Below are 288358 nucleotides of genomic sequence, written 5' to 3'. Positions count from 1 at the left end.
CCTATTATTTGGACAGTTTGGGAATGCAAAGTTATGGCGCGTAGTTTACGGTTAAAGGATTAGGTTTCGGTCGTGGGGATTTCAGTGTCATCTCTTTACGTTCTTTGGATGGCATATAGGTATTTCATATCTATGTCATGCACTGGAAGAATTGTACAGAGATGCTGTCGAAATTTCTCCACGTTGAAATCTAATATGAAGTAGTAGTGAATTACATGGCATAACTTTGCATTCCTGAATGGGATAGGGCCTTTACCGGAGGCATAAGGTGATAAGATCATGTTGAAATTGTTGTACTGTTATTGTGGTTGCAGCAATTATGGACAGAACGTGGATGCAGAATCTGAACAAATATGCCAACGAATACTTGGACGAAATTGATGATTTTATTGACTTTGCACGTACACACAACCTTGGTGCAACTATAATCCAGTGTCCTTGTAGGAGGTCTAACAACATGTTAAGGGACACTATTAAAAATGTTTGATTTCATTTAGTAAGGAATGGAGTGGTAGAGACCTATAATATTTGGAACCATCATGGGGAACATTTAGAAATGCTTTGTCTTCAAACGTGACAAGTGTGGGCAATGTTGAACCTAGTATGGATCCTAATGAACAAGTCATGGAAATTTTAAATAATGCTTTTCCATTTACATCAACAAATACCAATTAGGAAGGGAAAGATGACGTGCCTACATCAATGGACAACACAGAATTCGAACAATTTGAAAAACTATTAAAAAAAACCAACCAAAAGTTATACCCGGGGTGCAAGGGCTTTTCGATTCTCACAGCTATTGTGGAACTAATTCACGCAAAACAAAATATCGTATGTCGAACCAGTATTTTGTTTACTTTTTGGGGGTTTTCAAGAGAATGTTACCAAAGGACAATTGTTTGCCAAAAGACCATAGAAACGCTCCAAAGGTGTTGAATGGTCTGCGATTGGGTTATGAAAAAATTCACGCTTGCAAAAATAATTGTATATTGTTCTATGAGGAGAATAAAACGTTAGTATGTAATGAGTTAAGATTTAAAATGACATCTTAGAATAGATCGACAAAGATCCCACAAAAAGTCATACGTTATTTGCCTTTGAAGCCTAGGTTGCAACGGTTGTATATGTCAACGCATACTGCCACCAACATGAGATGGCATAAGGAAAAATGAGTAGATGACGATGTGATAAGGTATCTTGAAAATGGGGAGGCATGGAAAGAGTTCGATCAAACGTTCCTTGATTTTGTTGCTGATCATCGGAACATTAGATTGGGACTTGCCACGGAAGGATTCAATCTGTTCGGCGTTCTAAACCAACACCATAGCACTTGGCCGATTTTCGTATAATTTGCCGCCATGGAAATGCATGAAAAAGGAATACATTATGACTTTATCGATAACTGAGGATCCTGGTAGGTCAATCGATGTTCATTTAAGGCCGTGGTGGATGAGCTAAATGATTTATGAACACACGGTGTGCACACATACAATAAGTGTACTGGCAAGATGTTCACTTTGCGGGTAACAGTAATGTGGACTGTGAATGATTTTCTTGCATATGCAATGGTTTCCAGGTGGAGCACTAAAGGTTATATGACATGCCCTATATACTAAGATGACGTAACATCTGGTTGGCACGTTGGAAAAGTTTGTTACCTTGGTCATCGGAGATGGTTGCTATGGGACCACGAGTGGCGAGAGAAGGATAAAGAGTTCGACGGGAAAATAGAGCCTCGTCTCAATCCTAGAGAATGGTCCGGTGATCAGATTTTGGAACAGCTTAACCGTTTGGATTTTGCTTTGTTCAGGAAAACTATTAGTATGACCACACCTTCTATACATATGAACTGGACGCACAAGTTTATGTTTTTTGAGCTCTTGTAATAGTCGAAACTAAAATTGAGACATAACCTCAATGTTATGCATGTTGAGAACAATGTATTTGACACATTGATCGGCACAATTCTAGATATTAAGGGCAAGACAAAGGACATGATTAAAGCTCGTCTTGATTTGGAATGAATAGGAACACGAAGCGGTTTATGGATGAATAGGGACAGTGATAAAGCCAGAAGGGATCTTGCGTTTTTTTTCCATGAAACCGAATGACAAAAAAAAATTTTTAAAGTTTTTATCGACTGTAAAGCTTCTCGATGGGTATGCTTCTAATATCGTGCGTTGCATGAATGTTGATAAGTGTAAATTAGTTAGACTAAAGAGTCATAACTGCCATGTGGTTATGCAACACCTACTTCCTATTGGTATTCGACATCTTTTGCCAGATGACGTAGTGAAACCAATCATGTTGTTATCTATATTTTTTTCGCAATTGAAATCAAGCTCATTGCGAAAGACGGACGTTAATCAGTTACGCCATGACATTGTCCAAATTCTATGCAAGTTTGAGATTATATTTCCTCTAGCTTTCTTCACAAGTATGATCCACGTGATGGTTCACTTATCGGATGAGGCATTGCTTGCTGGACCAGTCAACTTTCGATAGATGTATCCAATAGAAAGGTATATAATCATCGTCATTTTTTATAAGATCATTATCTGACAGTTAGTAAAATTTGTATCGTATCATTTTATTTTGGTAGGTTTCTCGGGGAGTTGAACAAACATGTACGAAACAAAGCAAAACCCAAAGCATCAATTATACAGGCTTGGATGGCATATAAATAGCTTACGTTTTGTGGAATGTATATAAAGGTTGCAATAATGATAGGGGTGTGAGAAAGGAGAAACTTTCAATTTTTGCCCAAATCGCTCGACCTTTTGGAGATCCGATACGAGGCAAGTAATTTTCCAAAAAGACATGGAGGTAGCACATTGGTTCGTACTCAACAATTGTGAAGAGACAATGTCATACCTAGACAAGCATGAAGATACGATGAAGCGGGCACATGTTTCACATTTGTATGCCAAGAAACACCGTGGATTGTTTCCGCGGTGGTTTCTCGAATATGTAAGTTTGAAGTGTTTTGTATTAGACATATATATTGTACCAATTAATTTTCTTGAACTAACAAATTTAAGTGTTTGGGTAATATTAGGTGAATCAATTGAAAGCATTAAATTTCCCAACGTACAGTGAATAGTTATATAACTTGGTGTTCGAATTGATCGCGCTGAATTGTTCTCGGGTTGCCATGTTAATGGCATCAAGTTCGTAGGGGCTGCATAAGATGACAAGTTGTGTACACAAAACAACGGTGTTCATGTCCTAGGTCGATGCGAAAGTACTAACATTGAATTTTATGGCAAACTAATAAGCGTCGTGCAATTGCTTTACAAACATCGATGCTAAGTGATCATGTTTAAGTGTTGATGGTTTAATACAAACCTAAATAGGTAGGAAAGTGTTAAAAGAGATCATGGATTACTATCAGTGACCACTACCAAAACTTGATACGATGACGACCCTTACATCTTAGCAAACATGGCAAAACAAATTTTGTATCTAGATGACCCTAAAGCCGAGAGGGGTTGGAAAGTTGTTCAAAAGATGGATCATAGGAACGTGTATGCTATAATAGAACAAGACCCTGCTAACGACGACATCAATAATATCACTAACCAATGTCTAGAATCTTTGATGGAAATTGGTGTGGAAACAGATCAAGTTACTAATCATATCCAAGAACCATTTCAGATAGAAGAAGTATCTTCAATCGAAATATGGATTCAATTTGACCTCGGTAATCTTCCGTGATACGATGCTCTAGTGCTCATAAACGACGATGGTGACTTACCTATTAATGATGAGGAATGTGACATTGAAAATGATGACAGCGACGAAAGTGAAAGTTATTATAGTTCGAATGAAGATTAATGCAATTTTTTTGTAAAATACATTAAATGGTTAATGCATTTTATATGTGAATTACTTTGTAAATAAATTTGTTTTATTAGTATTTTATCATAAATTTTAATCAAAATTCTACACACAAATAAATTAAAAAAAAAAAAACATTTTTAAACATAATTGCGCGACGAACAAGCCTTTTTCGTCGCGCAAGCATTTTAATTTTACATTGGTGATTTTAATTTTCAGGTGACGAATACCTTGATTTCGTTGCGCAAAGAACATTTGCGCGACCGAATCACAACATTCGTCGTTCAAGTGTTTGAAAATTAAGGTGCCCTTTTTTTGTGAATTTTTTTTTAAAAAAAGCCCAACGAATTTTTAAACCTTGTGCGACAGTGCCTCCATCGCGCAAGATTCTATGTACTTACTCCCATGTGTCGTTTTCCTCCCGTCACTTTCTTTTTCCTTTTTATCCCTGATACCCTCTCTCTTTCCTCTTTCTCCCGACACCATTGCAGCCCCTCTCACCCTTACTTTCTCTCCCCCGACACCCTCTCTGACCCTTTCACTACCTCTTTCCGTCGCTCACCTCATCTCTCCGCCCCTCTCTCCGTTGCTCACCTCATTTCTCCATCCCTCTCTCTGGCCGTCGCATCTTCATCTCCAAGAGGTAATTTCCTCTTAATTTTTTTTTTCAATTTGCTTTATTTGCCATGTTAATTAGGGTTTATAGATTAACGATTTGTTTTTTCAAAAAAAATTTTTATTGGGGTTTAGAATTAGGGCAGTGGAATTAGATTTGGGTTCGTAAATTGGGGGTTACATTTAGATTCTTAAATTGGGGTTAGATTTAGGTCTTAAATTAGGGGAACGATTTTGGGCAGTGAGGTTAGATTAGGGTTTTCTTAAATTGGGGGTTAGATTTATGATGCTTAACTGGGGGTTAGATTAGGTTCTTAAATTAGGGTTATTGATTTTAAATTAGGGGTTGGAATTAGGGCAGTGGGTTACAATTTGAGTTCTTAAATTAGGGGTCTTAAATTAGGGAATTTTTTTATTATTTTAAATTAAGGTTTATAATTAGGGCAGTGGGGTTAGATTTAGGGTGCTTAATTTATGAGGTTAGATTTAGGGTTCATAATTTAGGGATTAATTGATTTTAAATTAGGGGTTACAATTAGGGTTCTTAAATTAGGGCAATGGGTTACAATTAGGGTTTTTTTTTTTTTTAAATTTTTTAATTTTTTTTTAATTTTATTTTAAAGGTTAGAATTAGGGCAGAGGTGTTATATTTAGGGTGCTTAATTTATTGGGTAAGATTTAGGGTTCTTAAGTTAGGGGTTAGTTGATTTTAAATTAGGGGTTACAATTAGGGTTCTTAAATTTAGGGTTAGAATTAGAGCAGTGAGTTCGATTTAGGGTTGTAATGGTTTATTCGTTTTAAATTTGAGTAGAAATTATTATGCATGTGTATGATAATTTTCCGGGTAAAGTACAAAAAATTACCTCAACTATTGGTGTCACAACACTTTCATACCTCATCTTTTAAAATTGACAATGTCATACCTGATCCTACGAATTTGTGCCAATGTTATACCTTCCGTTAGCTTGGCGTGAATTTCTCAGTTAAATGCTAACGTGGCTTGATTCATGGCCCACTTTCTATTAAAAAAAATTAATATAATATTATTAAAAAATAAAAAAAATCATTTAATATTTTTTAAATATTAAAATAATAAAGAAAAGCGAAAAACAAAAAACAAAACAAAACCTTTCTTCCCTTTCCCCCTCCCTCCCTCCCCCATCTACCTACTGCAACTCAGAAAAAAGAAGGAAAAAAAAAAAAAAAAAAACTTCATCCCTTCCCCCCTCCCCCCTAGTGTCCTTCTCTCTTCTCACCCATCCCCTTTTCCCCCCACCCCCTCTTCTCCCCCACCCGAGCCCCTACCTACAACCCAAAAAAAAAAAAAAAAAATCCTAGTTTGTCTTCCTCTCGCATCCACCTTTCACACCCAACCTCGCATCCACCTTCTGCACCCAACCTCGCACCCACCCCTCGCGGAATCGACCTGGCGAACAGGATCTGGGTTTTTATTTTGGATTTTTTCTTCTTCTTCTTCTTCCTCCTCCTTCTTCTTCTTTCTGGGTTGCAGGGGGTTGGATTTTATTTTTTTTGGGGGGTGGGGGACGAACTGGATTGGGTTTTTTTTTTTTTTTTTTTTTTTCCTTCTTCTTCTTCTTCCCCCGGGGGGGGGGGTTTGTTGGGGGTTGATGGGTTTTCAATTTTTTTTTTTTTTTTTGGTTGAAGATTAAGCAGGGAAGAAGATGAAGATGGGGAGAGAGAGAAAGAAGGGGGAGGGGTGTGGAAGGGACGAAAGGTTTTGTTTTTTTTGTTTAACTTTTATTTATTATTTTAATATTTAAAAATATGAAATGATTTATTTTTTTAGTTTTTTTAATATTTTAATAATTTTTTAATAGAATGTGGGTCTGGATCAAGCCACATCAGCATTTAACTGACAAATTAACGGCAGGCTAACGGAAGATATAACATTGGTACAAATTCGTAAGATGAGGTATGACATTGTTAATTTTAAAAGATGAGGTATGAAAGTGTCGTAACATCAATAGTTGAGGTAATTTGTTGTACTTTACCTTAATTTTTATCTTTGTAATCTTACATATTTATTTCCAATTTTGTAGATGTCGCAGCTCATTAGAAGCCAGAAGGCGATGACAACTACACCTTGTCCGATGACTACACCTTTTACTGTTGTCATAATTGCTGCGGCAGAGATGGACCATAGGCCAGTGAATCCAATTGACCCAGTTGGTCCCTGAGTCCCACAGACACTGGAGTCTTCGACTTCTTCAGTGACGCTACCTTTTAGCGCCTAACGTGATCATTAGTGCCCCCGCACTCCGGAGCAAATGTCGCCATCAGGATCCACAACCAATGCCTCGAGTTCATAGCCAGGTATATTATCCTAATTAACTCCCTCATTCCCATGTTAACTTAGTGTTGTTATTTTACGTTAATTTTGTTAAGTTACGTTATTCAAAGATTAAAAAGTTATTTTATATATATATTGTTTATTGTTGTCATTGTTCCCAACCCATTATTAAACAGTTGTGATCATTGTGTTGGATACATATATTGTTTATGTAATTTTCAGGGTTTGGGAAATATTTTAATTATAGGGAGGTTCTGCTAAAATTTCGGTAGCATTTGTTATTAGTTTTGGTTTAACGTTAATTTTTAATTTGTTCGCAACCAAGAAAAACACCCGAGGACCTTGTCGGCAATTGAAGACGGCGAAGGTCACCCGGATGACCAACAACCATATCACAATCAGATACGGTGAGCGACATCGGGCTACACCAACTACGGAGCAGCATAGCACATTGGCCTAAGACATTAGGCATGTCATTCGGACCTTTTGTCCTATGTGGTGGAAGTCTTGGAAGGCAATACCAGACGAGGTGAAGAACATGGTGCGCAATCATTTATCGGTAAGTATCCTCACCTTTTTAATGGTTTTCATATAAAAGTTATATATTTATATTTATTAATGTATTTAATTACTAATACTTTTGTAATATTTGTTACATTGTAGACAAACTACAATTTTGATAACATTTACAAGGACATGTAGGCGTACCTCAATCGACTCTTCTCCGAACTGTACAAGCAGTGGAAGAGTGACCTACACTAGTATTTCGAGATGCTTGATGATCTGCAGGTTGCTCTCGAGGAGGGTTGCCCGAATGAGTTTGAGGAATGGGAAGATAGCTGGGTTTGGCTCTGTGGTCATTTTCAGGAGCTGGGCTATGTGGTCCCTTTTTAAATATGACTTATTTCATTTTACTTTTTGAAATTTTTACTAATGTTTATTAATTTTTGTATATTTTCTTTAAATATTACAACTAATATGTTTATTTTGTGTATAACAGAAGAAGGCGAAGGCAAACAAGATCAATCGGGAGAAAAAAGACTATTCTCCACCATTCGGGTTCAAGACCCTTCTCATATAGGGGGGTTCAAAATTCCCTAAGATAGACATCTTTGCTAACGTTTATGTTCAGCCCGGGGATGAGTTGGCCGAGTCCCTTCATGTAAGTATTATTCAATTTTAATTAATGTCTTATGCATTAAAGTATTATAATAATTAATTCAAATTGTTTATTATTAATATTCCATGTTTTATTTCACAGAAGACTATGGTGGAGAAGAGCCAGTCGGTTATTCACGAGTCCGCCTCCCAGCTCCCCCCAGCCACGTCGATCGAATCTGTGGATCCCTCCGAGGATGTGGGTTTCTCATCCTTACAAAGACCTTGGACCAGACCTTTGGTCGGAGGCTAGGATGTATTGCCGGGGGATAGGGAATGCCAGGCAACGGGAGAGTGGAGCCTCTTCATCCTTACAGTCGAAGGGTGAGGTTACAGCTTTGACACAAGAAGTCGTTGGCCTGAGGACTGAGCTTGCATCGTACAAAACTCAGATGTCATTCATCGTACATGCCCTAAGTTCCTCCGGGATCCGTCCCCCCGATTTTTCTGCACCATCAACATCAGAGCCCCTCCACCCTAAACATACCTAGCAATTAGATCTGTCGGCCCCCGACCCCGTCCCTAACCCCAACCCCTTCCACCAAGCACTTCCGAACGACTTGCTCATAGATTATGCTGCATTTTTTTCTTTTTTCTTTTTTTTCCCGCTTTCTATTTAAACTTTGTAGTTGTACATACATTTTTATTTATTTATATTATAAATAAATTATTTTTTTATTCATTAATTTTTTTTTTTCCAATTGTATTAAATATTTTTTTTATTAAATTCTATTTATTCTATCGTGCGATGAAAGCCTTCGTTTGTACACATTTCTTGCAACGAGCAATAAAACGTCGCGCAATCGTTTTGCCGCACTTTGTTGCGCAAAGTCTTTCTTCACAACCTTTGCGCGACAATTTCTGCATCGCCATAAGTTTTGTGCAACCTGGAAATGCTTTGCACAACAAATACTCCCTTGTCACACAAAGTGCTTATTGCAGTAGTGAACCTAGTTATACGTAAGATAAATTTAAGGAAGAACAATTTTTTAAGGTAACCTTATTAGCACGAAAGATAATAATAGAAGACAATACCAAACAGGTAAATCTAGCATTCAACTTATATTGTTATTAATTGATACATTTCGTAACCTTTTATCGCTGATCAGCTGATTGCAAGTCTTTAATGGTCATACCTGAATGTTTCTAGCTCGTTAGTCAACTATATATTGTTATTAATTGATACATTTCTTAACCTTTTCTCTCTGATCAGCTGATTGCAAGTCTTTAATGGCCATGCCTGCATGTTTCTAGCTCGTTAATTAAGTATATAACATCTAAAGTTACTTTTTATCAGTACACTTATATTACAGTTTAATGGTATTCTTCTTCACGTATAAATAATCTTAAATTTGAATCTTATGAATAACAAATTCAATACAAATTTCTCTCTAGCATAGATTTATCGTTATATATATATATATATATAAATTAATATTTATCAAGAATGAAAATCATATTTTTTAAACCACGGCCGCATCAGTTTTTTTATTAAGCGTGGTATTCTCTTTCTGTCGATCAAGTTAAAAGTCCTCACAAAGTTTTAATGAAGGCACTTAATTAGATGCATATATACTATCCTGTACATATTCTTCTTCATCTAGATAAAAATCTTTTAAAATTTAAAAAACAACTTAAAACCATCACAGCGGGGTTGGCGGTTGTGACATAAAACCTTGACCAGACAAAACTATTTTCTAGAAGGGAATCCCTAATAAACTCAGGGTACCTAAGCAGAAAGAAAACCCCCTTAGCATAATTATAACTGGTGGCAATTTTGTCTCTTAAAACTATAGTTTTGTTTTCCGCTTGATTAATTTGAATGTATGACTTATACATGCATATATACCAATTCTACCCCCCAATGATCCATCAAATAGTATATATAGCTATGGATGAAGCATGAGTGGTTGATCATTTGCCATAGCCAAACTGCCATTGACGAAAAAGTTATAGCAAAGAAGTACTGCCTAATAATGGTTAGACAAAACTAAATGTATTTAGAGATTAATATCTGTAACAGAAAATAAACAGCGAACATTTTATACAAGGATTGCTATGTACGTATTCACTGGTATGCAGCAGTGCGTCCACAAAATAATGATGCAGGGGTGGAAAAGTACTGTGGACCTGTGGTGATATAATTGCTAGTCCTCCCTACAGAAAATATTTCAATTGCTAAATTCACATAAAAAAATCTATATACATAATTTCAACCAATATTATACTCTGTAAAGAAAAGCAAGTCCATTGTTCCGGTTTATATATAGTTCCTCAGAGAAAACCATGAATATACTTTTTATGGGAAAATATAGTATTCTGCAGATTACTGCATGGTCAAGATATCCAAATTAAAAATTGTAAAAACCCAAAAGGAAAGTTTGACGTTAACGAAATTATATAACTGCGGTTTAGCAAGTTCATCACCTTCATTCTATTTCTACTCTGCAATATTATCTGTGTTTTAAATTGTAAATGAGCAAGTTGTAATATATATATATATGCACACACAGTTGTTCTTTTGTCAAACTTTTCATTCTTATATATACAGGAAGTCTTTAAGGGAAGGGATCCCCATTTTTCAGAAAAAATGGGAACATCCTCTTAACCGTTAGATTTGGCTTTAATGAAATCCTGTGATTGAGATTATATGGCCTGTGATTTAATCTCAGCCATATAATTTCATTAAAGTCAAATCTAATGGTCAAGAGGGTGTCCTCATTTTTTTTAAAAAAATGGGGATCCCTTCCCTTAAAGGGCCTGTATATATACATACGCGCATGAATATAAAAATTATCTTACAAATGTGGCCGGTTGACAAACTAAAATACATATATTATCAGACCATGAATTTATGTAATAACTAAATTGATGTTTGTCATGAATCTGCAATCTAATATATAATTTGGTAAATATATAAGTAACATAAGTATGATAAAGAACATTACCTTATATATACACATAAATGCATGTCATACCAAATGCTGGTCCCCAGAAATGGCTTTTGCCCCACCATGGGACTACATATTTTTACAACTTCGATGGATCAAAGTTCTGACCACGCATTATATTCAATAATTCTAACCATAAGTAGTACTAAAGATGCTAGATAGCATAGCAAGATTTCACAAATCTCTAATGGGTCACTAATGGTCCCCCTGCAGATGGTAGCTAGGCATTGCATAGTACAATATAGTGATGAGCGAGGCCGACATGGTGTTCCCACATCCAACAATTCCAACCTATAAAGTTTTCAAAAAGTACTTGGCATTGTTGTATGATATTCAAGTTTGAGAGAAATGCAGCTTGTGAGTAGTAGTGCTCATACAACCGTTGGCACTCGTACTGTTTTTTCTTAATTTGCGACCACAAGTCGAGCTTGTGAGTGATGACAGTTGACAGAGAGAAGTTGTACAAATGAACGTCCATATGGTTTCGTGTCGTTAAAGTAGCCTGTTATATTGGCAATGCTTTTTGTGATTTGGCTGGGTTTACAATGAAGCTAAAGTTTATGATTGTAGTGGCCAAGTGGTTGTTTGGCTTTGGGATATGGGGGGTGTCATGAAAGGTTTTGATATGCTAACTAGCTAGCTAGCTTCTAACTTGTAGTTAAGTACTTTTCCATGGAAACTTCTCTATGAACAGCTGCTTAATATAATCATGATGAGGTTATTCATATGTATGAGAGGGGATATATTAATTTATTCTAACATCAGAATCTGATTCTCCTAAACTCAGTTAGGGTTGAGGCCATATACGTCGACCGGCAGCCCCAACTGTCCTAGGTTGACCTTCCCGAGTTCCAATCTTATTCAACTAGTTAATTAGGGCCGACCCCTCCTCAAATCTGGAAAAGAAGTGGCTAGGAAGTTAAGGGCATAAACATTATAGTTAATTGCGTGGTGCATTCGTAGGATATACAATTAGTACTTTAGTTGGATGCTTCAAGAAGTTGGAATATGTAATAAAACACACACACAGAGGGTCGGTCCAAAGATTTTTGAGGCCAGGGGTGACGTCAAAAAATGTGCCCTCATGTCATATAAAAAAAATATTTGTTTTCATACGTGAGACATCGATAAAATTATATTTAGAAAAACACTTCAAACTCAATAATTTAGAAACACGGAATAATTAATTTATCTTGTATCAAGAGAAGGAAACTAAAAAACTTCGGGCTTCCAAGTACATAGATTATGAGTTTTGTTTTCCATATGAACTTTTAAAGTGTTTTAGTATAAATCGTGAGTTATTTTTTCTTATTTACTAACCTCATCAATATAAGACTAAAAAAAATATTAATGTTTTTGAGTCTTTAAGGATATCTATAAGTAATGAATGGACACTAAATTAAACCTTTTGATGACACGTAATAGTATTTGCAAATTTAGTCTACGCATTACTTTTTGCTGAATATTAGACCTGAAATGGAACAGATATTTAAAAATAGCAACCCACATAACTACTAGCTAGTAAATAAATTAACAACCAAACAAAAATTTGTAAAAATTGAAAAAAATAAACATGCACATGGCATTTCGAACTTAGGACCTCTCGTTAATTTTAAACAACAAAAACCATTGCTTCTAATTAAACTTCTTGATCATTTAGCCAAATTTTATAAATTTATACTGTTATGAAAAGAAATTTGTAAAAATTGGAATGTAAATAAGCACACGTGATGTTTTGAACCTAAGGCCTCCTCATCATTTTAAACAACAAAACCACCAGTTCTAGTTAAATTTCTTTATCACTAAACCAAATTTTATAAATTATACTCTTATAAAAATATATATAAACATATCACTTTAATAATTTTGATGCCCTAAACTATCGCCTTGTCCGCGTTGGGCCTGGGTCTGGGCCGGGCCTGCACACACACACAGAGGGCCCGCCATAAAGGGGCGTCAGTTGTGCCATCGCACAGGATCCTTGATTTTTTTAGACCACTCAAAAATATTTGGTCCCTATAAGTTTGCCTACTCTTACTCTACGGAATCTCCTGCACAGTTGCTTTTACCGTTTTGCATGTTTTCAAGTAGAAAAGACAATGAATAGAAGAAAATGTCTCTCGGTTTTTTTTCCTAGTGAATTATCAAACTTTGTACATCAATTGATGAAAAATTATTTGTTTATATTTTCATGGAGACTATTGGCCCCCAAAATCCTAAAGTTGACCTTGATAATAAGTTGAAGAATGCTAAAATAAATTGCACATGCACGTGCTTGTGGATGGATAACGACTGGTGATATTTTGTATTTGTAAGCTCTACATGCATCAATGAGGCATTGTTATTATAAACAATAATGTGTATATATGATAAGTTTGATCTTTCTTACACTAAGAATTTTCTAGTTGAAATGGCTAAAGCGGATACACTTTGCTATGCATCCGAGTTTGAAAATAATGTATGTCTGATATACGTACATCATACATGAATACATTAGCTATAATTAGTTTATCATAGTAATATTGTGTGCTTTTTTAACGTTTGCAGTGGAGATTTTTACTTGTACAATCCCAACATACCTTGAGCCGTTGAAAATACTGACCTAGCTAGACATCATGAAACTTACAGCATTTGCAAAGCAAAATTCAGAAGACCAGAAACAGTGGTCTTCCATTTAACAAGCAAAATAAAATCAGTGGCAGGTGGAGCTGGGGGACCCCTCTACATTTCTCCAAAATCCTGTGGGTTCTCCTTAATTTGTAATAATTTACCCACAAAAGAAAAACTTTCCTATGTCAGCCTCTGCATAACACGATGAAAATTTTAATAGGAAACAAATAAAACATGCACCTAATTATGGTTACTTTGCAAGAGCATGGGAAACTATGAGACTGAATAATTGAGATCATAACTTCATTGGTTTTAAAACTTTTAAGTATCTGCAAAAATACAAAGTCACATTAACTAGTATGATGAGAAAAATGAGAGAATGCATGTCTTTTGAGTTAGATGACAGGGAAAATTTCTCACAAAGTCACAACAAGTCACTTCAATGCCTTTTCTTGTTGAATTTGGGTTCACAGAAGTTGCCAAACTCCAAAGGCATGCATTTTTGTAGGCTTTGTGTGCATATTCTGGTTTCATGAGGTCGGACCAGAACTAGGCCCAAGTTTATAATTTTGTTTTGTATGAGGCCTGCATTGGCAGCCTTCCAAAACCTTTTTTTTTATTTTTTTTTATTTTTTTTTAATTTTATATAAAATTATTAAATTCTTTCCTTTGATAAACGGATTTCTGATCTGTTAGTTGCTTAGAATAATTAAAATTTAGTGCGTTTCTTGCCATTGCACATAATAAGATCAGCCTATCAATTTTCTGGATTTTTAACCTCATTCGTAAAATGAAATTTTTGGGTATGTGACTATATTTCCGAACATTGTTGTGAAAAGAGAGAAACTATAAGAAATTGACAAATGGACAGTGAATAAATCTTTGAGATGTTATTGTAGGCATGTAAATTTTGGTGAAATTGAATGTTCACGAGTGCATTAGATCTTGACATGTGAGAGCTTATGTGATGTGTGCTATGTGTCTCATAAATTGTACACATAACATGTGACTGATCAAAACCGGACGAGTTATCAAGAGAACACATGTCAACAATTGGCGGAAATGAATTATTTGATTTTAATTTAGATTAAACAAATTAATTAGTTTAAATTTAAATCAAATAAAAATGCCAAATTAGGAAGATTGATTTATTTGATTTCATCTGATTAAATTAAATATTAATTGATGGAGTCAAATCACAAATCACAAACTAAGCGTCCAAGACACAAATAAAGTCTTGGTTCTTTCGTAGGCAAAACTTGGAGAGTCTATAAATACAAGGCTCCAACAAAGAAAATTGTCAGAAAATCATTCTCACACCCAGACACTGAAGCTCTTAAGCCCCCTAAACTCCCAAATTCCCAAACACTCAAACATTCAAAAAGACTCAGAAAACTCTGTGTATTCTTCGTCAAACTTGTGAACAATCATCAAGCACCATTACACGTGTCGATTGTTCGATCGCCACAAGCCAAACCTTTACTACATCCATTAATTCGAGATTCAGTTATCGCGACCCTTAGATCAACAACCCCCTACACACACATTTTTCACCCCGGATATCAAACCAGAGGATTCAAATTGTAAACTGAGATTGTAACCCTAAACTTACATTAATACAATACATTTATTTTGTACATGTGTTCTTGTTTGATTTGTCACATAAAATTCATGTTTACAGTTATGTTATCCATCATTGATGGTCAATCCTTTCATGTATAAAATAAAGCCATACTTGTCTGTAACAAATTTTGAGAGTAAGGAACCATTTGGTTTTCAAAAAAGTTAAACCTCATCATACAACGGTTTAGGCCTCGTTTGTTTGGGCTCCTTAGCTAGGAGTAGCTAGGAACCATTTTGTTTTGAAACTACGGAACCAATGAGTATTGCTTTAGGCCCTGTTTGCTTGGGCTCCATAGCTAGGAATAACTAGGATTGGTTTAGTTATTATCCTAGTCCCTTGTTTGGCGCTATTCAAGGATTAGTTTAATGAGATTAAGGGGGACTCACTTTCACTAGAGGCGTCACTACTAAGGCCATCTCCAACTGAATGAGGGCCAGATGGCTCTCTTTAGTCCTATAGCTCTTCAAGAAATTATATTTCAATGAACAATGTCATGCCATATTTTATACCACCTCCAATCGAGGGGGCCGAAGGGTCATAGGCCAAACATAGCCCTGTGACAAAAAACCATCTCTAACCGAGGAGGCCAAAGGGCCATAGGCCAAACATAATTTATTATTTTAATTGAATTAATATGGTTACTTAAATTAAAAACTACAACAACTTCCAACTTCAATTTAAAGACTACAACAACTTAAATTTAAAAACTACAACTTAATATTAAAGACTACAACATCTTCATTTTAAAGACTATAATCATCATCTTCATCCGCCATTGTAGGAGTATAGTCGGATGTAAACAACTCCCATTGAGTCATAATTTTCCTTTTTTTCCTATCAAAATATGCCTTACTCATTGGAGTGTAATTTGAAGTGTTCCTTTGCATGTCCCTATCATCCATCTCTTCTTGTATTTGTTTTGCCCGATCTTCGTGCCTATAGTTCATTTCTTCCACAACAAAGGCATTTTGCTCTGCCATTAATCGCAATGAGGACGCCATTTCCTGTTGAAAGGCTAAATCATCCTTTGCCTTGCCATTTTCCTTCAATTTTCAGGCCTTGTTTCATCCCATAACCCTAGGTATGGAAGATTCACCCAGAGACAGATTTTCTACCCTTGTTTCTTGAATGGTAGGAGATCCTTGTTCATCCTCAAGTGCATTTGAGAAAACATTTCTGAACATCGGCGTAGGACCAAATCTTTCTTGAGGTGGATCTTGAAATAACACTCATCCTTTACAAATTTCCCAACAACTGTGATGACTAAAGGGTTTCGAGTTGTCCTTCATATACAATTCCTCCGCTTGGCGTACCTAGAAAATATAATTACAAAAATTAAAGGAAATTAATTTATGAAATTAAATGTAATATAATTAAATATTTAAAATAACTAGTGAAAACACTTACTTCATCGTAGTAATTGGCTCTACTTTCATGTCTGCTTCTGGCCTTTACCACTGCTTGATGCCATTTATTCAAACTTGGATGAATATGTTTTTTCCATCTTGAAGAACAACTTTCGTGGTTTCAAAAATTTGATGGAGTGATGCCTTCGTGGAACTCATAGTACTTTTTGGACGTACGAGTCCAAACACCTTCACTTGTTTGAGAACTCCCTTTCACACTATTTTTCGAGACCCATCTATAAGCCCTACAAAGAGCTTCACCTTCTTTTCAGGTCCAAGCCCTACCCTTTATTGCAGATGTGGCCATTTGAAAATTATTGAAAAAAATTTGAAAGAAAGATTATTGGAAGAGGTAAGAGAATAGAATGTGAAGAATTGAAATAAAATGAGGTAAGATAATATGGAATGGTGAAAATTATGTGAGAAATGGTGTAGGAATGACTTAGGTATTTATAGGGAAAAAAATTAGAAATTGTCCGAAAAAAAATAAATTCAAATGCAACGGTAACCTGGCGTCAACTAGCCGTTGCTAGCTGGCGTCATGCTAACGCCAGGTAGTCGTTGCATTCAAACAATTGGGCCAGCCCGGGGCTAATTGGCTGGCTATTTTTGGCCAGCCGGTTCGCCTGTTTTCCCATTTTTGGCCCAGTGGGGCCATAAGCCCTTTGACCTAGCCCTCAGTTGAAGATGATTTTCATGTCATTTCGAGTTATTTTTAGCCCTATAGCCTTTTGGTCGAGTCGGTTGAAGATGGCCTAATACCACCGAAAAGGTCAAGATTATTGATCCTTAGCAATCCCTTTCGTGCTTCCCTATCTATTCACCTAGCCCACCATCATTGCAACTCTCCCTCCCCTTATCTGCCATTTTCCTTCTTCGATGAGACCCAGATGCCTCCATATTTTCGACCGTCGTGGGCACAGATCAGAGCTCCAGTAATTGCGAATTTGGAGAATCCTTTGTTGGCCTTAGGCACCACCTGCCCTTCTTGAACTACTCTAGCCAGAGAAGCCATTAGCTCCATCGACGAAACCTTCATCGTCTTTGACCGCGACCCTTGCTCGTTTTTCTTCTCCAACACCTCAAAATCCGAGGTCTCTAACTCCATCGTGGTTGAATTTATTGGCTTTTTCCTTCGCACATGAGCAACTGCAGCTGCTCCCTTTCTCCATAATCGGCGCCGCTCAGCGCAAAGGAAATGTGCAAAATTATTAGCTGGTCATGTTGGAGCTTCAATTCCAACCTATCATTATTGACCTTACCGTGAATTTTTCAATTATCTTTAAACTGTTAATGTAATGGAATATACACCATTCAACTTACTAATATCACCACAAAAACCTCCTTCAGTTTTTTTTATTATTTTTTTAGGGTAAATTACATAAAACTACCATAATTATCAGGTCAGTCACAATTTCATACCCCATCTTTAAACAATTTCAATGTCGTTACTCATCTTACGAATTTTCACAATTTCATACCTTCCATCAGTTTGTCTGTCAATTCTTTTGTTAAATAGTGACGTGACTTGAGACGGGACCCACTCTCTATTAAAAAATTAATTAAATATTAAAAATTATTTAATAAACTTTTTTTGCATGGGGGCCCACCCCTTATCCAAAAAAATAAAAACAAAACCTCACCAACGGTCCTGATCTTCCCCGCTCCTTAACCAAACTCTCTCTCTCTCTCTCTCTCTCTCTCTCTTTTCCCTCTCCTCACACATTTTCTCACTCCAAATTCATATAAAGTCCCCAAAACCAAAAGCAAATCCCAAATTCCCCTAATTTTCAAATTCAAAAACCCACAAATCTGAATCTCGAATTTTGGTTCCTCCAATTGGTTTCGGTTTCCCTTTTTTTAATTTTTTTTATTATTATTTTTTTTTATCCAAATGGGTTTCAAATCCATCTTCTCCCAAAAGAAGAAATCCAGCCCCTCCTCCGCTGCCCCGCCTTCGCCCCCACGCACTCGTGATCCCCCTCCTTCCACTCGCGCTCTCAGATCACCGAGCTCGACCAGGTCACTTTTATTTTTTTAATATTTTAATATTTATTTTATTTTTTAATAGAGAGCGGGTCCCGTCTCAAGTGTGACATCCCACATCGCCCAGGGGGAGTGATCCTTAAATATATATTCCCATCCCTACTTAGCACGAGGCCTTTTGGGAGCTCACTGGCTTCGAGTTCCGTAGGAACTCCGAAGTTAAGCGAGAATGGGGCTAGAGCAATCCCATGATGGGTGACCCACTGGGAAGTTGCTCGTGAGTTCCCAAAAACAAAACCGTGAGGGAATGGTAAGCCCAAAGCGGACAATATCGTGCTACGGTGGTGGAGCGGGCCCGGGATGTGATCCGTCCCGGGCCGGGATGTGACATTTGGTATCAGAGCCTAACCCTGCCCGCATGTGTGCCGACAAGGACGTCGGGCCCCTAAGGAGGGTGGATTGTGACTGTTGGAAATGTGCCCTAAAACCAATCATATGATGATACTTTACGGACATTTCAAACTAATGTAGTTCATTTCAAACTAATGTAGTTTAAATGTAAAGGGCAAAGATTATTGTTTGAGCCGTCTAATATAAATGTTATATGCTTAAACGATAAGTCCAAGGAATATGTGATTGGAAGAATGCGATCTAAAGAAGTTAGATTCATGAGACCATTCTTTCGTTGACACATCCTAAACGTTCCTGATCATATGATTGTCAATTGGGCATTGACAGTCCGTTAAGATCAGTACGTGCTATGTCTTCTCTCAGGGAGAGTGACTAGTCTCGAGTCATTGGTGTGTGTGACATCAAGACAAGTACGTAGGTGCTCAATAGAGAATGAGTTCACTGAACACGATCAACGAAGAGTTCTCATATTCATGTCACATGAGAACTCATGGTTGGGATAATGCAAATTAGTCTTTTGACCTGAGGCATCACAGTTGTCTTGTGGTTAGGTCCTTAATCTTTGATTATGTCAAAGTCACTCTATCAGGGTGTCCACGGCATCGTTGGGGTTAAGCCACTTAGCCATGGAGGCAAGTGAATGCGCAACAAGGGATCTCTAACCTTCAAACTGTTTGAGGGAGAATACTCTATGATATGATTTAGAATCTCTGGCCAGAGTATGAATGAGATGTTGGAATGCGTTCCAGATCACATTCAAGGTAATCATATAAGTACAAGATTCACATTGGATAGTAGACATGAATAAACTATCAAACCAAACAATGTGGTCAAGAGTATTGTATTAGAGAAAGACCGTATTGCATTTGTAATCCTAAACTGAATAGGTTCTCCACCTCTTCTGATTAGCTTGGGTAACCATGATATGCTGCTAGGTGTCACTCATGGTTTGTGGAAGCCCTAAAAGTGTATTATCACTAACGGGAGAATTGAAAGTAAGTTTCAATTCACAATCGATTTGAAAGAGTTTGAATCGCCCACTGCCTCGCTAAAAGGAACCTAATGGATCGTACACCGTGTAAGGTAGAGTTTGAAGAAACAACGGAGATGAGTAAGAATAATTAAATGGTTTAATTATTTATCTAAGGCTAGGATTAATTAATATGTTAATTAATCAAACAAATAAGTTCGTTAAAGACCTCGGGTTAGTTTTGGGCCGCAAGGCCCAATGGGATTTGAATGTCAAGCCCATTAACTCAAGTTGTATGACAACTCGAATAAAACAAAGGGCTTGAAAGCCCAATAAACCTATAGGCTAGCCATGTGTAAAAGAATAGGGCTTTTGGTCCATTAGGTCACTTATTTGAAGGGACTATATAAAGGACTTTATAGCCTAAAATTTACTAAGGGTTATTTTTGGGGGAAAGGATGAGAACACAAGCTCTCATTTCTCTCTAAAATTTTGGCCAATCTAGAGGGGAATAGCTAGCAATCTTACTTCCTCTAGGTCACTCATTTCTTCTACAATATACCTTGGTGTGGAGACTTAGAGGTTCTCAATTTTGGGAACTTGGAGAAACCTTTTCATCCATCCAAATCCATGGATCTAAGATGCAAGGAATGAAGGCCCTCTCTTTGGGTGATTAGCCTTTGCTTATGCAAAGAGGAATCTACAAAGGTATTGATTTCTCAACTCACTTTGTTTTGAGTTGAGTCTTGATTCACCTATCTACTAGGCTTTGAATTTCATGGGTAAATGTTTTGTTTTAAGTGCATACAAGCATGATTCCGCCTTTAATTGTTAATTGCATGCTATTGATGTTGCTTAAATGAACATGTTTTTCACAAATTTTCCTTCAAGTGGTATCAAGAGCCTAAGTCTAGTAGTTGGTGAATCCTTTTGGGTTTTGTAGTTCATAGTTTATGATTTGAATGTTGTAATTGTTACAAGCTTTATTCTTGCTTCTTTGAATGTAAATTTTGTTAGAAAATTTGCCATCTCAAATGTTGTAGATGTAGTTCATATGAGCATGAAATTGGAGCTAAAATTTGGTGCCATGTTTTTTGGGAAATTCGGCCAAATCCAAAGGGTGGAATTTTGGGTTCTTGTTTGACTTGTTAAAAGTGTTTTAAAGTGACTTTTGGAACCCCTATGTACCCTAGTATGGTTGTATGTTATTTCCCTTAAGTTTGAGTGGTTTTGGTATGTTTTTGGGTGAAGAATGTTCATGGAGCTCTTATGGGTTTTCATGAATGTTCTTCATTGTTCTTGACATGTTCTTACCAAGAACAAAAGGTTTGGTGTTTTGATTCAAAGTTTTGATTTATTTCATAAAGTTTTTGTTTTGAAATATTTCTTATGTTTAAATATATTAGATATTTATTTTGAAAAATTAAAGAAATTTTAGTGGGTTGGTGTGTAATGATTTATTCCATTACACACACCCCACTTACAAAAACTTTGAAATTTTTATACATTTTGTTTCAAATGGCAAACCACCCTAATCAATTAGGGTCCTTGTGGGGCTTTCATGCAATTATATAAAGTTTTGATACTTTTGTGTATTAGCATTTTGACCCAAAAGTTTACGTTTTTACGTAAAGGTCCAAAATCACTAAAAGGACAAATTGTTTTGCTCCTTTAATGAAGTTTTATTTTTTTGTGGAAATTTTGGGTTCTAGTTGTAATTACATGAAGTAGTGGACTTTTGTGTTTTTACAAAGTGATCCCAAAAGTTTAAGTTTTTGCAAAATAGCCCAAAAGTTGAGGTTAATTGCACTATGGCCCAAACAAGTTGAGGTCATAGCATTTTGGCCCAAATTAGGTAGAGAACAAAATTGTTTTGTCTCTTTAAATGAGAATTGGATTTTCATTTCATTTAGCTCCATTTAAATCAATTCTATGGATACAAAAACCAAATGAAAATGTTGCATTCAAGTTTAATTAGTTAAAGCGTTAATTAATTAAAGAAAGGGTGATTATGAACCTTAGCCTACGATAATTGAGCTATGTGAAAGGCCGTTTCAAATTTGTTTGAACCATGGGAATGTGTAGATTAAATTTTGGTTGTAATTTGATATGATCAATTGTTGTAAAAGAGCATAAGCTCTTCTTTACTTTAAAGTAATTTGATTTGATCAATTGTTGTAAAAGAGCATAAGCTCTTATTTACTTTGAAGTACTCCTTTCTTGTTTTATTCGATATGTATGAAAATGGAGTAGTTGGGTCCAACGCCCAATAAGACAACACGCCTTAATGTGATTAAACGCGTAACTAAAATCAATCTCCATCCCTAGACCGAGATTCAACACTAGGCTCGTGTTTGAATCGAATCAAAGGTTCATAGTCATCCTAAGGCCCTAAGGCAACTATATAGTCCATCAATGAATGCAAACCTTATGTTAGTAGTATCATATACTCTTGCTTTAAAAACCGTTTTAAAAGCTTAGTGGGAGTATTATATACAACTAAATCAATCAAATGGACCAATAGTTGTAATAGGACCAAAATGTTTTAATTGGATTAAAATGTATGTTTATATGTGATGAGACCTAAAAACCCTCAACCAAATCAATATTAAGTTGATAAGCGAGAGATGCTTTGAATATCTCTTCGTGGCCTTCCACCGTGGTAGGCTCCAATCGTTTGTGACTTGTACACCGGCTTCACCCTATCATGGGGGAGTACAAAGTGCATGCTTACATTCAGGAGGAGTCTATACGCATATGATGAGGTGAGTGTAGGCAACGAGGATAGCCAACATCGTATCATCGTGAGGTTATTCTTGAACCCCTACACGAACTAAGCATGGTGGGAATAACTTAACTAAGTGCAATAATGCCAACATCGTATCATCGTGAGGCAACATTCTCTAGAGGCCAAACAAGATGGGTAATTACAAACGTTGTAAATGAGTAAAGCGTTATTCTCTCATCATTATTTTTGCTAACCAACATCGTATCATCGTGAGGTGGGCTTGGTAATGGTGAGTCTCCCATACCCCGCTAAGAGTTCAATAAAACTCTCGAATTCCGATGAGGGATATGGAATTTGCCAAAAATAGTGGGTGGTGCTATTTGATTTAAAGACCCGAATCAAATGGCTTAAAATCAATCAATTTATATTCGTTATGTATTTGTTTACCAATATATTTGCAAACGCTATCCAAAACTTGACAAAGAAAAGCCAAATACTTTAATTTCCGGACTTAGTTCTACAATCCCATAGATTGTCTTTAATGGCTTGTAGATGTAACTAAGTAGTCTCATCCTCACAATCTTTCTATTGATAATGTATCATTGGAAGAATATGTTAGATAAGTCTAACATGAGAAGGACAACACTTTTAATGTCATAATTCTTCAAATACAAATTGTTGTATGAAGAAATAAGAGTTGCTTTGAACAACCCTTAATCAACACAAACTTTAGTGCTTGTCTCTTTGTTACACGAACAAGGAACTTGAGAAGTAAGCACAAGGGCATGGACCCTTTATGTGCCATGATTCTTCACTTACAAATTGTTGTATGAAGAAATGAGAGTTGCCTTGAACAACTCTTGAGAGTTTGTTGTTATGTTTAGAACATAATGGTTGGTTGACAAAAATAGTCCATTTATATGGAATTATGATGATTTTTGAATCATTAAGTGTTGAAGTATCAAACCACTTAACGAGACGGAAACTAGGCAAGGACTTCACCTTTGTGTCCCTATCCTAATGGTTCACTAAGTTTATTGTAAACTATATAGTGAACAATAACCGCACGCTCTCCAAATCGTTTGATGTGTATAACACATTTGAAATGAGTTTCAAGAGAGATAGTGGGAGTTTAGGGACCATGACTATTATAGTCAAAAGGGAAGTCAAATGAAGAAGGCAAAATAACTCCAAGGGAACAAACTTTCTTTATGAAAGGATGGACATTGGAAGGGGTATTTGCAAGAAATGTCTTGCAAGTGTCAAGAACACACTTTTCGAAGGTGTTGTAATATGTTCTTGAAATAGTTCAAAATAGTTGGTTCTTCTACTTGAATGCATGATTCCGTATTAGTAACTATGTTTTACAATTGTTGTAAAAGTGTGCTAATAAAAAGTAGAAGATTAATGAGAGAAGAGAAAGTACTTCACATTCGGAAAGTGAATAAAATATAGATCTCTGCGAAAGCGGATTGTACTTACTTCCTCATATGAACTACCAAAGAAATTGGAAAATACTAAAGATTGTCTTTACATTCCAATTTTAAGGAACTTAAATCCATCACTATAGTAGAGATGGATAAATGTTTTGTTTGACAAAAACATTGTTCTTTATTAATCAATAATTAGATTATTGTAATTTAATTGGTTGTCTCTATAGTAGAGATGATGTGGTAGTTTAACTGTTTAGAATACGATGATGCTTAAAACCCAAAAGGTTGCAAGGTAGTGACTAAACCCAACTGAGTTGTGATACCTCTAAAACATAAGTTACGAGTTGGTCATAGATGGATGCTTTGGATCGTTAGATCCGGATCCAATACCTTCTTGTTAAAATTGTATAGAGGCGAAATGTTCGAATCTTTATTCTTTTGGAAAGAAGAAAGAATCACAAAGTTGTTGAGGTTTATTCACTTAGATGTTAGTGGCACTTGTCCACAACATAATACTACTCATATTGTATGACATTCACCGAAGATCACTCTCGGTTGGACTATAGTTTATTTTGAATAAACATAAGTCCGAATACTTTGCAAAAGGTTTCAAAGAATTCAAGAAATGTAAGTAGATGAGTAAGACGTCTAAAGTATTTACCTCCTTAGATTTGATCCAAGGAAAAAGTAACACTTTAGATTAATTTCCTTGAAAAATATCAAGGAAAGTAGCATCATAAGATAATGAATTTCTCCATTAGGAGAAGAATGAACATAAATAAGATTTAGTTCGTTGGACATTATCAATTACCCATATATATATGATATATACTTCTAAGACATGTTAGTTGTAGAGATCCATCCATCATGGATCTTAGCAAGCTAGTGGGAGCCATAAGCGTCTTATGAGAAAAGATCAATTGTTTGATTTCTCATAAAGATGTAAATGAATCTTTTGTTTACTAGGTTTACAAAAGATTAGTGGGAGTTGATCATATTCCTAAATTAGAATATATATACATGATATATATTTTGAAAATGAAAGGAATTCTTCATCGTTAAAGTTATGACTTTAAACATTCTATAATGATAGAATGTATATGGGAGACACAGTCTATATACATGGGATGGAAATCTATAATGATAGATTTCAAGATATAATTGGATTATATCAATCCCTAAAATAGACAAGAGATGCTAGGAAGTTTCTCATATGATGATAAACTTCAATTAGAATGACAATTCTAGTGAGACTAGGAAGTTGTTCTTCTCAAAGGGAATGTACCCTTTGACTCCCAAAGAAATAATGCGTAAATAGAATCCTTTATGCATACGCAGAAAGGTGATTTATGTATTTCATATTGTATGAAAACATTGATATAAGTCGTACCTAGAACGGTACAAGATGATATCAATGCAAGCCCAGGATCAGAACCATGGCAACTGTCAAGTGAATCCTTAGGTATTTAAGAAATACTAAGGATGGATTCCTCAAGAATGAGGAAGAATTAGAGTAACGTAATGGAAGCGTAAATGTATTAGATTATGAATCTAATCCATCATAGAATATCTCTTCATTATGAATGAAGTGATAAAGAGATATCTCTTTATTATGACTAAAGAGATATTTGGGTGGAAACGTTAAAAGTAAATGACTTTAATGTGTTCCATCATGTATGCAAAATATATTGCCATATAGAAGCTTACAACATTGTTGTTTGGATGGGAAAGTTCATTCATGAACTCTTCATTCGGTTCCAACCAGAAAGTGTATGACACTAATGGGGCGATAGCTCAAGCCAGGGAATCAAGGTCTCATCAAGGTCCGAACTCAAATGAGAGACTGAACCACATGATTGAGAATCATGTATAATGGTGACGTCGTTATTCTCAAGGTTGCTTCTATGGATAACATATAGATATCCATTGTTTAGGCCTACTACTCAGCCATTTATGAAATGAATTACAGAAGAGGTATCATCAATGATGACTAAGCTGATTGGCTCTAGTGCAAGTGGGAGATTGTTGGAAATGTGCCCTAAAACCAATCATATGATGATACTTTACGGACATTTCAAACTAATGTAGTTCATTTCAAACTAATGTAGTTTAAATGTAAAGGGCAAAGATTATTGTTTGAGCCGTCTAATATAAATGTTATATGCTTAAACGATAAGTCCAAGGAATATGTGATTGGAAGAATGCGATCTAAAGAAGTTAGATTCATGAGACCATTCTTTCGTTGACACATCCTAAACGTTCCTGATCATATGATTGTCAATTGGGCATTGACAGTCCGTTAAGATCAGTACGTGCTATGTCTTCTCTCAGGGAGAGTGACTAGTCTCGAGTCATTGGTGTGTGTGACATCAAGACAAGTACGTAGGTGCTCAATAGAGAATGAGTTCACTGAACACGATCAACGAAGAGTTCTCATATTCATGTCACATGAGAACTCATGGTTGGGATAATGCAAATTAGTCTTTTGACCTGAGGCATCACAGTTGTCTTGTGGTTAGGTCCTTAATCTTTGATTATGTCAAAGTCACTCTATCAGGGTGTCCACGGCATCGTTGGGGTTAAGCCACTTAGCCATGGAGGCAAGTGAATGCGCAACAAGGGATCTCTAACCTTCAAACTGTTTGAGGGAGAATACTCTATGATATGATTTAGAATCTCTGGCCAGAGTATGAATGAGATGTTGGAATGCGTTCCAGATCACATTCAAGGTAATCATATAAGTACAAGATTCACATTGGATAGTAGACATGAATAAACTATCAAACCAAACAATGTGGTCAAGAGTATTGTATTAGAGAAAGACCGTATTGCATTTGTAATCCTAAACTGAATAGGTTCTCCACCTCTTCTGATTAGCTTGGGTAACCATGATATGCTGCTAGGTGTCACTCATGGTTTGTGGAAGCCCTAAAAGTGTATTATCACTAACGGGAGAATTGAAAGTAAGTTTCAATTCACAATCGATTTGAAAGAGTTTGAATCGCCCACTGCCTCGCTAAAAGGAACCTAATGGATCGTACACCGTGTAAGGTAGAGTTTGAAGAAACAACGGAGATGAGTAAGAATAATTAAATGGTTTAATTATTTATCTAAGGCTATGATTAATTAATATGTTAATTAATCAAACAAATAAGTTCGTTAAAGACCTCGGGTTAGTTTTGGGCCGCAAGGCCCAATGGGATTTGAATGTCAAGCCCATTAACTCAAGTTGTATGACAACTTGAATAAAACAAAGGGCTTGAAAGCCCAATAAACCTATAGGCTAGCCATGTGTAAAAGAATAGGGCTTTAGGTCCATTAGGTCACTTATTTGAAGGGACTATATAAAGGACTTTATAGCCTAAAATTTACTAAGGGTTATTTTTGGGGGAAAGGATGAGAACACAAGCTCTCCTTTCTCTCTAAAATTTTGGCCAATCTAGAGGGGAATAGCTAGCAATCTTACTTCCTCTAGGTCACTCATTTCTTCTACAATATACCTTGGTGTGGAGACTTAGAGGTTCTCAATTTTGGGAACTTGGAGAAACCTTTTCATCCATCCAAATCCATGGATCTAAGATGCAAGGAATGAAGGCCCTCTCTTTGGGTGATTAGCCTTTGCTTATGCAAAGAGGAATCTACAAAGGTATTGATTTCTCAACTCACTTTGTTTTGAGTTGAGTCTTGATTCACCTATCTACTAGGCTTTGAATTTCATGGGTAAATGTTTTGTTTTAAGTGCATACAAGCATGATTCCGCCTTTAATTGTTAATTGCATGCTATTGATGTTGCTTAAATGAACATGTTTTTCACAAATTTTCCTTCAGTGACATCCCACATCGCCCAAGGGGAATGATCCTTAAATGTATATTCACATGCTTACCTAGCACGAGGCCTTTTGGGAGCTCATTGGCTTCGGGTTCCGTAGGAACTCCGAAGTTAAGCGATAAGGGGGCTAGAGCAATCCCATGATGGGTGACCCACTGGGAAGTTGCTCGTGAGTTCCCAAAAACAAAACCGTGAGGGAATGGTAAGCCTAAAGCGAACAATATCGTGCTACGGTGGTGGAGCGGGCCCGGGAAGTGATCCGTCTCGGGCCCGGATGTGACATCAAGTCATGTCACTATTTAATGGAAGAATTGACAGACAAACTGACGGAAGGTATGAAATTGTAAAAATTTGTAAGATGATGTATGACATTAAAATTTTCTAAAAATGGGGGTATGAAACTGTAACTGGCCCAATAATTGAGGTAGTTTTATGTAATTTACCTTTTTTTTCAAGTAAATTACAAAAGGAAAAACAAATGTAGTATATGACTTAGTCTTACATTACATCAAATGCTTCACTACGGGATAGTTTGGTAAAACAAACACATTGATAGTGTTTAGAAGATCCCAAGGAAAGAATGTGGACTTGCTATTGATCCAACTATTTGACTTAAGAATCACCATATTAAGGGCTGGTTTGGTATTGCTGTGCTTTGAAAAAAACTGCTTCTGCTGTGCTATGAGAATAAGCAGTTGTGAAATAAAGCAGCAGAGTGTTTGGTAAACTTTTATGTAAAACAGCTATTACTATGTGAAATGATCAAAAAGGGTATAATACTATATTATTATTATAATATTTTATTTAATATTATTATTTTTATGTGAGGATTTTGTGTGGTTGTGGGGCCCACACCTCATTTCCCTTATCCTTGTGTCTTACTTTCCCTCTACACACTCAAACTCTCTTGAAAACTCTCAGCTCTCTCTCTTTCTTTCTCTCTACACTCTCTCCTCCATCGAGACAACCCCACACACAAATCTTCGATCTCAGACCATCTGACCTTAGCTCTCTCTCTCTCTGCACTCTCTCTTCCTCCTTCTTGGAATCCTCGAAATCAACCGCATGAGCTTGAGTTGAGTGTATGTATCGGTGAAATGGAGAAATAGGTTTTGGGAAATTAGGGTTCCTGATGGGTTTGGAGCCACCATAGCTCGGTGGATGAAACGACGTCAGAGGCTAGGTTTGTTTTCCTCCGATTTCCGTTCAGGATGTTCTCTGCCGGCTCCTACTTGATCCAGTCCCGGTAAATGGCGTCGTTAAGGACCTGGTCAGCGAGCTTCACCCAGTCCTTGAAGTCGCGAGCGTGGAGATTTTTGGAGACCCACTTAAGGTAGGCTGAAGGGAGGGTGCCCAGCATCTTGCCCTTGTATTTTCCGAAGTCGATGACTCTGTCTTTGGCAGACGGCAGTGTTGAGGCGGATAGAGAAGGTGGTTTGGGGGGTTTTGGGTTTGAAGGAGCAGGAAACGCGGAGGGAGTGTAGAGAGGTGTGGGAGAGTGGTGGGTTTGACAGAGGAGTGTGGAGGCGGAAGAGAGAGCTTAAGGTAGGATTGCCAGAAACTTTCATTAAAGGGTCACTGTTCACCTGTGTTTTAGAGGTTTGTGCAAAAGCTGAAAAGCCAGCTTTTCAAAGCTGCATTTTGCTGCTTCTGTTTTTTGGCTTTTTTTACCCAAAATTGTGAAAAAAAAGCTGAAGCTGGAAGTTTACCAAACACAAAAATGACCCCCAGCTTTTTTTTATACCAATTTTTTTTTAAATCACTTTAACCTCAAACCATACCTAAGATCGTCCTTGATGGGTAAATCAGAAATCAAAAAGATATAAACGTTTGTATTATTATTATTTTGGGTTAATTTCAGTTTACTATCTTTATATTTCTTGGTTTTCAACATTTGGTACAACAATTTATTTTTCATCCCATAATGATACCTGAAGTAAAAATTTTAGGACAATTCATACATATGATAACGTGGCGCCTACGTGGACACTGACTAAATGCCACATGTCAATCTGGCCGCACTTTAACATTAACGAAATCTCAAAAAGATTAAGACAACTGCAACCACATGGACAAAATTAAAACTAAACTACAGGGCCAAAAGTGAATTAGTTTTAAATTCTTGGGTACATTTAGAAACATAAATGTAAAAAGAAAGGAAAATGCTCGGACCTTCCTCGGATTCAGAATTCCCGGGAAATAGACTTCCCAGAAAAACAAGGGAAAACTTTTCTATTGATTCCATCTCCCCCAAAACCCACGATGAAGTTCGAAAGATTCCTGTCAATCCCAATCTTTATGGTGATTTTGTTAATTGGTACTGTGTGTTACATCACGGTTTTCATCTTCATCGACGGTTGGGTTGGATTGAAGAGCTCCGCTGGTTCTTTGAACGCTCTGGTTTTCATTTCCTTGGCATCTCTCTGCCTCTTCTCCTTCTTTTGCTGTGTTCTCATCGACCCAGGTCACGTTCCTGCTTCCTACGTCCCTGATGTTGAACATAGTGTGGTCTCCGATCAAGAATCTAAGAAAAATGTAAGCATTTTGGGGCGCTTATTTGGTATTGTATGTTTGGTTGGTGAGAAAATTGAGGTAAAGATAATGAATTGAAGTTTTGGTTTGGATGTTGAGTAGAATGTAAGTTTTGAGTGGTATGTTAATGGGTTGTTGAGATTGTATATAATTAGTAATGTATTACGGATTTGATGAATGATTTTGATGCTCGTTTCGACTAGGGGTTAGTTAGATTAACTGTTGTTTGTGATATGTGGAAAGTTTAATTTAATCTGGTAAACTCATTCTACTGTGCTCATTTGAGTGGATTCATTGTTTGTAAAGCAAGTCAAATAATAAGTTTTAGAATCTTGGCAATATAGATAAGTTGTTATTCTCACCCCATTGGCTCTTACATCTTCTTTTCGTGTGAATTATTGAGTTTAGGCTGAAAGAAAATATGAGAGTTGGACTATTGAGTAGATTGCATTGCTTGTTGACGGAGATCGTTGAAACGTGAGTCAGTTCTTTTACCTGTTTCATCAGGGTGGATATTTGTTAGTATAGTAGAGATAGAGATGTCGATAATTAGGTTACCTGTGAAATGAAACTGAAAGTAAAACGTATTCAATTGCAACCTTAGGAGTATAGACACAGGACATAGCGATGGGTTGAGGTTTATTAAGTCATAAAACCTTGGACCATGCACTTGGTGTTATGGTAGCATTACATACTCTTCAAAGACCGTAATTGCATGAAAAAATTTCTGAACTTAGGAATTGAAATGTTGCATTAACAGCTGAATCGGTGACACTGGAATGATTTGTACTTCATCTCTCTCTCTCTCTCTCTCTCCACTTTCAACGAATTTCTGAAGAGTTCATATTATCAAGTTTATTATGCATACCTGTTGTGGGTCTAGCCGCACCTTAGTAAGGCTGATTCTTGTCTCTGTAGCTAATTTTGAAACTTTGGATCCTTGATCTCTGACAGGTTCGCTGTGACAAGTGTTCTACATACAAGCCTCCCAGAACTCATCATTGCCGGGTCTGCAGAAGGTGTGTTTTAAGAATGGTAGGTTGAATTACATTCTCATTTCCATGTTATATTATTCATGATTCTTTTGCACATGTATTAGATTTTTTCGTTTACATTTTTCATGCCAAAATTGTGTGCAGGATCATCACTGCATGTGGATCAATAACTGTGTTGGTTACTGGAACTACAAGGCATTTTTTATGCTTGCTTTATATGCAACGCTAGGATGCTTGTACTCTACAGTTAGTTTTTCTGGTTCTTCCTTTTCCATATTATGAATCTTTATCTTATAATAATAAGCAGCCTCAAATTCTGACAGAAGGTTTCAACATGTTTAGGTTATGATTATAAAGTGTGTATCTCAAAAGGACTTCGAATTCATTGCAAGTGATAGCCACAAGGTTTTTTATGTGAGTTAGTACACTCTCGCTTTTTTCCTTTGGTGCTGAGGATTTTTATCTGTTTGCGTTTTCTTGATTTGGAGTAATTTCCTAAGTACATAAGTTTGATCACGAATCTAGTTAAGCCTCTTCTTTATTCTGTTTTTATGCACACTTAATGAGTTGGACGGAGATATAGTGCTTTCTACTACAAAAGATGTTTTGTGGCTCAAATTTCAAAAGTGTGAAGCATTGGTACAGTGCACAGAAATTTGGAGAACTAGTTGCTTAGTGTAACAATCATGCACACGAGTTCATTTAAGTAATTGATACCACGTATTGAAAAACAACTTGCATTAGGCCAATGATATACTCGATCAGTTATGAAATGTTAAGCCAACGAACCATAACACTAAATCAACTGAAATTTTGAATTGAATATGGAACTTAGTATAGACTGCAACTATTGCTACTGAGAAGGTTAATCAGCCAGTTAATTATCGTGGGCGAGTGTCATTTACAACAGATTTTTCATCTTTATAACAACTTGAGCTTAGTCAATTACTTAGAAAGAGATTTATTATTCTAAATTAGTTGAATTTTTAATGAAGTTCTATTGCAATTCGAAGTCATTTGAACTTAAAAGCCTTTGTTGCCTCACCAATCATCTTTACTGGTTTTTTCAGGTTATGTCTGGTCTAGTGATGGCTTCCTTGACGGTAATGCTTGGAGCTCTTTTAGGTTGGCATATCTACCTCATAACCAATAATATGACAACTATAGAGGTAACTATGACTTTTCGTAATCGAAACTGGAGCAATTTTTTTCTTTCTGTGAATAATTGATACAGAGCTAACATGGATCTCTTAACAGTATTATGAAGGAATACGGGCAGCATGGTTAGCTGGGAAATCTGGGAAAAGTTACAGACATCCATACAATCTTAGTGTACACAAAAACATCTCTTCGGTCTCTATCTATCCCTTTCTTTCTGTGCCTCCTCTGTGTGTATTTTGTATCTTCAATATATATGTTATTAAAATCTGTGACTAAGGCTAACATTGCTAGTCGTTTTTCTTTTGATCAGGTTTTGGGTCCAAGTATGCTGAAATGGTTATGTCCGACATCAGTAGGCCATCTAAAAGATGGACTCATCTTCCCTACTCCGCGTGATAGTTCATGAGTTTTCTGATGTCGCTCAAATTCAGGTTCGGTGGTCCGAATTCATGCATGTTCATCAGAACACAAAGATACGAGGCATGTTCGCCATAGTCATCTCTTAATATGAAAAGATACTAGGAAAAGAGCAACGCAGTGGGAGAAGCGACTGGAGTCTTTTTGATAAACGTAGGGTTAGGTTATCAGCTTCATTAGATGCATAAACAAGTACTACGACTTGCACCATAGGATAGAGATCAACACTGTAGACTAAACATATGAAATGGAGACTGGATATTTGTTTCAAATACAAACTGGGGAATACTACCGGAATGGAAACAACGATTGTTTGTTTGGGTTTTTTTTTGTTTTTGTTGTTTTTTTGTTTTTTTTGGTTTTGGAAAATCTCGGTAGTATAAGGTGAGTTTTATTCAATCAAAAGAGAAAGTTTCACCGGTGTGTGAGTGTCCTCTTCTCTCCTTCTAAGAGCTTTTCTCACCGGTGTGTAAGTGACCTCCGCTTCGTTCTTACTGCAACTGCCGACCCTAGCTATGGTCAAGGTCGGTGGCAGTCCTTCCCTTCTCCTTTCTCTTTTTTCCTTTTCTTTCCTTCTCCTTCATCTTCCGTTTTCCCCTACCAGTGGCCTGTTTGCTACTCAACCCCCTGTGCATCTACTTTCTTTGTCTGCAATCCCCTTTCCAACTTTTCTCATTTCTTCCTGCCTTCCACTTTTCCCCTTTGTTTCCTTTCATCTTCTTTCCACCTTTTCCCCCTCTTCACCCACCCCCCCTCCCCCCAACATTCTCCAATCTGGATCGGCTTCATCCTTCTTTGACTCCAGAATCCAGATCGGCTCCCACTTTTTTTTCAACATTATTTATCGTGCTTCTTCCGAAAAGTGAGTAGAATTTTGCCTCGGGTGTTCACACCACCTCCTTCTTTTGGGTTGCTTTTGTTTGGCACTGTTGCTAGTGGGTTTTTTCTCGTTGGCTTCCTTTGATTTGTGGCGGCTATTGCTGTGGTGCTCTGTGGAGGAGTTTGGGGCTCTATTTTCAGGTCATTCTTCATCCAGCTTTGGGGCTTTAGTTATTTTGATTTCAGATGGATGGAGGTGATGTTGGTTCGGCAAGTGGGTTGGCAACGAAGGTAGGAAGCTGTTAGGGTTTGCTTTGGTGTTTTTTCTATTTATGGCTTAAAACTATCTTTTGGGCTGTTGGGTTACGATGGAGGTCTATCTTTTTGTTTGTGTGTTTATTGTATTTGGACCTTTTCTAATGTAATATGTTGTGTTATAAATAAAGTAAACCTTTGACCAAAAAAAATAAAAATAAAGAAAGTTTCACCTGGTCACAACGAGGGGGGGGGGGTGTGAGCAACTGGGTCATGGGTTCAGTTGCAATAAACTATGGCACCTAAAAATATAAGTATAGGCTTTCTTCCAATATAAAATCTCCGGGCAAGAGTAATATAAGGCAAGTAAGTTATAGGTTGGGGAATCACCCATATGAGGACCAGAAGACGCATTCTAACGCTCTAAAGAGCCCGAAAGACTAATTCCGAAGTTCGAGATCAGATCATATTCAAAGGGGGGGCAGAGAAGATGAAAAAAAATTACACCTAGTCAAGCAAAATTACACTACAAACATCATCAATACTAGAAGGAATGAAAGAAGAATTGTACAAAGATTTATAAAAATTTATCACGTGGTCAACAATATCAGCAGGCGAAGAAAGTCAAAGTACAATTTCCCCATCCAAAAGAGTAGCGATTCTTGATGCCTAAGATCTTCCACGGGCAACCACTTAGTACTATGGTCAAGTAATATTTCTCTTTATTTGTAAGTAAGAGGTCTTAGGTTTGATTCTCATCAAAGGCGAATTTGAACCACATTATTGTTAGCTCATTGTGAGGCTTAGCTTACTCCATCACCCTTTAGTACAGACAATATTGTTTGTTTTTATATAAAAATAAATAAAAAATGAAAAATAAAAAATAAAAAAAATCTTCCACGGGCATGAGCATGCAAAAAGCAATATTTTGATCACCTTCAGTAAGCCATTTAACTCGTGCACAATCATGCCAAAAAGTTTGTTGCTTACATTCTAAAGACCATTTTTGTATATATTCTTCATGGAAAGTGATTTTTACACACCATTTTAACTTCTCAAATGCGTCTCTTTATTTGTAGCCATCAGATTGAGTAAATCAAATGAAAACAATGCACATGATAAATAACGGTGCATGAGAGGTTAAAAAGAGTGTGCTTATCATTTCCCACTCTTTATTAATAGCTTTGGTGGTGCCATTTTCGTTTAATTGACCAACAATATTTAATTGGTAATGCCATGCTCGACATGCGCTTAAATTTTAGGTGCAATTGAATTATTAGTTCCTGTGGTCATAGAGTAGTTGAAAGATAGCCTATGTGGTTAAAAAAAAATTAGAATTTAAGCTCCTGTGTTGAAATCTGTTAGGATTTATGCCCAAAATTAAAAATTCTGACAACTATCTCTTAATTATTAGCATATGAGCCACACAATGAGGCTAAAACGGAACTCTGTTAATTGTTAGCATGTGAGGCTTACACGTGACGGTAACTTGATCTTTTTGGTTTCACATGTGAGTCTCATATACTAACAATTAATTGAGAGTTGACGAAATTTTCAATTTTGGGCCTGAATTCTAAAAAACTTCACCACAAGGCTTAAATCCTAATTTTTTTTAACCACAGGGGGTATTTTGTTATTACACTATCACCATGAAGACTATTAATCCAATTAAGCCCAATTTTTATCTATTATTTGAAAATGGGATGCCATAATGTCGATTAATTGTGTCACGAGGGACATGAGATGGTTCCATGGGTTTTAATTTATAAATAACACGAAACATAGCCAAGTTTTCTTCTGGAGAAGTGATTAAGTTAACGTGAGTTGTTGGAGATCGAGAAAGAGGAGAGAATTAAAATGCCAACGATGCCAAGGTTTGTTGTGCTCAAGGGGAACTGCAACAACTGCTTGCGATGCAATACTATGGATGCAGATGTGAATCTGAAGCAAATCATGCATGTTGCATGGTACATTAATTTCGTAGGAAAGGAGGCTGCAGGGAGCGACTGCACAAAATTTGAAGTGCAGAATAATTTTTTATTATACAAGAAATAGCAGGTGAGAGGGGATATCAACTTAGGACTGCAAAAAAACCAAAAAGTAATCCTAGAGAGATTGGTAGATAAAATTTACAAACTAAATGATGTGTCGCCAATAAGAAATGAGCATTTTTTTTCATCATTGCTTAATTAATAATCTAATCATCAACATTCATGTTATTTAATTTGCAAATTTAGTCTTTCTAGCATTACCTTAAAAAAACTTAGGACTTCAAATGCAGAGAAAGGGTTTAGGCGCTCTAACCACTTGCAAACCTCTTACTCCTCGTCATGACATCATGGCGTCTTATTTTCATATTGATAGATACAAATTATGCCTTTGCCGAACATGGCATTGCAAATTAGATATTGTTTGTCAAAGATAATTAAGAACTATGTTATGTTGCATACTAAACAACTAGGGGCAAGTGGTGGATACTGTCTTCCTTTTAACTCACCGCATCCCAGCTTTGAACCTCCCTTCCATAGTTTATAAGAATCCAGCGTAGATTATCATGTCGTTTGTTAGGAAAAAAAACAACTAGGGCAATATTTGATGCCCATGGTTGCGTTGTTTTCTTTATCCACCATTTCTCCCTAGTTGTTCAATATTCAACATAATATAGTATTTAGTTATCTCTTAACCAATGATATTTAATAAAGAAAACTAAGAAAAATGACTTGAAAATTTGGAATTTTAACCAAAATCCATGTAATAACTTTATTTAATAGTTAGAACAAAACCCAATATTAAACCAAAATCCATGTAATAACTTTATTTAATAGTTAGAATAAAACTCAATATTAAACCAGTCCATTTAAAATGACCCAATCATTAGTTTTTGGTTTTGCCCCTGATGGCAAGCTTTTTTCAGTTTAATTTCATTTACGAATCTTCCCGCTATTCTCTATCTCCCCTGTTTCTTCCTGACATTCAAAACCTTCCGTTTTTTCTTTCTAATTTCGGATCGCAACTCCATCTCTATCACTATGCAAAATCATAGATGCAATCCGAATCCAAACTTAATTTTGGTCCATCTCCATCTCTGTCAAAATCGCAGACGATCTCTTACATGCAAAACGATGTCACACACTCTCTCTCTCTCTCTCTCTCCCAATATTTCTGACTTTCTCTCCCTTCTGTAAAGATGAGAAGGGAGCTGGACATTTCACAGACATCGGCAAAAATGCCTAAGGTAAGCAATCGTTCTCATTCTTTCTCTCTCCGTCTCTGCGATCTTTCTACTGTTTTGTCGTTCTCTAAATTGCACGTAATTTGCACCTAAAATGATGTGTTTTGGTTTCTATTGCAGATCTTCTGATCATGGACCACAACTCTAATCAGAAATTCACCGTCGCCATCTACAACGATGCTGGCATGGTATGCTTTTGAAGCTCTAATTTAATTAAAATGTGTATAGCTAATTGAGCAATCAAGAAATATAGTTTCGGATTGTGAATTAGGAGTTCGGATCAGTGTTGTTTGCTAGTGTTGATTGTTTTAGCTAGATCATAGTGCCAATCTCATACTATTTTTTTGTGTTGGGTTCGAAATTGAGACTGAAGTATTTAGAATTGAGTCATTTTTGTAGTTTATAGCTTTTCTCTGTCCAATTAAATAGGTATATACGTTTTGTTTCGTACATTTGATTATACACTTTGCGTTTTCTTATGCGATGTAATCATAAAACAAGGAAATCATTTAGCTCATCAAGAAGTCGGTTTATATGTGATTATAAACCGATTTTAAATTATTCTGATGCTTTTGCATTTTTAAGCTTTGATTTCTGAGTTCTTCTACAATTTTTGTATATATTTTATTGTGACTTTTATATTCATCTTTCCTCTATGTGAGTATATTAGTTGAAGAAAATATGGATAAGGGAAGGTATCTTTCGTGCTCTTGACTAGTGAAATGGATAAATGATTGTGTGTGATTTCTGAGTTTGTTTTAAGTTTTTAATGTTGTTTCCACTTTTAATGTACTTACTCGGTTTCAAACTTAAGTGTAACTTTTCTATGAACATATTCCCTGTAATCCGCATTTCAGCAACACCCCAAAACCTTTCTAGACAAGTGATTAAGCCATTTTTTTTTATTGATCAATGCATGTCAAATTATGTTTTGTTATGGCTGTGCTTTTTCAGACGAATTGCAATTGAATTTACATGCCTCTTCATTCCGAAGAACTGTAATCTGTGTAGAAGTTTCCTAAGTTAGTGTTTTGTGATCGCAACATCTTTATCGATCATAAAATTTGGTTGAAGCTTATTCATTTCATTCCAACATGATCTCAGTTCTTGTTCAATGGAATATATGTTTCAGAGACGGTATGGGTGCCGTGCAATGATGCTGGAGACTATGGCAGTTGTCCCTAGCATGCTAGGAGGAATATTGTTGTACTTAACCATCTCCAACCCCTAGGCTTTACTTAAAATTTTTAGCTTAGAAACAGCTTTTCTGCTGCAACCCTTTTGGTCTAAATTTTTTAGCTTGAGATTATTAAAGAATAAATTTAGGCTAATTTTTTCTTTTAAAGTAATTTAAAAAAAATTATGTACACTATCATAATTTAATTTTATGAACATTTTAACCTAAAAATATTTAAATTCCGATAAATATTGAAAAATCACTAAATTTGGGTGAATTTTGAGTTAAATAATTTTTTTAATTATTTTAGCTGTCGGATTTACATTTGGGCCTTTAGATCTTTGTTTTACCATTAGATTTGATTATATTTGATCTTAGCTGTTGGATTCAATAAATCCTGAGAGACATGCATATGTGGGTGAGGTCCAGCTGGTGGTGCCCACACCATTTTCTGGGCTAAATCCTAGGGGAAATTTGGTTTTTGTTTGGCTTTTAACTTTTAGCCCACACATTTAGCATGTGTTAGGTTGGGTTTGGAGAAGGGAATAAAACATAAAAAATAGCATTTAGCCCAAGGTTAGGCTTGGTCTAAGGTCTCTGCTCAAGTTTTAGCAGAGCGGTGGTTGTAAAACCTGCGTGGTATGAGGGAATGCTGGTTTTGCTGTATACAACTTGAGAAACTACATGCTACCTGTAAATTGTTTGATTGCCATTACACAATTCATAGTCTAGTGCATGTGATGGAAGTATCTCATGTTCATTTGAAGAACTTTTCAAGACAATAACAATATCTTTTTCTTGGGTAAAAAGTGCAGGTGACAAATATGGAGACAATTTCTCCTCCTTGGGACTTTGTGGACACTCTTGTGATTATGCTTCTTACTGTGGAGGATGTAAAACACAAAATTTGATTTACGAGGCGCAAGTTCAACAGTTGATTATTAACTTTGGAAAGTTTTCTCACACAAAACTGGAATCTCTAAGCATCATGAAGCCCATCAGAAAACATGCTTTTGCCGTAATGCTTTCCTCTTGTTTTTATCACATTAGAAAACAGTTACTTAATTTAGCTAACACAACCTACTTGCTATTTGTCATTTGACACCTTCAAGAATCAAAGTATCAAAGTACTCTATTCTGGTGTAAGGTATACATTTATGCATATTCTTAACTTTACCTAGAAATTCACTATAAAATAAATTTCTAAGAATTTGTAAATCATGTGTACTTTGTAATTATTTTATTTTATTTTATCAATGTGTATTAATTTTTTATTTTGCAAAAAAAAAAGAAAAAGAAGAAGTAGTTTTTGACAATTTTTGGTTTCATAAATAGTGTCTCCTTATTAGCTCAGTTTTATAAATAGTGCCTATTTCTTGTTTCATTTTCATAAATAGTGCCCTAGTTCTTGGTCCAGTTTCATAAATAGTACCTAGTTCTTGGTCCACTTTCATAAATAGTGGCCTTGTTGTTGGTCCAGTTTCATAAACAGTGCCTAGTTCTTGGTCCAGTTTCATAAACATTGCATAGCAATAGGTACAATTTTATAAATAGTGTCTCTTTCTTGGTCTAGTTTCATAAATAGTGTTTCTTTCTTGGTTTAGTTTCATAAATAGTTTCCACCTATTGGTTTAGTTTTAGAAATAGTATCTCACTCTTGATTTGGTTCCATAAATAATGTCTACTTATTGGTCCAGTTTCATAAATAATGTCGCCTTATTTTAAGGAGGATTAGAATGACATACTCTAATAAAAAATTATATGATCAATAATGGTACAATTTGACAACATAAGCATCTAAACATCTTACTAGTATACATATATCCCGAATTTTACTAAATTCGTCCTTTTAAATATGACTAAAATAACAAAGACTTGTAACTCAGTTAGTTAAGAACATTCACATTTACTCGAGCTCGTCCCTCAATATATATAATAAAAGAAAGAAAAAATGATCCGGTAAAGTTATAATTCATACATGATTGTGTTTACTATTTATTATAATTATACAAGACATTTATGTATTTGTAATTGTAAGGGTGGTTTTTAGTTAAAATATTCATGGTCCAAACTCTTTTTATTAAGGCTCTTCTTCCTACGTTAATTCTCCTTCAAATAATCAAAAACATAAAATTTAGTATAAAATAATATTTTCTCTCTCTTCATCAACCCTTCTCACTCCATCTTCTTCTTCTTCTTCTTCTTGTTGATGGATGGAAAACAAAATAACAGAATTTCTTTTTTTTTTTTTGCTTTCAGCAATTAATTTTCTTCAACTGGGACCCAAATAAGACTTTGATTGAGAAGTGGAAATCCTCGTGTATGCAAGTCCAGCAGAGTATTGATAGCATGGACAAATATGATAACATTCAGCACTTATTATTTTTCACCCAGTTAAAAGCGTATTGGGATAATTAAGAATTGGGCTAACGGAGGAGCTTCCGTCAGGGGCATAGGCTGGGAAAAAAAAAATAGTTTTGCACGTGGCCTTGTTTCTTACATGTGAGGATTTAGTTTTTGTCCTTTTTCATTAAATTTCAGTCCCTTAACATTAAATAAAGTTAGTACATGATTTTTTATTAAAACGAACTTAGTCCAAATCATTTTCATTAAAACTCCCTATTTACTATGTGATGTCATGTTTGACTTGGGCTTAGTTTATGTTCATAATTTTTTTTAATAAGATGCATTATAGAACATCAATAGAAAACCAAACGTGAATATCAGAACTAAAGTCGCATCTTTATTAAAAAACACGCTTCCTAACTACCATTACGCGACATAACACAAAAAAGCCTCACAAACAAACATTAACACCACTAACTATGAAATATAAAGTCTTCCAAGAAAGAAGATATCAAGCCAGACCGTGTACACTAATGATGTGAACCTCAACAAAACATCTTCTGAAAAAAAAAAAAAAAAAACCTACTTGGGATAAACTTCGGACGAGAAAGAAAAAGAACATCGCACATGCCTGAAGTACAACATGAACCAACTGTAGTATTAGCGTGATTCACCTCATCACAGCAAAACCAATAACCCGAGAAATCTTCAATGTGGACTCCAAAATCATCATTTAAGGAACAACCAACATTATTCTCCTAAGACATCATCGATCCTTACTCCAATATTGTGTTTGAAAATGACATGCGGTGATGTCATGCCGATTAATTATGTCACGAGGGACATGAGATGGTTTCATTGGTTTTAGTTTATAAATAACATGAAATATAGACAAATTTTCACGAGATTTGTATTTATCAAATATAGCCAAATATTAATTCCTAATTTTAAAAATGTTAATTTTTATAAATTTTTTTAAATATATCCGAAATCTCACTTAAGTAGATATAAATACCCTTTAATATTCAACAATTTGTAGTTGACTGTAAAAGTTTTGTCATGCGTTTTCAGTATAATCAAACAAAACACATTCATCTCTATTCGATTATACTAAAAAAGCATGGAAAAGTTTTTACCATTCAAGTATATATTGAATAAGCATGGAAAAATTTTGCCATAGCTAAGTTGGGTAGATTGAAAATTGTAAAAAGGCCTTTAGGGAACAAAGTCGAATATATATATTTTTTTCCAATCTGGGGATTGTCCCTGTTGCTGAGAATCTGAATGGTGTAGTAGATCATTATTTTTTAGTAAAATATATGAAAACAAAGGAATTAAGTTTTGGTTGTAACTTGACTAGTAAATGGATTTTTTTAGTTTCTTCTTCCTCCGTTAAATAATTATTAAAGTCGATAATTTTTATGTTATATTATGTGTTCCTATTATTATACTATAAATTCTTTGATTATTGCATATGTAGATGCTACGTGGCCAATTGGTGATCAGACCAAGCAAATAGTAAATGATGATGTAAGTGAAAGAATTGTCCTACCACCAATTACATGAAGAAGATATGGTAGGTGCGAAGATGAAAGGATCCCATCATGTGGAGGAAAAAAATCAACTAGGGAATGTTCAAAATGTGGTTCAAATGACCATTGTAAACAAACTTGTAGGAATCCCGTTCCATGTAGTTCTTTTTAAATTGGGGTGTAATGAATAAATATTTCCTTTTGAGCATTTTATTGCTTTTGATTGTACGTAAAATCCTTTAAATTTCAAACAATTAAAAGTGTATTACTTTTATTTTTTTACTCTGATAGTTCACTCTTATAAGATGCTAAAGTGTTTTTTGGGAACCATGTGAGAAAGAAAGGTTTCCTTGATTATTTACTAAAATAAAAGGCTTAATTGGATTAATAGTTCCCGTTGTGGTAGGGTAGTTGGAAGATAGCCCATGTGCTAAAAAAACTAGGATTTAAGCCCATGTGGTAAAGTTTGTAAGGATTTATGCCGAAAATTGAAAATTTCGTCAACTTTTTGTTAATTATTAGCATGTGAGCTAGCCTCACACGTTAACAATTAATGGAGAGGTCCGTTTTAGCCTAATATGTGTATGGAGAGTTCTGTTTTAGCCTAATATGTGTGGTTCACGTGTTAATAATTAATAGAAAGTTGACGGAATTTTTAATTTAGTGCATAAATCCTAACAGACTTTACCACATGGGCTTAAATCCTAGTTTGTTTTACTACAGGGGCTATCTTCCAACTACCCTATCACCACAGGGACAATTAATCCAGTTAGGCCAAAATAAAATTGAGAAAAACGTTTGCTCTTTGTTTGGAAAAGAAAAGAGAAAAAAAAAAAAAAAAAAAAAAAGAGAAATTTTTAGTTTGAGATTATAGCACAAGAAGTCTTTAAGTCTAACAATTAGTTATTCATATAAATTGAGGGTACTTGTGTCTATTTAGGTGAGATTTTGAATATTTATGAAACTTTTTATAAAAATTGACATTTTTGAAATTAAGAGTTAATTTTTTACTATATTTGATAAATTCTCGTGCTTAAGTTAAAGATGAGGTGTGGGAGATTGAGATCGACTTGACCACCACAACCTCGTGAGGAGAGAATTAAAATGACAACATTGCCGAAGTTTGTGGTGCTCAAGTCGAACTACAACAACAAATACTTACGATTCAATACTATAGATGCAGATGAGAATCTGATGCGAGTCATGCCAACTGCAAGGTATATTAATTTTACAGGAGAGGAAGCAGGGAGCGAACACACAAAATTTGAAGTGGAGAAGGCAAAGAGTATTGGGAATGAGGGACTAGTACACATTAGATGCTGCTACAACAATAAATACTGGGTGATGCCTGCTTGTGGTTATACTCAGATTGTTGCTGGTGCTGATGAACCAGAGGAAGACAAATCCAAGTTCTCATGTACCTTGTTCGAGCCTGTCTACGCAGATGATGATGGCCTCCCAGTTGATGATTCCAGAAGTACGAATTCTATAGTACTCCGATTCCGCCATGCCCACAATGGAAAGTACGTGGCCTTGGTACAAAACGATCCGAATGAAAAATACTGGGGTTTCATGTACACGTATGGGGAATCTCCTAGCCAGAGGTTTATGGATGTGTTCATAGTCATTGACTGGGAATCGTTGGTGCTAGTCAAGATACTTCCCAAGCATGTGGCGTTTAAGGGTGGTAATGGTCACTACCTCGGTGCCCGCCTGATCGACCAACACCCACGTTTGCTGCAGTTCGAATCCACTGACATTGAAGATCCATTAGCAGGAAACGAGGTCTTCACCAATGCCGATGGCACCGTTCGCATAAAATCCGATTCCTCAGGAAAATTCTGGAGGCTCACCGAGGATGACTGGATATGCGCCGACTCAGATGACTCTACCAACGACGATTCCCACACATTGTTTTGGCCCATCAAAGTAGGCGACAGTGCCATTGCTCTCCACAACATGCAGAACAAGAAGTTTTGCAAGAGATTTACCACCAGCACAATTACAAGCGGTCTCAATGCAAACGTCTCCACTATCGACAAAGAGGCATACTTGGAGGTGGAAGAGGTTTTCCCCCTGAGGAGAGATATCAGTAATATTACTCTCCACCTCGACCGTGCAAGGATTTACAACCAAAACGTTGTCAATTTAGCCATGGGTGAACTCGTTAACCATTCTAATGAATCTTACCCTATGGAATTGAAGTTTTCCTATATAGAAACTAGGAACTGTACTTGGAATTACTCCGATCCAGTGTCTCGTCGATTTTGAAGTTGTGTGGCCTCAAGAGCAGCACCCACACTGAAGTTCCGGTAATTGCAGATGGTAAAAAGTTGACCATTGGATTTACTGGAGCAGTCCAATTTGGAGAAACTGAGACCGTCACAAGTAGTGTAAAGGATGCTTTGTATAAGTATGTTGTGCCAGCAATGACTATGGTAAAGGTGAGGTTTGTAGCAGCTGAGGCTTCATGCGATGTTCCCTTCTCTTACACCCAGCGCGACACTCGTACGAGTGGGGAAATAATTACCAGCAACATAGACGATGGAGTTTATAATGGTGTGAATACCTTCGATTTCAAGTTCGAGTCCACAGAAGAAAAGCTTTGATGATATTCCACTTACTGCAACAGAACTTTTTATTGTTCTTCGTCTTTTTTTTTTTTTTTTTTGTGATTTTTTTTTTGCATGTAGTTTGTTAATTTCCAATAAAATCAAGGAAATGACACAAATCAAGAAATAAGTCACGAAAAGAAGATTTATCCGAGCGATTTTGTATGTCACTTTAATTGCTTGGGTTTATTTTCAGTGCTGAAAATTTTGTGTCAATGTTGTCCTCATGAGTTTGGAATTAATATTGGTTCATAGCTTCCATTATCAGCGATGTGTGTGTGTGTGTGTGTGTGTGTGTGTGTTCGCACATTTTCACCATATATTGTAAGTAGAAGGATGACCAACTAGACTTTGTTTCGTTTGTAATTTCATGTCAGAGTACCAATTTTGTTTATATTCTTGATTTAATAGCTTCGTCCCTGCCAATTTTGCATAAATAACCAGAAGGAATGGACAAGGAGAGAACAGAGAATATAAATACAACAGATCTAAACCAGCCACCCCTCGCCCCTTAGAAAGTTCTATCCAAAATCCAAATGCGAAAATAAAAAGCCAAAGTATAAATTGTGCCAAAAGATTTGCTTCCTGAATACAATCGCGGGAAACAAATTGTAGACAGAACCATAATGATAAAGAAACTTGCTCGTCCCTTCAATACGCATTGTCCCTATGGGAAGTTTTTGTGTGAACAACATTTTGTGAGCAATTGTTAATGGACAAGGATTGTCTGCCCTCCCACTTCTGGTGCTCTCTCGTGCCCTTCTGTTTTGTGTGGTCACGGTTAAGCCACGTCAACATTTTATATTATTTTTTTATAGAGATAACAAGACAAAAATGAATAGTAATATAAAACGTTAACGTGGCTTAACCGTGACCACATAAACAAGAGGGTACAAGAGGGCACCGGAAGTGGAAGTACAGACAATCCTTGCCCTTTCCGTCCATTGTTAACATAGTGCATCCTTTAGTCCTTTTAATGAGTCATCAGTTTACCTATAAAAAAAGAATATAAATAATTTCGAACAACCCTAACCTAGATGGAATTGAGATAACATACTAACAAATTAATAATTTATCAACTTATCGATTAATTAATAACTTACTAATTTATTAAGGTATTTCTTTTTTTAAATATTGTAAATTGTATTTAGTTGCTTGGCTTGAGAGTTTGAGGTTTTGTTTATCTATTGTGCGTTCACGATGTTGAACCAAAATAGATAATTCCAGATTTGCAGAAAGATTAAATTACACAATGAAGCGGAATTCTAGATCTCTTCCACCAAGGTTATCGAATCAAGTGATTTGAACCTTTCAATTTCATCTAGCAGTAAAAAATTATCACAATTTTTAAGGAATCAAAACAAATGAGTCGTTGAATGAAATTTAGAAAACCCGGATCATTTGATCTAATGGTCTTGATGGAAGAAATTCGGAGGATCTCTTTCTAATGATTCAGACTTGGTAGCAAGGTCTAAAATATCGATGATATCGGAAATATCGGTAGTCCAAAAACATGGAAATTTCAATGGAAATATCAGGATATTATCGATATCGATAAAAATTAAATAAAAACCACGGAAATTGTAAGAAAAACTTGGAAATTTTTATTGAAACTTTGCAAGATGTTTATTTAGTCAATTATCTATTAGTTTATCACAAAAAATTGGAAGGAAATGCATTGCCTGATAGATTTAACTGATTTAAGTTGATTATATAGCGAACTGGCAAACATTGTGAGTGTAGAAAATATGTAGTAATTAATGAAAGAAGTTTAAACACACCATAATCATTTATATATAATGAATTAGTACAATATTTTATACTTCATACATTGCATGGTAAGATACATGAGTGACTTAGTACCACATAGAGTTCTTATGAGGTTCAAAATTTTCACTATCTTCATCATCTCTATGTGTAGAATAAGTGTAATGTGAAGAGTAGTCATCAAATGATAAATCCCCAAAACCAATACATAAATATTTTAGCATATTTTTGCAAAAACATAAGTGATATGGTGGTTAAGGTGTTGAAGGAGTAAAATGGGAGGGGTTCGAATCCTCTCTCTATGCGCAAGATGGAGATTTTTCAAGTATTTTTGGGTTTCATCTTGCGATAATATCGCGATATATTGCCCAAATATATGCATTAAAATGCTGAAAATATCGTCTCCGATATTATCAATATATTAATGATAATTAAATGAATGAGTGTGAAAATATCGTCATCTAAAAAAAATGATAATATCGATATTTTAGACCTGGGTAGCAACTAGCAAGTCTTTGGAGTTTGTACTTTAAAGAACAACACCTAGCTTTTGTACCAATTTTTTATTAAACTAAATGACTGAGTTACAGGTGGAGCACAAGATGTCTGCATACTTTGGTGATGGTATATTTGTTTATTAAAATCAAATCCTTCATAAGTGTGTCTTCCACCTTTCTCTCACTCAAAATGCTCTTTAATTATAAAGATTTTGAGTAAATTAATAGTAGAAAGTTGAAGGTCATCACAAAGTACTCCATTCTTAGAGCTGGATGGTGCATAAGGACGCCTGTGTTGTATAAACAATTTCTTATCAAGCCTTTAGTCCTCTAGCATTATCATGCATCGTGAAGAAAAGCCAATCGATGAAGTTTCTTGTGACTTTTTGGGTCCCAGCTGTTGGATGCAAATTGCAAAGGTATGTGGCGTATGATTTTGGGACATTAGGGGGCGTTTGTTTGCCCTCACTAGGTTGGACTGGATTGGACTGGACTAGTTATTAGTCCAATACTGTGTTTGTTCCATGCTGGGACTAACATTAATGAGACTAAAGGGGACTAGCATGGACAAAACCCTTCACTAAGAGGTCTTAGCGAGACCCCCCAATAACCATGGGACTAGCTAAGACTATCCTCTCTTTCTCATCCTTGTCATGCTCAACGACCACTCCCGACAAACTCCTCGTCATCTCCGGTCACCTAGATCAATCATTAACTTTTCGACTCTCTTTCAGATCCATTTCACAACCAACTTTCATATAAAATATACCAAATTGAAGCTGGGAGTGACAAGATTACGATTTTACCTGAATCGAGGGTAAAATGTGGTCAAATGTGGCCGGAAAATGGCATGGAAGTCTCGGCCTGTTTGGGCTTCTTCAAATCCATGACAGATTCGAGCATTCAAAGCTAAGATCTCGGTCTAGGGATGGTGATGAATTTTTTGGCGGTGCTAACTTCATCCAATTTAACAAGGGTTGGCCGGAAAACACATCGGGAAACCTGCAACTCGTCGGGAAAATTGGAGCCGTAAGGTTCCATTCGAACAACGCATAACTAGAGAGGAAGGGAGGACAGAGAAATAGAGACTGGAATCAATAAGGAGTTTGACCAGGAATGAGAAAGAGACATGAATTGAGAGGTCTAAGAGGAAAAAAGAGGGAGAGGGTGCGACGATGAGAGAAGAGGAAAAGAGTGGGACAGAAATGGTAGGAAAAGAAGAAGAAAAAGATAAGATCATAATAAAATATTAATAATTTATATATTAAATAATATAATATTAGAATTTGTTATTATTCAGCTTCTTAGTCCAATACTGCACCAAACGCTTCACTAAGTTAGTTCAGTTTAGTCTAGTCTAAGCCAGTCCAGCTTAGTCCTTGAAGCTAATCCAGTCCGAGATAGTCCGGCGCAACAAACGCCCCCTTAGGGTTTTGATTTGTTTCCTCGATCTATGGGATTATTTTATGAAAGACCAGTTTCGAATTGCTGTTTTTTTTTTTTTTTAAATGCTTCTATTGTGCTTTAAGAATAATCAGTTGTAAAATAAAGCTGATAAGTGTTTGGCTAACTGAATTTTAAAAGTGTTGTGAGTATAGAAAACATTGTAAAATCATTTAGTAAAATTTAATGTAAAAGCGATATAATTGTATACAATAACAAATAGACATAATAGTAGGAGTGGGGGTGATGACAGCAACAGTGGTAATGATGATGGTGGTTGCGGTGCAAGTGTGGTGGTGATGCTAATAGTGGGATGTGTTGGTTGAGATGGAGAGGTAACAATGGTGGTAGGACGGTGGTAGCACTGGTAGTGGCTGTTGTGGTGGCCTTGGTAGTAGTGATGATGACAACAATGATGGTGGTAGTGGTCGTGGTAGTGATGGTGGTGACAATGATAGTGGTAGTGGCAGTTGTGGTTGTGGTGGCAGTGATGGCGGTTACGGTAATGATGCATGGTGGTGGTGGTGGTGGTAACAATGGTAGCAGTGGTGGTAGTGGTGATGGCAGCAATGGTGGTGGTGGAGGTAATGATGGTGATGACAATGGTGGTAGTGGTGGAGGTTGTGGTTATGGCGGTGATGGTATATTGTTAGTATTTGTAGTGGTAGGTGGTGACGTTTACTTTTTTCTCTAAAAGATAAAATATGTGTGGAAAGCTAAATAATGTCACTTAAAAAAATTAATGAAGGTATACAACAATTGAAAATATTTATTAAAGACCCAACTCTGTTTTTTATTAAAGCAACTTTTAAAAGCCACCTACATGCTGTTTTTAAAAGTTGTTGTCTGGAGCCCGTTACTTTTAAGATAAGCAGAATATTTTACTTTTATCAAACACATTTTTACTGCTTAACTTTAAAGCGAAGTAGTTTTTAGTGAAAAAAAGTAATATCAAACGGAGCCTAAGTTAAGGAAATAACTATAGTGCCGTGAAGATCAGTGGGCTAAAGAAGTGTAATACCCCATATTTAAAAAAAATGATTATATATATGTGGTTAATTATGATTTTTTTTTTCGTAATGATTTTATTAGATTTATTTTATGCAAGAACCTACTTTTAATGTAAAATAGTTTCAATGTAAAATCCTTTTTGCTACAAGATTATTTCAAAAACTAACTAGCAGTATTTCATGTTCATATGTAATTAGAAATATTTTTAGCTTGAATTGGAGAAGGGAATTATGATGAGTTTGGCTTGATATTTTTACCAAATAAGAGTGAGTTGGCAAGTTCCTTGTAATTTTGTAACCACTCCAACAAGAAAGCAATTCTCCCTTTCATATTACCTTCTTATATTTCTTTAAAATGTTCTTAGGGCTTTAAGCCATCTTTCATTGTATTTTGGAGATCATTGCCATAAGAAGCACCCCCACCAAACCATAAAAAAAAATATCCATTTACCCAACAAAATTGCTCTATGGAACTCAGATGAGGTTATGCATTAATCACCTAGAGAAAGATGGAGTAAAATGGTAAAGTAATATTTCTCAATTAGATTGTTGTATTATATCCATACTATATATTATTGATAATATAATACGATTTTGGCTACTAACAATTTGATTAGTGTTGCATATATACTACAATTTTGGCTACTAACACTTTGATTATTATTGCAGATGTTATAGACCATGTGACTATTGATATCCTTGTTACATGGCATATACATATGCATTGCAAAGCAAGAAAAAAAGTTCTGTTGCGTCTAGTGCTCGCTTGTGTAAAGTGTTTAAGTTGTGAGGATATTCAAGGGCTGAAATTTGCCTTGAATATAAAATAATGAACGTTGTATATGTCACGCATAGGGTGTAGGGCTTGAGTATACAAATTGGTTGATTATAAAAATAATGAAATCTTGTATATGTTAGGCGTTAGGGGAAGAGCTTGAATATACAATTGGGCGTCGGGGTAAGTGCCTGTATAATAAAGTGGAAACTGAGAATTTAATTACAAAAATTGGGTGTAAGGGATAAACGGGAGTTAACTCATATTCTAAGGTATTCAGAACCTAGTGGTATAAGCATGGTATGGGACGCGCAGGCTTGGATGCCTTAGGTATGTGTTAGTGGGATTAGAAAGGAGTGAGTGCATTCATGCATCTCACATTTTATGTATTGGCAAGAGCTGCTCATTTCAATTATTATTTTAGTTGGTACTTTTGTTATGAATTAATTTTGTATACTAATATTTTATTTCCATTGCGTACTCAATAAATTATATGTAGTAAACTCAAGCTTTTATTCCGAAAGATTTGTTATACAGTGTAATCATTGTAATTTAATTTTATTTTCCACCATATCTTGGTTGTAGAATTTATTTCTATAGCTAAGATATGGCTCACACCCTAACTCGTGAATAGTCTTTATTTGCAGGTCGAGGCGTGACATGTTTGGAGCCCATTACTTTTAAAATAAGTAGGATATTTTAGTTTTACCAAACACATTTTTACTGCTTAACTTTAAAGTCAAGCCGTTTTTAGTGAAAAAAAAAAAGTAATGTCAAACGAGGCCTAAGTTAAGGAGATAACTATAGTGCCGTGAAGATCAGTGGACTAAAGAAGACGATGTACAATGGGGCTAGAAAGAAGGACTAAGTCTGCTGAATTTGTACTAATCATAAAGACAATATACACTAATGATATTTTTTTTGAACAAACGAAATTTTCTACATTAAGGGGGAGGGGAGGTGGGCTAGGCTTCATGATAGGCTAGCAATAATGTGGTTCAAATTCGCCTTTGGCGTAAATCGAACCTGAAACCTCTCACTTACAAATGAAGAGGAATACCACTAGGATTTAGAAAGAGAGAGGAAATTCAAATTTGGGACCTCATTCGCAAAACTAAATGCTCTTACAAATCTTCAAAGTACACCATCTTAAAAACATACCAAAGTTTACGAAATAAAATATTATAACTTTCCAAAATTACAAGGAACCCAATGGTAAAACCCTATGTTCGGTGTGTATGTTCCTCGCGCAATTTCCCCTGCATGAATGGTGAATTTTTGGGTTAATTTTGAAAAGTGCATCAGTGGAGCATTTGTTAGGCTTTTAGGCTCTAGTGGAGCCTTTGTTAGGCTTTTAGGCTCTCTTAAAAAGTTGATAGAGTGTAGGCGTGTCACTATTGGCTAAGACCAACAAATTATAGACTGATTTAAGAGTTTGTAAGTCATTTTCTTGCGCCTCAAGTTAACTAAGCTTTTTTGATGAAGGGATTGTTTATGGAGGGAGTCCATAACAAGTTTTTTCTATGCCTTGAAGACAAGGCCTTTTAATTTATAATATTGAATGCCAAATCATTATAAATTAGCCAGCAGTGGTGTGTACTATTTCACAGGTGTTAGTTGGAAGAAATAAGATAGAAAGGAAAAATAAGCAATTATTGAATAGATATTTAGGATAAAAAGCTTGCAGGAATCCATAAAACGTTAATGAAAATGATAGCAAAATGTATGAAAAGATGATAATCAAAACAGTAAATAGCAAATACAAGTATTCAAACAAGGTTTCAACTTATTTGGGCAAGATCAGGTGCATGTCAGGCAAATTTCTTGTGGTCACAAGGTGCAAGCTTAATGAAAGGAAAAGAGAAATAATAACAAGGAAATCGATACTACAAAAAGGAAAGTAGCAGAGCTAAAATTATAAATATGGTGGTTGAACTACAAAAGGAATGTAAGGACCATGACGGAGCTTTTAAGAGTCTTTTTGATAGTTGAGTTGAGTGTGTTTTTCTTCTTTTTCTTCTAGTGTTTTTATAGAGCTTTCTTCCCTGTGAATTAAGCTTTTCTGGCTTCGACACACTCCCTTTTTGCCAAGTGGCTAATGTGAATGAGTTCCCACTTGAACAACCGTTCTTTGATCCTTTTGAATTTACGAACTTCGGCATCGAAAAACATTTTTCTTGCAAAATCCTTCTGCAAAGTTCCTTCCTGGACTGATCAGGAGTAGGCTTGCCGCTCAAAATTGCCACGTCACAAGTTTTTTTTAATTTTATTTTTTTTAAATATTGGGCCAATTACTATTCAAATGCCTTAAAGTAAATACCCATTAAGCAACAAGTGGTTTCATGAGAGAATCGGGCCGCGACATGGGCGGATTGTTCATTTTTTATCCAAACACCCGAGCCTCTTCTTGTCCGTTGGCTAGGGCTTTGTATTACTTCCAATTTCCAAATCTAAACAAGACTTTTGTTCGACTAGCATCGGTTTCGTGATGAATTACCAGAAATACGAATAAGGTCTCTAACATGCCATATTTACTACCAACTGTGTACATGCAAGACATACGCACATGACAGAGCGACTCATTGCGATGTAAGGTTTACTAGGACAGCATATCCTTCATAGATACGACGAATTAACAATCGATCAGATTTTGTATTGTGTAAAACTTTTTATTCAAATAAACCTCGAAAACTGTCACTTAGTACTACGGTCTAGTAGTGTTCCTCTTCACTTGTAAGTGAGAGGTCTTGGGTTCGATTCTCGCCAAAGATGAATCTGAACCACATTATTGCTAACCCATTGTGAGGCTAAGCCCACCCCCTTCCCCTTAATGTAGATAATATGGTATATTCAAAAATAAAATAAAAAAATAAAGCTCGAAAACTTGGATGGGTTTGGGAACATTGCATGATAAAACAAGCTAGCAAATAAATCTCGATTTTACCTGGCACTGGATCAATAAAACCTGTCAGGCTTCACTGCTAACTCAAATGCAAAAAGTCCTAATTAAGAGAATTGGACAAAACCAAACCATATTCTATAACTCTATTGCGGAAAGACGATCCAGTAGTTCATCTATCTACGAAAGACGGGGAGGTTCGAAACAGGTGAGTTGAAGAAGACCATATCCACGAAACTATTTCCGCCACTTGCCTAAACTTAATTAAATAATGCAATGGCAAATGTTTGATAAGTTGCCATCGCGGTTTTCTGAAAAATAGCTAGTTGCATGTGCAATTTGGATTTGTATGAATGGGGGACTGTCAGTGTCATGCACCTGGCAGTTACATATTGACAGGAAGTAGGTTGATTGTAGTATTCTGTTCCTTTTTCTTAAAGGAAAAACAATCTTTTATTTCTATTGAGAGAACCAGTTAACTTTAGATCATAATTCTAGTTTTTTTAAGCAATGGGGAATCACGGATTTGATTTTATGATATGATCCAACGCTAGAATGATAAATATTATTATTAGATTAAAAGCTAGTTGATATTAGTTTATGAGTTTAATAAAGTGTATAAGGGAGAGAAAACAATGGTGATGCTAAAGAGATAATTGTTTGAACTTAATCATGTATACAATATGTCACTCAATATTACGGTTTAGTGGTATTCTTCTTCACTTAGATGTGAGAGGTCTTAGGTTCGAATCTCATGGATGACGAATTCAATGCCAAATTAAGCTGTCCATTGTGTGGCTTTGCCGAACTCTCCCTCCCTTAGTGTAAAAATATCAACGTACTTAAAAAAAAAAAAAAAAAAGGAAAAATTAGTATCCGGTCCTTAGTTACTAATGTTCCTTGATTGAAACCTTATTAGTTTTCATATTTTGATTAAGGTCCCTAGCATTAATGCAATAATAAATTTACATGTCAATTACATAATTTTTAAAATAAAAATTAATAATTGATTTAGGATTTTAATACTCACACCTTTATTAAACTCCTAAATAATTTTCAATTCAAAACATTTCCAAAAAAAAAAATAAGAATAAGTTTGTATCCCTTAATTTAAAAAAAAAAAAAAAAGGTTTCCAATTTTTTAATCTTATATGTACCCATTCATGTAATTTTTCAATTTTTTAATCTTAAAATGTACCCATTCTTAAATATATCAATTTGTTGTAGTAAAATGCACCCTTTTTTTATATATAAAATCTATTCTATTTTTTTCTATCCATTTTTTAACTATATGGGTACATTTTTCTTGATTGGAGAATGTATTCATGTCAAGTTTAATCAAAGAAATTTACTAATGTTATTAAGCCTAATATCTATTATTTTTTGTGTGGTTTTGAAGAATGTACCCATATTTTGGTACAATAATTATTTTGTTAATTTTGATGAATGTAACCATGTTTACACACACACACACACACAATATATTGGAGAGTATACTTTATATTTTAATAATTTTAGTCCACAAATTATGGGTTTTTTTTAATTTAAAATCACATTAATACAAACAACTATAAATTTCAATTTTTAATTTAAAAAATATAGTAACCTACATAGAAATACATTATCACATTAATTTCAGGGGAATTTGATAAAAATTTGAAAATCAACAAGGTTTTAGTCAAAGAATATTGATAGTTAGAGACCGCATCCAAAGTGTCCAAAAAAATTATGTAGACAATATGGTGTGGCAATTGATTGTTGGATTCCTTATTTAAATTATTAAAGAAGCTATCCAATCATCAACGAGCATATCATATGGTCTACAAAATATGGTCTGAAAACATGGTTTTCCTCGCATTTTCCATTTAATTATATGGTAGGAAGGAAGGTATAAATTTGAATGAAACAATGATATATTTACAATAAAGGTGAGAATTTCGACTAATTAAATTATGGGCATGCTGTATGAATTTGAATTTAAAAATAGATTCAAACTTAAAAGTTAAAACATATCACTTATTAATGAAGAGAATTATTGACACACCCCGACCTAACTCGAGTCATGCTGGCCATCATGTGAGGGTGACGTAGCCATAAGCGTAGTGCGGAAGTGATAATGATACGAAAGTGTGAGTAATTAAAAACCAAAACTAACTAATTTACACTAGGTAAGTATAGAAGTGTGAGTGAAGATGTTTAAAGCACAAATACACATCATCAGAGTATAGAGTGCAGTCCAGTAGGCTAAATACTAATTATACAGGATATAAAAGAAAACCGTACATTAATTTGAGTCTGTCATAACCACCGTAGAGTCCTTGTGAGCCACCAACACGCACTTCTATCTAGAACCTGGAGGGGCGCAACACAAAAAACGTGAGTGGGCAAAAATAAAGCTTTTAAAAATCATTTCTCTTTCCAAAATAATAACTCATCACCATAAAACCCGTATAATTTCCCAGAAAATAGTAATACATATGTATTTATAGAAATCAAGCTCGAGAGTAACGAAAACCAGGTATATGCCATGTCACTATTTCATCAGTAATTATGTAATCCAGGTGATATAACCAATGCAAAAGTGGTATGCCAACCGGAGTCACCTAATGTGACCTGTACAGTTGAACCTATTGCTCATCAATCCAGCCAGAGTCACCTAATGTGACCTGTACGGCACTAAACCTGCACATAAGTCGAAATCACCTAATGTGGTCTGTACGACAAGCTGGGTGTAAATAAGTACACTTAAGTGCTACGATCGCGTGAAGGCTGTGCAATGAATCGCAGGTCACCTATAGGTGGAAACCACCTAATGTGGTCTGTACGACAGGTTAGCACCTGACTTAGATCCAAGCTGAGCATGCGATGCGGGAGGTAAACAATCGCGTGAAGGCTAAGCCCTGGCCATGGGCAGAGCACTAACACCGGGGTGCAGGACAATGAGCTATATGTGCATCAACTCATAATCAACTACCATGCAACCATACCGTCAATATATGCTTCCCTGAACTTACCTGGACCTTCGCAACATCATGCAATATTATGCAAAGCTATACTAATCCATATGCTAAAATGTAAAGCAAATACGACATGGCATTTTAAATGAATTTCCATTTAAAATAGTTTCAGGGAAACGCCTATATATATATATAGAAAACCAAAAGCCCACTCATTGGTATGTAGTAGGGTCGTAACCCCCAAGTCTCGCCTGGCTGCGCTCGTCCTCCGGAAACATCTCACCTATATGTGAAACAATTATTTTAACATTAATTTTAAGCACATAACCAAAACCATGTAATAACTTCTCATACGTTGCTCAATTGGGGTGTTTGAATATACCATAGTGGCATACTCAACACCACGAGCATCCCCATATTTTTAGAATAATTTTCCGATGACCCACGCGCCCTCACGGGCCGGCCTAGGCAAGGCCACACGATCTGGCCACGCGCAGGCACGTGATTGGCACACGGACGGAATATTTAACGCCGTTAAGGAATATTCCATTACATAGTAGCATATACCGTTAACTTTACCTGACGCCGTTGGTGAATTCCGTCAAAGTTGACGGAATATTCTCCTTTCTTCTCCGATGGTTTGTCGGAATTTGGCGTCGGCCACCGCTACGTCACCAGAAACTGGAAAATCGTAAAACTTCAATATCTTCTTCGTTTTTCAACCAAATTTCATGAAATTTATATCAAATTGAAGCTCTGAACAAGTAGAACACGATCTTACCTTTCAAAGGTTCTAAAATCAACAGAATATGGTCGAAAAATCTTTCGACCGTTCGTCTAAACCTGCAACTCAGTAAACCCAAGTATCCCGACGTCAAAACTACGTTAAAATTGTTCCAACGTACTAGAGAAATTATAAAAATACCTTCTTAGGTCTTAAAATTAACTTAAACCTTCGCGAACACGTCTGAGAAATTCACTCCTCGCCAAAGCTCGGGTATCTCGAGTTCCTCAAATCATCTCCTCCAACCAAGGGTACGACTCAACTTGTGAAGTCGAGGGAAGCACGCACTCGATCTGTGAGTGTGTGACGATGTTTGAAGGTTAGGGGTTTGGTCGTATGGACGTGAAGAGAGTTCGAGAAAGGAAGAGAGAAACGGGACGAAGGCACGTGTGTGAGTGTGTGTGTGTGTGGCTCACGGAATTGGGCAATTTTAAATTGCCTCAAATCCTATTGGGCTGCAAGTTTAGGCTAACCATTTGGTCCAAAAACAACCCTACAATTTTAATTGGACCCAAGAAAGTAGGAGGTGAAGTAATTGGTCCATTTCCTTAGCCCACTTATACATTCACATCACATCGCTTGAAGGGCAAAATTGTCATTTCCATGCTTTCGAGGATAAGATATATATTAATTCGGGACGGGTCGTCACAATTATCATTAAACAGTACTACTAAGCAACTTTAAAGGAGTTTAAGTGAACTATTTCACATGAAATTCGTGTTAAGTTGCAGCTGACTCAATCTAATCAGAATCGGCTTAAATGTTCGGTAATCCAAAGGACAACTTGAAACCTCATTAGAATATTACATATCTATTATAATTAGCATATAAGTGGAACCTTACAAGAGCACTCTCAATCCACAATTAAAACTCAAGCAAAAGAGCAAAAGAAGCTCATTCCTAGTCTTCTTCAAACCAAAATTATTATTATTAATAAAAAACAAAGAGTGATAATAATTATCAATCAATGATATGTACCAAAAATTAAAATTAAATATATCAAACACTAAAACTAGACGTACCAATCAACGATATGTACAAAGCTGAACGCACCAAAAATTAAAAATAAACGTATCAGTCGATAATATGAATAAAATCAACATATGAAAACCAATAATAAATGTACCCGTAATGTACACAAAATGATCTTGTGTGGCCTAATGTACGTAAGTCCGTAATGTACACAAAATGATCTTGTGTGGCCTAATGTACCTAAGTGCCTCAATCAACTAAGCCTATTGTCACTTAGTACTAAGTACCTAAACCCTATTCCTCTCACTTGCAAGTGATAGGTCTTAGATTCGATTCTCACTAAAGGAGAATTTGAACAACATTATTGTTAGCCCATTGTGAGGCTAAATACACCATCTCTCTTTTTAATATAGATAATATCATTTGATTAAAAAAATTAAAAAGAAAAAACTACCTAAGCCTATTTTTAATTATAGTTACTATTATTGAGCACAAGTTAATTCATTAATATTTGTAAATATGTTGAAACCCTAACCTATAGAAAACCACTCCGAAAATCGCTCTCATTAGATAGCCATCGATGTTGGGAGATAGCGATCAATGTGTCCCAACAGGTAGGTCAACTTTCTTATAATATACATATCTGTATATTTTCGTAATAGAAGAAAAACATCCAATGCATGATTGCGATTTTAAGATTTGTTCATTGATATTATCATGGACAGACAGATAGATCTTATCCATGATAATGTTGTTGAGGGGTAAATTGTCATTTGACCCCTTGAATTATTACTCTAGTTGAAATTGATCCCTTGAACTATTTTTTTTAGTAAATTAATCCCCTAAACTATTTGAAATAAATTAATTGACCCCTTGTCGGTAAATTTCATTCACTATTTTGTCAAATTCAAAGGAAATTTAGTCTTTCCTTCATCAATTCTTACTTGTCAACTATAACCAACAACGTAATTATGACATGTGAAAACAAAATAATGTGTAATGACAATGTGAGATGGTCCGTTATGTAAACATTTGGTTTTTTTTATGTTTTCTTATTATGCTATATACTTTTGAATTATTTTGTGTCCATGTGTCAAAATTTTATTGGTGGTTATAGTTGACAAATAACAATTAATGATAAAATGACTAATTTGCCCTTAAATTTGACGGAATTGATTCTGCAATCTAATGAGAAGGGGTTAATTGATTGATTTTAAATAGTTCAAGGGGGTAATTTACCAAAAAAAAAAAGTTTAGGGGGTCAATTTCAACTGGGGTGATAGTTCAGGGGGTCAAACCGCAATTTACCCTATTGTTGAAATATCTCACATCCACCGTATCTCTGTAAAAAGAAGTTTAAATATCATAACCCTACTCCAATTAATACCGAGGCCTTTTGTGGTAAAACTCCACACCTGACGAATTATGCAAATGGTAATTAACAAGTTGAGGATAATATCGGTATTGTTGGAAGTAGGCCATTGACCCATCTCTCTGATAATTCTACATGGTATCAAAGTCAAGGAGCGGGCCCGTACTGCCACATGATGGGTGGGTCCCCTTGGCCGCGCCCGATGATGGTGGGCCTCTTGGCCCCGCTTGTAGGCTGAGTCCCCTTGGCTCCATGTGGTTGTTGATGTGTGAATCTCTCACGTGAGACCCACTAATTGGGTCCCACGTAAGGGGGCGTGTTGTAATATCCTACATTGACCGTATCTCTATGAAAAGAAGTTTAAATATCTTAACCCCACTCCAACTAATACCAAAGCCTTTTGTGGTAAAACTCCACACCTGATGAATTGTGTAAATTAATAAGTTAAGAACAATATCGGTGTTATCAAAAATATATCTCTGGCTTGTCTCTGTGATAATTCTACAAATATATCATGATATGATACGTACCAAGATACCTCATTACTAACACGTGCATGAACCGGAGTAGCAGCAACCCCATTTGTCTTCCTACGTATCCCATCTTTCACCATTTTCTTGTTGAGTGTGATTAATTCATAGAATTTTTATTATCTTATCTGCATATATGTATGAATAAAAACAAATATTAATTATGTTTTAATTAGGTGGAAGTAGTCTCGTGGCACATAATGTGGTAAATGTAACTGTCTATCATGACTAGAGGCTGCCTCTGCAGCTAGACAACCAAGTTGTGATAATATATATAATTCCGTAATTTTGCAACATCGATCTTTGTCATCATCTTCAAGGGTTCCTGTGTGGATCTATCCGATTTGTTGCAACAGGGAATTGCTCATGGCACAAAGCTACAAACCTCGCTGTCAATTCGGTGGCAAATCACTTCTGAAAGCAACGTAGAACAACTATAACATGGATGAGTTTTCCTTTAGCTAACCCCTCATCCAAATTCCAGCTTGTGATTAGGGTTTGGGTTAAGATATCGGATCCAAGGTTTGTAGGAGTTCTTCTCCTTATAACTCAATTAAATGAAGGATTTCATAAGACTATAAAAATGTAGGAGTTCTTCTCCCTAGAACTCGAGTACCAAAAACGTTTATGATAATGTTTGACGAAAAAATTTAAAAATGTTTCTGGATCATATCTGAATTTCTAATGAAAATTTTATTATGCTTCTAATTAACAAAAGCTATTATGAGCAAAAGTACTTCTTACAAAAACATTCTTAAACAAAACTCTTAGAAAATATAAGAGTAATGCTAGGGAGACTAGATTTGTAGACAAATTAAATTTTATAAACTAAATGACATAGAAGAATGTATTCATTTATATTGATGACATAATATTTAGTTTATAAATTTTGTCTACAAATTAAATTAGTGCTGATGCAATGTATCATACCACACAGTCATTAAGGATTAAGTGGGATGCGGTGCCACGCAAATGCATACATACTTGGGCCAGTTGGCGAAGATGTATTGCAACAGTGTTTCCATATGATTAGTTTCTTCTTAGTAGATAATGAATTAAAATTAGTAGGCTCCATGCATGCATGAGTCGCTTCAGTACTATCGGATGTAGATGCTAGAGGGATTTTTCGGTGTACCCGGCACACCAAAAAAATTTGGTGTACCCTCACTCATAATGGTGAGGGTGCACCAAAAAAATTTGGTGCACCCTCACTTTTTGTACACCAAAAAAATTCTAATGAGTGAGGGTACACCAAAAAAATTTGGTGTACCCGGTACACCTAAAAATTTTCGTAGATGCTGCTGGACAAAAACAAAAATGCTTTACTATTTATATTTTTATGATTTCTAATATAAAAATTTGTATGATGAACTTGGACTACCTCTTGAAACTGGTGCATGGTCCTCAATCTCATTATTTGAAGTAAAATTAAAACAATATAACATAATTTTTTTTTAGAAAAAAAAAAGTCACAAGCATGTGGTCCAATATTTTAGTGAATAGGGTGTTGCAAGATTACAATGATCAATAGAATTCTAATCTCGTGTTACACGTAGATAATATAAGAACAAAAACAAGCATTTTGGTACAGGGTATGTGATACCATCGTCTAAGAACACCATCTAATCATAGTCATGACCCCAAAACATCAAGTAAAGTAGATCCAGCAAATCAAAACAGTTTTAACCTTACATATATATTCGAAAGGGATCTAGCACACCAAGACGAAAACTAAAATGAAAGAACTATCATAAGGAGAAGATCCAAAATCATCAAACTTCCAGTGAATTTTGGGGAATTAGTAATCGAAATCAAACTAAAAGGACAAAGTAGTGTTGATGCTCCACATTGTCACAACATCTTAAAGAGAGACAGAGAGTCATATCAGTTAAACTCTTAATGTTGTACTGGTTAAATCTGAACCCGATGCAATCTGACAAACTTGTAGCTCTAAACACATTTTGAAGGTAAAGCCAAATCCTTGTGTTGGTTGTGCGCGTGAGCCAATAAACGATGACTACAATGTCTCACAGAAAATATATACACTAAAAAAAAAAGGGATGTGCTGTCCACACATCATATTTTACTTTTCACACACCTTTTGATAATTTATGTCCGTTGATCTTCTTCAATTCATCTGATCCAATGACTAAAAATTAAAAAGGTATGTGAGAAGTAAAATGGGATGTGTGGATATCACATCTAAAAAAAAACAAGATGATATCGAAAGAGGTAAAAGACCAAGAAGGATTGTTGCTGACCCAAGATCAAAGACTACGGTCGGCGGCTTTTCTCTCTAGATGCTAGGTTTTTTTTTTTTTTTTTTTTTTTTTCTTCTTCTGAAGAATCACTTTTCATAATAGTATATTTATAATTCTATGCTATTTATGTCTTGTTTGAGAATGGATCTGACTTCAAAATTAACTTACAAAGGAGAGAAGTTTCTCGTTAAAAGGCCCTTAAAAGACATGCACAAGCTTCTTCTGACTATCATTCCCATTATTCAAAAATCACTTACAAAGGAGAGATTTTCTCGTTCAAATTGTAAATGTGAGAGCAACATATTTTTTTAAGTTTTTTTTTTTTTTTTTTGAACAACACATCTTATGTGAATTCACATGCCCATTATTTAAAAAATAAATTAAAACTGTTCATTCATAAAAATAAATAAATTAAAGAGATTAAAACCATCTCCAACTTCAACAACTTTTAACAAGTAAGAAACAGTTTACTCTTTTTTTTTTTTTTTTCAGAACAATACATTTTCTCTAAATGGTGAGAGAAATAAAATAGTATCAGATTCGTCATTCATGAAATTTGAATTTAATACTTCTCACTTATGCGTTAAGAAAAATACTACTTACAGATTAAGAAAAATACTACAAGACGATATTAATAAAAAATATTTTTCTTAGAAAACACTAGAAGTGCAACTTTACACTTTCATTTGTTTATGTGAAACCTTATAAAAGCACATTTTCTGATTACAATCAACCGTTTTGAGCCCCTGTATCAGCTATCAATCAAATAATTAGCTGAAATCATTCAAATAATTAGCTCAAGTCAATGAAGTAAAACGAAAGAAGGAAACGACGACCCGATTGTGTTCGGAAGGACAAAGGGGCTACAAACCATACAAATTAATTAGAAAACTTCATTTTAATCCTTGCCAAATATGACTTTTAGATTAAAACCATGAGTAAGATCAAATTTAATTTTAATCCCTTGATACATTAATAACCTTATTTATTAATTATATTTTGATTTTTTAATTATTTCTCTTTTTCTTCCTAATTTTTAATATATTAATTTTATTTAATTTTCACTTTCATTTTCATTTCATTTATCGTAATATATTTTGTTGTAAACATTTAGGTAAACTAATTTTTGTTATACAATATATTTCGATGTACTTTGTCTTCTTCATTTAGGTACATTAAATTCATTATAATATATTTTGGTGCACACATTTATGTACACATATTTCGGTACATAAATTTTGATACAAACATTTAGATACACTAATTCAATATAATACATTTCGGTACTAACATTTTAGTGCATACATTACGGTACACACATTTAGGTACATTAATTTAATACAATACATGTTGGTGCATTTAGGTACATTAATTGAGTCTTTCAAGTTTGAAAAATGTTAAATAAAATTAATAAATTAAAAAACTCTTTTTTGGTAAAAAAAAAATTAAAATTTGTATATTAATAAATTTAAATATTTAATAGAAGGCATTTAATAAAATGCACATTAATTGTTTTGAATTAAGGACATATCAAAGGATTATAATAAATAGGTAATCTAATATTAAGTTTATTTTAAATTTCAATCTTCTTTAAGAATTAAAGTTAAAAAAATCCCAAATTAATTCACCACAGATTTTACCTGCGAGAAGGATAAAATTCCCAATCATCTCTGAACTGTTCACGTTCACGGAACATTACCATTATATATAAGTACATATTTCGAAGTGCATAGAGTGGCCTGCAGGCATCTTCTCTCACTCTGTTTCTCGTTCTTTCTGGGGGCATCTTCTGGAAATAAAGCCAGAGCCTTTTCGAAATTTTCTGCTTTGCCAGTCTCGACTTTTTACATATTCTTGAATCCCAGAAAAAACCCAGATCTCCTTTTCGATTCCCGGGAAACAAAAAGCAAGAAAATCCAAGAAAAAGAGGTTCACTTTTCCTTCATTTGTACTCTTTTAAGTTCTGGAGCTCCTGTAATATCATGCCACTTCTCGCCTTTAGAGAGCTCTCCTTCATTAATTTCTCCTGGTATTTATTACCAGAGAGAGAATTTATATGCATTCTGTCACACTCCCTGTTTGGTTGCCGAGAAAACCGAGGTGGAAAATTAGACTAAAGAAAAGAAAATTTTCGGGTCACATTTTCTGATGTCGCTTCTTCTTGTATTTTTCTCAAATTTGGTTTTTCTTACAGTATCCGAGCTTAACTGAATTGGGTTTTTTGTTTAGTTTAAGATAATTTAGGAATCATTGATTCCGGAGCTTACTCAGCCTTTTTTTTCGTTTCTTTTATTTTCTCGGAAACCAAACAGAGTTTAACATGGAACATGCAAGCTCCTTTTTGAAAACATCAAACCGTAGGCTAAACTTTCTGCTGAATCCGTGTATCATTATTTCTCTACCAAATTAATTTTTATTATTTTCTTTTTTAGGTCTTATTTATTTTGATGAAATTTTGGATAGTTGTTACTATCATATAAGCTAAATTAGCTGGAAAATAACTAATTTTCTGTTTTTTCAAACACTTTTCACGTTCTGTTAATTCCATACAAAGAAAACCACTAACTCTCTGCCCCAAGCATCAAGGGAGCAAAATGTGGCTTGAGCCTACTTTTGTTCTGATTGGATTCATGATTTTTCACTGGTTTTCTCAACTGCGTCAGTTGAATTTTGCCAACCCTTTTACCTGATTACAATTTTTCATAAATTTCTTGGTGTTTGGGACTTTTCTGCAGAAGGTGATTGGCGGAGGAGGAATTGAAGAAGAAGATGAATAATTCAGTTTCGGATCGGAGTTTTTACATTGAGAGTGAGGAAGAAGATGATGAGGAAAAGGAATTCAATAAGAGCATTGAAGACGGAGGCGAATCGGATTCTTCTGCCGAATCTTTTACTGAGAATCGGCAGCCGAATAATCCCAGTTCTCACAACAATCAATGGCCTCAAAGTTACAGGTTCTCTCTCTCCCCCATATAATTTACCATGATTTCTTTATTGTTCAATTAGAATTTTTACCGCTGTAATATGTAGTAAAAAAAAAATCTATTTCTATAGGTGAGTTTCTGCTGGGAATCAAAACAGGAATGGTAAAATTTGGTGGATTCGTGAGAAAGTTTACTTGCTGAGAATAATAATCAAAACATGTTACTATTGCAGTGGTGGTTTACAGATATGCAGAAACAAAAATTTAAACAATGAAAAACAAATCAATAGTTGGCTGCTTGTAAGATTTCAATTTGTTAAGCCAAAAGAACACATTGGTTTCGGATTGTTAGGGGGTAATGCAGGCTTGAAAAGTACTTGTTCATTGTTTCTCTTTGCATCCTTTCTTTTATACTTGCTGAAACAAAAGGGAGTGATTTGATTTTGGCTAATGGCTTTAATGAATTTTGCGTAAAGTTGAAAGCGAAACTAGTTAGTGACTTGCTCGTTGATTTTGAATTGTCTCTAGCGAAGTTTATTGACAAATTAGGCGGGTGATAATAATTTATTTGATTCTCTTATTCTTGTGATTCTTCAATCTTTAGTTCCGACTTCTGAATTAAAACTTCCTGTATTGCAATTGGTTTTTCAGGCAATCCATTGATCTCTATGGTAGTGTTCCATCCCCTAGTATTGGGTTTCTGGGCACTCCTTCATTGTCAAGACTAGGAAGTTCATTTCTTTCCTCATCCCTAACAAGAAGGCACACTCCCGAAACACTACCTTTCTTGTCAAAACCGTTACCAAGGGTCGCAGATGAGCAACAACAGCAGCAGCAGAGACGCAGTTCTCATTCTCTGCTTCCTCCTCTGCCAAGGAGGTCTTCAGTTAGAAAAGATGAGAAAGCATCCAGGGTTACTCATGACCATCATCCGATGTCTCGCCACAGCTCATTTGCACAAGCCGTGATCAATGGTAAGTATGAACATTTTATGTTTGCGCACAAATTGTTCATACATATTGGTTCACCTTCATCTGCAGGTTATACTTGCCATAATGCTGTTTTAAGTCTAGGAATTGTTTCTTGGTCATCAATTACATCAAATTTGAGTACTTTTAAAAGATATCCTACTATTTATTGTGTTCAAGGATGTCTAATATATAATTAGACCTTTTCGTGTGTCGTAAATACAAATCCTTTGAAATTTGTTAGGTTTCACAATTTAGAGTTACAACCTCTTGAGCTTCACTATATGTCATGTATTGTTGAAAATATACTGGCATATCCTTGCCGTTCAACTCAGTAGTCGGTCTGACTCTTATTCTCATCCCTGGGTGTATACCTCGGTGTTCCTATAGCATGCACACATCTTGGAAGAAAAACACGGGGATATACACCCGGATAGAGTAGAAGCTATCTGTCAAGTTCAAAGTTCTCTTTTTACACTGAATTTTTAGTTTGTTCAAATCTGAGGAATAAAATATAGATACCAAATTTCTTCAAATCTGAGGAATATAATATAACGTGTGTCTGCAGATTGCCTCATTGCTTTGTCCATATCCTATTAATATCTTCAAATTATGGGCATCCAAACAAGCAAACCCAGTATTTATTTCACATGAGCTAATGTGGTTGCTTACAATTTGGCCCTACTGCACATGAAAAGATCCACTAAATAAGTTACAAAATATGGGCACCGATTAACTTGTTTGGCTTGTGTGGATTTCAATTTAAAGCTATAGTTTGGATAACTTGTTAAACTTTGAAAGTGAACATGTGACGTAATTTGAAGATCGATCAGCATTGACTGACCATTTTATATTATTCAGGAATTAACGTTCTTTGCGGGGTTGGGATCCTTTCGACACCATACGCGGTCAAAGAAGGAGGATGGCTTGGGCTCTTCATTTTACTTATTTTTGCAGTGCTTTCGTTCTACACAGGATTGCTCCTGCGTTATTGCTTGGATAGCCAACCTGGGCTTGAGACTTATCCAGATATTGGCCAAGCTGCATTTGGTACTGGAGGCAGAATCGCCATCTCGGTAAGCTTGCTTACAGTCGTAGTATATGTATCATGTTTAAACACGAGCACTGGATTATGTATCACATCTTTAATAGAGGCGAGACCAACTTGTATGATTGAACCCTATCAAAAAGCAGGAATCATAGAAGAAAACAAGACGTTAAATTACAAAGTGTGTTTACAGATTTGAATTGAATAGCTACAATTGTTGTCGTCTAAGTGAATTGTCTTTGTTTTTGTTTTTGTGGGCGCAGATAATACTGTACGTGGAATTATATGTAAGTACAGCTGGCATGAGTGAGTGAGTATTTTCCTTATATTATATGTGTAATCATTTACCTATGCCTATGACTCTATGGTTTGAAATGGCACACATCCATGGAGTTATTAAAAAGCGACTAGAAGCTGGATCCCAGTGGGGACAACTCTTCAATTCCTGGTCCCACATCTAGATCTGATATAGTGAGCCTCTTATATAAATTGGGTCCACATTTGGATGTGTTTTTTGACTAGTCATTGAGTGAAATTACTAAAACAAAGCAACTTTTCTCGAGTATCTGTGTGCCAGTAGGTACTCAAGAAAAACTGAAAATAGACAAGAGGCAGGTGGTTCTTGTCATGGTGCTCACTTACCAAAAGGGAAATAATTCTCCTTCTACACACCCTTGATTAATCCAGACTATTGTTTCGTTTAATTTATTCAATTTGATATCGAAAAATAAAGAGGGGCGTATAAGAGGCTAAAAAGGGTGTGTGAAATTCGACTCTTGAGTACATCATTGAAAACTTACCTATCTCGGGGTATTTCTCCCATGTCTCTATCGCACTCCTGGCATAACTTATCACGACAATTGATATAGAGACGTGTGGGATATAGGGCCATAACACGTAGCTCCTCCTCATAACATCTTTTTAAACTGCACTCAAGGTTTCTTTGAGATCCATATTTGATTGAGGTTCTTAGCTTTTAGGGGCTTCAGACTTTGTGAATTAGAATTTGGAATGCAGGCAGTGACCAGACTAGCTATTGTTGGACAGAAAAAGAATTTTCTTTTGTTAGGAACTTAGAGCCAAGCTTAAATGACTGTGTAGCCAAATGATCGATTTGTCTAGTCGAACGGATTCTTTTGCTCATATATTCATCATCACATTGTCATGCTGCTCTGAGACACTGAATCAAAAATATGCTCATCTTAGGCGTTGCCTTGACGTATTGAGTGTTACTTCTATCTTTTTAAGCACATAGATCACCTACTTTAAATTGCTCTACCTGCAGGCTTGTTGCATAGAATATATAATTTTGGAGAGTGATAACTTGTCTTCACTATTTCCAAATGCGCAACTGAGTTTGGGCGGATTCGTGTTAGATGCTCACCTTTTGTTTGCGATTGTGACCACCCTTGCTGTTCTTCCTACTGTATGGCTTCGAGACCTCAGTGTTCTTAGCTATATCTCAGGTGAGTTTGGAAAGTTGAATATAATGTATCTTATGTATCTAATTGTCCGAAATGAATTTGCTTTGTCCATGTTATTGGTGAAGCTAGAAAATCTGTTCGATCAGAATAAGAATGCATTAACTAAATGCATGCTGTTCTTTGGAGAAACTCTTACATTTTACTTGTTTTGCTTCCAGCTGGTGGAGTCATTGCATCAATCTTGGTCGTCCTTTGCCTCTTTTGGGTTGGTCTAGTAGATGGAGTTGGCTTTGAGAACAAAGGAACACCACTGAACCTTGCAACCCTTCCTGTTGCTATGGGTCTCTACGGTTACTGCTACTCAGGACATGCTGTTTTCCCAAACATTTATACTTCATTGGAAAACCGAAGCCAATACCCTGCAATCCTCTTAACCTGGTAAGCTAAAGATGCTGAACCATTCTTTTCATCTAATTTACTAAAATAATTTCTTTAAAAAGTTTTCTGCCTTTTCTTTTTCAAATTTTCGTCAAGTCTTATTGTCTGTGAACAAATTGCAACTTCTTAACTCATTGTTTCACTTGGATTTGTTATCCATGTAGTTTTTGTATTTGCACTTTCATGTACGGTGGAGTTGCTGTCATGGGTTACACGATGTTTGGAGAAGTAACACAGTCGCAGTTCACTCTCAACATGCCTCACGATTTAGTTGCGACCAAGATTGCTCTGTGGACTACGGTATGCCCATCAAAGATTTCATTATGGATTTCGTAACCTCAAACAATAACCTTGTGTTCTATATGCATGTTGCGAGCCTTTCCTGCTATAATTAACTAGAGACTATAACTGATTGCTAATACTATTACCGGTTTATTTTACAGGTGGTCAACCCCTTCACAAAATATCCTTTACTGCAAATTATGCAGATAATGAATGTCATCTTATGCACAAACACAAACATATATCACACGAGCGCACACAATGCATGCAGTCTAGAATTTTATTTTGTCTTCGGAAAAACATCAGAAAGAACAGTAACTAGAACCACATATGCATATATTTTTGCTTTTGTTGCTCAACATCTACACGCATACAAACACAAAACAAAATAATAAATGACAAGAAAAGACTTACTTGTCTCTCCTTAATTAGACCCACATATGCATTAACTATATCTCCCGTTGCAATGAGTCTGGAGGAGCTGGTACCATCAAACAAGTCTCACATATACGCAATCTTAATTAGAACGGCACTGGTTGTCTCTACCCTGGTTGTCGGTCTCTGCATCCCCTTCTTTGGTAAGTCTGCCTTGAACTTCTTTTCTTTGCCTTTCCCACTTTATATTCATATTTCCTGGAAGCTGTGTCTCCTTGCTTGCTTATGTCTTTGGAAAACCATTTGATTGTCATATTGTGTTGGTTAAAAGTATTACGAACTTATCTTAAACTATTGCAGGTCTCGTGATGTCACTGATTGGATCTTTATTTACAATGCTTGTAGTAAGTTTACCTTTGCTCTCTATTTCTTCTTCTATTCCTGTGGTAGTAACTTTGCACTTAATTGCAGGAAATATGTTCCAAAATTTCTAATCCATTTATGAGTTAAGCGGCTATTTATACTACACTGACAAATATATTACTTGCAGACATTGATACTTCCATGTGCTTGTTATCTGAGCATCTTGAGGGGACGCATAACTCGATTTCAGGTACGTCAGTGTCATGCAAGCTTTTTAGCATTCAGTCTTCAAGAATTTGCAGACTTGAAACACAAACGCATTGTTAGATAGAAGAGATCAATTTCAATGCTTTAATTATTATAAGGTTATACACTTGGAGCTTCAATGGTTTCTTATCTGCATTTTTCTGCTATTTCCAGGGAACACTTTGTATTATAATTATAATGGTAGGCGTTGTATCATCGGCGTTCGGGACATTTTCGGCCATTTCGAAAATTGTTGAGAGCTTGAGAAACCCTACATAGCTGAAGTTTTTGGGACATGTTCTTGAGCAGTGAGAGACCGCATGATTATGTATTATGGATTATTTTTAGAAGAGTATCTATGATCTCTTGGTATTCATTCACAATTTTGAGTTATCTTTGCATTTGTATCCTGCTTTCCTATCTTGTTTTCCAATTTATATTGCTTGCAGTAACATTACATTTTGCTACACCATTCAATAAGTTAGTAGTATTATATATACACAATTTTAGTAGTGTGCTATTGGTCTTTATTGCTTCAAAAAAATTTGTAAATAGAATAAAGGCAAGCACGGCTTGTAGTTCGAGCAGTTAAGAAGATTTGCTTATGCATTTAAACCTACTTCACTCGTTATTGTTTATATGAAGAAAAAAAATAGCTTGGTCTTTAATAAAAGATAGTCTAGGGACAAGATTAGAGTGGGTTTGAATTTTATGTTTGTACAGTACTATTATTCGTGATAGTAATCAAAATTAAAGGTTGGATTCGGATTACTGATATTACTTGTGTTTTCACTAATCATATGTCAATGAAAACACAAACCGGCCACACAACATTAAGAATTCAACCCATGATTTTCGAGGAATTTGACTCATTAATTGTTGGTGGTGGTATTCTAATTCATTGAGAAACAATCCATCATAAAAAAAAAATTAAATCTCTCCTATGTACTTCTTTATAGTGAACTTCCAAATTGAAAAATTTTCAGTCTCATTTGAGTGTATTTATACACAGAGATAATCAAAATAATATTTCAAAGCAACGTGAGATTTGTTAGGGATTCAAGTTAATACTAAATATGTAGGCATTCACGTTAACACTAAATACATAAATATATGTACATGCATATTTGCGATTCCTATGGACTGGGGTAATCAATTATATGTTACCATTCTCGCTGGCTTACAACTCTGCGATGTAGAATAAATTCTAAACCCGAGTTTATTTTCTGCAGATTGTCGTTCTATTGTGTTGATGTCAGTTCAGTTCGTCCCAAACTCGTAAAACGTGCTGATGTTGGAAAAGTATGCCAATGTGACTTGTATTGGTATGGGAGTAGGTCATGTAAGTTTTGGCTGAATGCTTTTTCATCAATCATAGTGTATAACTGAGCGTAGTGGCGTTTTAAGAATCATACAATCTCACTTAATAGGATGAGGCTTTGTTGTTGTTGTCTAGTGTATAGCTTCACGGAAATGACTAACAGTCAAGAATCCAAAATCTACTGTGGCATGAACATCTTTGCAATTGATCAGTGAAGTGATCTCTTCAAAGTGTGTATGTTTTGAGTTGTTTTTGTGGATATCATTCGAATAAGTTAATGTTGTTTCACTTACGTTACGAGTATGACGGAGAGAGGGGGGCTGGAGGTCGGGAGGGAGCCGGAGCAGGAGGGGAGTAATGTGTAAAGCTATATACGTTTTGAACTTTTGTTAGCAACCTCAATGCCATCTATGTCATTTTTCAAGACTAACTCTATCCTACAAACCCGTACATGATGAGCTTCCGTTTTTTCCTTCTGTGACGATATAACCATGGGAGTATCTTAGGCATGTTAATCGTACCATCTTTCCTTGCTTTAAGCCTTCAACATATATCTGTGTGTGACTGACATTTTTGTTTTCTTTGTGCATGTTTACATGGCGTGTTTTCATATTATGCAGAAGATGCCAACCATACAGATAAGTTCCCATATCATTGAGACATCTTTGAGGAACTTGGGGTGTTCCTTCTTGCCTTTTTCTACTTCACCTTACGAATGAGGATGATTACGTAAGGTGAGGATGATTATGCCAACCATACATATAAGTAAAAGGTTATATTTTTAGCTACATCTTTATTAAGTAATAACCACTCTTCTGGGTGGGCATCGGGTGGGTTGTGTAGAATTATTAGAGAGATAGGCTATATAGCCCACTTCCAACAACATCGATATTATCCTCAACTTGGTAATTACCACCTACACAATCCGTCAGGTGTGGGGTTGCATCACAAAAGGTCTCGGTATTAGTTGGAGTGGGATCAGGGTATTTAAACTATTCTTTTGTCATTGATACGGTTGATGTGGGACACTTCAACACGCCCCCTTATGTGGTACCCAATTAGTGCGTCACACTTGGGAAATTCACACATCGACAACCACGTGGAGTCAAGGGGACTCACCCTACATGCAGGGCCAAGGGACCCACCATATCGTGTAGGGCCAAGGGGACCCACCCATCACATGACACTACAGTACGGACCCGCAACCTAGCTCTGATACCATGTAGAATTATCAGAGAGAAGGGTCATACGACCCACTTCCAACAACACCGATACTGTCCCCAACTTGGTAATTACCACATGCACAATCCGTCAGGTGTGGGGTTTTATCACAAAAAGCCTCGGTATTAGTTGGAGTAGGATTAGGGTATTTAAACTATTCTTTTGTCATTGATATGGTCAATGTGAGACATTTCAACAAGTTGGTTTGGTTAGACTTCAATTCATTGGCCAACTCGAACCCAATAGACTCGGGTTGAAGTTTTTCAAACCAATCGTCACCCAAGAAAATTGGCAACCCAACACACACGAACCTTCTTAAGGCAGTTTGGGTTGGGCTAGGCGAGTTCCATGAATTGGAATTTATTGGTTTCTTTCTTATTTCTAATGTGAGTATGATAATCAATACTAACACCAAACAAGGCTAAATGATGTGAATTTGATGTTGTTATATCACTACACGTTAAATATGAAAAATGATTAAGGTTGTGACATAGAAAATAGAGGGGGTAATGTTAGGAAGGAGGTCGGCGTGTTAGGAAGAGAATAATTTTTCTTTTAATTTTATTTTATCTTAAAATAATTTTAAATCAAATAATAATTTTATAAATAAGTTTGTAATAATTTATAACTCTTTTACAGAAATTAAATGGAAATATCCTTAATTGGCTAACGAAAATAAACACAATGACCAAATTGGCCAAATTGAAAACATAAGGATTAAATTGACTCAATAACTAAAACATGGGGACCATTTTAACATTTAAGCCATTAATAATACTTCAACCCAACCAACCTATATAGAATGAGTGGTCAGGTTTTTACTCAAAAAATAAAGTTTTAATGTTTAAAACCCAATCCAACCCATAGTAGGTGGGTTGGTCGGTAAACCCCTAAAATGCTCACCCCTAACCTCCCTAAAGTTATAAAATTAGTTTGGTCTCAATGTTATGACTATATAAAGTTTTACAGTACGAAGATAACTTGTTTCCAAGTGCTTTTAAAATGACTAAAAGCGGTTTTAGAGAAATATTTGCAGTTTTAAAATGACCAAAAGCACTTAAAGTGTTTCCTAAAGATTTATTTGTAAGAAGCACTTCAAGTACTTTTCCATCATTTACTTGCATTTTTACGTTTGGTAACCCGTTTATAAGTTGGCTTCCCTAATATGAAATGAAAACAAAATTGAAAGTGAAAGTCCAATAAAAAATATTTGTCACAACTCGTCCATGCACATACCCATTTCACTCCTCCACCGTCCATCACCGTCCATTCTTTACATTAGACGGTCCACCATCTCTCTTCCTCTATCTCTTTATAAAGTTTTCTCTCAAAACCTTGGAATTGTTCCAAAATTCTTCACCTAGATTTTTTATCACAAGGAAAAGCTTCATCTTCTCATACATTCGATCGGATATGGTATATACATACATATATACACACATATTAAATTTTTTTTTCTTTACATAAAGCAATTGGGTTGTTGGTGGAGCTCACTCGGGATCAATTCCGCGACGTAATTCCCTCGATATGACGCTGTCTAATCATGTCCCCCGATTTTAGTACCAATTTCGATACACTTAATGAAATTTACAATTAGTTAAAAAATTTCGATGTTTTTGAGGTTTTTTTTTATTTTTATTTTTATTTTTGTTCCCATCACGGATCATATATTGGATTTGTTGATTTTGATGCGTTTTCCTTGATCCATGTGAGTATTTCTCCTCACGCTTAAAAGGTAAGAAATTTTCGTTTCAATTATTGCTCTTTTTCGAGAATCTTATACTTTGAATTCTATAATTATATTGTTTGTTGCTTTGGCAGTATAGTTGTTTCAGTAAAATTTCTGAGAATGGTTAGATTGGCACAAGCAAGATGTAAAGTGATCATAACGGCCAATGTTTCCATATATATTTTTAGTTTCCTCCAACATCTTATTTAAGATTTTCGAAAGGGAATTGTTATTAGCATTCCAAAATTCTCATTGTACACTTCAAACTTTCTATATTTAGAAAGAAAAATACACTTGTGAGGAGTGTAAAATAAGATTTTTGGAGTACCCATAACATTTTCCTTTTCGAATTCATAATTAATATTTACATAAAATGCTAGAAACTTGTTGAGAATGAATGGTTTATTATCATGCGAAAGCAGACATCTTATCTTCCTACCAATTTGAAACCAAAAGAATGATCATATGAATGGTTTGTCATGCTTAATCTCATGAAATTATGTCATTTCTTTTAAGTGAATCGGAGCTTTCTTTATGGGTTCTGTGAACCAGGATAATCTCATGGGTCATACATGGAACATGAGACCTAGCCTAGAATTATTGTTTTTTTTCATTTTATTTTATTACTTTTTTTTTGTTATTTTTTAATTTTGTTATCGGAGGTTTTTTTTTTTTTTTCTTTGTCTGAAACTAACTATACTATGAAGGAAAAATTAATAAAAAAAGTTTCAAATCATTGAATTTTAATAAAGATAAAAAATATAAAAATAAAAACATAAAAAGCAAGACTTGCGCTGGGCGAGCGTGCTGCTGCCCCCATCGCCCTTTCCCCACACTTTTTTTCTCCCAGCTATCATTAAGAGTTTTATTTTTTATTTTTTTGCTTAGAATAAGAGAAAGATTTCAAATTGAATTACATTTCTTAGTTTTATTTTTGTGATGTTGTTTCTCAATAGTAGTCAAGATGACGAGAGATTTTTCAATGTGTCCGGAACACAGGGCGATACACCACATGTCACTATACAAGTGATGAGAATATTGCGTTAAAAAATTAATAACATAAAAAATAAAATTTCTCACCACTTACATAATAATACATGGTATACAATTTGTCTTACAGGCACAGCCACACAAGGCATAAGGAAAATTTTCTCTAAGATGACACCCAAGCTAAAGAAATTGGATGGAGAGCTACGTTTGATTATTGTAGGTATGTAAAAAATGTGAGGGAATTTTAATTTGGTAATTGAAAATAGCTTTTTAAATATAATTATAGGACGTAATCTTCTGAAGGTTTTGATCAAAATGATCATTGCTTGATTCATCGTTTTCGGCTCAATGGGTGCTTTTACAGGACCAAAAAGGGTTTAAGTTTCAAACCTTATGAAACTGAACAAAAAATTAGACACTATTTATAAACATGGGCCAATAAGTAGACACTATTTATAAAACTGAATCAATAAGTAGACATTATTTATGAGACAAAACAAAGAATTAGACACTATTTATAAAACGAAACAAAAAATTAGGCACTATTTCTAAAACTAGACCAATAGGTGAAAACTATGGGTTGTGATTTTCACACACCCTTAACTACTTTTCCCACACCCCTTCCTATTTTTTAATACTTAATTGGTATCCTACTATTTAATCTTTCATATATACCCTTCCTACTTTTTTATGGTAATTAATGAAAGATTAAATAGGGAGGGGTATATATGGAAGATTAAATAGTAGGATACAAATTAAGTATTAAAAAATATGGAGGGGTGTAAGAAAAGTAGTTAAGGGTGTGTGAAAATCACAACCCAAAACTATTCATGAAACTGGATTATACATTATTTATGAAACTGAACTAAGAACTAGACACTATTTATGAAACATGACCAAGAACTAGGCATTATTCATGAAAGTAGACCAATAAATAGACACTAATTATGAAATAAGACCAAGAAAGAGACACTACTTATGAAATTGTACTAATTACTATATACTATTTATGAAACTGAACCCAATAACTAGGCACTATTTATAAAACATGACCAAGAACTAGACATTATTTATAAAACTGGACCAATAAACAATATAGTACCGTTCAGTTTCATAAAGAGTGTTCAGTTTCATAAACAGTGTCTGTGATGAACCTGCGCATTAGGTTTTTTTTTTTTAATTTTTTTTATATTAAAATTATGTCATTTCATTAAAATTTAAGTTCTTTTGTCATTTTTATTAAATTTAAGAATTTTTCATTAATATTTAATTTTTTTCATTAAATAAAGTTACAACATAGTTTTTTGTTAAAATAAACTTAGTCCAAGCCATTTTCATGAAAGCTCCTTATTATCTAAACTAAGGGGGTGGGGGTGAGTTGAGCCTCACAATGGGCTAGTAATAATGTTTGGTTCAAATTTACCTTTGACGAGAATTGAACTTAAGATCTCTCACTTACAAGTGAGGAGAAATACCACTAGACTTTAGTGCTAAGTGACATTAAAGGTTTTTGTATTAGCGGGTTTTTTTTTTTTCATTTATGCAAATAATTAGCACTAAGAAGACGACATATGTGAATCATGCGATGCGTGATTAGAGTTAAGGGACTATTTGTTGATGATGAGGAGTTCTCTTAATATATACCAAGTGTGTGAAAGTTTTTACTTTTTTTTTTTTTAAATTAAAGGAGAGAGGAAAAAAGCGAGAGAAAACATGGTTTTATTTTTTATTTTTTAATTAAAGATGACAAGTGAAGTTTAAAAACAAATAGCAAAATTTTTTTTTTGAAATTACGTTACTGTCTTGAACTTTTTTATTGTGATAAAGACAAAAATGTTTTTTTCACCATCTTTTGATTGACAAAGACAATTTCGTTAATATGTAGTTTAGATAGTAAAACCTCTTTATAGTAATATTTTATATAAGAATAACCTATTTATAGTCATAAAAAATTTTGGACTCATCCTGAGACAGTTATATCTAGGAATAGATATAACATCCCACATCGTCCAGGGAAGTGATCCTTATATTTATATTCCCATCCCTACCTAGCACGAGCCCTTTTGGGAGCTCACTGGCTTCGAGTTCTATGGGAACTCCGAAGTTAAGCGAGTAGCGCACGAGAGCACTCCCAGGATGGGTGACCCATCGCAGGAAGTTGCTCGTGAGTTCCCAAAATCAAAACCGTGAGGGTGTGGTCGGGGCCCAAAGCGGACAATATCGTACTACGGTGGTGGAGCGGGCCTGGGAGGTGATCCGCCCCAGGCCGGGATGTGACAATTAGTATCAGAGTTTAACCCTAGCCGCGTGTGTGCCGACGAGGACGTCGGGCCCCTAAGGGGGGTGGATTGTAACATCCCACATCGCCCAGGGGAGTGATCCTTATATTTATATTCCCATCCCTACCTAGCACGAGCCCTTTTGGGAGCTCACTGGCTTCGAGTTCTATGGGAACTCCGAAGTTAAGCGAGTAGCGCACGAGAGAACTCCCAGGATGGGTGACCCATCAGGAAGTTGCTCGTGAGTTCCCAAAAACAAAACCGTGAGGGCGTGGTCGGGGCCCAAAGCGGACAATATCGTGCTACGGTGATAGAGCGGGCCCGGGAGATGATCCACCTCAGACCGGGATGTGACAATAGACTTCACATTGTAATAAGTTATAATTTTCTAGGTCCATATTAAGAAAAATTGTCTCTATAGAGTAATAAATGTCATAAGTATAAAATATGCATGTCAAAAATACAAGTTTAAGGTGGACTAAAATGTTTCTCTGTAATGTTTGGGACAATGTTTTATTTTTTTAGAGTTTATATCAAGCTTTTGAGCTTGTGGGTACATAATACTTGGTAAACATAGACATCTTCTCAATGAAGCCCTAATATTTCTTGCTTCCCAAGCATGTATATGGAAAAGCATTAAAATGAGCACATGCACTAGATTTTAAAGATTAGGATCTTTCTTTTTCCAATGTTACATCTTGGAAATTGAAGTGCTCATCTCGTAGTTCCTTGTATCCATACAATTTTCACTAAGGATAACTAAGTCAAAAAATTATATTTTTTAGCTACACCTCTACTGAGTAATAACCTCTCTTAGGGGTAGCATCGGATAGATTGGTCGGGTTAGACTTAAATCTGTTGGCCCATCCGAACCTAATAGGCTCAGGTTGCAATTTTTCAAACTCATCATCAATTGCAACCTAACAAACTCAAATCATTCTTAGGCGAGTAGAGTTGGGCAAGTTTCACAAATTTTGATTGATTGATTTCTTTCTTCTTTCTAATCAAAGTAATGTCAAACGAGACTAAATCATGTGAATCCATGAAGTCATATCATTACATGTTACTAATACATGAGTTTTACTATTCAAAGTTACTAAATTTCATGTGCAATTCTATTTAATATACAATGTATGTTTAAGAATAATTGTCATCCCAGTGGATCGGTTTCAATCGAGTTAATAAACTTCAAACCAACCTAACCTACCTATATTGAACGGGTGGTCAGGTGTTTACCCAAATTTAATGTTTTAAATTTTGGAACCCAACCTATATCGGGTGGGTTGATTGGTAGAACAACTTAAATGCTCACCCATAACCTCCTTAAAGTTATAAAACTGGTTTGATTCCAATATTATGATAATATAAAGGCTTTACTATAGTATAGAAGATAAGAACTCATTTAGACGTACGTTTAAAATAGCTGAAAGTATTTTTAGAGAAATATTCGCAGATTCCAAAAGCACTTAAAGTGCTTCCCAGTGATTTACTTACATAAAGCACTTCAAGTACTTTATCATGATTTACTTGCATTTTTACTAAGAATTAGCTCCAAAAATATTTTCATCAAAAGTGCTTTAAGTTATTTTAAAATCACTTCCAAATGAGGCAATAGCCATATATTGATATTTGAAAATGATTTATTGTTTTAATAACAAATATTTTGAATATAAAGACACCAAACAACCGCTTAATTTTTAATTGCATCTTGAAATATGGCCCTAAGAAAAATAAGTTGAAAATATTAGAACAGCTTAGCAATTTTCAATTGTAAATGAACTTGAAGAAAGTTGAGGTTTCATTATAAAATGAATTGGTAATATGGAAAATAGCCAAATCACTTAAAAAGCACATATAAGGTCTCTTCTCTCAACAATGTGAGAAACACTCTCAACACGCCTCATCACGTGTGTCAAATTTCTATACCTAGCATGTGGACAACACAACTTGGGTGACGTGGCACACATGTTGCTATTGGGCTTCATCCAAGGGACAACATGCCCTGATACCATGAAGAAAGTTCAGGTTACACTATAAAACCAATTGACAATATACAGAATAGCCCAACTATAAGCACATGTAAAGTCTATTCTCTTATAAGTGGAACTCATTCTCAAATAACTATTCTTACTTTCGTTTTTGGTTGAATCATACTAAATGTATGTCACAATAAATTGATCCTGAACTCTTCATTTATTAAATAGTGAAATTAAGTAACATATTTTTTTTTTTTATTAATGTGTCCTAAAAATAGGATATCAATCATGTCAACCACTGTATTATAACATGTAAAATCAACATTATGTGGTCTGTATATACACAAATATTTCTCTATCAGGTGTCCTAAAAATAGGTTAAACAATTTACCTCAATGACAGCTTCCATGGAAACTCTTTAAGTGAATCCGCCTGGGCCGCCACTCCTTATAATTTTCACAAATTAAACAAAATATCCTTTACAACAAGTGATCATTTACCATAACGGTGGAAAGATATTGTGCCTTTACGTGTGGGCTCAAATTTCGTCGATAACAAATTTAACATTTAACTTACTAACGCTATCGCCTCGACTCAAAAAAATAAAAATAAAAATAAAATATCCTTTAGTAATTAATATGCTAAACATACAACATTTATTATGAGCGTAAAATAGTAAATTTGAGAGACGTATTTCTCTTATTCACTTATGGGTAATTCAAATATTAACCTTCACAATCAAATCATCTTGGATATAAAGAGTTTATTTGCACGCACGTTAGCGCATGCAGAAATGATGCAGCTGGACAAACGCGATTCTCTGAAAACTTAAAACAACGTTTATTAAAATGAAAAACTAAAGAAAAATACTTGAAAACTTTGAGTTTTAACAATAAAGATAAAAATAAAGGGTAAAGTGAATAGTACCATGATTGACTTTTTAGTGCAAAAATGTGGTTTTTTGTTAAAGTTAACAGTATCGGGAGTTTTTCGTTAAAATTCCTTATTAAAAAGATAGTGTTTGATTCCGTCAAACGTATATGTTTTCATTTGTTTCAAAATCAAAATCACAGTTGTTGGATTAAAAAAATAGAAAACTTCATTTAATCCCTAAAAAAGATGAGTTTTAGACTTTAACCTTGTGTAAGATTAAAATCCAATTTTAGTCCTTAGTACATTTAATCATATCATTTATTAGTTATATTTTGATGTTTTATTTATCCTTTTATTTTTATTTTAATGTTTTATTTCATTCATCGTAATATATTTTAATGTCTACATTTAGGTAGCTAATTCTTTTATAATTTATATTCCGATAGCAATTTTGTATGTTCTTTATTTAGGTACATTAATATATTTGAATATTTCGGTATATCCATCGGTACAAACATATAATTACATTGATTCAATATAATGCATTTCATTACGTACATTTTGGTACACACATTTGAGTATTGACTTTTAGGTACATTAATTCAATATATTATATTTCGGTAAATACATTTAGGAACGTACATTTTGGTACATACATTTCGGTATTGATATTTAGGTACATACATTTCGGTATTGACATTTAGGTACGTACATTTTGGTACATACATTTTGGTACGTACATTTTGGTACATACATTTCTGTATTGACATCTAGGTACATTAATTCAATATAATACATTTCGGTACATACATTTAGGTTCATTATAATATATTTCGGTACAATCATGTAGGTTCAAATATTTTGGAACAAAAAAGTCAATTTTATATATTTCGGCACAATCATTTCTGTACACTTATGTATTTATATATTTTTGTATCACAAATGTCTTTTAATATTTTCTCATTTTCGTTCATTTATAATTAAAAAACTAAATATGTGCATATTAATAAAATTAAAATTTAATATGAAGAGATTAAATAAAAATACACATTAAATAACAAAAATTGAATGTAAATTTTGATAAAAGCACTCTTCAAGGGATTAAATTGAATATTTAATCTAGCACCATATTTTTTTTTTAATTTTAATCTTTTGCAAGGACTAATGTTCAAAAACCCCTTAAAAAAATGTAAAAATTCTTAGAAATCTCTACAAATACCTACTTCTTCAATCTAATTTCACACCATATTAGCACACTAAAATTTTAGGGTAAATCTTTGTTTACTACCCTCATGTTTCATGGTTTTCAACATTTAGTACATTAAGTTTTTTTCGTCCCAGAGTCATACTTAAAGTGTAAATTTTGGGACAGTCTCATAAATCTGTTAGTCAAATTGTTAAGTCTGCCGTTAACTGATGATGTGGCACCTATGTGGACAATGACTGGGCGCCATGTGTCATTAAGGAGTCCACGTGGAATATTAAAAATAAAAAAAAACAATTTTTAATTTAAAATTAAAAAAATTAAAAAACCAAACCTAAACCTAAAAAACCAATTTGGGTTCATCTCTCTGTTTCTTCTTCCCTACCCAATCCAGCGACCAACCCCTCTTTTCTGTTTTCCTTCTCTGCTCCGCCCTTGCTGCCTACCCGACGACCCCCTTCCTCCCTTCTCTCCTCGCTCAACTCCAAGTATCTCTCCCCCCACGCCTCAATCAGCACTGCCACCGTCCCCTCGCTCCAGCAAATCACTGAAACTCTTCCATAATCTACTCACCGACTCCACCATTCCCCAAATCTCCTTTATGACCCTCAACGGCCTCAAATCCCCGCTCTTGTCCAGTTTTCAACCTAAGACCAGACAACCCATGTCTCAAATTCTGACCTAAATCGTCACCATTATCGCTTCTCGAATCTTCAGCAGCTCCGACCAGCTATGGAAAGAGCTCATCGACTATGTTTATGTCTCCATTACCGGCTCCAACGTCACTCAAGAAGTCCAAGAAATGGGATTCAGGATTCAAGGCTCCAACGTCTATCTCACTCACTTTCTCTCTCTCTAAAAAGAAACCCTAACTTTCTCTCTCCAAACATTTTTTTTCCGATTTCTCTCTCTTGGATTCGTGTGGTTATGGGCCTTCAATGGTGTGAGATTAGGGCTAGACCTGCGAGATTGTCAATGATCTAGAGCAAAGAAACATGAGAGGGGAGGAACAATGGCTTCGGCAAAGAAAGAGAGGAGAAAAATAAGGGAGGGGGTCGGGGTTGAGGTAGGGGACGGAGAGGTATGGGTTTAGGAGGAATGTATAAACTTTTGGTTTTAGTAAAAAAAAAGTTGGGATTTTTCATGGTTTAGGGGGTATTTGGGGCTGAGATTTGATATGGGTTTTGAAAGTTTTAGCTCGATTTTTGTAGGGTTGTTGATTTTTCTGGATTTTAGAGATGAAAATTGAGATGGGTTTAGGAAGAGGGGTTTGGGATGATGTAGTTTTAGAAGAGAGAAGGGAGGGAATGGGTGCGGGTTGCGAGAGAGAAAGGAGGGAGAGGGTGCGGGAGGATGAGGGAAGGAGATGAGGCAAGGGGTTGGTGGGGGAGGTAGAAGACAGGTTTTTTTTTTTTTTTTTTTTGAAATTTTTTTTAACCCCTTCTCAGAAGAAAAAAAAAATCCACGTGGACCCTTTAATGACACGTGGCGCCCAGTCATTGTCTACATAGGAGCCACGTCATCAGTTAACGGAAAACTTAACAGTTTGACTAACAGATGTATGAGATTGTCCCAAAATTTACACATTAGTATGACTCTGGGATGAAAAAAACTTGATGTACTAAATGTTGAAAACCACGAAACATGAGGGTAGTAAACAGAGATTTACCCAAAATATTAAGAGAAATAAAACATAGTCCATGCACCATTGGAAATAGATCATTATAGCGCTACACTATTCATTTAAGAACTTTGGTGTGCATAACTAGGAATGAGGGGAGGATTTTTGCTTACTACCCTAAACTATGGTGTATGCTCACATACATCTAATCATATGTGATGTGTTATTTTATTTAACCTTGGTTTTTTTTTTTCAAAATTGAAAAAGTAACATTTAGTGTGAAAGTTAACCAGAGTTAGGTAAAATGACACGTTGCAGATGACTAGGTGTATGATGAACATACACCATAGTTATGGTGGTGAGCCAAAATGCTCGAATGAATGAGGACTAAATCTAGAAACAGCTGTTGGAGATGACATGTATTACGGTCTAGTGGTATTTCTTCACTCGTAAGTGAGAATCTTAGATTCAAATCTCCGGAATGACAAGTTCGCAACCAATTTATTTCTCACCCCCTTAATAGAAACGAAAAAAATAAATAAATTGGAAAGCTTAAAAATAAGAGAAGGAAAGGGAATCAAAATAGTTCTCGTAGTCGATCTGGTTCCTTATTTATTGGTATTTGATTATAAATTTTAAGGATATTGCACTTTTTTTTTCCTTCTAACGTGTGAATAAACACATAAAACGTTAAGAAGTGAAATAATTTACTTACCCATATATTAGACATGTTATTAATATAAAAAACCATAAAGTATAAAAAATGGGACAACACTTATGACAAACCAAACAACCGCTAGCATAGAGAAAGACTTACACGAAGGATTGATCATCACGCGACACTGAATCCATTTCATGTCAATTTGTCGGTTATGAATTGAAAACCCAACTAGAAGCGAAGGCCTAATAAATAAAATTTGTCACAACTCGTCCATGCAAGTTACCGTTCCCCCTCCATTCCTCACATCAGACGGTCCACCCTCTCCTCTCTTCCCGCCTCGTACCCACCAAAACTCTCTCTCCAGTCTCTTTCTCTCTCCAAAAATTAAAGCGGCCGTTTCGAAAGGATATCAGGCCCACACGATCTCATCTCTCTTCCCTCTCTCTCTTCCCCTCTCTGTAAAGTTTTCTCTCTAACCCTTGGGATTGTTCCAAAATTCTTCGCCTATATTTTCGATCAGAAAAGCTTCACCTTCTCGTACATTTGATCGTGTATACATATATACATATACATTTGTTATATTTTTTTTCTGTACATATAGCAATTGGATTATTGGTGTAGCTCCCTCGTAATCAGTTCTGTGACGTAAGTCCTTGCCGTTTGATCATTTCTCCGGTTTCAGTACCAATTTCGATACAATTTATGAAATTTACAATGACTTTGTATGTTTTGAGGTTGTTTTTTGGTGTGATCATATATAATTGGGTTTGCTGATTTTGATGTTTTCCTTGATTTGTCCCAGGATTTGTTGGGGATTTGATCGTATTGTTTTGATCGATGTGAAGGTAAAGGTACGAAATTTTCATTTCGAATATTGTTCTTTTTCTAGTATTTTATACTTTTTGAATTGTGTAATTATAAGGTTTTTTGATCATTTGGGTGCACCAAAAGTTAGCCAATTGTTACTTTTCTTAATGATTACGATTTTTCGTGCGAAAACTAGCTGAATTTTGAGAATTTCTGTTAATTTCTGTGTTTTTTTTTTGTTTGTTTGTGATAATTTAGAGTTGTGGAAATGACTACTGGCAGTAACATACATATGCTATCAACCCGAGACAGTAATCGGCAAGGACCCAATGGGAATTTAGAAGATGCTTTACAGAGTGAGCTTGAATTGATTCTGAGAGAGCAGCGCAATCAGCATGCCATTCATCGGGAGAGGGACATGAATATGTATAGGAGCGGCAGTGCCCCGCCAACTGTTGAGGGATCGCTAACTGCTGTCAGTAGTCTCTTTAGGAACTCAGACTTTAGGGATGTGACTAGTAGGATTAGTAATAACAATGGGGTTTTGTCCGAAGATGAGATTCGATCTCATCCTGCATATCTTTCATACTACTATTCACATGATAACATTAACCCAAGATTGCCTCCACCGTTGTTGTCAAGAGAGGATTGGCGTGTTGCACAAAGGTTTCAGGGTGGCGGGTCTTCTTTTGAGGGCATTGGAGACTGGAGGAGGAAGAAGTTGGCTGATGATCGTGATAGTTTGTCGCTGTTTGCCACGCAGTTGGGGCTACAAAAGGCAGAGAACGATATGATGGAACTGAGGAATGCTAATGGGAGCAATCTCCCTAAACAGACTTCATCTGAGTGGCTTGATAGAAGCTCAGATGGTTTGATTGGTTTGTCGACAACTGGGCTTGGTGGAAGGAGAAAGAGTTTTGCTGACATTTTTCAGGTAATCTATTGTGAAGACTTTCTTCTGTATTATTTATGTAGTTTCTAGGTTAGACTTTGATTGCATGGTTTTGTACTGCATTTTTTTTTTTGGATTCCCTTTAACTGCTAATCTTGACATTTGTTTCTTTCTCAAATTTTGTATGCCTTAGTATTTTGATGCTGGTGATACCTGCCCGTTTTGATTAGTATTTCAGTTAGATGTCAGTTTGAAGCTTGCATTACAGATAGCTTTTAGTTTACATTTGATATTTATTGCATAATACACGAGATCACACATTTTCCATAAGGGCTGGTTCACCTTCACACAGGGATGCAGAGCAAGGATGTAGCTAAGATCCTAAAAGCATGATCCTGCTCTTAGAATTACTCTTGCAACTATATGTGGTGGCATCTAATGGAACCTTTCCATCTTGCTAGCTGTTGTATTATATGCGCATGACATGTTGAATGCATCATGCTGTACTTTTATTTACCACTGTCTAGGTTCTCATTTCTTTTGTCATTTTTTTTCCTTTTCCTTTTCAAATATCCAGAAAAGGTGCAGATGAATATTAGTTGCAGAAAGTTTTCATTATTCATATTCTTTAATTGATATGCTTATACCTGCACTTTTCCAAGTAAATCCAAACAATTTGGTTTGGAAAGAAGTGCTTTGGTGCTATTTCTTGTTTCTTTTTTTTGTGTCGTGTAATTAATAACTGACATATGCTGCAGGAAGGACTTGATCAAACTGCCTCCTTGTCAGGTCCCCTGTCAAGGCCATCAAGTCGTAACGCATTTGGTGATATCATGGATTCCACAGGCATGGCTGATCCCCATCCAGTTGGGTTATCTAATGGAGTGGAGTCTGCAGAGGGTATGCATAATGGAAGAGCTTCACGTGGCCTGGTGGGAGTTCAGAGCCATGGGTCAACAACTTCTAATTCCTTTGCATCTGCTGTCGGGCCTTCTTTGTTAAGAAGCAGAACCCCTGAACAACAACTACTTGGGAGGTCTAACAGTTTTGGCCTCCCCCCTGTAGGGAGTAGAGTTTTCCCAACCGAGAGGAAGAATGTTGCTAGTCTAGATATTCGAAATGATCATTCTTCCAGCATGAATGATCTGGCGGATATTTCAGTCAATTTTTCTGGCTTAAGCCTGTCAAAAATTAGACCTGTAGATGATGATAGACGTATTCAGTCGCAGCTTCATGTGGATCTTGATAATCAGCATGATTTTCTGTTTAAGATGCCAAATGGGCATAACCAGAGGCTGCAGCAGGAACTGTTAGAGAAGGCAAATGCTGAAATTTTTTCTCTTCCTACTAATTATGCTCATCTAGCAAAGAAAAATGGAATCATAACAAACCGTACTACATCCACTGGGCAAGCTAATTTTTCAAGAAGAACTTCTTCTCCCAGTCTTTACTCAAACGGGAGTGCTTCAGACTTTGGAGCTTTGGAGGGATCTAATGTTCCTTACCAAGAAGCAAATACGCCAGGTTTGGACTTTGATGGCCATGTTGCTGGGACCTATCCTGTAAATCCGAAGTTGAATATGAAAATTAATGATCATCTTGATGCAGGTAATTGTGTAGTTTCTTAAATTTCATCTGCAACAATTTTTTTATTTTTAAAACCAGCAGAGTACCTTGGTTGAATAGTCAGGTAGCACTTAGCATTGACAATCTCTCTCTCTCTCTCCCTCCCTCCTTTTCTTTTTCAGGTGCAGTAGCTAGAGGTGATGAACAAGGTCTGAACAGACTGGGAAACAAAGTAGGGCCTGGTCTCCATTCTTCTGTTATGGACCCATCTTATATTCAGTTTTTGCAAAGAACTGATTATGCAACACGTAATGTAACTAGTCCAAGTGGTTATCCTCCGAGTAAAAACCACTTTGGTACTTTGCATGGAGACTTAGAGGGGCTTCAGAAGGCATATCTTGAGGCATTGCTTGTTCAAAGGAAGCAACAGTATGAGTTGTCACTTTTAGGTAAATCTGGTGGTTTTAATCATGGTTATTATGGGAACCCACCATATGGGCTTGGTATGTATCCTGGAAATCCAATAGAAAATTATCTGCATCCTTCTATTGGGCCTGGTAGTCCAATGTTTGAGAGTGAGAAGATTGCACGCTTTAATTCTATGTTGAGAAGTTCAATGGGAGGGTCAGTTAGCTCCTGGAACTCAGACATTGGAAAGGACCTAGAACGACGACATGCATCATCATTATTAGATGAATTCAAGAACAACAAGAACAAGTCTTTTGAACTTGCAGACATTGTTGATCATGTAGTGGAATTCAGGTATATATAGTGTTTTCTTTAGTGTATATTCTTCTTAGGTTGCTTTGGCAGCAATTCTGACTTCAATTTCTTCTGCTCTAAATTGTAGTACCGACCAGTATGGAAGTCGCTTTATTCAGCAGAAACTAGAAACTGCCACTGTGGAAGAAAAAATGAAGATATTTCCAGAGATTATTCCTCATGTTCGCACCTTGATGACTGATGTATTCGGAAATTATGTCGTACAGAAAGTATGATTGATCTCTTTATTTCAAATACTTGAAATTTCCTTCCTTCTATTTAAAATTATTAATTCTATTGTTCTTGAAAATTGCAGTTTTTTGAGCATGGTACAGAAAGCCAAAAAAAAGAATTAACCAGCCAACTTACTGGCCATATTTTGCCTCTCAGTCTTCAAATGTATGGTTGTAGAGTGATCCAGAAGGTGACTTCCAGATTCTCAAAATCTTGATCTACTTGTTTCTATCTTTTTAGCAATGCCTTTCCACGTGTTAGCTTCACACTTTTGATCTGCCTCAAAATTTGCATAGCATGTATATGAATTCCTTTTGTCCAGTTTTTACTTTGGCAGAACTCTTTCTATCATAGTGTATGTTGTTACTCGTGCCACTTACATGCTTCATTGCTACGAGCAAATAATGTATTATATTGTATTTGCCTAGCAGTAGCTTCATGTGATGTTCGTATTGGGTGAGGAAAAAAGACAGTTGTAAATGAAATTGGAGTGTTAGAAAAATCCAAGAAAGATGCCTTCCACATGTTACGTATAAACACAATGCTAGTGTCTTGTATAACCTTCATTGTGACAGATGACTGTATATGTTACTCTGCTTCCCTCCTCTGTTATGAAACGATGCTTTGGCACATGGAGAAAAACAATGACCCAATCATCATATTATTTAAGCATTGTTTAACTCTGGTATGAGATGAATTGCACTTGGAAAATAAGTATAAATGCTCTAAGTTTTACACCAGGCTTTGGAAGCAGTTGATGTGAATCAGCAGGCACAGATGGTGTCGGAGCTTGATGGTTCAATCATGAAATGTGTTCATGATCAGAATGGGAATCATGTCATTCAGAAGTGTATAGAATGCATCACTCAAGATAAAATCCAATTTATAATTTCATCCTTCTATGGGCAAGTTGTCGCACTATCCACTCATCCTTATGGTTGCCGGGTTATACAGGTTAGTTGTGTTTGCATCTTCTTCCCCTGTGTAGGGATTCTTTATATATTACTTGTGTGATCCCTTTTGGTGCCTACAGAGGGTTCTGGAACATTGCAATGATTCAAACATGCAACAAAAAATCATGGATGAAATCATGCAATCTGTATGCATTTTGGCACAAGATCAATATGGAAATTATGTCATTCAGGTATTCAATACTCAGTATATATATGGTTGAGCTGCTGGGTTATATTTATTTGTTTAGTTTTTCCATAGATAGCCATGGATTTGTTTTATTTTGTTTTTGTTAAACGAGTTATGTTCCAGAAAATGTGCATTGTTTTGGATGACATGTTTTCCAAACAAAGGGAAAAAGAACATTGGATTTTTGTGCATGAGAGGTCATATTGGCCTAGCAGTAACTTAATTGCTTAGCAAATATTATGAACCTAATAACCAGAATTCTTCTTGTTTAAGATTATTCTGGGCAAGTGTACAAAACTGGATTCCGAGGTACTTTATATTTTTGTTTTCATTGAATAGATCGTACGCCTTGTAGTTTATACTATTCATGATATGGCTCCTGTGATGTCTTTTTTGAGATTCTTCTGAGCATTAAGACAAAACTGGATTCCAAGGTATTTGATTGTCTTTTTCTTTGATTGAAAGCCGATGTGGTTTATGGTGTGTTCTCACTTTTGTTTTCACAACCGATAGTAGTCGTGTCATGTCTTTGCTTTAAGACCCTGTGCTATTTTTGATATGTAACATCATCAACTATATATACCTGATGGAAATACTCGTGTACATATCTTCAACTGTGCGTATCTAATATAAATACTCATGTTTGGTAGCACATCCTTGAACATGGTAAACCGCACGAACGGACTGCAATCATCCACAAGCTTGCAGGACAAATTGTGAAGATGAGTCAGCAGAAGTTTGCTTCTAATGTTGTGGAGAAGTGCTTAACTTTTGGGAATGCTGAGGAGCGTCAGTTTTTAGTGAATGAGATGCTGGGTTCGACTGATGAAAATGAGCCCTTACAGGTCTAAAATTAACGTTTTCCATACCAAAGATAGTATATGCTTTCAAGATAGTCTATACTAGCTATGGAAATTTTAACATGAAATTAGCGTGTTGATCAAATTTTTTGATGCATAACCAGAAATTTCAAATGCAATTGTGCAGGCCATAATGAAGGATCCGTTTGGAAACTATGTTGTGCAAAAGGTTCTTGAGACGTGTGATGATCATAGTCTTGAGTTGATTCTTTCTCGCATTAAGGTTCATTTGACTGCCCTGAAGAAGTACACCTATGGCAAACATATCGTTTCTCGTGTCGAGAAACTCATCACAACTGGAGGTGAGCCTTTTCCTACGTATTCCTTGTACAGATTTGCAAAGTACAAGACCTCTAACAGATTTTGATCTATCATATGCAGAAAGGCGCATAGGGTTGTCAGCTTCGTATTCTTCTTGAGGAGCCCAATCTGGAGCGAGCAAAAGGCATTTTTCCTGTTGCCACCATGAATAAGTATGCACCTGTTGTACAGCTAACATGGACATTGATCTTAGCAAGTTCGATCGATACAGAGAAGCTATAGTTGTAAATAAGCATGGAATCTGGAGGCCCCTGCGATATGATGTTTTTGTCTATCCGCCTCCTAGTATATATTTTGGCTCGCCGGATCTAATCTGGCCATGAAAAAACTCGGCATGGAAGACGGTCACCCTTGGGCTCGAGAATTTACCGGTACAAGGTTCAGTGTCTGTATTACGTTCTCAAGTGTAAATGGTTAACTGCATTTTGAAAGAGAGGGTAAATAGGGAGTGTTTATATATGTTGGGGCTTTCGACTTTGAGAATTACTTAGTGTAAATATACTGCAATTTTCTCGAGGATATACATGTTACTAGTCTTTTTGCACTTGTCTTTTCCCTAAGTTTTTTCTTAGATGTTTGTCTGTTATTTCATTCAAAGAGAGAGAACTCCAATCCATAATTCAATAACAAGAAATTAGATTTATCGAAGGTTAGTTGATTCCATAACAATTCGTTCTCCGATTCATGATAGTTCCTCCCTCTGCAACGAAGTTTGAATTCTATTTTTCGTAGTTTACAACGTCTCCAGAATAGAATAAAAAAATATTTCCAACTTCTTTTCTAATTTTGGTAATTTTGAACTCCTGTCAAACATTTAAGTGGAATTCATTTCCATGGGGATATGAAGGGAAAATCATTGACTAAGAACACTCTGCAATCTCCTTTCCATCTTCATTTTCCGAAACGCTAAATAAATCGGATTTTCACTCTCCGATTCTTCAAGATCACGGCCGACTCCCTCATCAAAGCAATGTGCTTCATCCTCACCCGCAAAAGGGATGCCTACCGAGTACCGATGGCAGACTCATCACAGTAAGCCTGTTTGAGGATTGCAGTGCAAGTCTTGTTCCTCAAAGACAAATAAAACATATGGAGATGCCTCTCAAACACCTTGTGCATTTTTTTGGTAGGAATTTGATTAGTTAGAAAAGCAAATATAAAATCTGAATTGGCTTTTTAGCTAAAATGGTCTCTGAAATTTAAATAACTCCTCATTTTGTTGAAAAAATATGTTAAATAAGATCAAAATGAACCCTCAATTCAGAACAATAGGCCAAAATAATTTGACAAAAATTGAGGATATTTTCGTTATTTTATTTTTGTTTAATGGAGATTTTTCATAGAATGACCAAAATGATTGATGATGGACTATGTCAAGGACTACTTCTATTGATTTCAAATCCCAAGAACCAAAGTGAGGAATTATGCAAATCTCATGAACTATTTTGGCTAAAAAGCCATTTGAATTTTAAAGTTCGTAATTTTTTTTTCAATGAACAAAAGGTTAAGCCTTTCAAAAATTAAAAATAAAAAAAAAAAAAGGTATATGTTGTAAATAGAAAATTGAGATGGATCTCTCTACTTAGTTTCTTGGGTAAATTACAAATGTCAATGTCATACCTCATCTTACAATTTCATACTTCCGTCAGTTATTTGTCAATTTCTCCATTAAACGCTGACGTGGCTTGAGGTGGGATCCACTTTCTATTAAAAAATTAACTAAATATTAAAACAAATCAATTAAATATTAACTAAATATTAAAAAATTAAAAAAAAAAAAAAAAAAAACCAAATGCACATCCCGTTCCCCACCCCTCCCCCCCCCCCCCCCAAACAAATCCCCTTCCCATCTTCCCCATCAGTCCCCCCCCCCCCCTCCCCCGGCCCCCAAAACCTTCATTCCAAACCCAGAACCCCACCCCCACCTCCTTCACAACACCCCCCCCCCCCGCCCCCCCCAGCCCTCTTCTCCTTCCCGAGCCTCCCAACCACCTCCCTATCCTCCACTCTCTTCACCTCCCTTCCCATTCAAAACCAAAAATAAAAAAATAAAACAACAAATTTGAACCCAGATCGTCGCACCCCACCCAACACTTCCTTCCTGTCAAAGTCGACCACCTCAACTAGTGGGAAGGGGATGGGGAGTTTCAGGGGAGGGGGAGGGGGATCTGGGTTTGGTTTTTTGGTTTTATTTTATTTTATTTTTTTTTTTTTTTATTTTTAGTTAATATTTAATAGAAAGTGGGTTCCACCTCAAGCCACGTTAACATTTTGACAGACAAATGAAATTGTAACAAATTCGTAGATGAGGTATGATATTGACATTTTTTAAAGATGGGGTATGAAACTGTAACTGACTCAATAGTTGAAATAGTTTTATGTAATTTACCTTATTTTCTTATAATTAGAAAAACAGTTTAAAAATGAGTTTAAAAAGGGCCCAACCAAGTTCGAACCGGTGACCTCTTGATCTGCAGTCAAATGCTCTACCACTGAGCTATGGACCCCTTGATTAATAATATTTTAATCAAAATTGGTTTACATCATAACATTTTTTTTTTTAGGAATGAGGACCCTCTCCGAATCTTTTTTGTGAGGATTCTAGAGATTCTCAAATCGTGTCCTTTCATCGTACATCGTGCGGTCAGAAATTATTTTAAATTAAATATGAATAGTATTTGACAAAAACTGACCGTACGATGTACGATGAACGGACACAATCTCCGAATCCTCCTAGATTTTTTAGCGCCACAAATTTTCATTTCTTCAAATTCCAGAAGAAAAATCAGTACTAACCATAAATGATCCTCTTTTTTTTTAATTTTCTATAAATTTCTAAATAACAAACCACCATAACCAAATGATCACATGTCCATTCCCATGGTGCTATGGGAGATTCTAGCATACAAGCGGAAATATATTCCCCTCGTTTTAAAAGGTTTTTAAGTATTCTGATTTTGTCCAAAACAACAACAACAACAAAACCTTATTTAACTAAGTTTTTAAGTATTCTGATTTTGTTCAGCTATATAAATATTAAAACACCACTACGCTTAGTTTTGCATCAAGTCTACTTCTAATTTTCTCCAATTTCTTATAACATTTCTAAACATTACGCAAAGGTACAAAATTGATTGGAAAGAAAGATTTACTATATTTGAGAATAAAAAGGATGAATTTATTTACATTAAGAAATGACAAATCCTCTATATCAAAGGTATGTTAAAAAAAAACAATCTAAATCAAAGAATATGTAACATGTACAAGAACTCGGTGAAGAATCATCTTTCGGTGCAAATGCAGAAGAGCAGAAACAAGCAAGGGAACGCCATTCTGCCCCGGCTCCAAGGAGCCAATATAGACAACGTCAACACGAAACTGAAGCTTCCTCAACCGAAAACTAAAACTCGTTGCAAATGTCGATTCCTGGTCTCAAAGTTTCCACCATTTCTTCTTTTTCTTTAAGCTCGGGGGAGGAAGTTCTGAACACGATAACAAAATACAACGGAAAGATAACAAATGTTAACACCAATATTATCATTTCATTTGTCCTTTTTAATCCCAGTAGATGTATGTCAAAACCGATTATTTTCATTTACCTCCTTCGGGATAAATTGAATTGTAATGCACCTCAGCCCAAAAGCTCAAGCAGATAACTGCACAAGTGAACTATAAGCAAACATGACCGAATAGTGACGATTAAAGGGGGGATGAAGGAAGGAAACATATAAACTTCTAAAACCGTTACCTCTGTTGGATTTTTCAACGTGTGGAAGGATCTCAATGTAACATGTATCCCGGAAGGAAGTTATTACAAATATCTTTACACCATACTGCAATAAAAGAGTGGATATGTCAGTTGACAAATGAATAAGTTTCTCTGCGACCTGACGAACACCCACGTAAAAGCAATAGATCAAGTCTTATACCGAATCTGAGGCCGCCTGCAATGTGACATGATCACCCCATTCACCATTCCTATTTCATCCATGTCAATAAGCATTAGTAAATAAGCAAGAAAAAGACGTAAGCTTTAGGATAGAAAATCATGGAAAAAGAGACTAGCACAATACTTGCTCATCTTCTTTAGATAATCAGCATAACCCATAGGAACATAACCCTCATACATTTCGGGGTGACTCTTCAGCTGAGACATTAAAAAGATGAGTAAAAAGAGTTAAAATACTAGATATCATCTGCAACACCGAATAACTTAAATTTAACTACTAAAGATCAACTTACTGAAATGCCAACCAACCTGTTGAATAATTTGGTCTCTTACAACACCATGGTATTCAGGAGAACGATATAGTTGATCAGATAAAGCACGAAACTAGGAAAATAAGACAATAGCAACACTATCAACTTAACTGAGAAGAGGACTCTGCAATATTGCAAGTCATAACAAAGATAGCATACAGTTATATATGTCAAACTACATGTAAAAACATATATACATTTGTGCAGTGCATTTACAATCTAGAAAGAAAGAAGTATCGAACGAGTGTAGAAATGGGAAAGTTGTCTCACTCTAGATTGCATCAGATTATTCATTGTGAACATTGATGTACTTCAACAAAAATTGGAAGCTCGGTAAATTCTTGTTTATCATTCAAAATTAAAGGAAAAATGATAGACCGATCGTTTATGTCTAACAGCAAAGAGGCAAAATGTGTAACTATGCAGTATACTTCAAGATTTTCAAGCATAAGAAATTAAAAGTAAAATAACACCAACCTGACAGTTACCATCTCCCTGGACCTTACACTCCACCAAATCATACAACTGCAGTCTGTTAAAAAAAAAAGAAAAAGATCAGACATCCCAAGTGAAACACTCAGTACCAATTTCATATTTAATAAAATTACACCAACAGGGTTAAAAAAAACAAGCGCACACACAAAGACTGAACATAAAAAAAATGACAGAATATAATCTGGAAAAATATAATTGGAAGCAATGACACTATAGCTCCCAGGACACACAAACATTATGTGTTTGGAGTGATATCAATATGTTTTTAACTTTTCAAGTTGACTCTGATTGCATGTCAATCACAATAATCTAACGGCCAGTACAGGAACCCTTCCACAGTTTTGACAAGCGCTTTTTATTGGTAATTTTAAGTGGTAAGGGTTGACCATCATGAGAATCAGCAGCAATATACAGGATCTAGTTCAATATCATGTTACAGCTATATACTTGAATTGTATCCCTTTTTATAACATAAGAAATTGACAAGTCAAGTCTATGAAAAAATCGGAGACCGAAATACACTTTGACAACACGTCCCTGGCAACAATTGATTACTCTTACAACTTAAGTATATAATACAGGGAAATAACATAAAATACCTTTCTAAAAGCCTCTGATGATCTGATATCTCTTCATCCTCTGAGGGTAATTTCTCGTTCGTTTTAGGAATATGCTGCCAAAAGAATGATCATAGTGTGAATCCCATTTTGCAAGAAAAACAAATATTAAAATTTTGTAATGGCAGGCTGCAATCAAGTTTGCTAACAAAAAAACAAAAATAGATGTGCATGCTGTGTTGCCTACACCACCAATTCTATGTCTGAATCCTGGTCAACATTCCAGGATAAAACATTTGGAAACTTATTTCCATTTTGTCTGAGAGCGAGTACAGAAGGGATATTTGGAAGTTCAATATGTTCCTAGTTCCTACACGAGCAGGTTACAGATGTCTTGACAAAATCACTTCATGGTTCTGATTTCCTTCGACATTTTCAAACTTAAACTTAAACTGAGTTACCCCAATTCGCAGTACCATGTCAGCAGTTGGTTTTGTAAAGTAGCTTCAGTTGTAAGCAATATAGAAAGTATAAATACCTATTCTTATTATTTTCCTATTAACGAATATTGTAACTGCAAAAACTTACAGAAAAATACAGAAATTCATTTTCTTCTTCCTCAATATTTCGTTTCATCAGTTCTTCAAGATTTCATTTCCTCAGTTCTTATAAGATTGTTATGAATGACAATGGACATCTGATCTATTTTCACACCATCCCCCAAATAAAAATATAAGAAACTAATTTCTACCAATTTAAAATTGCCCGTGCTCAGTTTATCATGACTGCAGAAGAAAGTTCCAAACACTGAGCAGTCTGCTCACAGGACGTGTGTCCTAAGTACAAGTACATATTATACACAAAGTTATTCTTTTTGGCAAGATGAAAACAGATTTTCGTTTAGTTTGTATAACCCTAGCTCACAACTTGGTGTGAATGCATGCAATTGTTTTATCCTTCTGTTCTGTTTTGTTTTTCTCAGAGAGAGATAAAGATAGCGATTTACCCAATTCAAAACAGAAACAATATGGCAGGACCTAATAACCAAAAGCACTGATTTATATATTCGGATAGATCACTAGCAGATGATATGAATAATCTTTCGATAATTAAATGGCAGCCCCAAGACGCCATAAAAGTTAAACTTACAGGTACCGAAGCCATCTGATTCAATCTTCTCCCTACTTCACCATCAAGAGAAGATTCATCTGTTATGTCCAGCAAGTGCAAAAAGTCTTCCCCATTAATTGAGTATTCTCCTTCGCAGTGATCATTTGCTTCGTTGTTTCCAATTCTCCTTGGATCATGCGCCTCATGTTGCTTATTTCTATAATCATCGGTATCCATATTTCTGCCAAAGTAATTTACTGCATCCTGAACATTTTCAAGCCCTACAGATTTCCAACATTTCATCACAATAAGGAGAACAAATACAGAAACACAAATCAGAGAACTAAACGAGAATGTCAACTTGCGGTATCCCATACCAGTACCATTGTGCCTATTTGAAGCACCAAGCCAATCCTGCGCAAGAATTGACGCTTCTAACTGCCCATCTCCATAACCAGAAGCTCCTGACTTTTCTACAGAAGTGAGCCTTGACAACTCTTCTTGATAAGCTTGAGCTATAATCTCATCATTCTCCACATTACAAGGCTCAACATAACCTTCTCTAACATACTCTACTTGACTAAAATCCTGGTCGTATTGCGTAACAGTACTATGAGAATTATCATTCGACATCGTGCAAACATCCAAGAGATGGAGACCCCATCGAACCACGTCGGGATCAAGATTATATGTTGTCATCTGCTTGTGTAACATCTATATAGCAACACTACCTCTGCTCCTCAAGTACCTAGCAACCCCATTAAATTTCAATAACCGAAAAAAAACTCGAAAAGGGTATAAACATAACACTGGAAACAACATCATTTGCAATCTATTAAACTAAGTTCGCAATCATATAATCGATTTCCTCAAAATCTATCCACAATTTCAATCAAAAATGGGAACTTTATACCAACCCAACAGTAAAATCCAAAAGTAGAAACAAATAAATTGCGCATCAAGTCCTGAAAACTGAAATTCCACAGAGTAGAACATGAATCACAAAACCCTAATCCCAAAGAATCCAAATTGTTCAAATCGAATCCAGAAAAGCTTCAAACTTTGAATTTACAACGTACCCAGCAAACTAAAAAAAAAAAACCACCTTTGAATCCAAATTACGGTATTGGGGTCGGAAGAATCCAGGGAGCCAAACGGGAAGGGGTCGTGAATGCACACGCCACCTGGGGGGAGGAAGATAAGAAGGTGTTTGTTGAAATTAGAAACCGCCGTCGGGTTTGCGTGTTTTGTAGAAAATGGAAAATTCCCGTTGGGGTTTATGTACGGCTCGCTTTTTGTAATGGGAACCTGAAGCACAGGGAAACGAACCGGGCCCCATGATGATCTGACACGCGGACATTAGTCAACGGGATCTCCAGGTCCCCGTACTATGCCACGTGTTGGTTGTCAAGGTTGGTATGCGGAGTTCGTCCTTGGGCCTAGTAGTAGGAGATGAGAATATAATTGAGACAAGGGAGGTACAAATGTAGCCAAAATCTTTGACCCTTGTAACAATCGTCCTGAAAATCGAATAATTTAGGGTATCAAATGACATTCCAACAAAAACAAAAACAGTCACGTGTTGTAGTGACACGGATTGATGGTAAGGAGAAAGATTTTCTTTCAGCTTGGTGTTAATTTTTGTATTAATATTATAAAATAAAAAATAAAAAAATTAATAAAAAAAATGTTTGAAAATTTTTAGTTTTAACGATAAAAACAAAATAAAGGGTAAAATGAATAGTACCAGGTTTGAATTTTTAGTGTAAAATATGATTTTTCGTTAAAACTTTTCGTTAAAATTTCTTATAAAATAATAATACATGTGTTGAAAATTCTATAATGATGACTGCAAAGCATGAGAATTTTGTAATGATGACTCCAAAGCATGTTGGAGAAATGATTACATCATTATTTTGATAATCTTTTTTGTGCTTGATGAGTTATGTATATTATAAGATGTGTGTAATTATTAACACTTAATATCAAATCGAGTGGCATGAGAGAGAGAGAGGAGGAGAGGGGAGGGTGTTCGAGGATTTTAAAGTCAAAGATAGAGTTATCTGTTCATGTGTACATTAGTTTTTTTCAAATTGTAATATCATTTTACCACGTTTCACTACATTAAATAGCAATTTCAAAGATTTTAAGGTCAAATATATAGTTATATGTTCATGTGTACCTTAGTTTTTTCAAATTGTAATATTATTTTACCACGTTTCACTACATTAAATGGCAAGTTAATAAAATTTCTCACCGTCTGGCTGATTACAAGATATCACTAGTGAAACGTTTTGGTTTGAGGAACTTCTAGGTTTTCGTTAAGATGCTTTATTTGAGGATTGTAACCATGTTAACACCTGATTGGATTATCTTGACTCGTGTTCATAGGGGACAAGCATGGGGGTTTCTTCCATGGCCCGACCCCTTCCAATTGCTCTAAGTGGGGAGAAGGATACTTTAGAGTCTCTGTTGGAGCAGTTATGTTTTTATTTAATAATATATATATTTATATATTTATGTTTTGTTTTATTACCCATATTATATACATAGCATTTTTTTTATTATTATTATTATTCTATGCATAATAGCCAATTGATTTTGGCTTTTCAATGAGATAAGGAGTTACAGCTTTTTTGAAACATGCCATTGACTTTTCAATCAGTTAAGGAGTGATCTCCTTTTAAGTTTGAAAAGATGGGATTCCTTCTCTAAATAGAGAAGAAGATCAAGTCTATTTACATAATTGATTTGGACGTTTTAATTTTGTCTGTTTTGTTTTCTTCTGCATTTGATACCCTACGGTTTTGTTTTGATTTCCTACAGTTTTGCACCCCAAATAACTCCTTTTTCTTTCTTATGGTTTTTCCATTCCAACATCTCTTTCTTTACATTATATATATATATATATTAGTCCCAAGTATTGCAGAGAAAGAAATAAGAAAAAAATACAAGTTTTACATATATTGAGTTAATAGCAACATATTGAAAGGGTGTGAGTTCGAAGGTTCTTCCGGTGTGCAAGGAAGAATCTTATCAGAAGAAGAAGGTTCTGGGCTGTTTATCCTGGGGACGACGTGGTGTTTGTGAAACTGCTTGCACACTTTGGGCAGAGCCGCAAAACGTCTTAAAGAGAGCGACTTAGTCCGTGACTCATCCCAAGAATCATTCACCACTCAAGGCTTCTACATTTTTCGGGTAACTTTGTTCCTTTCTATTTCAGTTTACAACAATTTTAAGACGGTAACAATCTGCCATGGAATCTGAAAACAACACCACACTAGACCTTAACAAGCCTTCCAAGTTTGAGGGTCTCCACTTTAAGCGTTAGAGGCAGAAGATGTTATTTTTTCTCACCACAAAAAAAATTGGCTTCATTTTGCACCACCGTCAAACCAACTCTCCCTGAAGAGCCCACTATTGCACAAACCAAAGCTTCACAAACTTGGATTGAAAATGATTTTCTTGCTAAGAATTATATTCTTAATGGATTGTCTGATGACCTTTATGATTACTACTCTGATTATGGCACTGCTAAAGATTTATGGGAGGCACTTCAGAAAAAATATGACACTGAGGAAGCTGGGGCTAAGAAATTTGCTATTAGTCGTTATTTGAAATATCAGATGGTTGATGATAAATCTGTTGAAGCACAATCTCATGAATTACAGAAAATTGCTCATGAAATTATTTCTGAAGGCATGGTTTTAGATGATCAATTTCAGGTTGCTGTCATCATTGACAAATTGCCACTAACCTGGAAAATTTTCAAGAACTCACTCCGCTACAAGACAAAAGAGTTCTCCCTGGAAAGCTTGATCACTCGACTTCGCATTGAGGAAGAGGCCAGGAAACAAGAATTGAATGAGGAAATTCTGGTCGTGTCAAGCAACCAGAAGGCTACCAACTTCAACCAGAACCAGACTCTAGCTGTGCTAAAGCCAAATGGGAAGAACATGAAGATTTAGAACAAGAATAACAACAAACGCCTCAACAACAACACAAACAAGGTTCAGAATCAAAATCCCTCTCATCCTCAGAATAGGTACCAACCCCCCTCATGTGCTGTTTTTGATTCAAGACAGTTTGAATGATATAACTGGCACAAGCTGGGCCATCTTGCCCGGAATTGCAGAAATAAGAAAAACCCTGCTCCACAAGAAAATCTTGTTGAAGAGCATTTGATTGTAATGATATCAAAAATCAACTTTGTTGATGGATCCGAGGGGTGGTGGGTGGACACTGGCGCTTCTCGCCATGTTTGCTATGATCGTTCCCTTTTCAAGACCTATTTTGTGGCTGAGGGAAGGAAGGTGTTGTTGGGTGATTCACACTCAATTGATGTTGTTGGTACTGGAGAGGTGGAGCTGAGATTCACCTCTGGAAAAACCATGATACTGAAAGATGTGATGTATGCTCCAACGATAAGGAAGAATTTGGGCTCTGGCTTTCTTCTCAACAAAGTTGGATTTACTCAAACCATTGGAGCAGATATGTATACTCTTACTAAAAATGGGATTTTTGTGGGAAAGGGATATGCTACTGATGGAATGTTTAAATTGAATGTTGATGCTATTAAAATGTAATAATTGAGTCACTTGATGCTGATTTTTATGAGAATAAAGTTCCTTTAATCTTCAAAATAGTGGGGGTTCTAATTCTTCTAAAATTTATGAACATATTGATAGATAGCCCTTTATGGGAAGAAACTGATTCCATCAGTTTTGATCCATCGTGATAGCACAACGTAATCTCTTATGGAGCTGTAAGAGTGGATCATATATGGTCTGAAGAAAACTTGGCTGATCCTTTGACGAAAAGACTAGCATGAGAAAAGGTTTGGAAAACCTCGAAAGGGATGGGACTAAAACCCATAGAAAATTGAGTCATTTGTGATAATAACCCAACCTATAGATTGGAGATCCCAAGAAATAGGTTCAAAGGGTAATAACAAGTCACAAGTGATATGAGTGAAGTCTTGCTAATTTTAATTTGGAATATTATTCCATGTTCATCCCTAAGAAGCATGACATCCTGAAGCGTTTTTAGGTTGACAATTTTTCTCTTAGTAAGGTCTATACTCTATGTTGAGTAGGATATCTAGCTACAAGAATATCCTTGATAGTCTTACCTATGTGAATGTGGAAATGAGGCCGCTTCCTATGAAATCTTGGGCAAGTTTCTAGAGCGTTCACTATACTGGGATATAAGCACAAGGTTGTAATGTGCTGGCTTTTTGAACTTCACCTTAATAAAGTTATGTATGTGGTGTTGTCAGAGATAGAGTTCAAAACTATAAGTGACTCTAAGATATTCTAGATCACTAACACTATGTACAAGTTCAAGTTGAGAAACACGTTTACTTATGCATAGCTTTATGATATGTTGCTTTATATATATTTTTTTTTAAATTAAAACAAGTGGGGGATTGTTGGAGCAGTTATGTTTTTATTTAATAATATATATGTTTATATATTTATGTTTTGTTTTATTACCCATATTATATACATAACGTTTGTTTTATTATCATTATTCTATGCATAACAGTCAATTGATTTTGGCTTTTCAATGAGATAAGGAGTTACAGCTTTTTTGAAACATGCCATTGACTTTTCAATCAGATATGGAGTGATCTCCTTTTAAGTTTGAAAAGATGGGATTTCTTCTCTAAATAGAGAAGAAGATCAAGTCTATTTACATAATTGATTTGAACGTTTTGATTTTGTCCGTTTTGTTTTCTTCTGCATTTGATACCTTACAGTTTTGTTTTGATTTCCTACAGTTTTGCACCCCAAATAACTCCTTTGTCTTTCTTACGGTTTTTCCATTCCGACATCTCTTTCTTTACATAATATATATATATATATATATATATATATATATATATATATTAGTCCCAAGTATCGCAGAGAAAGAAATAAGAAAAAATACAAGTTTTACATATATTGAGTTAATAGCAACATATTGAAAGGGTGTGAGTTCAAAGGTTCTTTCGGCGTGTAAGGAAGAATCTTATCAGAAGAAGAAGGTTCTGGGCTGTTTTATCTTGGAGACGACGTGGTGTTTGTAAAACTGCTTGCACACTTTGGGCAGAGCCGCAAAACGTCTTCAAGAGAGCGACTTAGTCCGCGACTCATTCTAAGAATCATTCACCGCTAAAGGCTTCTACATTTTTCGGGTAACTTCGTTTCTTTCTATTTCAATTTACAATAGTCTTCACCACCGGTGTTAAGGACCGTTTTAAGGACTCAGCAAGAATATTCGGGTCCCTAAAAGAATATTTTCTCCAATGGAGAAGTCCCTATTGTAGAATTCCTAAATAAATAAATAAAAGGAAAAGAAACAAATTGAGAGTTTGAAAAGTAGTTGGTTGATCTCCAGCGATAAATACAAAAAACCATAAGAAACAATCCAATATGTTGATTTTGACGGAGCAAAAAAAGAAGGGTCGATAGCGTGTACCTTGTGGGGCCCACATTGATGTTGTGCTTTGCTACTTCAGCATTCACGTGCGTTCAAGCCCACTTTTTCCAATTTTTCAAACTAGGTCTCACCGGTTAGAGTCTCTATATCCGGATAATACTTAGACAATCATTAGTGAGTCTCATATATACTTATTTTTTTATTTCGTCAATCAAAAGATGACACGTGTTTATTGCTTTCAAAAATTCAAGAAAATTTAAATAACATGTGCACTATTTTTTAAAACAATAAAACATGTGTTAAAAAAATATTGGGTCAAATCTAAAATGTAAGTACCTAAGTATTATTCCCCGTTCGCAACCTTATATTTGAGGATTTTTATAGGAACTTCGACGAGTCCCTATACCTTTGTAGGGACTTTTTCGCCAGCCAATTGGAAACCTTTTGTTCCTAAATATTACGTTTATACGATGGTAGACTCTTTTAGGATCTCTATTAGAGATGCTCTTATGTACACACACAACAGATTGTACCATTCTATAAGCATGCTGTATTTGTTGGAACTTCACCATATAAACTGTTGTCGATCTGGACATTTTCTCTGCGGGGAGTGTGATTTCAGCAACAACAATAGAGCAGATTGCCATCACAAGATCACTTCACAAATTTTCCAAACAGTGCAACAACAGAAGGGTTGATTTTCACACTTTCATAACGTAAGCCTTAGCGGTACCAAATTGTTAACTGAGAACACATGTCCGTACATGTGTTCTCAGTTAGTATGTATTCGAAATTGATTAAGATGATAGTTTCACTGAAGCGTTATTCTTCCGATGGCGCCAAGAGCCTCTGGGAGGCCAATCAGAATAGTTCAAGTACCCATCTATATGTATATATATATGAGATCAATACAACTTTACACTTCCATTTCCCAATAAGTATACCATAGAGCAGATTTTCCATCACATGAGCAAAACAAAAAAGAAGCAAACGTTGTCACCTAATGAGGTCATCACCTGATCAAAATTAGCAATTCTGCCAATTCCCAGTATGCTCCTCAACTTCTTTCAACATGGATTTACAATCTTTGGTCTCCATATTGGCCAATTTAAGCAACCGTTCTCTCCGATGAATGGATCCACAAACCTCCTCATCAAATACTCTCTTTTGGATTCCGCAAAATAGTCTTCTTTGGAGTCCACACCCTGCAGAGGGAGTTCCGGGCTTCCCATGTCCGTTGTCTCCATGATTCGGTTCAACATCTCCAAGACTTCACTCATTTTGGGGCGCGATCTAGGGTGTCGCACCAAGCATCGGCTGGCTACAGCTGCTAGTTTTTGGGCTGCCTTGAGGGAATACTTTCCTTCGAGCCTTGGATCCAAAATCACCTGGAACTTTTTTAGGTCTGAAGAGAGGTGTGGCCTCACCCATTCCAAGAGTTTTTGCTCGTTCTTGGGTCGGTTTCTATCCAGAGGTCGTCTGCCTGTGATGAGTTCTAAAAGGAAAACTCCATAACTCCACACATCACTTTTTGTTGTGAGATGCCCAGTTTGAATGTATTCAGGAGCTGCATATCCAACTGTTCCAACAACCTGTAGAATGATCAATCGGAAAGTGAATACATAGAACTTATTGGAAACTGTTACATGGTTTTTGATTGCTCAATCAACTCTGCATGCTTAAGTCAGACATCTGTTTTGCCTATTGACGTGTCTAATTAGTACCAATTTGAGAATAGAGTCTAAAGTATATGAATTAATTATGCATACCGCGGTAGAGACGTGACTTAATCCGTCTGAAGGCCCAAGTCTGGCCAATCCAAAGTCCGATAACTTGGCATTCCATTGTTCATCCAAAAGTATGTTTGAAGACTTGAAATCCCTAAAGATAATCTGCCACAGAGATAACAATTTAGAAATGACAGTAAAGAATAAGTTAAAGCAGAATGGACACTCATTCGGGAGAATAACCATGAGCATCCTATTGAGATCTGTAGCACATAAGGGCTGGGGGAACTAGAAATTACCTGAAATTCCATCCCCTCATGGAGGTATGCTAAGCCACGGGCAGCATCCTGGGCTATTTTCATTCTTGTGCCCCATGGAAGAGCTATCTGAAATCGGCTTGATAAGTGGTCTTGCACACTTCTGTTGGGCATATATTCGTAAACCAGGAGCCGTTGAATCCCTCTTTCGTCATCCTCAGCACAGTAGCCTAACAGCTTGACAAGATTTGGATGTACAACAACCCCTAAAACATTGACTTCAGTCACCCACTCTTTATGGCCCTGTTATATGAAAGAGGGTAACAAAATTGAAAATATCAAACAACTTGAAGAAATGGGTTGCATAGGCACCCACTTTTTGTTTACATTCACATTGTTTTGTTTGTAGACTTCTGAACACAATAAATAACATTTTTCCGAGCTTTGAGCAACCTAACTTTGCAAGTCATTATCATTTGAGCAAGATAATTTACAAGTTATTATCATTTCATAGTTTGTTATTTGAGTATCGTATGCTAGGTTTTTATGAGAACATACTCATTCTTGTGTGAAATTGTGCAGTAGTCGTCAAAAGTTTAATAATGCATCGCATTCTTAACATACATAATCCACCTAAGTTTCACCGCAATGCTGCTATTAATTTCGTTTCAATAACTCCAGCAATTATTACCATACTATTATCATCAGATTAGTGTATATCTTATGCATATATACCAGCATAGAGGAAGAAGACTTGCCTGAAAACCCCGTTTACTCAGTTGTTTAACAGCGATATCTATTCTTTTATGTTGATCTTCTGCACTCCGGATATTACCCCTATACACACCGCCGAACCCACCCTCTCCAAGCATGAGGGAGAGGCTAAAGTTCTTTGTTGCTGCTTTTAACTCCGAGCATGTGAATTCTCTGAGATTATTACTCTGTCTCTGCGACAATGCTGCAAATGACTTAGTGGACGATGTTGTGCTAAGTTCTGCAGTGGTATTCTGGGAATTGAACTCAGAACTTGATTTTCTTGGGTCACGATCTAGTGAAAAGAATGAGGAAGCTGAACGAGTAGAGATAGACTTAGTAGTCTTTGGTTCATCATCCTTATCTCTGTTGGAGAATTTATAAAAACACTTCATTGCCGGCAGAAAGCGATGACCTCACTGCAATAGTTAAACAAAATTTTCATCAGGTCAAGAATTTCGGATATAAAACAAAAATCTTGCACTTTAATCAAAACTCAAGTGATTTATTCCGAAAATCCCTCTTCACACATTCAATTAGCAACCAGTCATATCTTAAACCAAAAATCTATCAAGTCTCAAAGAACTTTTGAGATTGCTCACAGAACTGTTCTCTTTTTCGATATATTCGGAAAAATTCCATCTCTCAAGTCTCAAGGAGACCAAAAATCTATTTAAATTGATACAAACACAACCTAAATTTTCATCTGATGTACCAGAAACTTCCTCAAACCTTGATCCTTTTATTTTTATTACAAGCGATATTTCTACTCTAAACTAGAGGCGGAGGGTTCGAACACAGGCTATGGTGGGATGAAGAGGAAGGCTCTAAGACAATCCACCACTTGCCCTCGAACCTTTGACTTTTAAGCATTCATGTTCCAACTCTGGTCAAATTTGCAGAAACCAATTCACTCAGGCAAAACATTAAGACACAAGAATACAAAAGTCAAACCAATTAACATAAAAATCCAAGGATTCAAATTCTTGAAGAAACCACCAAAATCTTGAAACCCCAGAATCCCAATTCCAGTCACCTGAATTATGGCCAACAGTTCAATTCATTGGCATGCACAAGAAAATAAAAAAATAAAAAAATAAAAAAAATAAAAATAAAAAACTAGAAAATTCAATTCACTTGGAAAAAAAAGAAAAAAACTTACCTCTCATATATCACTGCAGGAAAAGTCTGGCAACCTATGCAAACAGATCCTTGTAGCTTTCTGGTGTTGCTAAAGGGAGACCAGATATCCTGCAGAAAAATTTAGGAGCATCCAAGGAAAAAACGAGCTCCCCATGATCTAAGGCAAGTCAATACAAGGCAGCTGGGGTAAAGCTCAGCTCAACAGCTCAACAAATCAGAACCCCCGGCCGCACACCAACAAAAATAAATAAAAATTAAGAGAGAGAGAGAGAGAGAGAGAGAGAGAGAGAGAGAGAGACAGAAATATTGGTAAAGGGCGGAGAGAGAGCAAGAGATCCCAAATAATAATTTATAAAAATAGGATGTTGTTTTGTTTTTGTATTTGGAGGAGGGGGAAGGTGAAGAACATTTAATATTTTGTGCGTGTGAAAGCGAAGCGAAGACCGAGTGAGTGATGGATGGATAGCTTTGTTTTAAAGATAAAGGTTTATACTTCAAGGTGCTTTTCTGCCAAAGAACGAGTCATGATATGCTGCCAAAGCAAACAAAAGAAGAACCAGTCAAGTTCTGCACAGTGTTTTATCTGCATATAGATATATATATATATATATATTATATGACTTTATGTATTTATAATATATACACACACACACACGCATTTGTGCTGTATTTTACAGGGACGTTGTTGCAAGTTGGAAACCACACCCCCAACATTTGCCCATTTTGTGGGGTAGCTTAGACCATAAATAATCCAAAGTTACCGATAGTTTATATATAAATTAGAACAGATATCACAAGGGATATTTGTTAAAAGTGAGACTCATAATAGATTCGATATTTCTTAAACGCGAGACTCATAATAGATTATTTGCTACATTATAGTTTAACATTAATTTATGCATCCATATTATAAAACATGTGAAAAAATGGAGAGTTTATGAAGAATTTCACTTTCGCGAGAGTACCATTGACAATTCTCAAATTAGAGAAGTAATGTGTCCCTAAAACAGATGCAAGTTGCATAACATGCCCAAATGTTACCAACACTAAACATATTAAGTTTCTCATTTAAGAGGGAATATGCAGTATTTATGTATCATCTGTCTTTATCTCACTTATCATATAGCGAGTGGTCAAATTACTCGAGTGAAATAGAAACGAGAATATATCCCATCAAACTTTTTCTCATGGAATGAGCATTATGAGTGAAACTAATATAATCCATAGAATAAACTCTCATCACATGTAAGTTTTTCTCCTGACTTGATAACACGGCAAAACCAATTCAACAAGGTTATCAAATAATGTGGACACATTTCAGCTTCTGTTTTTATCAATCTGCCATGAACATGTTTTAGGTAGCTGAAATTGGAGTGAGGATCCTCACCGGATCCTCAAATGACATCTGTTCCACGTACATCGTATGGTCAGAAATCATTGCAAAATTTTTTTGTTTAAAATTGAATATAAATAGTACCTAATGAAAAATGACTGCACAATGTACGATGAATGAATGTAATTGGAGGATCCTGAGGATCCTCACAAGAAGAATCCGGCGAGAATCCTCTCTCTTGAAATTGTAAGAACTAGTAAAAACGAAGTTTAGATATACATAGTTATTCTAAACTTAAAAATGTACTGCGAGCCAGAGTATCGTAGTGTTACGGGACATTCATCACGAATTTGTATGATTAGTTTTGCTTGACAAATACATTAGATAAGGTTGTACGGTACAATTGTGCGATTAGGCCCTCTTAATAACTCTGCAAGGAAAGTCTAGGGATTTTACAAAGCCTTACAAAAAGAATCCGACGAAAATTCTCTCTCCTGAAATTGTAAGAACTAGTAAAAACGAAATTTAGATATACATAATTATTCCAAACTTAAAAATGTATTGCAATCCAAAGTATCGTAGTGTTACAAGATATTCATGACAAATTTGTATGATCAGTTTTGCTTGACAAATACATTAGATAAGGTTGTACGGTACAACTGTGCGAGTGGGCCCTCTTAATCTGCAAGGAAAGTCTAGGGATTTTACAAAGCCTTATTGTCCCGGACCATTTAAACTGGGGCAGGTCGCTAGCCAGAGGACTGGGATCCTTCTGACCCAAAATTTAAAAATTATATATTTATCCAATTATTCGATCAAAATAAATAAATCATGCAAATTCATGCGCATAAAATAATTTGGGTTCTCAGTAGAGCCGATCCGAGACAAAACTGACTTATCACTAAAAGTAATTCAGCAAAAGTCGCCCAAGAAGTGTTTGTATAATGTCTTCAAACGTGAAAGAGTTTTGTGAAAATTTGATAAACCTCAACGGGTGTTTGTATAGTTAACCTGATAAAGTAATACATTGATGGACTGGGCTCCAATATCTAATTTTGGACTTCGGAACAAAGGCCCAACAAAGTAGCTGAGGCTCACTAAACGGGCCTTAGAAAATACAGTTCACATTTTTTCAGTGGTTTTTTAATTTTTTGTACACCCACAACTCCTTCTGTGGACACTAATTACTTTGCGCACCCCAAATTAATTTTCAAGTTTCTCTGGACACCCTGATACGATTAAGAGCATATCAAAAACTGACCTTTAAAATAGTTTATTTAAAAAATAATAATTTAATGAAAATAATTGCAGCAAGGTCACAGTCTTGGGCCTACTCGCCCGCCCCTCTCCATTCTATTCACATTCAAAAACATGGTCATTGAATTCAAATTCTGTCCGAATACCAAATTAATTAGTGTTCTTTTCATCTTTGTTCTCTTTACAAGCTCATACTAAGAATTCGTCTCTAAAGTCATTGTCGGTTTTTTTTTGCTTTTTACTGCCAACTCCGGCCATCATGCTTGGAAAGACCCACATCTTAGCTAGCTCAAAAGCAAGAGGACTGGTCCTGAGAATTTTGAGGCCCGGGGTGACGCTAAAATGTACTCTACCTTCATATAAAAAAAACTATTTGTTTTCATACGTAAGATTTCAATAAAATTATACTTAGAAAAGCACTTCAAACTCAATAATTTAGAAATACGGAAAAACTAATTTATTTTGTATTGAGAGAAGGGAACCAAAAAACTCTGGGCTTACAGGTAGATAGATTATGAGTTTTGTTTTCCTTCTATATGAACTTTTAAAGTGTTTTCATATTAATCGTGATGTGTTTTTCTTATTTATTACCCTTGTCACTATGGGAATAAAAAAAATTAATCATATTTTCTAATTTTTAGTTGATATGTATAAGCAATGAATGAACACTAATTAAACTTGATGGAACTAAAAAAAATAATGATATTTTCTAATCCTTAATTGATACGCCGAACCTAAGACATCTCAATTACAAGTGAAAGGAATATCAGTAGATCGTAGTACTAATTGTGAGCGAAGGAAAACACTGGATACATCAAAGATACACCTAATCAATCTAGCAGCTCAGCTTATGTATCTTGGACATGTTGGCTCTAGCGTCGGTTGCAGCTAGCCCTTTTAGTGTTTGATGTGTGGATGCTAGTACCTCACTGTCCGATGAATTTTGTAGGTGGTCTTGGCCTGGGTGCCACTGGGAGTTGATTTGCGAATCCCTTCTGGAAGTAGTGTAGTTGTTTTTCACTCGCCTTATGTGCATTGTGGTGGCGCTATTTGTTTTGGCTAGATTGGTCTTCGCCTTTGTGCGATGTGTAATGTAGTCTCGTCTGTCAACGATGACTTGATGTGTCCTTATTCTACCGCGATGACTTTATGTGGCCTCGCTACTCAATGATGACCATTGTGGCTACCTGTATTTCTCTATTGTGGCTATCATTTATTGTGATAGATCTGTACTGGTGGCACTTGTGCATTTGGCAATTGTGTGTTCGTGGTTGTGGTAGTCTACTAGGGGTTTACTCTTATTTGTCTGTCTGCACAAATTCAATCCAGATCAATTTATTGGTCACTGGAGCTTTGTATTGTACCCAATCACACCCTTGTAATTGTTTGTGTTGATTAATGAAATACCACACTATCGTTTCTTGTCAAAAAAAAAGAAAAAAAAAAAAGAAAGAGTAAATGTTCACTAATAGAAAATAAGTACGGTAATCAACATTTGAATAATAATCTAATCACTAATAACAATGTCTTATAATTTACAAAGTATAATAAAACATTCTCCTTAATATTAGCTTGATGAAAACCCCAAAACTCTATCCTGCCAATAATTTTTAGATACGGACAATAAGACGAGACATGTCCGAAAGCCGTCACGAGGCAAAATCCGTGAGTTCAGACGTGCTTTCGTTTACTTCAACTCACAGGTCCCACCCCACTTCTTTTTCTTCCTTCAATCTCTCTCCCATGTTCTCTGCTCTCTCTGTACCTCCTTCAATCTCCACACCCAGCATTCAACCTCCAAACCCGGCATTCAACCTCCAAACCCAGCATTCAATCTCCAAACCCAGCATTCAATCCTCCCCAGATCCTTAAACCCAGCTCCATTTTTTTTCTACTGATAAATGCATGAGTTAATTTCCAAAACCCAGAACCCGATCCTTAAACCCAGCTCCATTTTTTTTCTACTAATAAATGCATGAGTTAATTTCCAAAACCCAGAACCCAATTTTTTTCTTCCACTTTTTTGCACTAAATTTGCAAAACGCTTTTGTAATTTGGTGTTAGAATTCCAAAAATGATCTCCAAAGGCGCCAACTTTGGCACATTTGTTTCGGTTGGGGTTTTGGTTCTGTGTTGGGTGCACTTTGTGGAGTGCCAGGATGTGGGGGACTATGACCAAATAGACAACCCAGCAGTTATTCCTCTCATCACTCAGATTGTCTACGGCCGTATCTCCAATGTCACTGCAGTCCTCAGCCGACAAATCAGCAATCGTTCCAGCTTCTGCGTGAAGGACCCGTAAGCTGCTTTGTTTTCAACTTTACTATTTTCTGTTTGGTTGCTGAGAATTCAAGTTGTGTAATTGGGGTGTGAATTTAAGTTGATTAATGGAAACATTGGTTAGCTGGTAGTTTATATGTAGATATATTGTTGGACTAGTTTCAATTTAGTTGTGTGACAGAGATTAGTTTGGATGATCAAATTTGTGTTTCAGGGAAGCCGATTGGAACGAGGCGTTTAATTTTTCATCCAATGTGGATTTCTTAACTTCCTGCATTCAAAAAACTAAAGGTATGTAAGTACTTTTGTAATTAGAATGAAGAATAAATTTGACTGTCTGGTTGTTTCTTAAGTAATGCAGGGAATCGAAAAATTGAAAAGATTTTTCATTCGTTTTGTATCTTGGCAATCGAATGTAGGTATTTGATTTGTTCAGTTTGATAATTTATGATGTTCAACAGGAGATGTTATGCGGCGGTTGTGTACAGCAGCTGAAATGAAGTTCTACTTCAATAGTTTCTTTGAAAAATCTGAGACTGCAAATTACTTAAGACCAAACAAGAACTGCAATTTGACCTCATGGATTTCTGGGTGTGAGCCAGGATGGGCTTGTCGTGTTGGCCCAAATGAGCAGGTTGACCTCGAAAATTCACAGGACATCCCTGCCAGGACTCAGAGCTGCCAACCTTGTTGTGAGGGTTTCTTTTGCCCCCATGGTCTTACATGCATGATACGTAAGGCCTTCTATCTTAATATATCCGAGTAATCAACTTATACTTTGTTTCTGTGCAATGTACTTTACCTAATTAAAGGATGCTTCTGATTATTTCGTTGTTTTCTTCCAATTGCCATCATGTTCTTGAAGCTTGCCCATCAGGTTCTTATTGTCCCCAAGCAACGCTGAACAAATCCACCGGTGTGTGTGAACCGTAAGTTCAGATTCTTGCTTTAATGATCTCTTGACTTATGGTGTTCAATAGCTTATTATGTGTAAAAGTTATATTGATATGTTTTTGCAGATACAATTACCAATTACCTCCGGGGCAACCAAATCATACTTGTGGAGGAGCAAATTTATGGGCTGATGTTGGTAGTAGTAGTGAAGTATTTTGTTCAGCTGGATCATATTGCCCAACCACCGTGAAAAGCATTCCTTGTAGTAGCGGGTATTGAATTTCATTCCTACGTCATTTATGGAACTTGTTCGATGTTTAGTTGATTGTGTTCTTGTTATGTTTTTCAGTTATTTTTTACAAGTCTGAACTCGGATCTGACTTATACACTTAGGATGATAAGTTAAAATTGGTCTATGCTACCTTCATATTCTATGTTCTTCCTATTAATCTTTTTTTTTTCTTTTCATTCAAGTGCAGACACTACTGCAGGATGGGTTCTACATCTGAGAAACGTTAGTTTTATTTCATTCTATTTCTCGAACAAAATTTTGATATGTTTCTGGTTGCAGCCCTTTTTTAAGTGGCCACGTCCCTTTTCCTTTAGCCCGGGATTTGCACTTTAATACAATCTGCAAGCATAAAGAAGCTAACCTTTTGCTATTTTATTTTATGTTTCAGGCTGCTTTGCTTTGACTTCCTGCAATCCAAACACTGCAAATCAAAATATGCATGCATATGGAATAATGCTAATTGTAAGCTGGCCATTTTACTTCCTAAACAAAAACCTTATTTTTCATTTTCATAGCTGCACGTTATTGATTGTTCATGTGAGGCGCACTGCTCATTTGAATCAAAGTGCGTATCTGAAATGAAGCAATGAAAAAATGAATTGAAATTTATGATTTTTAATTACTTATGCAGGCAGCTTTGAGTACTCTGCTACTTATTATATACAATTGTTCAGATCAAGTTCTCACCACTAGGGGGAGGAGACGGGCTAAATACCGAGAAGCAGCAGCCAGAAGTGCAAGGGAAACAGCAAAAGCACGCCAAAGATGGAAATCTGCAAAAGAAGCTGCTAAGAAGCATGCAAGTGGATTACAAGCTCACTTATCACGTACCTTTTCTCGAAAAAATGACAGCTCAGAACTTGAGAAACTTAAGATGTTGACTCAATCTAGATCTCACACAGATGATGACCTTTCAATATCACCACATCCAAGTAGATCCGGTGTTTCTCGGTCCTCACCTGTGCCATCAGAAGGAAAGAAAAAGGAACCTACTGAGCTCATGCAGATTATGCATAAAATTGAAGAAGACCCTGAGGGTTATGAAGGTTTCAGTATTGGAGCTGAGGATACGAATGTAGGAAATGTGCCAAAAGGAAAGACGATCAATACTCATAGCCAAATTTTCAAGTATGCTTATGGTCAACTTGAGAAAGAGAAGGCTCAGCTGCAAGAGTACAAGGACCTAACCTTCTCGGGGGTGGTTAAAATGGCAACTAATAACGAAATAAGGAAACGGCCTCTCATTGAGATTTCTTTCAAAGACCTAACGATTACTTTGAAAGCAAAAAACAAGCATCTACTGAGGTGTGTAACTGGTAAAATTAGGCCTGGCCGCATCACTGCTGTTATGGGTCCATCAGGGGCTGGAAAAACAACGTTTCTTTCTGCCCTAGCTGGAAAAGCAATTGGATGCAATACGACTGGTTTAATTCTCATAAATGGAAAGAATACATCAATCCATTCGTATAAAAAAATCGTAGGGTTTGTGCCGCAAGATGATATCGTGCATGGAAACTTGACTGTGGAAGAGAATCTATGGTTCAGTGCTAAGTGCAGGTAACATTCATCTCTTTACAGATTCCACTCTAACAGAATATATACTATTCACATGTTCGCCATCTTTGCTACTAATTTTTTGGTTGTGTGATAGTTTATTGTCAACCTGCAACTAAAAAGTTTACAATGAAGTGATGGTACACAATTCATGAACCCCAAGCAACCATTATAGTATTGTGTGGTTTTTCTGCAAAACGCTGCTACATCCTATAATTTTGACTGCTGCTACATCTTGATGATGAACTTGTGTTTTTTTTTTTTTTTTTTTTTTTGAAGATTATCCGTGGACTTACCACAAGCGGACAAAGTTTTAGTGGTTGAAAGAGTTATCGAGTCCTTGGGGCTTCAAACAGTACGTGGTTCCTTAGTTGGAACGGTGGAGAAGCGAGGAATTTCTGGAGGCCAGAGGAAACGAGTAAATGTTGGCTTGGAAATGGTTATGGAACCTTCACTTTTGATTTTGGATGAGCCCACATCCGGTCTAGACAGCGCCTCTTCTCAGCTACTTCTTAGAGCACTTAGACGGGAAGCTCTTGAAGGGGTAAATATCTGCATGGTGGTTCACCAGCCTAGGTAATCATTGAAAACAAGGTTCTTTACTCTTTATACTTTGAAAGTCCACCATTTCTCTCCTCTTTCGATGTGCATATAATTCTCATATACTTTCATTAATGCAAAACCTTTTTGCATCAGCTATGCCTTGTTCAAGATGTTTGATGATCTGGTACTCCTGGCAAAAGGTGGTCTGACTGTTTATCATGGACCAGCAAAGAAAGTAGAAGAATACTTTGCAGGCCTTGGGATCAATGTCCCAGACCGAGTCAACCCTCCAGACCACTTCATTGACATTTTAGAGGGTGTAGTCGCAACGGAAAGAAGCTCGGGAGTGAGTTATGATGAGCTTCCCATCAGATGGATGCTTCATAATGGGTACTCAGTACCTCCTGAGATGAGGCAGAGTGCCACCGGACTCGCAATGTCATCGATGGATGAAAATTCAAATCGTGAAACAAATTCTTCTGGTGATGATATGATGGAACGGTCTTTTGTCGGAGAGGTATGGCAAGATGTGAAAAGTACTGTGGATCTGCATCGTGATAAGATACAGCTTAATTTCTTGAAATCCAAGGATTTATCGAACCGGAGAATTCCAGGTTTATGTCTACAGTACAGATACTTCCTGGGCAGGTAAGGAATCAAGATTGTGCCAAGTTAAAAAATTTTATTCCACAGAAATTGCTTCATTATTGAAATCTTCAAAATTGAAAACATGGTGTTTTCTGCATTCTTATTGTAATGCTAATGGTTGATCCTCTTTATTTGACGTCATGACAGAGTTGGTAAGCAGAGACTACGGGAAGCTCGCATGCAAGCAGTGGATTATTTGATTTTATTTCTTGCTGGAGCCTGCTTAGGATCACTTTCAAACGTCAGAGATCAGACCTTTGGTGCAGGCGGTTACACTTATACTGTTATTGCAGTTTGTGAGTACAACCAATTATAGGTTTCTTTTTTGTAGACACAAATGCACAAAGCTTTTTTTGTTCCTAACGTCTTGAGTCTTGATTTGATTTCAGCTCTACTGTGCAAAATTGCGGCTTTGAGGTCTTTTTCTCTAGACAGATTACACTATTGGAGAGAGAGTGCTTCGGGGATGAGCAGCTTGGCTTATTTCCTGGCTAAGGATACTATTGATCATTTTAATACAGTGATAAAACCTGTAGTGTATTTGTCTATGTTCTACTTCTTTACCAACCCAAGATCTAGGTTTGCAGATAACTACGTTGTTCTGGTCTGCCTTGTGTATTGTGTAACTGGTATAGCCTACGCGTTAGCAGTCTCTTTCGAACAAGGTGCAGCCCAACTAGTAAGTATCTCATTTAACATATTCTCAGTTTCGCATTCAGTGAACTCCATTGATATTTTACTGACAAACGGATTGCTTGCAGTTATCGGTACTCCTTCCAGTTGTTTTGACTCTTATAGCAACACGGCAGCAAGATAGTGAATTTATGAAGATTTTAGCTAAGTTGTGCTACCCGAGGTGGGCGTTGGAGGCATTAGTGACTGCAAATGCTGAAAGGTACTCCACAAATTAATCTAAATGGAACATGGGAAATGTTTACGAGCTTTGTTTGTGAACTAGTATACAGATGTATGTACTTGGAACTTCTAGTCGATTGGTTAAAACTGTCATTTTGATCTGTATGCTTTTGTTTCCTTTTTGCTACAGGTATGCCGGAGTATGGCTGATAACTCGCTGCGGGTCACTTCTAAAAACCGGCTATAATCTTCATAACTGGAATCTTTGTATAATCATCCTAACATTCATCGGTGTAGTTAGTCGGGCGATAGCATTCTTTTGTATGGTGACCTTTCAGAAGAAGTGAGTGAGATCATAGATCAACAGTCAGCGTTGATAGGGAAGGCATTGTCCAAAGCAGATAAGGTAAAATGTATGTTAGGAGCTGTTGAGCACCACGCCTCGATGCTTTGTGTGGGTTCAGGTTTTGTTACTAGTAAGATGTATACATCTCCCATGAGATTGCTCTGGAAATTGAATCTGAATCTGAAGCTGTATATTTTTTATAGGTTAATCTTTTTTTAACTAGGTTTTCTTAGCTATTTCCCAACACAACCTCAGCAACCCCAAGACCTAAATTAAAGCCGACAAAATTCGCACAAACAACTCACAACACTAAAATCTGGTATAAATCATATCTAAGTCTCGATCAAAGCACGAGAAAAGATGAAAAGCAAATTGAATACTCAAAAATATTATTTTGTAGATTTTGTAGACAAAAATAATAAAGAAAACTACAAATTGTCAAAACGGTTACATAACTAAAGGACTACATCTTTACACAGTGGTTGTTATTTATTTTTCTTATTTACTCATATGAAAAAAAAAGTGGTTTCTAATATTTACTTGGCATTAAAAAGAGAACTAGCACCTGAAATAATTAAAATGTCAAACCAGTTACCTTCATGGGTTAAAAAATGTTCGCAATGTAAGGTTTTTGTTTGTAACCAACAAATTAATTAAGTACTTCGGTTTTATCGAAAACAAGAGTATAAAAAGATGTGCACTCTAGTCTCTCTACCATACTCAGATCCATTAACAAAGTGGTCGAGTAACATGAATGATAAATTATAGGATAGATTGAACTGTCAAACTGTGAATTCACTGCTTAAGAAAAACCACAGCCAAACTTTGGCAATTTCTTTGGATCAAGAGAATTATTTAGAGATTTTGATTTACACTCTTTCTATAGACATAGATCTATATATGCTTCCATATCTTAATTAGCCCTATTTCTCATCATTTTTTCATTTTTTTTGGTACACTCATGAGTCCATTCATGAAGTCGCCCTACCAATATTTCATTGTATTCATTGTTTGTTTATGTCCTCTATCCACTAACTCATCAACATTGATCAAAGTTCCTTTGCCGGTGTTCAAAAATTCATTGGAGAAAACCATGGATGTTGTACTAAATGTTGCATCCACCATGTCACATATGCATGTTGAAAAACATGATGATGGTCGAAATGCTAACGATGCTATTCCATATTGTGCGGATTTGCTTGGTTCAACGGCTCAAGTCTTGAATTGGTCCCTTTCAACAATTCATGATCTAAAAGGTGTCTTTTATTTTTCAATTTATTATCATATACCTCTAGCTCAATTTATCTCTTAGTTTTTTTTTTTTTTTTTCATTTGATACAGATATTTTTTTTAATCAATATTCGATTTGGATTACAACAAGTAAAAAACTGTTATGCTTAGGGATGGAATTTAATTATTTCATTGTAGCAACACAGACACATACAACATATATCATTATACAAGTGTAGGAACTTGAAAAAAAATAAAAAAATTCTTCCACTTGTATGATAATATATGGCGAACTGCCCCGTATTTCAAGTGCATTGAAAAATCTCTCCAACAAGAATGCACAATTCACAACAAGAAGTTGATAATTTATGTTGCAACTTTCTTCAAAGCTTATCGTAAATCCTATAAATTGAATTCATCCTCTACAACATAATTAGTTAAGTATAATAATCGATTACTAATGTATGAGAATATATTCCATTAATTAATTAACAAAAGGCTGTTCTTATTAACCTATCCAATGAAAAATTTATACAGATGATGTGATTTCACATATGGGAGCATGGTCGAACAGCTCTCTTTCAAGGCACAAGACATGCATGGAAGCCTTCGAAGGAACCAACTCCATTCTTGCAGGAAGCCTCAAACGAGTGACCACATCAATACATGGCCTCCTTGGCATGTTGCACGCTCACCAAACAGCTGATTTTGTTGGCTCTATTCGGACGTCTAAACACATTAGACCTTGGCTGCAGAGACCAAACTTAATCGTTTCTCACGACGGGAGTGGAGCTTTCAAGCTAATATCCGACGCCATCGCGGCTGCACCCGATCATAGCCGGCAGTACTATGTAATTTTTGTTAAGAGAGGAGTTTACTATGAGTACGTGAATATTGATGCCAAAAAGTCTAATCTGGTTTTGGTTGGAGAGGGCATGGACAATACTATCATATCTGGCAACAGAAGCAATGGGACTGGTTGGGTCACATCTGATTCAGCAACATTCAGTAAGAGGCCAAAACTTTATCAAATTGCTTTTACAAAACAAATAAAAACTTTCGCCAATGATCACAAGATTAGTAGAACACTTGGCATGTTCTAAGGTCACAGGTTGTGGAAACAGTCTCTTTGCATAGCAAGGGTAAGGTTGTGTACGATGGTTGTTTCCTCCGACTCTCACAAAATGGGAAACCTTGTTGGCTTGAAGTCATGCTTTTACTTGTATGTTATGTTTTGGTACCCATCATAAGTGTTCTATTAATAGGCTATTGGATTATCAATTTGAAGATCACTTTTAAGAGTCTAAGACAATGAATATCAATAGGCTAATGGGTAGCTAATTTGCAGCTCAACTTGTTAACCGAGTTACAAGGCCTTGCAGTAGTATCAATTGTTTGAGTTAGGGGTATTTTCATCCTTATAATTTCAACTCATTAAAATGAGTTATTCTCTGAATTTTTGGAGAAAATGTTTCTCTTTTACCATTGTTTCAAGATTGCCAAATACAGTGCTTATCATTTACTAACATTCAAACCTAATTATTGAAACTTCACATGAGCTATTCTAATATTTCTCCATAATTTTTGTGTGAATTAATTCCTTCTCTCCCTTTATGTAGCTGTAAAAGCCGACGGTTTCATTGCCGTCAACATTGGTTTTGTAAACACAGCAGGACCATACAACATGCAGGCAGTTGCACTCCGGTCCCAAGGAGATCGATCAGCTTTCTTCCGGTGCAGTTTAAGTGGGTACCAAGACACATTGCTAGTGCATGACGGCCGCCAGTTCTTCAGAATGTGCAAAATAAGTGGCACAGTTGACTTCATCTTTGGCTACGGCACTGCCGTTTTCCAAAAATGTACAATTATTTCCAAGCAAAACCGTAAAGGTGGCCAAAACGAGATCAGTGCTCATGGTCGTTTTAATCAAAACGATCCCACGGGCTTCTCTTTCCAGTTTTGTAATATTGTATGTGATAATTCATATGGTACTGTATCTGTTGAGAATCAAACTCCCACGTACTTGGGTCGACCTTGGGGAAATTGCTCACGTACCGTTTTCATGCAGTCACAATTAGATGCAGTTATAAGGCCAGAGGGTTGGCATGAATGGAGTGGAGATTTTGGGCTGAAAACTCTGTATTATGGTGAGTACATGAATGAGGGGCCGGGTTCGAACCTTACGCGCCGGATCAAATGGCCGGGTTACCATGTGATTACTGACCCATCCGTGGCTGATGAGTTTACAGTTGCCAAGTTTATTGGTGGCAATTCATGGCTGCCATCCACAGGCATCCCATATGCACCAGGGTTATTGAAGGATCGATAAGTTGAACCAAAGAATAAATTAACTGGAAGGAGATGCACGTTGGGAGGTTTGGTAAGGTTGGGAGGGTGAACCAAATCAACTTGCATTGGATCACAATTTCTTTTTTCTATATGCCCATTGGATCACAATTTTTTTTTTTAATGTAATTTACCCTTCAAGAGTATTTGCTTTGACTTTTCATAATATCTTTTTTTTTTTATCATTTTGGGGAGGAGGATTCAGACATCCTTCAACAATATAAAGAAAGTATGTATCCCAGAAAACAAGGAACATTAATAACACAAAATCAAACCCTAAATCTCTTGATTCTGAAAATATCAAGAACAAGGAGTGCAGTTTTCAGTTAGAGATATGACTTTGTGCATAAGAAAACTCTAATTCATTCAATATTCAAGAGAAATGCACAGAACAAGGATTACACCCCAACTTCTACTATTATTTAGAGGTAGCAGGAATACCACTTACATTGAATCAAGTCGACACCGTTATTTTAAACTACAAACTAGCATTTACCTACACATTTTGTGTGTATAAACACTTTTTTTTTTTTAAATGAGAAGAAGAGAGGGAGAGGGAAAGAGAACGTGGGGGGAGTGGGAAATTTTTGTGTTTGGTTTTTTTTTTTTTTTTTTTTTTTTTTTTAAATATTGGAGGTATTTTAACATCATTAGTAGGTAAGGTTTCAATAAAAAACAATAAAATTTGGACCCATAAAATTACATTATTGCCCATCATTTTTTTTTGTGTGATAGAAGACTAAATAGTATTTTCACTATTTTTTGGTTGACAAAGAGAATTTCATTAATTAAAAGAGATTAATAAGATTCTGGTTGTCAACCAAAACTCTACAAAATTACCATTCTAACCTCAAATTAAAACTGAATAGAAATAAAAATTATGAACAATCTAGTCATTACAAGAACACCAATTTTAACCTCACAGCCATGTAAACATAGCAGCTCTAATTAAAATAAAATTAAATAAAAAAACCCACTTCTCTCTTCTTCCTCTCTCTGCATCTCTCGCCAGAAAAATCCTCAATCGCTCCTCCAACGTCTCATCACGCTCAACTGATCCACTTTCTTAAAGCCACCCAATGGAGGTAGTTCACCGATGGATGACTAAGACTGAAAATTATGGTTTAGCTTTTTGTCGCAAGCCCTATATGAAAAGGATTGTTTTTGCTGATTTGTTGACCATGTTCAGCATCATATTCACAAATATCCCTAAAAAAAATGCATCTTTTTCTCACTTTATAAACTGAGTTGTAGTTTTGTGAATGCGACGAAACGTAGAAAATTAAAAGAAAATTTAATTGCCCATATATCGCGTGTGTGCCATGTTGGAATTAAATAGAATTTGGTTTTGATCTAATGGTTGAGAAGGAAGAAACCAACAGTTAAGTGAATGCTTAGTTTCATAGGACAAGTGTATGCTTTAGATTACTGTTTGTGAATCAAGGGCTGATATTGCTCTAGACTAGCTTGTAAGAGAAAAGTCCAATGTGTTGACATTTAATGAAAATATCTGTGCTTGCTCGACAAAGAGAGCACTGCACATTCCTCTGAAATTCTACTTCTTGTTCCTTGTCAATTTCCAGAAATACATGATACCAATTACAAATCAAACCACAAGAATTTATCATGGCCTCCGAGCTTAGGTTCTGATCAATTTTAGGACTGGGCGTTTTGTGCGCTTCGTATCTCTGAAAAGAAAAAGGGGAAAAACAAACCCAGATTTTGAAAAACCTCATCTGTTCTTACAAAGTCTCACATGGCTACCTCGAGCAATGGAGGAGATCTGAGGGCTCCTATCTTTAATGGGTCCAACTACGATTTTTGGTCCATCAAGATGAAGACCATATTCAAATCATATGATCTCTGGAATTTGGTGGACAAGGGTTTTGAAATCGTAGAAACTGAAGATGAGTCTAGCGATGAAGATCAAAAGTCTGTGAAGAGCTCAATGAAGGTTAATGAAACCAGAGATGCAAAAGCTCTTGGTATCATTCAAGGGGCAGTGTTTGATAAGATCTTTCCTCGAATCTCAAACTTTGAAACCTCCAAGACTGCGTGGGATGTTCTTCAACAAAAAATTTGTGGTGATAAAAAGGTTAGATCTGTCAAACTACAATGTTTAAGGAGAGATTTTGAGTACACTAGGATGAATGATGGAGAAGCTCTATCTGCTTATTTAACAAGAATGACTGACATTGTGAACCAAATGAAAACTCTTGGTGAAGAACTGTCAAACCAAAGATTAGTGCAGAAGAAACTTATTAGCTTGCCTAAATCCTATGATTCCATCACATCTATTATAGAAGAAACTAAGGACCTTGACTCTATTGAGGTTCAGGAAGTGATTGGCACATTGAAAGGCTATGAGCAAAGATTAAACATGCACTCTGAAAACTTAGCTGAAAAGACTTTTGCTAGCCTAAGTGTGACTGAGGGAGATAGCAGTTACAAGACTTAGGGGAATAACTCAAATTAAAAGAAATTCTGGAAAAGAAAAGGGAAGAAATGGGACAACAAGCATACTCCACAATCAAAATCAGAAACTAGCAGTGATTCTACCAAAACCAAGCGTAAAATCTGTGACAAATTACACTATGGTGTTTGTTGGTTCAAGGGAAAACCTAAATGCACCAAGTGTGACAGGTTTGGCCATTTAGCAAAAGATTATAATCCAAGAAGGAACCAAGCTGTCAACTATGCACATAGAGCAGAAGAAGAGGAAGTAAATGTCTTTTATGCCTATAGTGTTGCAAGAACTGAAAATAAGACAGGAATCTGGTATATTGACAGTGGATGCAGTAATCATATGACTGCATATGAATCCTTGTTAAACAACATTGACAGAAGCTTCAATTGCAGAGTTAAAATGGGGAATGGACAACTCGTGGAAGCTACTGGAAAAGGAACTCTTGTTCTAGAGACAAAGGGTGGAAGAAGATTCATCAAGGATGTGATACTTGTACTTGGCCTTGATAAGAATCTCCTTAGTATGGGACAGATGATTGCTCATGGTTATTTCTTACTTTTTGGAGACAATATGGTGGAGATCTTTGATGACAGAAGCCTCCAAAACTTGGTAACACAAGTTGGCATGATAGGAAACAAAAGTTTTCCACTTATGCTAGATTACAATGACTCAATTGCTCTAAAAACAAGCGTTGCAGAAAACTCTTGCTTATGGGACAAGAGGTTTGGACATCTCAACTTTCACAGTTTAAAGAGATTGGAGAAATTACAAATGGTGACTGGTCTTCCTGAGTTACAAGAGACTAAAGAACCTTGTGAAGGTTGCATATTGGGGAAGCATCATATGGACTCTTTCGAAATTGGAAATGCATGGAGAGCAAGCCAACCTCTAGAACTCATTCACACAGATGTGTGTGGTCCAATGAAGACACCTACACTCAGTGGAAACAGATACTTTCTGTTATTCATTGATGACTGCACCAGGATGGTTTGGGTATACTTTATGAGAAACAAGAGTGAAGTTTTTTCAATCTTCAAGAAATTCAAGGTGATGGTTGAACTTTAGAGTGGTCTCAAGATTAAAAGACTAAGAAGTGACAGAGGTGGTGAGTTTACTTCATTTGAGTTCCAAGAATTCTGTGAAGAAACAGGATTATAGAAGCAATTGACAGTGGCCTACACACCACAACAGAATGGTGTAGCTGAGAGGAAGAACAAGACTGTGGTTGAAATGACCAAGTCAATGCTGCATGATAAGAAAATGCCACTTTCCCTTTGGCGTGAGGCTGTCAATACATCTGTGTATCTTCTAAACAGGTGTCCAACTAAAGCACTTGAGAAGAAAACACCTTTTGAGGCATTTAGTGGTAGAAAACCAAGTGTGAAACACTTGAAGGTGTTCGGATCAATCTGCTATGCACAAATACCATCTCAATTAAGACACAAGCTTGAAATCAACAGTATCAAGTGTGTTCTTATAGGCTATGGAAGCTGTGAAAAGGGCTATAGGCTTTACAATATTGAGTCACATAAAGTAATTATCTCAAGAGATGTGGTGTTCAAGGAGAATGAAGCATGGAATTGGGAAACCAATAACATTGACACCATATCATTTCCATTAACTATGGAAGAAGCACAAGCTGATATGCAAATTGAGAATGAACCTGTTATACAGGATGGAAGTCAAAATAATTTTTCAACACCAACACAAGGATCTCAGCCCTCTACTTCAAATGCAGAAGGACAAGAATTGCAAGATTCCTCCCCAGAAACAACTCCATTAAGAATGAGGAGTTTAGATGAGATCTATGCAGTATGTAACTATTGTGTTGCTGAACCAAAGAGTTTTGAAGAAGCTGAAATGGATCAATCTTGGCAGAAAGCAATGAGTGAAGAAATTGCCATGATTGAGAAAAACTCTTCTTGAAAATTGGTAAATAGACCGAGTGATAAATCTGTGATAGGTTGAAATGGATCTATAAGACCAAACTGAATTTGGATGGATCTATACAGAAGAACAAAGCAAGATTGGTTGCCAAAGGCTACTCACAACAACCTAGGGTAGATTTCAATGAAACCTTTGCCCCAGTGGCAAGGTTAGATACCATTAGAATCTTGATTGCTCTTGCTGCTCAAAAGGGATGGAAACTTCACCAGTTAGATGTTAAATCTGCCTTTCTAAATGGCACTCTGGAAGAAGAAGTGTATGTGGATCAACCATAAGGATTTGAAGTTCCAAATGAAGAAGAGAATGTGTATAAGTTAAACAAGGCTCTGTATGGACTCAAGCAAGCCCCCAGGGCTTGGTACAGTGAGATAGACTCCTATTTCAGCAAAAGTGGATTTAACAAAAGTCCTAGTGAAGCTACCTTGTATACAAAAACTGGTGAGAACTCTGATATGCTTATTGTGTCTATATATGTTGATGATGTGGTCTTTACTGGTAATTGTGAAGAAATGATTGAAGAATTCAAAAAGGACATGATGAGACAATATGAGATGACGAATCTTGGCTTGTTGCATCGCTTCTTGGGAATTGGAGTAATACAAGAAGTTACTGGGATTTTCATACATCAACAGAAGTATGCACAATCATTGCTTGAAAGATTCAATCTGGAAGGATGCAAATCTATGGCAATACCATTGATCACAAATGAGAAACTTTGTAAAGTGGATGGTTCTGAACCTGTTGATGAAAGCCTATACAGAAAAATGGTTGGGAGTCTACTTTACTTGACTACCATAAGGCCTGACATTATGTATGCAGTCAGTTTCTTATCAAGGTTCATGCAGAATCCCACAAGAATTCACATGGGAACTGCCAAGAGAGTACTCAGGTATATCTCAAGGACCTTGGACTATGGAATCAAGTATGAAAAGGGAGAAGAAGCAATCCTAGTAGGCTTTTGTGACAGTGATTGGGGTGGTAATGAAGATGACATGAGAAGTACTTCAGGATATGCATTTGCATTTGGTTCTGTGATATTTTCTTGGGCCTCTGTCAAGCAACTAAGTGTTGCACTGTCTACGGCTGAGGCAGAGTATGTGAGTGCTGCAGTGGCTACCTCTCAAGCTATATGGTTGAGGTTTGTGTTAAAGGATTTTGGTGAAATGCAAGTGGATGCTACACCACTTATGTGTGACAACACATCATCAATAGCTATGACCAAAAATCCTATTTTTCACCAGAAAACCAAGCATATCAAAAGGAAGTTTCACTTCATAAGGGAAGCCTTGCAGGAGAATACCATTGAACTGATCTACTGCAAATCACAAGATCAAATGGCAGACATCTTTACCAAAGCTCTACCAAAGGAAAGATTTGTCTATCTCAGATGAATGACCATAATTCATTTAAAGGGGAGTGTTGGAATTAAATAGAATTTGGTTTTGATCTAATGGTTGAGAAGGAAGAAACCAACAGTTAAGTGAATGCTTAGTCTCATAGGATAAGTGTATGCTTTAGATTACTGTTTGTGAATCAGGGGCTGATATTGCTCTAGACTAGCTTGTAAGAGAAAAGTCCAATGTGTTGATATTTAATGAAAATATCTATGCTTGCTCGACAGAGAGAGCACTGCACATTCCTTTGAAATTCTACTTCTTGTTCCTTGTCAATTTCCAGAAATACATGATACCAACTACAAATTAAACCACAAGAATTTATCATGCCAGTTGCTAATTATAAATAAATAAATCATAAATGTAGCACACTACTATTTGAAACTTTTTAAATACAATTTATATTACCACTTTAATTTATACTAATGGGAGGGTTTGAATTCAGGATCCAACGAGTTTAAAAGGAGGATTCTAACCATTAGGTAAATCCATCACATGCAATATATGAATGGATTCCCCATGTGAAAATCTATCCCAATCCAATAGTCCATGTGGTTAACTTTTACTACCTAAATCATTAGTATTATGATTTAGTATTATTCTTCCTCACTTGTAATTGAAAAGTCATCGCTCTAGCCAATTTGACTAAACTTATGTATGCATGTGGTAGTGGCCATATCAAGGCACCCTCAAATTATAAAGGCTATTTTTTGTTATTTTTGCATAATTAAGATATTAATTAATGTTTATTTGAAAGCGATAGTAAATGTTTCAGGTTTTAACCATAAATCATAATCTACAATACATAAATATATCAGATTTGGCAACTCCTTTAATAAAACAAATTTGTAAACTCTTTAATATTTTTACAAAAAGGGAGCATTCTTCACAGTGTGTGTGTGTGTGTGTATAATTTCTTTGCTTCAACCTTATTTTCTCATGATTTGCATTTTCTGGTACATTCTGCCATATATGAGTCCATTGGTCATGAAGTCGTCCTTCCATTTTATCATCGTTTCCATGATTTTTTTCTGTTCCCTATCCATTAACATGAGCGCTAATAATGTCGATCCCCACTTGATAAATATTCCTTTGCCTGTATTCAAATATTCATTGGAGCAGACCATGGAAGCTGTGCAAAATGTAGCCTTAGCCATGTCAAATATGCATATTGGTGAAGATGCTAAAAGTTCTACTGATGTGGTCATTTCATATTGTGAGGATTTGCTTGTTGAAACTGCTGGAGTCTTGAATTGGTCCCTTTCGACAATTGATAATTTAAAAGGTTCACATACATAATGTCACATTTCATTTGTCTGTTTTAATTTTCTATTTTATATAATGCTATGCATTCGAACTTTAGACTTCTTCCCAATAGTATAGAGAATACCTAACAATAGCTAGTTGGTCAAGAATTAAATCAAAGAAATTGGATTTGGGGGGACAGAGAAAATGGGACAACCGCTCCCTACATAAAATTTATAGACTACGTACTTGCACTTTCATTTTTCCAATAAGAGAACAAAACTCGAACTAAGGATATTTTTCAGCATTGGATTTAATAGACATAGATACTACTTTGATTTTTTTTTTCATTGATTTATTTAGACTAATTAACCTAGCTAGCTTCATATAGTATTGTATATATGGCGCAGGTGATGTGGTTTTCCATATGAGAACATGGCTGAATACTTCTCAAACCAGAGAAATGACATGCATGGAAGCTTTTAAGAATGGTATTGACTCAAAGATTTCAGAAAGCCTCAGACAAGTGACCAGACTAATCGATGAGGTCATCGGCATGATCCAAGTGCAGCATCACCATCACCAAAATGGTGCTCAGCCTTTACTACTACCCGGCGGGACGAAATTCGAAGACGCAAAATTGTCCAGCACGCCAAATGCAACAGTTTCCCAGGATGGGAGTGGGAATTTTAATCGAATAATGGATGCCATTGCGGCTGCACCAAGTCATGGCCAACAGCGGTTTGTGATATTTATCAAGAAAGGAATTTACAAAGAATATGTGAAAATTGATGCCACAAAGACTAATCTGATGTTGATGGGAGAGGGCATGGACGTTACTACCATATCTGGCAACAGATGCAATGGTAGTGGTTGGCAAACACTTGATTCAGCAACATTTGGTAAGATATTTATCAGCAAACTGAATTAAACAGAGATGTGTAGTGTGATTTAAAAAAAAAAAGAAAAAGAAAAATGTATGATTATCATTTCCGTTAAAAATCTGTCATGTAATTAATATTATGCATGATTAATTTTGGTTGTCACACCGGTCGCTAATAAACCCCATAACAATTTTTTTTTATTTTTTATGATGAATTTATCATACTTCACCTATTCCTTATTTTGTGAGAAACAGAACCTCGCATATATAAGAAATGGATTAGATATGACAACCCAAAATAAAGTTATGCATTCGATCACTAGATTATCATCGTCGAATGTCCATGCATAGAAATCCATGCTTTGATACTTTTTTTTTTTTTTTTGAGTACATCGATATTTTTATATTAAGGGGAGGGGGAGTTCGGTTAAGCCACATAATGGGCAGTCTAATTTGGTATCGAATTCGTCATCTACGAGATTCGAACCTAAGACCTCTCACTTTCAAGTGAAGATGAATACTATCAGACCGTAACACTGAGTGATCTATGCTGTGATGCTTATTGTAGGAATTTAAGGCCCATTTGGATTGCAAACCTAGGGATTTAGATAATATTCATTCAATTAACCGTATATTATCTAGTATTTATAAGATAACTTTGTTGGCAAATTCAATCTTTTCTTTTTACTTCTTTTATATGTTCTAAAGTGTCCTTATACATTAATGAGTTATCATGTATCCACTTATTGACTTTTGTTGTGAATCAATTCCCTTATATATAGCTGTAGATGCCGAAGGGTTCGTAGCAATGGACATAGGGTTTGAGAACACTGCCGGGCCAAATAACATGCAAGCAGTTGCACTTTCATCCTGCGGCGACCAATCAGTTTTCTACAGGTGCAAGATGAGTGGATATCAAGACACATTGCTGGTGCAGTCCGGTCGCCAGTTCTACCGAGAATGCACGATCAGTGGCACCATCGACTTCATCTTCGGCTTCGGCACTGCCGTTTTCCAAAACTGTAACATTCTTGCCAGGAAAAACCTTGAAGGTGCACCAAACACTCTCACTGCGCACGGTCGATATGCGGCAGATTCTTCAGGCTTCTCATTTCAATTTTGCAACGTTGATGCAGACTCCGATCTAGGGGGTAATGTTACTTCTTCACCCACGTACTTAGGTCGACCTTGGGGAAAATATTCACGTACTATATTCATGCAGTCATACATGAGTGATGTAATAAGACCCGAGGGTTGGCTGGATTGGAATGGGGTTGGTGAGCTTGACACTTTGTATTATGCTGAGTACATGAACAATGGGACGGGTGCATCGACTGTAGGTCGGGTCAAGTGGCCCGGCTATCATGTAATTACCGAGGCATCCGATGCCGAATTTTTTACTGTGACCAAGTTTATTGATGGTGACTCATGGCTGCCATCCACCGGTGTCCCCTACGCACCAGGATTGGAGCAAGTTTGATCACCGTTTGTGAGCGAACAAGTTTAACCCAACCAAAAGTTTCATATTAATGCAAGCCTTGCAGAGTTTCCTGAATTCAACTGGCCTCATTGAATATAAATTCTATTTACCTCTTTTTAACCTCAATTTTCAATCCTAGGAACAAAATAATAGATTCCTACCCTCTTTTTACAATAATATTTTTTTTTTTCGGACAAACCATAGATATATTATTAAATTTGAATTGAAACATTTGTATTAGCCACTAAAGTATTAAAAAGTCAAATTGACTTTATATAATTCCATCTATGGTTACCGTTGTGTCAAGAAGCAAACGAAGACAAAGTGTGCAGCTCCATTACATGTTGCGGAGCCACACCAAAGGCTACAGTGGGCTGTAGCCTAGGGAGGATTTTTAGCAATATGTATGTAGTTTAGTGTATTGCCTAATATAATAGACAAAAAAAAAGTGCAAGAACAATTATGTTTAATGAAACTAGCTCGGTGAGTATTCAGCACAACTAAAAATATAAAAATTACCATAGAAATTGTGATATCATTCTTTTCAAGATTATTGTACTTTGATTTTGTGGGTTTTATATTGTTTTCAATCAATTTTTTAAAGATACTTTAGTTCAACTTTCATTTTTTTTTTGTTTTGTGCTAGTTGTTTTGTTGTAATTGAGATAGTCCATGTATCAAGTCTTTTATCTTCTTCTTGTGTTTGCATCTAAATATAGGTGAAACTAGATGATTTAATGTAATTTTTGCAGTTTGTAATCGTGAAGCTTATTGAGTTCATGCCAAGCGAATTTTAAAGTATACAAATACCAAAGTTAAACTTAAATTTTTGCATACAATACGTATGTAACCAAAAAAAAAAAAAAATCATTTGATTTTAGGGGTTTTTTTAAGCTAGTGATCCACCCATAAAAAAAATTCCTGAAAATATAATTTTAGCCCCTAAAACTTAATTTTCTCCATATAAAACCCAACATAAGTTTTTTACTCGAATAAAACCCATTTACTAGATTCCACATCAACAAATTATTAATTATATTTGACTTAAAACATTTAAAATTTTCTGAATGCCTAAAATACCCCTATTTGAATGTTTGATGTACACAATTAATGCCATGAGAATTATAAGAGAGAATTAATAATTTTACTAATAAAACTTTTGTCATAAATTCATTGCCTAATATATAATAACAATAAAAATGTCTAATATATTGACATGCTTAATTAAGTCACTAAAATTATATTTTACAGATTAATGTAGGTAAATTATTTCACACACATATGTAAAAAAATGACTAATATAAGTAAAACTTCATGCAAAATAAATTTACCTACAAAATATTATTAATTTACCTACAAAATATATTATTTACTAATCATAAATTTACAAATAGGTAAACTAATTACATATAATAATTTTTTAACATATATGTTAGTAGTGCACATATATATATTTGAACGTATGGTAGTACTATATACATATAGGTAAACTATATGTATATTGAACTTTTAGTAGTATGATATACTTTTGAACGTATTTTTGTATATATATATATATATATTTAAATATGTTAGGGGTAATAGTATGTGCAATAATTATTTGTTCATTATAATTAAGGTACGTAATAATATTTATTGATTTGATTTGAAATATTGTGGCACAAGTTGTAAATATTTTGTAATAATAGGTCAATTACTTTTCTATTTGGCAGTCTTTTTCAAATTTGGATTTTATTTTGATGTTTAGATTTAGGTGGATTTTTATTCAGGAAATAATAATTGCAAGGGTCTATATCTAAAAAACCCAAAAAATTATGGCTCCCATGCACGTTCTAGGAGCAAATGTAAACACTACAAACCTAAGTTGTGGTAATCTTTTAATGCCAAATTAACAACAATCCTTCCAAAATTACAGAAACCTTTCTTACAGAATCCCACCTAATGCAGTAATCAAACCCCATTTGTTTCTGATAGAGCTTGTAACCAACAGGAAAGAAATCCGTTTAAGATTTGCTTTTATGGTTTTTCTTTATTTCAATGGAAACGTTTCAAGTTCAATAGGAAAAGAATTATGGTTTCATTTCTTTGAAAGGAAACGTTTCATGTTCAACAGGAAATAAATCCATAAGAAAGAAAATGTTTATAAAAGATTGCCACCTCTTTTTATTTGCATATATTATTACACACACACACACACACACACACACACACATATATATATATATATATTTTTTTTTTTCTTCATAGTGCAACCGTAGCTTTATCTCACTCATCCTCTACATATTCTGGTAAACCCTAAAGCAATGAGTCCACTCATGAGATCGTCGTTGTCCAACTATCTCATGTTTTCATCTTTTATTTTACTTGTCCATCCACTGACACACTTGCTGAAAACACCAATCACTTTATCAAAGTTCCTTTGCCCGTATTCAAAAAGCAATTGGAGAAGACGAAGCTAGCTGCGCAAAGTGTGGCATCGACCTTGTCACATATGCATGTTAGTGCAGATGATCGAAATTCGACCAACCGGATCATCGTGGTTTGTGAGGAAATGCTTAATTCAGCTGCTGGAGTCTGTGGTTGGTTACTTTCTACGCTTCCTGATCTTAAAGGTTCTTGTCCATAACCTCCAACTTTAGTTTAATAATTCTCTCTTTTAATTAGCTTCCTAACATGCACATTGTGTCAATGGCACAGATAATATCTTTTCTGAAATGAAATCATGGTTAAGTCATTCTTCCCCAAGTATGTGCGCGTATCAATTTGAACATGGTATCGACTCAAATGTTGCAAAGAGGATCTACCAAGTGACCAAGTTAATTGATGACCTTCTTGATATTATCCGATGACAGCAACAATATTAAACTAAATGCAAAGGTCAAGTGAAAGTTTTTCTCCATATGGCAATACTATTTCACAAGTTGAGAGTCAGAATGTTAATCGAATAATTGATGAGACACTGGTTGCCAAGTGAAATCCTCTGTAGAAATTGTGGCTCAAATTTTTCTCCTTTTTTTTGGCTCAATTGTTCTTTTTAACATAAAGTAGTAATAATGGAAAATGGAAAATGACAATATATATATTTTCGTATAGAAACATTTGCATATTCTAGGGGATTTAGGCATAACGAGGAGGAAATAGATCACAAAGAATTAAATAGAAGGAATTATAAATTAATGTTGCAAATGCACTACATGAGCATTACAAAGATACGTAAACTCGTCTTCAAAAGAGATAAGTGTCAATAGAATAAAAGAAGTGTTATTGACATTTCAAAAATTTCATTTTACACCTCTCACAAGTATATATTTTTTTTAAATATAAAAAATTTAGAGTGTAAAATAAAAATTTTGAAGTATCAATAACAATTTCTTAAAATAAAAAGACAACAAATTTTTACCAACCCATAAGTTTTATCTGATATGCATTTGACGCCATTCTAGGCGTTTGTTTTGACAGCATAGCCCAAACGTCAAATCCCTTCTATTTGAATTGATTAATAAATGCTTCTCACAATCCACCGATGACATGGAAAGGCTGATTTTCGGATCTTTTCCATCAAATTTATTAAATTTATTAATTTGAATTTTTAAAATTTAATTTAAATGTTAAAATTATTATAATTTTTAAAGAAGATCCATATTTATAGCTGTTTAATCAAATTTCAAAAGTTCAGATTGATGAATTTGATGAAATGGATCAAGAGAACCCCAATTTTTTACAATTTTTTTAACAATAGGGATCCACAATATATAATAAAAAAAAATTGACTCATCCTTTAGAAAAAAGAAAATTTAGTATCTAACTTCCAAGTGTTTTGATATACATACATATATATATACATACATATATATATATATATATATATATATATATATATATATATATATATAAAAGCAAGCAAACAAACAAACAACTTTTAAATATCTTGTCAGCTCTCATTTAAAATTTGACAATCTAAATTTAATTTCTTCATTAGAAATTTAATTTCTCCATTAGATATGAGTGATTAAAAATGCATTTACATGAAAGTTATAAAAGTATGTGTAAAGAATTTGCAAATAACTCGTTTACAAATTTTTTTAAAGCATTTCTAATGGAGAAATTAAATTTAGATTGTCAAATTTTAAATGAGAGCTGACAAGATATTTAAAAGTTTGTTTGTTTGTTTGCTTGCTAATATATATATATATATACATTTTTAATCACTCATATCTAAATTTTCGTAAACAATTTCTTTATCACTTTGTTGTCTAAATTCCTTAAAATTCAAAAGTTCCTCACCCGATACCCTGAAGAAAGATTCCTAATCAACTTGGCAGGGTTTTTGTTTATATTTTTATTATTTAATTAGCTCTCTTGCAGCTCTGTGTTCTGAAGGAATCATTAGCCTTGAATAGTTTTCCAGTCTTGAATTTTTATTTAATGTCCACGGGTTTTACGTTCGAATTCTGTTCCTGTTTATAATTCGGAAAAAAAAAAAATGGCTTTACAATAAAAAGGAGAGGACATAAAATGATTGTATCTTAAGAGAATTAAACCCTCGGAAAAAAAATAAATTTTTCGTAAGCTTATAAATAGTTGGACAACTTCCAGATTGCTAATAATTATATGAGATCTGAATCAAAATAATCTACTGCCAAACCTACATAATGCTCGAATCCCCGGAACTATTAAGGAGAGGGAAAAAGCTTGAAACTATTACAAAATGATGCAATACTGTGTCAAAAGAAATTTTTAATTTTTTTTTGGCCCAGCGGAGTGGAATGCCACTAAACGAAGCATTCAAACGAATCAACCCAATTTCGGAGATACCGAATGCTATTGAATCGAATGAATGGATAAACAAAAAAGGTTATTTCTTTTATCATCATCTATTCTGTGCAAAAAAGATGTTCATTTCCAAATTATGTCTCCCAGAAATCTGAGGGCAGGAACGCCTCTGATCTCCACATCAACTAGTGGAGCCTGGATAACTGTCAAGCCAGAGAGCTCTGTATCCATCTGGATCATATCAAGAGCACGCATCTGATCCTGAGGTTACTCGGAAGAAAAATTAATTAGAATCCTGAGGTTATTCGAAAGAAACAGAATAAATTGAACAAAATCGTGGATCTGCATTAAAATCTAACGTAAAATTTGTACGCACGCACGCACATGAGATGAAAGTGCATTTTCCTAAAACACTATTTTTTGCACGGTTTGGACAAAACTTCACCATTTTACTTGTCAATAAGCATGCGTCTTGACGCGTTTGCTAAAACGAGAGTTGATATATTTGCTACCCAAACAAGTAAAAGGAGTCTCATTTACATACCTTTCTTTTAATTGAACAAAATTTGCAATCTGAGGCGGATGGGGGAAGAATCTGATTAACAATAAGTCGAGTCACAGGTACGCTTTCCTTCTTCAGAGAGGCATGCAACCTAGATGACTCACTAACGGCCATCACCTAAAGAACAAGAAAAAAAATTGCAAACAATCAATTGGAAGTGAAAAATGCTAGTTAGGGATGAAAAACGAGAATAGTATTATGCAGAGATCCATCTTTCATACAAGATTAGATTCTACATTGTAGAATGAATCATGTAAAGTGATTTCTATCAACGATTACTCGAGAAGGACCAAATTACAGCAGAAAGAGAAGTACGTCATATGACAAAGATCTTACCGTAGGTATTGTTACTATGACAAACTCTGTTGAATCAGTGTCACGAAAAAGTTCACGCACTTTAATCATCCTTTCCCTCAGTTTCTCTAATTTGTCAGCCTGGATTGAAGTTTTATGATAAAATATAAGTATACTTGTATTTGTATGCATAAAGTATAAAGGCAAGTAACGACATCAGGTTTACCGCGCCCATTTGGGGTTGCTCTTGCCCAAAAACAGATTTGATAGCTGAGGTGGCTGAAGATATCTTTTGTTTAAGCTGTATAACAGAGAACGTAATGATTAACATAAAATGTAAAATATTTGCAAATCAAGAGAATAACCAATTAGTAGCAAACATGTCTAGACATAACTTTACGTATATAAGAATGCTAACAGACTAGCCATATGCTTACAAGGAAATACAAGACGGTAAAAATCAAGTGATCTAAGGATTTTTCTTCTAAAAATGTTCAAAAGATGCAGCTTACCTATCAGGGAAGGATTAAACCGTATAAGTTATAACAAAGCAAAAATAAAATAACGCACCTATTAAATTGTATTGACTAATGCTACTAAAGGAAAAATTGTGGACACCAAGATATTGATGATACCATAAGCGTGGCAAACACTTAAGCTAAAAAAGATTTTAGAGAAGCACCAAGAAACTCTGAGCATCAACACCTGGCTCTACTTAGAGTAAAACTTCTAAGAAAACATTTAAAAAGTCAAAAACAACAAAAGATATGCACGTACATTTCCTCACCAACAATACTTCTCAAGAAGATCATCAAGCAACGCCGTCAATATTATAGTGTTTGTAAATAGAATCAAGTATATGGTGCATTTAACTCCAGAACAAGAAAGATGCCCGTGCACACACGCATATGCATCGTTATTCATTCTAAGTAGACATCATTACCTGCAATATCTTGCCAATTGATTGATCCAAAAAGTCTGGCAATGATAAAAGCCGCAATGTGTGACCCTGTTAACAATATCACATCTATAGCGAGCTATTTTTTATTTAAAAAGTCATTGAAGATAAAAAAAAGCAAGTATATTCTCTCACCGTGGGTGCAGTATCAAAAACTATGCGGGTAAACATGCTATATTCTGGGGATTCAAGAAATTGTATCACCTGGAAAGAGGATTAAACATTAATAGAAGAGCAAAAAAGATTTTGTGTTTGTTGGTGAGCCAGAAAATACTTACTTTGGAAATTGCTAGAGCTTCATCCAAACCAGGAGGAGGCGTGTCTAGTAATTCTCCCAGTTTTAAATCTCCTAACTTCGACCAGAAAAAGAAACACACAGGATGAAAAAGAAGCAAGGATTATCATAAGTGTGCATGCACATGTGTACAAACGATCAGTTAGGCCTTAATGCTCAAGAACATCTACACAACATCAAATGAGATCAGAAGACGATAAACACGATCTAAAGTTGCAATACCAATATCTCAAATAGAGCTTTACCTGTTCTGCAAGCATCCCAAGGCCCATACCATCCATGAAATCTTTGACTCCTGTTCCACCATTTTTCTGACTTACATTACGGAATTCTTCCCTTGCCTTCTCCGGGTTTATCTGTGGCATAGCTATTAGTTTAGCTACATACACCACGTATAAGATCACAAAACCATCTTAAGAAACAAAACAACAACTTTATCATTATAATGATCACCCCATCAAATAATAGCACAAACAGAAGTATGTGAAGAAATTAGCAAAAGCTTTTATGGGAAGCTAACACCACATACCTCAAGAGCAAAAAGTGGAGCTTCAGGCCCATCAACTGGTACAAGTGTCCCCCCAGCCAAATCCTACGACAAGATAACATGTATCATTATAATCTTGTGCACACACATGCATAGACATTATAACCAGTTAAATTCTGCTTTACAGGAAATGCAACTACTTCAAAACATTAATAAGTAGCGTTTTAAACCTGGGCAAAAGAATCACTCAAGGAATGTGCTGGATCAGTGGAAACCACAAGAGTGGGATGCCCATTGTTAGCGAATTTTACGGCAAGTGAAGCAGCACAACTTGTCTTCCCTACACCGCCCTTCCCGCCTAACATGTAATACTTTCTCTGAGTCCCAGCAACCATGTCATCAAACCCAGCAACAGCTTCTGCTGGAGTGGCCACTGATCTCACTGACAAAAATTAAGGAATAGTATAAGTGAAAAAGACTCATTCTGACAAACTCAAGTTTGAAATGAAAAACCCATGATAACATCACAGAACAAAACAAGTGCTGACGCCTTTAATCAGGGACAAACAATTCTACCAAGGGAACAGGATTCCATGACAGAAATAACAGTCAGTGTATGGAGTTGATTTTCCATACAAACAATTAAATATGTAGTTTGCTTGTCTAAACACGAGAGGGAGGGAGAAATAAGTCTCATTTTTTTTATATATTAGACTCACAATTATTTTCACCCACATAGGAAGTGGATGGTTTCAAAGAAAGAGAAAAAAATTCACAAAAGGGGAAAAATCTGATTCACGGGCTGCTTCCTAATACATATTTTGCAAGAGTACTCATCTTCTTTGCATCATTCCCATTTCTTATACACTGGATAGTGGATCATTCCAACTTATTGGTTATCAAAAATCAAGTTCTCAGACACGATCTTCACGGTTCCCTTCGATTTAGAGCCAAACATATTAACAGACTCCGGCATACATACATACCAAAGTTGAAGTTCTTTGAACAGAAACACTTATCCCCAAACTCGAACCATTCCAATTGGTTATTGCAATGAGCTACTTTTACTCCAACAAATATTACAACAAAAAGAACCATTTCCTCATTCGAATAATCAAACGAAAACCTCCAAAGTATGTATCCCGTGTCTCCTTATTCGTCCATTTCCCATTCAACACCAATTTCCACTTCAATTCCTACTATATGTAATCCAATCCATTTTCTCTCCACCAAGCAAAACCAGTTGCATAAAAACAATAATCAACAAAGCATCAACCAACTCGATACCGCTCTGAACCACACCAGTATTCAACCCATCAAAACCACCAATTCAAACAAAACCAATCCAAACATTCAAACCAACAAACTAACAAAACCGAAAAGTTTCGATCATTTTCCAAACCAGATAGTCAAACACATAAAAAAAAATAGACCCACATGACAAATAACAGTTGGTATTTGAAGATTCAAGAAAGAAACTACCTTGCAATTGGAAGAATTTTCTGGGGGGTTTTGTGGCGGTGGAAAGTAAGCTGAAACCAAAGCTTTTGGGGAGAGAGAGAGGTCTGAGGGTTTTGGGAGCATAAGATAGCAAACCCACCATTGTCATGGAGTTTCTGGCGGTTAAGTTGTGAAGAATTGGTGTGAAAGTGGAGGGAATACATGTGCTACTCGCCATGGTTTTCTGGTAGGAGAGTGGAGTTTCAGAGTAATTTCCATTGGTCGGTTGGTATTTATATAAGCTCGGATTGTAGCTGGATGGAGGCCCGAGTACTTGACCCATAAACCATAACCACTTGCCTCCCCTTTTTTTTTTTTTTGGTCAATAGAACTTTCGTAATAATAACTAGTACAAGGCTCAAAAGAGCCCGATAAACAACAATAGATAAAGTAACAGGGCCAAGCAAAGTGAGAGAAGCAACTCAATATACAACAAGAGACCCTTACAAATTTAGGCATGTAGGCTACGATAACAAACAACAAAAAAACCCTAGTCTCAGGCAGCATAAACAGACCATTGCCACAGCCACATCCTCAGAAGCCAAACTTCGAACCAAGAGAATAAACACCAGATGCAAGTCCCCTTCACAAACACTTGCAAATATATACAAACAAAATATCATATAGATAGATAGTGAGGCTAAGGGGTACTTGGCCTCGATGGGGATTCAACATGCCGGTTGGGAAGGGAAAGTGAAGAAGGGTAGTGGATCTAGAATCCAATTTCTGATTGGAGCCCGTTGATCCGAGTGCATGGTGGGACGGAGATGGAGTATCATTGTTAAAGAGGAAGGAGGAAAGAAAATTAAAAGACAGAAAGCAGTAAAAGTAGGCGAAAACTGCTAAATAAGGGGCATGAAGCCCAAATTTGAGACAAGTTCAGGGGATAGTTCAGACCCAACTCAACAGAAATTGAGATAAACTTAGGGGTAAATTGGGAATAAAAACGAAGGAATGAGACTGGAAAGGGGAGAGGAAGAGGAGGTGGATGCTAGGAAGGGGATGGCGCATAAGAGATGAGAGAGGAGGAAAATGATGGAGAAGGCAAAACCACTTGTCTTTTTTGTTTTCTCTATTAAAAAAGTGATATATACTTTTTTTTAACAAACTATATTATCCATACTAAAGGGGAGGGGGATAAACTTAGCCTCACGTGGGCTAGCAATAATTTGGTTCAAATTCGTCTTTGATGAGAATCAAACCTAAAACCTCTCCCTTACAAGTAAAAATGAATACCACTAGACCGTAGTACTAAGTGGCTACTTTTTTTCTATTGTCTTGTATTCTTGAAATTTTAACGGAACAAGTGAATATCACAAATGTGGGTTAGCTTAGTGATCAAAACAACATGCTCGACTAATGTAATTGGGTTTAAATCCACTTCCAACCTTATGTTGGATTAGAATAATTTTAAATATCGCTTTTGTAGGGTCAAAGGTCTAGTGGTTTTCCTCTTCACTTGTAAGTGAGAGATCTTAAGTTTGATTCTTGCCAATAACGAATTCAAACCAACTTATTATGGTTGATCCTTTGTGAAATTTAGCCCATTCCCCTTCTTGATAATGTAAATGGTATTCAAAAAATATTTACATTGTTTTAATTTAGATCAAATCAACCCTTTGCCTTTTCCTTAAACTCAGATTGACGGAAAAAGGCTTGCAGATATCATATAACAGCACCAATCAAAATCGAATTATACATATGTGGGTTGCTTTTCTTGTATTTGATCAAAAACACAACCACCAAATTATACTAAAATTAAAATAATACTACATATGGGTTAACGCCTAACCCAGAAGCATATTTGTCTTAAAGAAAACTCTAATCTACCTGCCATGAAGCTTCTGAGACTATTCAAATTGCTCAAGTTCAACCCTGAGGTCTCATTCCGGCTATGTCTTCGAGAGTCAGATTCAACGTATCAGCAGAACCTTTCTTCACCTCTTCCCCACGGGCAGCCAGAAATTGCTCAACGTTGGATGGTTTTCCAAAATACCCGAGATGATCAGCAATCAGGTGGAGATTGTTACACCCGCCACAGCGAGCTACCACCACACCTTTCTCGTATGATTCTCTACTGCACGTCTTCATGGATCTTGTTTCACAGACAGTGCAGGTAAAAAGCATGGCCAGGTCATGCCTTGGGGATATTTTCTGCTCGGAAGAAGCAGAAAATTTGGCATCGGAACTGTTGATAACATTCGCATCATTATTGGGTTTCGAACTGCCATCTTCAAGATTTGCCAGATCCTCATTAACCAGATTGGTTGGATTTGTTTGCGTTTGAAGATCTCTTTTGTCAAATCCATATCTTCTGAGTATAGAACTTGCAGAAGGAACAAATTGATCTGCCGCCAACAATTTGTATGAACAAAAACAAGAAAAGTTAAATGGAATAGTATACAGTTTAAGCATGAAAATATTTATCCTTAGAAGAAATCCATGGAGAACCTATAAATGACGGGCTGAACCAACAAGTTCTTCAGCATAAAGGGAGAAACAAACGGAGGACTTTGATGGAAATAGATCAACAAATTCAACTTAGTATCCAGTAACAAGAATAGTTTTATGTGTCTAAATTGATGGATAGCATTATCAGATACTATGGGTGTCCGTTTCTGTGTTTTGAGTGCAAACAAACAAGTAACGCCGATCTGTCCTAACACCATCAATAAAAGAGTAAACAATAGCCATCTACTTGATGAAAAATTTCTGAGGTTCCCATATATTTTCCACCATCACATTTCTTTTTCTTTTCTCGATTAGCAATCTTCCGCAAAAGAAATGAACCATTAGCATGAATGTCAAGCTAAGAGGTCAAAAAACAAGAACTAGTGTTAAAATCAATATCCAAAGTATTTCTAATGTTACGAGAACAGAACTTCCAGATCCACAACGACAATATCTAAACTTAGATTCTGAAATCACTGAAATCATATTTCTAACAACAACTTCAAGTCTTGTAAATATCACAAGTCTCCATTGCACACGCACAACCCTGTTATAAATGTATAAACTGCTAGGTATATCTTGCATTCTGCAATAGTGCAATGAATGTATGAGTTGAACCTCAAGTTCAAGGTTCGGGTTTTCTACACAAGAGTCAGTAGACTCCAAGTTACAGACATACAGAAACAGTGTAGGTGTTGTGGGAATTTCATTCTTGCGAAGCTTGAGAGCCTTCGTTTCTGTACAGATACAGTTTCTCTTGGAGCCTCAAGTAAAGAGAGCCACCATATATTCCAGTCGCATCTCTTTTCTGTAAATGGTTTTTTATTAATTAGACGTATAACGCTTCCACGAACGAGTTTGAGCTCCGATATTCAATTAAGTCCGACTAACTTGTTTAAAAGGATTTGCTTTAGACAGTTCTTAGAACTCTATTTCAAAAATTGTTCCACCAGCTTTCTAAGTGTTCCATGTTACTATGTTAGAGATACTAATACGTATTTACCTAATAAAATCATCCTCCTAATCAGGCATTCAAAACAACTAAACAAATACCCATCAACACAAATTAGAGAAGATGTTCATGAATTAATCCCTTCAACTTAGTCTCCTAATCCATCAGTAACCCAAGTTGTGATATGATCAATTTCCTTCATACACACCATAAATTTTCAAAATTTCTTACAATAGCAGTAAAATTTCATATTTTTCTGACGAAAAAAAGCATAAACAAAAAATCGACTACGAAAAGCGAAGAATCGATGAGCAAGATTTGTTGGGTTTTTGAGAGGGCGGGCCTAACCTTTGAAGAGATGGGAGTTAGGCTGCTGATTGCGGAGAAGGAGTGAGCCTAAGCGCCTCTGCAACATCCTAGCCGCCATGGTTGAGTTCTTGCTTGGATTGCTTGAGCTTGTCGGTTCGAGGTCGGTTTCTGTAAACGGTATTATGTAGGCGACGCCGCAGAGACAGAGTGCCCTCCAAGTTTTAAATGTCTTTGGATTATAATTCTATTAATCGGCCAAAAGGAAAAGGCATAAAAGTCCTTTTATTTGGTATAAATTTATTTTTTTTTTATACTTTTTATTTGGTGATCAAATTAAAAAAAAGAAAAAAATTTAGCCACATTGGTTATTGAGATTGACATAATTCTCACATTGGTCCTTAAGATGTGTAGATTTTGAAACTCGTGGAACACTATGAAAGAATATGAAACATATGAAAGATTTTTTTTTTTTTTTATAATTATTTTAGCCATTAGATTTAAATTTGGACTGTCATATCTTTTTTCTTATCGTTGAATTTGATCATATTAGATCTTTGTCATTGAATTCAATGACTTTATAATTATAAAATTAAAAAAAATACACATATATGGTGGGGCTAGCCCACTATCTCAAAGAAGAATTTTGGTCTAAATTTGTCCCAAAAATAAATTTCGGGTTAAAACTCATATTTGGCCCAAGGGTTAGAGTAAGTCTTATGGGTGTACCATCTTATTCATTTAGTTATGAATACAAATATCATTGGATTAAATATATATATATATATATATATCATAATCGAAATTCTATTTTGAAAACTAAAATGTTCAGAGTAATAAATTAAGATTAACCTTTTTATTTTTATTATTTTATAATATACCTTGTTAAAATGATTTAATGGTGTTTATACAAGCGTTAATTTACATGCACATAAAATGATAAAATATATATTGACGTTTCCTTCCCATCCTAACATATGTGTATGTTGTTTAGAAAGGATAAAATGGTAGAGTTGATACAAGTGAGCTTATTAATAAAAATACTTGGAGCACAGTTAATAAAAGTTATTTGTTTATTTATTTATTATAATAATGAGATTCGAACCTAGAGAACATTTTGTGTAAAAAAATACTCTTAACCAACTAATCTCTCCCTTAAACATCAATCTTATTCAAAATTGCAGCAATTCTTTTCCCGTTAGGTTAGGCTTTTCTCTTTTCATGATTCACCTATGCCACAATTGGTTGATTTTTATTGTATTTAATCATGATCTTCATCCGTGTTAGTGTAGAGCCTCACTAGCAATTTCACAAATAAACGACAGCCAACTGGTATCTCATACATGTGGAAACAAAATAAATAACAGCAAATTGACCCAGAAAACAAAATGATTTACTGTATACATATATGTTCACCAACGACCTGTGTTGCAATATATATATATATATATATGTTCACCAACGACTTTGCTAAAGATTTGGAAACCATCCCACCGATTTCATTGAACTTGTTTATATGTGTGGGTCAACATATTCAACAGCATGAAGGCGTTGGAAGAAAAATGCATCCATGTGTTATAACTCAGAAGTCCCATCGTAGACATTATGAGCTCATTTAGAAGTGCTTTCAAAATTATTGAAAGCTTTTACAAAAAAATTTTGACTTTCAAAATCACTTGATGTGCTTCTTACATGAAACACTAGTTATGTATTGCAGAAAGGCACTTCAAGTGTTTCTTCTAAAATTCGCTTGCATTTTTACTAAAGATACTAAAAATATTTTATCAAAAACGCTTTCAGCCATTTTGAAAACAATTTCAACTACAAACCTTCCCTAGGTCCGACTCACAAAAGGTCTCCCTCCCCAAGCTTTTGCTTGGGTTTTTACCTTAGTGTTTGGGCCCAAAAATAATATTGTTGGGCCGAGCAGCAGGTTGTGCTCGGCCCAAGGCTGTGTCAAATGCTATGGGCCGAGTGATAAATCCTGGGCCAGTTGGCAGGGTATGTCGAGTCCTATCCTAAGAAGTAGTCCAGATAAACAGAAAGGGTCGAGGAAGTCCTCGTGCGACCAGGATTCCCGGCCGGCAAAGAATAAAGCCTCGGAAGAGGGGAAAGTTCAAAGTCCTAGTTGGAGTAGGTTTGTTCGAAGTAGAGTTGAAACGGGACAAGGACTCCCAATCCAGATAAGGATGCAATTCGGTTTCAAGGAATGGGGTGCTATAAATACAAGAAATCATGCAACAAAAAGGGACCTTCAATTCAGCATACAATTGCCCTGCGCAAAGCCTCTCAAATACCTTGAGATATTTTCCTTTTCTTTTCTGCCGACATACCTTCAGTCTGGATAGACAGCACTGTGGAGGCACCCGGCGAACACCTTCAGTTTGGATAAACAGCACTGTTGCCGCAGAATCAGCCGACCGAGAAGCACCTTCAGTTTGGATAAACAGCATTGCGTCAAGGCCGACCGGTTACCTATCTAAGTCTCGGCCGAGAAGGGTTTTCGAACCCTTGTTGGTAGAGGTCACCTTGCTAGCCTTCTTGGCGTAGTAAGGTGTTACGAATTACGTTATTCGGTGTACTGAACGCCGAATGATTATATGATTGGATACTCACAAGTGAGTTTCAGAGTTCGGCATTCCGACGGCCGAACTACATTCACCATCAAGACATACATCACATTTGAGTACCTGTGTCCATACAGTTTGGTGCTGATTCGACGTGCCTATACTCTTACGAATATAATCACAGTGACTGAATCGGGCGTCGACGATTTGTGAACTTCACAGAATTAGTAGCCTTGTCTTCAGGCTCTAGAACCCAGAGACCGAGAGTGTTCCTTCCTCGGTCGCAGTCGCAAGATAAAGAAGTCAACAACGCGCTCAACGCAATATCAACGAATTTTACTCCTCGGCCGAGCTCGGCCGACGAGTTGGCACGCCCCGCATTCAACCGAAGGACGTAGTTAGCTTATTAGTTACTCGGCCTGCGCGCCACGTAGGTTTTTGTAATTTTTAGAACCAACACTTAGTAACCAAAAAGTACATTTATAAAATGGTAAAGTTGATAATTTGTTTTATACGCCCTAAAGTTTTCTATGGTAGGAGGAAAATATTCTCACCATTCATAATGTAATACAAAATAAGTTTTCAAAACTTGTAGTTGCATCCAACTTTTGTGGACATCCAATAAACTGGGTACTTGGTACGTCAGAAAAGTCCAACTTGAAATATCTGAACTGATGACTTATCTTAAGAAAATTGATCATGCCATAATATACGACATGCAATTACTTTTTAATTGTTGAATTTGAACTTTTTTCTTTGGTATATAGAAAACTGCCGTTTCTTACAAGAAGCGATAGAATGATATTTTTATTGAACTTCATAAACAATTATAAAAGTTATCAATTAGGTACATAAGTTCTAGTGACTAAGAAATTGATCTAGAGTAAATTTGCGCAATAAAATAAACTACAGCAAATCTCTATATGGCTACCAAGCACTGCCCTACCCTACCCTACACTACACTACCCTAGCCATCTATATGTGTGGGATAAGGAGAGAAGATGTTCTAGGTTAGTATGTTGTGGGTTTAAGGGGGTGGGTAAACTGAGATTGATTTGTTTGTTCTTTAGCTTAATTAGGTTAATTAAGCCCCTTAGGTTTGTTCGTCAACAGATGGATTCTTCATCAAAATAGTAAAGAGTGCAATAAAGTATATGTCAATTAACCTTCCAATTATAGCTCTCTTACCCTTCCCCTCCCTATGTGCATCCTATTTTGGAGTAGAATTCTCTCCCCTCCTATTTCCAACATCTTCCCTCCCCTCCTCTCAAACTTTGCTTTTTGTCTTATTGTCTATATAAAAAAATCAATATAAAATGTTAACGTGACTTAACCGTAACCATTCAAGTAGGAGGAGTGGGAAAGGGAAAGAGATTAGGAGGGGAGAGAATCCTCCTCCCCCTATTTTTGCACCACAAGCAGAAGAAAATATGATGTACGTACAATTACAGTCTTACACAGTTTCTACAAATAAACAACATCATTATGGCCCTGTTTGGCAGATCGGATAAAGGATCGGATATGATTAGTTATACGGACTCGGGTGTTTGGCGTTCACTCGTACTAAATAAGCGTCGGATTAATTTAAACGGTCTGATAGGATAACACAGTATACACCCGCTTAATAAAATCAACCAAAACGCCCGGATTATTTAGTCGGGGAAGAAGAATATGGGAGAGAAAGGGAGGGAGTTTGGGGGGTGTGGCGGAGAGAGCTGGGGAACAATTATTTGGGATTCTTCTGCAGTCGGGGGAGAAGAAGGGAGAGAGAGGGAGGGTGTTTGGGGGGTGCGGAGAGATCTGGGAACAAAAAAATGATTTCACTTTTTAAATTTTTTTTTTTTTTAAGTTTGATTCCTCCTATCTAGTATAATACCAAACACAATATAAATAATACGGTCACTAGTCCGATACTGCACCAAACACCTGACTAATTTAGTCAGTACTATCCGGTGGCTATTTATCCTATCCGACAGAAATAATCAGTATAATCCGAGCTGCCAAACGAGACCTATGTGTAAAAGTCATTGTACCTTTACATCACTCAGCTTACTATACATATGAGTAAACGAACATTACGTACGAAACCTTCGTAAGTAATATACATAGTATCGAAGCTACATCGATCATTACAAACATATGGAGCTATGGGTACGTAGTTAGTTGAATGAAATACGTGCCAAGTACGTACATATACATTGAAAGTTGAATGCAGTTTTGGAGTATTTCTAGTGCATGTAGGTGTAGCTAGTGTGAAGAGAGGCGGCCCTGCGGACAACCTTAACCATCATAGCAAACACATTTGAAAAGTACGCAAGCTCCAGTAGTCGCACCTTCTTTTGTGCATGCGTTGTTGCAGTTTGGACTCCATAGGCATGAACCCTGCCATGTGCTACTATACGACCAATCACGGCATCCTAAAAACCCGCTATCTGCATTGTGCAAGAAACATATATAGTCATGTTTGAAGATCGAAATAAAAGAAAAAGGAAAAAAAAGGAGAAAAAGTGTCAATGCAGTTTACTAGAGATTTTGCTGTGTACTTGAAACACTATCACGTGATATTACTATTTTACTCAAATTATAACACTTGTATTTGTTTTCTTGTTAATGCACTATGGAAGTAAGACATATATGTCTTCGTTCTTTCTTACCTGCAACAGCAAAGACGACGAACATAATAAAAAGCACAGATGGGCAGATTGACTTTGAAGTTTTACCCATCTTCTTCCTCAGTTTTTCAATAATTAGTAATTAAAATTACAATGGTTCAACTTGTTCGAGTTTTAGGGTACTGTATATATGTTTTTCTTGCGAGGGGGAATAAGTTAGGGCTTCTGTTATAAAGTTGGGTTTCAATTGAGGTCCACTCATTTCACCGTGTGGCCAGGTAAGCAAAGCTTTACCACATTTAGCCTATAAACATGTACAGTTCGATAGAAACGACAACTACACCAGAAACATTGCTAAAATGCACATCTCCTCTAATCATGCTTATGTTAACCTAATCTCTGTAGATCTCATGGTTTGTTAATTCAAAGTTTTGTGGGTTTAAAGTCAGGGTTGGAAACGCCGGACTTTCAGGCAGGCATGTAAGTTGGTTGGGTTATGTATATACCTGAGGTATAGCTATATTTCGGTTGTCTTCTTAAACTTTGATGCCTAAAATATTAAACAAGTCCTTTAAATAAAATTCCAAAAACGACACCCGACAAATGAAACTGTAAAAAGAAGATTTCATAAAAAAAAATAAAAATAAAAATAAAAAAAAGTAACCTTGCCAGCAATGGAACTGTCTTTTGTGAAAGGATCCAGATACCATCTTCGAACTCTCTTTTGTGAATGGACCCAGATCGAGGAGTGAGAAGGCTGCATCATGACTCATGAGTGAAGTCGAGATGTGTTATGGAATCATGGATCAATGTGTGTGTTGGGGGACCATTTGGACCGCACCAGACCGAGACATCATCTGTGCTTTTCGTTTTTTTGTTCGGTTTCTCCAAGGTACCATATCTTCTTAACCTAACCAAAGTTGTTTGTGTTAATTTTTCTTTTTAACAAGAAAAAAAAAGAAGAAGAAATTAGAGTAGTATATATATTACTCTGTGGGACTTTAACACTAACTACAAAATCACATAGTCATAAATAAGTGAATTTTTGAAATTACATCAACATGCCGCATGATCTTACAAGTAATAAGATCATGTGATCTTTTTGTAGTATGAAATTTTTGTAGAAACTAAAATAATATTAATAGGAGAGAGGAAAATCGAACTACGATCTTGTGTGCATAATTGATTGCATTTAACTTCTTCAGCTACAAATCTTTTACTTATTTAAATGGGGATGAAAGCACCAAAAAAAAAAAATGATGTGGAAATTTAGAAACGAACTTTTGATGAAACTGCGTGCGGGTAGTTTTTCGTTTTATTTCCATGAGATGGAGAGTGCAAGTGCAGTTATTTTATTTGACTCTTTTAAGTGATCTAGCTTATAGCAAGAAAACCTAGGATCAAATCTCACGTTCATGTAAACGGTGGGGTTTACTGCATGACTGAAGCATCCTCCCTTCATCAATCCAAGTTCTTACAATCGATGAAGGGAAAAACAAACGAATCACGAGAAAGTGGAAGAGACGAAAGAACCAGTATATAGCTGAAGGCAGCGGTTGAGGAAGTGTGTTTGAAAAGTAAAAATGCGTACGTGGATAGCATCACGCTAAAGAAACGGTAGCTAAACATAAGAAAATACCTATTAATTTTGTTGGAAAATAAAAAGAAAAGTACAGCCATTTAGTACTATAGTCTACTAGTCTATTGATATTCATCTTCACTTGTAAGTGAGAGGTCTTATGTTTGAATCTCGTGGATGATAAATTCGATACCAAATTAGATTGCCCATTGTGTGACTTAGCCGAAATCCCCCTCCCTTGTAAAATATATCTTGTACTAAAAAAACAAGGAAAGTATTTTGGGGATATGATTTATTTAGTGATTTTATATGATTTAATTAGGGTTTTGATATGATTTGATTTGATCAGGGTTTCCTTGTCTTGTAGACAAAGGATTGTATATTGATTTATTTCCTAGTATTGCTCTTTTGTAATCTTGTAAATACCTCCTTATGGAAAAGAATAAAGTAATTGAAGTTGTATTTGAGAATTGTGAGATTGTAGAGAATTCTAACTTTATCCTAAACCCTTTATTTTCAACTAATTTTTAATGTGTGTTCTAGTGTTGTAGTATTCTAGTTAAATGTTGAGGAGTGTTACGAAAACATATTTCTTATATAGTTCAATGAAATATATGTTATATATAAACATTTTTTTTTGTCAAATGGTAGATTTATTAGATTAGATATTAGATTAGGAAACCGACCGGGTTCAAACTCATGTTGTGGTGTAAGGACAACACTCATCTTCACCATTGTGATAAAGGGTCACTTGCTGTTATATATACTTGAATGTTGTCACTTGAACTAATAACTTTTGTTTTTTTAATTTTAATTCTTGAGATATGTATAACTTGATCAATCTCCCTAATAATGTTTTTCTTTGGAGACATGGTTTCGTGTATTTGATGAAATGTTTCAGGTAAAAATTCCTAAATTCCGTTAGAGTAGTGCTACATTTATGTAAATATATTTTTTAGGGTTAATTTTAGTTTACTATCCTAAAGTTTCTTAATTTTTCAATGTTTGGTATATGAAGTTTATTTTTATTTTTTTTTATCCCAGAGTGGTACCTAACGTCATAATTCTTATACACTTTCATACGTTAAGTTTTCCGACAGAATCTCTGTTACCACATGAAAAATGATTGAGCGCCATGAAAAATAATATAAATTAATATATTTAAAAAAAAAAATTACAAAGTCATCTTCCTCCCTTGCTCCCCCCTCCCGTCGTCTTCCCTGCTGTACAAATCTGTGACGGAGGGCATCATCTCTCATCCATATTTGCACTAGTCCGAACGACGAGCCCAAAGTCCCTTCTAGGACGAACACATACACAATCAACCTCCTCTCACATCTAAATCCATACCTTCCCCTCATTCCTCAACTTTGCCAGATTCAGTAATCCCAAAATCAACACCAAATTAAGAAATTTCAACACAAACTGAAAATGGAAACCCTAGAAACTGTGGAAAAATCCAATTTCCAAACCCCCTAGGATTGTTCGAAATTTGAAATTGGAAAACCCTAGGCTCTCTTTAGGAACGAGAGATTCATTAGGGCGACAGTTGCGGTGTCGGATTGGAGAAGTGGAAAGGAATTCAAAGAAGAGGGAGAGAGAGACACACACAAAGAGAAGAGGAGAGAGATGATCTCCTCATTGGCAGTGCAGGAAGTCGAGGAGGGAGGGGGGTTATGGGTGCAGAAGAGAGAAGGGACATGAGAAGAGAGGGAGAGTCGGGGTGGGTAACAGGGAAGGGGTTTGGATGGGTGTAGAAGAGAGAAAGGAGATGAGGGTCGAGGTGGGTATCTCAGAATAGTTCCACCTCTAACACAAATGCGCCAGCACCCAACGCATTTATCCACTTAGTGAACAATGATATGCTCAAATGAACAGTAATAGGCCAAATGCATCTCCACCCCTAAAACTAAATGGCCTAGTCAATTTTATTAAAATATTATTAATTTTTATTATAAAATAATAATTTGATCCCTTCTTCTTCTTCGCATTTTTCTCAAAAATGGTCTCTTTGGACTCCCTTCTTTTTTTTCTTCCCTGTTTCACCACTTTTTCTTCCCTTCTCCTTTTTCTTCTCTTCAAACCGCCAAAACCCATGTGAGATCAGCCAAGTTCGGCCTTACCCTGTGAACCGCAACCACCAAACGAACCAGGCGACCCATAATCCCACGAAACCCTCATCCCCGATCCCCTCACCCACTGGTGCGCCAACCAAAACTGTAACCCCTTCGCCACCGATCCTCTCGATCCCCAGAGCTCCTCCAATTGCGACTAGTCTCGATCAATGAAAGGTGGAGCAAGTCCGGCCTGGCAAGGTTCAGGGTTTGCTTGGTGGTCTGGAAGAGCTGGCCGCCTACGTCTATGGTGGCGATGTTGGGCTCCGACTTGGTATGCTTAGGAAGCCCCAAATTACCAGCAGGCGGCATAAACTTGAGCATGTTTTGTTCTCGAATTGCCCCGAAGAACCTAGTTTCTTAACGACCCAGAAGCGAAAATTGGTAGAGGAATAAAGGGTAGGATCGAAAATGTGGAAAAGAATGGCGGCGGTGGTCGCTTTAGAGGAGGTAGAGTTTGGTGGTGGGGTCTGGTCCTTCATTTTGTTCTCAGGGAGGCGTGGCGGTATCGCCTGGCGTCATGTAGTCTGGGCAAGGGCTTAGCACATTCTGAGCTGGCCTAGAGACCAGCTTGGGTTGGGTGCTAACCTAGCTGCTCGACTGGAATGGATTGGCTAGGTGCCAGGCCAATAATTTGGCTGGGTGTCGGCCTAAAGGTTCCCCAATGGAACTACTCTCAAGGAAGGGGAAGGTGAGGTGGGTGAGGGGACAGGATAGAGCCCAAGTTTTTAAATTTTTAAATTTTTTAATATCCACGTGGACTCATATTGACATGTGGCATCCAATCATTATTTACGTGGGTGTCACATCATCAGTTAACGATTAATTTAACAGCAACCTTAACGGATGTATGAAAATGTTCCAAAATTATAACTTTAGGAATTTCATGTACCAAATGTTAAAAACCAAGAAATTTTAGAGTAATAAATTGAGATTAATCCTAAAATTTATTTGTAAAGAATGGATCAAATTGGAGATCATATTGGAATAAACAACGGTCAATAAAATAATAATAATCCTATGAAAACTAATAATAATCTACCATTCTCTCTTCAAGACTTCAACTACATAAAAAGCAAATAAAATAAGTCACAATATAGTAATATACATTTAATCCTTGCAGAGGTGAAGCCACGAAGGGAGCAAAATGATCTTAGGTCTATTCTGACATTTATTTATTTATTTATTTTTTATGGTGAAAAGTTAGAGTTATGCCTATGATTTTGAAGGTTTTTTCTTAGACTCAGGGTCGTAATTCGACGTTTTCCCCTTCATTTCTTTCACTGTGTTTGTGTTGAGGTTGGTGACTCCTTTAGAGTTTAGGCAATTCATTACTTGTGAGCTTCGAGGAGGGTAAGGGTTAGTGGAGGGAGAGAGAAAGAAGGTAAGAGAGGTAAAAAAATTCCTTTGTTCAGTTTTTGATCCTTGAAATTTGTTAATGACACATCCCAACTCAGAATATTCACTTAGACTCTGAATCGAGCTATGCTCGCCGACACCAAGAAGGTGACAAAGCCATAAAGTGTATTGATGTGGAAAAGTATAAACAAATTTAAACCTAAAAGTGACTAAATACAAGAGTGTGTATGTGAGAGAGATTGAACGCATTCCACATGTGGTAGTAGAGCATAAGTCAAGTATAGTAAAAGTAAAATAACTCTGCCACTAAATCTTGGAAGGGCAAAAAACAAAGGTGAGTGGGCCGAAAAATAAAGTTTTGTACAACCTTTTCAAAAATGTATAACCATTCGCCGTAAAACAAGTATAGTTTTCAAATATATATATCGGTTTAGTTTTCAGTTTCGGCAAAAAACTAAACCAAATGGAATCGAACGCACCCTTAATAGGAAGATGGGTAGGATTTTGCCCTCAGAGACTGAGCAGTTGTCGAGTCCATGGAAATGGGACAAGAGGGACCCATTTGTGACCTAAATTTGGCTCCACCAAGTTTCGAGGTTGCCAGGGTTTACTTCGCAGCTGTCGAAGATATCTTTGGGGAGGTTGGCACTGGATTTGATATTCAGGTGAACGAGAATGTTGGGGGTGTTTAAGTTGAGGGACCCTTAGTGGATGTTGTAGAGTTGTTGAATGGGCATGTCGAGGGGGCGACTCTTGAGGAGAATACAGAGACTGGCTCGACGGGAATTAATGGTGTAAGCCAGATGAGCATTAGAGAGACTTAGATTTGGCAGTTATTGAATACTAGACTAACGTTTACGGGAAAAGAAATCCCTTATCCTGCTGTCATTCCTAATGACGAAGTTTATTAGTGCAACGCCCTTCCAAGCTAGACACCCATCTGGTTATCACGCCAGCCATGGATAAGGGTGTTTTGGCTAAAGGCACTAATGACTTGAATAATTCTACAGTGGCTCTGCATATATGAGGGTGGCATGCCCTCGTCAAGATCTCGACCTGGTGAAGTGGATAACGAATTTACCAAATTCGTCAAGACCTCGTCAAGATCTCGACCATGCTTAGTACTTGGTAAGCCCCCATCGGATCGTTGTTTTGTATTTACCATGGAGTCCTTCTAACTAGCTCTTTGTTTTGTAGGAAAATTTGTTCGCTGAGGTTAAAACAAGGAATTATCGTGCTGATATCTGCAGATTGGACAAGGAGGTTGTTAAATCGAATAGGAGGTTAACGGAGGAGAGAGCTCATACCAAGTCACTGGAGTTGCGTCTTGTTGCATTTCCGAGCTGTGCATAGCCAAGTTCGACAAGTTAAATCTGCATTTCAGACACGCTAACCCAACTTCGACTAAGAATGGAGAAATTGAATTTGGAAGTGGCTCAGTTCGTGTGGCGTTGGACTTCGTGCAAGATGACTGTAATAGACCAAGAGATAATGATTCACGTGAAACAGTTGTAGCTTCTAACCTCTTCTAGCTAAATTGCAAAGTTGGAGGAAGAGCTTAGAGTGAATGTTGTTGAATTCAGCAAGATGAAAGACTTTATGACGGGCTGGAAAAAGAGACTAAGATGATCTACGATGAGTAAGCTCGTGATGATATTTAAGATCTAAAGGAAAGGCTGAACCAATACGAATATGTCTCCAGCTTTTCCTCCACTAAGCCTTACATGACTCATCTAGAAGATACTGCTACGTTTGTGCGTTTTACGTAACCTTCGCTGCAGTAATGGTCCATCCCTTTTTTTGTGATACTGCAATAGCTTTTATTTTCTTTTTTTATGCCTTATGCCTATTTTTATATTAGAATGAATGTCTTTTGTTAATTGTTGGATTTTTATAGCTCTGTTCTAAGTTTTCTTCAAGCGAAGTAAAAAATGACTGGTTGGGTATTCCCTTTGCCCCTATCTATCCTGAGTGAATGCAACTAGTTGACTCCATATAGATAGTTTGGGGTGGGTTCAAAAAATCGAAAACTGAAAAAAATCGAACCGAACATTGAATCGAGATCGAAAAAACCAAACTGAATTGAAAAAACTGAGCCAAACCGAATTCTTTTGGTTCAATTTTGGTTTCAGTGGTGTAGAAATTGAACCGAACTGAATTAATTAAATTAATATTTTTTTTATTTTATTTATTTAATTATCTGTTTTGGGTATTATTTTCTAAACCCAATTTGTAAGCCCAAATTTGATAAGCCCAATGTGCTGCTAAACTTTAAGCCCAAAATATTAAAAAAAAAAAGCCTTTAGCAACTCTAAACCCTAACCTATTATTACTCCCCCTTCTTTTCTTTCACCCTAGCCGTACCTTACCATCTTTCCATCTTCTTTCTTTCTTTTTCTTTTCTATCTCTCTCTTTCATTTCTTTCTCCTAGACTCCAGCCGCACATTCATTCTTATCTCCCTTTTTTTTTCTCCCTAGCCGGACCATCATTATGTTTTTCTCTCTAATCATCCTCTTCTTTTTTTCTCCATCTTCGTATTTTGCTGCATCAATAGCAGCCTACAAGTCCTACAAGCCTTAAACTTTGCCCACACTTGCTGAGTGAAACCCCAAAGAAAAAGAGTAAGCCAGTTTGCAGATTTTGTTTGATTTTTGTTTATGTGGTTTTAATTAAATTTCAGCTAAATGAATATAATGGTTGTTGTGATTTGTTGATGAAGTTAGTGGTTTGATGAGTATTTGCGGTGTTGTTGTAGTTTTGTTTCCTTACCAATATCCAGATTAAAAAAAAAAAAAAAAAAAAAACAATTTTTATGAAAAAAACCAAACCGAACTGCAACTAAACCGAAAAAAAACTGAATCGAACAGTAACTTCGATTTGGTTTCCGGTTTCAGCCAAAAACCGAATCGAACCCACCCTTAGTTTAGATCTACCACTTGGGAATTTTTTGGTCAGCTGTAAAGCGAAGTGATAATTTTTCCTCTTAGGTGGTGTGATGACCCTGCGAGCTAGGGGGAGTGACATTTCTCACTCTTGAGCGGAGTGATGTCATCACATCATTAGACAACGTAGTGACTCTTGTTATTGGGCGAATCAACGACAACTTGTTACCCTTTTGTAAAATTACTTTAGTGTCCGATGGTTAGGAGTCAACATTTTATTTTTGAGGTCGACTTTGGTTTCGAGTGGTCCCATCACGAGTTGGAGAGTCAGACTGAATTTTAACTTTTGTAAGGGTGTTAAGTAATGTCCACTATAGAGTTTATGAACTCAGCTTGTAAGGATTCAACATTACCTGCTAGGATTTGACACGACCACCCTCACTTAGTGCTGGAGAAGTTCTCTTAATAGATGTCCACCAAGTACCCCCTAAGGAGAATTCCCACCGAGGTTTTGAATGAATCCTCCCCATTAGTGATTGTCCGCCTTAGGAAGTTGTGCCAAGGCTTGGATCTAGTCCACCTGCAGATGATACTCTTCTATACGAAAGCTTTTATGGCTGCCCCGATGATGCGGGAGAACAGTTCTGCCTAGATCCATTTAGTGAAATAATCAGTTGTGACCATCAAGTACTCTTTGTTGCCCTTACCTCGTTTAAAGGGTCCAACTAAATCAAGTCCCCACTGCATGAATGGCCATGTAGTCGTCATCAAATTTAACTTCTTAGCTAGTTGGTGAGTTATCGGGACGAACCTTTGACGTTTGCTGCATGTTTGGGCGCAATCGTGGGAGTCCCTTATCATGAGATCTGGAAATAGTCAATTGTGAGGGCTTTCTGGGCAAGTGTCTAGCCTGCAGAGTGATTACCGTAGACTCCGGAGTGTATATCCATCAGGATGCTTACTCCTTACAACAAAATAAGTGTAGGTTGGAGTAAGAACAACATTATAATTTGTCCTGAAAGATAAGATACTGAGATGCCCGTTGGACGACCTTCCTTGCCAAGCCCTGAATGACCATGACATTCCTGTACTACATGATATCGTCGGAGGGGTTAGAATCTCTCTTAAAGTATTTCACCATTTGTTGTGTGAATTTGTTTGGTGGGATCTCCCACACTAGATTATCAGATTATCAGAGAGAAGATCTCATTCGAAGTGTGACTATGTTATGCCCTCTGAGCACGTTTATTTGGGAATGCTAAGATCAAAGTTGAGCCATCTGGGTTGCTAAGAGAAGCTCTCATCTAGCTCTTTGGGCCACGAGATTGTAATGTAGGTGGCTAGCTCTTGCAAGGACTGCTCTTGTACGAATGGGTGTTTTTGTGACCATATGGTTAGGAGTAGGTTTTTCCATGGTATTCAAATAGCCCATATCGGTGACGAGAATTTTGGTGGTCTCGCAATGTAGCCCACATCAGAGATTCTTCATGTCACCGCTCATGTTCTCTAGCAACACCCACAATGTAGGTGAATGTGGTGTTGCGCGACTTCCTTGGATAAGTTGAATTGTTTAAGGAATATGAATTTGAATTCTCAATGAAAGCACCAAACTATTGGAGTAATTTATTGACAACTAAAGAGAACCCAACCTCCACAGACCAAAATCAAGTAAAAACCATTAGGCTAAGCACTGAGGCTGGGGGTTCCTAGTGTAAGTGCTCTGATGGTCAAGTCAAGCTATAAAGAGTGAGTGTTTAAGTGTTTGTGGGTTCATAGTACTTAACCCTTTGTGAGAAGTCGATTCTTCTATTTATAGGTCAACAAGAGTTGGTATAAGCTTTCTAACACTCATCTGAGTCGTCAGAACAGGTGGAGGGTTGGTAGCAGAACATGTCATGTTAGACATGTCCTCTGTTCAAAGCACAGACATCTGCTTCTTCTGAAGCATGGACTGGCATATCAGTCATGCCACTTAATCTACCCTTACACCCCACGTGAGTTAAAGGGTGTTGCCTTGATTTGACAAGACAATTTGTTGAGTAAGAGTAGTTGATGCAGATAAAACCCTAGAGACGACTAACTCCCTTGATAGTGGCTTGACTCAAAGGGTGGAAAGAGTAGGTAAGATCGTGCTAGAAACTACTTGAATGGCCTTCACTTCAAGTTTAAATGTTCACTGTTCCGGGAAGTTGAAAAATTGTGTTTTTGCATGGGGTATTGATTTCATGGGACGATTCCCATCATCTTATGGCAATCAATACATCCTTATGGCCATTGAATACATTTCTAAGTGGGTCGAGGCAATTGCAGCACTTAACCCATAAAAGGTCAGTGGTCTTAAACTTCCTCCAAAGTATGATTTTTTCGCGTTTCGATACTCCATGAGCAAGTATTAGTGATGAAGGCAAGCACTTTATGAATAAACCTTTTCGTTGCACTCTTTGCAAAATATAGGATCACCCATCTTGTAGCTACCACGTATTGTCTTTGAACATTTGGGGAAGTTGTCTCTAACAGACTAAAGAAAACTATCAGCTCCACTCACAAGGATTGGAGTCTGAAATTGAATGATGCTCGCTAGGCTTACAGAACATCATATAAAACTCTGATTGGGATGTCTCCCTTTCAGCTCGTCTATAAAGGGTTTAGGGTAATAAAGCATGTCATCTACCATGGAGCTAGAACATAAAACGTATTAGGCTATAAAGAGCTAAATTTTCCCCATGATGCTACAAAGGAAAAGTGTCACTTCCCGATCCGGGCCCCCACCACATCCCTGGCTCGACTTCATCGTAGTCACGATATTGTCTGCTTTGGGTCCCTACCACACCTTCACAGTTTTGTTTCTAGGAACTCACACGAGAACTTCCCAGTGGGTCACCAATCCTGGGATTGCTCTCACGCGAACTCGCTTAACTTCGGAGTTCCGACAGAACCTGAAGCCAAGAGCTCCTAAAAGACTTCGTGCTAGGTAGAGATGAGAATATACATATAAAACTTACAGGATCCACTCTTCTGGGCGATGTGGGATGTAACAATCCACCCCCTTTAAGGGCTCAACGTCCTCGTCGGCACACTTCCGGCCAGGGATTGGCTCTGATATCAAATTGTCACATCCTGACTCGGGCCCCCACCACATCCCGGGCTTGACTTCACTATAGCACAATATTGTCCGCTCTGGGCCTTTACCACACCCTCACGGTTTTGTTTCTAGGAACTCACACGAGAACTTCCCAATGGGTCACCCATCATGGGATTGCCCTCCCACAAACTCGCTTAACTTCGGAGTTCCGACGGAACTCACTTAACTTAGGAGTTCCGACGGAACCCACTTAACTTAGGAGTTCTGACGGAACCCGAAGCCAGTGAGCTCTCAAAAGGCCTTGTGCTAGGTAGAAATGAGAATATATATATAAGGCTTACAGGATCCACTCCCCTGGGCGATGTGGGATGTAACAAAAAGCGTATGGTGGAGTTCAAAAAAATTAACACAATTTATGAAAGCGCTCAAATGGTGGAGTTCAAAAATTGTGTTGTATAGTTCTTGGTTGAAGTTGTTTCCAAGAAAAATGGGGCATATTTGTTTAATAAATTAGTTTGTCCTCATGAGGTAATTGGTATTACTAGAGAGCTTCGAGGAAACATGTTTAAGGTGAATGGTCACAGACTTAAACCATAATTGGAGTGACCATTTGACCACTAGACTTCGGTTAAATCTACGTTAACCAAAACACTTGTTTGTCTTTCACTCTTTTATTTCGATTTTTTTACTTTGCATTTTTTCCTTAATTTTTATTTTTCCAATTTTTTTTAAACAAAAAAAAAAAAAAGAGTAAAGTCCAAAAATAGTATGCTTCCATTTTTTTTTTTTTAAATCTTTGTTTTGCTATTAAATGTTGTTATCCAATTATTTTGAAGAAGCATTTGTTGAATAAAAAACTTATCTTTTCAAAACAAATTTTGGCTTGTGAAAAGTATCTGTTGTGAAAATCCAATTTGATAAAAACATGCTTTGATGAAAAAAACTTGGGTAGCAAGTTGCAGTTGAAAACCAAGGCAAAAGGTTTTGCTATTTAGCTCATGATTGAAGTTGTTTTCAAGAAAAATGTGACCATTCAAGGTGAATGGTCACACGCATAAACCATAATTGGTGTTGCCCTTCAACATCATACACGAGTCATTGACTCTGATGAACCAAATGCAACCCAATCTTCTAACCCTAACTTTTTTCCTTCAAGTCTTCTTCTAATTCAATCTTTTAATTTGCATTTCTTTTCTTAATTTTTATTTTTCCAAAAATAGTTTGCTTTCAATTTTTCTAAAATCTTGGTTTTGCGATTAAATGTAACAATCCAATTATTTCGAAAATTGAATAAAAATCATAGCTTTTCAAAAAAAATTTGGCTTGCAAAAAATTTTTGTTGTGAAAAACTAATTTGTTAAACTTGGGTTTTTGCAAGTGGTAGTATATATAGGCCCTATTTTCATCTAAGATGTGTGAATGCAAATAAAGTAAAACTGGATCCTGCATCCACATTAATTACAACATTTCTAAAATACGATATGGGGTCCTAACCAGAGCAGAGTCAAAGCAAACAACCAGATATGGGGTCCTAACTAGCATTGAAATTCTACATCTTTAAGACCATCTCCAACATTTTGAGTAAAACCTAAAATTTTTAGCTCAGAAAATTTAGGTTTTAACCCAGAAACAGTTTTTCTGCTCTAACCCTAAAAATATTTAAATTCCAATAAATATTGAAAAATCACAAAATCGATATATGAAACACTGTGGACCAGAACACATATAAAGCACATACAAAACACATGATAGAGATGTATAACACATCAAACATGTGAAACACATGACACACATGAAACACATACCAAATACATACAAAACACATTATACACAAACCTATACACATGAAATGCAAACCTTCAATCATAGGTTGAATATCTAACCATCAATCACAAAACATATTTACCAATCATCCAACTTTCGAAGTGTTTTTGTTTCTTCAAAATCATCAATATCTCATCAATAGGTGATAGAAGAAGATGTATAGCTTGGCAATGTAGATGGCATAATACCAAGCAAGCCTTGTAACAACGAAGAAGCCAAATTTCCAAGCTTGCTTATGCAATATGAGCACCATGCCTAATCTAGCTATCGTGATTCTGTCATGGGGCGTTCATTTGTGCAACGTGATAGAGAAGAGTGTCATGACCAGATGATGAGATGAAATATTATTTCATCGAACATCTGAGATATCCTCTTCATGATTTTCGGAGGCGGTATCAGATGAAGAGAGAGCTATTGAGAAGAATCATGACCCTATTGGGAACCTCAAGCATTACTTAAAGGCAATGAAACCATATATGCCACATACCTTCCCGCAAACAAAATCGTGAAAACTTGAAGAGGCTTCATTGGCATGATAGGAAGTCTTGATTGTATGCATTGGGAATGGAAGAATTGTCCTACTGCTTGAGCCGGCCAATTCAAGGGCCACCACAACAAGCGAACCATCGTGCTCGAGGCTGTGGCGTCTTACAACACATGGATTTGGCATGCATTCTTCAACACTCCTGGATCAAACAACGATATCAACGTTCTTTGGTCTTCTCCTATGCTCGATGATGTTGTCAACCAGAATGGAGGTCTTGATTGTATGCATGAACTAGGTTCTTAACTGATGGTATTTATCCTACCTTTGTGAAAAGTTATTCTCATCCTGATAGTGTGAAGAAGAAATTATTTTTGCAGAAACAACAGGAAGGATGTGGAGAGAGGTTTAGGATCCTACAAGCTCGATGGGCCATTGTTAGAGGGGCTACACGATTGTGGAATGTGGAAGGCCTCTATTCAATCATGATGACGTGCATAATTTTGCACAATATGATTGTGGAAGATACTTGTAGAAATTGAAGAATATTCTGACGAAGATGTGAATGACCAACCAACATATGCGAGAGCTATGACAAGAAATGTTGAATATCTCGCTGCAACCACATATGAGACCTGACAGGATAGAGTCACACTGAGTGACTATATAAGATGTTTAAATAGAATTCAAGCTCCTCAAGGTCATGACACACTCCGCAAGGATTTGGTTGAGCATATATGGCGTCGAGAATGAGAACATTGATGATGGATAATGTGTTCTTGTATTAATTTAAGTGTGCTATGTTGTTATTTTCTGTAATAATTTTAAGTGTACTATGTTGGTATTTTCTAGTAATAAATTGAAGTGTTTTCTTGTGACAAGTCGTTTGTATTAAGTTTATGACTTCTTAATTATCATGTGCATTAAATTTATGGCTTATTAATTATTGCTTTTATTATTCTAGATGCCTTCAATAATTTTTGTACATATTGTTGCAGACTTTGATGTACAATAAATGCCTTCAATCATTCAAACGACCTTCAATAATTTTTTGACAACATACTAGACAAAAGACTTGTCACAAGAAAACACTTCAATTTATTACTAGAAAATACCAACATAGTACACTAAAAATTATTCCAGAAAATAACAACATAGTACAGTTAAATTTAATACAAGAACACATTATCCATCATCAACATTATCCCTCTCGGCGCCATATATGCTCAACCAAATCCTTGCAGAGTGTGTCATGACCTTGAGGAGCTTGAAGTCTATTTAAACGTCTCATATACTCACTCAAGTGTGACCCAATCATGTCAGGTCTCGCATGTGGTTGCAGCAAGATATTCAACATCTTTTGTCATAACTCTTGCATATGTTGGTTGGTCATCATCTACATCTTCGTCAGAATCTTCTTCAATTTCTACGTACTCATCTTCCACAATCATGTTGTGCAAAATTATGCACGTCATCATGATTGAATGGAGGTCTTCCACATTCCACAATCGTGCAGCCATTCTAACAATGACCCATCGAGCTTGTAAGATCCTGAATGCTCTCTCCACATCTTTCCTATAAGACTTTTGTTTATGCAAAAATAATTTCTCCTTCGCATTATCGGGATGGAAATAACTTTTCAGAAAGGTAGACCAAGTAGGATAAATACCATCAGTTAAGTAGTAACCTAGCTCATGCCTATTACCTTGTACCTTCATTTCGGTACCCATCCATTAACAACATCATCGAACAGAGGAGAAGACCAAAGAATGTTATTATCGTTGTTTGATCTAGGAGTGCCGAAGAATGCATGTCAAATCCATGTGTCGTAAGACGACATAACCTTAAGCATGATGATTGGCTTGTTGTGACGGCCCTTGAATTGGCCAGCCCAAGCAGTAGAACAATTATTCCACTCCAATACGTATATCGAGACTTCCTATCATGCCAGGAATGCTTCTTTTGTCTGCCTTGCATAGAAACCTTTTCAAGTCTTCACGATTTGGCTTGCGAAGGTATATGGCTCCATATATGGCTTCAATTACCTTACAGAAGCGTTTAAGGTTCTCATAAGGAAGATATCTTGAACGTTCAACGAAATAATCTTTCATCATCCGGTCATGACACTCTTTTCTATCACGCTGCACAAATGAACCCTAGTGACAGAACCACGATAACTAGATTCGACGTGGTGCTCATATTGCATAAGCAAGTTTGCAAATTCGGCTTCGTTGTTGTCCATTTCTGCATCCAGTGTTCTCTAGACGGCGATGCTCCGCCACGATTATCCCAAAATTGTTTACTAAATCGACAAAGCTATTAGGCGGCATAAGTCGGACGCCTAGGCGGGCTAAACGGTCGCTGGGTGGGCTAGCCGGAAGCTGGAAAATCTAGGTGGCCTGGGAAAATACTACCCAGAGAAGTAGGCTGACACTGGGAAATATGGGCGATGTGCGTCTCGCCGTCTCCTCTAGGTGTGATGATGGTCTACAAGAGAGAGAGAGAGAGAGAATCTGCAATTGCAGATATGGTGATAAGCATACGGCGACAATGGTTTTGGTTTTTTTTATTCTAATAGGATGACTTTGGGTTTTTTGTTAGGGTCCATTAAGCTCATCTATAAATGGACAACATTTCTACTCGAATGTAAAACAAGGAATACATGGCCCAACTTGCATTTCAAATATAGCCTTACCTAACAAAAAGAGTCTAAATTTTTACGTATTTTCATACATATATAATTTTCTTTTTAAGAAATAACATATTATATAGTAAATTTACTTAAATCTGCCTAGGCTCCCACTTAGCTGCCTAGTCCGCCGCCCGACTAGCGCCTAACATTTTTTAGAACATTGTCTGCATCCTCAGTTGCAAGGCTTGCTTGGTGTTGTGTCATGTGCATTGTCAAGCTACGCCTTCTTCTATCACTCATTGATGAGATATTGATGATTTTGAGAAAACAAAAACACTTTGAAAGTTGGATGATTGGTGAATACGTTGTGTGATGGTTAGATATTCAACCTATGCTTATATAGAGGACGATTGAAGGTTTGCGTTTCATGTGTGTAGGTTTGTGTTTCATGTGTTTTATATGTATTTGGTTGTGTGTGTCATGTGTTTCACATGTTTGGTGTGTTATACATCTCTATCATGTGTTTTGTATATGCTTCATATATGTGTTCTGTGTGTCTTGTGTATTTCAAGTATTTTGTGTTTATATGTATTTTGTGTTTATATATCTCTATCATGTCTTTCATATTTTTCCATAGTGTTTCATGTATCGATTTAGTGATTTTTCAATATTTATCGGAATTTAAATATTTCTACATAATTTTGTCGTTTAAAAGTTCATTTTTTTAAAAATAGCCTAAATTCATTCTTTAATAATCTTTAAAATTTTAAGCCAAAAGAATTGGAGTAGAAAAGTTGTTTCTGAGTTAAAACCTAAATTTTCTGAGCTAAAAATTTTAGGTTTTACTCTAAGGGTTGGAGATGGTCTAAGACCATTCCTACGTTTGCTTATTATCTAATCGATAAAGCCTAGGCTTGGTGTTGTGTCATGTGCCAAGCTACGCCTTCTTCTATCACTCATTGATGAGATATTGATGATTTTGAGAAAACAAAAACACTTTGAAAGTTGGATGATTGGTGAATACGTTGTGTGATGGTTAGATATTCAACCTATGCTTATATAGAGGATGATTGAAGGTTTGCGTTTCATGTGTGTAGGTTTGTGTTTCATGTGTTTTATATGTATTTGGTTGTGTGTGTCATGTGTTTCACATGTTTGGTGTGTTATACATCTCTATCATGTGTTTTGTATATGCTTCATATATGTAATCTGTGTGTCTTGTGTGTTTCAAGTATTTTGTGTTTATATGTATTTTGTGTTTATACATCTTTATTATGTTTTTCATATTTTTCCATAGTGTTTCATGTATCGATTTAGTGATTTTTCAATATTTATCGGAATTTAAATATTTCTACATAATTTTTTCGTTTAAAAGTTCATTTTTTTAAAAATAGCCTAAATTTATTCTTTAATAATCTTTAAAATTTTAAGCCAGAAGAATTGGAGTAGAAAAGCTGTTTCTGAATTCAAACCTAAATTTTCTGAGCTAAAAATTTTAGGTTTTACTCTAAGGGTTGGAGATGGTCTAAGACCATTCCTATGTTTGCTTATTATCTAATCGATAAAGCCTAGGCTTGGTGTTGTGTCATGTGCCAAGCTACGCCTTCTTCTATCACTCATTGATGAGATATTGATGATTTTGAGAAAACAAAAACACTTTGAAAGTTGGATGATTGGTGAATACGTTGTGTGATGGTTAGATATTCAACCTATGCTTATATAGAGGATGATTGAAGGTTTGCGTTTCATGTGTGTAGGTTTGTGTTTCATGTGTTTTATATGTATTTGGTTGTGTGTGTCATGTGTTTCACATGTTTGGTGTGTTATACATCTCTATCATGTGTTTTGTATATGCTTCATATATGTAATCTGTGTGTCTTGTGTGTTTCAAGTATTTTGTGTTTATACATCTTTATCATGTCTTTCATATTTTTCCATAGTGTTTCATGTATCGATTTAGTGATTTTTCAATATTTATCGAAATTTAAATATTTCTACATAATTTTTTCGTTTAAAAGTTCATTTTTTAAAAAATAGCCTAAATTTATTCTTTAATAATCTTTAAAATTTTAAGCCAGAAGAATTGGAGTAGAAAAGCTGTTTCTGAATTAAAACCTAAATTTTCTGAGCTAAAAATTTTAGGTTTTACTCTAAGGGTTGGTGATGGTCTAAGACCATTCCTATGTTTGCTTATTATCTAATCGATAAAGCCTAGGCTTGGTGTTGTGTCATGTGCCAAGCTACGCCTTCTTCTATCACTCATTGATGAGATATTGATGATTTTGAGAAAACAAAAACACTTTGAAAGTTGGATGATTGGTGAATACGTTGTGTGATGGTTAGATATTCAACCTATGCTTATATAGAGGATGATTGAAGGTTTGCGTTTCATGTGTGTAGGTTTGTGTTTCATGTGTTTTATACGTATTTGGTTGTGTGTGTCATGTGTTTCACATGTTTGGTGTGTTATACATCTCTATCATGTGTTTTGTATATGCTTCATATATGTAATCTGTGTGTCTTGTGTGTTTCAAGTATTTTGTGTTTATATGTATTTTGTGTTTATACATCTTTATCATGTCTTTCATATTTTTCCATAGTGTTTCATGTATCGATTTAGTGATTTTTCAATATTTATCAGAATTTAAATATTTCTACATAATTTTTTCGTTTAAAAGGTCATTTTTTTTAAAATAGCCTAAATTTATTCTTTAATAATCTTTAAAATTTTAAGCCAGAAAAATTGGAGTAGAAAAGCTGTTTCTGAATTAAAACCTAAATTTTCTGAGCTAAAAATTTTAGGTTTTACTCTAAGGGTTGGAGATGGTCTAAGACCATTCCTATGTTTGCTTATTATCTAATCGATAAAGCCTAGCCTTGGTGTTGTGTCATGTGCCAAGCTACGCCTTTTTCTATCACTCATTGATGAGATATTGATGATTTTGAAAAAACAAAAACACTTTGAAAGTTGGATGATTGGTGAATACGTTGTGTGATGGTTAGATATTCAACCTATGCTTATATAGAGAATGATTGAAGGTTTGCGTTTCATGTGTGTAGGTTTGTGTTTCATGTGTTTTATACGTATTTGGTTCTGTGTGTCATGTGTTTCACATGTTTGGTGTGTTATACATCTCTATCATGTGTTTTGTATATGCTTTATATATGTAATCTGTGTGTCTTGTGTGTTTCAAGTATTTTGTGTTTATATGTATTTTGTGTTTATACATCTTTATCATGTCTTTCATATTTTTCCATAGTGTTTCATGTATCGATTTAGTGATTTTTCAATATTTATCGGAATTTAAATATTTCTACATAATTTTTTCGTTTAAAAGTTCATTTTTTTTAAAATAGCCTAAATTCATTATTTAATAATCTTTAAAATTTTAAGCCAGAAGAATTGGAGTTGAAAAGCTGTTTCTGAGTTAAAACCTAAATTTTCTGAGCTAAAAATTTTAGGTTTTACTCTAAGGGTTGGAGATGGTCTAAGACCATTCGTACGTTTGCTTATTATCTAATCGATAAAGCCTAGGCTTGGTGTTGTGTCAAGTGCCAAGCTACGCCTTATTCTATCACTCATTGATGAGATATTGATGATTTTGAGAAAACAAAAACACTTTGAAAGTTGGATGATTGGTGAATACGTTGTGTGATGGTTAGATATTCAACCTATGCTTATATAGAGGATGATTGAAGGTTTGCGTTTCATGTGTGTAGGTTTGTGTTTCATGTGTTTTATACGTATTTGGTTGTGTGTGTCATGTGTTTCACATGTTTGGTGTGTTATACATCTCTATCATGTGTTTTGTGTGTTTCAAGTATTTTGTGTTTATATGTATTTTGTGTTTATACATCTTTATCATGTCTTTCATATTGTTCCATAGTGTTTCATGTATCGATTTAGTGATTTTTCAATATTTATCGGAATTTAAATATTTCTACATAATTTTTTCGTTTAAAAGTTCATTTTTTTAAAAATAGCCTAAATTTATTCTTTAATAATCTTTAAAATTTTAAGCCAGAAGAATTGGAGTAGAAAAGCTGTTTCTAAATTAAAACCTAAATTTTTTGAGCTAAAAATTTTAGGTTTTACTCTAAGGATTGGAGATGGTCTAAGACCATTCCTACGTTTGCTTATTATCTAATCGATAAAGCCTAGGCTTGGTGTTGTGTCATGTGCCAAGCTACGCCTTCTTCTATCACTCATTGATGAGATATTGATGATTTTGAGAAAACAAAAACACTTTGAAAGTTGGATGATTGGTGAATACGTTGTGTGATGGTTAGATATTCAACCTATGCTTATATAGAGGATGATTGAAGGTTTGCGTTTCATGTGTGTAGGTTTGTGTTTCATGTGTTTTATACGTATTTGGTTGTGTGTGTCATGTGTTTCACATGTTTGGTGTGTTATACATCTCTATCATGTGTTTTGTATATGCTTCATATATGTAATCTGTGTGTCTTGTGTGTTTCAAGTATTTTGTGTTTATATGTATTTTGTGTTTATACATCTTTATCATGTCTTTCATATTTTTCCATAGTGTTTCATGTATCGATTTAGTGATTTTTCAATATTTATCAGAATTTAAATATTTCTACATAATTTTTTCGTTTAAAAGGTCATTTTTTTTAAAATAGCCTAAATTTATTCTTTAATAATCTTTAAAATTTTAAGCCAGAAAAATTGGAGTAGAAAAGCTGTTTCTGAATTAAAACCTAAATTTTCTGAGCTAAAAATTTTAGGTTTTACTCTAAGGGTTGGAGATGGTCTAAGACCATTCCTATGTTTGCTTATTATCTAATCGATAAAGCCTAGCCTTGGTGTTGTGTCATGTGCCAAGCTACGCCTTTTTCTATCACTCATTGATGAGATATTGATGATTTTGAAAAAACAAAAACACTTTGAAAGTTGGATGATTGGTGAATACGTTGTGTGATGGTTAGATATTCAACCTATGCTTATATAGAGAATGATTGAAGGTTTGCGTTTCATGTGTGTAGGTTTGTGTTTCATGTGTTTTATACGTATTTGGTTCTGTGTGTCATGTGTTTCACATGTTTGGTGTGTTATACATCTCTATCATGTGTTTTGTATATGCTTCATATATGTAATCTGTGTGTCTTGTGTGTTTCAAGTATTTTGTGTTTATATGTATTTTGTGTTTATACATCTTTATCATGTCTTTCATATTTTTCCATAGTGTTTCATGTATCGATTTAGTGATTTTTCAATATTTATCGGAATTTAAATATTTCTACATAATTTTTTCGTTTAAAAGTTCATTTTTTTTAAAATAGCCTAAATTCATTATTTAATAATCTTTAAAATTTTAAGCCAGAAGAATTGGAGTAGAAAAGCTGTTTCTGAGTTAAAACCTAAATTTTCTGAGCTAAAAATTTTAGGTTTTACTCTAAGGGTTGGAGATGGTCTAAGACCATTCGTTCGTTTGCTTATTATCTAATCGATAAAGCCTAGGCTTGGTGTTGTGTCAAGTGCCAAGCGCCTTATTCTATCACTCATTGATGAGATATTGATGATTTTGAGAAAACAAAAACACTTTGAAAGTTGGATGATTGGTGAATACGTTGTGTGATGGTTAGATATTCAACCTATGCTTATATAGAGGATGATTGAAGGTTTGCGTTTCATGTGTGTAGGTTTGTGTTTCATGTGTTTTATACGTATTTGGTTGTGTGTGTCATGTGTTTCACATGTTTGGTGTGTTATACATCTCTATCATGTGTTTTGTGTGTTTCAAGTATTTTGTGTTTATATGTATTTTGTGTTTATACATCTTTATCATGTCTTTCATATTTTTCCATAGTGTTTCATGTATCGATTTAGTGATTTTTCAATATTTATCGGAATTTAAATATTTCTACATAATTTTTTCGTTTAAAAGTTCATTTTTTAAAAAATAGGCTAAATTCATTCTTTAATAATCTTTAAAATTTTAAGCCAGAAGAATTGGAGTAGAAAAGCTGTTTCTGAGTTAAAACCTAAATTTTCTGTGCTAAAAATTTTAGGTTTTACTCTAAGGGTTGGAGATGGTCTAAGACCATTCGTACGTTTGCTTATTATCTAATCGATAAAGCCTAGGCTTGGTGTTGTGTCATGTGCCAAGCTACGCCTTCTTCTATCACTCATTGATGAGATATTGATGATTTTGAGAAAACAAAAACACTTTGAAAGTTGGATGATTGGTGAATACGTTGTGTGATGGTTAGATATTCAACCTATGCTTATATAGAGGATGATTGAAGGTTTGCGTTTCATGTGTGTAGGTTTGTGTTTCATGTGTTTTATACGTATTTGGTTGTGTGTGTCATGTGTTTCACATGTTTGGTGTGTTATACATCTCTATCATGTGTTTTGTGTGTTTCAAGTATTTTGTGTTTATATGTATTTTGTGTTTATACATCTTTATCATGTCTTTCATATTGTTCCATAGTGTTTCATGTATCGATTTAGTGATTTTTCAATATTTATCGGAATTTAAATATTTCTACATAATTTTTTCGTTTAAAAGTTCATTTTTTTAAAAATAGCCTAAATTTATTCTTTAATAATCTTTAAAATTTTAAGCCAGAAGAATTGGAGTAGAAAAGCTGTTTCTAAATTAAAACCTAAATTTTTTGAGCTAAAAATTTTAGGTTTTACTCTAAGGGTTGGAGATGGTCTAAGACCATTCCTACGTTTGCTTATTATCTAATCGATAAAGCCTAGGCTTGGTGTTGTGTCATGTGCCAAGCTACGCCTTCTTCTATCACTCATTGATGAGATATTGATGATTTTGAGAAAACAAAAACACTTTGAAAGTTGGATGATTGGTGAATACGTTGTGTGATGGTTAGATATTCAACCTATGCTTATATAGAGGATGATTGAAGGTTTGTGTTTCATGTGTGTAGGTTTGTGTTTCATGTGTTTTATATGTATTTGGTGTGTGTGTCATGTGTTTCACATGTTTGGTGTGTTATACATCTCTATCATGTGTTTTGTATACGCTTCATATATGTGTTCTGTGTGTCTTGTGTGTTTCAAGTATTTTGTGTTTATATGTATTTTGTGTTTATACATCTCTATCATGTCTTTCATATTTTTCCATAGTGTTTCATATATCGATTTAGTGATTTTTCAATATTTATCGGAATTTAAATATTTTTACATAATTTTTTCGTTTAAAAGTTCATTTTTTAAAAAATAGCCTAAATTCATTCTTAATCTTTAAAATTTTAAGCCAGAAGAATTGGAGCAGAAAAGTTGTTTCTGAGTTAAAACCTAAATTTTCTGAGCTAAAAATTTTAGATTTTACTCTAAGGGTTGGAGATGGTCTAAGACCATTCCTACGTTTGCTTATTTAACCGATAAAGCCTAGGCATGTTTGTAAGCACCTTCAAAGCAAGCAGCAGTTATCTAGGGGTTGAAGAAATCGTACCAGGGGATATCTGATGAAGCTTTTGCATTTAGACCCCCATTCACTCCACTCATCTCACTCCCACCCCATAAATTAATAGACATTCATTTCGAATCCTATATATTATCCAAATTCGGGAGCCCAAATGCAGAGGGTCCACATTGCAGATCCAGTATATATTCGTTGTGTCTAATTTTATGCAAGCATGGCACTGCAACACAGATTTACATCAGTTTATCGGCAGCATCTTCAGTGAGTAACATGCATGATTAAGGACACAGAAACATGCACGGATCACACGTACACAGATTTACATCGAACGCTTGAAGATTTTTACATGCTCATATATGCTAAATCATGAAGAGACAGATCACATTCTTTTGACAGATGCATGATGAACAGAGATACAGGGTCCGAAGATATTCAGCTACAGTGAGGGTTGAAGTTTTATACCTTTATTTTGGATGATCTGTGTGTTTGGGGACCTTCTGATCCGAGCATACAAAAAGCCCATGAGTTTGCCCTCGGGATCCTACACAGAAGAACACATGAGAAATTTTCAGTTTTCTGGACCGAAATTTTGAATTTTCGAAGAGGAGAATTCTTAAGTTTTACCTTTTGTCTCTTCAGTTCTGGAAAAGCCAGCGGCCTTCTGTGCACTTTTGACCAGAGGATAGCCATTTCTGATCAAAGTTACCTGCCAAGAAAGCAACACATACGCCAGAAAGGAAATGGGCTGCATACATATAAAAGACACGATCTTTGCCAAGAACTGCAGACCCAAAAGGTTGAGGGTGAGTTTTACCTTTACTTTCCCGGATCCATGGATTTTGGGACCTCCGCTTTCTTTTCCGGTATATCTGAGGATCTCCGTTCATCTTTTTGTTCATAGCTTCTGATCCAACCCTACACAGAGAATGGAATACACATGCATGAGTTACAAATCGTTTCCATTTGACCTTCGGTCATGAAATCCAAGAAAAAGGTGGAATTCTTTACCTCTGCAGACACGCCATGGGTGAATCGGAGTCGCAAATTCCTGGATTAGGGTTTTTAATCCAAGTTTGGGGGTTGTTGGAGATCGTGGTTGGTTTCCCCACTCCCATGGCTGTGATCGCCGTTCGCGGAAATGGAGGTGCGACCTCTGATCATGGCGGCTATGTGATTTTGGAACAGGCATGAAGGATGGAGGTGAGGTTCTGGCTCTGTGCGGTTGAGAATGGCAGAGTTTTGGTCTGAGGCAGAGACATGGAGGGGAGAGAGACGCTTCGGAAATGATAAATGAAGCGGAGAGGGTCCGTGAGCCGACCAAAAGCAGGCACTGGGCCTACTTGTCATCGCACTCACACCCTCAGCAGTAGATGGTTTGTTCTCAGCCGTTAGATACCCAACGGCTATAATTTTGGACCGTTGGATTTCCAACGGTCAAAAAATTTAAAATTCAATTCTACTGTCAGATGACGTGTCAACTTATGGACCGTTAAATTTAAACTCAACGGTCCAGATTTTTCTAACCTTTTTTAGAAAAAAATCAAAAAAATATTTCAAAAGTTATACGTGGGAGGGCTGTCGGATTGCAAAAAAAAAAAAAAAAAAAAAAAAAAAACCAGATTTTTCTTGTTCCTTTTCTCCTTCTTCTTTCTTCTTCCGCCTCATTTAAAAGAAATTTTTCTTAATCAATTAAAGTCGTGATAGCGGTTTATTGTCGGTTTGGGATTTGGGTTTGCAAAAGAGGACGGCGCCATATTAGGCCCAAACGATGGTAGTTTGTGGCTCAAGACAGAAGAGCGTTTCGGACTGAAACTTTTATATTTCTTCTAGGTTAAAATTCTAGATCTGCCACTGAATCTTTTGAACATTTTTTTTTATTTTTTGAAACAAGGTACGATATTCATTAAGCAAACAAAGAATACGTACATCCTAAGGATAGTGTGCTCAATGGGCCTCGATAAAAACCTTGTCGGGGCTTTCAACTCGGTCTAAGGAAAAGAGTGTCCCGCACAAACTGGAAACATATCCCCAAACGAACAATTAACAACAAAAGGCAAAATGACAACTTACAAGCCCTCCTCGACTAATATATCCTGAATCAAATCTGGAGGTTCCTCTAACCACACAATCTCCTGAGAACTACTAAGACCCATTTTAGCAAGTCTATGCGCCGCCTCATTTCCTTCTCGTTGAACATGGTTGACTATCGAGTGCGCCATTTCTGCAAGCAAGCATCTCAAGTGATTAATTATAGGGCCACAAGTTGAAGAATCATCCCCCTGCCCTATCATAGTAGCTATCACCAAGCTCACATCACCCTCAAAATAAATTTGACCATCCTCCGGCCAATGGTTTTGTACTAGCAGCACCGCATAACGAGCAACCAAAAATTCTGCATGTATAGCAGAGGATGGGCTCACGATTGGACCTACAGCAGCTGCCAAAAATTTCCCCAAATGGTTTCTGATTACCACCCCGTATCCCCTCTTGATGTCCATTCTGACGCCATGCCCCATCAAAGTTGCATTTAATCCAATGCTCACCAAGCTTGCGCCACTTCTGGACCACTCAATTAACCTTCTGTCTCCCCGTCTTATGCCATTTGTGGAACTCGTGCAACCAACCCTCTGTTCTAATCATAATTTCATACGGTGATAACGAGCTACCATTCCATATCACATCATTTATATGCTTCCAAATGGTCCAAATCAGCATCAAGCAAAGATCAAACCCATTTAATGGAAAAAGCATGGAAATATTCTCCATCCATTGCATGAATGACATTCGGTTCCCCGTATCCACTCTTATGCCTAAACTACAAAACCACATCGCCCTTGCCATGCTGCACTCTTGTAACACATGTTCCGTTGACTCAACTTGCCCCCCACAAACCCCACACCTCTCTTCACTCGTTACCTAGTGTTTACTGAGATTTAAACGAGCAAGCAATGAATCCAAACACGCACGCCAAGCACAAATTTTCACTTTCCCCGGAACACAGGCATTCCATAATTTCTTCCATAACTTCTCCCCTATACCACTAGAGAAGGAAGACGACCCCAATGCGCCCTCTCCATTAGTTAAAATTAATCCCCGAGCAACATAATATGCACTTCTCACTGTGAACTTACCATTCCATTTGTAATTCCACATCCGACGATCCTTGACATCTCGAATGCTAAGTGGCAACCTTCTAATTAGTTCCACCTCCTCCGGTGAAAAATAATCATACAATAACGGAACATTCCACTGTTTCGGTTCCATCTAGAAGAGGCTACCCACAGAAGCCTCATTGTCCTAGTGCTCCGGTGGTGGGGTTAAAATATGGAGGAAAGACTCACGAGGCACCAAACTATCCCGCCATATATGAATACTTCTCCCATTACCCAGTTGCCATCGATAGCCTTTATGGATCACCAGTCTTGAGGCTGCAATACTTTTTTAAACATTTGAGCTATTGACCTTAACCTCTACATCCAGAAACTCGGACCTAGGGAAATAACGGGCTTTGAAAACCTGGAAAACAAGAGACTCCGAATTCTGGATAAATCGCTAAGCCTGTTTCGCCAATAATGCAAGATTAAAAGCATATAGGTCCCGAAAACCTAGCCCTCCCTCATTCTTAGGCTTACACAACCATTTCCAATTCAACCAATGTATTTTCCGTTTGCCCAAGTCACCACTTCTCCAGAATTTAGCGATCATCATATTCAACTCTTCATAAAACGATTTAGGGAGAAGAAAACATTGCATAGAGTATATAGGCAATGCTTGAGCCACCGTTTTCACCAATAATTCTTGACCTACACTACTCAATAGGCCACCCTTCCAACTTTGCAACTTTTTCCACAACCTATCTTTCACATATGCAAAGGTTTCCTTCTTTGATTGCCGTACTAACACCAGCAACCCCAAATATTTATCATGAAAATCCACCCGCCATATACCAAGACAATCCGCCAATAACTGTTGATTATGACCTGTAAGATTAGGGCTAAATGAGACATAACTCTTCTCCAAATTCATTGCTTGACCTGAAACCATTTAATACTTTCGTTAACACCTGTTTAATTTTCTAACATTCATTAAGAGTCCCTCGTGCAAATAAAAAGTTGTCATCAGCAAAGACCAGATGGTGAATACTAGAGGCATCATGACAGACTTTGATGCCCTAAAGAACTCTATCGATCTCTGCCTTGGTCAATAAGGCTGATAAACCTTCAGCACACATAACAAACAAGTAGGGGGATAGTGGATCACCTTGCCGTATTCCTCTCTTCGGATGCACATAACTAATGGGATAACCATTAAATTTGAAAGAATAAGAAACTGTCGTAACACATAACATAATCATCCTGATCCAACGATCTGAAAAACCCATTCGATGCATCATGGCCTCAAGAAAATTCCATTCCACTTGGTCATATGTCTTGCTAATATCTAACTTCAAAGGCATTAAACCATTAAACCCCGATGAGCGTTTATGCATATAATGAGCAACCTCAGCAGCAACTAAATAGTTATTAGAAATTAAACGCCTCAGAATAAAAGCACTCTGAGTAGGCGAAATAATATGGGGAAGAATAAGCTTCAGCCTATTCGTAAGTACCTTGGCCACAATTTTGTATAAGACATTATACAAACTTACTGGTTGAAGTTGTGTCATCATCGTGGCATCCTTAACCTTGGGAATCAAGGTAACATGTGTGTAGTTAATTTTTCGCAATATTTGCCCTGAAAAAAGCATACTCCTGACCCCTGTTACAAATATCCATCCCAACAACCCTCCAATGTTTTTGATAAAAACTAGGGGACATACCATCTGGACCTGGCGCTTTCGTGGGATGCATTTAGAAGACTGCATGTTTAATTTCCTCATCTGTGAACGAGCAATCAAGAGAATTGTTCATCTCCTCCATGACCAAAGGGTTTACATGGCATAAAATTTTATCAAAGTTTCCTTCCCCATTTGATGTGAAGAGCTTTTGGAAATATGACACCACAACTTCCTCTATTCCGCTTTGATCCTCACGCCAAATCCCGTCATCTTCCATTAACCCATACAAGCTATTACGCTGTTGCCTCCTATTTGCCTTCTGATCAAAATATCTAGTATTACGATCACCCAACTTAATCCAATTCTCCTTCGATCTTTGTCTCCAAAACTGCTCCTCCTCTTCCAGCAATTTATTCAACTTTACCACAAGCTCTTTCTTTTGTTTGATAGTTTCCTCAGTAAACGGTTGGCCTAACAACGTCGTCAATTTATCCTCCACTTCCCGAATCTCTCTTGGACCGGGCCTCACATTGCTACTAGCCCAATTATTTAGCGTCATCCACGTCATTTTAATCTCCTCGGTAACTTAGTACATTGGCAAACCCATAACTGGATGTTCCCACCTATTTCGTACAGCTTCAGAACAACCTTCTTACAAATGCCAAGCTTCCTTGTACTGGAATTGTTTCTTACCTCTCAATGGAGTGCGCCCTGACCAATTAAGCAGTACCGGAACATGATCAGAAGTAGATTTGTTCAAATGTAGCACTTTGAACAGTGGGAAGAAATCTACCCATTCTTGATTACTCAATGCTCGATCCAACCTTACCTTAATGCTACCTTTTCACGTAAATTTATTCCCTGAGAAACTAAGATCAAGAAGCCGGCAATGGTTCACTGCATTACGGAAGCCCTCCATTTGTCTATTATTTCGAATATTACCCCCTTCCTGCTCATTAGCTTGGAGGATTTCAGTAAAATCCCCTATGCATAACTAGGGTTTAGACTCATTGCTGCCAAGGGTCTCCAATAATTCGACTCCCCCGGTACACCCACATCAAAATCAATATGGTTCAAAGAATAAGATCGAAAACATAAATTTATTTCATCCTTCCATAAAACACATAGTCCTCTAGAGTTACCCCTACTATCAACGGTAAAAATACGATCAAAATTAAGCTTTAAACGTAAATGGTTCATGTGACGAGAATTACTTTTTGTCTCGCATAAGACCACTACAGTGGGGTCTTGCTTAGAGATTAAACGTTGAAGTACATGAACTGCCTGGAGGTTCCCAAGCCCCCGACAGTTCCAACTTAGGCAACTTATTGGTGCCAGCGAGGTTGACCCCTGTCAACCTCCGCCGATGAACTAGACAGAACCGAGCTATCAACCAATTTCCTTCGACCTTTACGCTACGTCCCCACAATCTCATCTCCACGAGCAGAACGTTTCCCTAGTAGAGGTAGAGATGCAACCCTCTGGGCCCGTGCACTAGACTGAGTACTGCTCGTACCCCCCACACATCTCCCTCTTCGGTGTCTCTTTTTACGAACTCTCTGATAATTTTCAATGATAGGTATCAGTTGGAACAAATCTGAACCTAACCTTGTGTCCTTAACACTTGATAGTAATGGGCCCCCTCCAATCTGTTCATCACCCACCAACTGTCCCAATGAACCCACCTGATGTATCACCAATAAACCTCATCTAACTCGAGGCCCAACATCAGTTACCCCGTTCCTGATTTGTGCATCAACTTGCTCTCCAAACTCTGAAATTGTTTGGACCTGCCCATGCTTTTCCTGCCCCACTGGTGGTGCATTCAAATTAATTCCAAACAAAGTCAAACCTACGTCTTCCTGTGTTGCTAGGATTTGTTGACATGCCATAACTGCCGAATTCTCTGCCACGTTATCTGCCATCATTTCCTCGAGCTCCAGCTCCGCATTCAAATCAGGCAGATTAATACCACCATTAATAATAATAGCGGCAAACCCAGCCCCGCTATGTTCGCTGAATGCCTGTCCTACTGCAGTCGTTAGGGGTGGTTCGGTATGGGATCCCATACCGAAACCATTGTCCCGATTCCCAAACCGAAATTTTTGGGAATCCCAAATTCAATCCCAATCCCAAACCAAATTTTCGGGAATCCCAATTTTCGGGAATCCCGAAATAATTTCGGGATTTCGGGACAAATTGGGAATCCCGAAATGTTTTTGGGCTTTTGGACTAAAATTTGACATATTATGTTTTTGGGCTAAAATTTGACATATTATAAAGTAATAAATAAAGTAACAAACTCAAAAGCAAAAATAGTAGTTACAAGCCAAGGTTTATAAATAAAGTAACAAACCCAAAATCAAAAAAATTAGTTATGAGCCAAAGTTTCAATAATTAAGTTACAAACCAAAAGCTAAAAAGCAGAGCTTAAAGTCTATAAATATTGTTGGCCTCTTCGGCCCCTTCGTCCCCTTGATCTTGTTGATGCTTGTGGTTGCTTCCTTCTTGTTGGTAATTGTATATATATATATATATATATATATACAGATTAAATCTAAAACAATGAACGGTTGAAATAATTATCTTATAATAAAAAAAATTATATATATATATAATATTTATTTCAATTCGGTATGGGAATACCGAAAAAATGGAGATGGAATACCGAATCCCATACCGAAAATTTTGGTTTGGTTCGGGATTACATACCGAAAATTTCGGGAATTTTGGTTTGGGATTTTTTTGGTTTGGGATCGGGATTTTTTCGGTTTGGTTTGGGATTTTTGGGATTTTTTTCCAGCCCTAGCAGTCGTCACTTGTTCATCCTCCAGCATTCCCTGTACCTCAATTGCAGAACTCTTCGTGCTCTTTCCTTCTTCCACATACAATGGCACTTTCATGGACTAGCCCTGCGATGACTCTAACCCAAACCTTTTACCTCGTGGCCTCCTATAATTATCCCCCAACACATCCTCTTAGAACCATCGTCTATACAGCTTCGAACGATCATCTTCATTCTTCCCTTGGAACTGACACATTGCTCTTCCATATGCCCAATAATCCCACAGATAAAACAAGTTACATGAAGCTTCTCATATCGTTTATCAATCCCCACCTCTGTGCCTTGGAATGAGAGTAACAAACTACGCTGTAATGGCTTTGAAATATCAATTTCAACCCTAATGCGCATAATGCTTCCAAATTGGTCCCCCTTTCGGCTTTGATCAGTCAGGACATGCACTCCAATCTAGTTCCCAATAATTGCCCCATATGACGAGTCATATATGCAAGGGGTAGTCCCTTCACTTGAATCCAGAACTCTTGAAACTTCAACGGGATACTAGCAGGATACGCTAGGCTGTCCGCCTCTGCCATCACCAAGAGGGCACCATCATACAACCATGGCCCTCCCTTCTACACTAACGAATGTTCTCGAATGTTTTCGAATCCAAACGAGAACAACCCATCGTCCATCTCCACTATCATAACCCTAGCCTTTGGGCTCAAAAGATTCACCATCTAATGCTTGAATCTCTCCTTGTTAATCGGCTTGCATGAGAGCACTCTCCCAACCAAAGAAAACCTTATTGGCTCGAAGCAAAACACCCTCCTTATCGTCAATCACAATAACTCTTTGCCCCTCCTCAGTGAGAGCCATTCATCACCATATCCTCCATCCGCCTTTGTACTGCTTGCAAACATGTCCAAAAGAACCCACTAATTTTCTCCCCCATATCTCATGCTAATCTGATAAACATCCACTCAATGACTAGAATCCACCAAAAACTAGACGGCCGACGCCGTAATTATCAACCCCACCGCTCTCCTAGCAAACCCTAGAGAGATGCTAGAGAGGAATTTAGAGACATTTCTTTCGAACACTTTTATGAAGATTTTCTACTGAACCTCACTTTGGCAATTTTCATGTAAAATTGTTGAGGGTATATTCTATTTTATTTTGTGCATCCTAGGTAGCAAAATAGTACAGTTCTCATAAGATTAGGTATGATTAGAGTAATTCATGTGAAACTTAAATTGTTGACGAAACTTGTAGTACAAGATTAGAAACATATCAATAACAACGCGTTTTGCTTTCCTCCCATTATGAAGATAAGTTCTCGGTGGAGGTAACATCTTTACCTCTCGTTGAAAAAAAAACTTGCATATGACGAGATGCATATACGCTCATGAGAAAGATATATATATATATGTAAGAGAATGTAATGGAGACAAGAATAAAATTATATATATACGATTACATGTAAGTCATTTAATTACATATTAGTGCGTTGTAAATTTGAAAGGAGTAGACCATTAGCCGATTAATTTGATAATTCTGAGTGAACAGCCAAGAGAGAAACCATGCATTCTTACTTGGTGTGCAAACAAAAATAATTAACAATGCTAATTAGTATTATATGATTTGATTAAGTCTTTTGTTAACGCAGCCTATTAATTAATATATCCAATTGTGGTAGTCAAAAATGCAATTTTATATAGTTGTGCTCTGCATTAAGTCTTTCTATCCAGTAGGAAGATCTAAGACTTGACTATGATCATCTGCATGTTCATCTATTTTTGCGCGCACACAGTTTTTTTATCATGAATAGTTGATATTTTAAGGAAAATGCATATGGAATTAACATGCTCCATATGAATTAGATTTAAGAGCAAATAATGAAAACCCTTTCGTTTCATCCAATCGAACTTAATATGTCTCAATAGTCGTTTCAATTTTATTTTCGAAGTTTTTTTTTTGTGGTATTGGTGGAAGGAAAGTACACGAGAGAAAATATAAATAAAATAGGGTGGAGGGAAAGTGAGTGATTGGAGGGCATTAGGGAGAAATGGAGCAACATAACACAAAAATGATGTGAGATCAATTTTCTGTAAATTCTTTGTTTCAATGAATCGTTTTGTATGTAAAATTATTCACATCATCATATAATTATTTACAATTTTAATCAATCAAATTGAACATAAAACCTCTAAATAAATAAATAAACTAATAAATTTCGAACCCCAGAAAAAAAAAAAAAAAAAAAAAAAAATCAGCGAGGGGCAAACGAAACAGAGATGTCAATAGGCACGCTCATCTTCTCCGCCCAACTATGCGACTCCAAAAACAGCTTCGATACCAAACCGGCAACCCGACCCATATCGGGCCGCCTATCCGGATCCTCCTCCACACACTCCAACGCCACAAATACCATCTCCTCCGCCACATCCATCGGAAACGAATCCTTTAGCCTCCCATCCACCCACCTCCGCACCCCGCCACATCCCCCACTCAACGCCTCCCTCGCCGACTCGATCAAACTCACCCTCCTATACCCGCCGCTCCCGCCATTTCCGTCCATTATGTACTTCAACGGCTCCGCCCCGGAGATTAACTCCAAGAGCACCACCCCAAAAGCGTAGACGTCGCACTTCTGGGTCACGATTCCGGTGAGCTGAAATTCTGGCGCCATGTACCCGCGCGTGCCCTCCATTTTGTTCGACCTAGCCTGGGTCTCGCCGCAGAGCTCTGCCGTACCGAAGTGGCAGATTTTGGCGCCGAGCACGAGGTGGTCCTGCTCGGAGACGATGATGCTGGAGCTCTTGATGTGGTTGTGGACGAAGGTAGAGTCGAGGCCGGAGCAGTGGTGGATGTAATCGAGGCCGTGGGCGAGGTCGGTGGCGATCTGCATCCTGGAGAGCCACGACGACAGGACGGTATAGCTCGGGTTCTTCGGGTTGCGGAGGCAGTCGGCGAGGTTGGCGCCGGCGACGAATTCGTAGACGAGGTAGACGTAGCTGCCGGAGAGGGAGGCGCCGAGGAGCTTGATGAGGCTGGAGTGGTGGGATTTAGAGATGAGGGAGAGGCGGCGGTGGAGGTCGGGGAGGGAGAGGGGGAGGCGGGACTTGCGCTGGAAGACGACGGCGTCTTCGGAGCGGATGGAGCAGCGCCAGGAGGAGGAGGTGGAGGAGGAGGAGAGGCGGCGGTGTGGGAGGAAGTTGGAGGTGGCGGAGCGGATCTCGGAGAGGTCGTAGATTTGGGGGTTTTGAGGGAGGGAGGATTTAAAGGATTTGAGGGAGGCGACCGAGGAGGAGGAGGAGGAGGTGGAGGATTTGGAGAAGTTGTAGCTGGAGTTGTCGATGGTGGTGCTGCAAATGGCGGAGTAGGGGTCGGGGAATGATGAGGAGGATTCTCGGTGTTTGATGAGGCTCTTGGGCTCAATCACCTGCGTCCTCTTTTTGGTCCAGAACATAGGGACGGCGGTGCAGGGGGCGGCGGAGGCGCGTCGATCATAGCAGAATTGGGGTTGGAAGAAGAAATGGAGTTGTGTATTTTTTGTTTTGGGTTGGGGGGCGGTGGGTGTTTAGAAATATGGGGGAGTACAGTCGTTGCCACGGCGCACAAAAGAACACGGGAGAAAACGAAAGCGATAGAACTGGAAAGAAAGAAACCATGTACTTTGTGTTTTTATCAAAAGCACTTTATAAGCTTTAATTATACACGTGATCAAAATTATTATTAGAGAATTTTAATAAAAAAACTCTCGGTACGGTTTATTTAACTGAAAATCATATTTTTACATTAAAAAGTTAATCCTGAAACTATTTACTTTATCCTTTATTTTGTCCTTATCGCTAAAACTCAAAATTTTCAAACTATTTCCATTAATTTTCCTTTATTATTATTAATCTTAAACATACAATATGATCAATCAAATATATCACTTAACCAACATGTGGTGGTCCGATTGAGAAAAAATTTAGATCCGTATTCTACACGGCATATTCTGTGTTCGATTCTTAATGCTAATGAATTATAAGATGATGATCATGAGATTTAAATGCCTCGATAAATCATTTTGGTTTTCAAAAGAATTCGGTCCTTTTTAAAATAAAATAAAAATATATCAATTATTTAATATTTAGTCACAAAATTTTATGTTAGAACCCAACGAGAACCTTTTGCTTATTCTTTCGCAAAGGCTGAATTATCAAATAGTGTGAATAAAATACTAATACTTTATTTTAATATGGACTAAACCACATAATAAATCAATCATAATAAATTCGTAGGACAAATGTTTGCTCAACTACTTATATTTTTAAGTTGAGTTCAACATAAAAAGAATGATCCGGTCTATCTATTTGTACGCTATTCAAGCAGCCCTTCATATATCATAATATAAGTGGAAAATTGATATATTTTTTCATGTTCCTTCACTTATCCATAACACACAAAACGACTGCTTGAGGGGCCAACGACATGCAGGGCTTATCTGGTGCTGGTCAAATGTCTGCGGAATGACAAACACAACATTTGGGTCAAGAGTCAAGAACATGAAAAGGATAATCAGAACCAAAATACCCTTTTTTCTTTTCATTTCTTTCTAATAATTCTTTAAAGTTATTTTAATTTACTTTTTACGAATAAAAATATCAAAAATAGAAACTAAAAAAACAATAATCAGCACAGCACCGTTGCCAAAATACGACTTAATTTTCTAGTAATTGTGTCTAATTACGGTGTAAATCCGGGATATTTTCATTAAATAATCGTAAAGTAGTTTTGTAGGTTGAGAAAATGAAGGCACTTTCCTATATCTCAGTCGGCACGCAAGGGCAGAAGAAGTTGTGTTCCGCAAGCTATGACGTCTCAATAAGAGCTTTGGATATTTCTAAATCTTAGGTGAAACGCTATGCACATTTGATTAGGACTGGGTTTGGTTCGGTTCAATTTCTTTCGGTTTTTTCTCGGTTCGGTTTTTTTTTTGGTTCAGTTTTGGTTTGGTTTCGGTTTTTTTTTTTTTTTTTTCCTCCCCCTCCAAAAAATGAAAAATTTTGAAATATGAAAAAATTTTAACATCTCCAAGATTCCAACAATCATAAGGGAAGTTACCGGTGATGTTTCCTTCTCTCCAGGGATGGGTTCACGGGGGAAGTTACTAATTAATCTAAAAACATAAAGTCTCATAAAAGTCTCAAAAAATGAAAAATTTTGAAATATGAAATTTTAACATCTCCAACAATCATAACATAAGAATTCCAACTAGAATCAAAGACAATGAAAATAAACATTTGAAGTCCAACTAGAATATAAAGTCTTCCAAAGCCCAAACTTAAAATAAACATCAAAATTTAAGTCTTCAAAAAGTCCTAATTTAAACATCACACAAGTCAAATAAAGTTAATAAACCTTCAAGGTTTCATCACTTCATGTCTTGCACAAATAAAATCTTCCAAGTCCTCAAGCTCAAGCTCAACACTTAGGCGGCCTAGGAGGCAACATAGCACCTTTCTTTGAGCTTCGACTTTCCATTTCTACATACAAATAAAAAAAGAAAGAACATGATGTAAAGCAAGCATGCAACATAGCATCTAATTAAAATAGTCTAACAAAACCAAATGCAATAAGTAAAATTACCTTTCTCAACTTCTTCACAAAACTCAATCTCCTCAATGGTTGGCTTATGATGTAATGCTACACAAATTGACCTAAGCCAATTTTGTGTACATATCAAAGCCTCCACCATTTTTGGACTCAAAGAACTATAATATGGATCAATTATTCGTCCACTTGTGCTAAAGGAGGATTCCGAAGCGATGGTTGATACGGGAATAGCTAAAATATCTTTTGCAACTCATGCCAAATAAGGATACTTAGAAAGCCCATTCATCCCCTTCAAGGATCCAAAAGATACCTATCCAAATCATTGTGCACAATACATGCTCTCTTTGTTTGTCTCATTTCACTTTTCTCATTCAACTTTCTTTCAATCTCTGTTATGCTTGATAAAGGATCTCTACTTGTAGTTGCCGATTGAGAACTACCACCACTACTTGTGCTTTGTTGTGTTTCAAAAGACAACTCTTTATGAATCTTGTAAAGATCAAACAACAAATCTTTCACCACATTGGTTGCACTTTCAACTTTTTACTCGTCCTCGCCATATAGTATCTCATAATAATCAACCACTTTCTCCAATTTATGGCGAGGATCAAGCACAAGTGCAACAAAAACATATTGATTCATATCCTCAATTGAACCCCAATATTTGTCATATTTTTCTTGCATCAACATGGAGATCATAGACAAGAATTCATTATCTTTGTTTTCAAGGAGGAGACTTTTGATCTTAAACAAATCACAAAAAGTAGTATGAATTGTTTAAGTATTAGAACAACACACTTTTAAAGTGACTTCATAGAAAGGTCTCAAAAAGGATGCAAATATTCCCGCCTCACTCCAATCATGAGTAAAAGGTGGCCCTTCCCTTATATTATCATGATTTTCTTTAGTAAAGTAAGGAAGGTAATGACCATCATCTACTTTCAACCTATCAAAAGCCATCTTGAACTTCAAAGCCAATTCCAATATTAAAAATGTGGAATTCCACCTAGTAGAGACATATAAAATCACAAGCCCTTTACTTTCTATTCTCACTTTCTCAACACACCTTTTAAAGCTCTCCAACCTTTGAGGGGAAAATCTTACATACCTAATTGCATTACGAATGCTTTGTATGGCGGTATTCAACATCTTTATCCCATCATTCACCACCAAATTAAGAATATGAGCAACACACCTCATGTACAAATATTTTCCATCGTGCAAAAGTGCATTAGGAATCCCCCACCCACTTATTCGGTGCACCAAATCCTTTAAGCCAGAAGCATTTGTTGAAGTATTGTCAACCGTAATAGTCAACACCTTTTCTATGCTCCACTCCACCAAACACTCCTTCAAAAGTTGAGCATGGATTCTCCTTTATGATTTGGAATGACACAAAAATTCAAAATTTTTTTATGTAACATCCAATCATCATCAATAAAATGAGCGGTGAGAACTATGTAATTTGTTTGTTGAATAGAAGTCCATGTATCTGTTGTTAGACACACCCTAAATGTCTTACAACTGACTTTTCAATTTCTCCTTTTCGGAGTAAAACAAGCCAAGTACATCTTTAGCTATTGTCTTACGACTAGACACTCTCCACAAAGAACACACATGCATGCAAAAATGACGAAAACACTCCCTCGACAAAGGAAAAAGGTAACTCATATATAATTATCATTTCAACGCAAGCCTTAGTAACTTCCACTTGAGAAAAGCCTATAACTTCCAACTTATCTTTTGTGCTGGCAAAGATTAAGATCTTTTGCCTATTGGCAGCAAATATTTCCTTATTAGGGCCGTAGCTCCTACATCTAGCTAAGTGATTTCTTATACTAGTTGTGCCATTTTTATCCGTGTCGGCCATATATGATTTGCTGCAATACTTGCACACTCCTTTAACTCAACCTCCCTCAATTGTCCTATCAAAGTGCTCCCAAATTGTAGATCTTTCATGACTTTTTAGTGAATCCAAGAAAGTGTCATCTTTACTTACTTGATCACTTAAGCAACCTTCTTTTGGAGTTGCATCAGAGGATTGTTTGGATGCATCATGAGTAAGAGGAGTTTGTTGAGTTGCCACCATGGGGAGTTAAGGTGGAGTTGATTCACCAACAATGTCCATCAAAAATAATAGAAAGAATCATTACAATTAATTATTAAATAAACTGAGACATAAGAACCATAGAGAAAGTATAGAGATGACAACTCACTTGCGATGGAGTAGACGTAGATTAGTTTATTTTTTCACGGGAGCTATTTGATGATCTCATTGAGTTTGAGCTTGAGCTCGAGGCCTTTGATGCACTTGACTTCATCTAATTAAGATACAAAACATATAATAAGTAAAGGTAGGATGCACATGGAAAAACTACGGATGCACATAATAAGCAAGGTCCATGACTATAATCCTTCTATATAAAAGCAAGGTCTGACTATAATCCTCAAAAGATACAAAACATATAAGATGGATTAAACTAGTTATTTACACTCTTAGACACAACAAACTTTAATCTTTCTGCTGTTGAGTGACAAATAATTAAAAGTCAAAATCAAACATATTTTGGTTCTCTTTGAAATTTAGTATTACTCAAAATACTAATTCATTTGACATTTGGAAAGTAATTTGCAACTCATAAGTCATAAAGCATTAATCTTAATATGCAACTAATTAATCCTAATCTGCAACTCATAACTTATAAGTCATAAGTCATAAAGCATTAATCCTAATATGCAACTAATTAATTCTCCTCCCCCTTCTGCCGCCCAATTTACCCAATTCAATAACCCTAATTTCCCCAACAACACCCCCCATGTCTCCAATAACCCACATCGACACTCTCCACTCGCTCCACGGAGTCGGAAAGACTCACATTATCCGAGAAAACCCTAGAGTGAAAGTGGCATAACCAAATCCAGCAGCATACCCAAAACAAATTAATCAAACCCTACGTACTCTCACAAATTAATCAAACCTCAACTAATAGTCTAATAGTGTTCAGAAATGAAGTTACCCAACCAAATCCAGCAAACCCAAAACAAATTGCAAAACCATGAAATTGAAAAGCTACATATCAGATTCAACAGAACCAATGAAATTGAAAAAAAAAAATTTGCAAAATGCATCTGGGGGGGGGGGGGTGGGGGTGAGAGACTAACCTTGCAAAAGAGGGAGTTTGTGGGTCAAGACTTAAGACTCGAAACGGCGAGAGGAAGTCGTGTGTCGCGAGTCACCAGTCACGGGGGTGAGAGACTGAGAGTGAGACGGCGATGGCGAGATGTGAGACAGGTCACAGGTCGCTGGGAAGGAAGAAGACGAACTGGAAGAGCAGTGAAGCTAGGAATGAGATGGTCCAAGTGAGAGTACGGACAAAGGGATAAGGGAAAGGGAATGGATCGATATGTTTAGGGTTTTCAACTGAAGAAGGCAGGCGCCATGTTACAAGTTTGACTGAAAGAAGCCATTCAAGGGAAAAAAATATTAATTTATAATTAAAAATATTAATTTATAATTAAATATGAAACGACGTCGTTTTGCCTATACTTCGGTTCAGTTCAGTTCGGTCCGGTTTTTGAACCCCTAGAAACCGAACTGAATTGAATCAGATTCGGTTCGGTTTGGTTTTTTTGGGCTTCGGTTAGGTGTTCGGTTCGGTTTTTTTCGGTTTTCGATTTTTCGAACCCACCCTTATATTTGATGTCAAAAGTTTATTCAATTGAAGTGTTGTTTGCTAACTGGATTTGAAAGCTTTGTAATATGTCAAATTTATTTTTAATTCATTTTAATAGTTTATCCCTTATTCCACTAACATTTCAACTAATAAAAATTTTGTTTCAGCTTTTTTGTAATATTTACAACCATTTAAAGATCTATTTAAATAAATAAAAATTAATATTTAACAATTCGGTTGAAGAAGTACAAAATTTGACATAAGACTTCAAATTGTCACATCATCCATCAATTATAATTTGACATCCCTCTTGAAAATGGTCTATGAGGCCAAACACATGCACCTACCGTACATAGGCTCTAGTATAGATGCGGAAAATAAGGAAAAGAAAAAGGGAAGAGAGGTGTAAAAAGAAGGGTAAATTACATTTTACCCTCTCAAGTTCCGGTGCAATTACAACCTCATATAATATCTTTAAAATATTTCAACCTCATACATTTAGTATTATTTTTTTTAATTTCATACAACCGTTAAAAAATATGTTAAGCTAACCGTTAAATGATGATGTGGCAAATTTAGGGTCCCCATTTGTGCTAACGTGGCTACCACTTTGTGCCACATGGCTAAACACTTAATAAAAAATTTAAAATATTAAAATAATTAATTAAAGAAAAGTAATATATATATATATATATATAAGCCCAAAAATCCCCTTCGTCTTCCCCACCCCCTTCTCCCATCCCCCATCACCCACCCCTTATCCCATTCCCCTACCTGAGCTACCCCTCCATCTACACCTTCATCTTCCCTACCCGAGCCACCCCTCCATCACCTTCACGATTCCAACCCGTTCCCCCATCACTTATGCACCTTTCTCTAATCACAGGCTGATCCATATCCACCCCCTTAACCCTCCAATCTTTAGGCCTATATGCACCTCCAACTTAAATCCATGTCCCAAAATCTAAGTAGCACCGTCTTTGAAACCTAGAGAAGACAGAGGGCATAATCTGCAGAATGATGGTGAATCGAGCTTGGACGACTTGGTTACAGAACTTGATCTGGAACTTGGTACCCAAATGCAACCACAACCTAGTGTGGAACGTCTTGCACGGCATTCAGAACTAGAAGCACGCCCTCCAATTCTTCAGGTGGGTCGAGTGGTCCGGGTTGTTCAAGCACGAAGGGGATTTTTTGGGGTGGGCTTAGGTGGGGAGAAAGGGATGGGGTAGATGGAGAGGTGGCTTGGGTAAGGGAATTTGAAATTTTGGGTTAGATGGAGGTGTAGAATTAATGGGGTCAGGGGTGGGTGATGGAGGATGGGGGATTGGAGAAGGGGGTGATGAAGACTGTTAGGGGGTTACGGGAGTTAGCATAGTTAAGGGTTCTTAAGGACAATTCATTATGGTTTTAGCTGTTATGTTGTTATTAGCATTTATCAGGATATAATTGTTTTTCCGTTTCATTGTAACACTAGGAAGGTATCTCATAGTCTGTGTATAAATATAGAGTGTAATACCTCAAATAATATAATTTTGAATATACAGTTTCTACATGGTATCAAGAGCCTGAAGTTTTTTTTTTTTTTTGAAATGGCTTCAGGTAGTGCGTCTTCTTCAGCCTTCTCCCCTATCTCTAATCCTAATATCTCTCATCTTGTCTCTGTCAAACTTTCTGATACCAATTATCTTGTGTGGGAAAGCCAAGTCAAACCTTTCTTGCTAGGCCAGAATCTTTGGCGCTTTGTTGATGGATCTTATCCCTGTCCTCCCTCTACTTTGTCCCCTTCTTCAAGCGATGACAAAACTACTCCTTCTCCATCACCCAATCCTGAATACACATCTTGGTTCCAAACCGATCAAAGCCTTATTAGTATTCTTCGTGCCACACTATCTGAAACTGTTCTTCCTCAAGTCATTGGGTTCTCCACCTCGAAAGATATATGGGATTGTCTCCAGCAAAATTTCTCGCAGCAATCATTAGCCAATGCTGCCCAACTAAAATTTCGTCTCTTCTCTCTCACCAAAGGCTCCAAAACTATTTCTGACTACCTTGCTCAGGCCAAAAGTTTGGCTGATGAACTCACTGTTATCCAAGAGCCTGTGTCCAATTCTGACTTGGTTACTTATGTACTCCGTGGTCTGGGCCCTGATTACCAGATGCTTGTGACGGCTCTTCTGAACTTTCCACCACTTCCACCTTTTTCGGACCTCCGCACCAAACTGCTTGCTTTTGAGGGGCAACAAGCTTTTGCCGCCCACCTCACTCCTACAAATTCCCATGCTGTCATGCTAGCAACACGTCCACCACGTGGCCCGCGCCATTTCCGTGCTCGTGATCCCTCTGCCCAAAGGCCACCCATCCGTCCCTTTAATGGGCCTGCACAAAACTTCTACCGTCCACAGCGACTTGCCTTCAATGCTCCAAGACTTCTGGGTCCTCCACCACCTCGTCCGCCGGTCCAATGTTGGCATTGCCATCAATTTGGACATGTTCAAGCCAAGTGCCCTCACTCTCGTCCCTTTGCTGGCATGCATGTTACTTCCTCTTCCGATCCTAACTGGTATTGGGACTCCGGTGCTACCAATCACATGACACATGATGCTAAGTTGTTTCCCCCCGGTGCCTCCTATACACCAACTGACAATGTTGTTATTGGTAATGGTGACACCCTCCCCATCACTCAGTCTGGTAATGTTTTGTTTTCTTCTGGCACTTATGTTTTTCGACTCTCTGATGTTCTTCGTGTTCCCTCTCTTCATAAACATCTTTTATCAGTGGCTCAGTTCACAAATGATATGCATGTAAGTATTACTTTCTTTCCTTGAGGTTATCACATTCGTGACTTACAAACTGGCGTTCTTCTATTTCAGGGCCTATGTAAAGATGGTCTTTATCCCATCTTTCCTACACTCTTGACTGGGCCCAAGACCGCTCTCTCTTCTGTTGCCGTGTCTTCGTCTCTTTGGCATCGTCGTCTTGGTCATCCTTCCAACAGAGTGCTTGATTCACTAGTTTCTAAGTCATTGTTAGGTTCTCCTTCTCGTTTATTGCATTCAAATTGTAGCCATTGTGCCTTATCTAAATCAATAAAACTTTCCTTTTCACCTCATGAACATCGTTCCCTTGCACCATTTGATTTAATACATTCTGATGTGTGGATGTCTCATGTTCTTTCCGTCTCTGGTTATCGATATTATGTCTTGTTTACTGATGATTCCACTCGCTATTCGTGGATTTTTCCCATGCGTTTGAAGTCCGAAGTCTTCGATCATTTTTCTGCTTTTGTTATTTATGTCCAAAATCAATTCTCTTTGTCTATTAAACAGTTCCAGAGTGATGGGGGTAAGGAATATGACAACTTGCAGTTTAAACATTTTTGTGCTACTAATGGAATTGTGCATCGTTTTTCTTGTCCTCATACACCTCAGCAAAATGGATTGGCTGAGCGTAAACATTGCCATATTGCTGATATGGGTCGTACTCTTTTACATACTGCTCACATGCCTCACACCTTATGGGCTGAATCTTTTTGTACGGCAGTTTATTTAATTAATCACCTTCCTACACCTGTTCTTCATGGAATCTCACCTTATCAATCCTTATTTGGTCATTCCCCAGATTATAAAATGTTTCGCATATTTGGGTGCTTGTGTTATCCCTATCTTGGAGATTATGTGTCTAACAAATTACAACCTCGTTCTCTCCAGTGTGTTTTTGTTGGTTACAGTGATAAACATCGTGGGTATCGGTGCTTCCATCCCCCTACTGGACGCCTTTATATTTCACGGCATGTCAAATTTCATGAAGATCAGTTTTATTATGCTGCTGCCCCTTTATCTGTTTCCTCTCCACCGCTTGCCGTCGTTTCCGTAGGCTTGTTGCCTAATCAAGCCTCTCCCCCATTTGTCCCACCACATGTCTCTCGGCCCGTGCCACAACAGCAAGCACCGCCAGCACCTGAAACAAGCACCGACAGCACCATGCCACTGCAGCAAGCCCCGACAGCACACGTGCCACTCGATGCCTCCAGCTGTCCTCCTACTGAACCATATGCAGCAGACCCGCCTGCAGTCAACCTGCCCGCATCTACAGCTATCCCGTCTGTCCCACCTCTCCCTGATCCCTCCCTATCAATCAATCAATACGGTTGGTTGCAAATGGGTTTTCAAAATTAAGCGGCGATCTGATGGCACACTTGAACGGTACAAGGCACGTCTCGTTGCCAAAGGGTTCCATCAACAGTCTGGCGTTGATTATTTTGATACTTTCAGCCCTGTCGTCAAGCCTACAACGATTCGCACCGTTCTTTGTTTGGCTGTTTCTTTTCAATGGTCCATTCGACAGCTTGATGTCAAAAATGCCTTCTTGCACGGCTCTCTTTCTGAAGAAGTTTACATGCGACAACCCCCGGGATTTGTTGATCCAGATCGTCCTCATCATGTGTGCAAACTTCATAAGGCCATCTACGGTCTCAAGCAGGCTCCACGGGCATGGTTTCAACGTTTTAGTTCTTTCCTTGTACAGTTTGGCTTTTGTCAAAGTCGGGCTGACACCTCCATGTTTGTTTATCAAGACAATTCTCGTGTTTTGATTTTATTATTGTATGTGGATGATATTATTCTCACCGGTAGTGATTCTTCTCATATTCAGACATTTATTAGCACCTTGGGAGCGGAATTTGACATCAAAGATTTGGGGCGTTTGCATTATTTTCTTGGGGTGGAGGTTCATTATCACACGGATTCAGTTCATCTTACTCAAAACAAATATACAGTTGATCTTCTCAAACGCATCAATCTCTTGGACTGTAAACCTGTTTCCACACCCATGGCTTCGAAAGGTACACTTTCTCATACTGATGGTACTAAACTTGCCGATCCTACACTTTATCGCCACATTGTTGGTGCCCTCCAATACCTTACCATGACCCGCCCCGACATCTCATATGCGGTTCAACATGTTGCTCAGTTTATGGGATCTCCCAGTGATGTTAATTTTGAATCTGTTAAGAGGATATTACGTTACCTTAAAGGCACTCTTGGTTTTGGTCTTCCTATTCGTAGTTCTCCTGACTGTTCTTTCCTAATTGCCTATTCCGATGCGGATTGGGTAGGATGCCCTGATACACGGCGGTCCACCTCCGGTTACTGTATATTTTTGGGACCCAATCTCATCTCATGGAGTGCCAAGAAACAGCCAACGGTTTCTCGTTCCAGTGCCGAAGCTGAATATCGAGCCCTTGCCTATGCATGCGCTGATACTATATGGATTCAAAATCTTTTAACTGAACTTTGTTGTCCGCTCACTCGTCCCGTGTTACTCAATTGTGACAACTTGTCTACCACGTACTTAGCTGCTAATCCCGTGTTTCATGCTCGCACCAAACACATTGGGATTGATTATCATTTTGTCCGTGAACGAGTCGCTTCTGGCAGTCACAAGGTTCAATTTATCCCGTCCACGTTTCAGCTTGCCGATGTCTTCACCAAAGGATTACCAGTTGACCGGTTTTCACGTCTTATTTCCAAACTTGTCACCTCTCCGGAGTCAAGTTTGCGGGGGAGTGTTAGGGGGTTACGGGAGTTAGCATAGTTAAGGGTCCTTAAGGACAATTCATTATTGTTTTAGCTGTTATGTTGTTATTAGCATTTATCAGGATATAATTGTTTTTCCGTTTCATTGTAACACTAGGAAGGTATCTCATAGTCTGTGTATAAATATAGAGTGTAATACCTCAAATAATATAATTTTGAATATACAGTTTCTACAAAGACAAAGGGGATTTTGGGTTTTTTATTTTCTTTTTATTTTTATTATTATTTTTTTACTTTGCTTTAGTTAATTATTTTAATATTTTAAAATTTTTATTAAGTGTTTAGCCATGTGGCACAAATATGACAGCCATGTCAGCGCAAATGGGGACTCTATATTTGCCATGTCATCACTTAATGGTTAACTTAACAGATTTTTAACGGTTGTATGAAATTGAAATGAAAAAAAAAATACTAAATGTATGAGATTGAAATGTTTTAAAGATGTTGTATGAGGTTGTAATTGCACCGAAACCTAAGGGGGCAAAATTTAATTTACCCTAAAAAGAATTCTAAGGAAGTTTCCAATATCTAATAATGGGAAAATGATCCTTGTCGGATTCTTTTCCTAGGAATCCTAGGGATCCTGTGATCGTGACTGTGCATCGTACATCGTGCGGTCAGAAATCATTTCAAAATTTAAAATTAAATATAAATAGTACATAACAAAAACTGACTGCATGATGTACAATGAACGGTCATGATCACATGATCCCTAGGATCCCTAGGATTTATGAACTACAAGACCAAATTATAGAAAATGGCATAAAATGGAGTATTTCATGACGTAATGAATTACAGATATATGTAATGCAGTTTAAATATACAACAATTACTTCCATGAAACTCGATGTCTCAGACTATTTATGGTAGCTTTTGAAAAGAAAAATCAACGTCTGAGATGGAAGGCCATTTTGTAAGGAGTATTCACCACATTTTTGGCCGGCTATTTGGCTCGGGGTGCAGTAGCCATAAACAAAACGAAGCCTCTTTAGGCCATTTCAGCGGCAATTGAGGAGGAAGAACTCGATGTCTCAGACTAGACATTGTTCTGCTCTTTTCTTCTCTTGAGTTGAGTGGACAGAATAACTGGTCACAAGCACCACCGCGTTAGTCCACGAAAACAAAAACAAAAGAACTCTGAACAAAATCAACTTTTACCATTACATAAAATGATAACTGAATGCTGAAGATCTTATTTAACTTATACTACAGATAAACAATTGAAAGCTTTTATTTACGAACCTCAAAAAGAAGAACCCCTAACCGATAAATGTCTGAAGCACATGAACTCGATCCAGCAGAAACCTCTTCGGGACTAGTATACCAACTGGTCTCCATAAGCAATATTTGTTTCATTGGAAACGGTTGTCTCTTATCTTCTAGTTCAACATTTCGGTCTCTGATTCTATTTTCACTCTCTTGTACCAACGATTCGCGTGCTGCATGGATTGAACTCGACTGCATGCAACTCGTTTCCGACAAGGCATTTGGAGTTGTCATAGACTGAAAATTTTCTCTTCCTAAGTTCCTTCGTTGCTGATGCAGATTACGATGCAAGAGAGAGGGAAAATCCTTAATTTCTTCAGTTGGGCTGTTTAACTCATCCTCGGGAGAATCAGTGCCAGAATCCGAACAAGATGCATACTCGATAAAGGAGATGTGGTTGAAAGATGACATGACGAAACTTGAAGGTCGCACATTATGAACAACAATCCCTTGCGAATGTGCTACACTAATAATTTCCACTATTTGCCTAAATACATGCAAGCATTCAAATACATCAACAAATCGATCCGGTTTATCCAACCGCTGTCTCAAGCTATGACCGTTCATCAGCTATGGCTGCACAAATTTCCGGTTTAATTAAAAAGTTTGATAACTTAATGACTATCAAATCTGTGAAATCTTTTGGTGTTGTTTGTGAAATTTGTGTAGGTATACATTCAAGTATCGAGTGTCCCATAATCAATTCTTTTCTAGAGTTTATTCAAGAAAGACAATCAAGTGAACAACTTCAACCACCAACAGTTTGATTCATTCTCAAATAAATATAATCCTGGTTGGCGTCATCATCCAAATTTTGGTTGGAAGAACAATTAGCAGAATCAAGTAAACCTACCTTTACTGTTCCAGAACAATGAAGCCAAAAAGAGTCCAATGAAAGATATGATGGCTCAATGTGCTCAAACTACCAACATTCTCGATCAAAACACGAATATATTCATGTAAGCAACTCAAACTTTTCTACAAAATCAGCAAGCATCCATACGCAAGCTAGAGGATCAGGTTGGTCAGATTGCCAATGCCATGGTTGAGAGAGAGAATGACAAGTTTCCAAGTCAAACTAAGATCAATCACAAGAATCAAGAGCAAGTCAAGGCCATCACACTCCGGAGTGGAAAGTTGTAGAACAAAGGATGAAGGAAAAGTGGACCCGGTTGAAAAGTTGGTAAATGGCATCACTGAACTGTAAGAGGAAGAGCAAGTACATGAGAAAAAAATTTCTCCACCTATTCCATATCCTCAACGGTTACAAAAGGCTAAGACAGATCAACACTTTTCTGATATTTTTCAAAAAAGTTCACATTAACATTCCTTTGCTTGATGCAAATGCAATGAAACAAATTTCAAGTTATACAAAATTTTTGAAAGACATATGCACCAAGAAGAGGAGGTTCATTGAGCATGAGACGGTGATGGTATCCAAAGAATGTAGTACGGTGCTACAAAAGAAATTGCCACCTAAGTTGAAAGATCCAAGGAGTTTTAGTATTCCTTGCACAATTAGAAATACTCATTTTGATAATTATTTATGTGATTTGGGTGAAAGTATTAATCTAATGTCATTCTCTATCTTTAAACAATTAGGTTTGGGAGAGATAAAACCAACATTAGTTTGTTTATGGATCGATCTGTCACATACCCACGAGGAATTTTTGAAGATGTATTGGTGCGGGTTGACAAGTTAATTCTCCTTGCAAATTTTGTCGTGAAATCCCAGTCATCCTAAGTAGGCCATTCTTGGCCACTGTGGATATTGTAATTGAAGTTCGAAAGGGCCTAGTTACAGTGAGAATACAAGGAAAGCATGTGGTGTTTAAAGTTTTTAAAGCTATTAAATGCTCAAGTGATGTAGAATGTTTTACAGTCGATGTTCACAACAAGAAGGTGAATGGGGATGTCAATTTCAACGCCACCAATTCTTCACCTCTTATCACTGATCCTGCTTAACCCATTCGTAGTTCGGCTAAAGACTATAAATTTAGCGCTTGTTGGGAGGCAACCTAATATTTCTATGTTCCTTTTAGTTTCTTGTTTTTTTTTTTTTTCTTTCTTGAATTTCTTGCATGTTATGCTGTATTATTTTATTTTCTATTGTAGGAGAACTGGATGTTGTCCACTCTTGGAGCTTATTGTAGAATCAAGTTTGTGGGTTACTTCTTGTTGGGGAACACAATGACCACCATGTGGTGCATAAACCAAGGAAGTTTCTTTGTCCAAATGTTTTTCCTCGTTCATTTTATTTTATTTCTTTATTTCATATGTTAAAAGACATTAGGGACAATGTCAATTTTAAGTTGGGGGTGAGGTTTAAAAACAAAGAAAAAATTGAAAATTTTCAAACCTTTTAACAAGATTTGAATTGCGTTGTCTTTATGTTGCTTTGTCAATTTTGAGTCCTTTCATTTTATTACTTTAGTTTGTCTTGTTCTTACTACTTAAAAAACAATAAAAATTAGAAAATTTAAAAAGAAAAAAAATTAGAAATTGACATAAAATTCAAAACATTTTCTTGTTTTTTTATTATTGTTTTGAATTTGTTTTTTGACACACTCCGACCCGAAATGTTCACATGGACTACGAATCGAGTTATGCTAGCCGACACCAGGAGGTGACGAAGCCATAAAGTGTAGTAATGAGGAAAATGTAAATAAATTTAAACCTAAAGTGCCTAAATATAAGAGTGCACTTGTGAGCGAGAATGAACCCATTTCACACGTGATATCAGAGCATAAGTAAAGTACAGTAAAGTAGGATGAGAATTATACCACCGAAGGCAACCACCTATACCAAGATTTGCCAAGAATCCTCGTTGACATGAAAGCTCAGCACTAAAACCTGGAGGGGCGAAATATAAGGGTGAGTGAGCCTAAAAATAAAGTTTTATAAAAACCTTTTTGAAAACATTATAACCCCTCGCTGTAAAACAAGTATAGTTTCCAAAATATACATATGACGTATAGTATGAAAATACTTATCATAGCCTGCAATATCTCAAGAATTCAATGCGTCACAAAATTTGTAATAAGCACCTAACGTCCAATAATCACATAATCTCGTATAAATAAACATATCATATCAAGTGCTTATCGACATATGCTAACACATGAGTTCATGCAGAGGTAATCTGAAATGAACTTGATTGGGTGTAATAATGATTTACGATCTAGTACTACAATCACGTGAAGACTGGCGCTATGCGCATTTCTTACGACTCCTAATTGCTATAACATTATAGGACAGGACTAGCACCTACAATGGATCCAAAGTGAGCGTACGGTGTGATGTGAACATATATGTGAAAGACTGGCCTTGGCCCGGGCAAATACTAACACCGGTGCAGCAACAATGAGCAAATAACGTAAATAAAATCATGCAGTGGTAAGTTGATAATTCATATTGCCATAATACTATTCATGGCCATAAATATAATTAAGGCATCAATAATAATACGCATACTTGTACATCCCGTAGGACATAGCATAATTTCATAATTTCTATCGACATGCTAAATCTTATAAACGTTAAGCTAATCTAGGCGTATCGTAGAAAATTCTTTATGAAATATATAAATGGAAACTAACAAATATATACACACACACACACTACATAAAAGAAAAGACCCACTCACAGTTACTTGTGATGTCACATCCGTTCAAGTTAGGAAGCCGGAATCTCCAATGGTAATTTCACCTAAGCATAATATTGGGACCCATTAATAAAACTCAACTAAAACGATTAAAATTGGGAAAATGGAGTGCGGATTTGGAATTAGAGTGTCGAGATACACTAAGAAGGGTCATGGGTAAATATTGTAAAAAGTCAATCGATCCACCCTGGCAGTCAACTACGTTAAAACTTTGAAATTTCACTAAATGGATGTCAAAAATGGACTCGAGGTGTCAAAATTAGCCTAGGAGGGTTTTCGAGAAAACTTTCAAAAAAGTCAATGCAAGGAATAGTCTAAGGAATATTCTAGAGAATATTCTAAAACATTCTAGGAATCCATTTAGGAACTGAGCTAGGTTGGATCCTCGGTTCGGATTCAAATCCGGGTTTATTGGATTTTTTTTTTTTAACCGTGTTGGGTCGACCCATTGTCTCGCATGTTGAACCCGTCGGACAAACGAAGAATAACATCGGTAGTTTGGCCTAGAAACTTCCCAAGCTCTGCTTAGCTTCGAATCTGAACCAAAATTCTCCATTTAAAAGCCAAATTAAAGCTAGGAAGGCAAAAGATGCAAAATATACCTAAAAGGGACTAAGTTGTGGCCAGAGTTGGCCGAAAAATGGCTTAAAGCTGCCGGATCTCCACTAGAAAACTAGGAAACTTCCCCTACGTTGTTTCTTGCGTCCAAACATCACCAAAATCCCCCAAAGTGACCCTAATTATACTACAAAACATGATCTACGAAGAACTTGGGGTTTTCGAGGTTCTCTTTTGTCAGAAAAATGAAGTTTCACAAGAGAAGGCGATGAACAGTGGCCAAAGCCACTGTGCAGCCACATCTCGAACCAAGGTGCACTGAACTGACTGGATAACGGTGATGGTAATCTCCCTTCGAGGCTAGTGGTCTAATTTCGATGGTTTTGATAGAAGACGACAATGCTCCGTCGTGGTAATGTCTGCATAGCTGCAGAGATTAGGAGAACGGGCGGGAAAGAGAGGTGAAAGATGATGGAGAGGAAATCATGGCAATCGGTGATGATTCATGACTAGCCTAGGTTCGTGGTGGTGGTGCTCGCCGGAATGGCTAGGGTAGTATGGTGCAGTTTCTCTGCACTTACAAAGAGAGAAAAACGAAACGGAGTTGATAGACGAGAGAGAGTGAAATGAGGGAGAGATGAGGTGGCAGCAAATGAGTTGAGAGTTGAAAAAAAGGGGATTTCTGGGAATTGGGAGACACATGAGAGAAGGAAAGAGTGGGGTGTGGGCCCCACATGGCTCACAAAACAAGCCACAAAATATCTTTAAAAAGGAAATTACCAAATTGCCCTTCAAGTTCATAAGTCCATAAAATCTCTATCGTAACTTCAAATTCGATTCCACTTGTGCCCACGCATTCGTATCATTGAGTACTACACAAATACGCTTAAAGAATAAGTCATACGTCTCTCTAAACAATGATCAACAGAAGTCAAAATTCTTACCTCTAGGGGCATTTTTGTTTAGTCACTCTTTTAAAATTAATAAAATCGTAAAATTAGGGACGGGTTGTCACATTTTTTGTTAGTTTCCTGACCCAATGATGTGATTGGTTGAATTCGAAACATGGTGATTGAGAAATTAGTAAGCATGTTTAGGTGAATTTCCTTCTCTTGTTAGTTTTGTACATGTTCAATCATCCTTGAAACAAGAATGCACATAGCCTTATTGATTTGAAACTAAAGCATGATTTAATGTTTCATATGTGAATATAGTGACCAAATGGAAAAATTGTGAGCTTTTGAGCCTAATATGATTGAACTATCATGCATCAATCACATTTATTCTTGTGCATATGATCTCATTCTTACATGTATCTCTAGAACTTGATTTGTACCTTTTGATTCATTCATCAATTCATGCAATAACTTGGAAAGGATAAAGGCCATTTTTGAATCGTTTGAGCCTTTCATGCCTACCTTATATGCTCCTTTTATCATTAGTAGCACTTTGAGCCTTAAATTAAGCCTTTTCTTTGCTAGCCATATCTCCCTACCATGCTCCAATATTGGAGTTGAGCCCTTATGCATATACCTATATTTTATTATTTTGAGAAAGTATTATAGAGGTTAGGCTATTGGGTTTAATTTATATAGAAAAATGGATGGAGAGTGTGTACTACATTGAAATGTGAAAACGAGGGGCGTTGTAGCTTTATATATTCGAGCATGATAAAAAGAGAGAAATGATTAAAAATCTACAGGAAGCTCGTTATTTTGTGCGGGTAGTATGGCTTTCGTTCATTTATGTAAATATTGAAAAAAAAAATTGGAGAGTGCTAATATTTGAAATGTGTTATGTACAAGCATACTTCTATTCTTAATGTTCATTGTTATTATACGTAAAAAGCTTGAGTGTGCAATTGCATAAGTTGGAGGGATAGCTTGTGATGCAAAATTCATATTTCCAGTTGAAATTGTGAGGGGATGTTATTGTCCTTGGTTTGCTCTAATGTACACTTTCTCAAAAAAGTTGAATTGCATATCGTTTCTTTATAGCTTATCACCTTTAGCCCCATTACAACCTGGCAAAAGACTTTTTTATCCAAGAAATTTCTTGAAATTGATACCAAGCTAGGTTGATAAGCAAGTATATGGCTGCATGTTTAATTAATGAGATCATTTAAGTGAAACATATTAACCCAGAAATATGTGTGAATGAGTGTATGTCCAGTGAGAAGGTCATTTGTTTGCATATGATGATTTTGATAAGCTTGGAATTGCATTGGCAAGGCTATATTATACACACTGCACCTCAAGGATGATAGAAAGGTTTTGGCTAACACATGGAATATGGTTGATTCAGTTGCTTTGTGCTTATGAAAATTCTTGATTATTATGAAATCTTAATTGAGATTCTTTGAGGTCATAGGGGGAAGCTAGCGTTTTCCATGCCTTTTTTTTATTTTTTTATTTTTTATGTTTTTCTTTCTTTTACTCGAGGACTAGGAAAACGTAAGTTTGGGGGTATTTATTGAGAACCTATTGTACTATTTATTTTACCCCGAAAGCTACATTTTCTTACGATATATTTGATTTTAACGAAAGGAACTACATGATTTTGTGTTCTCAAGCTAGATTAATGTGATGGAAATTATATTGGATCTCATTACTTTTAAATTGAGTTAAATGAGTCAAATTTCTCAATATTTTGCCTAAATAAACTGAGTGTGTGTGCTTTTGGCATATTTAAGATCACATGTTTTTCTTTCTTTTTGGGTTTCAAATACATTATGCTATTTAAATGTTATGCAGGGTGCATGGCCACTTCAAGAAGAATACGGCCTTTATCCTTTTATTGCACAGAAAAGAAAAATGAAAGCTTTGCCTTCTCTTCTATTCTCATGAGCAAGCCGACAGACACAATTGCAGCAGAATATGATCACTTACAGATTTTCTAGAAGTTAGACGGCGAGATGCAAGGATGCTATGACTGCAGCAAGTAAACTCAAGATAATAAGTTTGTGTTAAGCTTTCGTCGCTTTTTTTTTTTACAAGCAATGATAGATTGGTATTTCATTCAGCATCTCAAACAGTACATGGGTGCCTAAGCTTCGTCGGTTACACAGAAGGAAATGAAGGAAGACAAGAAGAAAAAGGAGTTTTGCTAGGCACTAATTTATCAATTATTAGGCTCTTGGAGAATAAAAGAGAAGACAAGAGAAGGGTTGGAGGTGGATCATTCAAGAAAGAAAAGGAACGGCTTGGTGTTTTGTTTTGGCATTAATTTTGCAATATGGGGCTGATCATTATGGAGCATTAAGGAAACAGAAGAATAGAGAATTTGAACCACATTATTACTAGTTCATTGTGAGGTTAAACCCATCTATTTTCTTTCGTGTAAACAATATCGTTTGTTAAACTGCGAAACATTTTTGCTAACTATTCTAAACCTTAGTGTATGGTCACATACATCTAATCATTTTTCATGTGCCATTTCACTTAACATTTGTTAATTTTTTTTGGGTAAATTACATAAAACTACCTCAACTATTGGGTCAGTCACAATTTCATGCCTTATCTTTAAAAAGTTTCAATGTCATACCTTATCTTACAATTTTTTACAATTTCATACCTTCCGTCAGTTTGTATATCAATTCTTCCGTCAAATAGTGATGTGGCCTAAAAAATTTAATAAAACTTTAAAATTTGAATTAAAGATTAAAAATTAAAAAACAATAAAATCATTTAATATTATTTCTTTTTCCATGGGGGACCCACCCCCCTAAACGACCTGTATCTCCTTCCTTCCCCACTTCTCTTTCTCGCCATGCCCATAACCCCCCCCCCCAACCCACCTAGGTTTTTTCATCCGCCATCCCTTTTCCTCCCATATTCTCTCTCCCTTTCTCCCTTTCATGCTGCAACAGTAGCCTCGTCAGCCCTGAATCCAGATCCCATCCCAAACCCAAATCCCACGCGCTCCCGTCTTCCCCCAACCCATGCCCCAAACTAATCAAATAAAATCAAATCCCAAATTTTCTCGGAAAATCCTTCACTGCAAACCTAATAACCCATCAGAAACATTTATTTTCCCTGGAACGAAATAGCCCCCAGAGAAATTTTTTGATTCAGATTAAGGGTTGCTTTCTTCAAATTTTCTTTTCTGGCTTTGGTAGTTCGATGGGTAGGGACTGATTCAAAAGATTGGTGGCGAAGATGATGAGGTGGCGACCATGGCTGCCTCTGACGACAAAGAAGTAGGAGGTAAGGCTGGTGGTGCAGAGGCTAGAAGGCTGGGATCTGGTGAGAGAGGGTGTAGACGGGGCCGGTCCACAAGACAAAGAAAAAAAGGACAAGTGGACGGCGGAGATTAGGTGGAAGGGATCCAAGGGGATGTCAGATGAAAAAACCCAAGTAGGTTAAGGGGTTCTGCGCACGGTGAGAGGGAGAAGTGGGGTAGGAAGGAGATACGAGTGGTTTAGGGGGTCGGTCCCCCATGGAAAAAGAAAAAATATTAAATGATTTTTTTTTTTAATTTTTAATATTTAATTAATTTTTTTGAATATTTTTTGAATTTTTTTAAGCCATGTGACTATTTAACGGAAGAATTGACAATTAAACTGACGGAATGTATGAAATTGTAACAAATCGTAAGATGAGGTATGAAATTGAAACTTTTTAAATACGAGGTATGAAACTGTGACTGCCCAATAGTTGAGGTAGTTTTATGTAATTTACCTTTTTTAAAAATAAAACAAAATTGAAAAAGTAACATTTAGTGTAAAAGTTAACTAGAGTTAGTTGAAATGACACGTGATAAATGATTAGGTGTATGGTGAGCAAAAATTATCTCATCCACCACTTTGATTTTGCTTTTCAAATTAAAATTCTAGAACCCACATTCCTTGAGTAATGGAACCACTTCTATGTGCTACACTTATACAAATGATTTATTTATTTTTTGATAGAACACTTATACAAATTATGGTAGAAATAAAAGTAAGAATGGCATTTTTTTTTCCATTCATTTCTTTTTTTTAATCTGAAATTTAGGAAAGGAAGCCCAAAATTAATTAATTATTTTTTTCTGGCATATTTTTTTTACTTCAACACATGTCCAATTCTCAGAGTCTAAAATCACAACACAAATAGCATTCCTTGGATAACAAGTCACAAAAAAACAACTAAGAACCCAAAAGCAAAAAATTAAACAAACATAACAACAATGCCATTGAGATAACAACAAGAGAAATTTCGAAACTAGATAGGATATAACCAGAATCCAAATGTTACACACACGACTCATGTAATTTCCTCAACTTTAAATCCCGGAAAAGAGCCATGGAAATTATCAAGTTAGGCATTGACATAAGCATTGAGAGGATCACCTATGAGCCTGCAAATCCTCCACTCACCGCATGTTTCGCCACTGCTGAAAGCAGCATCTTCCTGAGCCTTTTCCTCCTGTAGCAGTCCCTCACAAACAAGTCCTCAATGTAAAACTCTCACTTCCCCATAAGGGTGGAGTAATTTGGGAAAAACAGCACAAACCCAGCAACGACGACGTCCCTCGCCGTTGTACCTGAACAAATCGCATTCTGGGTCATCGATGAGGAGGTCCATATCAGGGTTTTGATGGTGGGTGCGTAGGTCGAGTTGTTGCACTCAAGGTGAAGGTGTTCCATGAAAGGTGTTTGAGAAACCTCGAGGATGAAAATGGTGAAGGACTGGAATGGAGGGGAGGTGAAGAGTCTTAACTGCAAGGAAGAACTTCATAGAAATCAAGAAATATGCAGACTAAGAAAGCTTAAAAAAGAAGAAAACCAAAGAATTTCTCAATATATTTCTGTAACTGTTTTTGTTATACACCGACTTAACCAAAATACAAGAGGAAATGAAATATTTATACTACTCTATATGTGCACATGTTCTGCATATGTACAATGATGACCTGGCATATTATTTACTTATCTAATACCCCCCTTCAATCTTAGCTTAGATAACCAAACTTAAGATTGAAACAGTGACAAAGAAAATCTGGACCATGAAGACCTTTGGTGAGCACATCGACAATCTGAGCTCTAGTACACACATATTCAACAGATAAGTCACCTTTTTGAACTTGTTCACGGACAAAGTGAAAATTCGTTTCCAAGTGCTTGATTCTAGAGTGTTGAACCGGATTTAAGCTCAAAGCTATTGCAGATTGATTATCGCAATACACCACCGAAAGATAAGATAAAAACTCATGTAAATCTTTGAGAATGAGACGAATCCAAGCAATATCAGCTGTAGTATGTGCTAAGGCTCGATATTCAGCCTCAATTGAACTTCGAGACATAGAGGACTGCTTTTTAGATTGCAAAGAAATAGGATTAGAGCCAAGATACACAACATAACCAGTGATAGAACTCCGAGTGTTCAAATGTGTAGCCTAATCCGAATCACTATATGCAGTCACATACACAGAACTCCCAAAAGTGTATGTTAAGCCATATTGAATAGTCCCTTGCAAATATCGAATTATTCTTTTAACCATAGCAAAGTGTACATCCATAGGAGCATTCATATATTAACATATAGTATTCATAGCAAAGGCAATGTCTGGACGTGTAAATGTAAGGTATTATAAAGCCCCAACCAAACTTCGATATGGAGTAGGATTAGTGAGTGAGGTACTTTCAGTAGTAAGAACCTGATTATGAGGCTTACAGGGTGTGGAGCACGGCTTACAATCATCCATGCTAGCCTTGTGAATCAGATCAATCACATATTTGGCTTGATTGATAAACAGATCACTATTTGTCTTATAAGTAACCTGTAGGTCAAGGAAATAAATTAACTTGCCCATATTCATAAGATCAAATACTTCATTGAGAGCTGTGATCACAGATTGTATCAATTGGGGATTAGAGCTTGTAATTATGATGTCATCGACGTACAGAAGTAAAATAACCACATAAGTTCCTTCGATTTTAACAAATAGACTAGAATCTGACATTGAAGCTTCAAATCCAATAGCCTGCAAATAGTTAGTAAATTTGGCATTCCAAGCTCGGCGAGCTTGTTTTAAACCATAAAGAGACTTAACTAATTTGCAGACGTGAGTAGGAACTAAGGATTGACAAAGCCTTAGGGTTGCTTTATATAAACTTCTTCATGCAATTCCTCGTGAAGAAAAGTGTTCTTCATGTCAAGTTGTCGAAGATCCCAATGATGTGTAGCGGCTAGTGCTAAGATTAAACGAATCGTAGTATGTCGAACCACAGGACTAAATGTTTCTGTATAATCCAACCTCTTTTCTTGGTTAAACCCCTGAGCAACCAAGCGTGCTTTATATCAGGAAATAGAACCATCATTTTTCTTTTTGATTTTATACACCCACTTGCTACCAATGACATTCTTATCACAAAAATTAGGAACAAGTGTCCAGGTACCTTGTGCTTGAAGAGCATCAAACCTATCTTGCATTGCCCTTTGTCACTGGGGAATATTAGATGCTTGTTTGATAGTTGATGGTTTTGAAGCATCCAGAATATCAGCAACAAAGGTGAAACCCCCTAAGAAATGATCATAATCCTCAAGAGTCAAATACTGCACTTCTGGGAATATAGCTATTAAGGCCGAGTAGTCTTTTCTGTTTATGATACCAGTTCTTAACCTTGTTTGAATTCCCTATGAAATAGATGTATTACTTGTGCTAGGAGAACTAGAAGAATTGAGAAGAGGTAACACAACTTGGACAGGCAACATAGGGCTGGAAAGAGTAGCATGTGTAGTAGAGTCCTGTGCATTTTCCAAAGAACTCTTAGAAACATGATGCTGTGATGTAAAACCAAGTGATTGAGTGACTGAAACCCGTGGGGAACATTGTTGGAATCAATACTAAAAGAATGATCCATTGAAGATGGTAACTTTACAATTATAGAACTTATAGTACTACTTTGACCAGAAGACATGTAAGAAGTGGCATCTGTAATAGTTGAACCAATATGTCTATAAGGAAAATATAGTTTCATCATGAATGACATAACGAGAAATAATAACTTTCCCAGTTGATATACTGTAGCAGATAACACCTTTATAACTTTGTGAATATCCCAAGAACACACATTGGGTTGATCGAGGCTGCAACTTATTAGTATTGTAGGGCCTAAGATAAGGATAAATGGCGGAACCAAAAACTTTGAGATTAGCTATGTCTGGTTTCTTGCCAAACAACTTCCCAAAAGGTGAAACCATATTAAGACCCTTACAAGGCATCCTATTAATAAAAAAGGCAACATGATTGATTGCATAAGACCAAAACTTGTTAGGTAACTTGGCCACATATAGCAATGTAATAGTTGTTTCAATAAGATGTCGATGCTTCCGCTCAACTAATCCATTCTGCTGAGGTGTGTAAGGACAAGAGATAAAATGTAATATACCATGTGTAAGCATGACTAAGAAATTCTCCACCACCATCAGATTGTAACACTTTTAACTCTAGTATGAAATTGATTCTCAATATATGCACAGAATTTGACAAAGGAACCAAAAACTTCTGATTTATTCATGATAGTAAATATCCATACAAATCGAGTAGCTTCATCTATAAAAGACATATAATATCGAAAACCTTTAACTAAAACAATTGGAGAAGGGCCTCCTACATCACTGTGTACTTTGTAAAAGGGAATATTTGCTCTATCAATCCTATCAGAAAAATGAAGTCTACTCATTTTCCCATCAAGACAATGAGAACAAAGTTTGACAGTTTCATCAGAAGTAACAGCTATATTTGATTCTCTAAGCATAGTTTTCAATATGTCATTCGAAGATGACCACAACGCTAATGCCACAAGGCAGATGTCACAGACTGTCCCAAATAAGCAGAGCATGCACCTTGATCCATTAAAGTGGGAAAAATATGCATGGGTACTCGAAACAACTCATGATCGCTACTCTTTCCGTGGTGGAGGCTCGCCCCTGTTATCTTGTCTTACACAAAAAACTGAATATCATCACAGATAAACCAACTATGATTGTCTTTGCACAACTTTTTAACAAACAACAAATCCACAGTCAACATTGGCACATGTAAAATGTTCTTAAGATGTAAAACATTAGAAGGAGTTTGCGAAGTGTTATGACCAATATTTTGAACTTTCAAACCTTCACCATTTCCCACTATTATCTTCTCGGATCCTGCATAAGGTGTAGATTGAGCAAGGACTGTCAAATCGGGTGTTATGTGGTGAGAAGCACCAGTATCAAGAATCCAGGAATCTCCATTTGCAATTGCAGCAGAATATTGTGCATTCATAGCTGGAAAACAGGGTAAAGATGACATAGATGGAGAGCTAAATTGTGGAGACTGATTGTAGTGCACAAATTGATGAGATTGACTATTATGCACATACTGAGGAGACTGACTATTATGCATAAACTGAAGAGTTTGATTGTTATTCACAAACTGAGATTGAAGAGATACCAATCCCATATTAGCTTGAGAAGACATAGGAAAACCTTGATATGCATAGTTGGCAGATAAGGAATGAGGAGGTTGAGCTCCTTGATAGGCATAATTGCCTCTATGCCTGCAGTTTAATGCAATATGACCACGTTTGCCATAAATTTGACACTCTTGTACAGACTGTCCACCATCATTTCTATAAAGACAAGTAACTGCAACATGACCTTTGCGAGAACATATTTGACACTCGGGGACAAGATCAAACCTGTTAGAAGTATTGCTTGACCATGATTGCCAATTTGGACCAGATCTGGAATTATTGAACCTGGGTTTATAGCTTCCATTACCTCATGGTCCATAGTTATTCATACCAAACATTCTGCCATTCTGATTCAAGCCTGAAAAACTATTCGAATGAAATTGATTACCAGATGGAGGATAACTTGTCTGAGAAGAATAACTACCAGATGAGCCATAGCCAAGATTTGGAGAAAACTGAGGAGGTGAGGGATTACTCGAATAACCTGAAGATCCCCCAACATGATCATTAGAAGAATTAGCATTCACAAACATAACAGACACCCCCTGAACCAAAGAATTCATTACTGCTTCAATACTCTTCTCTACACCGATTAATTGAGCTCGAAATTCCTTAAGAGTAATGGGTGACTCTTTGGCAAAAATAACAATTCTAATTGTATCATAATCAGAAGGTAGAACTGTGTGTGCAGCAATAATAAGATCATTATTTGACACTTTCTCTCCAGTAGCCTGTAATTGATCTTTTAGTGCTTTCAACCTTAGCAGATACTTATCAATAATATCCCCCCCTCATTTTTTTTGCATAGCATGTAGTTCAGCTCTTAGATGATTGACACTAGCTTTAGAAATAGACATATATCGATCATGTAAGGTAATCTAGGCCTCATGAGACGTCTTACAGCCAACCACATGCTCAATTGCATCATCACTAAGGGTAACAATCAACAAGCTTAACAATGCCATATCCATCTTCACCCAGTTCTTATACGTAGCATTAACCTCAGTAGTAACTCCTAATTCAGGGGTGAGAACAAACTTGGGAGGACATACAGAATCACTCGTGAAATGATCAAGATGATCATATCCACGCAAAACATAGCTAAACTAAAAACTCCATTTAAGAAAATTATCATCATTCAGTTTCATCGTAAGCATACCCAGCAAACCTTCAATTTTCACTTAATTAACCATGATTGGAATAACAAATTCACTGTAATATCAATAAATGTAACAAACATAAAAAAACAATGGACGAACCCAGAAAAACCCAGGTGAAACTTGAGTCGGTGGAAAGAACACAGATGAAAAATTTACAAAATTAACTTCAAACACAGAATCAAGAGCAACCAATCACTATACAATTTCAAGAATCACAAACAAACTTCATCACTCGACATCTGCCTTCAATCAATTCACTTAACGCAAGAAAACCCAAAATTCACACAAATTGGCATCGGCCTTTCATGAATGCAGCATATAAATCGTCAATTCAACAGAAACTATGGCAAATTGGCATTGGCCTTTCATGAACGCAGCATATAAATCGTCAATTCAATAGAAACTATGGCATCGGCCTTCAATTATACAAAGGTTCGGAAAAAAAATTCCAGATCTAAGCAAAATTCTTAAGAATTTGTGAAAGCCACAGAAACAATATCACCTTATCACCAATCGAAGCAGTGAAACCTATAAACCAGACCCATTGTGCAAGCAAGACTGGCTCTCGATACCATCTTAACTGCAAGGAAGAACTTCATAGAAATTAAGAAATATGCAGATTAAGAAAGCTTAAAGAAGAAGAAAACCAAAGAATTTCTCAATATATTTTTGTAACTGTTTTTGTTATACACCGACTTAACCAAAATACAAGAGGAAATGAACTATTTATACTACTCTATATGTGCACATGTACAATGATGACCTAGCATATTATTTACTTATCCAATAAAGAGGATAGAGAAGAGTGAGGACTTAATGGAGGCGAAGAGGTCAGTTAGGTGCTCAAAGACGGCTAGCTAGTAGATGAGCTTGTGGATGTATGGGACGTCGATCGGGAGAGCTAAGCGAATTCGGTAGAAAAGTGAGTGGCCCATTGGGGTCGAGCATTAGGGTACGTCGTTAAAGGCCTTTGGGGCTGAGGTGGGTGGCGGCGGTGCGGTGGCGACCATATTTGTGGTTGGGGTTTGGGTATTTGCTTGTTTTGCAACTGAGAAAAGTTGGCTACATTTTTCCAGGAAATGCGTGGGAAAATGGTACTGGTGTGTGAGTAGTGAGGACTAAGGTGGGGAGTGGGAGCGGTTTTATAATTGAGCTGGCGATCAGGTTTCAATCCTAATCATTTGTAAAAGAGAAAGCTTAGACGGTCTTCAATTTTTAAGTTAAAATGTAAAAATTTTAACTTAGAAATAGTTTTTTTTGTTACAAACCTTCTAGCTAAACTTTTAGTCTGAAATTATTAAAGAATGCATTTAGGATAATTTTTTTCTTGAAGTAACTTTAAAAAAATAAAAAAATAACGTAGACTATCATAATTTAATTTTATGAATATTTTAATCTAAAAATTTAAATTCTTATCAATATTGAAAAATCATAAAACCGACACCATAAAAATTGTGAAATACTATGAAAGAATATGAAACATATGAAATAATTTTTTAATTAGCCACTGGATTTAAATTTGTACCATAAGATCCTGTTTTTACCATTGAATATGGTCATATTAGATCTTAGTCGTTAGGTTCAATGAATTTATAAATATAAATCTAAAAAAAATAGACATATATGGTGGCTGTGTCACTAACTCAGGGAGAATTCAGGCCTAAATTTGCCCTCAAAATGAACTTTGGAGTCAAACCTATATTTGGCCTAAGACTTAGAATAAGTTAGGGTAGATTTAGAATCTAAAATTCGAGTTTTACGAGTTAGAGTAAGTCTAAAAAGACTATTAAAATAGGACTCTTCAGATGCTTTTGTCAACATATTTTTTTTCCCAATATTCAAGTTCCAGCTTACCATACTAAAGTCTCATTAACATTTATCTTCTCTTAGATATTTGGATAGGATACGAAAAGCTTCTGTCAATTTCGGTGAAAGTTGTCAAAAGCAAAAATCAATTTTGTTTGGATGATTGCAATGATTGGATAGGATACGAAAAGTTAGGGGCAATTTTGTAAATGGATGATTAAAGGAAAAAATAGGAAATCTCCGCGCAAGTTCCCAATTGTAAACATTTGAATAAAAAAAGTAGAAAATTTGAAAAAATAATGAAAATGTATTCGCTGGTGGAAGTTCGTTTATTTTTGAAAGCTCTTTGGTATATAACTATTAAGGAGTTTGTAGCTTAATTAACTACAAGTTAGTGGCGGAAATTTTTTTCTTTGAGTGGTGAATGACATTGTTTCCTTATGCTCGTTGGTAGATTGAGAGCTATGACTTTCTTGGACTTAGTGTTTGTTGAAAACTTTCGTTTAGGGATGAGTTCAGTTCACATTGGTTTGATTTTTGTCGAAAACGAAAAACCGAACCAAAATTATTGTGAGGTTCGTTTTGATTCGGATTTTCTTCCGATTTTTTCGGTTCGGTTTGCATTCAGTTCGGCTCGGTTTAAGGTTTAGGCAATGATGAACGGAGCATGATCTCAACATCTCATCATTAGCTAGACCAAATGTGGTTGCTGCAGATGAAGCATATATCTCTCAGCCGGAGAACAATGACGATAATTTCATGGGCATATTACTCGTTTGTGATCTTATCATTAGCTAGTCCAAACATACTTCGAACATGGGATGGCATATATTTCTTTCTTTCTTTTGGTTCCTCGAGATAGCGGCGAGACTTGTGGTTGTAATCTACTGATTGATAATTCATGGTGATATACATTTTCTCTAAGTTGTCCACAATTAATCATTTTGGTTATTTTGTGAAAACTTATGTTAAATAAAGATAAAATGATTGATGGTGAATAAAATTCAGAGACTACTCTTATCGATTTCAAATCTCAAGCACAAAAATGAGAAATTATGTCAATATTAAAAACCATTTTAGTTAAAAAGCGATAATTTAATAATTCATAGCAAATGGCCTTTTACCACAATGGTGGAAAGGTGTTGAGCTGTTCCATGACAGTGCGGGTTTGAATCTCGTTAATCATAGTTCAAAACATATCCTTTTTCCACGTTGGTTTTTAATTTTTTTAATCTTCGATTTTGGTTCCGTGTTCAATTTGATTTTTTTCGGGGTGGCCCCTGTCGAACCCACCTCTACTTTCCTCCTTGCTAAGTTCTGTTTCAACTCTTTTGTTTTACTAGTATCACTTGTATGAAATATAGATATTTGTACGACTACGACTAACCAAGAAAATAAACCAAAATACATTTAGGATGATCCATAGGGCCAAATTGTATGATAATTTAACGGAAAAAAGTACGTTTGGATTAAATTTGCTAAAAAACTACACCATAAAGATTTAAATTCTAATTTTTTTTTCTTTTTACCGTAAAGTTATCTTCCAATTACCTTATCACCATTTATTCGATGAAGGCAAAACTTTTATTGTTATAAAGGATTGTGAAAGAATACGAAATAATTATAATAAGAGTAAATTATAGTGATAGTCTCTTAACTTTAACTCAATTGGAGCAATGATCCCTCAACTAAAAATTCATTACCATTGATCCCTCAACTCATCAAAACGTGCAGCTATAGTCCCTAAACTAAAAATTCATTACCATTGGTCCCTCAACTTTAATCCAACTGGAGAAATTGTCACTCAACTTTAACCCAATTGTAGCAATGGTCCTTCCAACATAACTCATTTTGACAAAATTCTGACGAAATTGACGAAAATAACCATAGCTACACGTTTTGATGAGTTGAGGGACTCCAATTGTAGCAATGATACTTCCAACATAACTTATTTTGACAAAATTCTGACGAAGTTGACAAAAAGAGTCATAGCTACGTATTTTGATGAGTTAAGGAACCAATGGTAATGAATTTTTAGTTGAGGGACCATTGCTCTAATTTGATTAAAGTTGAAGAATCATTGCTATAATTTCCTCTTATAATAATTTACAAGTGATAAAATTTCAAACTCGAAATGAATAGATGAAAACTCAAAACCCTCTTCAATAATATAAAATGAGAAAGAAACTTCACTACTAGTTGGAGCAGTAATTTATGCAATGTAAGCATTTTTTTGGTCCCAAATTTATGGGAAACAATTTCTAATTATTCCCCAATTGATTAAAACCCTACAATTCCTAAAATTAAAAAATTATACGAGTGGGAAGCCATACTCTCACTCACGCCCCTTCCCAGCCACCTCTGCTCGAACCGGTGGCGCACTCGCCCTTCCAATCTCCGACCGAAAAATTTCCAAATTTCCCTCCCACATTTACCGGAATCACAGTCCCACTCCCGGACTCTCAGTCTGATGCAAAGCTCGGCAGCTTGGCCAGGTAGGGCAGCAGCAGAAGCATGACCGATAAGCCACCAGAAGCACCATCTCCGTCACCTCCGCCGTTGAGGCAACTCTCTCCCCAAGACTGGGAGTCGTTAATCGACGACTTCCAGCACGGCGGCGCACGCCAGGACAGATGGACCTCCGCTCAGCCGATACTCCTCTCCCTCCTCGACCAAGCCCTCTCCTCCATCGCCAAGCGCGACTTCCCCCTTAAGCTCCACGTCATCACCTTCCTCGAGGAGTTCTCCGACCCGCTATTCTCCACTGCCATCGCTAACGACGCCGTTTCCGGACGCAAAGTTCTCAACCGCCTCATCGAAACCCTACGCGCCCTGATCCAGACACCGCCCGATGGGGTCCACATCACGTTCGCTCTCAAGGAGCAGATGATGCTTTCCGTCACCTCAGTCGTTGTCTCTCTCGACGACGACGTCGTTTCGATCTCCACCGTCGAATCGCTGGTGGAGCTGCTGTTAACGGTGATCAACCGTCCCAATCATGGCGTCGACCGTCAGGCGCGTGCCCTGGCGTGCGAGTGCCTGCGCGAGATGGAGAAAGCTCGGCCCTCCTTGCTTTCTGAAATCGGCGGACATCTCTGGAGCTTGTGCCAGAACGAGAGGACTCACGCCGCTCAGAGCTACATTCTGTTGTTCACCACCGTCGTTCACAACATCGTCGTCGAAAATCTCAGCGTTTCGATTCTCAATACGACGGCACCTTTGGTGCCGTTCAGTTCGCCGCAGAACGGGTCAGGTAAGGAGGGTTCGGGTGGGTTGAATTACAAGGAGCTGAGGAGGGCAATGGCTTTTCTGCTAGAGTGGCCGCAAGTGTTGACGCCGTGTGCGATGGTTGAGTTCTTGGCTCTGGTAATGCCAATGGCGGCGGCATTGGAGCTCCAAGCTTCGATGCTCAAGGTCCAATTTTTTGGGATGGTTTATTCGTCTGATCCTATGCTCTGCCATGTTGTTTTGACCATGTTTCCTAGGTTCTGGGACGCGTTTGATGGGCAGGAAGGTGACATTGCATGGAGGCTTGTGCTGCTATCCAAAGAATCGCAGCACCACTTGGTTTTTCGATTGCTGGCGGTGCATTGGTTGCTTGGTTTTGGTCAGTTAGTATTGAGAAGGGAAGTAAAGAAAGTGAAGACCATTGTTGATATGGGTTCGAGATTCTATCCGAGTGTGTTCGATCCCCTTGCTTTGAAAGCCTTGAAGCTTGACCTTCTTGCCTTTTGCTCTGTTTGTGTTGATATCTTGAAACCAGAGAAGAGTGTTTCGGGCGAGGATGGTGAGGTGAATGATAAGTTGGTGGTGAAGTTGTTTGAAGATGGACTTGTTTGTGTATCAGCATTCAAATGGTTGCCTCCGGGAAGTACTGAAACCTCGGTGGCATTTCGAACTTTGCACAGGTTCTTGATTGGAGCTTCGTCTCATTCAGACAATGATCCTTCCACCACTAGAAGTCTCATGGACTCCACCATTTTCAGGAATATACAGGTAGTTTTCTCTCTTCCTCAGTCTCCATCTATGTGTCCTACTACAGTTATAAGCATTGGATATGAAATTTTCTGTTTATGGTTGAGGATATTTTAGGTTTGGACAACGATTAGTCCTCCCCTTAGCTTTGAGTTTGAATTGAATTATCAGAATTTTAGAAGGATAATTTTGCGCTGTTTTACTCGGATTACGGATTAGCTGATGTGTTTGGATTCGTCTCAGTTCTTGTTGAACATATATTATTTGTAAGGAATACTACAAGAACCAAATAATTGTTATCTGCTGATATGATAGTGTATGCATTGATGTAATAGTTATATCTAGCAACTAATAAGAAATTTTGAGGTCATCTACCTCAATAGTTGGTGTCTAAAATTTGGGCAAACTGTTGATGCTTCTAAAACTAATAGTATTTATGTCTAATATATTGACATTAGTAGTGACATTGTTTCTCCTAAAAATAATGGTTTTTCATAGATTTAGCGTGATGGACTTTTTGTATGGTCTTTTTCCCTTTTAAAGTATGAAGGATGATGTTCATGTAATTGAGTTTTTCTTTTTTCTCTAAATCCAATATCTCCTTGGAAGTGTTCGCTATGCTTGATGTTAAATAAAAAGTAGCTGTAAGCTTTCTCTTAACTATAGCTTGTGGCTTGTTAAGTGGTTGCATGATGTGGAATGCATGTCTTGGTCGCAATTAGATGTTAGAATGCTATGAAGTGATCGGTAAAGATCAATAGACATACATTTAATGTAACAGTAATGTGCCAGAGAAAAAGGTAAATCATTACTATTAGTGTCCGTTTGGCACCAGCAAGGATATTAAAGTCGCTTAATTTCCCAAGAATCTGATCACGAGCATTTGTTAAGCTTTTTATGGTCAAGGAAAAATTATTTGTGTAAGATGATTTTGATTGTTTTCTTGTTTGGTACTATTACTTTTTAATCTTAATTATGCAATTGCATCACTGGTCTTTAGTTCAGAGGGAAGTGGGAAGGCGTTTTCATCCTTGTGTCTGTGCCATTTTTAATGTCTTTAAATTTCTATGTCCAGGGGATGCTGGTGGACCTGATGTTGGAGTGTCGGAGATTGGTTCCTGTGGTAGTTGTTTTGACTGATCGCTTGTTGGGTTGTCAAAAGCACCGTTGGTTGGGAGAGCGCCTGCTTCAGGCATTTGATGAGCATTTGCTTCCAAAAGTGAAATTGGATTACAGTTTGGTTTCTTTTTTTCCAATATTTGATAGAATTGCTGAAAGTGATACAATTCCTCCTCGTGGATTGCTAGAGCTTCTCACCAAGTTCATGGCCTTCCTTGTTGGTAAACATGGCCCATATACAGGACTAAGATCATGGTCTCAGGGAAGCAGAGTTCTTGGCATCTGTCGAACCTTGTTGATGCATCACAAGAGCTCTCGATTGTTCCTTAGAATGTCTCGCCTTTTGGCATTTACTTGCCTTTACTTTCCTGATTTGGAGGTTCGTGACAATGCAAGGTATGATTAATAAACCTTCTTTTTCTCTTCTTGACTTTTTCCTTGAGAATCGTACCCTTTCTTTTGTTATGGGAACTATATACAATTTAGTAAGCTTGGCAATAGCCACGATTAGCTGATGACATGTTGGTTCGTTATGGTCTTTCTGCAGGATCTACCTTCGGCTTCTTATCTGCGTGCCGGGAAAGAAGATCAGGGACCTGCTGAATCTTGGGGAGCAACTCAGTATTTCACCATCTTCACATGCCAATTTCAATGTCCAAACTCCTCGCTTTTCTCATAGTCTCAAGAAGTCGAAGACCGTCTCCTCGTATGTCCACCTTGAGCGCGTAATCCCCCTACTAGTCAAACAGTCTTGGTCCTTGTCTTTATCATCTTTGGGTATTGGAAGTAGTGATCCTGGTTACTTAGGAGGCGTCAGGGACATTGAACCCATAGTAGAGGATAGTGATATTGATGACAGTAGTGATGTCCAGATTGCACCAGAAGCTCAAGCAATTGATGACAATGGTAATGTCCAAATTATCCCTGAAGATCGAAGAATTGATCGACCACCGGAGCCATTGCGTGTGACGGATTCAAAGATTTCGGAGATGTTAAGAATACTGAGGACGCATTTCTCATGCATTCCTGACTTCAGACATATGCCAGGAATTAAGGTTAGACTATCATGTAGTTTGAGGTTTGAATCTGAGCCTTTCAATCGAATATGGGGAGTTGATTGCCATGCTGGTGGTTCGAATGAATTAGATGCCCTTCCCGCTATATATGCAACAGTGCTAAAATTTTCATCCTCTGCAGCATACGGGTCCATTCCATCATATCATATACCTTTTCTTCTAGGTGAGCCTCCCAGAAAAACTAATGTACCTGATCAGACAGTCTCATTAGCTATTGTTCCTGTAGAAAATGCTTGTGGAGAAGATGAACGTTATAGAGCTCATGTAACGATTGAATTGGAACCACGGGAACCCACGCCTGGTCTAATTGATGTTTCAATTGAAACAAGTGCTGAAAATGGTCAGATAATCAGGGGACAGCTTCACACAATCACTGTTGGCATAGAGGATATGTTTCTCAAGGCTATTGTACCATCTGACATCCAGAATGATTCCATACCTGGTTATTACTTAGATTTGTTCAGTGCTCTTTGGGAGGCATGTGGCACTTCAAACACTGCACGGGAGACATTTCAGTTGAAAGGAGGCAAAGGGGTCACTGCTATCAGTGGTACTCGGTCGGTCAAGCTACTTGAAGTCCCTGCATCATCCTTGATTCAAGCTACTGAGCGCTATTTGGCACCCTTCGTTGTAAGTGTGATTGGTGAACCACTTGTTACTACTGTAAAGGAAGGAGGAATCATTAGGGATGTAATCTGGAAGGATGTGGCCTCAGATTCGTCCCTTGATATTACTAGCTCCGAGACCAATTTTCATAGAGGCCCACTTCATCTTACATACGGTGATGATGCAGAGGAAAGGGACAGTCCTGTCAATACCCGCAAAACAAACATGGGTAGCTTTCTTATTTTGATATTTCTTCCACCAAGGTATCATCTTCTCTTCCAAATGGAAGTATCTGATGTTTCAACGTTAGTACGAATTCGAACTGATCACTGGCCGTGCTTAGCGTATACTGATGATTATTTGGAAGCATTATTTTTGGCATAGGAATTCGTTTATTTCTACCGTGCAAGTACGAAACATGAGGATTCTCATCGGTGTGGCTCTAAGGTCATTGGCATTTTGTTCTATATCTTCTCTCCATATTTATCCGTACAGAGAAGGGTAAATTTTTTGCACCCAGAATAAACTCTGCTGTAAATTCATCTCGAGTTATTTTACCTTGTATTCTTTTGTTGTGTTGAGAATTTAGATGTGCAATTTTGGGGCGTTTTTCGTTGTGTAGGTAGGATTTTGTAACCAAAAGGTTGAAGTAATTTGTAAGCTGATTCTTTCATTGCAATCAATAGAAATCTTGTTGGCATATCTACTAGTAAATACCTTGTGAATTTCAAATTTGAGCAAAACAGTACTTTGCTCATTCATGCGAGAGAAACTTATATATGCGCGAGTTTCTCTTGCCTGAATGATCAGTCTCACGTGATGAATCATCTCGTGAGGAGGGAACCCCCGTAACTTGAGAATTCTTGTCCATTGAGGCAATAGGAGCGTCCGCGTATACTTTTGCACATCGAGAGCCTTTTGTAGAAAAATGAAATAAGTCATAAAAAAATAATGACCTAAAACTATTTGAGTGCATTCAAATAATTTGGTGAACTGCAATCTACAGAAAAGTTAGTTCGTTCCTCACCTACACCTAACCACAACATCCAAAGATTACACGAGATTTTAACCAAGAAAACAAGAAAATTGTTACATGAGATCCTGAAGTCCTCTTTGACCCCATAAGCCCCTTCTGCTTATGCCCACATATGTTACAAAAGCCAACCTCACCAAATTTCCTGGCAGGTTAGCTCACATAATGCCCTGTTTTGCGGCGGTGTACGGCTATAATCTGATACAAACCTGAAGAAGAGGCCACATCCCTCAACCTTGCACTGGTATGGCCGCTCTCCGGTGTGCACACGTAATGTGCTCAGTGCGGGCCCATGCCCACTTGAACGACATGGAGCAGCCTTTCCACGGGCACTTGAGGGGCCTATCATCGTCATGCACACGGCTGTGACTCACTGCGTACTTGTGAGAACTGAACCTCTTGCCACACCCTTCATGGGGGCAGCGGTTACGCTTGTGCAACATTAGCTCCGCCTTTGTTGCAAACCTCATCCGGCAGCTTTCTATGTCGCACCTGTGAGACTTCCTTGCGTGTTCCTTCTTAGGAGGAACAGGAACATCTGAAGGTTTCTTCACCTTCTTTGTCACCGGTTTCTCCTCCACCTCTTCTTGGATTTTGTCCATCCCACTTGTACTCAGTTGCATCTTTCCCAGCCCTTGGTCTCAACCCCTCACACGGCCCTCTAATAAATCCATTGAATTCGAGGTTATCATCTATTATTTGCTCCAGTTCTCTCTTTCTTTTTCTTCCCATTTCAGGACTTGGTGCAACCAGCATTTGAGGACCCGATGTTTTCCATTTCTTTATCATGTAGAGATAAGCAAACCTTACCACCATTGCGTAAGTCTGGAGCAGCACGAGGCTTTCTTTTAGCTCTAGAATATGTTTGGATTGAAGGAGATGGTTGACATTTTGAAGTATCTCGACTAGGAATGAGTTCCTCACTACCATTTGTAGTACGATTTTTCCACCCTTCATCCAAGGCCATAGAACCACTGATGTTTATTGTTTCATAGGTCACTCTGGGAACCTCAAATTCTTCAACCAAGCGAGGTGTGGCCTGCATTTCTGTTTCTATGATGAGACTAAGTATGGGTGCCTCTATAGCTTCATTTGTAGTCTGGACTTCTTGCTGCATTACAGTGTCTGAAGTCGCACCATCATCTGTGCCTTCCATAGAAGAGCCTCCCCTTGGCACTTCAGAAGATTCTTCCACTGAGATACAAGGTTGAATTATTTCCATTTGTGTCACTGAAGTCAAGACATGTTCTCCCCCACTCCTATCTGCAGTTAGAAATTCTTCACTGCGAGAAATTGTACCAGGGCAAAAATCTGCTGCAGCACAGAGCTCTCTTGGAGCTCCAGAAGTTCCTTCCACCGAAGCAAGAGAGGGCTCAATTAGTTGTCTTCGAGGACTTAAACTGGGTTCCTCATTTTCTCCTTTCGCAGTCTTAATTTCTTCTGCCAGTTCGAATACTAAAGATACATCATCATTTGAGTCTTCAGCATTATGGGAACTACATGGAACTGGCGCCTTGTCTTTACTTCTGTTGGTAGTTTCGATTTCTTGCTGCACTTCATCATCCGAAGTCATGGAATCACAAACTTCATTGCTTATGCAAGATTTCTCCAGGACTGTATTCACCATCTGTGGCTCAGAACTTGTAACAAATGAGTTGGCAGCACATAAGTTTGTTGTCTCAGCAAGAACAGATACGCCAGCCATAACTTGGGACTGCCCTTCCGATACTTGATTACAAAATTCACTGGTATTGTTGATTTTTTCCATTTGCTGCTCCTCTATTTGCATTGGAACCGTTTCATCAGCTGCAATGACAGGTGGAGTAGCAGACTTTCCTTGACTGGCTTCTTCAAGTATCCTTATCTCATCTTGCACATCAGAAATATTCCTTGATGCAAACTTACAACCTTCACCGTTCATGTTTCTTTCTTCAAAACTGTGATTATCAACCTGTGCCTCAACACTACCAGCTATTAACGTAGCAGTGGTAAGTGTATCTACAACTTGTGAAGGAGTAGAGTACAAACTGATATCCCTGGTTGCTTCAGACATCTGGACAACAGGATACATTTCAGACATTCCGCTTGACGCAGAGGAATCAAATCTTGCACAACTGCTCGTGGAATTCCCATTGTTGCAAATGTTGCTTTCTGATGCCATTCTACTATCTTTACCACCAACACCTGTAGCAGGGTGCCCACAGACCCTACCCACTCCTGTAGAACTCCCTGCTTTAAGCTTCAACTTCCTTCTTGAATATTGAATTATTTTTTCTTCCCTCTTAAAAGAGGTCCCATCTGACCTTCCACACACCACTTCATCCTTTTCCTCAATGTTCTCACATGGTTTATAATCCACTGGATGATTAAGCTTTTTAGAGCGAGATCTTCTTGATTGCCATTTGACGGCCAGAAAATCTGAGCTGGGACTTTGTTTGGAGAACAAACCACCCAATGTCAATGCATGCTGGACTTGCTTCAAGGACGAATTCTTTCTGACCTTGACACAGTAGTGTAGGTTGATACCCAACTTTGAGGTCCAGTCTTCTCCACATTCATCACGTTCATCATCAACAGCAAGCTCTATCAAATTCAGATCTTTCTGTGATGCATTATCCAATGAAACCTCATTATAATTGAAAGAGCAACCAATCTCCTCTGCAATTGCTGCAGCCGGGGCCTTTATTTTCTGATAGTCTGCAGAAATTCAAATAGTAAAGCATCAACTAACAAGAAGTAAAAACAACTTTGCAAATTAAGAGAGTATCAAATACTATTCTTCTAACGAATCTTACCAGAATGGCAAATTACAAGCATGTTCGCTCCACCTTTGCACTGCAACAGGTCCACAATTTCCACAGCGTGCTCAAGGCAGAAACTCCTTGGTCTCAGAAACTTATTAACAGTATTCCAACCCTTTTTTATATTGTCTGCGGAAGGAATTAGGGGATCTTTCGCAGGTGGCAAAAAGTTGGGAACAGAAACGAGGTCCTCTTCTGCAGAACAAAGAAAATAATAGATTTGAAAATTTGCTTTCATGAAAAACACCTGGAAACAATGTATAACTCCCCAGTTCCTACTACTACTCCAGAATTGAAAAACTTTAGAACATTAAGAAGCTATGAACCCCATTTACATGATACTATACAATAAAGAGAACGACTGATAAAGTTGACAATTAGCTGATTCAAGGTCCAAAATCAGAAACAGAAGCAGCAGGCCGTAAACATTGTGCACAGGAAGATCCCACAAATTAATCACAGAAGCTTCACAACTGGAAGTGTGAAGACTTTGAGGCAGTTCTTAGTACCCCAATGTCAAAACCTATACAGCTGACGGACAGAACATCACTAGACTCCCAAAAGACCTGAACACCATTATATAGGCAAATAGCTATTTTTGAGGGCTCCGATACTTTAAACTGTTAAGCTATATCCACCTTGAATTTTCTTTTCTCTCAATCACTAAAACTAAAACTAGGAAGTTAATTGTGAAAACCAAACACATGAGCAATGAAAATATGTAGATTGAAATTCCTATACCTGTAACAAATCCCATGACAGATGCATGACAGTCTGGAAACAAATGAGAATTTTCAAGTCCTGAAATGCCAGGGGAACCTTGAGCAGTAAAATTCTCAGTTTGCAGTTTCATTGATGCTTTCTCGGATGGTTGCACGACAGACATAAATGGAAACCCAAGTATACCACAAGCCACGCATGCCAATGTGCCTGAGTCGACTTGAAAGTCCCGTGATAAATCATCACTTCCCAAATACAAATCATTCATATTTTCCATATACAAACTCATCTCGTCAATCAGCACTTTCTGATCATTATCGTAATTTCCACACTGAATATGGGTAGCATCTTCCTTTGGATTCATATCAACAGCAGCACCACCACCGGGTGTTACGGAATCTTTACTTGTATATGGAAGTAAATCATGGTTCCATAATACTGCGTGGTAACTTGATTCTTTTCCAAGAAGGACAGACAACACATTGTTTTCCTTTACTATATCTTCAATAAAAGCCTTCTTCACTGAAAACTCCTTTTCTTCCTTTTGCCGATCTCTCCTACGCGAACTTCGCACACCTGGTAGTAGGGACCTTGGCACCCTGGAATAATAACAAAACCGCAAAAACAAACATAAGCAACAACTGCAACTGGCTGGCCTAGTTGACAACTTTATCAAGGCAAGCAAAGACACAATGCAGTTCTATCTAATTGAGGCATAGAAGAGTAAATACAAGGGAACAACTTTATCACAATCACTATTATCCATCATCAAAGAACAAGTTCCAAAAGCAGCATATGACATACTGAGACTATCTTGTGCTCAATGTAGTTTGAATAAGATGTTTAGCTGACCTCGAAACAAAAGACATGGTCAAGAGGTATAGCAGCTGTTGATGGGAGAGCATAGGAAGGTAATTCATAGCAGCTCTACGTACTGCAGCTTCTTTAGCTACTTTAAGCCATTGTGGTGTTCCAAAGTTAGCAGCTTCCCCACAGTTAAAACCTATAGTAATCCATCAAAGACTCAAGATGAGCAACAATGCTGAAGAGGCAATAAAAATTTGTTTCAAATAACACAAGAAAATTTATGAAAACCAAGGACTTGCAGACGAAAATGGGAAACATCATGTGCATGCAGAAAGAACCATGCCATTAGTACCATATAAGCTATGATTGAAACAATTGAATACAAAAAATTTTATTGCAAATTTGCAATTATCAGAAATCGAGTTTAAATATCTGCAATAGCAATTTGTTTTAATGGAAGAGGTCCATGACTTTGATTTTATCACAAAAGAATTAGGAAGAAAAGGTACTAAGGCACAAGTCCTTATCAAACTCATGTGGACTGAAGACCTTCACATTAGCAATCATGAGAAATACCAAAAAAAAGCCGGATGAAAGGAATAACGTTAACACAAAAATTGGAAAATAAAAACATGGTGTAGTTTTTGTGCAGAGTTAAGCCTTGACCACCTCCTGTCTATATCATCTATAAATCAGGACGAAAGGAATATGCTACAGCCTACATGAAACTGGGAGGATACCAACGCAACTAAAGCGTTAGTTATTTCCATCAATCTGGGGTTTAGCTACTAGGATTCCTTTATTCCATTTAGCCATATCCAAGGCCAAATTCTCTGATAATGCAAGAAGAGCATTACGGGGGAATATTTAACCTCTTTCTATAGTCCATTTATCCAAGGCACCTAACCTCCACTCTTCCTGATGACACAACAATCCAAGGTACTTCCTCACTTAAACTTCCAACTTTGTCTTCGGTACGTTTGAACTAATAGCTCAACAGAAAAGTGGAATAAAGTTTTCCAGATTAGTTGGAGGAGGTACTGTATACTCTCACTATAATGTAAAAGTGATACGTGCTTATGGTTCTAGATCAGCTCTTATGGTCAATAAATCTAAGTTAATAGACATTACTAGAGGATAAATTATTTGAAGCCTTTTGTCATTTCTGTTTCATCTATGGCTATTCAAATCAAGTTCGGGCTCAAAGGGCTACTTCTATCACAAAGGAATTGAATCCTTTAGGTACTTACCCCCCTTTTCTTGTAGGTTTGATAGATATGCCCTATTCTTTGTAGAACTTCTATACCCTATGTTTAGTGTCCAATGCACATGAAATTTCTTTCTGCAACAAATGCCAAGTTGTAAGCATTTACAAAGTAAAAACAGGGTTCAGGCCAAAATGTAAAAACTATCATATCCACCACTACGATAGCGATAAGTAATAAACAATGTACAGTAATTACCGTGGCTGAATCCTACATGGTAAGCCCTTGGAAAAGTCACAACAAATTCACCAGAGTTCTGTATTAACCTAAAGAAGAAACCAGAATGAACAAAATTAGAACATCAAAAAGACCCAACCCAACAGAGACTCAGATCCACAGATCAAATCCGAACATTCAGTATAAATAATAAATCCTCAACCGAGTTAACATTATAAATAAACAGTAGAAGTAACAAGAAGGGGCAAAAGAAAGACCACCTGCAACAAGGAATCCCTGCTGCAACAACAGCCTCAGGTGAAATTAAAGTTGTTTTATTGCCCAATAGTGAGAGAGCAGCTGGTAATAAGAGAAACTGGACCTGAGTTACAAAAAGGCTATGGAAGTAATAACAATAAACAAATGCTCAGAAGCTCAGAGGCTTTTAGTAAACAATGAATGAACCAACCATATAAGAATTCACATACCTAGGCGGTCAAGATTACTACCAAACGCCTCGGTGCGAATAAGTTCCTCAAAATCAAATGCATAATCGCCTGGAACAGAATACCAAGTCTTTGAAGATCCAGTGTGAAGAAAATTCATACTGTGAAGCTCATGATCTTCAACGTGCCAAGCAAACCAACTGAACAACATGCCAATGTAAACCATAGGAGAAGTAACACCCGGGATATCATCGGGCATGAAACGAGTAAGTGAACCAGGTGAACGTGCAATCACTTGTAAGTTCCAAGGACTGTTTGAAAGCTTCCAACCAGCAGTACCTTCCATATCACAACATGAATTTGGATTTTTTTGCCTAGATGATTGGGGCGTTTCATCTGCTGATAATATTTCTGGAGCAGTAGATGATTTGGATGCCTCTAAACATGTATCCGAAACATTCCTACGAGTAGCATTCTTAACTTCCTCATTATGGGAGTTTCTTTCGCTGATACTGATCATTTCACCTTTCTTGCTATCAGAGTTTTCATTTCTTCTCTGGTAGGAGTTCCTCTTCCGCCTCCGCCTGTGAGAAGAGCGGAATTGTCCCACAGGCTCTTCAAAAGCAGACCCGGGCACATCATTTGCATACTCAATATATATTGGCTTCTCAGAAGCTGCCTTCCAAAACATTTCCTCTATACCCAATGGGGTAACCTCCCTAATTGAACCTAGCATGCTCCTTGCAAAAGCCCTAGACTTAGTTTCAAACTGCTCCAAAGTATAAATTTCTCCACTTTGCCACACTTGCTTATCAACACCCGAAGGCGGATTCTGAACTGCTGCCCCTTTCACCTTTTTCACACTCTGACCCAATTCTTGGTGTCTTGTGGTAAAGACTGCCCTAGCCTCCCCATCATTACCACCATCCCCAGAACCCGTTCTCATCGGAGAACAACCCTCTAAAGAATTTACATCACTACCCAATTCTGGACACTTCAAAAGTGACTTATTCAAGTTGCTAAAAACATATCTTTTTGAGGGTTTTGGCAATGGTGGGATAATCTTGCAAATACCAAATCCACTAGCTTCCTTCTCGATTTTCGATATGTAAGCAATCGGGTCTGCGAATTCAGTATGCGTCGGCCGGAAGACGGGTGCCAATGGCAACCCTTCGAGCCAACTGGGTATTTCAACATCACCCATTTATAACCAAGATTCACATCCGCAGCATATCCTACTATACAAGCTAATGGCACATTGGTTTTCAATCACAAAAGCATTGTTCTTTGAAGTTCCAATACCAACCCAATAACCAAAACCCTATAAGTGCAAAGATTTGTGCAAAATTTTGACAGAATCGTAGAAATTCAGAACCTGTAAATTCAACGAGACTGGTTGATACGCATACGATTAGCCTTCAGAAGCAACAGCCAACTGCAACTGCAAATACAGAGAGAAAGTAGAGGGGAGAGAGAGAGAGGAGAAAGAGGGAGGAGAGGAAGGAGAGAGAGAGAGAAGAAGAGAGGAGGAGAGAAAGAGAGAGGGGGGGGGTTGTTTGTCTAGGTTTTGAGCAACATTCTTGAAGCTGAGTCTGGGAGAGGCGGGGAACGGCTAAATTGCGCGGCTAGGACACAGCGCACGAAGAGTCACTGTTATTTTCTGGCCGTACGACTCGGATAGGGATGGGGTCGCGTTGCGGTTAGTTTAGGTGTGACTTGCGCATAGGCGCCATTTTAGCACGAAGCCGTCCTAAAGCCTTCTACATTAGGCTGGAAAAATGAGGATGATATCAATTTATTAAGCTCATAAAGTTTATAGAGTAATCACACTTTTATAGGGTTAATATAATTAAAAAGAACTTTATTGCCTATCTATGAGAATAAGAACGACACATAAAATCGCATGAATCATAGGGTATTTTATTATGAGTCATACAAAAAAGCTTTGGGTTGAGCATAGACTAAGGAAAGGGATAGGGATCTCAAATAGTCAATTCAAGTTTATGTCATGCTCGACTATATGGAGCAATCTATCTTTTACAAAGATCGATAGAACGATATAGAGATATGCAAAGTATTTGCACATGGTTTTTATAGATTTGGAAAAAGTGAATGATAGGTTCCCAAGAGAAATTTTTTTTTTTTGGATTCTAGTGAAGAAAGGAGTATGAGTAGTATATGTCCAAGCAATAAAGAATATGTATGATGAAGTAAGGACTGTAGTAAGAACTCATGAAGGACAAACTGAAGGCTTTCCCATAATCATATATAGGGTTACTCCATGCCTCAACTTTAAGTCCTTACCTTTTTTGAATTGGTAATTGATGAGTTAACGGAACATATTCAACACATGCAAATAACAAGTGCCTCCGAGAAAAATATTATAGGATGGCAATAAGGCCAGCGATGTTTCATGGCACAAATGTTAGGCGGTCAAGTATCAACACGTGCACAAAAAGAGTGTAGCAGAGATGAGAATGCTTCGCAGGATGTGTGGGCACACGAGAAATGATATGATTAAGAACGAGGATATCCGACGTAAAGTAGGAGTTGGCCCAATTGAAGATAAGATGAGAGGGAATTGATTAAGGTGGTTTGCATATGTGAAACCAAAGACCTACATATGTTCTGGTTAGAAAATGCGATTACGAGATAGATGGTCAAGGAAAAAGGGTAGAGAAACACATAGGAAGATTTAGAAAAAGACCTTAAGAAAGATTTGGAGTACTTGGAGCTAACAGAAAATTAGACGCAAAATCGAGCGTAGTGACATTTTAGAATTCATATAACTAATCTCATTTAATGAGATAAAACCATATTTTTGTTGTTGTTTATATAATACTTGCAGCAGTGACCACCACATTTAAAAAAAATTATAATAAGAAATAAAAATGAGATGAAGATAATCAAAAGAAATTATGAATTGTGGAGAGAGCTAGAGTTTATAGAAAAAAGTTGGAAGAGTTAAGTTAAAACTTCTATGATCCACGTCGTCGATAAAAACAAGTTAACAAATTTTTAGCTTTGATCAAATTACATGGCATTGATATAGCATTGTTTCAACATTTTCCATATGATTAAATCCAGTTCAAATCAGAGAGTAAATAAATTATCTAGTCTTTTGTCTAATCCAAATGAAGGAGGAGAGGTGACATATCCAACTACACTTCCTTATTTCTATAAGAATGGTACTATCCACAAACTTATTTTTACTTTATACACATCTCTTGTTTAATTATATATTTTGATATTCTTTTATTCATTCAATTGGATAGTTAGAAATTGAAAATAGTGTGTGAAAGATAAAAATGCATGCGTGAGTTGTGCAATTGATTATTAACGGAAGGCAGCAGAGGCAGGGCCAAAGGAGCTTAAATTAGTTAACGATAATAGAGGATTCTCGCCGGATCCTCCAATCACATCCGTTCATTGTACATTGTATGATCATTTTTCATCAGCTACTATTTATATTTAATTTTAAATAAAAAAATTTACAATAATTTCTAATCGCACGATGTACGATAAATAAACGTTGATGATCTTTGAAATCCTTACAAAAAGGGTGAATCCTGACTCATTAATGATAATCTGCAGCAAGGTTATCTCAGAACGGAAGTACGTCAAGATCATGCATGGAATATGTAGAAAAACAAACAAGGACAGTACTTTCTTCAAATATCAAGTCGACGTGTTTCACTACGTACTACTTATATAGCTTTATTTGGAAAGTGAGGGAAGATTATGCAATCGTTGGGTCCAATCATGCCCAAAAAAGTATAAATAAAATGATAAGGATTCATTTGCACCAACTTTGTTCTCTCTTTTTTATTCATAGAATTCAAGTCATTCACCATTTGCGAAATGGCTCGATCTCAAGATTTTAGAGAGATTAATCAGCGGATTACTCCTAATTGTACAAAATTGTTATTAAATTGCATCAAGTCACGGGCTTTTATCACAAAAATTTTGTTGTAATTGTTAGTGAAACCACATAATATAACTTTATATTTTAATTTATTAATTTTTATATATGCTATTCTTGTATGCTTGTCACTCTAAATTTTTTATTTTGCAATCCAAAATTTTTTATACTTGAAAAGGAAAATACAATTATTAGAAGTGCAGAATAAGATTTTTGTATTGTCAATAATAATTTTGTAAAATAATCACAATTCAATATATAGTGACAGATTAAATCTCTCCTATTAAAATTCTGACTAATGAAATCTCTCACATTTAAAATAATCACAATTCAATATAGTGGAAGGAAAAAATGTTATTAAATGCTAATGTGTCCAATTTTTGAGAAAGGAAAGTTGTTTGTTTCTTTCTTTAGAGTTCTTTCTATTTCCTGCAGATCATAGTTTTACTGATATACAAAAATAACTCAATAAAAACGTTAACTTTATTTTTGTACAGTGAAAAACTATGATTTGCGGATAAATAAGATTAATAACATCTCATTACATGAAAGGATGCATTTATGTTAATATGTACATCCCAGAAACCCTAGAACTTAATACGATCATATCCATGATCTGCATCTCTAGCTAATTACAACTACCACGGAATATTCAGCTACCCTATATTTCTTGGTAATCAAAAAATAATTCCATGTACGTAGTCACATTATTGACCAACTTAAAAATTAAAAGTACGTAAATGAATCTAAAAACTGCAAGTACGTACGTACGTATATTGTACTTGCAGTTGAAAGGTACAATATCAATCATAGGTTATGCTTATTATTCCAGATCCAACCACCATTCCCAGAGACCTGTTTGCAGTAATTCTCACATGCAATCTCGCAGATGGGAATGTTTGCGCCTTCCTCTTTCAGGCACACTGGCATGCATGGCTTTGCACAGTCTGAGAGCGCTTCACTTCCCTTCATGCTGTAGCTGCACACCATAACAACTAGCAAACAGATAACAATGGCAGGAATTTTATTGGTTTTAGTATTGGCCATTTTGGTCTTTTAAAACTGGGTTTTTATTGGGTTTTTGGTATGATTTGTGAGGGAATTGGTCGACTTGCCGAAATATTCAGTCTGCGAATAAGAACTTGGATGTGGGATTGGTTTATATAAGGGGTGGGAAGTTGCGCATGCTTAGGAAAGAAAGATGCACCTATGGTTTAGGTGGTTTGGAGCAAAACATGGTGATGAAAAATGAGGTTGGGGTTAGAAATTAGGGTCATATATTTTTGGTTGGGCTAAAGAAAGATGGTTAGTTTTTTTTTTTTTTTTTTGCCAAGAATTGAGAGGTTCAAGTGCGTAATACTATTAACACTCCTCGTTTAAGTTCTGACTCCAAATCGAACTAGCAAAATGGCCACACACTGTGTGTGGAAAATAATTATGTTTTACTATGATTTTATAATTAGAACAAAAGAAGTTAAAATTCAAAAGAGAATAAATAAGATCCCCAAGCATAAATAAGCGCCACCAAAAAAACTAGTGTGCTCCTCTAGTCTTCCATGGTGTTTTCTTCTCCACTTGTTTCGATTACTCTTCTTCTTTTGGTTTTGTGATTCCGTTTTCCTCTAGCTGGAATGAAATTTTGTAGAACGTGGGATCATGAACAAGGAGGAAGTTTGATCACAAAATGAGAATAGAAGATAGACGTGGGTGGGTTGCTTTCTGCTGGTGGTTCACTCCTTTTTTCTTTAAATTTTTTATTTTGTAATTCTCTTATTTATTAGGATGTATTTTTAAAACATTTAATTAATTGTTGTTTCACATATATATTTATCCATGATTTATTAACTTGTTTTATTGGGGTGTAATCATATACAAAGGGTTATAATCCTTATGTTTTTTAGAATTTTGTTTGACAAAAAAAGTTTGCTTATAGATATTAGTTACTCATTTGCAAATTTATTATCCTAGTCGGAAGACTAAATAATGCATGATCCCTCATTCTTAAATTTAAAATTTAAATTTGAAATCGAACAGTTACAGGAATGGTCATTTATTAAAAATTGATATCAAATCAAAGATAAGTAACAATGAATTAAATATTCATTTGTAACTGTACAAAGTTTAATGAATTAAATTTGGAGTATGGTCTAATTAATGCTGTCACGCCTCGAAAAGTAACAGTGCTAGGCTTTATTGACAACGCAACGTTATAATGCCGCCCTAAAAAGAACTAAATTAAGTCATATATACTTCACAACTTATGAACATAATGTGAGGTTTTGGATTTTCGGGTTTCAATCAACAAAATGTGATTAATTTTGAAAGGGGTACTTTTTTTTTTTTTTTTTATTTTTCTTTTGGTATAGTTCACAAATGTAATTCACTCAAAAGCAAATCTGGAAACCCAAAAATAAATCTTCTCATGGGGTCCATAGCCTAATCGTATATAAAATATTAAAGTATTTTCAAATGAAATGTCAAAAAGTTCACATTAGCAATATTATGAACAAAAGACAACATATAGTGTTTTCCAACTGAAATGCTAATTCTTATGTGACATAACGAGAATTGACGGTAAATTCAACTCGCGCCAAGTTTGCCCAACACTTGACATACTTGGCGTGACGAAACACATCGTCGGGTAAAATACCTTAAGTTGACAAACTAAAATTTCGTCGGGCAAATGTTCACACAGAATACCCTAGAGTCGCGTTCCAGAATGGTCCTTATTAATGCAATCTGGCGTGCTCGAAACTCCCTTCTTTGGGAAGACAAATCTGCAAGTCCGGCCTTGGTGAGTCAATTAGCTGGTCTCTATCTCTCTCACTACCTTCGTGCTCAGCCTGCTCCTTTGCATCGACTTCAACAGTCTCCTTCCCATTGGTCTCCTCCTCCAGTTCATTGGATGAAGATTAATGTGGATGGTTCCTTTTGTTCGTCTACAAACTCTGGGGGAGTCCGATGTGGTGTTTCGCAATGGTGCCGGTAACTATGTTGGAGGTTTCATTTGCAAGATACCTTACGTGACTAACCACACGGTGGAGGTCCTAGCTGCTCTTGAAGGTCTCGAGCTGGCTGCCCAGAAAAACTGGCAGTGTATCATCTTGGAGTCTGATGCTTTATTGGTTGTTCAAGCCATAGGCAGCTTGCACAATCTTGGGAGTCTGATGCTTTATTGGTTGTTCAAGCCATGGGCAGCTTGCACAGTGGTTCGACTTCCAATGAGTTGCTAATTGATGACATTAAAACCCGTGTACGGGACTTTAATGAATCTAGAGTTTGTCATGTCTGCCGTTCTATCCATTCTGTAATGCATAGATTGGCCAAGTTGACCTTAATTTTGGATGTTCTTTAACTATTGGTTTGAGGAACCACTAGATGTACTCCGAAACATCCTCCATCATGATTGTATACTTTCTTAAGTTATTGAATAAAACGCTACCATCTCTTTTTCTTAAAAAATGAAAAAAAAAATCAGAACATAAACACATACATGCAACAAGGGAAAAGGTTAGGCAAAAAGATGCAACATCTGCAACAGGCAATGTTCTTTCATTGGTGACATTGTAACAAAGCAAAAATATATATCCAAAAGCTGACAGGCTGCCACCAATGGATAAAAAGATAATGCTTTTATAATATTTTCAAATTTTGTCCATGAACTGTCATATTTGACATTCCAACTTCTCTAAACGTAGAATCCAGAAACTCTCTCTCTCTCTCTCTCTCTCTCTCTCTCTCTCTCTCTCTCTCTCTCTCGAGGAATTTTTCAATGTGACCGTCACACGAGATGGTACATCACGTATCCTTATATAAATGATGAATTATGTATGTTAAAAGGGTAATAACTTTAAAATTAAAATTTTTCACCACTTGTATAAAAACACGTAATGTATCATCCGTATTCTCATTACAACTAAAAATTTCTCCCCTCTATGGGTGCATACTGCGTAGTGGAGCCAAATTGGCAAATCTCCTGTCGGCTGTTAAGTTGAATGATGTGTCATGTTCAGGGTCTCATTCTCCACGTATATATACCAACTTACGTACCCGGAAAGTTGTCTTAGTTGAATCTGTGTGCCAGATACATATACATATATATATAAATATATATATAGAGAGAGAGAGAGAGAGAGAGAGAGAGTCATGGCTCACAATTGACATGTCTTCCAATTGGTCACATGGATTTATCAAGAAAACTTCAAACAAAACTTTCTTTTTTTTAACAAACAATATTATATACATTAAAGGAAAGAGAGTATATTTAGCTTACAATGAGCTAACAATAAAGTCATTCAAATTCATTTTTGGCAAAAATTAAATGTAAAACCTCTTACTTATAAGTGCAGAGAAATACTATTAGACCGTGATACTAATTAAGTGGCACTTCAAAACAAAACTTATATAGTGAAATGCAATAGAATAAAAGAAACAAGTTACTCTTGAAGTTTAACACTTGATCATTAATCTATTGGTAATACCAGATAGTTTCACGGCCAACCCGAAGGAGGTGTAATGATTGATCAATCGCGACACACTCCGAATCAAATATCCAAAAAGACATCAAAATCAAGACATATTGGCCGACACTTAAAAGATGACGAAATCATATTATGTAATTTATGTATAAAAAGTACGAGTAAATTAAAACCAAAGTCTAGAAGTAAGTTAAACTAAGAGCAAGAGAGTGCAGTGTGGGTGAACTCTTATTACAAATGCATGCAGTATTAGATTATGGATAAAAGTGCATTATAGGTAAGAATATCTTCATCCTAAGTAGGATGGATATTATACAATTAACAGGAATAAATTTCCTACATTAATTATAGCGGATGCCAAAACCGCTAGTGATTCCTCACTTGCCATAGTATTCAGCTACTAAGTCTTGGAAGGGTGAAAAACATACTATGAATGGACCAAAATAAGGATTTACCAAAACTTTTGCTTTTCGTAACATAGTAACCTCTTGTTGTAATATGAAAACCAAAGCAAAATAGTATAAAAGCCATTATGCTTAAGATACAAGTAAATCGCAAATATCTTAAAGAAAGTAGCTACATGAACGGGCTGGGTGTAATAATCTACGCTCAAGTACTATAAACACATAAAATTGGCAACAAGGGCATCACATACAACCCCTAAATACAAAAGCAATTAGTATAGGTTAGCATGTACAATGGATCTAATGTGAACAAAGCGTTGCACATACATGTAAAGCTGATCCTGGTCCGAACGAGTACTAAAGACACCAGTTTAAGCCTGCATGATGAGTAGATAAAATATGTACTATCATACCATCATAATTTCATAACTCTCAACATCAACAAATAATATTTCTAAGTAAGATTGTGGCATGATGTAAAACATTCTTAAGCCATTAAAGAAACTATACATATAAGATAGGTTTGAAAACAAAACCCACTTACTGATACGTCATCAGATTATAACCACATTGCCTTGCCTGGCTTCTGAAATCCTCTTCCTATATGATTTCATTAACTGATGAGGAAACATGAAAATGATGGTTATGAACCTACTCTTCCTATTATAACACCAATAGCAAGTGACAGCGATCTAACTCACTAGCCCCCACCAAGTGTTTCAATTCTCTCTCAAATTGGAGAAAAATAATCTTATATATTTTTCAATTCTCTCTCAGTAACTACTAGTTACGAACATCGATATGATGCTATTCGACGCTAAGTTCCTCATCAAACAATTCTTTCGCAGATGCAGGAAACTTGGTGGTACAGTCCTAAGGCGTGCAATCCGGGGTCACATTAGCAATGCGAAGATGTGGTTCCGCCGTCATGAAGAGGACTACTGTGTACCCAAAAATGTCCAAAGAGGCCACCTTGTGGTGTATGTTGGTGAAGACTGCAAGAGATTTATCATCAAGGTTACATTACTCAGCCACCCTTTGTTCCAGCAATTGCTTGATCTCGCTGAAGAAGTTTTTCAGTTTGCAGCCAACACGAAACTCTGGATTCCTTGCAACGAATACATTTTCATCGACGTTCTTCATTGCATCAGTTATGAACTAGATCAAGGGCTTCATCATATTTGATGACGTTGCCTTTTTCTTCACAAGTTTTGTTATATGCTTGGAGCATTTAGATAAGATATGTTAGCAAGTGTGCAGCTAAATTTCTGTTGTACTCGTACATTGTGTTGTTTTGCAATTTCAATGCTCATAAGTCAAAGCTAATTTATGATCAAAATTGTGTCATTTTACAGGCTCCGCAAGTGTCCGCTATACTATATTTCAACTGTTTAGACTATTATTGAACTTTTCTGGTATGGGACTTACGCTTGCCCAAGCAATTCAGGCTAACTAGTCCATACAATATTCTCAAAAAATTTAAGCTTTCTTCTGACTACAATGCTAGTTAAACCCACCTCGTTCATAGACTTGATACATCTTAGTTTTCCTGGGAGAACTTCCTTAACCGTGACATGCAACATCTTTCGTTTCTTTCTCATCACCTAACGAAAGAGGCAGATGTTCCATGTCACAGTTGCAGGTAAGTCCTTTTCGAGTTTTCCAAGTCATACAGTGTGCTGCCGACTATGATTTGATCGGCATGACAGAGATGCAACTTCATGGGGAAATAGGAATAGCACAATTTCTCAAATTGCAAGTCCCACTCCACCATAGCTAGCCTAAACTACTCTGCGTAATGCTATAGTTAGTGTCATAATTCTTCGCCAAAAGCCTTGTTAATTATAACCATCTCCTAGATGCTGTTGTAGGATCTCTTTTACATATATTCGTGATGGTGAAGCAAATTAATTAGGCTAATATTCCAACTGAAAATATACTTTTGCATGCTCCAATTTCTAGTTTTAAATGGGCAGAGAGGCTCTTATAGGAGCCTAGCTAGCGATTCCCAAGCCAATTATACGACACAAATCCTGCTTGAAGTTAATGACATATATATAATTCTATCACTGTTTACATTGCCTTATCCGGTTGATTACCATCCTACGTCTACACGTACTTTTCAAATTTTCAGCATCAAGCAACAGTTTAAGTAATGTAGTATCGCGTTACACTTATCTTTTCAATGTTACAAGATGTATCAAGTTTGAATAAGAAAAAAGTGACGTATCCACTTTAAGATACTAACTTTACACTCCTATATTTTCTATCATATTCCCCTAAAAGAAAATTTCTGAGGGCATCAACCAAGTTTCAAGAGAATGCAATTCAATCGAATTCGACCATGAAAGTTCAAGCTTTTTTATATTAATAATGAAAATGTCTTTTAATAAACTTGCAATCCATGTCATCTTTATGTGACAAGGATCGCACAAAAGATAAACATAGATGGAACAAATAAACTGCTATACCAGATAAAACGGGTTCAGGAGATCAAAGCACTGCCGGCTGCCACAGTTACATCAGCAAGAAATCCAACTCTACCACAAAATGAATAGAAAGTACATGGAGCTCAACTGCCGAGAAATGACCCTAATGGAAAACGGGCTTTTCTGGGTACGTGCAGCCTGACCTTTGGATGACAACATTTGCTGCATAACAACCAGCTTTAACGCAGTTTTCAATTGGCTTCTCTTGAACCAGCTGTGACAAAAATCCCCCAACAAATGCATCTCCTGCCACAAGAAACATCATGATATTTTTTTTAGTTACAAGTTAGAACTAACAAGATTTCTTCTATTCTTCACTCGTAATCCTGATATCTCACTCAAGCATTTGACCAGTAATATAACATGAATAATTGTTTATAGCCTAGATCGATAGTTTATATGCTCAAGACTTTAGACTCCTGACTAAATGGCATTGGCAAGAATTATATCATTGCATGCTTTATATTTCCTTTTAAATAAGCAACTTAAGTCTCCCCCAGAACGGCAGGAAGAAAAAGGTAAAAGAATCCAATGACATTGACGGGTGAGATATCACATACCGGCTCCATTGGTATCAACCAGCTTCTCCTTCGGTAACAATATGACAGGAAATAGTTTCACCTTCCCATCCTCAGCAACTACAACAGGATCTGCACCTTGTGTGATAACAGTAATCCTCTTGTGTGTACCCGATGCTTTGGGCAACTGGGAAATCTTTATGGCGATCTCCTCAACATTTTCAGTCTGATTGAAAAAGGCATTATAGTTAGTGACTTGTAGAGGTTAGAAGTTCTTCAGTCAAATTTGAAAGAAGAAAGACTAAGCAATGTTACCTTCCAGCCATGAACCCTTGAAAAGGTTCTTGCTTCGGTCTCATTCCCAAAAACATAGTCCATGTACCTATACAAAAAGGCAATTCAGTACTCCACATTGATCATGAAATACAAAGAGATTTTAGTTTCATTTCTTTTCCTTTTCTGGGAGGAGGGACTTACGGAAGTGCTTTCTCCTGTACATCCTTGAAGAACTCACAAATGAAAGGAGCGGAAAGATTCATCGTGAATACCTGTAGATAAAAAAGAAGGCAGCTGAAGCTACTGAATTGGATAATAAAGAGAGAATCCAACCACACTGTCGATGCTAAGAAACACTCTATGGTTGATACCTTATTGTTTGCAGCAGCATGTTCTGCAACCAGTTGAATGGACTCAGGAGACACAGTAAGGAAAAACCCAGCAATGTAGTAATATTTTGCCTTTTCAACTGTTCAAGCATGAGTTTGCATAAGGTGAGTCGGAGAGGACATGTGACCAAAACCAAGGAAAGGATAAAATCTGAATTAACAAGAGAGCAAGGGAATTAATACCCAGAGCCCAATTTTCAGGTTGCTTTAAATGCTCAGTTTTGTAACAATTTGCAGCTGATAAGTTAGCAACAAGTGACCTGTACAATTATTTGTTACAAGACATTAATCCCTGCAAAGTTTTAATAAACTATAAGACTAATTCAGAAGAAAATGAAATATACAACTTTATGCAGGGGTCCTTTTGTTCCAACAATTTATGACAGATACAAGGATCCCTATGGGAGCAATGAATGAAATCAAAATGCATGATACAGGGTATTGACAGAAGTAAAAGAAGAAATGCCTAGGAAAATTTGCTTTATAAAACTATAAATCGGCAGACGACAATTTCAAATTCATCTTCCAAAGGAGATATAAAACTGACCTCTCACCACCAACTACACAAACAGCACATGTTCCTGTTGGAGCTTTGTCATCTTCATAATATTGCACCTGAACCCAAATGTAAATGAATATTTTTTGATCCAAAAAAATCAGAATAGCTGAGGGATAATAAGCAGGGTAGGTAAAGATGTAAAGAAACTCACATTAACACCAGCATGTTTACAATTTTTCTTCATCTCCTCACCATACTTGTCCTTGCCAATGGATCCAATGTAACTAGTTGCGCCAGGAGCTTGGAGCATCCACTATTGTAAAACAACACACAGATTGAGAAATTTTTGTCAGCATAATACAATTGAATCAGATCTTCATAAGATAAATAATGATAAAAAGTTCTGTTAAAAACATAAACAAACCTGCGCAACTTTGATTGAATTTTGAGTAGCACCTGAAAATAACACAATGAACATATACAACACTAGTCACTGGTTTGCAAAGGACAGAAAAATTAGGCATCGTTATCAGTAAATTTTCTAGACAAGATCATAAAGCATGGGATCACCAAATAACGAAGTGAACTACTTATCAAAATTACCTCCAGCAATATACTCTACATTGTACTTGGAAGACATTTCGTCGTACCTGTTAAAAACCACCCAAAAAAGATTGAATCAGAAAATGCAATATTTCAGGGAGTTGCAAACGCCAGAAACTAATCATGACCTTATGTTTGAACTATATTCTCACAAAAATTTACAAACAAGTAACTAAGAGATCGGAAAACTCAAAACCCTCTTAAACTCTTAAAGTTACACCCTTTCTAATCCAGGTGAAGTAATTACTAATTGAAAATCAAGGAAGCAAGGATAAGAACAAAAATGGATTACATGGGCAGGTGCTTATCCTCGGCAAGAATGGCATTGTTCGGCTTGATGTCATATCTGTAAAAAAACCACTCAATTTAGTTCTCCATACGATATAATGCATAGATCGAAAAAGAGAAGGAAAAAAAAATCTACCAAAATGCAGAAACACTTAAAATACAATATTAAAATCACACAATGAAACCAAACATGAACAGGAAATGAATCTTACAACAGAAAAAGAAAAGTAAATAAACTTTCAAATGCCTAATCATAGGAAAAGAAATTAGATAATTCAATAAATTAAGCAAGTAACCGTATTTTCCTTTTCTAAATCAAAGCAGATCCAACCAAAATAGTCACATATGATTTCACCAACAAAAACTCAACCAATGCTCATCTGGGTTTCAAATATAATCCGACTAATGAACCATGGGATTGGATTAATCCCAGAAAACAAACCAGAAACCAATAAAACCTGCAGATCTATTGACTTAATCACTTTCCTCTGTTTCTTAAATAAATCACAAAGTTTATGTCTTTCAGATCTATCGCAAAAACCCATTAAATTTAAGCAGAAAGGAAATCGAAAACTAAAAACAACAGATCGTATTCATCAGTTTTCCTGCAATTTCTGAGCATCCAAACAGTGAGAGAAGATGGGAAAATGTAATGAAAGAAGCTGATATGGGGGCTTACTTTGTCAAGAATTCTTCGTCGACGACGGCAGAGATGTCGAGAAGTGGATTGCCCATCCCCAGGAGGATCTGCTCGTGCGCCATTGATGAAATTTCCTAGGAGTTCTGAGAGTTGTTTTCAGAGGGAGGGAGGGAGGTCGGCTAAGTACCAAGTGAGTGAGATTGCGGACGAAAGTATTTATACCAGACGTGGGAATTATGGAGGTGAGATGTCTCTTATGTCACCAACCCCCAACGCCTTTTCCAATTTTCTCTTTTATTATTATATTTCATTTTAATAATTTTTTACTACTCACCAACCCACTCACAAATTGATTATCTATATTTATATCTCTACTGATTAATAAAACTCTCTTTGTAAACCAAAAGATGGTGAAAAAACAATTTAGTATTTTATCACACAAAAAAAAAATGATGGGTAATAATGTAATTTCACAGGTCTAAATTTTACTATTTTTTATTGAAACCTCACCTATAAGTGATGTTAAAATATCTCTAATATTTAAAATAAATAAATAAATAAAAACTCCCACTCCCTCACGTTCTCTCTCTCCCCCCTTCTCTCCTTCTCATTTCCTAAAAAATATGTTCATACACACAAATTATGTAGGCAAATGCTAGTATATATAAAGTGAGCATCCTAAAATGGTAAAACATTCAAAATACCATAAATTTCCCTTTAAGAATTTCATAAATTACAATTGAACCAAAAGAAGCTAAAGTATGTAATCATATTTTTATTTTGAATGATTTTAATATTTAAAATTATAGAAAAAAAAAACAAAACAAAACCTCCCACGTTAGTGGGTGGTTTCACATCTTTATTTCATTTCTTTTTTTTTAATAATTTTTAAAAAATATGTAAATTAAGTATTTAAATAAAAAAATATAAAAAGGCCAATTGACACACGCATAAGAGGCTAGTTTATTTTTATTTGTAGGTTCTACATTGGGATTTCATAAGTTAGTACTTCAAAAAATCGTAACTACATTTGAGGACCAATTTTGAAATTATAGAGGTTCTATGCCAAAACTTAATTTGATCGCCTCAAAATGTCAATTGGTTGTAGGTGTTTGTATTTTTTTATTTTTGGTTTTCACATATAAGTACATAAATGTTTACAAGCAAGTACAAAATAATCGAGAGTCTTGTGTAGTGGCACCACTCCCTGCAGTCACGTAACTGACCTTGCTTCATTAAAAAAAAAAAAAAAATATATATATATATATATATTTAAAGCACTATTTAAAAAAACATAAAAACTCAGTTAATATTGTGAGGGAGCAATAGGAAGGATGTTCATAACTTTCTTATAGGCATCCATTCTAGAAATATGATCTAATATCTGTTTATATACTTGTAACAATGAAGATTGGAAGATTCAAACTTGAAACCTCTCCTCATAGTTAATGTTGTGATCAGAAAATATGTCAACAAAAAATTACTGAAGTTCCTATTATCCCTTTTTATACATCACTGAAATAAAATATTAGAAAAAAATATTATAGGCATTGAAGTAATTTCGCATAAACAAGTTTTTGCTTGTTTTTCTTTCCCTCATCCCACATGTAATCATAATTTCACTCCTACACTTTTATCTAGTTTCAACTAACAAAACATTATCACATCCGTTGGGAACCGAGTATTTAAAATTTCAATTCTTAATGATATACTACTCTTTCAAATGACTGATGACTGATTTATTTTAGAATTAGATGAATACCGCACACTGTATGCGTGTGTAAATATAAAAGATTTAAAAGGAAAAAAATATATGGAAGACGGGAAAAGTTGGAGAAAAATGTGAAAGAGAGCGGATAGAGAGAGAAAACATGTGAATAGGAGGTTTTTATCTATTATTTTGAGGGACGTGCTCTGATGAGATATAGGTGAGGGAAGAAAGAAAAAAAAGTTTTATGCGAAATTGTTTTAATGTTCATGATTTTTCTTTTATGATAATTTCTTTCAATTATGCATGAAGAGTATAATAGAGACTAGCAAAGGCCACACATTTTATGTGTGAGAAATATAATATTATTTTTCACAAATATTGTTTTCAATAGACAGAGAAAGAGAGTAGTCATATGATGACATGGCTGTGAGGTTAAAAAAAAAAAAAAACTAATGAAAATGGTTTGAAAACTTTGAGTTTTAATGATAAGGACAGAATAAAGGGTACAGTGAATAGTACCAGGATTGACTTTTTAGTGTAAAAATGTGGTTTTTCGTTAAAGTGAACAATACCGTAGGCTTTTCGTTAAAACTCCCTAAAAAAAAAAAGCAAAAACTTGTTTGTGTGAAATTATTTTGATGCTCACATTTTTTCAGTTTCTAATATTTTTTTCCAATTATGTATTAAAAGTTATAATAGTATTTTCATTGGTTTTTTGTTGACAAGTAGAGTTTTATTAATATGTACTAGCATTTACCTACACACTTTGTGTGTATGAACATATTTTTTTAGAAAATGAAGGGAGAGAGAAAGAGAAAGAGAAAGAGAGAGAGAAAGATAACATAGGGGGAGTGGGAGGTTTTTGTTTGTTTTTTTTTTTTTTTTTAAATATTAGAGATATTTTTAACATCACCTGTAGGTGAGGTTTCAATAAAAAACAGTAAAATTTGAACCTGTGAGATTACATTATTGCCCATCATTTTTTTTTTTTTTTGTGTGATAGAATACTAAGTTATACTAAGTTATCTTTTCACCCTCTTTTGGTTGATAAAGAGGATTTCATTAATTAATAAAGATTTTTTTTTTTTTTATCAAACAATAGATTTTGTTAGATTAGTTACTAATGAGGTTGGAACTCACGTCATCATGCAAGGACTCATCAAATTTCTACTACTATGTTAAATGACCACTTGCTATTAATATGTAGTTTAGGTATAAAGTTTTTGGTTGACATCGAAGGGTATAATAATATTTTACTGCCTCTTACACATAAAATTAAAAAAAAAAAAAAAAAAAAAAAAAGAGCCCTTCACATTTCTCCTGCATGTTACAAGCAAAACATGATATGAACATATAGCAAAAAGAAACAAATCGTTTGTCAAATGTCACCTACTTTTACAGCATTTCATCTAATATCTTAATGGATAGGTTATTGAACTTCTACCCATGCGTCTCGAATTCGAACTCCTTCTTTTTTAAATTATTGTAATCGTTTCGAATTGTAGGAAAAATTCAAAATAAAAAACTATTGATAATACATAGCCATTCCTGATTGAGACAGTATGCTTAACCATTGCCTTCACCTACTTCACCAACCATGACCATATAGTTTTGAAGATTTACCACTTGATTTTAAACGCTATTGACATTTCCAAACAAACTTCAATTTTCCAACTTTATTTAATTTGACTTTATTTGAACAAGGTTCCAATTGTCACCTATTTTTCTTTTCAAAAATGTTAATCTGACTTATCATAGAAAAATTTCAATAAGCGAAAATTTAGAATGGACCGGTCACAAAATATCAGTCCGTGCTTTACCCATCATACTGGACAAACTCTCCAATCGGACTTGAACAGTAAAAAAGTACGTAGGTGTAGAATTATTCCAGACTCATAAAATTAAAAGTTTTATGACGAGTTTACTAATCCGTAATCAAATTGAGAGAAATTGAATTGAGGAGGAATTGAAATGAGGTGGAATCAGAATTGAATTTCTGTTGAAGTTGTTTACTAAAACTGTCTGGAATCAGAGTATGAATGATGTTGAGTCTATATGAGTTGTTTACTAATTCATTTCAATCATAATGAAAACTCAGTTGATTACTATATTGCCCTTACATAAATAAATTGTTTTCACACTAATTAATTAAATTAAATTCTTAATTAAATTTATATAATAAAATTCATCTATATAAAATATATAAATAGGTTTTATTTATTTATTAAAAGATGACATGAATGATGTTGAATCCATATAAATTGTTTACTAATTCACTTCAATCGGAATGAAAACTAAGTTGATTACTAAATTGCCCTTACATAAATAAATTATTTTCATTCTAATTAATTGAATTAAATTTATATAATAAAATTCATCTATATAAAAATATAAAAATATGTTTTATTTATTTATTAAAATATGGCACAATGAGTGTCAAATAAAGGGCAATGTTGGGATAATTAGAAACAAGTGAGGGGATAATTGGTAAATAAAATCCATGCCGGATTGCTCAAGTCACAAGGAATTGAAATACCTCCCTTATGTAGGGAGTCCAATTCCTCCAAAATTAGGAGTTGGATTCCTTAATGTGTGTGGACCCCACATGTATTTTGATTCTCTAAGATTACGTAAACAAAGGTGTATGCCGTAATCGGAATCCAATTCCGTTAATTGATTTCGATTACGGGTACGTAAACGTGCCATTATTTCTTCAGCATGTTGCATGCATGGATTTTAATACTTTATAAGAGAAAATTGTAGCATTGTTCTTAAACTTTGGTCTAGTTAGAGTTTTATTTTCTCAACAGATGGATGCATTTAAACATGTTTTTGTATTGATAATTCTGCATATATGTTTAGATATGTAAGTTTCTGAATACCTATATTTGTCCATAATTTAAAGAAGCTAATTAGAACTTCTTGTTGCTATTCCAAATGTGTTTGATTTCCTTGTTTCACATATCTATATATAGCAGACCGGGCGTGTGCCTGGTTGCAATGTTTTGTAACTTCGGATGATCCGGTAACGCAGCACTCTTCTTTGGCAACTTCGAAGCCTGCAGGAATTTATCAATACAAAGTTAAAAACAACATAAAAATAACTTTGCTATTATGTAACCAGCTGAGTCCGTTCGAACGAACAAAAGCATCTAAATATTTATATTCGGGCTCAATTCATCGCACGGAAAGAGCTCTCACAATCATCGCTTATGAGATTATCCAAAACTGCGCGCATGAACAGTTTCTTTTGATGCTACTCTTTGTATCATTGCTCTTCCAATTCGACTCTCCGATAGACTAATCTGTATAGATAAACATATCAGTGTGTCTTAACCTTTTTTGCAGATAATTTTTCTGTGGCTTCTTCCATAGTAAGTAACAATAGGTTAATTGTGCTTAAGTTCAAGCCTACATACGTATAATTTCGCATTGGTCATTCTTTCGCCTATAATGTCTTCATGTGTGAGTGTGACTCTGAGATCGTTTGGTTTACTTGCTTATACGTGCACATATGCTATTACGCATGCAATGTAGGTGAGTTTTCTGATAAAATCAGTGTTTTAAAAGACTCGCCTGGGCGCCCCTAGCCGGCCTTGGAGGCGGGGTTGCACCATTTTCGCCTTTGTTTTAAGGGAGTCGGCATAATACACACCTAGGCTTCTTGGGGTGCGCCTAGGCGCCTGAGGCGTGCATGAGGCGTCAATTGCACGTCCCTTTTTCTTTTTAAAGTTTCAAAACTCTGGAAATTTTTTAGAGTTGCAGAGCTGTTTTGAGTTGCACGCCATGAACACCAGCGAAGATGAATAAGACCGCTAGGATTTTTAGGCTGAGTTGGTGTTTTTAATTTTTTTTTCTTTTTTTAATGCTTAAACTGACCCCACTTTGCCACATTTATTACCTCATTATCTTTGCTTTTCTTAAAACTAATCCCACTTTAAAGAAATTTATTATCCCACTATCTCTTTTCTCTTCACTTTTTATTTCTAATATTTATTTACTCATACATACATACATACATATATATATATATATATATATATATATAAAAGATAAGAATTGTTTTGTTTTTGTTTTTTTTATTTTCTGAATATTTTCATGATTGACCGTAGAAAAGAAAACATCTTTTTATTTGGATTATTATTTCCTTAATGTTATATTATTCTTTTTTTTTTTAAATTCGTTATATTTTTTTCCTTATTTCTCTTTTCATAAGACTACCTATCCCATCTAAATATTATTCAAAACTCTCATATAAATAGGCACTTGCTTAAGTAGATGTTTTAAATTGATTAATTAGATTGCTTGATTAAACTTGGTTATGTGAGTTAAACTTGTTTGTGACTATTATATATATATATATATATATATATATATATATATATATATATAATATGTATTAAAAAATTAGGTCTCGTGAGGCTTGCGGCTTAAGGCTTTCGCCCAGGCGAGGCTATCCATCAAATGACTCACCGACGCCTTCGCCTTTTAAAATATTGATAAAATATACCGATCTGATCTTAGCAGAAAACGACTATGTATCCAAGGCATCTAAAAAGAACCTACCAAGTCACCTAATTTCATTTTTCTGTGATAGTTTGTGGGATCTTATGAATATCAGAAGATATATAACACAACTAATAATTCATATCAACAGTCAGCCTTAAAGAACAAAACTCATATGAAGAAGTACGGTTCGTAGATGGATATGCTTTCTGCAACTTTTCAAAAAAAAAAAAATTTACTACTCCTTCATACAGCAGCAGTAGCCAAGGAGCACTCGCACAAGAATTTCACTAGCTGCTGAAAATAACAATGATTTTGAATTTCAAAGGAGTTTTTGCTTTTGGAATTCATCCCCAAAAACTTGAGTCATGCCCGCAGCACTTGCTGCAGGCTACAGAGTTTTGTTACTGTACAGTATCGCGACACCCTTTATTCGCAACTTCAAAGCCCTGCGGGAATTCATCAATACAAAGTTGCAAACAACATTTTCATTGTATAATGGATCTAGCTAGTTACGCAGATTAAATCAATGTTGTACCATATTGAGCGGCGTTTAAAGGCATCAAGTAGTGAATTGTAGATGTCAATTTTCTTTGAATTCGACTAGTTTGCTCAAAGAAAATTAATGTTTGGATTCTCAAGTTTCAACTTAGCTGGTTTGGGATTAAAGTTGAAATCAAGCTCTTTTTGCAATATCAAACGATGTCAGCAGAAGAAAGATTCAAACATGAACCCTTGAAGAACTGGTTCTTAACCACTGTAACTACAATCTCTCACTACTTTTTGCAAGATTTGCAAGATTTATGTGTGTGTGTGTGAGAGAGAGAGAGGAGAGAGAGAGAGAAAGAGGGAGAGAGAGAGAGAGAGAGAGAGGTTGTTGAACAAATAAAGACACCTTTTGTGACTTGTTTATGATACATTTTGTTCATTTGTAGAAGATCCAGTACAATGCAAATAACATACATGCAATAAAATGTAAAGGTGAAAAAAATTATTTAAAGAAAAACATAGAATTTTCAGTTTCAAGGTCCTATAGCCTTGTAAAAGAGAACATAAACTTTTAACAAGTAAAAAAAAAATCCCCCAAAAACACTTTTAAGAAATAGGAAGAGGAGCACCATTCCACTCCTTCAAGCAATCCAGCAGAGGATCAATCAACTTCCCAGCACACATAGCACTGAAAACCTTGTCACATTCCTCCCCTGGTGATCTCACTTTATCACCAGTCAACAAATCAGTCCCCAACTCCTCCCTCACAAACTTGTACAATGGGTAAGACCTGCATTCCTTGATCCTGTTTGGGATTGCCGTTTTCCCGTTCTCGTACTCAGCCCAAGCATTGTCGACCTCTTTCGGCAAAAGGGTTTTCAATTCCTCCTCAAAAGCTGTAATCTTTTGGAAAATGGAAGTGCTTGTACTTATCTCATTCTCACCATTGCTCAATGCATGCTCAACTAGTACATGCCTTAGTTTTTGCATTAGAGGATATGTAGCACTGCAGGGATCATCGATGTAGGCGAAAACATACTCACGATCGACAACCTTGAGGAGGTCCTTTTCGCAGAACCGAGAGGGATGAAGCTCGCCGTTCAAGCCACATGTGAGGACTCTCTTGGCAACCTGACTGACAGTGGTCTTCACTGTGCTTTTCAAATTCTCCTCCAAATGCCTTAAATCAATAGCTTGGCATAATGCAACTAGGAAAGTAGATGACATGAGCTTCAATATGTCAACAGCCTCAGCAGTTTTTCGGGAAGAAATCAATCCCAAGGAGTTGACATCTTGGTTGTGTTGCTCTGCACTCTGGACATGGTTTGTGACAGGGTTGCCAAGGAACTGGAGCTCTGAGCAGTAAGACGCCATGGCGATTTCAGCCCCTTTGAACCCGTAATCCAAGCTGGGATTGTTGCTTGCCGTGAGATTTGAAGGCAACCCATTGTTGTAAAAGTCATTAACAAGCTCAGAGAATTGAGCAAACATAAGCTTTCCAATTGCAGCAATGGCTAATCTGGTGTTGTCCATGGCAACACCAATCGGGGTGCCCTGAAAGTTTCCTCCATGTAATGCCTTGTTTCTTGAGACATCGATCAAAGGGTTGTCATTCACTGAGTTGATCTCCCTCTCAATCATCTTCGTTGCTGCTCTGATTACCTCAATCTGTGGGCCCAGCCATTGGGGAGATGTTCTAAGAGCATACCGGTCCTGCTTTGGCTTCTGAAGAGGGTCCATCTCATGCACCTTTTCAGCTGCTTTTACATAATCACTTCCAGCTAAAATGTGTTCCATTATTGCTGCAGCTTCAATTTGGCCAGGGTGGTGCTTTAACTTGTGAGTCAAGTGATCTGTAAACTCAGGCTTTCCTTGCATAACTTCGGCGAAAATTGCCGACAACACTTCTGATAAAAGTGCTTGTGTGTTGGCCTCAAACAGAACCATAGAAGCTAAACCAGACCCAACTGCAGTTCCATTGACCAATGCAAGCCCTTCCTTTGGCTGCAACTCAAAGAACCCGCCATCAATTCCAGCTAGCTTGAAGGTATCAGAAGCGGTTAGGGTTTCGCCATTAGGCCCGGTGGACTTGGAATTTGGCCTGCCTATCAAAAGCCCGGCAATGTACGAGAGCGGAACCAAGTCCCCTGAGGCAGTGATTGTGCCCCTAAGGGGAAGGCAAGGGGTGACATTGTTGTTGAGGAACTTGGTGATGGCTTCCAAGATTTCGAATCTAATTCCAGAGTAGCCTTGGAGGAGGGTGTTGATCCTCACCAGCATTGCTGCTCTTGTTGCTGTGTGAGGCAGAATGTGGGTTGATTCTGTGTTGCTGCCAAAGATTCCAGCATTCAAGAATCTGTTCAACAAAAATGACATACAAGTCAGCTTAAGTAGCAACTAATACAAACAATTATTAAAGCATATGTGCTCCCTATGCACCCGAGTCAAATGTGCCTCTTTGTAATTTAAACTAAAGTGAAATTTTGTCCTTCAGACAAAACACAACTATTTTAGAAGAAGGAAGGGGATACGACACGAGAACTTTACACAATTATTATTAACTATTAAAAATGACAATAAACATTAGTAAAATGAATTTTTATTTTTTAATACAAAACAAGTGTTGTTAATCGCTTGAGCTACGTGCGGTAGGATGCGTTTTGGTTATGTTTAGTAATGAGCTGAACAGAGCTACGTGGGCAGCACATTTTGGTGGACTTGGAGAAAACCAAAAAAACAGAGGCATGTTGTTGTCAGTTATGTTATATGGACCAGATTATTTGGGACCAAAATGGAATAAATGCACCACAATTATATTGGATGTTGACTCTCTTGCAACCACGTGCTAGGCACGCAAATTCTACTAATGGGAATATATTTTAATTTGATTACATCATTTTTTTTTTCATTTTTTTCCTTTTTATTTGGTAAGGTTATTTCAAATAATACAATCACCAAACACCTATACCGACATCAACAAATTACATAAGGTGAGATAATGCTGGTAACCAATTTTGCGGCCATACCATATAATTATGCAATTTAATCGTAAATTCCACCAAATATAGCAAAGTAGACACCTCGTTCTTTATCGAGCCATATCTTCTTACCAACCCCTCAAGGTCAGAACTTTTCATTTTGTACGTTTTATGAGCTATTTATGCATATATGTCGGGTTGCGACTCTTTAAACAAGTGGAGTTTAGTGCCACTTAAGGTCTCATAAGTGTGCAAATTTTTCATTTTGTGCCGTTTATGAGTTAGCCCTAACACAGAAGAAATTCATTTAAGAAACAACTGGAGAAATTTTTTAGTATGTTGAAAATACGGCACTGTATACCAAGTGTTATAATATAACTGGTTAGAAACTTAAAAGAATAGTTTTCAACCAATTGTATTCCTATACCTGGTGTACATGATCATATTGTTAGCACATTGAAAAATCTCTTGAACAACCGACAGAGTCAACTATCAAAGTTAATTTTGTTTAAAAAAAAAAAAACTATCAAAGTTAATTAACTACTTGCCTTGAATGGATCCCCAAGCAAAGATGATAGATATAATTCTATTTCAATGGAAGCATTAACTAATTAGAGAATCGTAGGTTAATTAATTACCTAATTAGCTCCCTCTGAAGAGCTCCACCTTGCTTGGTTCTCCTATGAGAGGTTGCACCAAAGCCAGTGGTCACACCATAGCTGTCTGTGCCTTTGCCCATGCTATCCATAACCCAATCACTGCTGGCCTTTACCCCAGCCCTTTTCTCCTCCGACAGCTCCACCTTGGCACCGTCATGGTAGGCAATCGCAGCCACCTGAGCCACCGTCAGGCTCTCCCCACCAAGCTTCACCACTGGCTTCCTGTAATCGTTGACCATCCGTTTGAACTCGTCCAGATGGCTCCCTTTCAGTGCTTCAGCTGCCATCCCCCAGTTCAATGGGTCATGTGTCGCAAGTACCTTCTCATGCCCTACGCAAAACGACTCCAGGGAGCTGTTTTCGTTGACGTTTTGGTTATTTCCCGGTTCCATTTGCTTCCCCGATCACAAGCAATACCAAAGTAGGGATACGAAAGAATGGAAATGAAATGGAGCCAAGGAAAACCTTGCTGGGAAAAACTCAGTGGGATAAAAGCCTGGTCGAAGAGAATGAATAAGGAAATGAGAATTGCGAAAGGAAAGGAATGGAAAGAGGTGGCGCTCTAAGTTTCGGGTGGAAGGAAAATTTACTGTTATTTTCCTGAGTTGGTTCACCCGTAATTGCCTTGTTTATATAGAGGACGTCCCACATCGAGTGCTGGGGTTGGTAGGCCGACGGGTTAGTTGAAAACTCCAGGTAGCCCTTGGATCTTCATGATCTACGACCGTTCACGTGATGACACGTGGCGTGTAAGTCTGCTTCAGAACAACGTGTGGAGTTTAGGTGGGGTTCCAAAACGCGGGCTTTTACTTGTCAATGATAACCGGATGGGAAGGGAAGAGAGGGGAGAGGGGGTTGGTGAGTAAGCAGGCTCCCTGAAAGGAATGGCACGAAAGCAGCACGTCACCCTATTTCTCTGCCAAAACAATTGTTCGTATGACAAGTAAAATTCCTTGTAAAAGGTGGCGTGGTATTGTCTTGTGATCGATGTAAACGATAGCGGTTTTATAGAACGTTTAAGGAAATGTGCAAACTGTAAAGAGAGCGTCTTAAATTAAATTCGAATGTAACAGGTTAATGTTGTAAAACTTTAAATGTAAATGTAAATTGTTGATGATGTAAATTTGTGTTTGATTATGTAAACCACACCATTCATGCGATGACACGTGGCGTACAAATGTGTTCTAGAACAACATATGTAGTTTATGATGAGGTAAATGTAAATTATCAAGTTTTCAAGTTTTACGGTTTAGTAGCATTAAAATAATAAGATTTGGATATCTATCTAACAGATGGATTCTTTTTCTGCAAACTTTTTATGAACTTATCTAATGGTTGAATACAATTGGTTGAATACAATTGGTTGAAACAAGGTAATTCTGTCATCTTTTAAGGTGATTATTCTATCATTTTTAACTCAATAATTATTGTTTTCCTCCTCTATTATAATTTATTGAATTCGCTACTAGTATATTAATTATGATATACTCATATTTGTTTGCATTTGTAAGTGAAAGATTTTAAATTCGATTCATACAAAATCGATACCTAATTATATTATGGATGACTTATTGTGTGTTTTAGTCTAATCTCTGAACCCCTAAAAAAAAATATCGTAGAGGGACTTATACTCATTAATTACGAATAGTTAACTCTTCAGTCAGACCTCGTTTGTTTGACTGAAATGTTAGAATTAGAACATTCAATTCCTTGACTATTTAGGAATATTGGAATGGTTTTGCAAATTCCGTTCAAAGTTATATCCGATTATCCCTCTCTTAAATTGATTGCATTAATAAAGTAACTCGCAATTCCATACAAGCAATGCATGTTGAATAAAAAGTAGAAGAAAGAAAGAAATATATAAATTAATTTAATATAATTTTCATATTTTAGATGTATAATTATTATTTTAGTTTACATTTTTTGTTGAAATATAAGATTTATTGAATTAGGTGAGAGTTTTAGCTTCGAATCTTGCGAATGCCGAATTCGATATTAATTCATTCTCGCACCCTTTTGTGTAAATATATCGTTAATTGTATAGAAAAATAAAATAAATCTTAAACTAAAATTCAAAAATTCAAAAAAATAAAATAAATTTTTTAAAGTTAGTTTTGATTTCTTCACTTATATTTTCTTTTGCTTTTGTATTTTTTTATTACAAAGGTGCTTGACGCAATCACTTTGGAAATTGACACAATTTCGTGCCCCTAAATCTCAAACAAATCTATATGACTATGTGCCTTTAGTTACTTGTGCACGCAAATTACTTGTGGGGTATTTTGCTTCAGCTGCCTTTATTGAATAATCATTTGATATATTTATTGGCTAGTGCTATTAGTGGTGGATCCAGGAAATAATATTAAGAGGGGTCAGTAAGAATAGCGAGCACATCGATTAAATTTTTTTTTACCAAAAATAGCATGCATATTGTCATTTCATCGAGTCTTTGTAGGCTTAAAGTCATTTAGAAAGGTATACTGCACACCTATTAATGCTTCATTTGTGAGGGTAACTGACATGTTCTAAGGCTGCTCTCATATGAATGCGTAACAAAGAAACAAACTTGTCATGAACACACTAACAATGTTTGATATCATTGCATCCCATTAATATGTTTGTCCAAGAATGATGATGCTTTGTTATTTACTGAGATCACCATTTCATTCACTCTTCTTTCAGACATTTTATCAAATAGTTGGAGGGCATATATGAAGCCTAATCTAATCTTCAAAAGGGCAGCACCCAAGGTATCCATAGACATTCACCGAAGTTCGGAGGGTCAACTCCCAAGGTATCTATGGACGTTCACCGAAGTTCGGGAGTCAACTGACCCCCTGCCCCTCAATGCATCCGCCACTGAGTGCTATCCACACACTCATTTTAACTTCTCACATATCACTCTCAATTTTTGATCGTCGTATTGAATGAATTGAAGAAGATCAATGACAAAAAATTAACAAGGATGTGTGGGAGGTAAAGATGAGTGTGTGGGCAACACAATCATATCTATTTTTCTGTTTGATTTTTGCAGCACTAGTACGTTCCTATTATTTCTTGGGTAGTGCTATTCACACACTTCTTTTTACGTCTCATATACTCTTGTTAATTTTTGTTCATTGATCTTCTTCAATTCATTCGATCTGATGATCGAAAATTGAGAATAACGAGTGAGGTAAAAATAGGTGGTGTGCACCGGCCTATTTCTTTTATGCACCAAATTTTAGTGGAAAGCTTACCAACCCCATTTTATGATTGGATGTTATTGGTATGTGTTTGGTAGGATATTCGCAATGGATCTCTCATGTCTTTTTTCTTTCCCCCAAATCCATATCTTATTAGTTATTTCCTTACATTAATAATTGGATTGGGAAAATTTTAACTAGTTTTATTTCTACCCAAATTCAAGATGGCCCTCGTATTAGCGTCACAGTATTTATAAGGTCCTCCTTGTGGCAGAATTTAGGGAGGCAGCTTCGCCCTTATATATGGACAGTCGGACAGGATTTGGCCAAATGAGTTGCACAAACAACCACCAAAATAAAGTAGTCATTAATCGCATTTGAGAGTTGTATCACGGCTGATTTTGAGCGTCTGCATTTAGCATCGGTATCTTTTTAAAATGTAAAACCAATGCTTTAGGGTTTTTATATATCCTAAAAGAAGCAATCTTGTGTTAAGCTAAGAAACGTGTTACTGACAAAGAAATTAGACGATCGAAGGTATATCTAGATGAATTCCAGACAGTAACATTTAAATAAAAGAAGTTATGCTTATGATGCTAGTCCTGAAATGTTTATTGGTAGCAAAATGCAGTAGGGTTTTTAATACCAACTGATGTAATACATAACATGTTTATTGGTAGTAAAATGCAAAAGGCACAAACCTTTTAATACCAATTGATGTTCAAGATGAACGAAAACATAAGCAAATTAAATACCACAATATCAAGATATGAATTGGTATCTCTAAGATCACTATCCAAATAAAATGTTAAGTTGTTGAAAGTATGGCACGATTTAGCATAAAAATTGATATATAATTCTGTTCATCCCCCTCGCTTTCCTTTCTTTTTAGTTTTTGAATCAGAACATGCGATGCAAGTAAGAAGCCATGAAAGGTACATATTGTTCTCTTCATCCCACTTCCCTTCCTTAAGGTATGCATTCCCATCCTTAATGGTATTACAATATCTAGCCATGCAGTTTCTGTGCGTACCTTATCACACACACATATTTATACATCCACGTGATTCATGTCGACAATCATTGAATATACCCAAAAAGATGTTTTATTTTATTTTATTTTATTTTATTTTTTATGTATTGCTTGTTATCATTCATACAACAGATCTTTAGATCCGATCGATGATAATATATCGATGCATGTCGAAAAATGAACATCCATGTAATTTGCTATGCCCAAAAATGCTTATTATTTATTATTTATTGGACACGCATGTTCTCATTGAGGCATATAACATGATTAGGTTTCGATGATTTTAAACAAATTCGACAAAAGAATTTAAAACAGAACTTTGAGACTGAATCCTTGACAAGAAGAAAATTTTCAATGTAGTAGAAATACTGTTCGACATCAAGTGTAATAATATAAATGGTTGAGATTTTTTTTTTAAATATACAACTAATTATATTATGATACATTAGACCGTGTTTTTGATACACTGAAAAATTTCTCATTGACCAGGCAAAGCTGACGCTGACGATGCCGAAAACTTTTGGTTCTTGACCTACTTACAACAGTATAGAAAAAACTAAACAAAAGTCTAGTGAAGATAATGCATCATTAACTTTGCAACAAGAAAAATTAAAAACAAAATTTAGGGGAATTTATGGATAAGTCATGCGCCCACTACCAACCACCGCTTCTTTTGAGAAGGGGGGTTGGTGAAAGCAAAACGAGAAATTCATAGGGGTGTTGGATCTTTGCATGGTATTTACTCCAAATTATTATATTGATAATAGCGGCTGCAATTTCTCCAATTTGAGTCTTACATTTGCATCTAAATACATGTATCCGGTTTTAGGCAAACAACCTGCGCGAATGACTGTTGTTAACGAAGTCATATTTTGAATTAATTATTTTACACAAGTGATCCTCTATTACAGTGATGAAGAAGAGTATTGCTTTTATACCACGACGTGGGTTCAAATCACGTCAACTCCTAATCTAACATCTAATCTAACAATCTATCGTTTGACATTAAAAAAAAAAAAAAAATTATTTTACGAATATTCCAAGCACTGCAATTTTATTAATCTTCCCCTAAAAATTATCCAAGCTCAAATTAGACCGATGATTAGCTAATTGTGGCAATCTGATTGAAGTTAACACCAACAAAATTCATGACTTCATTCTAAAGTACTATGATTTTGTGATGATCTAATTAACCAAAACATTTCCTTAATTGTAAAATGAAACATCCAAGGTTGCCACTTGGGGATGAACTAAAACAACATCATCAAAAAAATGAAAGCATTTCAACAAGTGGTAAGTAAGTGGCCAAGTAGTAAGGGTGCGGACTGCTACTCTCCAATAAACAAAAAAATGTGAAAGGTTTCAGGTTCGATGCTTTGAGCTGGTGGGTCTGCTTGATTATAGCTACGGATAGGGTAAAATTCCCCATAACCTCTCGGACTTGAAATGAGTGGATAACCGTGACTCATCACCAGTATTTCCTTACAAAAAAAAGAGTGGTAAGCAAGAAAATTAAAGAAACGTTCACTTTAAAAATATAAAAAAATATAAAAAAAAAACCCAATTTATCAACTAATTTCTTATGAGAGAGAGACACCTAACGAAACTGTGGACGAAGGATCTTATAGGGAGGTTGGACAAGACTACGACTTCTTATCCATTGACGGATGTCATTTTTTTATTTTTTTAATACATTTGTGTATGGTACTGAAGCGTTGTCACCAACCCATTTAAGTTTTTAGCAATTTGTAGGCCAATGAGAATGTAAAAGACTGACCAATGCCATCAAATTGGTGAGATTAGATCTTCATCTTCTTTCCAACCCCACCACACCCACTGGCCCCCTTTTAATTTTTTAATTTGTCTATGACGACAGACGACATACGACATACAAACAAATTCTTAAATATTCAATACTTAAATAAGTCGTCTTGTTTTTCTAAGTCAACAAACGTTTAGGCCTCGACGAGAGGATTAATTTAGCTAGGACGATTCATTATATTTGAAGATATTTGAAGAGATTTTAAAGAAAGTAATGGATGATAATTTATTTTATTTTATTTAAGTTGAAGATTACTCATGAAGAAAAGTTGTTCGTTTTAATTTTACTATTTTTGTGGAAACTAGTAAGTATATATTTTCTTCACGAGTAACTTTCAAATTCGACAAAATATGAAATTTCATTAATCTCTTCTTTCAAAATGCTTTCAATGTAATGAATAGTCTTATCCAAGTTAGTCCTCCTTATCAAACGAGGCCTTATGGTGAAATATATGCTCTACAACTATAACTAAAAACCCTCACTTTTCAATTAAGAATTCAATAACACCTGTGAAAAATATATAGGATTGGCAATGATACACTTAGCGTAGAATTTACATAAATCTATATATGTTAGGATATGAGGATCCATGTTTTTTATACATGTTTTTGTGGAGTCGATTTCGTAATGTATTTTAATGATCCAACCATTTATCTTTTATGTCTTACCTCAAAGATCAGGTCTACCCAAAGTCACCCAAATTTGTAACCATATTACCATTGGATTAAATTTAGTGTTTCTTTATAAAACCGCATTTGTCCATTTTCTTCACTACAAATAAATATCTTAATAGTTTTGGATTTTCTAATTTTTTTTTTTTTTATAAGGATGCTCTATGAATGATGTATTAAAATATAAACGGTTTGAATTTTTGAAATACGTATTATGAAGTGGACCTTACAAAATGGTTGTCAAAAGCATATGTTCCTAGAATCTAACCACACACGCACGAACTGTTGGTAGGTAAATCAAGTTGGATTTACATCAATCGTAGCCCAAGGCAAGGTGGATTGATTATGAATTTGGTTATGGAAGGCAGCTCAACCATTGGAACAGTCAAGGAGCGTATAACCACTATGGAAACCAGCAGTAGAAAGGCAATTTTGACCCACCACAACCATAATACCAACCAAACCCATGGAGGGTTGCTCACTAAAAAGGGTAAAGAGACAAGGAAGGGGGAGGTGCAAGGCAGTGAGTGAAGGTTGAAGAAGAGGGCGTAGAGGAAGAAGGAAAAAGGGTTGTCGCCGTTCCTAAGAAGTAGCAAGGGGGCCGGATGCTTGGAGAAGAAAAAAATTAGGGTTCAGTTTGGATCACATGAGGAGAGAGAGAATATGGGCGATATTTTTATTTTGGAAATACAAGTCCTTAAAAATGGCTCTTTATTGCTATTGTATGATTTTCTATTTCATTCAATCAAATTAAATCAGGTGACTTATACTCATGTGACATACTTTAGAGGATAACATCGTTATTTTCTTTTTTATAAGCTCTTGACGTTGAATATGGGTGCATAACTAATAGCCTATTTACCCTCCAAAGTAAACTACTATTTTTTAAAAAAAAATATTATTATACTCATTAAAAATTGTCAATTTAGCTTCACATCCACATCTCATGACTTAAATTGAGGAAAATTTTGATGAATAGCTTCAAATCGTACAGCATGGATTTTAGAATTTAGGTAGAATTGTTTTACATTCAAAATATTTTAGAATTTATGTAGAATTGTTAGTACTCTATTTAAGGGAGAATGACAATTTGGTGAAACATCCAATATAAAAAAATAAAAAATCCTTATTTAATTATAATTAAAAAAAAAAAAAAGGAATGATGGGGTGATCCATAAAATATACCATTTAAAAAAGTTAACTAAAAACTTTGAGAATTGAAAAACTCCGTGGGATAGTTGTGTGTGTGTGTGTGTTTTTTAATCAATTTTTAAATGACAATTTTGTAAGAAAAAAAAAAATAGAGCCGCCCGTGTGCCAGTGTGCTAGTTGAAAAGTAAGGCAATACAATTATATTCTAGCTATTGGCAAGAACATTGCCATAAGGGAGGCATGCAAAACTCAGAAGTCATAAGACGCCGTTGCCTAAAGAATAATAGTTAGACGATGATAATGGCCAACACAATGTCCATGCCAAGTAGTATTCCAAATGCATACGATCGAACCTCCCAACTCCCCAAAGATCATTGCTTATTGGCTATTTCGAGAAGTCTACATCCTCTCTTGTTGGAGCACAAAGGTATAGTTGTCCATATACACCGGTGACAGAAGTGCAGAATTTTTGTAGAGTCTGTATAGGCGTTCTTTTCGCCATTTTAACTTGGGGATTAATTTTCAGTAAACGTTACCTTGACTTTGGGATGATTTTTCTTATAGAAAAAATGACTGAGATTAGTTCTATACTTGTTAAAGGTCAAATGTTCAACAATTAGTATTTTAATTTTTCTTAAAACTTGTTTCAATATACAACGATAGTTTCACTAAAGGGGTGAAAAATTTAGGCTAAGTCATACATTGTATCAGCATAACAATTTGGTGTATATTAAACTCTCCATTGACAGAAGTTTGACCTAAAATTTTTCATTGACAAGTAAAGAACAAAAACACTATAGCTTACTATTAGTAACCTTTTTTTTGGGTTTTTGAAGAGAAAATTATACTGATTTTGTTATAGGAAGTGATTTTCACACATCTCTTTTAGCCTCTTACACCCTTGTTTAATTCTAGAAGTTGATTCCGGTTAATTTATTCAAATTAACGACCATAAATAAAGAGACGTGTTTAAGAAGCTTAAAAGGGTGTGTGAAAATCACTTCCTTTATTATAATATAAGAGCTAATACAAACATCAAAGAGCACATTCTAGAAAAAAAAATCCGAGAGGTTGTCCTTAATCCAAAGAGACTTCAACAAAACATAAAAGGCGAACTTGGCCAAAGTAGTTGTCACCATACTGGTGAATTGAGGAGTGAGATAAGCCTGAGATTAAGTACAGGAAATCATCCAAGTCTTGGAATCATCAACACCCAAACTTAAAAGATTGAGACAACACTCCAAAGCCAAAGGAACTTAATGCCTAATGAAAAAGTCAAACACTTCATGAATTGGCACATGAGAAATTTTAAGGACAAAAACTTCAATATCACAAGCAAAATGACACTCTTTGACAATGAGCAGAGCCGGCCGACTCCAAAGAAGACCTGACAAGGAACCAACTAATGTCCATACATACCAATATGAACTTTGTGTCAACACCATCAACGAAATTACTAGAAATTGCGGAGTAGACCTAGGAGGAGCTGATAGCTATCAAGATTAAAAAAAGAATACTGGCACAGTCTTTATATTTATTTTTGGCCTTCAAGGAGTTGTACGAGATGGAAAATCTCATGTACGGTTCTATCATTAGTACAAAAAAACACTTTGCGCGACACATGTCCTTCGTCGCGCAAAGTCAAAAAACGTCGCACAAAGTCAAAAAACGTCACGCAAAACTTAGACCAACGCACCTTCGTCACACGCTAACCATCACGGCAAGGCAGTGACAGAAGGGTTTGCGCGACGAAGAAGAAAATGCGTCGCGCAAAAAGGCTTTGGGCGACGTAGCCTACGTCGTGCAAAACCACTTTGCACGATGCGTGTGGCTAGGTTGCTTAAAGAGGCTTTGTGCGATGTAGGTTGCATTGCGCAAAGCCTTTTTGCGAGACGTAGACTGCATTGCACAAAGCCTCTTTGCGCGACGCAGGGACATGCGTCTCGCAAAGTGGCTTATGTGCCTTTGCGCGACGTAGGTAGAATCTTCGTTGTGTGAACCCTTTTTTTTTTGTTTTGGTCAAAAATATTATTTTTAAAATTTTTAATAAATATTGTAATTAAATTCTAAACAATAATTAATTAACCAAGGTAAAGTATTTAATTATAAAATATATGAAAATGTACATACAAGATGCCCGAACAAAAAAAGAAAAAACTACAAGTAGTATTCTAGGTTTGATACATCAGCCTATTGGGTATTGGCATGGCGATGTGGCTCGGAGGTTGAAGGTGTAGCAAGATCAAGTACTAGTAGTAAGATTTGGAGGTCGGATATCTGTATGGCTCGTACAAGGTATCTTACGTGCCTGACATAGGCCTTCATCTCCTCGCCCTGGGTTCTAATCTGCTCGCCCTGGGCCCTCATCTGCTCATCCTAGGCCCTCATCTACTCGCCCTAGACCATAAGCTGACCCTTTCGGGTTGTCACTTCCTCCTTCAATGCACTGACCTCTGCTGTGTTCGATTTGGAAGAAGAGGCACCAATCTCACGAACTCGCGCTTTCCCCATACACCGAACAACCTTGCCATGACGACGATCGAAGTTCTTACCCATGACATTAGTCAGCAGCTGAAAACCTGCATCCTTGGGTACTGTGACGTCCTCGATTGGGTCTTCGGGGGAAGCTGCGATGTTGCTTCTTGGAGAATAGCAGTGCGCTATTCCACCATAGCAGCCTGTAATAATAAAGAAAAAAAAACATATAATGTTTAATAACAGAATATAAATAATATTTGAACGATTCATACATATAAGAATAATAACAATTACATATCCTTACAAGAAGCTGCTCAGCGGTCTCATCACTAGGTCAAACGTAAACATCCATGAACATGTCGATCTCTGGGAACTTAGAACCCTCCTGAAGAAAAAAACATTAAGAAAATTTTATTAATCAATAATTATAAATAAATTGTATAAATTTTCAAATTGTAAAAATTAATATACTTTTACCTGACATCGTGCCTTAAGCCTATATGAAAAGGGCTTCGAACAGGAATGGTGGAGAAGTGTCTTTGACTCCCGAGCTTTCTGGCCAGCTATAGATTTCTTCTGTTAAACACACAATATACATCTTAGTGTGACTACTTGAAATAAATTAATAAAGGAAGCTTAACAAAATAACTAAAACAATAATAAATTATTATTAAAATATTATGTACATACCGCAAATTTTGGGTCCGTAAAATGTTTGTAGAGCCACTCCCAATCCTCCGGTCGATCCTACAACTCAGTTGGGCAACCATGTAGGCGAGCAAACTCCGGATCATCCCATAGCTTAAAATGCATGTGAAGATTGTTCTTCTAATGTTTGTACCGAGTTGCCAAGGTCTCTTCTAAGTAGGCCATGGCCTTAGGGGATATGTCCTCAAGATTAAAATTGACCTACGAATATGAAAAATAATAAAATAAAGTAAGAAATTTAATAATATTAAGATAATATATTTTGGTTTTCAATATTTGTAAACAAAATTAAAAAAATGATAAAGGCAAAAAAATTAATATACTAACTGACAACTTTTCTTGCACCAATTTTTTCGTCCCCTCGGGAATTTCTGCCCAAGACTCCCACTACATAGGACACTTTTGTTTAATAACAACACCACAGCTACTAGCTACGCTTCTATGCTGCTGTGAGGTAGCCCTTCCACAATGTTGCAAGTCATACTCAATCTTGATCCTGAAGCCGGTCAGACGTACGCTCTGTGCCTGCTTCAACATTCGACTAGGCCCCCTGGTGTTTTTTTTAGCTGGCCAAAAATAATTAAATGGTGAAAACCCTAAGCTTAAATTTGTACAGAAATTTGACATAACCTCCCCAAATAGTATAGCATTTCCCAAAACCTTAAAACAGTAAAATAACAGTAATTCACAACCCCCATCACATTTTCACAATCCAGCAAATTTTCACCATAAAAAAAAAAAATTTAAAATGAAAAAAAAAAAATACAACATAGTGATCGAGAATTAGAAAAGAAAAAAAACCTGGCTGGGAGGCCTCACCCTCGACTCTGGATGCCGAGGAAGTGTGATCAAAAGGCTCCGGCTCACGGCGGCGCCGATGAGGCTGTCGTGCAATGTGTGGCTGAACCTGACATTGATGATGTCGATGAGACGGGTACCTAGGACGCTGTAGGAGTAGCCTCAGTAAGGGGTGTAGGCTCCTCAATCAATGGAGCACTCACGCCTGAAGCAGTAGATGCTGATAATGCAAGAGGCTCATTGGTCACACTCCGACGATGAGTGATCAATTGCGACATCTATACACTTTTTGAACCATAAAATTATAACATTAGAAACTAATCATTTCTTGCATTTGAAACTAATCAATTAGCAGCCAAAGTAATAAGTAAGTAGGTTACCAACATTCTTAATTTCAAAATAAGAGGAACTACCTATCCATTTTCATAGCCAATAAAAAAAAGTGCATCAAGTGAAACAAAAAAGAATGGGTAACCCAACACTGGGATTACCAAACATTGTAATCAATCAAAGGTACCAAAACTTCATTAGACTAATTGATATGATCAAAGTACCGTACAAAAACAGTTTACTTTGTACAATTCATTCAACCAGACACATGACCATAGAGACTAACTAGTAAACAGGTAGGAAGGTAAAAGAAGAAACTCCAAATGTTGTTATCTGACGGAAACAATATGTGGTAGGTAGCAGTTAATTGAAGAGAAAACATCTAAGTAATCGATTCGATTTGGTGAATCTTCTATAGTATGGTTGCACTAAATATGCACATGCATAGAATCTACTATTAGCAACTCCTTTGACCATATGATTTTTTCCACTTGTTAAATATCAAGAGAAACACTGGCCTGGACGAGCATCTCTACTATGTTTGATATATTAAGTTGCACCCTTTGGACCTTTGAATATGTCCTTGGGTAACAACTCAACTAGAAAGTCTATCTTTAACCCTAAAGTATCTTGAACTGGAATTTGAAGATGTACGTAATAACCAGAATAAAAAATGTTTCAAAAATAATTGATTCAAGATAATTTATTAACAAACAGTTCTTTACTAAATCAAAAAGCATCGAGATTACTATTCTATTCCTATATCTCTGCCTAGATCAAAACTTTAGTTTCATCTTGAAGAATAAGTTTCCCCTTCCTATCCTATGATTTTTCTTCACCACACTAAGACCACCTATTCATACTGAAATCGACGCAGCGTGAGATATTAAACAGGGAAATCCAACGAAAACCCTAACCTAAATCCATTAGAAATCTGGAATCCATCATAAATACATCGAAAATGTCACCAGGGTAGGAATGTTCCTAGAAAGGATAAAGTTAACTTTCTTGTAAAAACTGTAAGGATACATATCTCAAGCTTACACTTCATGAATTGTAGGGTGTGATAAAGAGATTACATTAATGTGCTATATCGTCAATATCTTAAGCATTTCATAGCATCATGTTTCAATATTACATATTTGACGATATATATTAAGAAGCACTATGTTGATGATATTAAACTTAGAAAAGTGCACCAATTAATTAAAATCAGAAATCGAAAGAACACACAAAATATCATATGCAAGTTCGTTCATAGCCTTGTTAATATAAGCTAGACCTAACAACATACGATATCCTTATAGCATAAGCTTAACCAAGAGTGAAACTTTACATAGATATGACTACTCCTATCCCTTTTCTTTCAGTTTCTACAAGCTTAAAGGATAGTAGTTTCCTAAAAAAAAAAAAAAAAAAAACTAACAAGAACACCTAATTCTTCAAATTCCACTACCTTCTTGCGACATTCTTGGCTCATGTTTCCGTGGAAACAATAAAGGGATTTTCATTCAAATAAAAAGCAAAAACACCTAAATTATCAAATTCCAAAACCTAGTTGCGATTTTCCTAACTCAATCTGTTTCGTTATATGTTGAAGGATCCGTTTGCTAAATTTACACAAGTATAAACCAAACCTTATGTTGAAAGAACACCTAAATTCTCGAGCCTTTCGTCAGTAAGGTTGACATGCTCTTTCCCAATATCTGGAGAGTATCCCAGAATAGGAAGGCTCAGCAAATATGCAACTATTCAGAGAGAAAATTTTAACCAAATCAATATGAGAACCATTCTCATAAAGTGGAAAATGGGATACAGGGTACACTTAAAGCTTTCAAGAACACAACAGCTTAAAAAGAATAGGAAAATTAAATAGTACAAATGATGAACTAATTTAAACTGAGACTTAAATTTAAGTCATTTTTCAGTACGAGGGATGAAGACTCAAATTCAAGTTATATTTTCGGTGATCTAGTTATGTAGTTAAGAACTTTGATATCAAGCAAAGTAGGAAACCCATTAATCCATTTAAAAAGCAAAACTTAAATTACTGATATGGTTAAACTAATCAAACTATTATAAAAGTTAAAATAGAATAAGAAATGGAAATTAAAACTTTGATATCTATTATCTAGATGCAGAGATACCAATTAATTAACCCATTAACTTTATCTTTCTGTAATATCAAATCAGATGTTTCCATTGCAGATGCAGAAGTACCTGGAGACCGTGGTGCAAACCTACCAAACTGGAGATGCAAGTTTGTATTTGCCAGAGAACTTTAACTTTATCAAACAAAAACGCTAATAAGAAACGTACTCAAGTGGAATGCAAACCTGCCAAACTGGAGATGCGACTTTGTATTTGCCAAAGAACTTGCACAAATTGTACAATCAGATGAGAGTTAGACGGAGTTGGAGACGGCTTATGACAAGAGCTGGAGTTGGAGACTTGCACAGATAATACACAAAACACACATACAGATCAACAAAATTGCAAAAACTTCAGACAATCAACTCGAATCACATCACGAAAAAAGCAATTTGACAAAAACCCAACATGCAATTTGAGCCTAAACCCTAAATAGCAAAAACCCATCAAAAATTAGAAACCCTCACCTTGATTTTGGGACTTGATTCGCATCGGCTTTGATATTCACGTGGCTGCCCGTCGTTTAGAATGACAGGGTAGTGGTAGTGGTTGGATTTGAGATTGTGAAGAGGAAGGCTTGCAAAGAGGAGAAAGATGTCTACGGGAAGGAGAGAAGGAGAGATGAGCGAGAGGGAAGAGAGTGGTCTATACGGGAAAAAGGGAAAAAGGGAAACGAGATGTCTACGGGAAAGAGGTCCAAACTTGAAAAATTGAAAAAAAGCACATATTTTTAACTGTTGCGGCGCCAAAATTATCATAACTTGTGCGATGTAGGTATACAATTTGACGTCGTGCAAAGTGGTTTTGCACAACGACCACGTTAAGGCGTCGCGCAAGGTTTTTTTTTTTTTTTTTTTAAATTATTATAAAAATTACTGAAAATACGACTTTACTCCTTTCAAATTCAAATTTTTTTTACATAAACACCACAATAATATATTTTTCTAGCCAAAACCCACAATATTTTTTTTTACATATATATCATTCAATTTCTTAAGTGTTATAATTACAAAATAAATAAATTAAAATCTACTTAGTAAATATATATACCATTGAACTTGATGGGAAATGCATTGTACGAAATTAGTTTCAACGATCCAACCGTCAAACTTGTTTGTATATGCTTTGAGATCGCATATGCCAAAAACTGCAAAAAACAAACATTCAGAGATCAAGTAACAGGACAAACATTTTCGACGGCAATAAATGAAAAATCATGATTTAACGGTTATTTTAACTCTGATTTTGATGATTTTTTACATCTACATTCTTTAACCCTATATGAATACAATAAATTAATTCGATCGTCAATTTAAAACATTTACACAAGTGGATACCACAAAATCTTTATGTTATACTTGATTAAAGTATAAATAAAATCTAAGTGTTAGGGAATCTATCGTTTTAAAGGGATACGCATTGTACGAAACTAGTTTCAATGATTCAACAGTCAAACTTATTTGTGTATGCTTTGATATCACATACACCAAAAATCGTAAACAAAAAGCATTCAAAGATCAAGTAACGGGACATACCTTTTCGACGGCAATAAATGAAAAATCATGATTTAACGGTTATTTTAACTCTGACTTTGATGATTTTTTACATCTACACTCTTTAACCCTATATGAATACAATAAATTAATTTGGTCATCAATTTAAAACATTTACACAAGTAGATACCACAAAATCTTATGTTATACTTCATGAAAGTACAAATAAAATCTAAGTATTAGGGAATCTATCGTTTTAATGGGATACGCATTGTACAAACTAGTTTCAACTATCTAATCGTCAAACTTATTTGTATATGCTTTAGAGATTGCATACACCAAAAATCGCAAAAAACAAACATTCAGAGATCAAGTGACGGGACAAACCTTTTCGACGACAATGAATGAAAAATCACGATTTAATGGTTATTTTAACTCTGATTTTGATGATTTTTTACATCTACACTCTTTAACCCTATATGAATACAATGAATTAATTCGATCATCAATTTAAAACTTTTACACAAGTGAATACCACAAAATCTTATGTTATACTTGATGAAAGTATAAATAAACTCTTAAGTGTTAGTGAATGTATTGTTTTGATGGCAAACACATTATACGAAACTAGTTTCACCAATCCAACCGTCAAACTTGTTTGTATATGCTTTGAGACCGCGTATGCCAAAAATCGTAAAAAACAAACCTTTAGATATCAAGTAATGGGATAAAACTTTTCGACGGTTATAAACAAAAAAGCACAATTTAACGGTAGCTTTAACTCCGATTTTGATGATTTTTTAGAGCTACACTACTTGACCCTATATAAATACAATGAACTAATTCGATCTTCAATTTTAAATATTTGCACTAGTGGATACCACAAAGTCTTATGTTATACTTGATGAAAGTATAAATAAACTCTAAGTGTTAGTGAATGCATCATTTTGATGGCAAACGCATTGTACGAAACTAGTTGAACGATCCAACCGTCAAACTTGTTTGTATATGCTTCAAGATCGTGTACGCCAAAAATCACAAAAAACAAACATTCAGAGATCAAGTAATGGGACAAAACTTTTCGACAGTTATAAACGAAAAAGCATGATTGAACGGTAGTTTTAACTCCGATTTTGATGATTTTTTTACAGCTACACTGTTTAACCCTATATGAATACAATGAACTAATTTGATCGTCAATTTAAAACGTTTACACATGTGGATACCACAAAAGAAAAAGGCAATGCAAGAACCCCTAAAGAAAAGCAAAAGGATAAAGAAAAAAAAAAAAAAAAAAAAACTTTGCGCAACGTAGGTACACCTGTGTCCCGCAAAACAGCTTTGTGCAACGCATGTCTTCGTTATGCAAAGATTTTTTGTGCGGTGTAGGTGTACCTATGTCACACAAAGTTGTTTTGCATGACGCAGGTGTACCTAGGTCTCGTAAAGGTTTTTTTTTTTTTTTTTTTTGCTTATGAGTACAAAATAAATAAATTAAAATCTACTTGCTAAATATATATATACCATTGAACTTGATCGGAAACACATTGTACAAAATTAGTTTCAACGATCAAACCGTCAAACTTTTTTGTACATATTTCGAGATCACATACACCAAAAATCGCGAAAAACAAACATTCAGAGATCAAGTAACAGGATAAAATTTTTTGACGGTTATAAACAAAAAATCACGATTTAACGGTTATTTTAACTTCGATTTTGATGATTTTTTAGAGCTACACTCCTTGATCCTATATGAATACAACGAAATGATTTGATAGTCAATTTAAAATATTTACACAAGTGGATACCACAAAATCCAATCATGTTAACAACTCAACAACTTAAGATAATTAAAATCCTTCAACTCAACAACTTAAGCTTTTGTTTCCCTAAACCTATCAAAATCCTTCATACTCCTAGTCATTCATTCTACTCATTCAATTGTTCAAAACCAAAACTCAACTTGTTAAAAATAAACATTGGCAAAGATAACTAAAGAAAAACATAAATACACAAAAATAAAAAAAACCAAACATAAATGTAATCAATAAATAAATAAATAATTAATCAAATAAATACAATACTTGAAGGTGAAGATGGTGAGGGTTGAGAGAGATAGAGAGTCTGAAAGAGAGTGAAAGAGAGAGGTTGAGTGTGAAGAAAAAGGCCCCTGTGTGTGGTTATTTTAGAAAAAAAAAAAAAGTCATCGACTTTGTGCAACGCCACCTATGTCGCGCAAAACAGCTTTGAGAGACGCAGGTTCAACTACGTTGCGCAAAGCTGTTTTGTGCGATGTAGGTGCACCTGCGTTGCGCAAAGTTGAGAAAAAAAGCGGTAAAGCATTCTTGGTTTGGCGTCAAAATCTTGCACGACGCACAAAACGTTGTGCAAACATACTTTGCGTGACGAAATTTGTTGCGTCGTGCAAGTTTTCGTTGCACAAACATGTTTTTGTACTAGTGTATAATAGTGATGGTAACAACAATAGTATCACCGACTATAATTTTCTAACAGTTAAAGTACAACTAATATTGCAACACAAAATTAAAATGCTCATTATGAGAGACTCACAAATAATCTCATTAAAGAGATGCTCATAAACATAAATACTAATATGAGAAGAAACTAAGAAACTAAGAGCAAGTGGCCCTTTACCACAATGGTGGAAATAAGTTGAGCCCTTACATGATGACGTAGGTTCGAACTTCGTCGGTGGCTAATCTAAGATCTAATCTATCAAAATCTATTGTTTGACAAAAAAAGAAGAAAAAAACTAAGAGAAGGAGAAGAGAGGCTGCCACCAACCCCAAACCAGAGCAAGAAGCCAGCGATGGCTATAGTTTTTTGAATTAAAAAAACTTTTAAGATTTAATTTTATACTTAGTTAAACGGTCAAACATGATCAACAAAAATTAATCGAACTTTGAAGATGAATTCCGGCTTAAACACAACACTGAGGACATTTACTTGTTGAACGGTCGAATGATTATAATTGTTGTTGACCGGTCACGTATTGTATCAAATACTTATGTTACTTCTTGGTGGTCACATTAAACTATAGTACTATTGTAAAATTAAAAATAACACTTTACTAAAATAATATTTCGATTACATTAAATTGCAAATAAAATACCACTGTAATAGTATGAAAACGAAAACTCTAGTAACAATATTATTGAAAATCAAATACTACAACGTTAGTATTGAAATGGCATACAACAACGTTAAGATTCGAAGTACTTCGATTATATTATTAAAACTGAACACAGAATAAATATCAATTTTGAGATGAAATTTCTGGACTCCATAGTCAAAATCTAATACACGTGTTGTGCTTTTTCGTCAATGTTTCTTGTATTTTCATATTTTCTCCATTAAATTCGTAGTTAATTCGAAAATATTTGTTCAAAAAACAAAAAAACCCAAAATGTCATTATCATACTTGTGTTTTCTTGACTAGCTAGGAGTGTTTTTCCCTTCATGGCATTGCTAGGAGTGTTTTGGCTGATTGATCCACCACAATTTTTTTTTTTCTTTCTACTTTTCTTTCCTTTGGCCTTTTATATACGGTAAAGTTTTGATAATTTAATGCCTGATAAATTAATAATTTTAGTTATAAATATCTTTGGTTGGTTTTGACTTGGGATAGCATGCTAAATTAATAGTTCGTTAAACTTATAGGATATTACATTATAAAAAATTCATATAGATCCCACGCAGCATACAAATTAATAATTTCATGATACATACTGCTTTTGCTTGGTTAATAAAATAGAATAATGTAATACATTGAATAATGTACAATCTATTTTTTGCAAAATAAGTAGATTCGTAAATTTTACTTGGTAAACAAATAAAAACAATTGTTAGTTCGTAAAATGAGACACTAAATACACTGTACAATATTTAAAATGTTAAGAAATGACTTGATAAAATAATAAGTTATTAATTAATTAAATATTAATAAATTATTAGTTTATTGATTGTTTAGTATTTGTTAAATTAATAAATCTTCTTTAGTCCCTAGTCTATTTATTTACCAATAGGAATTTTTTTTAGTGAGGATTCTAAGAATTCGTAAAACATGTCCGTTCATTGTATATCGTGCGGTCAGTTTTAGTCAAGTATTGTTTGTATTTAATTTTAAATAAAAAGATTTAAAATGATTTCTAACCGCATGATGAACGATGAATGTATATATTTCACGGATTCTTAGGATCCTCACAAAGAGGATCTGGCGAGGTTTCGGATTTATTTATTTATAAAGGTTTAACTGTAATGAACTTGAATTGCACAGGTGGTGGTTTCTCCAAAAGGACAAGGATTGTTTGCCCTCCCGTGCCTTCCTATTTGTGTGGTCACGGTTAAACCACGTCAATATTTTATATTACTATTCATTTTTGTCTTATTATCTCTATAAAAAAAAAACAATATAAAATATTGACGTGGTTTAACCGTGACCACACAAACAGGAGAGCACGGAAGGGCACTAGAAGTGAGAGGGCAGACAATCTTTGTCCTCTCCAAAATGGGCATGCGACAACGTCATCATCAATTCGGAAGAGATTTGTTCACTCATAATTTGTTGGATTTGATACAATTCGCAATCAAAGTCGCAACAGGTCAGTAGAATCTAGCCTCGTATGGGGCAAATTGACTTTTTTACCCTTTGAATGTTTCACACGTGGTAACAAAGATTACCAAATGTTAGATAGAACCATAAAAACTTTACAAAATAAAAAGAAATTGGCTAATTATAAAAGTTCAAAAGAGTAATCAACTAAAACTAAAGTTAATAGAAAAACCGGCAACGCATCATCGACGACCTCTTATTATAATGGAAACTCACATGGTCTTCATAATTCACAATTCACACCATCGCATTACACAAACAGAATAACATATATGGTTTCATGGTTCAAATCAGTTTCTATCATTTGAATATCCAATAACAGAAGGCAAAAATTTAAATAACTAAAAAAAAAACAACCCAAGAATTGGGTCGTTGAAAATGTGATTGAAGTCTTGACCTAATTGAATTGAACATGCATGCATGCAGCTGTGCTCTAACTTAGTCTCAACTCTTTATATTAGCAAATTGCAGGCTTCATATGGCAGCGAGCTAGCAAGCTCAAACCTACAAAAGAAGAGGGCTACACACTCTTATATAAAATTTCTGTTTGAATCTTAGGTAATGAATAGTTAAATTGAATTTATCCAAGTTCGTTTTTTATAATAGTTAAATTGAATACTGGTTTTGTCTACTTCTAGAAGCAGAGATAATAGATTAAACTTCAATTGTTTTTTTTTTAGAGACCATTAGGTAACTATTTCGTTTTCACCTTTTATTTATTTATTTATTTTTTTTTTTGCAAATGAAAACTGAAAATTCGTTTGTTAACTACTTTTATTAAAAAAAAAATGAAATTGAAACACCAAATTTTGAAAACTCAAAAAAGTGTTTGACTTTTTGGTTTTTCAATTTTCATTTTTCTGAAATTTGAAGGTAGTTACCAAATGAGTTTTCAAAAAGAGTGAAAATAAAAACTGAAATTATCAAACGGCCCCTAGATTTTCATGCTTTCTAATTAGGGGTGTGATATTCACAGATTCCTTTTTACTTCTCACACACCCTTCTAATTTTCAGGTGTCCAATTGGATGAATTGAAGAATATCAAGGGACATAAATTAACCAAGAGCGTGTGGATAGCACACCCCTATAGTTATTGCAAGATTGTTTAAGAAAATCATGGTGGATATAATTCAATTAGGTTTGTTGAATTGCTAATTAAAGTGCAAGTAATTTTATTTATTTATTTTAACAAACAATATTATCTACACGATGGAGGAGGGTGTGAGCTTAGTCTCACAATATACTAGCAATAATGTGGTTCAAATTCGTCTTTAGTGAGAATCGAACCTAGGACCTTTCACTTACAAATGAAGATGAATACTATTAGACCATAATGATCGGGAGCTCGGTACGTATGACCAACGATCGAGAAATCATTTGTAAGCGCTTAATGCATGCCTCTGCTAAGCCGTTCTGGGTGTTAACATGGGGTACTAGATGTTCAACTTCAACCCCAACCAACATGCAATAGTCATCAAAAGTTTTAGATGTGAATTCTCCAACATTATCTAATCAAATAAATTTAATCAGATAATTAGGGTGGTGAACCCTAAGCTTGATAACCTGAACCAACAGTTTGGAGAATGCAACGTTCCTCGTGGACAATAAGCACACGTGTGACCAACGTATGGAAGCGTTAACCAAAATCATAAAATTTCTATATTGTCCGCAGGGAGGGTGAGTCAATTCACAAATGTCCCCCTAAATCTTTTGTGGAAAAATAGAAGGATTCAAATGAATATTGTCATAAGAAGGCTTAATAATAAGCTTTCCTATAAAGCATGTTTTGCATGCGATTCCTTGAATCGAACCTAAATCTCGGGTTAGTGGATGCCCATGTGAAGATTTAAAGATACAACGCATCGTTGTTGGTCTAAGGTGTCCCAAACTTGCAAGTGCACAAGATAGTCATAATATAGCGTCTTACAAGTCTAAGTATCGTTCCCTTGAGGATTCTAATTCAATCTCCAATTTGATAAACTAAATCAAATCTAATTATATCAAAGACACACAAACACAAAAATTTAAACCCAAACAACGAACTAGACTCGATCTTAATTAATAATTCAATAAAGATGTGAAGAGTTTGTTGCAAGTGATGAAAAAGTTCAGGGATTTGGAATCAACCACAATCAATCTAGTTTAGGTTTCAATGCATTCAATGGATCTTTCAATTATTTAGACCATAGTTTTCCTTAATTGAATGATTCTCTCGTAGAGAGATCGTATATCCTAACATGCAGTTTATCCTAATTAAGGCATAAATTTAACAAGTAAGACTCTTTACGCTCTAGAAAACAAGGGAACCAAGCAAACCATTATTCTTTGTCAAGCAATAATTTAATTTACCACACTTAACCACAAGAAGCTGATTGAATTATATTGCTAGTTCAGCCTCAAATTCATCTTCCAATCTTACTAGATGCAAAGTCCTAAGGTGATCAATCAAAGAACTCAAACAAAAAGTAACAATTCAAACAGTGATTAAGAATTCATCTAAAAGAAACTAGAAATCCAATGAATAACATTAAAAACCATAAATATCCATGCTAAGGGCATCATCCTAACCCTAGAAAAAGAGTTAGTTACTCATAGAATACGAAAACATAATTAGGAATCTTAAAAACATGAAAAACTTCCGAAAGATGAAGATGGAATAACAAAGATGGCCGGTGGCTGCTCCTTCTTCGAAAAATACGCAGAGAATTCCCCCCAAAATAACCCCCCCCCTTTTTTTCTCCTTGGACTCCCTTTATATAGTAGACAAATCCTAACATAATTAGGTCTTGTGATATCCTTTGTATTGCATGACTGATGATGTGGCGAATCAACTTCCCAATTAATTACTTCAAAACCATTTGAAATAGGATTAAAGTTAGTTAAACATGTTCTATCTTGGGCTTTGGGCTTTGACTGAATGAATACTTGAAAAACCCAACAGACTTTGCAATTTCCGCGTAGACTTGGCTAACAGACGTCTTGTACGAAAATCTTCATAACATCATTTAGAAAACTCAAAGTCACAAATTGTAAAATTCTCTGAAATCTAACTTCCACATCTTTCCAATGGTACAAGGCTCAACCACTGGTTCATTATGAGGAAATACAGTTTAATCCGTAAAGTTGACTGATATGCATAAACAGCTTATGCTTCCAACATGCCAAACTCATTTCAATAGCAAAAGTGCTCATTTTTTTTCTTTCTTCCTCTTCACTCTTCAAATCTAATAAAAACATAAAACTAAGTGAAACAAACTAAATTCACTCAAAAGCATAACAAGAATCTAAACAAAAAAGCATTAAAATGTATGCAATATTGATCGTATCAGCAGTCCCTGAGGTAGGGCTGGCCACGTAGTGGGTTTATATAAGGCATATGGTTGTAGTATACAGACCACTCGGGATACGTTCCATATTCTCTAGAATACGCTTCTGATCATATTCATAGAAAGTGATGCACAGAAATTCAACTCCATTTTCTACATAGGTTTCAAAGTGGTAATTATTGTCTCGAATGTCCTTGAAACTCAACAATGTTCTTCCGGAATGTAGAGAATAAAGTGCCTCAGCAATGGTTAAGATTATATCATTGGACAACATTATATGTGCCTTACCGTATCCTTCAACAAGTTTGATGGGCCTGAGAGGGTTATTAGAGGTGCATTCTTAGGTATGAAGTTAGTGAAATAAATGTGTTTGAACGGTGTGCGTGGTTGCATTATCTACCAGACAACTAACTTTCTCACTAGTCATACCTAGAAATAAATATTAATTTGAATCGGCCACATGCATAAAAGATCTAAAAAACAAATATCCATTCAAAATAATTTAAGTATTCAAGGATGGTAATTAAAAAAACTTAATATCCAACAACAAATCACCAGCAAAAAATCCAAACATAAAGGAAAATTGTTCAAACTTAAACAAAAAACAAGGGGTGTTCGGCCACTAGGTGGAATTCGGCCCCTAGTGTTCTAAAATTCAACTAAAAATAGTTCATGTCTAAGGTTCTAATCTTCCATAGGGGTAATAGCCTCTTGAAAGTCATAAACCTTCATCTTGTTACTCTCCAGTTCATCCACTTGCACAAATTTTGATTCAAACTTCTTACGACGAGAATGATATTTAGCTCCAACCTTTCAGGGGAGCACGGCAAACATGGGACCAATGGTCTTTTGAACCACATCGGTAGCACATGTCCGCATCCATGGTGTCAGGTTGCCCTTATTCTTGAAATTCGAGGCCTTGGCAGCGAGGTTAGGACACTTCTAAGCTCAGTTTCCTCCCTTAGATGGGCCTTGGCTTTGTTGACCTTGACGGGATGGCTTCTGGCCGATCCTACCGCGCCTATGTTGGCGTTGGCGTTGGTTTGTGCTATAATGTGCTTTAGGCACAACAGTCGCCTTAGTAGGTCAAGCTTGATGATTCTTCATTAACAGCTGATTATGCTTTTCAACGAGAAGTAAAACAGAGATCAAATCTGAAAACTTAGTGAACTTCTGAGTTTTATATTGTTGCTGCAAGACAATATTGGTGGCAGAGAAGGTCGAATAGGTATTCTTCAGGATTATATTCCTTCACAAACTTCAAGTCTTGAAAGCACAGATGTTGGCAGTTATGTCTTGCTTCAGGTAAGAAGATGTCATTTTGGTGATCGAAGCGATTAGCCAAAGCAACCCAAAGTGCTTGTGGATCTTTCTCATCAAGGTACTCGGTTTGCAGTGTATCATGAATGTGTCTTCGGATGAAGCCCATTGTAGTGGCTTTCTCCGCTTTGCCAACCAGGTTGTTCGTCTCATCTTCAATGGTGGGACGCAAATTCTTTGCAGTAAGATAGAGCTTTACATCTTGGACCCACTTGAGGTAGTTTCTTCTGAAAACCTCTAAAGCAGTGAAGTCGAGTTTGTTCAATTTCAACATGTCACTATCACAAAATAAATGGACAAGAATGTGGTTAGTTTAATGGAGAAAAAAAATCAATCCATTCACATAGGAGTAGAACATCAGGTTCTAATAGACATATATTGGTTTAAAGTTACATGAAAAAGCTTCGGGTTTTTCATGGGTGATGTTTTTAAGGAAAACTTCAAGTTTGCAAACAAGGCATGTTTCTAGAAACTTCAAGTTTTGAAATAATTATGAACTTCAGGCTTATATGTTTTTGCAGACAAACACAAATATATATATATATATAGAAATATGCAACAAGAAATATACAAATAGATCTTCTGGTTTAGAATTATAACTGAATTAATTATTTGGACTTTGGCCAAAACTTAAAGTGTGGGTGAAAAATTATAAAACCCTAATTATCTAAAAAAATAGGTAATTAAACTTGGGGCCCAAAATGAATTGACCAAAACATACAGGTGGGCTAAGTAATTATGGCTGTGCGGCCCAGGCCTAAGAATTGGGTTGGGATAGGTACTGGTAGCAAGCCCAAGAACAGAGGCCCAAAAAAGAATCTTTAATCTGGTGCGGCGAGGAGTACATGAGGGCTGCAGGCCCTATACGGAGGTGTGCTATGCTGCTTCGCAGCATACCTGTACTCGAGGGATGCAATCATATGCGTGGCAACATATGGGAACACCAAAGCCATGAGGGGCTATGATTAGGTGCATTCCGGTACAGGTGCATCGAGTCACAAATTACGGGCTAGGATCTGGTGCGGTTTCGTGCATGGGGACACCATAGCCCTACGGCGAGCCTAGAAAGAGAGAAGAAAAAACAAATTTTTTTTTCTTGGTATGCATTGTTGGGCAGAGGCCATGGGTGTCCAAAGAACATCCCAGCCGCTGTTGGGTTTATTCGTCGGGAAAGATGATCGGTACCGCCGCTTTAGGCGGCCATGTTTTGGGACAAAAACCTTGGGGGCGAGTTCGTAAATCAACAAGGATCATGAATATGAATGGAGATAGGGAAATCTCAACGTTTCAACCAAAACCTTAGAAATTGAAATTGGAATTTCGAAAAATCCGATGAGATTCGAAGGAATCTTGATCAAACGACGTCGGGGACGAGCTTGCAGGCCGTTAGGACGGTGATCCATGGGCAAGGATTAGCTGTAGGGACACCATGGAAGACGTCGAGGTTTCTAGGTTTGAACTGGTTGCAGGCCTAGTACTGGTGGCTCAGGCGGCAACTCGAGACAGCCACACAAGTTGCAGGCCTAGTGCTGGTGGCTCAATACGACGCGACTGGAAGCCAACGGCTTGTGGCATGGTGGTGACGGGATGGGTTTCTAGAAAAACCCTAATTTTAATTTTAATTTTTTTTAGATTATAATTAATTGAGATTTTATGCATGTTCAACATATAGTTTAATGCATGAGCAAATAAATTATGCAATTCATGGCAATACAAATTCACATAATTTAAGTTTCCACGTTATCATTTTTCCATGATTAAAGTCAGATGTAATTATAAAGGCTGCTGCCTCCATTTGAAATAACCTTTTCAACGAAAAGGATCCCCTCCGGATCGCTTCCATTAAGTTCTTCAAGTCTACTCATATGGGCCATTGAAATTTGATCTAACGGCTACAAACAGAGAAGCTCTTTAAAAGTTATAATAACTTTAACCGTTGGATCAAATTTCAATAACCTGGATGAGTGGACTTGGTGAACTTGATAGAAGGGGAAGAGGACCCCTTTCCCTTTTCGACATTGTCTACAGGGTGGTGGAAGCAGAACTATGACCTAATTTTTTCTTGGTCTCAGATGGCCTGATCAAAGTCTCCTGTATATGTTTTGGTGCTTTTTGTCTCATGTCAACTTTCATGATTCATAAATATGAGCAAAGCAGCTTATTTTTATGTGGCAATTGCAGCCTCTTATTTTCTTTGCATGTAACACACCTTGTGTCGTGCGGGTATGGCATTGAAATTGATAGAGCTGGGAATGCAGGAAGGAAATCATTGGGTATTGCGTGGCTACAGCAGCTTTATGTGGCATGAATATGTCTAACTATTGTGTGCTTTTGCAATTTAAGACGGAAAGTAAGAGGAATTCTCTCACGACAACGCAAGGTTTCGCCCAAAATACCAATTTTTTGAACAAAGAAAGTTGTTAACTGTGACAATACAACCGTTACGTTTCATTTTGGTCCCTATCCTTTTAAAGTCTTATTTGGTGTGATATCCAAAATATTCGAATTTAAGAGATTACACTAGCATGGGTAGAAAAATATCACTAAACTATAGTAGTAAATGACATCATGATGATGAATAGAACAAAATAAACCGCAATTGAAACTCACTAGCACGACTGATTTCAAACACAATTTATCAAACACTCAATTATTTTACTTCACAGTCGAGTACTCTCTTATAGGGATTTTTACCACCTGCAAAAATAGGGTTAAAACACTTAAAAATACTTGCAAGAGAACAAGGTAGTTGTAGTATAAACGGCTCAATCAATGTCGTTTTCCGCAGGGATTGAATGAATAATATGTATTTAAACTAATTCTTAGCTAATTATTTAAAAACAACGATTGGAAAAGGTTGATTTTGAATTTAAAAATAATAAAAACGAATTTAATTAAAATGATCAAAGAAATTAGCAAAGTAAAGAAAACAAAGGAAAACGTTTTGAAAACCAAATTGTAAAAGCCTAGGATTCCGCCGTCTCCTTAATACTTCTATGTAGATTTACCAATTACTTATAAACTACCCATACAACTTTGAATGTTAGGTTTTCCTAATGCATATTCTACTCGTGGCATTAAAGCTATAACGTATATCAAACATGCAATTCATCTGGGGTATTCAGATCAAATATAAACATGCCTCACTCATTACTCTTTGTGACAACCTTTTGAAAAACCATGCAACCCTTAAGATGTGGTATCACCTTTGGTGAAATTATAACTATGAATCACAAGAAGCAATACTCAATCCTCCGGTGGTATTCCGACCCAATTGCATCCGATTACTTATCTAAACATTCTAATAGTAGCTAAGCATTAAGATATAGAGACAATTTAAACACAGTGATTAATAATTAAAAGTATGCATGTATAATATCATAAGCTCAAAAGGAATCGCCCTAGCAAGGCTCAAGGCATCGCCCTAGCAAACGGAAATTAATTATGAACAACCATAAAACAAAAGGAATTTTATTGAAATAGAAAAATGATAGAAAACACCTTCAAATACAAAATGTCAAAGCCTAGCTAAGTTTTCCAAATTGATACCCCTTTTCTAATGGCTAAAAAGCCTTATTTATACTACTAGAAGATAAAATCTTCCTACAAAGGGTCTTCTAAAACTTAGGAAACATAATAGAATAAGATAACTAGGAAATAAAAGGTTTCCCATTTGAACTGAAATTCGGACTTCTTAAAAAATTAGATTTTTGACCGACCAAATCAATTATGATTTGGTTTCAAAAGGTCTCTCTTTTAAAGCTTGAAAAGTCCCCTTAACAAATCATCAGAAAGAATCTTCCTCAAAAGATGCCATCTTAACCTTCAAAATGCCCAAAACGTCCAGAAACGTCAATATGGAAAAGATGCACACTGGGCCTTCTTTTCATTGCAACGGTCAAACGGCAATCATCTTGAAAGACTCACGAACATCCTCCAATTGGAATTACTCCAAAATTCATCTGTTTGATTACTTTTTGCTCCAAAGGAAGTCGAATGTCCTACATTGAAAATATATAACAAAGTATCAAAATTTTACCAAAATTACCAATAAACTAATACTAAGATTAGGGTAAAATATATAGTATAATATATACACATCAAATATCATCAAACTTAGCTTTTTGCTTGTCCTCAAGCAAAACAAAACTAGAAAAGAAAAACAAAAATTAACAAACCACGAACTTACACAAAACTAACAAAGCCAATTTTCACCTTCAAGTTGCAAGCCATAGAAAACATTAAAAATTAGAACATCTTTTCAAAATTCCAACTAATCCCACCACAGAGTCTAAGCCATTTAGAATCAACTAGAAAAGAATTCATGAACTTCATTTGGTGTAAAGTGAACCAACATGGTTAAAGAGACTCAACTAAAAACCCTTACCAGTCGTCCTTTTATTTAACACTTCACACATAATAACTTGATGTGTGTGTGTGTGTATATATATATATATATTTTCCGCCTTTTGTCTCTTTTCTTTTTTTTTATTTTTTTATTTTTTTTTATTTTTTATTTTTCTAGTAATAGTAGTGGTCATGCAATGCCAGTTTCCTTAAGCTTTCGATCCAACCCATGTAACAAGCTTTAGGTCAATGACTCCCAAACCACTAAGGCTTTAGGGCACTAGGTGTAGAACACCCCTAAGGACTTATTAACTCGAGCAAGAAAGGCTACGAAACCAACTAACCATCCTGCCCCGTGCCAAGACTCTACCGTTTGACGCGAGAATCACTATTGATCAGGTAGGACTGGCCCGGTTACTAAGCAAAGCCTCGGGTGGAACAATTATTACTTTATTTGTAACACATACTAAACTTTACTTTATTTAGAACATAAAAAATTAAAAATTACTAGGTGAAAAGTAAATGTTTCAATCTCACTCCCCACAAACTATGTTGATGTGAAAGTGCAAATTTTCAAAGTATAACTCATGAATTAGTATCTAAGCAATGATAAATAGAAAAGATTCTACTATGGGATTAACTTTCACCATGTTCATTTCCTCTAACGTTTAAAATAATCTATGGATATTAACTTCAAAAGAATGAAAATTTTATTTGACTCAAAAATTAAAAGTCTAAAAATTCTAGTTCCCACCCCCAAACTTAAATCACACATTGTCTTCAAGGTGTGGAAAATCTATAGAAACTGAATAACACAAAGATGAACTGTAAAAGATAAACAAAAGCCTAAGATAAATAAACTAGAAGAAAGGAGAAGCATAAAAGAAAAAAATAAATTAAAAAAAACAAATAATAAAACAAAAAGAAAAGAAGAAAAAGGAAAGGGATCACCTGGATTCGAAATAAGGACCTGGAGCCATGGGAGAGACACTGGAAACAAAACAGAAAAATAATGCACAAATTTCCCGGGCGCTGGAAGGAACTCGTGTCCTGGGAGCATGAACCAAAGGCGTTGAGCGTTGCACGTGCAGAAGCACTTGTGTGAAAACCCTTGGACTTTTAGTTATATAAGCGAAGCTAACAACTTTATTCTTCATTTCCAACCTAACCCTTAGCCATTGAGAGCTTATAACCTCAAGCCTAGCGCCAAGAGCGCTATCTCTTACGTCCTCATCGTTTCTTCTGGAGCTTATGAGTACATCAAACCCTAACCCCCATTGCTCTTCTCCGCTCATCTCTAAACCCTTTAAAAAAATCAACCCTTACTGAAAAGTAAGAATCCTCATTTTGTCTGAAAAATTTCTAGTCCATTGGCATTTTAATGGTGGAAATATGCAAAACCTCATGCTTATGCATGTGTTGGTCTGTTTCGGGAAGGATCCAAAAGAGACATGACGATGGAGCTACGGATCCAACCCCAAATCGCAATGCAAGAAAGGAACCACGAAGTTCCTCTCAGCTCAGATCCGTAATCTCAAGGTATAACCCACGATTTTCATCTTTGTTCTTGTTCAAAGAGTGCAGCAGTTTGAAAAACATAAAAGAAAATCATTGCATGTCTGATCTATATGCAAGGTGATGAAATTGAGGTTTCACCGTTAAATCAATTGGCAATATAGGGAATAGTCCAAGATCATAGAAACAGATAGCAAACCTTGTCCTTCACGGATGTGGGAAAACTCTCAACAGGCCCCTGCATGTGTAGGGGATTTTCAAGCCTACACGTGGACAACAACTGGGTGATGTGGAGCACGTGTGGCTGTTTGGCTTCACACGAGAACAACCTGCTCTGATACCATGATGAAATTGATGTTCCACCATAAAACCAATTGGCAATATAAGGAGTAACCCAAGATCATATAAGCACATATCAAACCTTGTCCCTCATGGATGTGGGACAACTCTCAACAAATTGTCACATCCTGACCCGAGCTTCACCACATCCCGGACTTGATTCCACCGTAGCACGATACTGTCCGTTTTGGGCTCCGACCACGCCCTCATGATTTTGTTTCTGGGAACTCACACGAGAACTTTCCAGTGAGTCACTCATCATGGGATTGCTCTCGCGCACTACTCATTTAACTTTAGAGTTTTGATAAACTCCGAAGCTAGTGAGCTCCCAAAAGGCCTCAAGCTAGGTAGAGATGGGAACTTACATGATCATCACCCATGGGTGATGCGGGATCTTACAATCCACCCCCCTTAGGGGCCCAACGTCCTCGTTGACATACTTCCGGCCAAGGATTGGCTTTGATACCAAATTGTCATATCCCGACCTAGGCTCGACTTCGTCGTAGCACAATATTATCTGCTTTGGGCCTCAACCACGTCTTCACGGTTTTGTTTTTGAGAACTCACACGAGAACTTCCCAATGGGTCACCCATCATGGGATTGCTCTCGCGCGCTTCCTTTTCACACGTCCAGACATCGCCTTTGCCGTAAATCAGGTATGCCAATACATGCATTCTCCCACTACCATTCATTGGGCAGTAGTGAAGAGAATTCTTCGATATTTAAAAGGCACTCATGATCATGCTCTAGTCTACACACCCAGTTCCTTGGCGCTCACGGCCTTTGCCAATGCTGACTATGCAGGTAATCTTGATAATCGCCGATCCACAGGTGGCTATTGTATTTTTTGTGGGTATAATCTTATTTCATGGAGTTCCAAGAAGCAACGGGGTGTATCTAGGTCCAGCATAGAAGCCGAATATCATCAATTAGCATACACAACAGCAACTTTATTAATCTCAAGGTATAACCCACGATTTTCATCTTTGTTCTCGTTCAGAGAGTGCAACAGTTTGAAAAACATAAAAGAAAATCATTGCATGTCTGATCTATGTGGAAGGAAGTTTGAGCTGACGTCTGTACCATGGAAGAGATAACGGAATTGCTACAACATCTCAGATATGGCGATGCATTGGAAAACAAAACAAGGAATGCTGGGATCCAAAGTCAAAGGTATAATTTATGAGCCCCCCATCTTCAATCTATTCTAGCATGTGTTAGATCAATAAATTCTATATGCTCATGTATCGCTTTCCCATGTGCTTCCAAGTTCCATGTACCATATGATGAATATTTGAGAAATTTCTATGCTTGATACTAAATTTGGTCTCTGCTGAAATACTACGTCCTTCATGCTACTTGGATTCCTCCCTCAAACTTATATTGTAGTGTGTGTGTGTGTGTATCTTTTTTTTTTTTTTTTAAACAAATGTGAGAGCGAATAAGTGGAGTGGGTCCAAGGTACAAAGTCTTCTTTGCAAACCCACTGTAACGTTTCTGAAACTCAAACTCCAGTTGATTTCTTTTAAATTTCTGCACTTTAATGCTGATATTGAATGCAAAGTTGTGATGAATGGATGGTTGAATGCATATATACTTAGATGAATGGAAATATGTATGAATCCACCAGTAGTTGAGATTAGACTGAATCAGTTCCGAATGCAGCCTGCAATCACAAATAAAAAACCTCATTAGATAAGTAAAGAAAAATAACAATAGTTAAAAATTGCAAATTTTTTTTTCTTTTCAATTTTCTGATTTTTTTTTTTTTTTTTTTGTGATTTTTGTTATTAGGAATAAAAGCAGGAAAATAAAATAAATGAAATAAAAAGAAAAGAGTTAGAAAAATTGGGTTGCCTTTCAATAAGCACTTTAGTTAATGTCTATAGCTAGACGGAGTGGAAAGTTAGTGATCAAGTCACTTGTTCTTGTAGAGTCAACCAATCTTTAATAGCAGCATAGGGCAATATTATGTAATGAGTGACTCGATGTTTATTGACCGAGTGTTTAAATGTTGTGGTTGAGTCCTTAATGTCTGCCCTTCTATGTGAATGAATCTTTGCAATGAAATAGGGTCTTCTCTAGTAGGGCTTCCGTCTCCTGTTGATTGACTTAAACCTTGTATTTAACACCCACAATCTTTGTATTGGCCGAATTTCTTGATGAGGAATTTGGCTGCCATTAAGCTTTATCTTCTTCCACTTGTAAATATTAGCCTTCTTGAAGGACTTGTCCAGATTCTCTTTAGAGTTGATGGACTGTGTTGTTGGCTGGACTATGTTGTTGGCGTGTCCAATACAACCTTTAAAATTTTCTCATCACCACCCATCTGCCATAAATCCAAATATGTTTGAATATTCATGCATTCCTGCTACTTAGCGGGTTGACTTGGAGCCTTAGATAAATTGAAATTTAGTGATTGCTTTGGAGCTAGGGATGGGCAACAGTCATGGCGGGCGAGTAATTACAGTTATCTCCCGATAACCGTTTAAGTCCTTCATCGTATAACCATTGGATAATTGTATAAACGGTTATACTCATACCTATAATCGTTTATAAACAGTTAATCATACCGATAACGCATACTCATTTAACCGTAACCGCATATCTGTTTACCCTGTTTTTTACTCATTTACCTTTGTTTTACCTGTCTACACATTTTTTACCCATTTATAAGTGCATTTAGCATGCATTTCCGTATTTTACGAAGCAACCTTTGTAGAAAGAGGTTGCAACATATTTTTTATTGATATACTCATTTGGCTGGTTCGTCACCACACACACATATACTATTCGAATATTGGATCCTTAGATTTTTTGTTTACTTAACTCCAAATTTTCTTTCTTCTTCCATCGATACTCATGAAAGTTTCATCTCAATGATTAGTTTTAGAGACGGAGTATTGTTTTCTAACACAGAAATATGATAATGTCAAGTTCGAAAAGGGCATATTTGGAACTTGAGCAAGACATAAACGAGCTTCACTAAAATGCTTCAACTTTTCTAAATAATGGAGGCCCCATGTTCCCACCCAGATTTGTTAGAAGGTTAGGCAATCATATAAGAAATTCATCAGGCAAAACTAGTGCAAAATTTCCACTAGCATTAGTATTAAATGGATGGTTAACCGCGGTTAACCATACCCGATGGGTATTTGCCCATCCCTATTTGGAGTTGTCGCATGCCATAGCGGCAGATTAATGTGCACTTTTGCATTTGTCTGCAGAGAATCTTGAGTATGCTGATCTATTGTGGTCTGCTGCAGCCTTTGGGAAATCAGGCATAGGTGGCTCAATAACTTGGGTAATAACAGATTCAGGGGAAAGTTCAGGGTCAGCTGGCGCTGTTTCCTCTGTTGGGCATATGTCATTGCCTGATGGCTCTTCTATTTCATATTCTTCTATCCAAGTATCGTTGGTTTTTTCCCATCTCAATGTTTGATCTGTTGGGCACTCCTTTGAACCCTGCGAGTTTGCAATTGGTTGATTATGATATTGGAATTGGAATCGTTTTGAAAAATCATGCAACCCCTAAAACGTGGTATTCACCCTAGGTGAAAATTACAACTATCAATCACAAGAAGTAATACTCAATTCTTCGGTGGTATTCCGACCGAATTGCACCTAATTACTTATCTAAACATCCTAATAGTAGTTAAGTATTAAGACATAAAGACAGTTTAAACACAGTGTTTAACAATTCAAAGTATGCATGTATAATATCATAAGCAATTAAATAAAGACTACATATTCATGCTAAGACTCAAGACTCGCCCTAGTAAACGAAAATTAGTTACGAACAACCATAAAACAAAAGGAATTTTATTGAAATAGAAAAATGATAGAAAACATCTTGAAATACAAAACGTCAAAGCCTAGCTAAGTTTTCCAAATTGATACCCCTTTTCTAATGGCTAAAAGGCCTTATTTATACTACTAGAAAATAAAATCCTTCCTACAAAAGATCTTCTAAAAACTAGGAAACATAATATAATAAGATAACTAGGAAATAAAAGATTTCCTGTTTGAACTAAAATTCGGAATTCTCAGAAAATCAGATTTTTGATCAACCAAATCAATTCTGATGTGGTCCCAAAAGGTCTCTTTTGAGATGTCCCCTTACAAATCCTTAGATGGAATCTTCCTCAAAATATGTCATCTTGACCTTCAAAATACCCAAAATATCCAGAAACATCAATATGGGAAAGCTGTATGCTGGGCCTTCTTTTCATTGCCACCGTCAAACAGCTTAGTAGAAAAATCTAAAACTTTGACACAATCATCTTGAAAGACTGAAGAACATCCTCCAATTAGAATCACTCAAAAATTCATCTGTTTGATTAGTTTTTGCTCCAGAGGAAGTCGAATATCCTATATTGAAAATATATAACAAAGTATCAAAATTCTATCAAAATAACCAATAAACTAATACTAAGATTAGGTTAAATATAGTATAATATTGACACATCACTCTCCCATCAATTTTTTTTTTTTTTTGAACAAACGATAGTATCTACACTAAGGGACTAGGGGTGTGGGCTAAGTCTTACAATGTGCTTACCATAATAATGTGGTTCAACTTCACCTTTAGTGAAAATCAAACCTAAGACCTCACATTTACAAGTGAAAAGAATACCACTAAATCATAATACCAAGCGTCAATTTTTTTTTTTTTTTAAATGCACAATAATATCCAACTGTCATTTAATACAACAGTTTAGTAGTATTCATCTTTATTTGTAAGTGTGAGGTCTTAGGTTCAATTCTTGCCAAAAACAAATTTGAACCATATTATTGTTAGACGATTGTAATATTTAGCCCACTCTCCCATCCTTTTAGTGTAGATAAGATCATTCGTTCAAAAAAAAAAATATATATATATATATATATAACCGTTCTTAAGTCCCATCCAATTGGCGAATAGCACAGTGGCTAATACAAGGTTGGGCAGACGCTGTAGATCTTCCAAGTTTGTTTTATCTAAAACGAAAAGAACAAATAAAGCTGCATATGGAATGTAAAGCCCATTTATAGATGTCGAAGTGATTTTAGCGTCCTATTGAAGTTGGAGGAGGCCCAAATTCTATTTCTGGTTAATATCGTTTGCGACATAAGTTTTTGATTACTTTTCCAAATTTACCTTCAAACATGACCACACCTCAAAGACTATTCAACTAATTGTGGATGGTTGGCCGCACCAAAATGCTGACGGGGCCAGTGAGACTTTTTCAATATTTGCAAGCAAAGTTAAGAAGGTTCTAAGTTTGGATTGCTAATTTCTTCAAAACCAATAAATAAATCAATTTTAATCTAACAAGAAAACAATACTTGCAAGGTCTCACTGTAATTTTTATATTGATATTTTATTTGTTAGAAATGAGTGGTCTCACGTGCAAAAAATGAGTGTAGCAAATATGAAAATACTTCGTTGGATGTGTGGGTACACAAAAAAAGACAGAATTAAGAACGAGAATATCCAAGGTAAAGTAGGAGTTGCCACAATTAAAGAGGAAATCGGTTCATGTGGTTTGGACATGTGAACAGTAAACCTACAGATGCTCGGTTAGAAAATGTGATTATGAGATAAAGCTCAAGTAAAACGGGTAGAGCAAGACTTAGGAAGACTTGGAAAGTGATTCTAAGAAAAAAAACATGGATAACTTATAGCTAATGGAAGACTTGGCGCAAAACCAAATACAGTGATGTTCTAAGATTCATATAGCCAACCCACATATTAGAATAAGGCTTTATTGTTGATGTATATGTTAGAAAGAAAAAAAAAAAAAATCAAAGATGGATGCCCCCGAAAACAAGAAAATGTCCTCAGGGATAAAAGGAAAAGAAAGAAACAATGAACAGTTTAGTAATGCTAAGAACAAGAAAATAATAGTTGATGGGCATCTTTTCTGTTGGCTTCTATAGATATGTTTTCTTGCTTTGTACCGTTTGCATAGTGCGTATAGATGATAGAAACAATGTAAAAATGAAAAACATTTTGGTTAAGGTTGATTCACTATTTTGTGGTTAATGTTTGTGCCCAAATTCAAATGACTAATGCTATTTTTATGTTTTCGAAGAGTATATTCTGAGAATTGCATAATTTGACCCATCGTAAATATTATCCCATCAAACATACAAATTGTTAAGGTTACCAAATATAATAAAATAAATATCATATACTTTGCCTCGATTGGTGTATCCAACCAAGTATTGTCCTTAATTAAACTTTTTCTAGCCAATCAAAGACCTAGTTTGTAATTAAGTAGAAATAATTTT

General features: G+C 36.2%; 19 protein-coding genes, 3 long non-coding RNA genes, 1 other non-coding gene and 1 pseudogene across 32 annotated transcripts; 10 read left to right on the top strand and 14 right to left on the bottom strand.

Annotated features, from left to right (window-relative positions):
• Window positions 1–6147: 6147 nt before the first annotated feature.
• Window positions 6148–8842, top strand: LOC125468936. Of its 5 annotated transcripts, XR_007251288.1 has the most exons (6): window positions 6176–6191; window positions 6295–6389; window positions 6517–6790; window positions 7093–7326; window positions 7431–7929; window positions 8032–8840. It is a non-coding gene; the product is annotated as an uncharacterized LOC125468936 (long non-coding RNA). The 5 variants fall into 5 exon arrangements; XR_007251286.1 differs by having other exon boundaries at window positions 6148–6191; window positions 6295–6790; window positions 8032–8841; XR_007251287.1 differs by lacking the exon at window positions 6176–6191 and having other exon boundaries at window positions 6209–6389; window positions 8032–8839.
• Window positions 8843–30018: 21176 nt separating this feature from the next.
• Window positions 30019–33303, top strand: LOC125468730 (probable protein S-acyltransferase 15). The gene is made up of 7 exons (XM_048565031.1): window positions 30019–30408; window positions 31360–31440; window positions 31545–31646; window positions 31743–31814; window positions 32471–32569; window positions 32658–32753; window positions 32872–33303. Exons 1-7 carry the CDS (start codon window positions 30136–30138, stop codon window positions 32965–32967), a joined length of 819 nt encoding a protein of 272 aa, XP_048420988.1. The 5' UTR covers window positions 30019–30135; the 3' UTR covers window positions 32968–33303.
• Window positions 33304–43443: 10140 nt separating this feature from the next.
• Window positions 43444–44948, top strand: LOC103958458. The gene is made up of 2 exons (XM_048565241.1): window positions 43444–44505; window positions 44613–44948. Exons 1-2 carry the CDS (start codon window positions 43444–43446, stop codon window positions 44946–44948), a joined length of 1398 nt encoding a protein of 465 aa, XP_048421198.1.
• An 18996-nt stretch (window positions 44949–63944) lies between these two features.
• Window positions 63945–70800, top strand: LOC125468696 (amino acid transporter AVT1C-like). The gene is made up of 13 exons (XM_048564916.1): window positions 63945–64147; window positions 64954–65172; window positions 65793–66115; window positions 66971–67185; window positions 67421–67444; window positions 68443–68623; window positions 68800–69019; window positions 69184–69319; window positions 69463–69482; window positions 69740–69879; window positions 70037–70080; window positions 70227–70289; window positions 70460–70800. The coding sequence occupies exons 2-13, from the start codon at window positions 64988–64990 to the stop codon at window positions 70562–70564; spliced, it is 1656 nt and encodes a 551-aa protein (XP_048420873.1). The 5' UTR covers window positions 63945–64147; window positions 64954–64987; the 3' UTR covers window positions 70565–70800.
• Window positions 70801–84450: 13650 nt separating this feature from the next.
• On the top strand, window positions 84451–91286 carry LOC125467964 (pumilio homolog 4-like). 3 transcript variants are annotated; one of them, XM_048565474.1, is made up of 12 exons: window positions 84451–84805; window positions 84963–85011; window positions 85226–85901; window positions 86618–87467; window positions 87614–88187; window positions 88276–88417; window positions 88504–88611; window positions 89163–89375; window positions 89455–89565; window positions 90212–90406; window positions 90549–90723; window positions 90803–91286. In XM_048565474.1, exons 3-12 carry the CDS (start codon window positions 85236–85238, stop codon window positions 90838–90840), a joined length of 3072 nt encoding a protein of 1023 aa, XP_048421431.1. In that variant the 5' UTR covers window positions 84451–84805; window positions 84963–85011; window positions 85226–85235; the 3' UTR covers window positions 90841–91286. The 3 variants fall into 3 exon arrangements, with proteins under 3 accessions (XP_048421431.1, XP_048421430.1, XP_048421429.1); XM_048565473.1 differs by having other exon boundaries at window positions 84452–84805; window positions 84963–85005; window positions 87608–88187; XM_048565472.1 differs by having other exon boundaries at window positions 84452–84805; window positions 87608–88187.
• A 1891-nt stretch (window positions 91287–93177) lies between these two features.
• TRNAC-GCA lies at window positions 93178–93249 on the bottom strand. Its single transcript has one exon. It is a non-coding gene; the product is annotated as a tRNA-Cys (tRNA).
• Window positions 93250–93872: 623 nt separating this feature from the next.
• On the bottom strand, window positions 93873–98503 carry LOC125468745 (OVARIAN TUMOR DOMAIN-containing deubiquitinating enzyme 9-like). 3 transcript variants are annotated; one of them, XM_048565078.1, is made up of 11 exons: window positions 98270–98503; window positions 97548–97912; window positions 97204–97445; window positions 96097–96170; window positions 95480–95534; window positions 95001–95075; window positions 94816–94889; window positions 94672–94720; window positions 94491–94575; window positions 94342–94398; window positions 93873–94224 (listed from the first exon to the last, which is right to left on the bottom strand). In XM_048565078.1, exons 2-11 carry the CDS (start codon window positions 97876–97878, stop codon window positions 94175–94177), a joined length of 1092 nt encoding a protein of 363 aa, XP_048421035.1. In that variant the 5' UTR covers window positions 97879–97912; window positions 98270–98503; the 3' UTR covers window positions 93873–94174. The 3 variants fall into 3 exon arrangements, with proteins under 3 accessions (XP_048421035.1, XP_048421034.1, XP_048421033.1); XM_048565077.1 differs by having other exon boundaries at window positions 97542–97912; window positions 98244–98476; XM_048565076.1 differs by having other exon boundaries at window positions 97542–97912; window positions 98270–98468.
• A 5951-nt stretch (window positions 98504–104454) lies between these two features.
• Window positions 104455–107692, bottom strand: LOC125468889 (serine/threonine-protein kinase PCRK1-like). Its single transcript, XM_048565546.1, has 5 exons — window positions 107487–107692; window positions 106330–106743; window positions 105614–105874; window positions 105357–105479; window positions 104455–105179 (listed from the first exon to the last, which is right to left on the bottom strand). Exons 2-5 carry the CDS (start codon window positions 106717–106719, stop codon window positions 104655–104657), a joined length of 1299 nt encoding a protein of 432 aa, XP_048421503.1. The 5' UTR covers window positions 106720–106743; window positions 107487–107692; the 3' UTR covers window positions 104455–104654.
• A 3979-nt stretch (window positions 107693–111671) lies between these two features.
• Window positions 111672–117688, top strand: LOC125468864 (ABC transporter G family member 24-like). The gene is made up of 14 exons (XM_048565432.1): window positions 111672–112355; window positions 112552–112628; window positions 112799–113071; window positions 113203–113266; window positions 113357–113503; window positions 113711–113745; window positions 113912–113985; window positions 114155–115080; window positions 115357–115653; window positions 115774–116268; window positions 116416–116564; window positions 116658–116947; window positions 117030–117163; window positions 117314–117688. The coding sequence occupies exons 1-14, from the start codon at window positions 112132–112134 to the stop codon at window positions 117468–117470; spliced, it is 3342 nt and encodes a 1113-aa protein (XP_048421389.1). The 5' UTR covers window positions 111672–112131; the 3' UTR covers window positions 117471–117688.
• Window positions 117689–119253: 1565 nt separating this feature from the next.
• Window positions 119254–121208, top strand: LOC125468783 (pectinesterase/pectinesterase inhibitor PPE8B-like). The gene is made up of 2 exons (XM_048565240.1): window positions 119254–119707; window positions 120319–121208. Exons 1-2 carry the CDS (start codon window positions 119254–119256, stop codon window positions 121026–121028), a joined length of 1164 nt encoding a protein of 387 aa, XP_048421197.1. The 3' UTR covers window positions 121029–121208.
• A 7563-nt stretch (window positions 121209–128771) lies between these two features.
• Window positions 128772–130816, top strand: LOC125468723 (pectinesterase/pectinesterase inhibitor PPE8B-like). Its single transcript, XM_048565005.1, has 2 exons — window positions 128772–129000; window positions 129764–130816. Exons 1-2 carry the CDS (start codon window positions 128799–128801, stop codon window positions 130459–130461), a joined length of 900 nt encoding a protein of 299 aa, XP_048420962.1. The 5' UTR covers window positions 128772–128798; the 3' UTR covers window positions 130462–130816.
• Window positions 130817–135139: 4323 nt separating this feature from the next.
• On the bottom strand, window positions 135140–139446 carry LOC125468997 (ATPase GET3B-like). The gene is made up of 11 exons (XM_048565881.1): window positions 139313–139446; window positions 138061–138272; window positions 137873–137935; window positions 137589–137699; window positions 137327–137401; window positions 137184–137252; window positions 137034–137099; window positions 136317–136391; window positions 136133–136231; window positions 135779–135913; window positions 135140–135495 (listed from the first exon to the last, which is right to left on the bottom strand). Exons 1-11 carry the CDS (start codon window positions 139437–139439, stop codon window positions 135358–135360), a joined length of 1170 nt encoding a protein of 389 aa, XP_048421838.1. The 5' UTR covers window positions 139440–139446; the 3' UTR covers window positions 135140–135357.
• Window positions 139447–141199: 1753 nt separating this feature from the next.
• LOC125468782 (mitochondrial protein import protein ZIM17-like) lies at window positions 141200–143285 on the bottom strand. Its single transcript, XM_048565239.1, has 2 exons — window positions 143082–143285; window positions 141200–141678 (listed from the first exon to the last, which is right to left on the bottom strand). Exons 1-2 carry the CDS (start codon window positions 143158–143160, stop codon window positions 141200–141202), a joined length of 558 nt encoding a protein of 185 aa, XP_048421196.1. The 5' UTR covers window positions 143161–143285.
• Window positions 143286–147907: 4622 nt separating this feature from the next.
• LOC125468742 lies at window positions 147908–172858 on the bottom strand. Of its 2 annotated transcripts, XR_007251130.1 has the most exons (7): window positions 172600–172858; window positions 172406–172506; window positions 172216–172297; window positions 172054–172132; window positions 171622–171811; window positions 148883–149128; window positions 147908–148038 (listed from the first exon to the last, which is right to left on the bottom strand). It is a non-coding gene; the product is annotated as an uncharacterized LOC125468742 (long non-coding RNA). The 2 variants fall into 2 exon arrangements; XR_007251129.1 differs by lacking the exons at window positions 147908–148038; window positions 148883–149128 and having other exon boundaries at window positions 171425–171811.
• A 799-nt stretch (window positions 172859–173657) lies between these two features.
• On the bottom strand, window positions 173658–174089 carry LOC125468781. Its single transcript, XM_048565238.1, has one exon. The coding sequence runs from the start codon at window positions 174087–174089 to the stop codon at window positions 173658–173660; it is 432 nt and encodes a 143-aa protein (XP_048421195.1).
• Window positions 174090–181243: 7154 nt separating this feature from the next.
• On the bottom strand, window positions 181244–182723 carry LOC103958369 (lysM domain receptor-like kinase 3). Its single transcript, XM_009370616.2, has one exon. The coding sequence runs from the start codon at window positions 182620–182622 to the stop codon at window positions 181423–181425; it is 1200 nt and encodes a 399-aa protein (XP_009368891.2). The 5' UTR covers window positions 182623–182723; the 3' UTR covers window positions 181244–181422.
• A 12036-nt stretch (window positions 182724–194759) lies between these two features.
• LOC125468715 (protein SPA1-RELATED 3-like) lies at window positions 194760–195773 on the bottom strand. The gene is made up of 2 exons (XM_048564966.1): window positions 195271–195773; window positions 194760–195114 (listed from the first exon to the last, which is right to left on the bottom strand). The coding sequence occupies exons 1-2, from the start codon at window positions 195703–195705 to the stop codon at window positions 194953–194955; spliced, it is 597 nt and encodes a 198-aa protein (XP_048420923.1). The 5' UTR covers window positions 195706–195773; the 3' UTR covers window positions 194760–194952.
• Window positions 195774–204845: 9072 nt separating this feature from the next.
• LOC125468780 lies at window positions 204846–211192 on the bottom strand (annotated as a pseudogene).
• Window positions 211193–214435: 3243 nt separating this feature from the next.
• Window positions 214436–219399, top strand: LOC103958371. Its single transcript, XM_048565237.1, has 3 exons — window positions 214436–215917; window positions 216972–217411; window positions 217563–219399. Exons 1-3 carry the CDS (start codon window positions 214436–214438, stop codon window positions 219079–219081), a joined length of 3441 nt encoding a protein of 1146 aa, XP_048421194.1. The 3' UTR covers window positions 219082–219399.
• Window positions 219400–219646: 247 nt separating this feature from the next.
• Window positions 219647–227661, bottom strand: LOC125468863 (probable lysine-specific demethylase ELF6). The gene is given in 11 exon segments (XM_048565430.1): window positions 219647–219916; window positions 219918–220001; window positions 220003–220344; window positions 220346–220480; window positions 220482–222427; window positions 222526–222726; window positions 223273–223850; window positions 224104–224254; window positions 225522–225589; window positions 225761–225839; window positions 225968–227661. Coding segments are annotated over 11 exon segments (4779 nt in total). The 5' UTR covers window positions 227130–227661; the 3' UTR covers window positions 219647–219883.
• A 7869-nt stretch (window positions 227662–235530) lies between these two features.
• LOC125468779 (auxin-responsive protein SAUR50-like) lies at window positions 235531–235914 on the top strand. Its single transcript, XM_048565235.1, has one exon. It carries the CDS (start codon window positions 235531–235533, stop codon window positions 235912–235914), a length of 384 nt encoding a protein of 127 aa, XP_048421192.1.
• A 1152-nt stretch (window positions 235915–237066) lies between these two features.
• On the bottom strand, window positions 237067–240651 carry LOC125468996 (adenosine kinase 2-like). Its single transcript, XM_048565879.1, has 12 exons — window positions 240471–240651; window positions 239796–239849; window positions 239504–239550; window positions 239325–239356; window positions 239112–239213; window positions 238949–239016; window positions 238585–238661; window positions 238384–238481; window positions 238214–238284; window positions 238052–238118; window positions 237779–237962; window positions 237067–237464 (listed from the first exon to the last, which is right to left on the bottom strand). Exons 1-12 carry the CDS (start codon window positions 240551–240553, stop codon window positions 237322–237324), a joined length of 1026 nt encoding a protein of 341 aa, XP_048421836.1. The 5' UTR covers window positions 240554–240651; the 3' UTR covers window positions 237067–237321.
• Window positions 240652–247522: 6871 nt separating this feature from the next.
• Window positions 247523–251389, bottom strand: LOC125468841 (phenylalanine ammonia-lyase 1-like). Its single transcript, XM_048565339.1, has 2 exons — window positions 250754–251389; window positions 247523–249493 (listed from the first exon to the last, which is right to left on the bottom strand). The coding sequence occupies exons 1-2, from the start codon at window positions 251164–251166 to the stop codon at window positions 247744–247746; spliced, it is 2163 nt and encodes a 720-aa protein (XP_048421296.1). The 5' UTR covers window positions 251167–251389; the 3' UTR covers window positions 247523–247743.
• A 9328-nt stretch (window positions 251390–260717) lies between these two features.
• LOC125468952 lies at window positions 260718–262078 on the bottom strand. Its single transcript, XR_007251297.1, has 2 exons — window positions 261809–262078; window positions 260718–261694 (listed from the first exon to the last, which is right to left on the bottom strand). It is a non-coding gene; the product is annotated as an uncharacterized LOC125468952 (long non-coding RNA).
• Window positions 262079–288358: the final 26280 nt, after the last annotated feature.

Source organism: the organism of the source record quoted next, unplaced genomic scaffold, assembly GCF_019419815.1.
Source record: "Pyrus x bretschneideri cultivar Hongxiangsu unplaced genomic scaffold, Pyrus_bretschneideri_v1 Contig4, whole genome shotgun sequence".
In the NCBI taxonomy this organism is placed as follows: domain Eukaryota; kingdom Viridiplantae; phylum Streptophyta; class Magnoliopsida; order Rosales; family Rosaceae; genus Pyrus; species Pyrus x bretschneideri.
This window is presented reverse-complemented; position numbering and strand designations above follow the sequence as displayed.

Bases quoted from the DNA above. Each gene is read 5' to 3' on its own strand.
- LOC125468997 (XM_048565881.1), bottom strand. From the start codon at position 139,439: ATGACAATGGTGGGTTTGCTATCTTATGCTCCCAAAACCCTCAGACCT. The intron at 137,253-137,326 runs GTAAGTATTTTC...TCCTCTTTCCAG, and splicing joins AAGCTCTAGCAATTTCCAAA to GTGATACAATTTCTTGAATC. The intron at 137,100-137,183 runs GTGAGAGAATAT...TATTGTTAACAG, and splicing joins TTTTTGATACTGCACCCACG to GGTCACACATTGCGGCTTTT.
- LOC125468996 (XM_048565879.1), bottom strand. From the start codon at position 240,553: ATGGCGCACGAGCAGATCCTCCTGGGGATGGGCAATCCACTTCTCGAC. The intron at 238,285-238,383 runs GTATCAACCATA...TTTTATCTACAG, and splicing joins ATGCTGCTGCAAACAATAAG to GTATTCACGATGAATCTTTC. The intron at 238,119-238,213 runs GTAAGTCCCTCC...CTTTTTGTATAG, and splicing joins GTACAGGAGAAAGCACTTCC to GTACATGGACTATGTTTTTG.
- LOC125468889 (XM_048565546.1), bottom strand. From the start codon at position 106,719: ATGAAGTGTTTTTATAAATTCTCCAACAGAGATAAGGATGATGAACCA. The intron at 105,875-106,329 runs GCAAGTCTTCTT...TTCATATAACAG, and splicing joins TGAGTAAACGGGGTTTTCAG to GGCCATAAAGAGTGGGTGAC. The intron at 105,180-105,356 runs GTATGCATAATT...ATCATTCTACAG, and splicing joins TAAGTCACGTCTCTACCGCG to GTTGTTGGAACAGTTGGATA.
- LOC125468782 (XM_048565239.1), bottom strand. From the start codon at position 143,160: ATGGCGGCTAGGATGTTGCAGAGGCGCTTAGGCTCACTCCTTCTCCGC. The intron at 141,679-143,081 runs GTTAGGCCCGCC...TGTTGGCGGCAG, and splicing joins TAACTCCCATCTCTTCAAAG to ATCAATTTGTTCCTTCTGCA.
- LOC125468864 (XM_048565432.1), top strand. From the start codon at position 112,132: ATGATCTCCAAAGGCGCCAACTTTGGCACATTTGTTTCGGTTGGGGTT. The intron at 115,081-115,356 runs GTAACATTCATC...TTTTTTTTGAAG, and splicing joins TGGTTCAGTGCTAAGTGCAG to ATTATCCGTGGACTTACCAC. The intron at 116,948-117,029 runs GTAAGTATCTCA...GATTGCTTGCAG, and splicing joins AACAAGGTGCAGCCCAACTA to TTATCGGTACTCCTTCCAGT.
- LOC125468781 (XM_048565238.1), bottom strand. From the start codon at position 174,089: ATGGACATCAAGAGGGGATACGGGGTGGTAATCAGAAACCATTTGGGG.
- LOC125467964 (XM_048565473.1), top strand. From the start codon at position 85,236: ATGACTACTGGCAGTAACATACATATGCTATCAACCCGAGACAGTAAT. The intron at 87,468-87,607 runs GTAATTGTGTAG...TTTCTTTTTCAG, and splicing joins TAATGATCATCTTGATGCAG to GTGCAGTAGCTAGAGGTGAT. The intron at 88,612-89,162 runs GTGACTTCCAGA...GTTTTACACCAG, and splicing joins GTTGTAGAGTGATCCAGAAG to GCTTTGGAAGCAGTTGATGT.
- LOC125468745 (XM_048565077.1), bottom strand. From the start codon at position 97,878: ATGTTACACAAGCAGATGACAACATATAATCTTGATCCCGACGTGGTT. The intron at 94,890-95,000 runs GTTGGTTGGCAT...TTAATGTCTCAG, and splicing joins GAGACCAAATTATTCAACAG to CTGAAGAGTCACCCCGAAAT. The intron at 94,225-94,341 runs GTAAATGAAAAT...TATCGTGTTCAG, and splicing joins TTCAATTTATCCCGAAGGAG to AACTTCCTCCCCCGAGCTTA.
- LOC125468841 (XM_048565339.1), bottom strand. From the start codon at position 251,166: ATGGAACCGGGAAATAACCAAAACGTCAACGAAAACAGCTCCCTGGAG. The intron at 249,494-250,753 runs GTAATTAATTAA...TTTGTTGAACAG, and splicing joins CTTCAGAGGGAGCTAATTAG to ATTCTTGAATGCTGGAATCT.
- LOC125468715 (XM_048564966.1), bottom strand. From the start codon at position 195,705: ATGTCATCTTTCAACCACATCTCCTTTATCGAGTATGCATCTTGTTCG. The intron at 195,115-195,270 runs GTTCGTAAATAA...GCTTGTGACCAG, and splicing joins TAGGGGTTCTTCTTTTTGAG to TTATTCTGTCCACTCAACTC.
- LOC103958371 (XM_048565237.1), top strand. From the start codon at position 214,436: ATGACCGATAAGCCACCAGAAGCACCATCTCCGTCACCTCCGCCGTTG. The intron at 215,918-216,971 runs GTAGTTTTCTCT...TTCTATGTCCAG, and splicing joins CCATTTTCAGGAATATACAG to GGGATGCTGGTGGACCTGAT. The intron at 217,412-217,562 runs GTATGATTAATA...GTCTTTCTGCAG, and splicing joins GAGGTTCGTGACAATGCAAG to GATCTACCTTCGGCTTCTTA.
- LOC103958369 (XM_009370616.2), bottom strand. From the start codon at position 182,622: ATGTTCTGGACCAAAAAGAGGACGCAGGTGATTGAGCCCAAGAGCCTC.
- LOC125468779 (XM_048565235.1), top strand. From the start codon at position 235,531: ATGATGCTATTCGACGCTAAGTTCCTCATCAAACAATTCTTTCGCAGA.
- LOC103958458 (XM_048565241.1), top strand. From the start codon at position 43,444: ATGACAACATTGCCGAAGTTTGTGGTGCTCAAGTCGAACTACAACAAC. The intron at 44,506-44,612 runs GTTAACCATTCT...TCGATTTTGAAG, and splicing joins ATTTAGCCATGGGTGAACTC to TTGTGTGGCCTCAAGAGCAG.
- LOC125468783 (XM_048565240.1), top strand. From the start codon at position 119,254: ATGGGAGCATGGTCGAACAGCTCTCTTTCAAGGCACAAGACATGCATG. The intron at 119,708-120,318 runs GTAAGAGGCCAA...CCCTTTATGTAG, and splicing joins ATCTGATTCAGCAACATTCA to CTGTAAAAGCCGACGGTTTC.
- LOC125468723 (XM_048565005.1), top strand. From the start codon at position 128,799: ATGGATGCCATTGCGGCTGCACCAAGTCATGGCCAACAGCGGTTTGTG. The intron at 129,001-129,763 runs GTAAGATATTTA...CCTTATATATAG, and splicing joins ACTTGATTCAGCAACATTTG to CTGTAGATGCCGAAGGGTTC.
- LOC125468730 (XM_048565031.1), top strand. From the start codon at position 30,136: ATGAAGTTCGAAAGATTCCTGTCAATCCCAATCTTTATGGTGATTTTG. The intron at 31,647-31,742 runs GTTAGTTTTTCT...CAACATGTTTAG, and splicing joins TAGGATGCTTGTACTCTACA to GTTATGATTATAAAGTGTGT. The intron at 32,570-32,657 runs GTAACTATGACT...ATCTCTTAACAG, and splicing joins ATAATATGACAACTATAGAG to TATTATGAAGGAATACGGGC.
- LOC125468696 (XM_048564916.1), top strand. From the start codon at position 64,988: ATGAATAATTCAGTTTCGGATCGGAGTTTTTACATTGAGAGTGAGGAA. The intron at 66,116-66,970 runs GTAAGTATGAAC...TATATTATTCAG, and splicing joins TGCACAAGCCGTGATCAATG to GAATTAACGTTCTTTGCGGG. The intron at 70,290-70,459 runs GTACGTCAGTGT...TGCTATTTCCAG, and splicing joins GACGCATAACTCGATTTCAG to GGAACACTTTGTATTATAAT.